General features: G+C 43.4%; 2 protein-coding genes across 3 annotated transcripts; one reads left to right on the top strand and one right to left on the bottom strand.

Moving 5' to 3' along the window:
* Positions 1-82,837: 82,837 nt before the first annotated feature.
* MTA3 (metastasis associated 1 family member 3) lies at positions 82,838-222,157 on the bottom strand. Its single transcript, XM_035111219.2, has 19 exons — positions 221,914-222,157; positions 206,169-206,236; positions 203,547-203,640; positions 182,610-182,736; positions 170,747-170,810; positions 169,127-169,244; positions 164,094-164,196; positions 156,429-156,528; positions 152,477-152,665; positions 147,434-147,508; positions 145,539-145,597; positions 142,935-143,059; positions 142,025-142,176; positions 140,667-140,889; positions 128,426-128,512; positions 126,603-126,752; positions 119,039-119,070; positions 109,706-109,860; positions 82,838-86,094 (listed from the first exon to the last, which is right to left on the bottom strand). The coding sequence occupies exons 1-19, from the start codon at positions 221,939-221,941 to the stop codon at positions 85,932-85,934; spliced, it is 2,112 nt and encodes a 703-aa protein (XP_034967110.2). The 5' UTR covers positions 221,942-222,157; the 3' UTR covers positions 82,838-85,931.
* A 32,562-nt stretch (positions 222,158-254,719) lies between these two features.
* Positions 254,720-279,960, top strand: KCNG3 (potassium voltage-gated channel modifier subfamily G member 3). Of its 2 annotated transcripts, none has more exons than XM_035111220.2 (2): positions 254,720-255,607; positions 275,606-279,960. In XM_035111220.2, exons 1-2 carry the CDS (start codon positions 254,871-254,873, stop codon positions 276,249-276,251), a joined length of 1,383 nt encoding a protein of 460 aa, XP_034967111.1. In that variant the 5' UTR covers positions 254,720-254,870; the 3' UTR covers positions 276,252-279,960. The 2 variants fall into 2 exon arrangements, with proteins under 2 accessions (XP_034967111.1, XP_060129023.1); XM_060273040.1 differs by having other exon boundaries at positions 254,808-255,574.
* Positions 279,961-288,358: the final 8,398 nt, after the last annotated feature.

The following is a 288,358-nucleotide window of genomic DNA, read 5'->3' as shown; positions in this document are numbered from 1 at the left end:
TGACTAGTGGGGTGCCACAGGGTTCTGTCTTGGGCCCAGTCTTGTTCAACATCTTTATCAATGACTTGGATGATGGGCTTGAGGGCATCCTGAGCAAGTTTGCAGATGACACCAAATTGGGAGGGGTGGCTAACATCCCAGAGGACAGGATCACACTTCAGAATGACCTTAACAGATTGGACAATTGGGCCAAAGCAAACAAGATGAATTTTAACAAGGAAAAATGTAAAGTACTACACTTGGGCAAAAAAAATGAAAGGCACAAATACAGGATGGGAGACACCTGGCTTGAGAGCAGTACATGTGAAAAGGATCTAAGAGTCTTGGTAGACCACAAACTTGACATGAGTCAGCAGTGTGATGCAGCAGCTTAAAAAGCCAATGCTATTCTGGGCTGCATCAATAGGAGTATAGCATCTAGATCAAGGGAAGTAATAGTACCACTGTATTCTGCTCTGGTCAGACCTCACCTGGAGTACTGTGTCCAGTTCTGGGCACCACAGTTCAAGAAGGATACTGACAAGCTGGAACGTGTCCAGAGGAGGGCAACCAAAATGGTCAAAGGCCTGGAAACGATGCCTTATGAGGAACGGCTTAGGGAGCTGGGTATGTTTAGCCTGGAGAAGAGAAGGTTAAGGGGTGATATGATAGCCATGTTCAAATATATGAAAGGATGTCATATAGAGGAGGGAGAAAGGTTGTTTTCTGCTGCTCCAGAGAAGTGGACACGGAGCAACGGATTCAAACTACAAGAAAGAAGATTCCACCTAAACATTAAGAAGAACTTCCTGACAGTAAGAGCTGTTTGGCAGTGGAATTTGCTACCAAGGAGTGTGGTGGAGTCTCCTTCTTTGGAGGTCTTTAAGCAGAGGCTTGACAGCCATCTGTCAGGAATGCTTTGATGGTGTTTCCTGCTTGGCAGGGGGTTGGACTGGATGGCCCTTGTGGTCTCTTCCAACTCTATGATTCTATCATTCTATGATTATAGGACCTCCATACACACTGCCCAGGTTTGCCTCCCAAAGAGGTCACATAGGTGGTAACACAGAGGTTTGACTTCACCCCCAGGGGCACACTCTATGCGGCCACCTCCAAGATGGCCACCGCCATGTGGACACCCCCAAAATGGCCGCCGGACAACTTCCGGTGCAACTTTTGGTGCCGCTGCTGCTGCTGATCCAGTATTTTTCTGCAGGAGACTTGGCAGGTATGCATCCCACTGAGCAACAACACTTTTCTCCTTTTTCTGTGCTACTACCCAATGTGTTCTGCGTCCCCCCACCAAACCTCCACAACAGATTTAGGAAAGACATGAGAGGTGCATGGGTAGAGGGGAGCAGCGGTAGTAAAGGGCGAGTCCTTTAAAAGAGACCCTGTGGATACAGAGTACACATGTTCCACGGGGCCTCTTTTAAAAGACTCACCCTGTAGCAATTGTATTGCAATGGCATCCACTGTGCCTAATTGTTATGGTATTTTCTCCTATCTCTTCCTCTTACCTCTGCACTTCTACAAGGAAATCTGGGAGTAGAGTTCTTCATAGAGCATGTCATCTGGGGATGTATAAATCTGTCTCTCTCTCTTTAAAAAAAAATTGTATTAATTTCCCAATAAAAACAGCCAATCAACATATAATCATAATCCAATCCAATTAAAAACATCACACTAAAACAAAAAAAGAAAGACCAAATTGTAATCCCAATTATTAATTTATTTTTTCTGAGCTTCCCACAGTCTGGACCTCTTGAAGAATCTTCCATATCTCATTCCTGCCTCCTCCTTCTTGTTCTCCTATTTTCCACATTCCGATTTTAACACTCAAAGTTCTCCGTCCCTGGCTGTGCGATTCTCAATCATGTCCAAAGTCATATATCCTTACATCCATCGAGTACAGCTTTCTTGTGAATATGTATTTTTCCAACTATCTGTTTGCCAGCACAGCTTTTCCTGACTCCATTCCAATCTTCCGATCCAGGCTATTATCGGAGTCCTCATTTAGAGCTTAATGACGCAGCATCTCCCATGACATTAAGTTGTTATGTTGCTCTCATCCAGGCTGATGTTTAAATTCTTCCTTTGATGTTAGGCATGCTGTTTGTGTATTGCAATGTCTTCTTCTTCTGCTCTTCTTCTTTGGCGATCACTCGTAGCCAAGTAAGATTGTCTTCCATAAACACGGTTTTAACAATGAGTCCGTAAGTGACTGTGGAGGCCAATTCTGGATCCACACGCCCTTCCACAGTGGGGACATTGGTTTCCGGGCGGGAGTTGATCACGGTGTGGATTTGCCAAGCGTGCCTTCCTCTTAGCACGTTTCTCCCTTGCATCCTGAGATCGAGTGTCTTCAAAGCCCATGACACCTTTGGTAAAGGCTGTTCTCCAACTGGAGCGCTCGCAGGCCAGTGTTTCCCAGTTGTTGGTGTTTATACTACTTTTTTTAGATTTGCCTTGAGACAGTCTTTAAACCTCTTTTGTTGACCACCAGCATTACGCTTTCCATTTTTAAGTTCGGAATAGAGTAGTTGCTTTGGAAGACGATCATCAGGCATCCACACAACAAGACCAGTCCAACGAAGTTGATGTTGAAGAATCATTGCTTCAACACTGGAGATCTTTACTTATTCCAAAATAAAAAAATTCCTTCAGTAGCACCTTAAAGACCAACTAAGTTTTTATTTTGATATGAGCTTTCGTGTGCATCTGAAGAAGTGTGCATGCACACGAAAGCTCATACCAAACTAAAAACTTAGTTGGTCTTTAAGGTGCTACTGAAGGAATTTTTTTATTTTACTTCAACTCAGACCAACACGGCTACCTACCTTTACTTATTCCAGTACACTGATATTAGTTCACCTGTCTTCCCAAGTGATGTGTAAAAATTTTCGGAGACACCGTTGATGGAATCCTTCGAGCAGTTGGAGATGGCGTTTATGTGGTCCATGTTTCACAAGCATATAGTAAGGATGGTAGTACAATAGCTTTGTAAACAAGCATTTTGGTTTTCCTGTGAATGTCCCGGTCCTCAAACACTCTGCACCTCAATCGGGAGAAACCCGCACTCGCAGAGCTCAGGCGATGCTGGATTTCGGCATCAATGTTGGCCCTTGTGGAAAGGTAGGAGAAGTGATCAACATTTCCCAACGTTATACCACTGAGTTGGATTCGTGGCGCTGCAGAGGGGTTATTTTGTACTTGTTGGTGCTTGTTGGTTTTTTGGATGTTGAGTGATAGGCCAAGCTTTTCGTAAGCTTCTGCAAATATATTTAGGATGGTTTGGAGGTCATCCTCTGAGCGTGCGCACACTACGTTGTCATCAGCATATTGAAGCTCTATGATGGACGTTACGGTAACCTTACTTTTTGCTTTCAGCCTCCTCAGATTGAAGAGCTTTCCATCTGTTTGATATATGATTTCTACTCCGGTGGGGCGTTTCCCTTCAACAAAGTGTAGGCAATGAATGAGTATTGCAATGTAAACTGTACTCCACAGATATAAATCATTCGACGATCGATCGGCCTTCGGAGACCACACATTCCCCCTTCCTGGGCACTAGGAGGGGGGCTGCTAGACATCCATTTAGCCTTCTCTCTCGCACTTAATGAAGAAATTCTGCAAACAGATGCTTCAAATGTTATACCAAAACGCTGTATCAAATCACCACAAAGTAAGCCAGCATATATCTCCTACTTCCCTCAAAACAGGGAGAAACTCACATCTTTCTGTGCTGTGTCATATTAACAAGCGCCAACTTGCTTCCTCCCCTCTTTATCAAGTCCTTCAATCAGAATAAAGCTGCGCAATTGCATGTTTAATTATATACAGAAGTCCATCTGTAGTCCTCAAAATAACTTAAGTTCTTAATGAGGCTTGGCATAGAAAACCAATTAAAAGTATTGTGAAGAAAAGAAACATACCAGCACCTATGTAATTCAAAACATCATGATGAGAATCTCTTTGAAGTCCAAGCTTTGAAGTCCAAGCCAGGGACTGTACAAATCTGCAGGTTTTTTCTCGGTCTTCTTTGGTCCAGACTATGTCTGTTTATTGTCCAAATCTGATTGTTTTATGGAACAGATATTCCTGGCTGTGGGGGTGGCTTCGGAGTGTGCCAGCCGTACTGTGCTCTGACCCAGTGTCCTGCCACCTGCACCTTGATGAAAGCTGGCAATCTCAGACAATCTGCGGGTCTTCGAGACAGTCCTCCCCCATCCTGGGGAGTCTGCCAGGGCTAATTACCCCCATATCAGCCCTGAATTACTAGCACGGCTGGGGTCCGATCATATGGGAGTCAGCCATTTCCCACCGACGGAAACAGGAAGCTGGAATCATATGGGGATGTATAAATCTCTCTGTCTCTCAAACTACTAGTCCGAGTTTAAATGGGGGGGGGGAGAGACACAACAACACTGGAGCAGCAAGTGACAATTTGCAAAGTTGTCCACAATACTGGGCCGCTGACACTAAGGTCTAGCTTTCTTCTTGCTGCCAAATCAACCTTGCAAATTCAGGGAACGACCAGAGATGATCCTGCAGATAGTCTCAGTGATCAAGCTGGGATACAAGGGTTCAGGCAGTCGCTAAGGTACCTTGGACCTCAGTTGTTCAGGGCTCTGTTAATTAATATTGCAGGTTGGGCAAAAAAGGTCCCTGCATTGCAGGAGGTTTTTAGATGACCTTGGTCTAAGAATCAACCTCCTTTAATAAACATAGGCTTTGTATTATTCTAATACATGACCTTGTTTGGTAGTAGATGGTCACTCAGTGCAGATCTTTCAACAGTGGTATCACATGTGACCAAATCCACAGTTCTCACATGATATCTGGTTAATAGATACGTAGATAAGATATCAGGAGGGTACAGCCTAGTCTAACCCTCTCCCTGAATGCTTGGGTATTGGCAAAGTTTACCAATTCCATTCAGTTGCAAGATAGCATTGGCGTGGGAAATGTTCTTATGTGTGGGCATTATTTATAAACTTTAGTAGGATCAGTTCTGGATAAGGATCAGGATCTGGAGCAAATATGAAATGATGTAACTCATTCAAATTAATTTAAAAATAGGATTCATAGTTAATTATATACATGTAAATGCACTTATAATCATGGGGTTGTATCTATTACAGCTTCTTATTTTGTCCAGAAGTGGGCTGATTGGACCACACTGCATTCTCTTTGATCATCTACAGGGGACATGGTGTTCTCTTGGTTTCTTTTTGAGATGTATCTTCATGGGGATAAAAGGAAGCCTCTTCTCCAGTTTGCTGAAAGCCAGTGTGACTTGAGCTGTGCTGTGACCACAGAACCCTCTTCATTCTAAGATGGCCCTGAAGAATCAGATCCTGCTCCTTGTAATCTCTGCCTTTCTCCTCCTCACATCTGGAGGTAAGTTCCATTGACAAGGGATTGGAGAAGGGTTTTCACTCGAGTGTAACATGCGGAAAGCAACCTTTAGTGGCAGTTGGACTTGGCTGGCAATGGATCTACATGTCAAAAAATAGATAAGAGCAGTTCTTTTTCTTTCCTTCTTTTTAAAGGAGGGGGCAATTTCAATATTTCCTAACATAAAAAGAAAATCCAAATATCTTCTTACTATATTTATGAGGGTTTTAAAAAGCCAGGTTGCCTCTCCAATCTCCATTGTCCAGGATTCTGGATGCCTGGAATGTTGCAGTGGTGGATTTCAGGAGATCAGAGAAGGAGACACCAGGCTTCATAAGGAGGAGTGAAGGTGATCTTAGGGCACATTATCAAACATGTGGAGTCTTTAAGGAAATCCTGCAGTGTAGAGCACTCCCACTCAATACTTCTGACAGCCAGCCAAATGCTCTTCAACAATACTTCCCTTGCCCCACTTCCTCCACTCCCCACCCAACATGCATTTTTCTTATGGGGCTGGAACCCCACCACACTTTAGCTATCCCCATATTTCTTTTGTATTTATCCCTCTCCTCACATGATTATGTGACCCCCCTCCTGTACTTTGGGTGGTTCCTGAAGCCTCAATCTCGATGGTGCTGTTCTGGATGCTTAAAAACATTTATTCTAAAACATTGGAAGTAGGGGAAATGACACAACATACATATCATTTTGAAGCTACACAACTCAATCATAAATGTGGGGCAGAGGAAGCAGTTGTAATAAATGATCAAATCACAGAATTGTAGAATTGGGAGGGACCTTGAGAATCATCTAGTCCAATCCCCTGCAATGCAGGACTACGTAGCCGTCCCATTTTGGTATCAAACCTGTGACCTTGACGTTATCAGCACCATGTTGGAACCAACTGAGCTATCAGTAAGCCTTCTGGCGGTTCCCTTGTTGCGAGGATACAGGGAACCAGACAGAGGGCCTTCTCGGTAGTGGCACCCGCCCTGTGGAACACCCTCCCAGCAGATGTCAAGGCAAAAAACAACTATTTTACATTTTACATTTAGAAGACAACTAAAGGCGGCCCTGTTTAGGGAAGTTTTTAATGTTTGATGCTGTACTGTTTTTAATATTTGGTTGGAAGCCACCCAGAGTGGCTGGGGAAACCCAGCCAGATGGGCAGGGTATAAATAATAAATTATTATTATATATTATTTTTGTTAGGATTTCATAGTAGATTCTGTTCCACCTTAAACAGGAACAGGCTTGGAAGAGGATGTTGAATGTGTCACATGATGTATCGTTCCGTTTGTTGTACTATTGTAATGTTAGTTCTCTTGCTTTTGCTTTGCTGATGGAGACAGACACGTTTGGTCTTGCTTCTGAGATGCTTTAGAATAAACGCTTGTAAATATGCAAGGACTTCTCTCTGTTTCTTTCTTGCTGCTGTTGCTGCCAAATCACGCTGACCACTGGAATGGACTCTGCAGATAACGTGTCCAGACTCCAAGGAGCCTGGATCGTGTTACAGCTGGCTACCGGAGGCAGAAGACACCCGGCAGAGGCTTACCGGGGGGGGGGGGGGCTTGGTGGCTCAGGTCTTCTGCGGTTATGCTAACAATTATTATGGTTCTTGAGATTTGTCACCAAGCAGACCAAACTGTAAAATGTTGTGCTGTGAGAAAATTATTGCACAGAATGCACAATTCAGTGTGAGTTTGAGCAGTAGTTTGGAATGTGTTTAATCGTGAAAAATTGTCTTTTGGAGCAGATGATTTGGTATGTCGGGACTGCACACGGACAAAAAACGGATGTTTTGGAATTGGAGGCTCTGACTGGTTTTGCACAGCTGACCCTGAACTGGAAAGCTGCAATATAGCCAAAGCCTATGAAAGTAAGAAACCTCACCCTTGTTCTTTCGATTCACTGTTCTCTGTGCTGACGCGTGATTTGTGTTGAGGACAAAGAAACTGGACTGTGTTATACTCTGTTAATATAGCTAAAGTGTCTCACTGCATCATTTCCTTTTCTGACTCATTTTAGATGGGAAACTAATCTGGACAAATGTTGGCTGTGGGCCAAAGGAAGCATGTGATGCCAAACTGCAGGTGACCAGACATGTCCATGTTGACTTCAGATGTTGCGAAGGCATTGACTTCTGCAATGACAGGTTATAAATGAGGTAAAACTAGATTCTCAACATAGCTAAACATGTTAGCCGCCTACTCTTATTTTGGCATCACAGCAGAGGACCCAAAGGAGCAGTTAGCACTTTTAATATATGTGTGTAATTGAAGCTGAAAAATTGTAGGATATAGCATACAGATGAATTGAGTAGCCCTATATGTTTCCAACAGTCATTTCATGGATCAAAGGGTGTTTTGTAAAGTATGCATTTACTGTTCTTATGTACTTTAAAGTCAATATGATGTTGTTACGTCACCAGATATTATTCTGTGCCATAAAAGGCATCCCAACAACTCAGAGAGACCCTGCAATTCACATTCCAAAATAAAAATAACTGAAGAGACTGCAATTTTTCATTGACATCTTTATTTCGCACTAAACTGTGAAGAGTGAAGGCTGGTCTTATTAATGTCTGAAGATCCCTGCTAGATCAGAAAGAAAATGGATATCTAGTTTGGTATCCTGTTTCCCAGAGTGGCCAAGCAGATGTCTCTGGGAGCATAACATGGATGCAGTTGCTGTCTCCCACTGTTGATGATTAGCAACTGATAACATGAGCTACTCTGTCCCAGGCCTTGGAAATACTATGTAGATATAGACATCTGCCTTGGTCTGACCACCCCTGGAATACTGCCACCAATTCTGGGCACCAACAACCACAAATGAAGGTTGTTGACAAGATGGGACATGTGCAGAGAAGGGCAACCAAGGTGATAAAGCGTCTGGAAACTCAGCCTTTATTAGACTTCGGGGAATCAGATCCTTCCCATGGTGGCAGCAAAGAAGCAGAGAAAAACAAAGAAAAGTTCTTACCAATTAGTTTATTCAAAAATCACAATAGGTTAAGGACACCTTCTGGTGAGGCTAAAACACTAAAGGGTGATGTGCTGTAAAGGCCACTGAAGGGAAATTCTGTATCATTGTATAAAAATGAACATTATGAATCAATTACAAGCAACCACTGTAAACAGTAAACTGAGGATATTTAAAGCTCTTTTCATTAGCTACTTAAGGTAAAGCAAATACTCACAGATGAAAAATGAAATAGAAGAAAGCAATTATCAAAATGGGTTACCTCCTTACTAGTCTCTGCTCCTCAGCAGGAGGACCCAGGGTGGGTTACAACAGCTTGAAATTCAGAACAAAAGACAGTTAAAACAGATCACAACTTCCTAAGCATGTGTTTCGAAAGGAGGCATCTCAGGTGTCAAAAGCCATAAATAAAATAACTTGATCTTCAATAAATAAATAAGGGACTTCCGGTTTTACCGTAGCCACGATCGGCCACGCTCCGGAGAGGCTCCGCATCCCGGGGTGCTTACAGGAAAGAAAAAGGGGAGCAGGAGGCTACCTGCACACCCAAATCGAAGGGGTAGGAGGCGATCCCACCCTGAGCAGTCGGTGGTGTCCTGAGGAGCTCTCGGCATCCCTCGCTTTCGAGCTGAGGTGAGGGGGAGCCCGGACACTGAGACGCGAAGAGAATTCTTCCTGTAAGAGCTGTGTTTCCTGACGTGGCAAGAACGGTAAAATTTCTTTACCTTAATTATAACATTGCGGGAGCGTGGGGTGTAAAGAAGAGAAAAGAAAAAGACCGCCACCCCCGTTAAAATGTGAGAGAACCCTAAGAAAAGGGAGGAGGGAGAGGAGAAGGCAAAGGCATAATGGAGAGACCGTAAAAGGGGGTGGCAAATAAGAACGAAAGAAAACAAAAGGTCTAAGACTAAAACGCTGCCGGAGAGCCAAGGAAACCATAAAAGTGTTTAAGAAAGGAAAATTTATTGAAGTCATCAGTACCTTGGGAAGATATTAAATGCACATAGGGAATCTTGTGCCAGTTGAAGGAGAACCCTAGGGACATGTCAGCATAGGGTCAACAAGTGAACACTCACAGCTGACTGATTTGGACGGTGGCCCAGAATTGGGGAATGCAGAGGGGGAGCAGAGTGAACAGTGTAGAGAGATATCAGGAAACAGCTCTCCCGAAGCTCTTAATAATCCACTCGGCGTGAAGCAGAGACGGAGGGTTGGATTACAAGAAAGGGGGAGGCTGACGTCACTTAATAGAAGGAAGAAGGTGTGGTTCCCACAGAGGGATAAAGGGAGGTGGAACAACGCCGAGCACTTAGATGAGTCATCAGACTAGTCGTAAGTCAGTGAGAGCCGTGGCTTGAGACTGTAGCTTGTGTATTTTGTTATTGTAAATAAAACTTCTCTTCAACGTTGAAACGTGTGGGCGTCTTGAGGTCGAGACTTAACAGCATGACTCATCTCTTCATTATCTACTGCTGCTGAGACAAGCCAACTGATTAAAGGAAAGAATGGAGGACGAGATGCAGAGGCAGGCGGCACTACAACAGCCGGTTGTGGAGCAAGGAGGAGCAGCAGCCCCACCAATTATAGACCCTGCACGGATTCTTTGGGCAGAGAATCAAGAACTGAAAATGAGATTAGCAAGACTGGAAGGAAGGACGGAGGAACAGGCAAAACAGCTCTCTGATTTATCCGGTAGGCAAATGACAAGAAATTTGATACCCCTTCCTCCAAGATTCAGTGGGGACAGTGCAGAGTATGATTCCTTTCGGGCTGCCTGTTTGTATTACTTAAGACTTAAAGGGGAAGAATACAGAGATGATGAGGCCAGAATTGCTACAGTGCTGGGGCTTTTAGAAGGTGTGGCAAGGCAATGGATTACCCCTTATATGATGGCCGCTGATCCAGTCCTTAAGAGCTTGCCGGCATTTTTGAAACTCATGGACAGTACATTTAAGAACCCAGCCCTAGAGGATGAGTTGGAGCAACAATTTTTGAGTCTCAGACAAGGGAAAGGAAGTGTAGCTCAGTACTGGTCTAGTTTTGTGATGTATGCCAGACAATTGGGCTGGGAAGGAAAGGCCTTGGTAGGCTTGTTCAAGGCGGGGCTATTTGAGGTAATTCGTGATGAGTTGGCGAAGATGCCCAGATTCAACACCTTAGAAGAGCTGGGACAAGCTGCATTGCAACTAGGCCTGAGGTTCCAGTCGCGGAACAAGATGCGAAGAGGCTTAGGGAGATCAGAGAGTCCCAGAAGCTTTGTGCCCTTGGAGACTAAGGGTTCACTGACTCAGGATGAAGAAGAGCCCATGCAATTGGGTGCTCTCAGAGGGGGCAGAGTAACTGGCATTACATGGGCTGAGAGGGAGAGAAGGCGGAGAGAGAGATTGTGTTTCAATTGTGGCGCAGCTAATCACATGGCTCGGCAGTGTACTATGGGAAGGCCACGAGGCACAATATCTGGGACGGATATAACAGCACCAGAAGAATGCAGAGAGCTGCTGTCAGGAAAAGAGAAGCCCCAACCCGTTCTGGAGGCCTCAGGTTGGGACGAGAGGAAGCAGCAGGGCCTCCACCAGGACCGGTCATACCAGTAATCACTGTGCGTGCGATGCTGCGACTCCCAGATGGAAAGAGTGAGCGGGTGGAGATTCTTATAGATTCTGGAGCCTCCACAGATTTTATTGATGTGGACTTGGTGAGTAGGCTGGGAATAGAAACACAGTCATTGGAAGAACCTTTAGAAGTTCGAACTATTGATGGCAGATCGCTGTTATCTGGTTGTGTATCGGAGGCTACTATGCCCATTGGGTTAGAGTTGCCAGGCCATCGGGAAGTTATTGCGCTTCATATCACAAGATTGTCAACATATCCCATAGTTTTGGGGATGAGCTGGCTGGCGCGACATGATCCATTGATCTCCTGGGGTCAGAGATCCATGACCTTCTCATCGGTATACTGCAGATTAAACTGCTTAGGAGTCAGATCGGAGAGTAGTAGTGAAGCCAATGAGACAATGGTCTCGGGGCCTCTGATGGGGAAGGAGACGCAGATACCACCGCAGTATAAGTCCTTCAGAGATGTCTTCTGTGAGAAGGAAGCGGATCGGCTACCACCACACCGACCATACGATTGTAAGATAGATCTATTGCCAGGAGCAGAAATACCAACCAGCCGTTTGTATTCAATGTCGGAGGTGGAGTTAGCTGACTTACGGGAGTTCCTGAGGAAAAACTTGGAGAGGGGGTTTATCAGACCAACAAAAGCTCCAGGAGGAGCTCTTGTCTTCTTTGTAAGTAAGAGGGGGACCTCTGAGAAGAGGCTCGTAGTGGATTACCGCCGGACCAACCAGAGCATGATTCCTAGTCATTATCCATTGCCAAGGATTGGGGATCTGCTGGAGAGGTTGAGATCGGCAAAGATTTTTACAAAACTAGACTTGAGAGGGGCTTATAATCTGATAAGAGTGAGAGAGGGTGATGAATGGAAGATGGCCTTCAACACCAGGTATGGAACCTTTGAGTATCTTGTCATGCCATTTGAATTGCAGTCAGGTACGGCCACTTTTCAGGCATTTATCAACTACGTGCTATCAGATCTTATCGACAGCACGGTAGTATCGTACTTGGATGACCTCTTGATTTACTCGGAGAGTCCAGAAGAGCATATACAACACGTGAAGGAGGTGTTACAGAGACTGAGGGAACATCGACTGTACGCCAAATTAGAAAAATGCCAGTTTCACGTGACGGAGGTAGAGTTCTTGGGTTATAGGATCACCCCAGAGGGGGTGCACATGGATCCAGAGAAGGTGCAAGCGGTGTTGTCATGGCAGAGCCCTAAGTCTCGAAAGGACGTGCAGAGATTCTTGGGATTTGCTAATTATTACAGGCGATTTATACATCAGTTTTCAGGAATCACGGTGCCAATAACAGAGTGTCTGAAGGGTAAAAAGGCATTCAGATGGACCGAAGAAGCCCAGAAAGCCTTCGAGAGGCTGAAGAGCATGTTTGTAGAGGAAAGGTATCTGGCTCATCCGGACCCTTATAAGCCAATGATTGTGGAGACAGATGCGTCGGATAAGGCGTTGGGGGCAGTGCTACTCCAAGCAGATGACAAGGGGGAACTGAGACCGTGCGCTTTTCACTCAAGGAAACTAAACTCGTCTGAACAAAATTACACCATATGGGAAAGAGAGTTGTTAGCCATTAAAGATGCCTTGCAGATATGGCGACATTTCCTAGAAGGAGCTCAACATCAGGTGGAGGTGCGTACTGATCATAAAAACTTACAGTACTGGCAAACGGCACGTCATTTGAACCAACGTCAAATCAGGTGGGCACAGTTTTTTGCCAGGTTCAATTTCAGGATAAAGTACGTGACAAGTGCGCAGAATCAGGGAGTGGATGCCTTGTCCCATAAGCCGGAATATTTTGGAGCTGAGACAGGAGGGGAGCAAAGATTGATTCTTAAACCTGAGCAACTGCAGCTGGCAGCGGGGACGGTAGTGGAACGGTCTGAGTTTCAGCAGCAGACGCGGAAAGATTTGTTTGCTCGTGAAAAGAGAAAAGCCATACAGAAGGGGGAGGCCCAGGCAGAAGGTTTTTCAGAGTGAGGAGGGTTGTTGTACAAGGGGGAGGTTCTCTATGTGCCAGAAGGTGAGCTCCGGGCAAGGGTGCTAAGACAATGCCATGACTGCCCGACGGCAGGTCACTTTGGGCAATGGAAGACAGAACGCTTAGTGTCCAGGGAATTCTGGTGGCCACGTATGCAGGAAGAAGTCAAAGAATACATCAGAGCCTGTGAGGTTTGTCAACGGGCAAAGAGGCCGCGTGAGACCCCAGCGGGTCTGCTTCAACCATTACCGACACCACAGGGGCCATGGGAAGTTATTTCCATGGACTTCATTACGGACTTACCTGCTTCACAGAGACAGACAGTAATTTGGGTGGTGGTAGACCTGTTTTCTAAGATGGCGCATTTTGTGCCTTGTAAGAAACTGCCATTGGCTCAGGAAACAGCTCAACTCTTTGTGGAGCACGTGTTCAAGTTGCACGGATTACCCCGGAAGGTGGTGTCAGATCATGGAACGCAGTTCACCTCCCAGTTTTGGAGGCGGTTGATGCAACTATTGAAGGTGGAGGTGTGTCTCTCTTCGGCCCGCCACCCGCAGACGAATGGTGAGTCTGAGCGGACGAATGCCACCTTACAGCAATATTTACGATGTTATGTTAATTATCAACAAGATGACTGGGTTGAGAAATTAGTGTTGGCCGAGTTTGCATATAATAATGCGGTGCATACATCAACAAGACAGACGCCATTTTTCGCATGTCAAGGGAGGAACCCAAGGGGATTTCCGGGGCAGGATGATAGTTTGCCAGTGCCCGCAGCTGAACAGTTTGTGGAAGAGATGGAAGCATTGCACAGTATTCTGCGGGACCAGTTAGAAAAGGTGAAGGCCCAATACAAGGCAGAAGCAGATAAACATCGACAACTGGGCAAGCAGATATGGGTGGGCAATCTAGTTTGGTTGTCCACCAAAGACTGGCCAAGTAAAGGACGTTGTCGAAAACTGCAACCTCAGTGGGTAGGACCGTTTGAAGTGCTGGAGCAAATCAACCCAGTGTCATACAAGTTGCGACTACCAGCATCAATGAAGATGTATCCTGTTTTCCACCGGTCGTTACTATCGCCGGTAACGCCTAAACATCGGTACCAGGAGAGACGGGAGCCACCACCATTACCAATCTGGGTGGAAGGTGAACCGGAGTATGAGGTGGCCGAGCTCCTAGACTCTCGCAGAAGGGGTAGAGGGTTGCAGTACCTAGTGGCTTGGAAAGGACATGGTCAGGAGGAGAACTCGTGGGAAAACGCGAGTAATATACATGCGTCCAGGCTGCAGAGGGAATTTCACCGCAGATATCCCGATAAACCCAAACCCCTAGATTGGGTGGAAGAGCAGGCAGAGGGGGTACTAGAAACAAATGATGAACTTGATTGGGAGGAAGAGGTGGAGGAGCTACAACCGGGTTGTAGTTATTGGGAAGATGAGGACGAGGAATGGTGGGAAGTAACCCAGAGAGCGCCAACGACAAGAGTGGGGGAACCTGAAGGACGGGAGGAGGACCCTAGAGAGGGGGGTGATGTCAGCATAGGGTCAACAAGTGAACACTCACAGCTGACTGATTTGGACGGTGGCCCAGAATTGGGGAATGCAGAGGGGGAGCAGAGTGAACAGTGTAGAGAGATATCAGGAAACAGCTCTCCCGAAGCTCTTAATAATCCACTCGGCGTGAAGCAGAGACGGAGGGCTGGATTACAAGAAAGGGGGAGGCTGACGTCACTTAATAGAAGGAAGAAGGTGTGGTTCCCACAGAGGGATAAAGGGAGGTGGAACAACGCCGAGCACTCAGATGAGTCATCAGACTAGTCGTAAGTCAGTGAGAGCCGTGGCTTGAGACTGTAGCTTGTGTATTTTGTTATTGTAAATAAAACTTCTCTTCAACGTTGAAACGTGTGGGCGTCTTGAGGTCGAGACTTAACAGGACAGCTGCATTGTTGGCGGGTGAAAAAGGGCTTTAGGAAAAATAAAAAACAAAATAAAGCGGAAAGTCGGCGGGCTGAAATAACAGGAATAGGAAGCCAGATTAAAAGGTGGAGAGGGGGAAGAAAATGGCGAATGCTTAAACAATAAGATGACTAGGCAAAACAGCTGAGCAGAAGAAGGCGGAAACGTGGGGAGAACAGGAACAAAGAGAAGCCAACAAAGAGAAACGACCGCAGCAAAGGAAAATTCCAGCGAGTGACACCCAGTGGAGAAAAAAAGGGACTACAACAATATTTTTTTTAAAAAAAAACCTGACCATACGCCACCGTGTGGCAGAAGAGAGGAAGTGCATCCCAAAAAAAATAAGAAATAAGAACCAGCAAAATGCCAAATGAAGTTAAAACCAATAAGATAATAACAGGAGCAGTGGGAACTTCCCAGCAAAGAAGAACCTCGATAATGGAAAATGATATGGACTTAAAAGAGCTCATTTGGAGCCTGAAAGAGGACATGGGAGAGGTAAAGAAGGATTTAGCTGAGATAAAGAAAGAAATGAGTGACAGAGTCAAAACGCTGGAGGACAAGGTAGGGAAATTAGAAGAAAAAGCGGACTGTGATGTAAAAGATAAAGAAGAAATTAAAAGCCACATGAAAGAGATAGATGAAAAAAGTACAGAGACCACAAGGGAAATAGAAGAACTAAAATTGAGAATACAAGCAATGGAAAATACAATAAAGAGCATGACCAAGGAAAAAAGACCAAACAAGAAAGAAATGGAAAAAGCCAAGAAAGAAGTGGAGGAACAAAAGGCAGTCCAGGAAGCACAGATGGATGCACTTGCTATGATGCAAATGAAGATTAGGGAGAAAATATTAAGATTTAGAAATATTCCAGAAATGGAGAACGAGAATATAGAAAAGAGGATTGCCATGGAGTTATCGAAATGGCTAGGCCTGGAGGAAACTGGAATAGAAAAACAAATAGAAAAGGCTTTTCGAGTTAACTCCAAGAAGGCCAGGGCGAATAACTGGCCTATGGACTGTTTAGTATCTTTTAAATCTATGTGGTTGGTGGAGAAGATCCTACAAACGAAAGGAAAGAAAAAGCTGAAAATAGAAGGAGTAGAGACTGGTCCTGAAAGAAATCCCACCCCGCCTGATTCAAAAAAGACAGAAATACAACTTTTTGACTAAACATTTGAAACAGAAAAAAGTAATTTTTAGGTGGGAATATCGAGAGGGGGTGTCCTTCTTCTACAAAGGAAAGAGAAGGAAGTTTGAAAATGTGGGGGAAGCTGACCTTTTTTGGAGAAAATACTGGCAGGAACTGGGAGGGGAGAAGGTCAGACCGATTGAAGAACAACGAGAGGAGAAGGAGGACGAAGTAGATCAAAACAGCTCGGAGGATGAAGAGGGAGAAGAAGAGGAAGATGGAGAAGGAGAACATCTTGATGAAGAAGGGACTCTCAAAGAACAGGGGGAAATATAAGAAGTAAGAATGCACTAAGAGATAAAGTTGTAGAATAGATAAGGAAAATGAGAGGGAGGGGGAAATTTATTCTTTAGCTTCAATTAGGATCAAGAGGGAAATAACTCCCCATATATATATGCATATATTACGTTTTTTTAAGAGACGGAAGCCAGCTGTTCATTTGCCAAAGATTAATAGAAACATTTCTAAAATATAAAGTTTTTTTATAGAGGGAGAATTTTTTTTTTACAATAAAATTTTGAATAAAGTTTTCCAATAAAGTATATAAAAAACAGGATGAAACTCAAATTATTCTCATGGAATGTGAACGGATTAAATGATTAAAAAAAGAAAGAAACAAGGTGGGTCACATATTGAAAAAGCTAAATTTAGATATAATCTGTCTGCAGGAGACCCACGTTAACAAGAGACATGAAAGGATATCATAGCTGCCAAGTTATCCCTTTTTTAAAGGGATTTTCCCTTATGCTGAATAGGCTTCCTCGCGAGAAAAGGGAAAACTTGGCAGCTATGAAGGATATTGGTTAACCCAAGTTTGGGTAAAGAATTTATTGCAGCAGATGAGAAAAAGAAAAGGGGAGTTGTAATTTATATAAAGGAGAAATGGGAACCTAAAACGAAATGGAAAGACAAAGAAGGGAAGGTGATAATAGTGGAAATAACAATTGAGGGGGGGAAATGGATGATAATAGGAATATATGCACCAAACGGAAGTAAAGTGAGTTTTTTTCATAAAATAGAGGAAAAAATGTTGGAACACATGGACAAACAAATTGTGGTAATGGGTGATTTCAATGGAATAACCAATCCAGAGCTGGACAAATCAAATAGCAAAGGGAAAAAGAAAGGAAATAAATTACCCAATTTTTTTTGATATGATAAATAACTTGCAACTGATCGATACATGGAGATTTAAGCATCCAGTCGACAAGGAATTTACATTTTATTCTGCACAATATAAGTCCGCAAGTAGAATTGATGGAATTTGGGTATCAAAAAATATAAGTACTAGAATTGGAAAAGCGGAAATTTTACCAAAAACAATATCAGATCATAATTAAGTAATGACATTAATAGAGGACCGAGAAATAGAAACAAATAAAAGATGGAGAATGAACGTCTTTCTGTTAAAGAAGGAAAAAGTGTTAGAGGGGGCAAAAAAAAATTAATGAAAGAATTTTTTGAGATAAATTGTAATGGAGAGGTGAACTTGCGAATGGTATGGGATGCCGGAAAGGCCGTAGCCAGAGGTTATTTTATCAAACAAAACAAAATAGAGAGGGTAAGAAGGGAAGAACAGAAAACTAAATTGTTGGAGGAGATTAAAAGAAAAGAAATAACTTGCGACTTCCGGGTTAGCCGCTACAGAGCTGAGTCAGGAATCAAAAGGGGGAGCGAAAAAACCCCCCAATTTTGGTTCAAAGCGGAGGAGATAAAGGGAATTCCTAGGGCAAGGGTTCCTGAAGCACCTACGAAGGAAAATTTCGAGGTGTAAGGGCAAAGCGGCGCGGAGAAGGGCTTAAATTTGATCGGAAAGAAGCAAGGAAGAAATGGAGCCCTCGCGCTTTTGAAATACCCATCCCCCAGCGACAAGCCTCAAGACCGGGCTCTATCAGGCGGCAACTACTACAGCGGCAAGAAAATGAACTCAGAGCAAGACTGAGCTAGGAATATGCTAGTCAAAGATTTTTTACAGACTTGCTAAACTAAGGGAAGGACTGAAGAAGAAAATAAATAAAGAAGGAGAAAAGGAGCTTATCTTTATCCCGGCGTGCGCTAGAACTGCGACCGAAGAAAGCCGAGGGGAAACACAAGATAACACGGTAAGACTCCAGAAACCCAAGCAATAGAGAAGAAGAGAGCTAAGCCCCCCCCCTCCCCTCAACCCAAGGCTAGTCTGGAGGTACCCAGGACACGGAGGGGAAAGGACAAGGCAGGGAGATACAACGGAGATAAAGAAGGAGGAGGAGGGGTGTGGAGAGAAGGCGTTCTTCTTTAGACACGAACTATCTATTACTTGCGACAATCTAGCCTATATTTGCTACAAGTGGTTGGAAGGAGCTACTGACTGACTCAAAGAGGGAGTTTGAAGGTTTTTAATAAACAAGCCAAGTAAGTTAAAAGGGCCAACGAGAGGCAAAGAGACAAGGAACAAAGAGCAGAGAGAATAAAACTTGGAAGAAAAAAGTGAACGGAGGGGAGGAAAGCGGATTGACGGAGAGGGGAGATAAAGGCACTGAATCATTAGAGGAACTTGGGGGTTAAAAACAAATTTGGTGCGTAATGGCGACAAGGAGATGCTGAGTCAGTATAAGCAGGAAGAGAAGATCAAAAGAACAGGAAGGAGAGGATAAAGAAAGGTGGGGTGAAATCGGAGAGAGAAAGGAGGCAAGGAGAGCACAGGGACACCTGGTGGAGAATCAGAATAATCGCAAAGCAGATCCTGAAGGGAAAGGAAGAATTTAAACAACCCGTGTAACGACCCCGTGAACCCACTATAAAAGACACTTGAAAGAAAACTTCAAAAGAAGCCCCTCTAGGAAATGAAGGCATAGACGTGGAACTACCCCCCCCCCAATTAAAGACAGCTCCATCTCAAGATAAACACAGAAATATTAACAGAATCTTAAAGATAAAAGTAACTCTTAAATAAAAATGGGAGAGAAAAGAGTGAAAAGCCAATCTATTATTACAACAGCTGGACATTTGAGACGCCAATTGACGGCGGAGGTTGAACCTTTAGACATAAGAGAATTGTTACTAGGTATGAAAACAGAAATGAATGAAAAAATGGACTCTCTCAATGAAAAATTTGACAAAATGGGTAGTAAGATAGATCAAAATTTGAAAATGATTGAAGAGAATTCAAAAGCAATAGCGGAATTGAATAAACAACAAGAAGAGTTAAAGGGGAAAAATAATGAGATGGAGCAGGTCACCCAGGAACTGACGGAAAAGTTAAATAAACAGGAGGAAATAGTTAAAAAACACACAGAAGACTGCAGAGAATGTAAGAGAAACCAAGAAAGAGTGAAAGAGGAATTACAAAAAATGAAAGATATGCAAGAGGCCCTGTGGGATGCACTCGCGATGCAAGAACTCCGGCAGAATGACCTGACGTTGAGAATAAGAGGCCTGAAAGAAAGCCCAAATGAGAATGTGGAGACTACTATTATAAAAAGCCTGGCGGAATGGATGGACCTACAAGAGGAAGATGTCTCCGTTTGTGTGGACAAAGCATTTAGAACAAAATCCAAACAAGCGAGGGCAGGGAATTGGCCTAGTGACTGCTTAGTTTTCTTGAACTCCAGAATTCTAAGGGACAGAATAATGCAACATAAAAAGCAGCAGAAATTGATAATAGAGGGCAAGGAAATTGTGATAATGAGAGAGGTGCCACCAAGGCTGCTGAAGAAAAGATCCAAATATAAGACGCTGGCTGATGCATTACAGAGGAACAAGATATTTTATAAGTGGGAATTCCCGGAAGGGATTTCCTTTACGTACAAGCAAGTCTGGAGAAAACTATCCTCCGAGCACGAAGTGGATAAGTTTAGGAGAAAATATGAAAAATTTCTAAAGGGGGGGGAAGCGGTTGAACAGAAAGGAGACAAAGACAGATCGGACAGTGAGAAAGAGTGAACTGAAATAGGAAAATTTGAGGACACTCTTTGCTTAATGGATGTGGTATAAGGAGTTTTTAAACAAAGTGCCTTTCAGAGATAAAATGTAGAATACATTTCTTTATTTCTTTAATTCAATTATTATTATTATTATTTCTTTCTTTTTCTTTTTTTCTTTTTCTACTCCTATTTGCTCTTCTATTCCTCTTTCTTTTATCTCTTCTTATTTCCCTCTCTATTATCTCTAATTTTACCTTCTCTTTCCTTATTGAAACTCCCTCTTGTGGAAGAAACAAAATCTATCTTAAGATAAAGAAAACAAGAAATAGGAATAAATAAAGGTATTTGACTAAATAAATTAAGAGTGAAGGATGGATCTAAAAATTATTACTTGGAACGTGAATGGGCTAAACAGCAAAGTGAAAAGGAATAGGGTAGAACATTTATTGGCTAAAAGGAAATTAGATGTTATATGTCTGCAAGAAACGCATATTGCCAAAAAGCACCGTAAATTATTGATTAATAAAAAATTAGGGGAGGAATTTATCTCCTCAGATACAATAAAGAAGAAAGGAGTGGTAATGTACATAAATCCCAAATTGAACCCAGTACAAATTTATAAAGATAATGATGGCAGAATTAATATTGTTAAAATACAAAAAAATTTGGATAATATATTTATAACAGGAATATATGCACCAAATGAAAATAAAGCTGTCTTTTATCAAAAATTAGAAAATATCCTAATGGAATATAGTGATCAAAAACATATTGTAATGGGGGATTTAAATGGAATTGTAACTCCAGATTATGATAAATCAAATGAAGAAAAAAGGAAAAAAGAAGGGAAACTCCCAAAAACCTTCTTCCAATTAGTAGATAAATTAGACCTAACAGATATATGGAGATGCTTACACCCAACACAAAAACAATTCACTTTCTTTTCCCACCCACAAAATTCGGAAAGCAGAATTGATATGATTTGGTCAACCAAGGATATATTATTAAGATGTAAAAAAATTGATATTTTACCCAAAACTGTATCTGACCACAACCCGGTATTGATGGAAATAGCAGGAATAGAAAAGACAATCAAACGATGGAAAATGAATGAGTTATTACTGGAAGATGAAAATGTGGTTAAAAAGGCGGAGAATGTAATAAAAGAGTATTTGGAAATAAATTTAAATCAAGAAACAAATATAAACACAGTGTGGGATGCCGGAAAGGCAGTGATTAGGGGATTTTTCATAAGTCAAAGTAGCTGGAAAAAGAAGGAAAAGGAACAGAAATTAAGCAATTTATTGAAAGAAATTAGGAAAAATGAATTGGAAATAGGGAAAGTGAGTAAAATGGACAAAGAAGATTTGAAAAGAAATATAAAAGTGTTGCAAAGTCAAGTATCGAACATACTTGACAAAGAAATAGAAAATAAGATAAGATATTTGAAACAAAGAAGTTTTGAATACTCTAATAAAATTGGAAAATATTTAGCCTGGCAATTAAAGGAAAAGAGGAAAGAAAGATTGGTAACGAAATTAGTAGAAGGGGGAAGGACGATAATGGAGCCCAAAGAAATTTCGAAAACATTTGCACAATTTTACTCAAAATTATATACAGAGGGGAAAATTGATTGCCAAAAAGTGGAAGAGTATATTGAAAAAACTAATATATCTAAAATTGAAGAAGGAGAGATGGAGTTAATGAATAAAAGTATTTCAAATATAGAAATCCAGGAGGCAATTAAGAGAGCTAAGAGTGGAAAATCACCAGGGATGGATGGGTTACCATCACTATATTATAAAAAATTTGGTAAGGTATTATTAGATCCATTAAAGAAATTAATGAATAACATCCTAGAAAAAGGGACAATCCCAGAATCGTGGGAAGAAGCTTATATTGTGGTAATTCCCAAACCAAATTCGGACACAACACAGATTAAAAATTTCCGCCCTATATCCTTGTTAAATAATGATTACAAATTATTTACAGACATATTGGCAAATAGGATGAAAATTATATTAGGAAAATTAATTAACAAAGACCAAACGGGGTTCCTACCAAAGAGATCAATGTATAATAATATGAGGAATATTATAGATATTTTGGAGTATCTAAGTGTGAAAATAAATAAGAAAGCGGCCCTTTTATTATTGGATGCAGAAAAAGCATTTGATAAAGTCCTATGGATATTTATGAAAAAAGGAATAGAAAAATTGGGTTTTGGAGGAAAATTTGTAAAAGGTATAGGAGCAATTTATAATAAACAGAGAGCCAAACTGATTATAAATGGAGAATTAACAGAGGAAATCCAGATACAAAGAGGAACAAGGCAGGGCTGCCCTCTTTCCCCATTATTATTCATCCTGTGCTTAGAATTTCTGCTAAAAAACATAAGAGAGGATGAGAGGATTAAAGGAATAACAAGGGGAAGAGACACCCATAAATTAAAAGCGTTCGCTGATGATATCATTCTTACATTGGAGGATCCAGAGGAAAGTGTACCCCAAGCATTAGAGAAAATTAGAGAATTTGGGGAGTTAGCGGGGTTTAGCATAAATAAAGAAAAAACGAATATGTTGGTCAAAAACTTAAGGAAAGAGGAGATTGAAAGGTTACAAGAGAGAGTAGGATTGAAGGTGGTTAAAAAGGCTAAATATTTAGGAATTTGGGTCTCTAATAATACTAATAATCTGGTAAAGGATAATTACGTCAAAATTTGGAATGGGGTTAAAAAAGATTTAGAAATATGGGAAAGACTAAATTTATCACTTCTGGGCAAAATAGCGACCATTAAAATGAATGTTCTACCGAGAATGCTGTTCATATTTCAAATGCTCCCAATCCTAGGAACAGGAAGTGGAATGTTTAAACAATGGAATAAAGATCTATCCAAATTTATATGGAACAATAAACCAGCCAGAGTAAAATTTAAATTATTAACCGACATAAAAGAGAGAGGAGGACTGGGGCTTCCTAACCTAAAAATCTATCATGATGCCGCAAGCCTTCTTTGGATAAAGGAATGGATTACCTTGGAAAATCACGAGCTACTAGATCTAGAGGGATTTCAAAATAGATGGGGTTGGCATGCCTACTTGCAGGATGGAAAAGTAAAAATACATAAAGGGTTTAACACGCATGTTATTAAAAAATCTCTATTGAAGGTATGGGAAAGACATAAACCTCTGATGGAACCGAAGACACCAAAATGGTTGTCACCTATCGAAATAATAACAGTGAAAAAAGTAAATAATGATGGAAAATGGATAAAGTATAAGGACTTAATAGAGGAAAAAGAAGGGGTATTTAAAATTAAAAAATATGAAGATGTTAAGCAGCAATTGGCAGGGTGGCTCCAATATTATCAATTAAATAGTAGGTTTCAAGAGGATATGAAAAAAGGAGGGTTTATGTCCGAACCATCCCTACTTGAAAAAAGTCTACTACATAGTGAACGGAAAATTATATCCAAAGTATATAACACCATTCTAGAATGGGAAGTGAAGGATGAAGTCGTGAAGGAGACAATGACGAAGTGGGCAATGGATCTAGGGAAAGCAATAGAAATGGATAAGTGGGAAAAACTCTGGAGTGTAACATGGAAATTCACGGCGTCAGAAACAATTAGAGAAAATTTAATAAAAATGTTCTATAAGTGGTATCTGACGCCGGTCAAAATCCATAAAATGTATAAAGTTAAAGATAATCATTGCTGGAGGTGTGAAAGAGAAGTAGGTACGTTCCTACATATCTGGTGGCAGTGCCCAAAAATTAAACCTTTCTGGAATGGAGTGTTAGAAGAGTTAAAGAAAATATTCAAATACAACATAAAGAAGACTCCAGAATCTTTCCTATTAGGAATGGTTGAAGAGGAAGTGAAAAAAAAAGATGAAAAGATATTTTTATACTCGGTAGCGGCGGCGAGAATTTTAATTGCAAAATTATGGAAAAGTAAGGAAGTACCCACTATTAGAGATTGGCAAGAGAAATTAATCGGTTATATTGATTTAGCGAGATTGACGAATTCAATTAGGGGCGGTTCCAATAAAAAATTTATTGACAATTGGGGAAAATTTGGAGTATACTTAAAAGAACTTGGGTTAGAAACCAATATTTTGTAGTATTCCAAGGAGGAAAGTTAATGTAAGCAGTAGGAGGATAAACAATGTCATAGTCAGGATAGAAGAGAAGGGGAAGTCGAATTACAAAAGAAGATGTGAAGACAGAATGGAAGATATATAAGACAAGTTGACGATATATTTGAGAAGATGGAATAAGCTTCGTTTGAATTTGTATGATTATATATGTATGTATTGATTTTGCTTTTATTTTAGAGAATTGTTTTGTTTTATATTGATTTTAAACTTAATAAAGATTAAACATTAAAAAAATAAAATAAAATAAAAATAAAAAAGAAAAGAAAAAATTCTATATAAATCAGGAAAAAAGAAGTAAATCAAGAGATTAAAATTTTGAGAATAGAATATGAAAAATTGATTGAGGAAGAAATGAATAAACAAATAGAATTCTGGAAATATAGAAATTATGAATGGGCAAACAAACCAGGAAAATTGCTCGCGTGGCAATTAAAAAAGAGGAGGAATGAGAGATTGATAAATAAAATAAAGATTGAAAATAGAGTAGTAGATAAGCCGCAAGAGATTAGAAAAATATTTGAAAAATATTACACCAATTTATATCAAAAAGAAGAAATTGATGAGCAAGGAGCCTTAGATTTCGTGAAAAAATATAAATTAGCAAAAATTCCAGAAGAAAAAATTAAATTAATAAATGAACCAATTACAGAAAAAGAAATTAGGGAAGTAATTCAAAAAATGAAAAAGGGCAAAGCTCCTGGCCCAGACGGCATCCCAATAAAATACTATAAAGAGCTTGAGGAGATCATTACAAGACCCCTACAACAATTGATGAATGATATAATAACAAAGGGTGATCTGCCAGAAAGTTGGGGGAAGCGATAATAACATTAATACCAAAACCGGATTCGGACTTAAATTCTCCAACAAATTATAGACCAATATCATTATTGAATTGCGATTACAAATTATATGCTGGGGTATTAGCGAATAGAATGAATTTAATTTTGAATGGAATAATAAATGAAAATCAAGCAGGCTTTGTTAAGGGGAGACAAACAAAGGACAATATTAGAAATATAATAAACATTCTAGAGTATTTGGAAAGTGACAGTAGCAAAAGTGCCGCGCTACTATCAGTCGACGCGGAGAAAGCATTCGATAACATATCATGGCGGTTTTTAGAAATAGTGCTAGGGGAATCAGAATTAGGAGAAAAATTGACAAAGGCAATCGGAAACATATATAAAAAGCAAAAAGCAAAGATAGTGATCAATGGGAAACTAACAGAAGAAATAAAAATATTCAAAGGAATTAGGCAGGGGTGCCCATTGTCCCCGATTTTGTTTATAATCATTTTGGAAACATTAATGAATAGTATTAGAAGAGATGAGAAAATTGAAGGAATAAGAATTGGAAAAAATAGATACAAGGCACGAGCATTCGCCGACGATGTGATTATCACAACGGAGAACCCAATAGAATGTGTGCCCAGGGCAATAGAAAAAATCAGAGAATTTGGAAAATTGGCGGGCTTTAAAATAAATTGCAAAAAGAGTGGATTATTAGTAAAAAATCTAGAAAAAAAGAAAAAATTAAATTGCAGGAATTGACAGGTATTGAAATAAAGAAAAAAATAAAATATTTGGGCATAATCATGACGGCTAAAAGTATCGATCTATTCCAAGAAAACTATGAAAGGACTTAGAAAATTAGAAATGTGGGCCAAATTAAAATTATCAATGTTAGGGAGAATTTCGGTTATTAAAATGAATATTTTACCCAAATTAATGTATTTATTTCAAAATTTACCAATATTAGGAGGGGGGAAATATTTCAAAGATTGGCGGAGAGAAATAACGAAATTTATATGGAATGGGAAAAGAGCTAGAATTAAATACAAAATTATGATAGATTCAAAAGAAAGAGGGGGATTCGGCCTACCAAATTTAGAATTGTACTATGATGCAGCAGGGCTGGTATGGATAAAGGATTGGATGAATTTAGAAAATAATTTGTTATTGGATTTGGAAGGCGCTGGATTGGGTTCAGGATGGCACTTCTACATGTTAAAGGATAAAATGAAAGAGCACAATACATTTTTGAGTAATATAATAAGGAAATCGTTATATAAGATATGGAAGAAATATCAGAGAATGCTGGAACCTAAAACGCCATGCTGGGTGTCGCCATTTGAAATAACATAAGTAAGAAAAAGAAATATGGATGTAAGATGGCCAACATATAAGGAATTATTATTAGAAGATCCAGGAGGAGAATGGAAATTAAAAGAATATGGCGACATTAAAAATCTCTGCAATGTATGGCTACAATATTTTCAAATCAGGCAATGTTTTCAATTGGATAAAAGGGTGGGATTTGAAAGGGAAATGTCTAAATTTGGAAAAATTTTGTTAGAAGGGAGGGGAAAATACATTAAAAATATATATGAACTATTATTAGAGTGGGAAACCAAGAATGAAATGACGAAGGATACAATGATAAGGTGGGCCAAAGATTTCGGGAGGGACATTGCAATTGATAGATGGGAGAATTTGTGGAGGCGGGACTTGAAATATGTTTCAAATTATGATTTAAAAGAAATTTTTTTAAAAGTCCAATACAGATGGTATTTGACACCCACCAAGGTAGCCAAAATGTATAAAGGAGCAAGTAATGCATGTTGGAGATGCCTAAAGGAACCGGGAACACAACTACACATCTGGTGGCAATGTGAAAAAATAAAAAAGTTCTGGGATGATATATATAACGAATTGAAAAAAAATCTTAAAATACCCCTTTAAAAAAGATGCATGTTCATATTGGGATTGTTAAGCAATGAGATAAAGGCAAAGGATAAAGGCAACAGCGGCCGGCAGACTACTTGTCGCAATCAATTGGAAAAGCGAAAGAATACCAAAAAAGGAAGAATGGGTAGAAAAGATAATAACATACCAAAATCTATCAATCAAAGCGGGCAGGCAAAAAGGTATAAAAGAAAGCAATTTAGAGAAAAACTGGGGACCGCTAAAACAATACAAAAAAAGACAGATAGAAAAAACAAACCTTTTGGCAGATATATAAAAGACACAAAATTAAAAAAAACATCTAGGGAAGTATAGGAAAATAGGCGTGTGTATATAATTGACTAAGAACAACAATAGACCAAGGTATTAGATGACTGGAAGTCGTTTTTTAATGTAGGGGAGGGGAGAGGGATAGGGGGGTTATTGAGAATTGGGAGTTTTTTCTTTTTTCTTTTTTTCCGTTATTGATGTCAAGAATATAATTTAGAAGCTCACAAAAAGCACACTTGGCTAAGAGCAGAGAGGTGAGTGGGGTTGAGAGACTTCAGGGAAGTGTGACTAGCCCAAGGTCACCCAGCAGCTGCATGTGGAGGAGCAGGGAAGCGAACCCGGTTCCCCAGATTACGAGTTCACCGCTCTTAACGACTACACCACACTGGCTCTCGAACCTAAGACTGGTACCTTGAACCCAAGTTGTCCAGGGCTTGGTAGCAAATGGGCACTCTCTGCAGATGTTTGCAATGGTATCATATGTTGTCAGCCAGATACCCAAATCCTCAGTCTGATAGCTGAATTCTCACGTGATCTGCTCAATAGATAGACAGATAAAATATCAGGAAATAGGTTTCCTTCAATATTCTCAACAATACCTAAATTTTAGAAGGGAGGGGAGGGTGGATGGAGAAGAAAAGGGAGGGTATCTGTACGAGAGAGCGGGGGGAGGTGCTACCCTGCACGCCCTCTTTGCACACACACACACACACACACAGGAAAAAAACTTAATGCAAACGCCTGGGTGCACCCCCCGAGATAGCTCTTCGCAGCCCCCCTCCGATCGGGTTGGAGACATAAGCCTCAATGAAAAAAAAACACTCAAAAAGAGAAACAGTCAGCAGACGGAAAGCCACACAGTCATGCAAAGGCCTACCCCCTTTCCCCCAGCCCTTTTGCTCGGGAGGAAGGGGGAAAGCCCATAAAAAAATACAAAGAGGGTACGAAGAGGTACTGCAGATGTTTCTACCTCCACATGGTGGGCGAAAACTTTATAGAAAGGCAAAAGATAATAAGCCAAATGGAAACCAGTTATCGAAGCAGGAGCAAGAGAAAAGGAGCGAAAAGAAAGGGGGGGGAGAGGGGAAGGAAATGAAAATGTTGTAAAGTATGCACAAGGCGTGCAGTAAGGTAACAGGTAAGGAAATAATCAGACTGAGATCTATTAAAACATAAGACAGGAAAAGCAGATAAACAAGAATCAATGGATCGCAAGAAGTAAGGGCCCCACTCCCAAAGGCAGAAAAGGTCGCAAGAATCAAGGGGCTCACTCCCAAAGGCAGATAAGGTCCCAAGAATCTAGGGCCGCACTCCCAGAGGCAGATAGGGTTGCAAGAATCAAGGGGCCACACTCCAAAAGGCAGATAAGGTCGCAAGAATCAGGTACCTCACTCCCAAAGGCAGATAAGGTCGCAAGAATCAAGGGTCTCACTCCCAGAGGCAGATAGGGTCACAAGAATCAGGTACCTTAAAGTGAAAGCCCATAGGTTTAGCAGAAAGCAAGAAAGAGAGAGAGAAAAAAGGAAAAGAAAGAAGAAGGAAAGGAAAGGAAAAAGGTGGAAAAAAACTTCCAGAAAGGTTGAAAGATTGTTAGCCAAATGGATACGGTACCAGAAAGCAATAGACTGATTAAAATAAAGCAAAAGGGGACAAGGAAATGGGTTAAACAATATACAACCAGAAGAATGAAGCAATTAAACCAGAAGGGATGCTAAACAGAACAACAAGGGGGTACATTCAGGGAACATTATATGGTATACAACTCCTATGGTTAACTGGAAGGGGGGGGGATACAAAGAGAGTCCCTTTTCTTCCTCTCGGGTGTTAACACCCGGATAGGATCAGTAGGGCAAAGCTTAATAATTTCTCCCCAGTCCCAGCTTTTCAGCTGGAACTCGGACCTGACACACAGAGCCACTGCAGATGCAGAGACTCCTACTCAAAGGATTATTTCAAATAAGTTTTACACAGCAACAAAGTTTCAAATTCTTACTACAGCTAAATCTAGATAGCCCCACAACCCTCAATTTCCCTCTTGGTTTACTATTTGGCCCACTAGCAGTACCTTACTGCCCTCTGTGACCTTTTCAAGGTGGGTCAGACCTTGCTTCCCCTTTTAAAAGGAGGTTCCCATACACCAATAATTTCATACCTTTCTTATCTGTTGGTCGTTTGTTGCCGGGACTCCGTCTCCTCCTCAGTTAGTTGAAACGCAGGCTGGGCCGTGTTTGTCCTCCACTGCTTCCCCGGTTTTCCAGGATATCTCCCTTGACACACGCTTTGAAGAAAAATCCTCTGACTTGGCCGAAGTAGTAGAAGAGAAAAATGTGTCCCAAAGCGTCCTGCTTCAACCTTGGTACATCCGAAAATTCACGGCACCAAATGTTGTAAAGTATGCACAAGGCGTGCAGTAAGGTAACAAGTAAGGAAATAATCAGACTGAGATCTATTAAAACATAAGACAGGAAAAGCAGATAAACAAGAATCAATGGATCGCAAGAAGTAAGGGCCCCACTCCCAAAGGCAGAAAAGGTCGCAAGAATCAAGGGGCTCACTCCCAAAGGCAGATAAGGTCGCAAGAATCAAGGGTCTCACTCCCAGAGGCAGATAGGGTCACAAGAATCAGGTACCTTATCTTCTGAGTTAGCCAATAAAACTCAGAGACATGAGGAGTTAGGAGTCCATTAGGTTTATTGCAAAGCAATAAGGTTACAGTCGAATCATTTTGGTAAACTGGAACCCCGCCCAAAGGTCGGGCAGGGGTATTTATAACATTTCAGACAAAGGATTTCAATTTAACCAATCACATAAATCATTACATCATTGTATATTCAATATTCATCATTACCTCATTTCATATTTAATACGCATGCGCAATAAGCACCGCTAACTAAACTTTGATTCTTACTGTGATCTGTTACATATTGTTAGTTTGCATGTATGGGAACCTGTGTCACATGTGGATGTAACAATTTACATCCACAGAATGGGGCAGAAATGTGGAATAATTGGAAGAAAAAAGGATGGAAAAGGAATGTGTACACATTTTGAGGGCAAAGTCTATCTTCTACACAGATTTGGGGTGTGCTTTCACAACCCTCTGTGCCCATGTTGCAGAGCACATCTGAGGGGTGACTCCGACGTCCAAACGGAACGCTGTGGGGCAGAGTTGGCGGCCCTCCAAGGAATTGGCGGCCCGCCAGGCTGCCTGTCATGGCAGAAGCATGGGACGATGAGAGGAGCTGAAGGTGGCTCTGGTTTCGGGGTATTGGAGGAGTGGACAAAGCAAACACTTCAGAGGCTGTGATAAAATAGACAGTGGTACTCCCTATTGCCCTGTCCAGAATTTGTTGTTACCCAAAAGGAACCCTGAAATTGTCACCTTTTGAAAGAGCACATCGAGGGGTTAACTCCATTGTCCAAGTGAAACACCGTAGAGCAGAGTTGGCAAACCCGCCAAGCTGGCCGCCACGGGAGTGTGGAACAATGAGAGTTGCCAACCGATGGCTCTAAACCTAATTCAGTGGCTTGGCTCTGTCAAGCAACCTAGCTCTGTCTGAGCTTCTCCCTATTTCCCTGTTTGCAGACCCCCATTGCCCTGTTTGCAGATATTCCCTAGACCCTCCAATTTTCTCCTGTGGGTCAACAGTGGGCTGGTTGTTGTTGGGGGACATGCATTACATCACCACGTGCAGTCTCTCTGCCGTGTTTTGTTTCTTTTTCTCCCCAGGTGCGTCCTTGGGCATACCCCTTTGATGGCCTCTGCACCAGCGCACCAATACACATCTGGCTGAATCTGTGGATGGATGAGCCATTGACACCGCGCTGGTGAGGACTGTTTGCTGTTTTTGCTGACCACAGACTGCGATTGCTGGGGGGTTTGTTCCTTGGATTCACCTTTGGTCTGTGAGCACCAGGACTTGTGCTTAGGACCAAGACGTTGAATTAGAATTGACTTTGTACCAACAGGATCCCTACGTCACACTCTGGAAGCTGCTTTGCTCTAGTCTACGCAGAAGGGGAAGCTTGAGGATTCTTCGATCCTAATCTCCAAATCTAAAAGACTCCCTTATTTTTAGCGCCCTCGCCCAAATAGGGCAATGGCAATTTTATACATTTTTGGATGTTAGTAGGGGGATTGGCACTGGTCTTATTGGCTAAAAGGAATGGTGCCAACCCAGTACCGGATTTTGAAGACTAACTGTATTTAAATCCTTCCCAACATAGCCTAAAAACATGGCCCAAAAGCCCCAATTAAGATGATAATGTTAATCCGTATAAATCCTGGAATATGCTTATATTAGTGAATTATGGTAACCTGTTGCTTTAAAGAAACTGATGATTCAGCAAGAAGCCGTCCCTACTGGGATAGAAGGTCAGCTAATACGTAAATCACAAAGAAGCAATTGATAAACTAGAACATAAATTGTTACATCCACACGTAACACAGGTTCCCATACATGCAAACGAACAATATGTAACAGATCACGGTAAGAATCAAAGTTTAGTTAGCAATGCTTATTGCGCTTGCGTATTAGATTAGGTAATGACATACGTATTAAATATGAAATGAGATGATGAATATTAAATATTAAATGATGTAATGATTTATGTGATTGGTTAAATTGAAATCCTTTGTCTGAAATGTTATAAATACCCCTGCCCGACCTTTGGGCGGGGTTGCAGTATTCCGAAAAGATTTGACTGTAACCTTATTGCTTTGCAATAAACAAAATGGACTCCTAACGCCTCTTGTCTCTGAGTTTTATTGGCTAACTCAGAAGATAAGCCATTTTTGGGCTTACAACAGTATGAGGGCCATCTGAAGGACCCCCCACACACACACAAATGCATATGGTCTGCTCCTTTTGGTTGTCTCCTTTTTCAGTCTGGGATGTGGCCTAGTTTTTTAAAACAGGCACACCTGTTATCAACTTCTGCTCACTTCATTCCAAGTGGAGCTGCATAGAGGAAAGTTTCTATTGTATATAACAGATGACCGTAGATTCCTGTTACATCCACTGACCACCTGCAAATTGCTGAGGATCTTGGAGGGCAACCTAATGATTTGTCTGTTGTAGCAATTGTGCTAGATGTTGTAGAGTTTTCACGTTCCTACATATTGCTTCTTTTATCACATTGTATAGTATTATTAGGTGCTGCCCGCCCGCCTCAACTTGCTCACCAATCCCACCTACAAATCACTCATTGTCTCACAGATTGCATAAAGCCCTCCCTTTGCACCCTACCAAACCCCCTTTTCCCCATTTGCATCTTGCCAACACCCTCTCCTCTCTTTGCACTTCACCAAGCCTCCCTCCTTGTTCATATTTCCAGCTGGGGAAATGACGCCCTTCAATCTCCTCAACCCTGCCAGCAGCAACAGCCAATGAAAAGAAGCCTCTCTTTTCCAGATACATTTCATGAACTCTCTGTGACTCCAATACATCTCCTATCTTATATGGAGAGACCAGCTAGCATCCTGTCCCTGCGCTCACCCTCTGGGCTTTTAGGGACCTAGGAACACTTTTGCTCTACAGAAATAAGGCGTGCTAATGTAACCATGATCATTTTGCTGCCTGCAGGTTTTTTAACAGGCTGACTAAAGCAGCACATGTTCATTCTTTGCTTTTTCATGTAACAAATCAGCCTTTTCCTGTTTCCTGGTGTGACAAGTTCTTTATTGGGGATAAGGGTTAAAGGTATACATGCATTTTAATTGACTGCATGTAATGACTCTGGGCAAATGGTTCCGTTCCTTTCAAGACGCACGTTGGGTTCATGCTGCTGTTGCTGTTGTTCTTATTATAATTTGTATACCAACCTTGACCCACAGATCAGCAGTGAGAAGCAAGCACCTCCGCTCTCCACAAAGTCCTTGTGTCTGAAATGAAGTTGTGGAGGATAAAATGTGTGCTGTTTAGAATGAGGACAATGCTTGCTTAATTGCATTCATCTACATGCTATGGCATCAGAAAGAGGACGAGCTAGATTGTCTACATGGCATTGTAATATCTTCCCATTTAGTATGTAATATCCAACTAGCTGGTATCACATATCTGACATATCAAAGGAAATGCTTGGATCCAAGGTTGCATTTTGAGGCTGAGGCTGTAAAGTCTCCAAACTGAACTTTCCATATACCGTATATGTTTTATTTTATTTTATTTTATTTTCTCTCATATATATATTCCTCGTGGTTGTTTCCAGCCATTCCATTTCCTCTTGGCTCCTTGGCTCTGTTTTCCCTGCTTCTCTTTTAGTCAATGAGGCCAGATAATCAACCCCATGTTCCACCTGGAGTCATGGAGCTGTTAGTGAGCCATGAGACCCGCTCTGCATCCCCTGAGCTAGCCAGTTGCACTCAAGGGCAGTACACTTCGTTTCTGTATGTGGAACCAGAGGGGTGCCGTTCTTTCCCTTCCTCCAGGCACCCAAGCGTCTCAGAACTGTACAGAATCCAATTACCACACATAATCGAAAAGCATTATAAATGGTCGCCTCATCTATAGCAATACAGTATTGCTATTGTATAATACGGAATCCACTCTGCTGTGACAACATCCGCTTTTGTGCTGGATCCCCTGTGTTCCTGGTTTCAGTCTCAGTAGTGGCACAATCTCTCAGCCCAATCTTTATGCTTGTCCTGTAGGGGAGACTCCAGTTTCTAATGTCACAGCCCATTAGACTCTCTCTGGGGATTTTGATTTTGTTTGAATGGTTCTCTCAGGATGCGAATGTGGGGGAGAGCCATGGAGGTTTTAAGGGCAGGACTTTGTACACCATGTAGCACACCCTGCACCCACTAGGTTAGCCACCAAGACTCAAGAACAGTATGTTTCATTTCTGTATGTGAAATAGAGAGGGGGGGCATCTTGTCCCTTCCCTCAGGCAGCAAAACGTCTGGCCCCATTCCAAATATGACTACCATGCGCAATTGGCAGACCTTTAAAAAGCATCACTTTCATATGGAAGTTGAATCCAATCCAGGAAAATTCAGTGCCAGATCCCATACTCTCTTGGTTTCAGAGTCGGTAGCATACAATCTCTCGGTCCATCATAATTACTGTCCTGTACATGAGCAATTCAGTTCATAATCTGGACTACTGTGTCCCAAATGTTATGTTCCTTGCAACACACACAGACAGAGATTCCAGGGGGAAGATAACAATGACTCACTCTTTCTTTTTCAGCCCTTCCACACCTTCTTTGCAATGGGAAGCAGGCTTTCATTACATGAGTTTATTGGAGAAATGATGATTGTAAAGGTGAAGGAAGCACTTACTGCAGCCAGATTACGTCAGTTGGGACTCATCTGTATGCTTCCTTGCACCAAAAAGGATTCAAGCTACTTCTTTATTTGGAGATATCAGTTGTAATTATTTTTTAGAAGCAAAATTCTAACCATACAGACAAGATCAAGAGAGGATCCAACAGTCAAGGAGGCGGTTTCTGCGCTTACTGTAGAGGGAAGTGAGGGCTGATGGGGCTCATCAACCTAGAAAGGTAGCCCATCTAGGAGAAGGAAAACTCTGATCCTAAACCTCTGCTGCCTTGTGAGATATTGTGGGGAGAAGAACAGGGTAAGGAGTAAACATTACACAAATCCAGAGTGCAGTCCCTAAAATGCTTGAACGGTGTATGCTTCCTTCTGGCAACTCCTGCAGCCATGCTGGTGCCAATTGTATTGTTCTGTTTTCCTCAGTGAAGCCGAGAGGGGTGTCTTGTCCTCCAAGACCTCCATACACACTGCCCAGGTTTGCCTCCCAAAGAGGTCACTTCGGTGCTAACACAAAGGTTTGACTTCACCCCCGGGGCGCACTCCATTGTCTCTCGAGAAAGACGGATGCCAACTACTACTACTACTACTACAATGGTGCTGCTTATTTTGCCCATTAGTGAGTTGATTGTGCTTTCTTTGCCCGCCCTACTTTGTGTTTGATCCTCTTAAGGGAACATCATATCCTGTTTGGTTCTTCTTGCGACGTGTCACTGTGGAGATAAAAGGAAGCATCTCTTCCAGTTTGCTGAAGGCCAGAGTGACCCACATTAACCCACAAAAACTTCCTGATTCTGAACTAGCCCTGAAGGATCAGATCCTGCTCTTTGCCACCTGCACCTTCCTCCTCCTCCTCACACCGGGGGGAAGAGGGGTGGAAGAAGATTTTTGACTCAGGAGTGACATGCAATTCCTAAGTGATTCCTTTTGCAGGAACTTAACCTGGCTGGCAAAAGAACCATGTGTCCAAAAACAGAGGAGAGCAGTTGTTCAAGAAAAATGAAACAGGGCTTTTAAATATCATATCCAAATATTCATTTTAATCCAACGCAGCTGTGTGCACAAAATTCAGTGTGTAGCAATGGATACGCAAAAGCTGGCATCAGAAGAGGAGGAGGAGGAGGGGGTTGGAATTGATATCCCGCTTTATCACTACCCGAAGGAGTCTCAAAGCGGCTAACAATCTCCTTTCCCTTCCTTCCCCACAACAAACACTCTGTGAGGTGATTGAGGCTGAGAGACTTCAGAGAAGTGTGACCTCCCCAAGGTCACCCAGCAGCTGCATGTGGAGGAGCAGGGAAGCAAACCCATTTCACCAGAATACAAGTCCACCACTCTTAACCACTACACCACGCTGGCTCTCTGAAGAAATCACAATTCATTAAATCATTGAGTAGGATCCAATGTAGTCATCCCACTAGTGCAAAGATTTGCACCTGTGCGACAACACTTTTCTCCTTTTTCTGTGCTACTTCCCAATGTGTTCTGCATCCCCCCCACCAAACCTCCCCACAACAGATTAGAGGCACATGAGTAGAGGAGAGCAATTTTCTTTTTTTAATGCTATTTAATGCTATTTCTTTTTTCTTGTTATTAATGGAAAATGAGTAAAAATTACTTTAAAAAAAATTAGTAGAGGAGAGCAGTGCTAGCACTAATTGTATTACAACAGCATCCACTGTCCCTAATCGTTATGGTACTTTCTCCTTTCTCTTCTTCTTACCTCTGTACTTGTACAAGGAACTCTGGAAGTAGAGTTCTTCATAGAGCATGTCATTTGGGGATATATAAATCTCTCTGTGTCTCAAACTACTTGTCCTAGTTTAACTGGGGGGGGGGCAACAACACTGGACCAGCAAGTGACAATTTGCAAAGTATTCCACAAGACTGGGCCGATGGCACTAAGTTCTAGCTTTCTTCTTGCTGCCAAATGAACCTTTCAAACCCAGGGAGCGACCAGCAATGAACCTGCAGAAAGTCTCAGTGATCCAGCTGAGATACAAGGGTTCAGGCAGTCACTAAGGTACCTTGGACCTCAGTTGTTCAGGGCTGTGGCAAACAACCATAACCAATAAAGCACACATGCTAATTCTCTCTCCCCACTTTTCTTGCTTTACATCTTATACTGTCCCTGCTTGAGTCCAATTTACATGGCACTGTGTGTAAGTCCAGTCAGTGGCGGAGGAAGCCTCTCCAGAACCTGGGGCAGTGTGAAATTAAATTTAGAATAGGATTTATATTTAATTATATACTAAATGCACTTATAATCGTGGAGTTGTATCTATTACAGCTTCTTATTTTGTCCAGAAGTGGGCTGATTGGACCACACTGCATTCTCTTTGATCCTCTTCAGGGGACATGGTGTTCTCTTGGATTCTTTTTGAGATGTATCTTCATGGGGATAAAAGGAAGCCTCTTCTCCAGTTTTCTGAAAGCCAGTGTGACTTGAGCTGTGCTGTGACCACAGAACCCTCTTCATTCCAAGATGGCCCTGAAGAATCAGATCCTGCTCCTTGTAATCTCTGCCTTTCTCCTCCTCACATCTGGAGGTAAGGTCCATTGACAAGGGATTGGAGAAGGGTTTTCACTCAAATTTAACATCCAGAAAGCAACCTTTAGTGGCAGTTGGACTCGGCTGGCAATGGATCTACATGTCAAAAAATTGATGAGAGCATTTCTTTTTCTTTCTTTCTTTTTAAAGGAAGAGGCCATTTCAATACCGGTATTTCCTAACATAAAAAGAAAATCCAAATATCTTCTTACTATATTTATGAGGGTTACAAAAAGCCAGGCTGCCTCTCCAACCTCCACTGTCCATGATTCTGGATGTCTGGAATATTGCAGTGGTGGATTTCAGGAGATCAGAGAAGGAGACACCAAGCTACTTAAGGAGGAGCGAAGGTGATCTTAGGGCACATTATCAAACACGTGGAGTCTTTAAAGAAATGCTGCAGTGTAGAGCTCTCCCGCTCAATGCTTCTGACAACGAGCCAAATGCTCATCCACAATACTTCCCTTGCCCCACTTCCTCCACTCCCCACCCAACATGTGTGTTCCTTGTGGGGCTGGAACTCCACCACAATTTAGCTCTCCCCATACTTCTCTTGTATTTATCCCTCTCCTCACATGATTATGTGACCCCCCTCCTGGGTGGTTCCTGAAGCCTCGTTCTTGGTGGTGCTGTTTTGGATGCTTAAAAACATTTATTCTGAAAGATTGGAAATAGGGGGAATGACACAGCATACATATCATTGTGAATCTACAGAACTCAATCATAAATGTGGGGCAGAGGAAGCAGTCGTAATAAATGATCGAATCATAGAATTGTAGAATTGGGAGGGACCCTTAGGATCATCTAGTCCAATCTCCTGCAATGCAGAACTACATAGCTATCCCATTTTGGTATCGAACCTGTGACCTTGATGTTATCAGCACCATTTCCGAACCAACTGAGCTATCATTTTTTAAAAATAATAATTTTTACTTAAATCACCAACAAGCAAACACAGACAGTGAAACCCCCCCAGGCGTCCGATACATTGGATGTACATAAACAGTGAAAACATATTCAAATCACCCATATGTACAATTCTATATATATTAAGCTCCACACTCCACAAGGTTTATTTAACTTTTAACATTTTGATTACCCCAACTTGTTCAAAACTCCCCAAATAATTCAATATCTTTTCAAACCAATCCTCCTCTTTCTCATTGACCTTCAACCCTTTCATTTAACGCATCGTCACAGTTAGGTATTCTAAAATTATAATATTATTCCATTTTTCCCTCCATTTGTTCACCCCTAGCTCTTCTGCATTTTTCCAATTACTCGCTATAACCTGCCTAGCTTCAATTACCATTAATTTTACCCATTTACATTCCTCTTTTGTTTTTAACCCGGTGCTGCTAAGGCTAATAAGAACCATTAATTTAGATATAGCCACCCTCCTACCCACAATTCTCGATATTTCTATACCAATCTGTTCCCAAAACTTATTAACTAACAGACAATCCCACCACATATGACTGTACGTTCCTATCACTCCACATTTCCTCCAGCAATTCTTACTTCCAGATTTTGTAATGTGATACAACCTTACGTGTGTAATACCATTTTTGTACCAGCTTCAACCCCTGTTCCTGGATTATCCTAGAGGTCGCAACAAAGGGTGGTTGCTGAAAGATTCTTTCCCAATCTTCATCTAAAATCTGTTCCTGTATATCTAACTTCCAATATTCTTTCAAACTTTCTTTTGGTAATTTCCCCATATTTAATAACACCTTATACAATTTTGAAACTATTTTGGCCTTATCTGTCCGATATCCTTTCACTAATTCTTCAAAGGGCATAATAATTCTTTTACCACATTTTTAAACTTCTTCCTTCAACAGGGAGGAAATTTCTTTTTTCTGTAACCAATTAATTTTATTCCAAATTCCACTTTCTTCTTCCATCATACCCTCTGTTTCCTAACTTTTCTCTATATCCTGAATTGAAATCTCCTTTAATTTATCTCCTACCTCTTTTGGAATGAGCTCCCGTAACGGGGCCATTTTATCATAGTACCACATTTTGGTAAGGGAGCAAGGTCAGGAAAAAGCTTACTTCTCCACTTCTCCCATACCCGAATGAATCTCCACCTCCGAATCTGAGGCTACCATTACTTTCACTCCCACTCAACGCTCTGAGGAATAAATCTTTTTCGTTCTCCAACTCTATCCACCTTCAAAGCATTTCTTCCTCCTTTTTAAGTAGACTAGGTTATAAACTTTCCCGGGCTTGTTATCTCTTCAACCTTTTCGACAAAAGAAAGGCATTTCTTTCTTTCTTTTTAAATATATATTTATTAGTTTTATAAAACAAAACACAACACAAAAACACACAAATTACACAGCAAAACAAAATGCAAACACTACAATAAAAAGATAACAAATCATTCTTCTATCATGAATCATTGTCGACTTCCTCCATTCCCTCCCAACTACGTTTCATTATATTGCTTCCTTATTACTTTCCAAATCTTGATTCCAATCTTTTTAATGATTATCTAAACCTGTTAATACTCTTAATGACTTATCAATACTGTAAATCTCTTATACTTATCTCAAAATACAATTCTATTCTAATTAAATCTTAAAACTCAATACAATAATAACACTTAACTAAATCTTAATACATATTAATAACTTAACTAAAACTCTTCTACAACCTCCTTTTAATTCCAGATCTTTTACTAAAAACTGCTAATCTTACAATTCTTTTCTAAATAAACTTTAAATTTCTTCCAATCTTCTTCCACCGATTTTTCCCCCTGGTCCCGGAGTCTCCCAGTCAGCTCGGACAGTTTCATGAATTCTATCAGCTTCAACTGCCAGTCGTCCTCCATAGGTATATCTTCAGTTTTCCAATTCCTTGCTAATACAATTCTAGCTGCTGTTGTAGCATACAGAAAAAACGTAATATTTTCTTGGGTAATTCCTCTCTAATTATCCCAAGTAAAAAAGCTTCTGGAGGAAGGCATTTCTTTATACTTTCCTCCACATTTCTCTGGGAGCTCAACCAAGACAACTCTTCCCTTCAGCCGAGCATGCCCGCCCCCCCCCGAGCTATCAGTAGGCTGATGATTCTTCAAATTTGTCACCAAATAGCCCAAACAGTAAAAAGTTGTGCTGTGAGAAAATTATTGCACAGAATGCACAATCCCGTATGAGTTTGAGCAGTAGTTTGGAATGTGTCGAATCATGAAAATTTGTCTTTTGGAGCAGATGCTTTGCTATGTCGGTACTGCACATGGACTGCAGACGGATGTGTGAGAAGTAAAGGCTCCGACCTGATTTGCACAGCTGACCCTGAACTGGAAAGCTGCGATATAACCAGAGGCTATGAAAGTAAGAAACCTCACCCTTGTTCTTTAGATTCACTGTTCTCTGTGCTGACGCCTGATCTGCGTTGAGAACAAAGAAACTGGAATGTGCTATACTCTGGATCAGCGTTTCTCAACCGCTGTTCCGCGGCACACTAGTGTGCCATGAGACGCTGGCTGGTGTGCCGCGACGTGCGGCGACGAGAAAGGCGATTTGCATTGTCATGTGCCTGGTGGCCGCCAATACTCGACACTGACCCGCCGGAAAGCAATATTTCTCCTCCTCTTTCCCAAAGCTCAGTGCAAACGAGCCTGGCGGCCGCCAATACACAACACTAACCCGCCGGAAAGCAATATTTGGCAAGTGTTTCTTGCAGTCATAATTATAATATAAGGCGGCACAGAGTTAAATTTTTTAACTTTTTTAATGGTGGTGTGCCTCGTGATTTTTTTCACGGAACAAGTGTGCCGTGGCCCAAAAAAGGTTGAGAAACACTGCTCTGGATAGTTAATATGATAGTTCTGCATAGTTAGTATGACTAAAGTGGCTCACTGCAACTTTCCCCCATCCTTTTCTGACTCATTTTAGATGGGGAACTAATCTTGAAAACTGTTGGCTGTCTCCCAAAAGAAATATGTGATACCAAACGGCAGGTGGCCAAACATATCCAAGTTGAGTTCAGATGTTGTGAAGGCATTGACTTCTGCAATGACATGTTATAAATGAGGTAAAACTAGCCAATGGAAGATTCTCAACATAGCTAATCGTGTTAGCCACCTCGTCTTATTTTGGCATCACAACAGAGGACCCAAAGGAGCAGTAAGCACCTTTCATATATGTATGTAATTAAAGTTGAAAAAATGTAGGATATAGTATACAGATGGAAAGCAGTAGAAGTATGAGATGATCAGAACCCTCCCAACTTAAAGAATGGGAAGTCCTAAAAAATTTTTCATACTTTGGCAGAATATTTGCATTAATTGATATGCATATGTATAATTTGGAATATTTAATGTGATTGGATTGTTAAAGTGGAAAATTTAATAAAAATTAATTAAAAAATGAAGGAGCAGTTAGCACTTTTAATATATGTATGTAATTAAAGCTGATAAATTGTAGGATATAGCATACAGATGAATTGAGTAGCCCTATATGTTTCCAACAGTCATTTCATGGATCAACGGGTGTTTCATACAGTATGCATTTACTGTTCTTATGTTCTTTAAAGCCAATATGATGTTCTTACGTCACCGGATATTATTCTGTGTCATAAAAGGCATCCCAACAACTCAGAGAGCCCCTGCAATTCACATTCCAAAATAAAAATAACTGAAGAGACTGCAATTTTTCATTGACATCTTTATTTTGGACTAAACTGTGAAGAGTGAAGGCTGGTTTTATTAATGTCAGAATATCCCTGCTGGATCAGAAAGAAAATGGATATCTAGTTTGGTATCCTGTTTCCCAGAGTGGCCAAGCAGATGCCTCTGGGAGCATAACATGGAGGCAGTCGCTGTCTCCCACTGTTGATGATTAGCAACTGATAACATGAGCTAATCTGTCCCAGGCCTTGGAAATACTATGTAGATATAGACATCTGCCTTGGTCTGACCACCCCTGGAATACTGCCACCAATTCTGGGCACCAACAACCACAAATGAAGGTTGTTGACAAGATGGGACATGTGCAGAGAAGGGCAACCTGTGATAAAGGGTCTGGAAACTCAGCCTTTATTAGACTTGGGGGAATCAGATCCCTCCCATGGTGGCAGCAAAGAAACAGAGAAAAACAAAGAAAAGTTATTACCAATTAGTTTATTCAAAAATCACAATAGGTTAAGGACACCTTCTGGTGAGGCTAAACACTCAAGGGTGACGTGCTGTAAGGCCACTGAAGGGAAATTCTGTATCATTGTATAAAAATGAACTTTATGAATCAATTACAAGCAACCACTGTAAACAGTAAACTGAGGATATTTAAAGCTCTTTTCATTAGTTAAAGTGGGGAGAGAGAATTAGCATGTGTGCTTTATTGGTTATGGTTGTCTCAGTGGATGATTTTAAAAAAACCAACTACAGTATCACCCATAGTCCAAATGATGTAGTAGAACCAACCAGCCCTTGAGTGGTGAGGGGGGCAGCATTAGGTCAGGGGTGACTTTTACTGCCCTGAATTATTATTTCTCCCCATCCCCCAAAACCTTCCTGGTTTCACAGTCTATGAACAACGTAAGCGGAGGCTGATCTATTTGGATAGATAGGAAACTGCCCCAACAATCTCAAAGTTTCCACTTCTTCCAGGCAATCAGGGTGCAAGTGTGCCTGGCACTGACTCTGGCTCCATTAGCTGTTTGTCTCTTTGCCTTCTGACTCCCAGTCCAACTGCGTAGCAGCCTCTACTGAACAGGGTAAGGAAATGAAGGCAACATTCTGCACTGCCTTCTAAAGTGGCTTCATCTTGGAAACAAAATCTGGTAACACAGAGCTCCAAAATCGGGGGGGGGGGAGCTGATTTTTTTTCTTAGAAAATTTCAACACAGTGTTTTTGCGCCCTGGTAAATCAACCAAGTAGTCAGGTTGGCTGTCCTCTGACCTGATATGACCTTTCTAGTTATTCGACTGCCAATTAATGTGGTCTATTGGTAAGCACACACTTTTGCAACAGTACACTTCTTACAGCAGATGAAAATGATAGTGGAGGTATATTTTATGGGGACAAACAGAAATTGGTCACTGGTCAGGCTGGATTATTCTGCTTTCCTACTGTACCCTTTAAATAAGTACAATGTGCTTTGTGTACTCTGTTTACTGTCCTTTTTGGAGTGGTGTCGAGCACTGAATGCAACTTCCTAATATAAACGAGGAAGTAAATGATCGTGAAGCTGAGGCTCCAATACTTTGGCCACCTCATGAGAAGAGAAGACTCCCTGGAAAAGACCCTGATGTTGGGAAAGATTGAGGGCACTAGGAGAAGGGGACAACAGAGGACGAGATGGTTGGACAGTGTTCTCGAAGCTACCAACATGAGTTTGACCAAACTGCGGGAGGCAGTGGAAGACAGGAGTGCCTGACGTGCTCTGGTCCATGGGGTCACGAAGAGTCGGACACGACTAAACCACTAAACAACAACAATATAAATGAGAGGAGCATTGCGTACCTAGCTCAGGCATAGGCAAACTCTGGCCCTCCACATGTTATGGGACTACAATTCCCATCATTCCTGACCACTGGTCCTGTTAGCTAGGGATGATGGGAGTTGTAGTCCCCAAACATATGGAGGGCCGGAGTTTGCCTATGCATGAGCTAGGTACAAAAGTTGGTTATGAAAGCAAGCCATATTTGTCTATCTGTTCACCAGGAATGCCCTCACCATACGGACGATATGATCTATAGTCCTTATGGTCCATAGGGCACCACATTCTACAGTACCATGCATATTGCCTGTGCCATTTGAGCTGCTGTCATGGGGGAGCTAACAAAAAGCACACTTGGCTAAGAGCAGAGCAAAACAAGGCCAAGCAGATTCATATGAAAAGATTTTTTTTGAAGAAACTGGTCCTGAGTAGAGGTTCATTTCCTTCATGCAAGTAAATCACCCCATGCTAATCACTCTGTTCCTAAACATCTACTGCCTTGTGGGGAGAAGAAAAGGCTAAGGAGCAAACCCTGCACAAATTCAGAGTGGAGTCCCTAAGATGGTTGGATAGCGTCTTGTACGCCTCCTTCTGGCAATTCCTGCAGCCAAGCTGGTGCCAAACGTATCACTCTGCTTTCCTTTGGACCACATCAGTGAGGTTGAGAGGGGGCTCTTCTCATATGGGCAGCCCAGGACCTCCATATACACTGCCCAGGCTTGCCCCCCCCCCCAGGAGGTCATTTCAGTGCTGCTAACACAGAGGTTTGACTTCACCCACAAACTCCATTGTCTCTCTTTTATGTTGTGAAATAAAATAAACCGGGGAGTGGGATCTATCCAAATACTTAGTTCCATCCGTTGCAGCTGTATGCAAAAACTCTCTGGTGAAATTCAGTGCATAGCAAAGAATGCACAAAAGCTGGCATACTATGTGAACAAGTCACCATTCAGTCAATGATAGGGTTTAGATCCAGCAAAATCATCCCATTAGTGCAAAGATTTATGCCTGTACATCAACACTTTCCCACCTCTTTGTGTGCTAGTGCCCAACGTGTTTTGCACCTCCCCTTCCATCAACCCTCCAGAACAGATGTGGGGAAGACATTGGGGGCACATGGGTAGAGGTGAGCAGTGCTAACAGAAAGACTAGTACCACAGCCTCCACTGTCCCTAATTGTTATGGTGCTTTTTCCCTCTCACCAGCTTCCCCTTCCTGCTGCTCCTGCACATGCACAAGGAACTCTGGGAGTAGAGTTCTTCAGGTGCATAAATCTCTCTGTCTCTCAAACTACAAGACAACCTTGTTGATGGACCATGTGTCCACAAGGGTTCAGGCAGTCGCTAAGGTACCTTGAACCTAAGTTGTCCAGGGCTTGGTAGCAAACGGGCGCTCTGTGCAGATGTGTGAGCAATGGTGTCACATGTTGTCAGCCATGTACCCAAATCCTCAGTCTGATAGCTGAATTCTCACGTGATCTGCTCAATAGATAGACAGATACAATATCAGGAAATAGGTTTCCATAAATATTCTCCAGCAATACCTAAAATTTACAATTCATTATTGTGGGGCTGTACGTATCACAGCTGCTTATTTCGTCCACAAGTGGGCTGATGGGACCACACTGTATTCTCCTTGATCCTCTTTCATCCTGCACTCCTGCCACCACCAACTTCCCTGGCTTCCTTCCCATACTTTGCAACAGGAGTCAGAGCTAGAGCAAATGTAGCAGAAGGGCTGGACAGTCTGGGAGCAATGAGCATAAGGGAGCGATGCTGAGGAGAACAAGCTGAGGTGTCATCCTGTCATTGTCATCCCCCATGGTGCAAGCCTTCCTGTCCTGCAGAAGATACCTCATGGTAGAAGAGCAGAAGGTGGCTCAGACAAGATGCAATGTCTCCTTTCCACTCCAACTGCCTGACCAGCCCCTCATCCTCTGACAGCTGTGGTTCATTCCGCATGAGCCAGATCAGGCTGTGTCTTAATCCACTGTATCAGGCATCGACAATTTGTGATTTCCAGGGCTGACCCTACGGCAAGGCTGGGTGGTGCAGGGGCACCAGAGCGCTGGGCCGCCAGGGGGGTGCCGCACTGCCGAGCATGCGGCAGTCACGCTGTGCGCTGTGCCCGCCAGACAGCCACGTTAGGAAACGGGGGGGGCGCCAGGGCGCCAGATATGCTTAAGACGGCCCTGGTGATTTCATAGCACATTAGACTCACTGTCCATGCAACGAGTAGAGGCAAAATGACCCTTAAGGTGCCGTTGCAGCCATGCCATCAATGAGATAAAAAGAAGCAGCTTGTCTGTCTTACTGGATGTGAGTGTAATACAGTATCTCCAAGACCATTGTGGCATGAGATAAGATAAGCATTTCGTTCTAGAATAGAGATACATCCTGTACAAGCCCTGTTTTAGTCACATGCACATTACAGCCCATTAGCCCAATCTTCACCTATGTACTCTATTTGAGTGAACAGTTTGTGATTTCACAGCCCACAATTCTCTCCATCCATGCAAGGAAGGAGGACAAAATGATCCTCGATGTGCCTGTGCAGTCATGTTGTCAAAGCAATAAATGGAAGAGGCTTGTCCATCCACATCTTGCTGGAATTGAGTGTAGATCAGTGCTCCTCCACCTGCATCCTGGAGTTCTGCTGTGGCAAACAGAACCCTCCTGATTCCAATATGTTCTCCACTGACATCATTCACAGGCTGTGAAACCAGGAAGGAGGAAATTCGGGTGATGGGGAGAATTCAGGGCAGTAAAAGTCCCTCCTGACCTAAGCGGCCCCCCTCACCACTCAAGGGCTGGTTAATTCTACTACAAGTGTGGGCAACCGTTATTTGGACTATGGGCTACACTGTAGGTTTTTTTAATCACTGGGACAACCATAACCAATAAAGCACACATGCTAATTCCCTCTCCCCACTTTTCTTGCTTAACATCTTATACTGTCCCTGTTTGAGTCCAACTCACATGACACTGTGTAAGTCCAGTCAGTGGTGGAGTAAGCCTCTCTGGCACCTAGGGCAGTGTGAACTGCCCATGAGGAGGGATGGGATGGGGCCTGCGACACCAATCCTCTCCCCTGCCTGCCTGCCTCTCTCCTCCAGGCGGGAGTGCGGGGTGATGGCATGCTGCCCCCCGTGACTCCTAACCCAGGGGGTGAGGCAATCGCGCCCGGCCAGGGGGCACAATCTGGTGGGGTAGCATGGCCAGGGATGCGATCCAGCCAGTCGGCCAGGCCGGGAGGCGCGCTCTGCCATCACGGCCAGGCCAGGGGGCATGATCTGCCGCAGCGGCCAGGCCGGGGGGGTGCGCTCCGGCGTGGCCGCAATCGGGCCTGGGCAGGATTTTGTCACACAGACCCCTCAGGGATGGCACCTGGGGAGAGCTGCCCCCACGGCCCCCACCTTGCTCTTCCTCTGAGTCCAGTCTTGCATGTGAGTGATTCTTGCATGTTTGTGATTTTATGGTCCATTATAATCTCTATTCAAGCAAGGAACAGGGACAGAATGAGCTCTGAGGTCCTCAAGCAGCCGTCTTGCAAGTGAAATAAAAGGAAGTGGCTTGTCCATCCTCTTGGAACTCTTCTCCAGTTTTCTGAAAGCCAGTGTGACTTGAGCTGTGCTGTGACCACAGAACCCTCTTCATTCCAAGATGGCCCTGAAGAATCAGATCCTGCTCCTTGCAATCTCTGCCTTTCTCCTCCTCACATCTGGAGGTAAGGTCCATTGACAAGGGATAAGAGAAGGATTTTCATGCAGAAAGCAATTCCTAATCAAAGACCTGGCAAAGAAGTGCATCTAATTTCAAAAAATGGAGAACATTAGTTTTTCCACACACAAAATGGCAGGGCCAATTTAGACGTCATATTTGTGTGTTGTAGAAAAACATGAGAAAAATCTATCCAAATATTCAGTCCAATCCAGCTGTGTGTAAAAAATTCTCTGTTGGAATTCAGTGTCTATATATGTATGCAGAAAGCTGGCACAGTACGGGCAAAAGATAGGAGTTCTGAAAATCATAAGGTAGGTTCCAACAAAGTCATCTGTTAGTGCAAGGATTTCTGCCTAAGATCCAACCTGTTGCTTGACACTGCTCAGTGCTCATGGCCAGTGTCCAAGACTTCTCTTCATTCTGATCACTTCCTGTGGTCACTCAACCTCTTTGTTCCTTAGTGAGCTACGTTCCTCTTCTTGCCTGTCAGCCCACTCGACCTTACAGCTTAAACTTCCCTGTTATGTCTGATTAGGACCTTCCTTCTCTAGTCAAGTGTTCTTCAAACTTGGGTCAGCAGATGTTGTTGGATGGATAACATCCTCTCATCCTCTCTAGTCATCTTTAGCCAATGGCCAGGGTCCAGGGATGATGGAAGCTGCGGTCCAACAACATTTGAGGATCCAAGGTTGAAGGACAATGCTCTATTATTATTATTTTTAAGAGGGTCCAGTCAAGATGAGTTTCTATGTTCTCACAAAAGCTAAATTCTTTATGCAGTGGCATGACAGTGACTCAGCCAGAGGGGAAAGCCCAGGGATTGTGAAAATGGGTGATATTTCACCTGGATGACCACTGACTTAGGGTTTTCTTTTCCGCTGTAGACATGAAATATTGTAACGAAAATTTGTAGCTAAGGTTGGATGGTCCTTTCTGAGCTGACATTTGGTTGGGAATAGGTTTAGAATCATAGAATTGCAGAGTTGGAAGGGGTCCTAAGGTACATCTAGTCCCTGCAGGAATCTCAACTAAAGCATCCATGACAGATGGCCATCAAAACCTGTTTAAAATCCTCCAAGGTAGGAGAATCCACAATGTCCTGAGGGATACCATTCACTGTTGAACAGCTCATACTGTCAGAAATTTTTGCATGACGTTTTTTCGGAATCTTGTAACCCGAAGTCTACCTTCCAGAGCAGGAGAAAACAAGCTTGTTCCCTCTTCCATGTGTCAGCCCTTGAGATATTTGAAGATGGCTATCATAACTCCCAGGCTAAACATACCGAGCTCCTTCAACCATTCTTCATAAGGCTTGGTTTTAATCATGTACATTTTGTCTTCCCAAGCAGATGCTTTGGTATGTACAAAAAGTGCAGTCCACTATATACGCGAAGAGGTTTCTGAAAAAACTACCTGTGAAGTGCCGCCTGGAGCGAATGCCTGCTATACTCTGCTTAAGTTTGTAGGTAAGATATATTCCTGAGCTCCTATAGTTTTTACCTTCTGAGTTCCAAATGCATATAGTCAAAATGTCTCTTCTACTGCTTTAATAGAACAATGTAAGTATTTATGCAGCAAATATATTAAAGGTGATGTATCAAAAGAAGATGAGGGGTGTGTCACAGTCCCAGAAGCCTACTGCTGTCCCTCTCCTTCTTCCTGCCCATTGAATCAGTACAGCACAAAGTAAAAGAACAAATAAATAGTTAAAACTATATATATATATATATATATATATATATATATATATATATATATATATATATATATATATATGGGGCCCTGACCATTAGGTCCAGTCGTGACCGACTCTGGGGTTGCACCGCTCATCTTGCGTTATTGGCCGTGGGAGCTGGCATACAGCTTCCAGGTCATGTGGCCAGCATGACTAAGCTGCTTCTGGCGAACCAGAGCAGCGCACGGAAACGCCATTTACCTTCCCACTGTATCTACTTGCACTTTGACATGCTTTCGAACTGCTAGGTTAGCAGGAACTGGGACCGAGCAACGGACGCTCAACCCATCGCGGGGATTTAAACCGCCAACCTTCTGATTGGCAAGCCTAGGCTCAGTGGTTTAATCCACAGTGCCACCTGTGTCCCACATATATATATATATATGTGGCCTTAAATGAGCCAGACACATGCTTATGCTGATGGCACTAAGTGACTGTATGCCTCAGTATTAGTATATATATGAAATCATGCAATATATGCTGGGAAAGGCAATCCAAGCTCTGCCCTTGAGATACTTGGGGTGGGGTGGCTGATACCCCAGAGGACAGAATCACACTTCAAAATGACCTTAACAGATTAGACAACTGGGCCAAAGCAAACAAGATGAATTTTAACAGGGAGAAATGTAAAGTACTACACTTGGGCAAAAAAAAATGAAAGGCACAAATACAGGATGGGTGACACCTGGCTTGAGAGCAGTACATGTGAAAAGGATCTAGGAGTCTTGGTAGACCACAAACTTGACATAAGTCAACAGTGTGATGCAGCAGCTAAAAAAGCCAATGCAATTCTGGGCTGCATCAATAGGAGTATAGCATCTATGTCAAGGGAAGTAATAGTACTACTGTATTCTGCTCTGGTCAGACCTCACCTGGAGTACTGTGTCCAGTTCTGGGCACCACAGTTCAAGAAGGATACTGACAAGCTGGAACGTGTCCAGAAGAGGGCAACCAAAAGGGTCAAAGGCCTGGAAACAATGCCTTATGAGGAACGGCTTAGGGAGCCCGGTATGTTTAGCCTGGAGAAGAGAAGGTTAAGGGGTGATATGATAGCCATGTTCAAATATATTAAAGGATGCCTTATAGAGGAGGGAGAAAGGTTGTTTTCTGCTGCTCCAGAGAAGCTAACACAGAGCAATGGATTCAAACTACAAGAAAGAAGATTCCACCTAAACATTAGGAAGAACTTCCTGACAGTAAGAGCTGTTCAACAGTGGAATTTGCTGCCAAGGAGTGTGGTGGAGTCTCCTTCTTTGAAGGTCTTTAAGCAGAGGCTTGACAGGCATATGTCAGGAATGCTTTGATGGTGTTTCCTGCTTGGCAGGGGGTTGGACTGGATGGCCCTTGTGGTCTCTTCCAACTCTATGATTCTATGATTCTACTTTAATTTATGAGAAGGGCAACTTACCAAACCCTTACTTTCCTTATTTTCTCTCTGGATCTTGTTCTAGGAGACAAGCTACATGAGGTACAACAAGACTGCTGTTTGGGTTGCAAGCCACCTGTAACTGATTCATTTTGTGATGGAGGAAGAGAATATCCAGAACGGAACATGTTCGTCGTAGTTGGCTGCTGTGACGACGTTGATGGTTGCAATGATACGCCACATGAGAAATAAACCTAAACACGCATGGACCCTTTCCTTTCGACTAGTGCTTTTTCTTTCTCCCAAACTTATTTTATAAAGAAAACACAGGCAGACCTAATGGAACACACTCTTCACGAGACTGCCTCTGAAAATGGAGTAAAACCTTCAGTTTCTTGAACAATGTGGTCACCTGGTCATTCAATCAGTAAACTTTGCCAAGGCCAAAGCATTTTTGAAGGGTGATACTTTAGTTTAAAACGAATTACAGCCAATAGTATCTCATTCAGGAGTAATCCTTATGCAGTGTCTAAATAACACCCAGTTACTGTAAAAACATTTCGTTTTTACCCAATGCCACCTTATAATTGCATGTTATCTCTAAAATTTGCCAGGGCCCAAGCACTTCACAGTGAGGTGGGGTGTTACACTTTTCCAGGGCCTAAGCTGCATCCCCGTTACTAAAAAGGGGCAGGGAATTTAGGCTAAAGTTTAGATTGACCTTGAAAATATTCTGAACAGTCAGTTGCTGGCCAAGGCCCTTCACTAGAACAGAGAAAGCGTGTTTGTGCTCCTATAATTTAAGCTCCATATTTTGAAGCCAGAGGAATGGAGGAAAATGCTGCCGCCAGTCCTAATCCAAAAGTTTTGCAATAATAATAATAATAATAATAATAATAATAATAATAATAATAATATCCCTCCCACATTTCTCTAAGTGGACTGCCAACTTTTCAGCCCCACCTGAGCAGTTTCTCACTCTCCCTCCTGTTAAGAGGACATTCCAAGGAGATGCCCCAACAACCCGGATAGAATCATCTGCCTGTTCTGAGCATGCCCAGACCTGTTTTCATGAAGGCCTGATCTCCCTAGCTTTCAGCATGGAGAGAACTTTGAGCACGCTCTGGTAACCAGAGAAGTAACAGGTAGCACAGTGTTTCCTAATTTAATGAGCTCTTTCAGTTTAGAAAGTGGACACAGTCTCTCTCTATAATAAATGCTTATTTCTATTTAATCATTTTGCAATTATTTTTGTGAATTGGGGCTTGTAGGATAAAAACTACAGGTTGTCTTCTTTGTTGTAATCTCCCTACACATTAGATACAGAATTACTGGTTCTTGGGGGCCCAGGACAGAGGGAATCAATTAAGTTTCCCTTCATATGTCAGTCATTGTAATTCGTTGGACTCTTTGCAGGATAGGTGGGATCAATGCTTTCCCCCCCTAGAAAAATAGGTGCTGGTACTCGCCATGACGTTGTTACAGTAAGTGCCATACTTTTTAACAACAACAAAAGAGGTGTCGGTACTGCGTACCCTTGAGTACCCCCTGGGGGGAAGCACTGGGGGGAATGGAAACAACGCCATTATCTAGGACTGTGCATGGCCTGGTCTGACCTGGGGTAATCCATGGCTGACCCAACATGACCTGGATTTATGTCCCAAAATGAATCAGGGAGCAGTCCTAATGTTAATTAGGTTTTAAACATATGGTCAGTTCAGGGGGAAAGATGGAGTTGCAGTGGGTTGTGGATAGTAGGCTTTGTGTCCAAGGAGGAAAATACTAGGGAGAACTGAGAGCAGACGTAGCTAAGAAGGAAAATTGACAATACAGTTTAGCGAAGGTTGAGAAGAAGGGGAAGGGGTGGGGGGAGGGGGGAAAGTAATGAAATTAATAAAAGGAGTCTATGTATTTTTAAACACTGATTAACTAAATGGATATACATGTGTATTTCGTTTCCTTTTTGGTAGTTGTTGTTGTTGTGTTAGTTTTTCTTTCTTTCTTTCTTTCTTTTCTTGCTTTTTGTTTTGTTTTTCTTTTTTTACCGTATTGTTCTTTCTGTCTTGTTCCTTCTGTTTTGCTTTTTTCTTCTGTTTTTGTATATCTGTAGATTTTGTGAAATGATTTGTAATAACCAGTAAAGATTCTTTTTTAATAATAATAATAATAATAAAGATTGCAGCCCGAGACTCAGAAGTAAGCCGCATTTTGTTCTCTGAGGTTACTCTAGGGTAGGGGTGTATAGGATTGCAGCACATTCAGTTTAATTTCATGATTATCATATATTTTTCAGATTAAAGTGCCTATAGTTCCAAAAAAAAAAGAGAGAGAGAGAGAGAGAAATTGCCAGGCCAAGTTCTGGATTCTAAGCCTTCATCTCTAGCTGCTTATAGCTAGGTTGTAGCAGGAGGCTGGGTGCTGAATGTAGTCCTCCAAACCTCTCTATATGGCCTCCCAGATTCTTCTTGGCCAGTTCTTCTCACCAGGCCAGGCCACCGTCTCACCTGTCTTGTTCTGCATCCTCTCTCAGTCCATTTCCCCATTTGGACTGTGTCCTACATTCTGGTCATGCTTCTTGCCACCCAGGAGAAAGGAATGAGATATATGTCCTTGTGTAGACTAGACACCTGTCATTTAAAGTTTTATAAACTGCTTTGAGGGGTTTTTTTTAATAATAAAGTGGCATATAAGTTGTGTGAAATTAACTAAAAATAAGCACACAGAGACCTTCTTAAGTTTATCTGTAACACCTGTGAGGTTTGTGCCTAAGGGGTGGGGGAGAAACTTGATTCAGTTTGCATTTAAAGGTGAATATACCAAATTTACACTTTGGGAAACGATAGGCGACCAGATTCAGGGTCCTCCTTCAAAATTCACTCGTTTCTGAATTTTGCAATACAAGTAATGTGCACAAAAATGTGTCGACTTAGGCGTGCTCTCCAACATGCTGAGTCCCAAAATTGGGACACGCATCTTCCCGGCTGTGCTCCCGTGTGAGTCATGTGACCACACACTGAAAAAAGTGGGGGGTTTCGAGGTGAGATCTTGGTGTGAAATCAAGGTGCCCAAAATAGCTAGCATACTCTCATGCAAAGAAAGGGATGTCCTGTTTATATTAGGAGAAAAATCATATTAAGATGTTGATGAATTTTCATGAGCACTTCTTTTTTGAACAAAAAAAAGTGTCAAGTAATTTGAAGATGTGAAGAACGGATTAGGAAAATGAACAAAAAAAAGTGTCAACTAATTTGAAGATGTGAAGAACGGATTAGGAAAATGAGAAACTGAGAGAAATCAAAACCGGCAGATTCGGCCATAACTGATGTTGCCACTGATTTTCCAGGTTTTCTTCTGCAACGTTATGGTTAGAAACTGTCCCTTTAAAAAATAAAACCAAGACACCAGAATAATATACGGTAGTAGCTTTCATTCTTATCAGTTCAGGGAATTACAGAGATAGCCACAACTTCGACTTGATCTTCTTGAGAAAGGAAATGGTGGGGGGCAACCAAAGACATAAGAATATCTATATGTTGAAGTACTTGAAGTGGCTTTAAGACTTTTCTATATATCTTTATTGCACAAGTCACTGTCACTGCAACATTTTAGGATGACTTTGTTGTTATCAATGCTTCCTTCAGCATTGCAGTCTTCATTTCTCCAGCATCCACGTACAATGGAATATAGGTTTCCATCTGGGGGGGGAGGGCATGAAAAAAGAGTGAGCCACGCTATTTTTACCCTGTTGTTGTCGTTTAGTCGTGTCCGACTCTTTGTGACCCCATGGACCAGAGCACGCCAGGCACTCCTGTCTTACACTGCCTCCCACACTTTGGTCAGACTCACATGGGTAGCTTTGAGAACACTGTCCAACCATCTCGTCCTCTGTCGTCCCCTTCTCCTTGTGCCCTCAGTCTTTCCCAACTTTCCCATATAATTAATTATTCCTATTATATGTCTAGTCACCATATTCACCTGCAATGGGCTACTAATTGTCAGGGAATGGGCAGAGGAGGAACAGTGGAGACCACCTCCCCAACTTGAATCTTCCAGGGAGGAGGAAGAAGAAGACAGTTCAGAATTCCAACAAGGGTTTGAGGGAGGTCACAGATCAAAGGTAGATGAGGGGGGAAGTTGGGGAATAATGGGAGAGGAGGAGGAGGAGGAGGAAGCATCAGGAGGTGACAGCTGATGAACACTGTTTCTTTAGAAAGCATTCCAGATTCCCCCCCCCGAACCTGGAAAGCCTTGAAAGTAGGAGAACAAAGAGGACAGAGACAATGAAATTGACAAATGAGGAAGTGGGAGAGTCCAGGGGTGGAGATTCACTCGGGACAATGCCATTATCCAAAAGGCTGGGTTCTCTAGCCTCTCTCTGTAAATACTGACTAAAAAGCGGATGGTAAGAAGCATTCTCTTGTCTTTGTACATTCCTGGGCAACCAGTCGCTGGCAGCAGCCTGACACTAATAGGCCCATTTTACAGATCACACTGATGTTTTACTTTTATAAACCAGAGCTCCATGGGTATCCTAGGAAACACTGCTGTGTTCTAATCCAGCACACAGGGAGTATGGTGCTGTTGCAAGTGTACACAGTACTTTTTAGAACTCTTGAGAGGTTCTTTGGGATGGTTATAATTGCTTAATTAAAAAAACGTTGATAAAGCCCTACAGCTCTTCTTGTGAATTCCTGATCCTCTTCATGAATTCGTCATTATTAATTAGTGAGTGAATAATTCTTTTGCAGAATTCGACAGTATTCACCTAACGAACCCCCAAAGAGTGTCCACTTGTACAATGGGGCTTTCCTGCCTCCCATCCCCTTCGTGACCCCCAAACCTGAATCTAGGACAGTTGAGAGAACCCCCAGAAGAGTGTGCATGGGAATCATTCCGTCTGGGAAACTGATGTGTTTGTGCAAACGGAATGAGTGTAATAGTGTGACATTGAATTCCCCCTTTGTATTTTGCACGGGAACATGGCAAATGTGCTATTATCGGGGGTGTGGGGTGCTATAATCTCTGACCTATTTCTGTTGAACGCTTGAAATTCACCTGCTTGGGTCATGCAAGTGTTCTTCTGCTCATCATCCAGGGCAGATTTTGAGGTTTGGAACATATGGTGGGCTGGGAGAAGACCCATTGGCCAAGCAGGAATCCATTGCATGCCCAGGTGCCCCCCCCCATCCTACAGGCCACCTAAATTCAATGAATAATGAAACATGACAACTAGTATTTGGGTCAAATCAGACCACAGCTCTGTTGACTGCAAATGTAAGAGCAGGGGTCAGCAACCTTTTTTAGCCGTGGGCCAGTCCACCATCCCTCAGACCATGTGGTGGGCTGGACTATATTTTGGGGGGTGGGGGAATGAATGAATTCCTATGCCCCATAAATAACCCAGAGATGCATTTTAAATCAAAGGACACATTCTACTCATGTAAAAGCAGGCTGATTCCCAGACCGTCCGTGGGCCGGATTGAGAAGGTGATTGGGCTGCATCCGGCCCATGGGCCTTAGGTTGCCTACCCCTGTGTAAGAGGTTTGGCCTAGGCACAACCAACACTTGCTGGAAGGTCTTAATTTGGAATCAACCAGAAGTGAGGGAGTTCTTGACATACATCAAAGAGTAGCTGGATTTCACCTGAGGAGTGCTGTGACCCTAGCCCCCACCTGGGCGTCCGGACAGAAGCATTTCCCCTGGATCCCTTCAACGGGATACCCCCTTTTCAGAGGGGCAGGCAGAGGCTACAACCTCCCCTCCGTCCAAGACTACACCTACCAATGCCTAAACTGCCACTTGAGCAAATGCTCACCACTAAAACGCTCACATCGGAAGCCAAGACATTAAATCTCCCTCCAGGTCAGCCAAGCATGTATTATTTCCCCGCATCAGACAGGTGTACCCCATCTTGTTGGAATAAGGCCCCTCTGTTGAATGTGATATCAGTGGGCTTAGGATAACCTACCTATATAGATTCTGGCCGTGTTGCAGTTTTTGGTGTCAGGGTCAGCTTTGCAGGTTTCAAAACCATCGTATTTTTGACACGTCAGATCCGGTGGCATAGATTGGCATTGTTGACACTGCAGAGTATCTAAAAAAGACACGTGTTTATAATAATATCTACTCCAAAACAAAGCTTCAGCTGAGAATGAAATACACATGCTACACAACCCCATTTCTTGCAGTTTTCCCTACAAAGAGCAGAAATAAAATTCTTTAACTGATCTTCCAAATAAAGCTTCTCAATAAATATTCGTAGAGTTAGAACAGGGGCACAAGTGGGCAGCTGATATATTAAGAGAGAAAGCATGTAAAAGTTTAATGTGCATAAAAAGCTAAGTTTGCGTGTATTGTGTATAGAGGTCCTGTGCTGACCAGATGACAAGACACCCCTTTTCGGCCTCGCTGGTGTGGTCCAAAGGAAAGCAGAACAAAACATTTGGCACCAGCTTCGCTGCAGGAGTTGCCGGAAGGAGGCATATCAAATCCAACCATTTTGGGGTCTCCATTCTGGATTTTTGCAGGGTTTACTCCTTAGCCTTTTCCTCTCCCAAACATGTCCTGCAAGGTGGCAGGTACTAATTTTTTTCTTTTCTTGGGGTTTACTCCCAAAGACTTTCAGTGTTTATGTTAATCGATATCTCTTCCCTTAGAGCCTGGATCTCTCTCTGAAGTTGCTAGCATATTGAAGAAGCAATTTTCTTATCTGAATCTTTCTATGGGACCAGAGACAGAATAGTTATTGGACTATATTAAGAAGTAAGAACTTAAAACTGGACTACGTTGCTAGTTGTTTAAGAGCAATGTGTTGATTTGTTTTTTCAACATTTTTGTAACATATTTAAATACAGCTTGCAGTAAAACTTTGGAACTCTTTGTTGGTTTGAAGAGCTTATTGATTCAAACTCTGTACAATATATTTATTTAATTTGATTATTGTATACTTATTGTTATGACCTTACATGTTATGATTTCCTCCTAGTTTTCTACCATGTGTGTGTGTGTGTAATATTGTACCTGCACATAATTCATATACAGTGGTACCTCGGAAGTCGAACGGAATCCATTCCAGAAGTCCGTTCGACTTCCAAAATGTTCGGAAACCAAGGCACGGCTTCCGATTGGCTGCAGGAAGCCACAGAAACTGCATCAGACGTTTGGGTTCCAAAGAACGTTCGCAAACCGGAACACTCACTTCCGGGCTTGTGGTGTTCGGGAGCCAAAACATTCGAGTCAGAAGGCATTCATCAGCCAAGGTACATCTCTTTTTTTTATTGTTGATGAGATTAAATAAATCTTATGAGGGGAATCCAATTTTTCTCCAGGCTATGAAAAATTTGGTTCTATTTCAAAAAGGGAAGGGAAGGGTCACTGTTTATGTATTACACACTTGCTGAAAAGTCTTTCTCAATGAAACTTACCTCCAGGTGTGAGGAGCAGGAGAGCACAGATTGCAAGGAGCAGGATCTGATCCTTTACGCTCATCTTGGAATCAGGAGGGTTCTGGGTCAAAGCAAAGCCCCAACTCATAGAGGTAGAAACACTGATCTCTGTCCTGTGGGGTAGACAGTTCCCTTTCACCCCTCTGATAACATGCATGCCCAACCCACTTAAGGATACCTTGTCTTTATAAGATGGAGAAATGAAAAGGCAGTGGACCATGAATTCATAACCTGGCCACATGAATATGAGATATGAAAGCAGGAGAGAGAGAGAGCTTTGAAAGCTTTCTTGTTTGTTTTTTGTTCTCTAAATGTTCTTTGATGGCTTCTGGGTGCACTCATAAGTTGCACTTCATTGAATTCGTTGAAATCGACTATACATAATAGTGCAAGTAAATGTTTATGGACAGGAGTTGGATCATTATGATCAGTGATATTTCAGTTTCTTGGGACAGGCTGAGCTGTGCATCAACTGAGCACTCAGTTGTAAATTAGAATAGATTCAGTTCAGTTGTAAATTAGAATAGATTAATTATGGTATTAGAGGATAGTGGAGTGCCCCTTTGCTTCCACTTTCCCCCCTCGTCTTGGACCTTCTTGTGGCAGGGGGAGGTACTGGGGTGGGGGTGGGGCTTCAATGATAAAAAGGACTACTTCTTCTGTCCTACTGCACCTGGGGAATCTCTGGTGGCAGGGGGATCTCTAGGAATGGAGTGGGGGAGGAGGGGGAGGCTTATAACTGAAAGAAAAATGTAATGAAAAGGATTGGATAATTATGATAAAGGATATTGCTAAAGAGGATTATAAATTGAAAATCAAAAGGGGGGAGGGGAAGTCTATAAGACAATGATTAGAAAAATGGATGTTTAAAAGATATATTTGTATTGTTTGTTTGTTTTTCTTTGTTAGAGTATGTGTTATATTGTACGTTTTTATGTTTAATTTGCTAAGGTCAAAAATTGAATAAAAATTATTTTTTTTAAAAAAAACACTAATATTGTACATCTGTGTTCCCATACCCTCTAACATTCCTCAGATGAAAATAGGCACATTTCTCGTCCCCCCCCCAACTGACCTCCTTGACCCTCCATTTTTTTTGTTCCCACCCACCACAGAGCACTTCCAATCCAAAGACAATGAGTGCCACCATCTCTACACCAACGGGACACAACCACCATCCCGAGAAATCCTGATTTTATTTTTATTTATTGAATTTAAATACCACCCTATAGTGCTGGAGGTCTCAGGGTGGTTCACAAATCTTTGGTAGATTTACAAACAGAGAAACGCACACCAATAAATAAATTTTAGAAAAGGGTAATATTAGATGTGGACGCACAAGGCATTTTTTTTATTTAAAAAAATCAACTCTTTGCCCTCTGCAAGCGTTTGATTTTTCTGTTCAAGTGCTTTCTCTTTTTTGAAGTTATAGTTTTTTTGCCCAATTAACATGGGCATTTGCTAAGTTTCAATATGTCTACATGTACTTTGTATTGTACGAGAGTGCTTCAGATGGGAACATAAGAACCTGAGAGTCCTGGTGGATCAGGACAAACTTTCTCACAATGGTCAACTATGGGAAGTGCATAAACAGAACCTGAGTGCAACAGTGCTCTCCCCACTTGTGACGCTCAGCAATGGATATCCAAAGGCATATTACACCCAACAGTGTAGACAGAATATGGTCATCATGACTATTTTAAAGCCATTCAGGTGGCCATCACTGCGTCTTGAAGGATAATATTCCCATGTGCTGCCTGAGGTATGCTCTTTTGTCCATATCTTCCAAGATTCAGCTTCATCAGATGGTATTCTAGCATGATGAGAGAAGGAGAAGGGAAATGTGGTTACTCCATGAGTCCACAGACAGGACTCGTTCCCCACAATGCACCTGCAGGCATCTTGTGACTCTTTTATCTGTTTTACTGGGCAGATTTGGCAAGTAACTTTGTGTATAAAAGGAGTCCTGTTACAGCATACTGTGTGAGGTTGTGGTGGTAGATTGCAGAAGGTGTTGAAGACCATCTTTTTTTAAAAAAAAATACTTTATTTCATATTTTAAAATTACAAAAACAAGATCATAACTCATGAATCATACATTAGAATTACAAAAAACAACTCCAAATCAAAAATCCAAACAGAAAGGAGAGAATACAGAAAGGAGAAAATCCAAACAGAAGGGAGAGAGAAAAGAAAAGAAAAAAAGAAAAAAAGAGAAAAGGGATACAATATATGTATATATATATATATACATATACATACGCATATAATTATGCACTTGTACATATACACAAAAACAATACATACAGAAGCACAAAAATACAATACAAATAAAAAGGACTTCCTATTGTTTGAACATCACTTCCCTTTATCAATTCTTCCTTATCCTGCTCTAATTTTTTTTGCACCAATATATCCATATATACTTATCTCTGTCCACCTATTAACTGCTATATTCACCTTTTATCTATTTATTATATGTTTGTTACTCAATCTATATGTATTTTAATCGAAGCTTATCACCAGATTAGTGTTTATTTTTTATTTTTTAAAATACTCTTCAACATATTTCCATTCTGCTTTGCTTTTCTGTATCGGGATACTTCTAATTGCTGCTGTCATCTTTGCCAAATTCATGAACTCCACTAATTTTTCTTGCCATTCGTCAATTGTTGGTACTTTCTCCCCTTTCCAGTTCTTTGCTATAAGGAGGCGAGCTGCTGCGCATGCATATAATAATATATTTTTCCTATCATTAGGGAAATTGTCTGGCACCATACTTAATAAAAGTATTTCTGGTTTTTTCTCAAACGTAAACTTAAGCATCTTTTTTAGCTTTTCATACACATTATTCCAGAATTCATATATTTTATCACATTGCCACCAGCAATGTGTTGAAGACCATCTGTTGGAACTGTGGATTTGAGTGAAGACTTTTTGAAGAGATTGCCTAAGGAAGAAGGTAGGAAACTGTCGGACTTCAGAACTCAGAGAACTCTATCAGTTGCAGGACTTTGCAAGCAACTGAACCAAGGACTTGGCTGCAGAGTTTAACACAGCAAGGACTTTGAAGCAAAGAACCCTCTCTGGACTCAGAGAAAAAAGTCTTTTGTAAATGGTGTGTGAGTGTATAGTGGCATAGCACTTTATATCATCCAATATAAAGCGGATTGTGGTAGGGCTGTGAGGAAATTTACTTTAGGGTTTGGGTTATGGCCTAGGCCACATGTATTGCTGAGCAATGGGGGCGTGGGTATGTAAATCCCTGAGTTCTGGTTGGTTGAAGGGTCCCCCTTTTAAGCTCCTGCCCTCCATTTTCTAGGCACATTTTGCCTTGGCGTCCGAATCCCCTCCCACCCGCCCTTTTTTCTTGCAGGTTAGCACGACGTTGCTATTGCCTTCGGGGCCGCCTGTATTCAGGGGCCAGTAGGAATTTTTCCAATTGGCTGATCGGCTTTGCCTCTTGGTTTTCGCCTACTGCGTTAGCAAATTGTCACAACTTGTTAGGTTGGCGGTTAGGCTTTTGGTTGGTTAATCGGTTGGTAGAGGGGTGTGGCACACAGATGCCTACCCCCACCTCCGTTTGCTCCATATAGTAGTATTCCGTTAAAGGAATCCTGGGGCTTACGCTCTTGTCCTTACCATCCCGCCATTGGCGGGGATGGTGGGCCCAAATTATAAGAGTAAGAGCCTTGGGGAACATTCTTGGGCAAAGAGAGGAGGGAATGACTGGGCTCCGCCACCTCCTCTCCCCCAGGTATGTTTACTTGACTTCCCTTCAGGAAGTCGGAGCAGGAACTGTCCAAGCGGACAGTGGTGAGTCCTGTCCCATGGTGACAGCTGATGTGAGTCCTGCCCCAACTGGGCAGATGAGGTGAGTCCTGTCCGAAGGGGACAGCTGATTGAGTCCTGTCCTAAATGGACAGATGGTGATAGTCCTTCTTTAGGAAGGATGAGTGGATGACCAAAAGCCTAAGCCAACACTCGGATTAAAATTGGTGTATTTAATAAAGTTGTGGCCCTAAATTATTTGCCAAAAACCAGACCATAATTATGTTGTCAGTTGTGAGTTATTTAAGGTAATTTCTGGGAAGCCTCGACACACAAATGTCGGTGTTGTCCAAGTAAAGACAATTCTGCTAAATGGCTGTTCTCTCTGGTAAGTTTAATCGCTTGACTCAGCTTTCCACGGCTCATTCACCCAACAACTGAGGTATAAAAGAATATTAAGGGTAAATGCATAGGCCATTAGTGAGGTTACAAAGTTCCTCAAGTAATGACAAAAACTGGCATACACTGAGCTCCTAGGACAGGCATCCCCAAACTGCGGCCCTCCAGATGTTTTGGCCTGCAACTCCCATGATCCCTAGCTAACAGGACCAGTTGTCAGGGATGATGGGAACTGTAGTCCAAAACATCTGGAGGGCCGAAGTTTGGGGATGCCTGTCCTAGGACTATCCAGTGTATTATGGGAGGGATCATATGATCAAAAAGTTATTGTCCTTTCAGAACAGGGAATTATTGAGGGATCTTTCTTCTCTTAATTTCCCTCTGCCCTTTTGAAAGGGCTTTGATTACACTGTGTAAACTTTCCGTTCTCCCCAAACGGCTTGTTTCCAAACACACATTTCCAGAAGAGATTTCAGCGGCTTTCCTCCTGGCAGGCTGCAGGCTTTGAATTTTGTGCCCAACTGTCTCCCTGACATTTATATTAGAGAATTTGCAATGCTTGTCCATCAAGTTGTTTCATTTTCTCCCATACGGTTTCCCTAATCTACCACCCGGGACTTGTAGTTTTTGACACCCGCTCCAGATTATGCATAAGCAGCTGTGTCTACAGATGGCACTTTGGCCTTAAAACCAAATACTTTCCCATCCTGGCTTTGTAGTGACAGGTTTTTTGCTCGAGAGTTTCAAAGTCTAATGAACTGGAAAAGATGAGAATGTAAATGGAAAGTCTGTGTGGATGCTTACCATGGTACAATGACAATGTCTAGTATTAAGCTTGAAATTTACAGAAGATATAACTTGTCACGGTCTCCAATTTCATCAGTGTACACAACACTTTTGCCATTACATCACCTGTTGGATAGGGGGGACAACCCCATTTTTAGACACACACACACACACACACACACACACACACGGGCCATAGATAACATTTCCCGCATTGCTTTGAAACATTCCCTCAGAATTTTCACTGCACTCTGTCCAAAAGTTGGACACCAACCACAGCTTAAGTCTAGAAGTGCTGGTTTTTAAAGGCTCCAGGGTGCTATGGAAGCCCTGAGCAAAACCACAAGTGACTTTTCAGAGAAGGTTGCTTGTTGTTTGTGGGAATCACATCAATTGTCATAATTCCTTCCATAAAGATTATGTGGCGTCAGGCGTGGAGAGTCCTCCCTTCCCCTCAGTGACTTCACAGATAAGAATTAACAAGCAGTAGGTAGATTTTATTACAGAATCATATTGCAAGCAGAAATACACAGCTCTCCCGCAAGGAGGGCAGTTGGCTAGTGTAATCCTCCTTCCGGCTTCCGCAGCATTTTGGGTGCCAACAGGAAGTTTCTCCCTCCCTCTGACTACTCTGGTCTCTGATACAGTCGGACCTCTGGTTCCATGGTGAGGGGGGCTGCCCCCTCCCTTCTGGTTCTGCTATCACTATCTCATAACTGGGTAACCCCGCCCCCAAGCTGTTCAGCTTCTGTCTCTGTTTCTGAACATGCTGTGGACAAGGGGGGCGACTTCCCCCCTCGAGCTCTCCATCAGAGAGCAGCTGGTCTGCCATAGAATCCATTCCCCAGTCCTCATCTTCAGACCATTCTCTGACATAATTTATACCATTAGCTCTTTTTTAGATATTCTAAACTGCCCAATACAGCGATGGGCAGACCTCAGAATGCTTTTTTTTTTTTTTTTTTTTTGCGAAGAGCCTATTGCAAAAGGCACACACTTCAAGAATTCTGCTCCCAGGAATGTGGGGGTGATTAGGGAGGCAGGAGAGGATATATTATTTAATGATATCCTTCTTAACATCCCCCTTTTTAAATTACGCAGCGATCAGCTTGTTGCTGACTCATCTGAGTCTTACTATTAAAGATTCATTCCTGGTAAAATCCCTTCCAATCCCTCTTACAAAGAATAAACACAATAATCTGATTAACGTTAATATAAAAGTAGTTTACTCACTAATTCATTCAGGTTCACAGACATATCCCTGAAGGCAGGCTTAGGTTACATAATAACTAGAACTATTCCATAAAGAAGTTAATCCCAAGTGACTGCGACTAAGCAGGCACTTCTCCAAACACACAGCAACATACAAAATGGAGAACACACACTGATCATAACATGGAGGCCATGTGCTCCTCCATGTTATACAACAGACCACACCCTCTTCAAGTCACATGTAGTGGAAGTCTGTCCCAGCTCAGGAGGAAACAGGAAGTCTTCTCCTGAGTGGTATAAAACACCCCCTAACATGTCACTGTAGGAATGTTGTACTTGACTGCAGTTTTACATCCCACAAGGAATTCATTCAGAAACCAAGGGGTGCAGTCATTTTGTTGTTGACATTGTTAAACAATTGGGAACTGGACATCCTAGCCGTCCTATTTCCTATCACTCAGAGAACCTCCAGCAGATCCCAATCTAACTCTGCCCTCTCTGCATCTAATACCTAATCATATTTTGCCATAGGCTATAGGCAACACGGGTGGGTGGCGCTGTGGGTTAAACCACAGAGCCTAGGGCTTGCTGATCAGAAGGTCAGCGATTCAAATCCCTGTGACGGGGTGAGCTCCCATTGCTCTGTCACAGCTCCTGCCAACCTAGCAGTTTGAAAGCATGTCAAAGTGCAAGTAGATAAATAGGTACCGCGGGAAGGTAAACAGCGTTTCCGTGCGCTGCTCTGGTTCGCCAGAAGCGGCTTAGTCACGCTGGCCACATGACCTGGAAGCTGTACACCGGCTCCCTCGGCCAATAACGTGAGATGAGCGCCGCAACCCGAGAGTCGGTCACGACTGGACCTAATGGTCAGGGGTCCCTTTACCTTTACAGGCAACAGGTATAGAGATAAAGGATCAAGTTGAATGGCTGTCTTCATTACGTGTTTCTTTACAAGAATTGGACAAAAGGCAGCTGCCATACACAAAGTGTCCCACGACCACGAAAACCCTGGGACTTGAATGTAATAATAATTAAATTTCCATCAGTCAGGAAAAGGTATTAGATGTTGCTGCAGTGTTAACAACCTTCCTCCTCATCAGTCGTCGTTCTCAAGGACTGGAACATGTTGATTCAAGACTGGAACATATTGAAAAAGAGCCCAGCTGACAAGAGTGTAAAAACAACTCATTGATCATCCTGACACTGCAATAAAAAACCATAAAAAACCAACCACACCATAACTTTCGCTCCTTAATCTGGAAATAATATCTGCTGGGTTTGTTAATCACATTTCAGATAAGACCTAGACACATGTTGTGTGTGCTTTAGGGGGGGTGTACATTTTTAGACATGAATATCATCAGATTTCATCCTGGGAAGGTATTCTTCCCGGAAAAAGAAAGAGAGGTCTGGGTTGCCTTATTGGAAGTGAAAAGGTTTGTTAGTTTAGCAAATGATACCCTCCTCTCTCAAAACAGCTTTCATGGCAACTAAGAGCAACAGTAGAAGACAGCAAGAGAGTGACAATAAAAGGCTGGAGGATAGAAACAGCATTACAAAAATTGGGACAAGACCATGAAATTAATAATAGCAACAATCATGCTAGATACCAGGAATAATTTTTTTAAAACTCAGCTAATATTTAAAAAGAAGTGGATTTATTATTATTATTTTTTAAAGTATTACATTTGTGCTAAAATGCCCATGCATCAAAAGAGCCTGTCTAGGATTCAGTCAAGGATAACAGCTGCACCTCCAAAGAGCACACTTTGCATGGAAAAGGTCACACGTTCAATTTCTGGAATTTCCTGGTAGGGCTGGGAAAGACTTGTGCCTGAAACCCTGGAGAGCGTTTGCCAGTCATTGTCAGCAGTAGTGAGCTAGATGGTCCAATGGTTTCACTTGGAAGAAAGCACCTTCCTGTTAGGAAGAGAATATATAATAGAGAAGATCTTCTCATGGATTGCAACTTACCTGCCTTCAGAAGGCAGGGACACCTGGAGAAGGGCCTCTATTGCAGTGAATGGCCAGGTCTGAAGATGATATATTAACTGCATCCCCTATATTGTGGCATACTCTTCCCCCTCCATTTCCCTGCAGTGAGCCGCATAAACTCTTTCTGTCTCTGGGAGCTGAGTAGCAGACTCCTCACAGGCCGCACAATTCTCACTGCCATTCTCTTTGACAAATGCGTTTTCTTAAGGGAAACATACAGAGAAGCACATGGGTGAGAGCATGCAAGTCTGTGGGACTTTCCATCCCCTTGTCTAAAATTTAAACATATTTTTGCACTGGGGCAGAAAACCTCAGGCCTGGGGCCTGAATTCATACCATCCAACATGCTGCCAAGTGAAACTGGGACATGCGTCTTCCAGGACTAAAGTCCCATGGGAGCTAGGTGACTTACACAAGAACACGAACCCCCCCCCCAAAAAAGTGTGTGTTTCAGGGCCATGCTCTTGCAGGAGCCAAAATAGGGCATCCCAAGAGCTAATCAGAAGCCAGGTTGTCTTCTGTATGTAAATCCAGGATGTCCTGCTTAAAGTGGGACAGTTGATGGGTATGCTGAATGCTGCCCTTTAGACTTCTCTATCTGGATCTTGGAACTCTTCCAAAACCATGCTCCATGAGGCCACATTCCTCACTGCCCCTGCCCTGCATCCTTCTCTAGGTATCTTGGCTGGCTGAAACATTTCCTTGAACTGTTGATAATGCCTCTCACTCGCTTGAAGAGGAGATGGAAAGAAAGGGCTATGGTCTGTAGCCTCCAGAAGGGATACAAGGCCCTCAGGCTAAAAAAAGCATTCCTTCCTCCTGGTTTTGAGGCATATTACATCTGAGCTAGCTTGGTGTCTACAGCTACTGATTGGGTTTATTGTGTCTAAGATAAAATTCTGAGAACTGCCCTGGTTTGTGGCTCACCCTCTGAGGCACTGTGCTAAATCAGCGCTTGAAGACTGCAATCCAGTCTTGCTAGGAAGCATGTCCCAACTGAGAAAAACAGGGCTTAACATCTGAGAAAATATGCTTTTGGCTGGGCTGCATGTATATGGATGCTCATGCCTTATTTTTGCACAAGATGTCAGCCATTTTCCCATTAGGCATCTTAAGATGATGTGTCAGGTGGGTGGAACTATAAAAAAATTTCCCTGAGGTGTATATTAGGAGAGGAGAACTACTTTTATTTATATACAGTGGTGCCTCGACTTATGAATTTAATCCGTTCCGAAGGCACCTTCGTAAGTCAAAAAATTCGTGAGTCAAAAAGCGCCATTGGAAACGCGATTTCCCATAGGAATACATTGGAAACGGAAAAAATCATAAGTCGAAGCAACCCCATCTAAAAATTCATAAGTTGAAAAAACCCTATCTAAAACCACCGCGGTTTCTGTTCGGATGTTGAGAAATTCATAAGCGTGCGGCCATTTGCCCCATTCGTAAGTCGAAAAATTCAGTTGTTGAGTCATTCGTAAGTCGAGGTACCACTGTATACCCAAGCTGTAATGTCACTATGCAAATTATAAAACAGAAAGTTTTCTGGGTGTGATATATCTTGAAAGGAGGTGGAGAACCTGTAACCTCCAGATGTTTTTCCCAACTAGTATGGCCAATGGTCAAGGATGATGGGAGCTGGAGTCTAGCAACATCTGGGGGAAGCATGGGTTCCCCAGAGCTGGACAGAGTGATCTTGCCAGCACCATATCAAGCCAACACTGTTTTCAAAGCTCCACAGGTCAAATTCCATTTATTTATTTTTTGCATTGAAAGAGACTTGAAATGTGAGACAGAATATTGAATCCACAAGTTTCAACATGTCTTCCTTGGATACAGTGGTCCTTTTGAATAACCATGTTTGTGTTGTGAGACTCAGAAATATATAGCAAAATAAATCTACTCTCACACATTTTATTTTATGAAGGGAAAGCTTTTAAACACCACTTCCTGGTCAGAATATTGAGACTGGGGACAGAAGCCTTATATCATACAGTGACTACATTGTGTTTGCTTTTTATATTTACAAGAAAGACTAACAACTTTGTGCTCTTTTGTATCTACGGGAAAATATCTTGATGTTTTAAAACATAACAGAGTGTCTAATCTTTTAACTGTAGTTTTAACAGGAAGCCCAGGAAGCAAGCATGTTTTAAAGCACTCTTGGTTGTAAACACTCTGGCACAAACATCCGCCAAAAGCTTATGGATTCATAGAATCCCAGGGAAGGTCAATAAAGTTTCCCCATCAAGTCTAAAGGCTGCACATGTTTAAGATTTGGCTGCTGTGCCTTTAAAACATGTCAGAGTAACAAGCAAGCAAGGTAGGAAGGGTTGTAAGATATCACCTAACCCAGTAGCTTAATGGCTGAGTGGGGATTTGAACCCAGATATTGACATTTCTCTGGAATGTAAGGAGAGACCATTGCAGACTTGGAGAACCTGTGGTCTTCCAGATGTCTGCACCATCCCTGGTGATTTTCCGTTTCAGCTAAGGCTTGTGGACATCTTCTGGAAGGCCACAGGATCAGGCTAAAAGCCCATCTAGTCCAGCAATCTGTTCTCACATTGGCCAACCAGACACCCATGGAAGCCCACAAGCAGAATTTGAGCAGTAACCATGGTTTTCTCAGTTCACTATTGTCAATTCTGGTTATTATAAACCAGGAAGTGACACAGGGGATCAACTTGTGCTGGAGAAGAACATGTGCTGGAGCAGCATGTTCCCAATGGCCAAGCTATGGACCAGCTGCCTTTTGATGGACAGTCACTACTGCAGAGGTTCCCCCCATTACACTTATGAAAACTTCCTATAGTTAATTCTCTAAGACATTGACTGTATTTGAGATAAAACTCAGAGGTCTCTATGAATAATAGCCAGAGTTCCAAGGCCATTTCCTTTAGCCATACTGAAGAATACAAATATCTCTCAAAGGAACACACATTTAGCTTTTGCATTTATGTATAGTGGAACAACCTAACAGCTTCTGACAGCAAATTCCAATTGTAGCCTGTCATAAATTACAACTGGGAGGGATTCGCCTTCTTTGAATGACTGCAAATACAATGCAAGTGCATTTGGTTCTGGATGCTTGCCTGCTTCACCGAGCTTTCGCCTTGCCAATCACCTTCTGAGCCTGCACACTTGTGTGCTGATCAGTATCCAAAAGAGAACCTTAAAAAATGACTTCTTTTGAAGCTGAAGAGTGAATAGGCTTCATGCTTGACTTCCTCAAGCTCATTTAAGTATAAAACCTATGGAAGTGACCACCTGGCTTTTCAAGTCGATTAGGTTGTTATTGGCATCCATCTGTCTCAGGAGACAATGGAAGGGTGCCCCTTTGGAAAGAGTTACAGTGCCTGCTGTGGCTGTAGAGACCGATACAAGAGAGACATGTTTTGCTGCAGCTGAGACAAAAGAAGGCACCCAGTTGTGCTGCTGCAAGTGCACCGTGGAGTTTCTTCTCCCTGTGCTCCTCCCAGAGATTATTCCTCTTCTGGTCACTGTTATGGACGCATGACCCGACTGTTTGTCTCCATTCATTGTGGTCATCTGCAAGGGATTCCCACATGGCAGAGTTGATGTTGCCAGACTTCATGTTATGTTAGCAGACATCATTGCAACACAGAGTTGGTCTGCCAACAGGCCTGGTGCTGGAACAGCACTTCATTGGGGGCCAATTGATGTCACTGAGACAGGAGTGTGAACATGCTGGGAATGTGGGCTTGGGAGCGCACGTCTTTTGTTTGAGACTCTGTCCTGCCATGTGATATCCAAAATAGTTCAGATGCAGTGCGTGTGGAAGGCATTGAGGTGTTGCTCCTGTTTGTTTGTTTGTTTGTTTGTTTGTTATTTCCCCCCTCCATGATGACCTTTGATTCCCTCACCCCTGTTCCCGATGTAAATCTACACTTACACCCTTGTCCCTCCTTGTTCCTGACGTAGATCATCACTTACTCCTTCTTCCCTGGTGGCAGGCATCATTTTGTGCCAAAATGGGCCAGCCCTGATAGTACTTCTCAAGATATAGCAACCCTGGCCCACAATAATCACCTCTGTTTAACAAGGCAGGCGAGGTGAGGCGCCCCAATTTTCCCATTCTAAGCAGAAAAATCCATAAAGATCTGAAAACTGTGCATTGCAGGTAACAGAACTGAAGCTCCAGAGAGATATGCACCTGACGCCTTTAGACAAGTGATTCATTGCTTTTCCAGTGCAAATAACTTACAGTATTAATAGGTGTTTGTGAGGAGCATCAAGGAAGGAAGTGTTAATTATTGCTAAACCTGTTGGTACGTCACAGATGCAACTGCAGGACACGGCGAAACAGATCTTCCTTGGAGACAAGCAACATGCATATTAGCTTCAGTTTTCCCAGTAGTGATGTATGGAAGTGAGAGCTGAACCATAAAGAAGGTTGATCACCGAAGAATTGATTCTTTTGAATTATGGTGCTGGAGGAGACTCTTGAGAGTCCCATGGACTGCAAGAAGATCAAACCTATCCATTCTGAGGGAAATCAGCCTTGAGTGCTCACTGGAAGGATAGATCCTGAAGCTGAGGCTCCAAGACTTTGGCCACCTCATGAGAAGAGAAGACTCCCTGGAAAAGACCCTGATGTTGGGAAAGATTGAGGGCACAAGGAGAAGGGGATGACAGAGGACAAGATGGTTGGACCGTGTTCTCGAAGCTACCAACATGAGTCTGACCAAACTGCGGGAGGCAGTGCAAGACAGGAGTGCCTGGAGTGCTCTGGTCCATGGGGTCATGAAGAGTCAGACACGACTAAACGACTAAACAACAACAGTGATACCTTGGTTCTCCAACAGCTTAGTTGTCGAACAAATTGGCTGCCAAACGTTGCTGTGAGGGACAGGGGATATCGCGAAGTCCCTCCCCTCCTGAGTTCAAGCCAATCCCCGAGCACAGGGGGAAGCAGAGAGAGTTCCGATTCCAGTGGGGAAGCAGGAAGTCGTGTCCGAGGCTCAGGCAAGGTAGAGGAGCCAGGGTCCCAGGTGGGACAGGAAGGGGCGAATAAGGGCGGGAGACCCATCCCCCCAACTCCGGAATTACGCAGAAAGAGGAGGGGAAAGAGGATGGGTCTGCCAAAGCTTTTGTGTTGGAGAAAGACGCGCCAAAAGCCATTAGGAGGTTCTGAAACCGACTGACCACATCACTCCGTGTAAATAGCAATGACTTGAGCACTGTAAATACGCAGCACCAATAAAAGAATAAAATGCAGAGCTGCGTAGCGTCGTTACTCTGAAGTAGTCCACTCCGGCCACTGTGACAGCAACCTCCTAATCCTTTTTGGGCTACTTTGGAGTTGCCGGGATGAGCGTGTCAGAGGCGGAGAGATGGCGGCAGATCGCGGAGCAAGCCCAGCAAGAACTGCAGCAGCTGTCGCTGCAGGCGCAGGGGGAATTGAAGGCAGCTAAAGAAGAGACTAAGAAGGTCCAGGACGACCGGCTACAACTTGCGGAACAGGTGAGAGCGCTACAGGAAAGAGAGCAGGAATTAAGGGCGGTGGCGGTAGACCTCCAAAACAAGCTGGATGCAGAGAAAAACAAGGCGGGAGGGGCACCCCAAGTCCAAGTGCTGCCAGGAAGGAGAGCCGGGACGCTAGTAAGCAAGTTTAATGGAGACCCGAAGGAATATCAGGGCTTTGAGACTGAGATTGTGTATGCTCTTGAGCTGCACCACGATGAGTTCCCTGATGATGAGCACAGGGTAGCGTTTATTGTGGAGCACCTTACCGGGGCAGCCAGGGAGTGGCTAAGACCGTTAATTGCAACAAAGAATCCTTGCATGAAGAATGTCAAACTATTTCTAGAAGGTTTGAAAACGATGTATTCGTCCAATAGTCATATGGACCAGACTAAGGAGGAACTTCACAATTTACGCCAAGGAAATATGACAGTTCGCGCGTATTGGGCGAAATTCACCATGCTGGTGCACAGATTGGGGTGGGAACTAGAGTCACCCCCAATGCAAGCGGCGTTCTACTTGGGGTTGCATGAGGAGGTGAAGGATGAGCTCTCGAGAGGTCCAAAGCCCAGTAATATGGATCAGCTGAGCAAAGCGGCTCTGGCGGTGGGGGTGAGACAGGAATCCCGGTGGAGCGACAAGCAAGCAACGCGCGCAAAGCGGGCTTGGTTCCCACGGTCGCAGGAGAAGCCACTCCCCCAACAACCCTTTCAAGCCACGCCTGGGGCCAGTCAGGACCAGGAACCCATGCAGATTGATAGCGCGCGCGCGCGGGCTTTTCAAACCCCAGCGGCGCCAAGACGCAAGGAGGGAAGGGGTGGGAATTGCTTTCTCTGCAACTCCCCCCCAGCATCTCGTCAGAGACTGCCCACATCGCAGGGAGTGGCAAGGAAAGGCGGGAACGGTTGTGCCCTCCCCCACTGACGCAGCACCACAGCAGGGAAACGGGAAAGCCTGGCTGCAGGAGACAAGGGGCAGCAGCCAGGCACAGTCAGCAGACAACAGCCCCAACCCACCCACCCGCACAGAGAGGAGCAGAGCCAGCCCACCCCTCCCAGAGCAGGAGTGGTTCTAGAAGTGACGCTCACGCTCCCAAATGGCTATCCCCTGACGGTCCTCGCCCTAATTGACAGTGGGGCGTCAGCGAACTTCTTCTCGAGGAACTTTGCAGAAGAGCACCAGATCCAGCTTCTGCAGCTGGATTTTCCTCTGCACGTGGCGACCATTGACGGCAGAGAGCTGCTGGGAGGGGCCATCACTCATCAAACCCCCCCCCCATGAAAATGACGGTGGGAAGGCACTCAGAGACACTGGCATTCAACGTCACCACCATCTCAGACCCCCCCATCGTCTTGGGCATGAGCTGGCTGGCGCGCCACGACCCCTCCATCAGTTGGCACCAGAGATGCATCACTTTTGGATCGGACTTTTGTCTGGAACATTGCATGCAGCACCAACCAGGGGAGGGGCCTCCGATAGCCACGGTGGCCACCATGCACGTCAAAGGGGGTGAGGCGATACCCAAGCCGTACTGGGACCTGCAGGAGGTCTTCAGCGAAGCGGAGTCCGACCACCTACCCCCACACAGGCCTTTTGACTGCCAGATCAACCTGGTGCCAGGGGCAACTATACCCCCAGCCAAGCTGTACGCCATGTCAGACCAGGAACTGGAGGATCTGCGCGCTTTCATCGACAAGAACCTCAAGCGGGGGTTCATCAGAGAAAGCAAGGCAGCAGGGGGCAGCCCGGTCTTCTGGGTGGACAAGAAAGACACGCAACAGCGCCGTCTGGTGGTGGATTTTAGACGACTGAATTCAGTGACAGAGCCAGTGGCTTTCCCCATGCCCAGAGTGGATGATCTCCTGACAGCGGCACGCAGGGGCAAGATTTTCACCAAGCTAGACCTGAGGGGGGCGTACAACTTGATCAGGATCCGGGAAGGCGATGAATGGAAAACCACGATGTTCACGCCTCTGGGCTCTTTTGAATATCTGGTGATGCCCTTCGGGTTGCAAGGGGGCTCAGCATGCTTCCAGGCCTTCATGCACCACGTCCTGGGGTCCCTCCTCTTCAGGAAATGCTTGGTCTTCCTGGATGACATCCTTATTTACTCCAATGACCCAGTGCAGCATGTGAAAGATGTCAGGGAGGTGTTGCAGCGCCTGAAGGAGAACCACCTGTATGTGAAGCTGGAGAAGTGCAAGTTTCACACCAAGGAGGTGGACTTCCTGGGCTACAAGCTGTCAGACAAGGGGCTGGCGATGGACAAGGACAAGGTGCAGGCCATCCTGGACTGGCACAGCCCCAGGACGCGCAAAGATGCCCAACGCCTACTAGGCTTCGCCAACTTCTACAGGAAGTTCATCAAGAACTTCTCTCGCGTTACGGCTCCCATCACTGACTGCCTGAGAGGCAAGCAGAAGTTCAGGTGGACACCAGAGGCGCAAGCAGCGTTCGAAAGCCTCAAGAGGGTGTTCGCCTCAGACCAGAACCTGTTCCACGTGGTTCAGGACGCACCCCTACGCGTGGAGACAGATGCTTCTGATAAAGCTGTGGGCGCCATTTTGTTGCAACTGGACGCCAACAGAGAGTGGAGACCCTGTGCCTTCTTCTCCAGGAAGTTGACCCAGCCAGAGCGAAACTACACGGTGTTTGATCGGGAACTTCTTGCGATTCACGCTGCGTTCCAGCACTGGAGACACTTCCTGGTGGGCGCCAAGCACCCCATCCAGGTGTGCACGGACCACAAAAACCTGGAGTTCTGGAGAACTGCCAGGGTGCTCAACCAGCGGCAGATACGGTGGGCAGAGTTCTTCTCGAACTTCAACTTCTCCATACACTACATCCCGGGAGAGCAGAATGTCAGGGCGGATGCCCTCTCCCGCAAGCCAGAGTACATGGAGGAGGAGGCGCCACCGGCACCCAGGCACATTTTTCCCCCGTCAGCATGGTCCTGCGGAGCAGCAGTGGTGAGCGAGGCAGAACTCACAGCACTGACGGCAGCGGATGAATTTGCCAACCGCATCTTCAGAGAACTGAGAGGGGGGGGAGCAGGCAAAAGACTTTGCAGGACGCAGGGGGCTGCTTTTCTACAAGGGTGCACTGTACCTGCCCACCACCCAGCTTAGACGTACGGTCCTCAAGCAGATGCACGACAACCCAACGGCGGGTCATTTTGGGAGGGACAAAACCACTCACCTAGTCATGAGACACTTCTGGTGGCCAGGGGTGAGGGAAGATGTTCGAGACTATGTAAGGGGCTGTGACACCTGCCAGCGGGCAAAGGTGGTCAGAGCAGCGCCACCGGGATTGCTGGAGCCCTTAGCCACGCCACACAGGCCGTGGGAAGTGGTGTCCATGGACTTCATCACAGATCTGCCTTCTTCCAGGGGCAAGACCGCAGTGTTGGTGGTGGTGGACCTCATGTCCAAAATGTGCCATTTTATACCGTGTGCCAGGGCGGTCTCTGCAGAAGAGACAGCCAAACTGTTTGTGGATCACGTATTCAGACTGCATGGATTACCCTTAAGGGTTATTTCGGATCGTGGCCGCCAATTTGTTTCCAGGTTCTGGCGGCGGCTCATGAACCTCCTGCAGGTGGAGGTCAGCTTGTCGACGGCTAGACACCCGCAGACCAATGGACAGGCGGAGAGGGTCAACGCCATTCTGCAGCAGTACCTGAGATGTTACGTCAGCCAGAGGCAAACGGACTGGGTGGATCGCCTGCCACTGGCAGAATTTGCCTACAACAATGCGGTGCACGTCTCCACAGGGGTGTCGCCCTTTAAGGCCAATTACGGGCGTGACCTCAGATCTTTCCCTGAGAGGGAGGGGGAGGAGGAGGAGGAGGGCCCACAGGCTGAGGATTGGGCAGAGGAACTGGAGACGGTGCACCAGCAGCTCAGAGAACACTTGGAGAGAGCCAAGGAAGCGTACAAGAGGGGGGCAGATCGCCACAGGCGACCGGGGGAGGTCATTAGGGTGGGGGACAAAGTTTGGTTGTCCTCGGAGGGCCTTCCCATCAGAGGGCGATGCAAAAAGCTGGCGCCCAGAAGGTTGGGCCCCTTCACGGTCACGCAACAGGTCAACCCGGTGGCATACAGGCTGGCACTGCCAGAGGACATGAGGGTGCACCCAGTGTTTCATAGATCGCTGCTGTCGCCGTACAGGGAAAGCAGCAGGCTCCGAGACAGCGAACAAACCCCTGAGGGAGGGGGGGAGAGGGAAGGCAGGGAGCAACTCAATGAGGCCACAGCCATCCTGGATTCAAGGTGGGGGGTGGGGGGACTGGAGTACCTCATGGCATGGGAGGATGCTCCACCGTCCCAGAATGAATGGGTCCCAGCCACTCAGATACAGGAGGAATTCCTGGTAGAAGAATTTCACGCCCTCTTTCCCCATAGACCCAAGCCCTGGCACATGGAAAGGGAGGGGGAGGGGGAGGAAGCACGGGAGAGCAGTTCACCATGGCGCTGGGAAGCGGAGTTTGAGGAACCAGAGGATGAGGTATGGGTGTCACCGAGATCCACCCAGTCAGAGGAAGGAGCAGATTGGCAGAACATTTTTACCCCCACCAGCTCTGACGCCACAGACTTTTTGGGATTCCCGTCCTCCCAGGCGGAAGGGGGGGGCTTGCAGGACTGGGGGGAGGTGTTCACACCAACGGGCTCGGAAAGCACTGAGTTCTTAGGCTTCCAGTCGTCACCGACATCTGGGGGGGACCTGGGGAGGGGTGAAGGAGAGCTTGGGAGGGGGTGGATGTGAGGGACAGGGGATATCGCGAAGTCCCTCCCCTCCTGAGTTCAAGCCAATCCCCGAGCACAGGGGGAAGCAGAGAGAGTTCCGATTCCAGTGGGGAAGCAGGAAGTCGTGTCCGAGGCTCAGGCAAGGTAGAGGAGCCAGGGTCCCAGGTGGGACAGGAAGGGGCGAATAAGGGCGGGAGACCCATCCCCCCAACTCCGGAATTACGCAGAAAGAGGAGGGGAAAGAGGATGGGTCTGCCAAAGCTTTTGTGTTGGAGAAAGACGCGCCAAAAGCCATTAGGAGGTTCTGAAACCGACTGACCACATCACTCCGTGTAAATAGCAATGACTTAAGCACTGTAAATACGCAGCACCAATAAAAGAATAAAATGCAGAGCTGCGTAGCGTCGTTACTCTGAAGTAGTCCACTCCGGCCACTGTGACAGCTGCAAACCCGGAAGTTAAGTGTTCCAGTCTGCAAACGTTTTTCAGAAGCTGAACATCTGATGGAGCTGCAGCCAAGCAGGCACTGCAGCCAATCAGAAGCCACGCCTTGGTTTTCAAATGGTATCGGGAGTCAGACTCCCAGAACGGATTAAGTTTGAGAACCAAAGTACCACTGTAAATGATAATATTTTTCAAACATTAATGGCAGTCACAGGAGAGCAAATTTCACTGTGCTTACAGAACACTGTTTCAGTTTCTCTGCTCAGATTCAACTGCATTTTTTACCCTTGGAAGGTCCACTTCCACCCAGACACGAAGTCCTGTAGTGCTGAACTAGCAATGGCTAAGATTTGTGTTGACCATTTGTGTTGACATACTGCATTTAAGAACAAAATAACTTTCACAACTTTCTAGCCTGGAAAGGAGTACAAACTAGGCAACTGGGAGGTTTTTTATAAGCATGCCTCGGGGGTGTCATTCCTCTGTTATGCAGGTATAAATTCACTTTTGGGGGGATAACTCAATCCAACAGGAACATCTGTTCTCCAGAAGTCTTTTTCTTAAAAAGAACAATGGCATGCATTATAAATGATTCAATGCTAACAAACTTATATTGTCCGGGGGGGGGGGAATCACCTTATAGGACAAGGATGGGGAACCTGTGGGCAGCCAGATGTTGCTGAATTACAGCACTTGGCCAGGCTTGCTGGGGCTGATGAGTCCAACAACATCTGGAGGGCCAGAGGTTTGCATCCTTTTTACTACTAAGGAAATTGTTCGCAGCAAAAATATTTGATCCTCTATCCTTCATTTTTTGGGGGGGAGAAACCAGTTGTACATCTGATTTCCCCTATCTCTAGCCTTGCCCTTCCCAAGAAATTAGAAGGATTAATTAGTTTATTTCAAAAACTTAGAACACTGCTTGATTTTTTTCTTTTTTAAAAAAAACCTCTCACAGTGATTTACAAAAGATATTTACTATAAAAATACAGGATGGACGTATAGACACCACCTTATACAGAAAACCAACTGACCGACAAACATATCTACATGCTTCTAGCTACCATCCCAAACATACCAAACAATCCATCGTATACAGCCAGGCCTTACGTTACAACCGCATCTGTTCCAACTCTACAGACAGAGAATCTCACCTAAGAGATCTACAGCAAACCTTTTTAGAACTAAAATATCCACCTGATGAAGTTAAACAACAGATCAACAGAGCCAGACAGATACCTAGAGAGAACCTGCTGCAAGACAGACCCAAAAAAGAAAATAACAGAACACCACTAGTCATCACATACAGCTCCCAAGCTAAAACAGTACAACGCATCATCAGAGATCTACAGCCTCTCCTGGACAATGACCGCTCCCTTTCTCAAGCTCTGGGAGGAAGACCTTTCATTGCCTACAGACAGCCACCCAATCTTAAACAACTCCTCACCCACAATAATACAACCACCAGACTTAACATGGACACTGGTACCAGAGCCTGCAATAAATCCAGATGCCAACTTTGCTGCCACATACACCCAGACAACACCATTACTGGCCCCAACAACATCCAACATACCATCTCAGGACTATTTAATTGCTCATCCTCTAACATTGTGTATGCCATCAAATGCCAACAGTGCCCTTCAGCTCTCTATATTGGACAAACAGGCCAAACCCTACGCCAAAGGATAAATGGACATAAATCTGACATCAGGAACCAGAAGACAGAAAAACCAGTAGAACACTTCAATCTCCCAGGACATTCTATACAAGATCTCAAAGTAGCTGTCTTACTACAAAAGAATTTCAGAAATAGACTGGAAAGAGAAGTTGCTGAATTGCAACTTATCACCAAGCTCAAAACCATGGAGGGACCTGGTTTGAACAGAGATATCGGGTTCTTATCTCATTATACATGATAAGCGATCTTCAGCCATCTCAACCCTTGCTTTTTCATGCAAAACCATTTGCAGTCGTTTGCGGTCATCAACAGCTATCAGTCAGTCAATCACCCATTTCCACCACCCTTCTGAGTGATCCCCCCTCCCCATCCCCACCCCTCCCCACCCCTTCTCTACATAAGTGCCTGGAAACTTCCATTTCACTGTATCTGAAGAAGTGTGCATGCACACGAAAGCTCATACCAAAATAAAAACTTAGTTGGTCTTTAAGGTGCTACTGAAGGAATTTTTTTATTTTACAAAAGATAAGATAGTAAAAGAAAAAAATACAAACCTATTTTAAAAACATGCAAAAGTTAAAATTCTGAAACAGATTAAAATTACCTCAACATTGGGAAGTCAGAGGAGTTCTTGGTAACAAATAGGGAGGGGGGTAGAATTGTTCACTCTTGCATTTACCCTCCATATTTTTTATACCCCCCGCCAGCAAACAATTCAGATTAAATTATTTACTGAAGGGTAGAATATTAAGGGACATGGGTGGCGCTGTGGTCTAAACCACTGAGCCTAGGGCTTGCCAATTGGAAGGTCGGTGGTTTGAATCCCTGCGACAGGGTGAGCTCCCGTTGCTCAGTCCCAGCTCCTGCCAACCTAGCAGTTCAAAAGCACGTCAAAGTGCAAGTAGATAAATAGGTACCGCTCCGGCGGGAAGGTAAACAGCGTTTCTGTGCACCACTCTGGATTCGCCAGAAGTGCCTTAGTCAAGCTGGCCACATGACCCGGAAAAACTGTCTGCGGACAAACGCCAGCTCCCTCAGCCAGTAAAGCGAGATGAGCGCCACAACCCCAGAGTCGTTAATGACTGGACTTAACTATCAGGGGTCCTTTACCTTTACTTTTTTTAGAATATTAAGGAGAAATGTGGGGACGGGGTGTTGTGGCTGTTTTTTTTCAGGGTGGACATTTTTCTTCCCGTCTAGAAGTTCTGTTCCAATCAGGAATCTTTTTTATACAAACCATATAATTCCTGTAATGTACACTAGATGGTACTCAAGTGTATAGAAAGAGTTGCCAGCTCAAGAAGCATAGTTGGAGCTTAACAAAACAAAACAAAAACTGTTCAATGCCTAGTGTAAAATAATGAGTATATTTGAGTTGGACAATTCGTGTCCTGAGAAAGTGTCCTGAGATGGTTGGCAGGAAGTTGCATTTTGCGAACATTACAAAAGCTGGGGCTGAAAGGGAAGCGATCTTAGATTTCAGAAACTGGTGTTGGGCTGGGGTATTGTTGGGGGGGTTGTTTTGGGGGGGTTGTTGCTGTTATGGATATTAATTTTTTGTATCATTATTTTAGATCTTATTATTATTTATGTGGAAATTGTTCAGTGAGGCTGTGTATTTTTGATGTTTTCTTTATTGTCTAGGGCGACTTTAGTTATGTTGAAATTATGATATCCCCCCCCCCCATGTTATAAGCCACCTTGAGCATGGTTCAAACTATTGAAAGGCAACTTGCACATAACATTTTCTATGTATGTATGAGTTCCTCTGGCTGGGGAAAGGGGCCTCTGGATTACCCTCAGTTCTGTATTGTGGACCCTGAATTGCATAAACCAAATTGAAAATGTTTATACAGCATGGTACTCCAAGCAGTCATAGATGCCAAGGGTAAGGTCACATTCACACCATATATTTAAAGCACACTTACACAACTTTAGGGACGTGGGTGGCACTGTGGATTAAACCACGAGCCTAGGGCTTGCCGATCAGAAGGTCAGCGGTTTGAATCCCAGTGACGTGGTGAGCTCTTGTTGCTCAGTCCCAGCTCCTGTCAACCTAGCAGTTCGAAAGCACATCAAAATGCAAGTAGATAAATAGGTACCACACCAGCAGGAAGCTAAACGGCGTTTCCGTGTGCTGCTCTGCTTCGCCAGAAGCGGCTTTGTCATGCTGGCCACATGACCTGGAAGCTGTACGCTGGTTCCCTTGGCCAATAACACGAGATGAGTGCCGCAACCCCAGAGTCGGTCACGACTGGACCTAATGGTCAGGGGTCCCTTTACCTTTACGTTTACCTTTACACAACTTTTAAGGGTCATGGTTTTTCGTAAAGTATCCTGGGAACTGTAGTTTGATACAGGTGCTAAGAGTTGATAGAAGAGCCCCTCAGAGAACTGCCATTTCCAGCACCCTTAACAAACCCCCGTTTCCATAATTCTTTGAGGGAAGCCATAACTGTTAAAGTGGTTTACGAATGTTTTGAATGCCTGATGTGGATGGGACTCATGTTCATAGATAAATATGCTGTTGTGTCTAGCCAAAGCCATGACACAGGTATCTTCTGGGTGTGTCCCATGGCCAACCAACTGATGGCAATTACCTTCTTCTCAACACCCTCAATACTGCCCAGAGATGTTCTTGTGCATTTAGTCATCCTCACGGATCACATTTTCACCCTGCAGGCCTGGTTCATGGTACTGTTCCTCCATGTAGCCAGGAGAGCCATAACTAAGAACTACAACCAAGATCTCTGACTTAGATGTTCGTTTGGTACTTTTTTGTAAGAGAGCTTTAGGGAGTTTTTGTACTTAAAACTGTAGCTGTTCTCATTGTGTGTTTGCAAAGTGCCTTGAATGTAAAATGTGATACATAAATTAATTAAATAATAATAACAATTAGCAAAGCAGAGCCAGGTTTTTCGAGGAAGATCGTATTCAGATCCCTAAAGATGAAGTGGGAGGCCCCCAAACATTTTGCTGAATGTGGGGAGGAAGACCTAATTGCTGATGCAGTTGTGACATACTGTATTCTAGCTGTACTAGAATATATCTTCCAGTCTCTTTAAAATTCTCAAAAGGTTTCCCGAATTATTCTGGATTATTCTCCTTCAATTTTGGTTTTGCTCAGTTTCTCAATTTTCCAGAATTATGTTCGGTTCTGCCCATTTCCACATCAGTTTGTGATTTAAAACCCAAAGCAAATCTTTATGAAAATTCAGGCATATTCTAGTGCAAATTTCCTCTAATATACATGTTTTTGTATGCAATTTTGCCTAATAAACATGTTTTTGCAAAGCAAAATGCATTTTTGTCCACAATTTTCACTAATGTAAGCATTTTGATGCACACTTTACCCCAGTACCGGTATATGCATGGGGTATATGTGCTGCTTGGCTAGTGAGCCACACGGCAAAATTCAGAGAAGTGCAGATTTTGAAGGAAGGCTGAGTTCTGTCCAGATAAACTTGGCAGAGGTAAGAGTCAGAATGAGCGCATAGAACCTTTGGAAAGACAAGTTTAGAAGCCAGCAATCCAGTTCATGTGATCAAATCTTCTGAACTCCCTTGTCTACAGCTAGAAAAAGAAAGTGATGCATTTTGACTGAACAATTGTTGACAAGGCCGACATTCCATTATTCTCATAAAGAGTTTCTGCCTAAAGTTCCCATTTAGATCCTCAAGAATTTGGGGAAAGGCATTAGGGCTTCATGTATACTATATTTCCATCTAAATGCTAATGCATTCAGGTTTCCTTTACCTCACATATGTCTGGCTGGCCTTTTTGTGGCCTTGAAAATACTCCAGATTTATTTATAAAATATCTATACCAGGGGTCAGCAAACTTTTTCAGCAGGTGGCCGGTCCACTGTCCCTCAGACCTTGTGGGGTCTATGTCGGGGGGGGGGGAACATGAATGAATTCCTATGCCCCACAAATAACCCAGAGATTCATTTTAAATAAAAGCACACATTCTACTCATGTAAAAACCCCAGGCAGGCCCCACAAATAACCCGGAGATGAATTTTAAATAAAAGGACACAATCTACTCATGTAAAAACACGCTGATTCCCAGACCGTGCATGGGCCAGATTTAGAAGGCGATAGGGCCGGATCTGGCCCCCAGGCCTTAGTTTGCCTACCCATGATCTATACCACCCTTCACAGGGCAGTTTATACTATAAAAACTCAAAAATATGTAACACAGTTAACAAACAGAAACTCCGCCAACCATTTTAAAGGCCATAGATTATTTAATTAACCAAAAGCCTGGGAGAAGAGGGGTGCTTTTGCCTTGTGACGAAGGATATGTAATGAAGGTGCCAGGTGAGCCTCCCTGGGGAGAGCATTGCACAAGGAGAGAGCCACTGCAGAAAGCCACACCATTCTCGTGTGGCTACCCTCCAGACATCTCGTGGAGGAGGCACATGACGAAGGGCTTCAGATGACGATGCATCCAGGTTGGCTCATATGGAGAAAGGGGGTTCACATGGCATCTTCGTTTCAAGCGTTCAGTGGATTCGGGGTTCTTCTTGCAGAGTGCAGAGGGAATCAAACATTTGTGTAACAATGAAGCTTTATTGTACAGAGGTGTATTTACATGGGTGTCCAACAAAACCAGCTGTATGCAGATACACACATGACCAAACTTTCCACACTCTCATCTCTCACTTTCCACTACTACACAACAGTCTTGGTACATTTCATTTTGCAGTGCCTTCTGTACATGGGGCTAAATCAGAAGTCGATACCTGTACATAAATTGTTACCCAATCCCAAACAACCAGGCTACAAAGCAAAATGTGTAAATCCAGAGTCATTGCTCTAATGGTTTTGGAATCCCATCATCAGGTGCATTCAGAAGTAATGTACAAACAAGTTTTTTTGAAGAAGACATTCCCCTCCCCCCCCAAAAAATCACTCTTTCTGCATTTTCCAAATAGGTAGAATACACTCCATGGCCTTTCTATTTTATTGAAAAATATGCATTCACATTTTGTAGGAATAAAAACAGGCAGCGGGGGACCCAACAAAGCAGTTCGGGGAACTGAGAATTTGCAACACATTTCCTTATGTAATAATTATCTGCCACTATTGATTTTTTTATAAATAAAATAAAAACAACCCAATACCAATTATATTTATCATTTTATAGATTGGAACATAATGACAATTGTTGGAGCTGTTGTACTCTAGCCAGACTTTTTAACATCTTTTTGGGAGGAAGTGTGATCAAGTTCAACCATAGTAGGAACTCATATCATGGAATACAAAAAGTATAGGCATTGGGATATATTTAAAGTGTGTGGTTAATACTAGGACTGTACATCAGATCCAGAACTGAATCCGGCTGATTCAGTTTGCCTTGGAATTTGGCCAGATGGGGTTCATGCAGCCCTGGATCAACCCAGGTCAGAGAAGGTCTAACCTAGAGCAACCCAGGTCTTTCAAAAGGGCTGGTGGTCTGGCAGCAAGGAATTGGGGGAGAGAGAGATTGGGTAAGGTCCCCAAATGACTTTGGGGCACAGATCCAAGTCAGATCAGGGTGCACAGTTAGTACAGGGGATCTGGAATGTGTAATGAGAGTCTCAGCTGCATCCAAAATTATATCAAGTTGAAAGATGGTTTCCTCCTCTGGCAGAATGGGTTTTTAGACTACAGTATAGGCAGGACTCACAATGAAGCACTGTATATCCTGCATGACGATTGTTCAAGGTTTCATGCCCACCACCAAGGGCTCAATCAGGACATTTTACTCCCTGTAAATCCTCGAGTTATCCTCTGTTTTCTAGCTTTCAAAGAGCATGCTCAATTGACTGCTTGTTGCTGCTTTGCCCCTTAGTCTAGGGTCTAAACCACTGAGCCTAGGGCTTGCCGATCAGAAGGTCGGCAGTTTGAATCCCTGTGATGGGGTGAGCTCCCGTTGCTCAGTCCCTGCTCCTGCCAACCCAGCAATTTGAAAGCACATCAAAGTGCAAGTAGATAAATAGGTACTGCTCCGGCGGGATGGTAAATGGCGTTTCCGTGTGCTGCTCTGCTTCGCCAGAAGCGGCTTTGTCATGCTGGCCACATGACCTGGAAGCTGTACGCTGGTTCCCTTGGCCAATAACACAAGATGAGTGCCGCAACCCCAGAGTTGGTCACGACTGGACCTAATGGTCAGGGGTCCCTTTACCTTTACCTTTACACAACTTTTAAGGGTCATGCTGCTCTGATTTCGCCAGAAGTGGCTTTGTCATGCTGGCCACATGACCCGGAAGCTGTCTGTGGACAAACACCGGCTCCCTCGGCCTATAGAACGAGATGAGCGCCGCAACCCCAGAGTCATCCGCGACTGGACCTAATGATCAGTTTACCTTTACCTTTACCTTAGTTTTTTAAAAGGTGAGTTTTTTCTCTACTTCTGCAAATCTCAGATTCATCCAAGCATGCTGTCATCTTCCTCCTCTTTCTCAGTTGTCTTGTCCTGTGTTTGACATCAGAGGGGGTGATGTTGCTTGGCTATTCCTATGGAGTTATTGTATGGTACTGAAAATGTTTCTGGGGTGGGCAACCGTAATAAGTCCGCATCTGATGTGCAGTTATAAGGCTGCACACACAAAATACATTTAAATCAGATATAACACGCACACACCAAATCCCGGGAACACTAGTTTTTTTGCAGAGCTGGAAATTGTAGCTTAGTGGTAGCTAAACTACAGTTCCCATTATTCTTTGCAGGGTGGCTGTGTGTGTGTGTGTGTGTGTGTGTGTGTGTGTGATATAAATGTTTGACGTGCCACGGCCTGAGTGTTGACTGATTGTTGCATGCGCCTTTGTCCCTGTTTGACAATAATTATTTCTTCTGTTTATCAAAACTTGGACACCGTCATCCATCAAGAAAGGGCCTGCCTGCCTGAGCTACTCAAGGTTCTGTAACAATATCAATAAATAATGAGAGAAGCAGATTTAATGTTACATTAAAGAAATAACTGTCAGCCCAGCGGTTGCTACTCATAAAAACCACCGCGTAAGAAGTACTGCTTCTTTCCAAGATTTGATAGAAAATCATTTTCAGAGATGGTTACTGAGGGTTGCTGGATACCTAATTCAGCCAATGTCATTCTGCATTCAGACTCTTCTATGTACACATGTTCTTTCTTTAGCTAAGATTCTCAGTGCGCCTGAAAACCAACATGCCTCAATCAGGGCATGTTGCCCAAAATCAAGTTAAGACAATGTAACTTGCCATTTGTGCTTCAGCAGATATATCTCCATGCTTGGGGTGGGATAGCGCAATATATCCGGTTCCTCAAAGGGCAGAACCAGAAGTATGCTATAGTATGAATGCATACAGTTGCATTCAGAGAGTTCATGTTATTGATGGAACTTTATATGATGTGCTGCCAGGGGAAGCAGCAACGGAAAGTTCATTGATGGTGGGTTAACGAGTTGTCTGGTTCTGTTCTGAATATTATCCATCTTCTGACTTTTTTGACATATTCTCCTTATATCCCGGTTGCCTTACTTCAAGGCAGTCCTTGTATTCATGGAAAAGTTCAAAACTGTGTTTTACTCTTTAATAAAACAAGACGCAGCCTTTAACTGTCCTCATTGTATAAAGACACAGAAAGAACATTCTCCTGTCCAATTTCTGAAAATTCTTCTTTATAAGGTGATGCTTTCAAAATAGCCACAAAACAGATTTTTTTCGCTGTGAATGATTGCTCAAATTCTCTTGAGTCTCTTTGTGAGTCAGAAGGGACTTCACCTTCCTCAGAATTAAAGTGCATGGGGTCCTACAAGCTCTTTTCAGCTGTGATCGAGTAAACTGCTTACGGCGTTTTCTGTATGGGGGAAAAAGCAGAGAGATGGAGAGGTAAGCAATTTCTCAACAGGGCAATAATAATAATAATAATAATAATAATAATAATAATAATAATAATAAAAAATACAAACTAGTTATTAAGCCAATCAGAGGGCTGAGGATAATTAATGGAGAAAAGGATGGAAGTCAACTAAGATTTACTCAGAGTAGGCCCCTGGAAAATAATATACATTGGTCCATTAATTCCAATAGATCTGGCTCTGTGTAAATGGGAATATGTGGCAATCTGAAATTGGTACAAAATTCAAACAGTAAATAATATGTAAGCCTGTCTACACCGTCTACAGAAAGCAACAAGTTTTCTAGTGGCAGAATAAAATGTAGTTTGAAATGAAAACATTTTCACTTTAATGAAGGGAGTATAAAAGAGAAGTTATATACACAAAATTCTGATTATAAATCAGTCAATATAGTACATGTTACAAGGCTGCAAATTTGTTATCATTTTCAGGACTAGTAGTTTGAGATGTACAAAATTTAAGGAGAAATACCCTTTCTATACTAGAGAGAGAGAGAGAAAAAAAAAACACCAAATGTTTAAAATTCCATTCCCTTCTGCCTTCAAGCAGAACAGTTTTTCTCAAGCAAATTTTAATAGCACATAAGTGGGAAATTATGTGAAAAAATAGGCTACATGAACAGATGAAAAATCTTCTTTTATTTATGAAACATTATCTTAATCTTTATGAAACATTATCTTAATCTCCAGGTCCTTTCCGCCCTCCTTCCTTTACATCTCCTTAAGCATCTCACTTGAAACATTATGCTTTTCTGAAATTAATAACACTACATATTAAATTCATGTTATTTGAAGGAAGGGAGGATCAAAGATATTAAAAAAGAATAATAGACAACACCTTGTCAAAGAAAGAAAGAACCACAATTTTTTTTACTTCATAATTATTTAAATTGGATTGAATAATTTTCATTGAATTTTTCATTTATACTATTCAGTCCGAATTAAATACAAATGGGGCCCTTTCGTATTATTTTATTTCTTAAAGGATTGCACATCCTGAGCTGATATTCTCTGCTGTTCTTTTGTAAATAATTGTTTAATATGAATAAATGCAACAAAGTATTACCTGTTTCCACATTGCAATAGCACATCTGAATTGCAATCTTTAATGTTTTGCACCCCAAATGTGATCTAGTTTGTAAGATTCTTTACGAGCCCAGGAAAAAGGGCATTCATCATTAAGGTGGAGTGCAGATCAATGTATTGTGAGTTAAGGGTTGCATAGACTTCTACTCCCTCTCTGTGTCTCCTCCACACACCCCAAAATCTGTCCCAGAATATTGGGAGGAAACCTAGAACAGATTTGGAGGGCAGAAGGAAGCCCTTGTGCTTCCATTATCCCTTGTGCTAATGGATAAATCAGAACCAGTGAAGGCGGTGAAGGTCCTGTGTGGGTGTCTAGAGGCAGTTGGAGGTTGGATGGCGGCTAACAGATTGAGGTTGAATCCTGACAAGGCAGAAGTACTGTTTGTGGGGGACAGGAGGCGGGCAGGTGTGGAGGTCTCCCTGGTCCTGAATGGGGTAACTGTGTCCCTGAAGGACCAGGTGTGCAGCCTGGGAGTCATTTTGGACTCACAGCTGTCCATGGAGGCGCAGGTCAATTCTGTGTCCAGGACAGCTGTTTATCAGCTCCATCTGGTACACAGGCTGAGACCCTACCTGCCCGTGGACTGTCTCGCCAGAGTGGTGCATGCTCTAGTTATCTCTCGCTTGGACTACTGCAATGCGCTCTATGTGGGGCTACCTTTGAAGGTGACCAGGAAACTACAACTAACCCAGAATGTGGCAGCTAAACTGGTGGCTGGGAGCAGCCGCCGAGACCGCATAACACCGGTCTTGAAAGACCTGCATTGGCTCCCAGTACGTTTTCGAGCACAATTCAAAGTGTTGGTGCTGACCTTTAAAGCCCTAAACGGCCTCGGTCCAGTATAACTGAAGGAGCGTCTCCACCTCCATCGCTCGGCCCAGACACTGAGGTCCAGTGCCGAGGGCCTTCTGGCGGTTCCCTCGCTGCGAGAAGCCAAGGCAGAGGGCCTTCTCGGTGGTGGCGCCCGCCCTGTGGAACGCCCTCCCACCAGATGTCAAAGAGAAAAACAACTACCAGACTTTTAGAGGAGATCTGAAGGCAGCCCTGTTTAGGGAAGCTTTTAATCTTTAAGAAATTAGTATATTCTGATATTTCTGTTGGAAGCCGCCCAGAGTGGCTGGGGAAACCCAGCCAAATGGGCGGGGTATAAATAATATATTATTATTATTATTATTATTATTATTATTATTATTATTATTATTATTAAATATTGGACTGGGTTCCTTTCCGTAAATGAAGAGTATGCCAAATATGACAAAAGAGATAAAGCAATGTATTGTGGTACATTGTTACAGGACCATAACACGTAGTATGTTTTGCTTCACATTATTTATTTTTGTATATATATTTTAAAAATATTTAAACATATTTATAAACACACACAAAAATGGAGAAAAGTGAATAAAGCAGGAAGTAGATTGAGATCTGCTGGTAGATCTCTGGGTGATTTGCTGTAGATGGGCAAGCATTGCTGATAGGGCTTTGCATGGTCCCCTGATCTGATTATGGGCACGATTCAGGTTTTAGATCAGTCCCAGCTAGGGATGACCCAGACCAGACCTGACCTGACCCCCAGATCTGGATTATGATCCAGAAAACAACAACAACAACAACACATCTTTGGAAATCTCCTTGACTTGCATTGGGAAACCAATATGGCTGTAAACTTCTTGCATTTTCTCATGGGCAACCTTCTGGAGGCCGCATACCAGCAGCGGGCGAGACCAGATGCAAAAATAGGCAGATCTATGGGTGTGACTCTTACCTTTGTACAGTAGTTTGCATTCCAGAGATATACAACTCAAGAGTGTTTCTGCACACACACATGCACAGACACACAATGCATACAACAACAGCACCGAACATCCAGTGCCACCAGTATACTCAGCAGAGTATGGAAGCAAGAAGGGTCACTGCAGTTTTAGGGATAGTGAGCACTGAGCAGTCCAGGATCTACTGCACTGGCATTATCAGTACTGTTTTTATAACAAAAGAGGTGCTGGAACTAACTATGAACACCTCCCTTGTTCACTTATAATGGCAACGGTGCCCACCTGAGAGGTGCCGGAACTGAGTTCCATTGAGTAGCAGCTGAAGAAAAGCCCTGGGCATTATCATGCTCCTTCAGGCCTTTTCTCACTTATAAGGTTCTGGTAATTATCCCTGCATCCATGAGAAATAGATCTTAGTGATTCTTAAAGAGATCTTCATTAATCACATCCAGGCACATACATTCTCTGCCTGATTTCCCCCCTGCCTATTTTGCTCTGAGACACTCGACACCTCCCTCGACTACTGGGTCCTGCTCAGGACAAACTTCTTAAACACAAACATAACATGAACGGAATACAACAAAGGTGTTCACAGGAAACAGCTGTATACGTGGAAAATGGGAGTTGCATAGCCTCCCCTTACACTCAACACATTAAAAAATTCCTTCCAGTAGCACCTTAGAGACCAACTAAGCTTGTCATTGGTAGGAGCTTTCATGTGCATGCACACCTCTTCAGATACCAAGAAGTGTGCATGCACACAAAAGCTCATACCAATGACAAACTTAGTTGGTCTCTGCTACTGGAAGGAATGTTTTTATTTTGTTTCATCTGCGTCAGACCAACACAGCTACCTACCTGTAACTCAACACATAATTTGTTCATTGTTTTGTTTTAAAAAAGCTTAAGAGAACCTGGTTGTGGCCTTTAATGGCAAGGGAGAGGAAAGATAAAGATGTAACCCATTTTCTCTCTCTCTCTCTCTCTCTCTCTCTCTCTCTCTCTCTCTCTCTCTCTCTCTCTCTCTATATATATATATATATATATATATATAAACACAAAGGATGGGAAGGGAGGCAGCCATCTTTAAAATTCAATTTCCTGTGGTTTTGTCACAGTGTGTCTTCTTCTAAAGCAAGAATTCTTTATGTTTGCTAAATGAATTCAATATGCCTAAAAAGAGATATCACCTCGCATTGTTATGAGAGACCACCTATTCTAACTGTGGTTTGCTCCCTTGGTTCTTTTGAAAACGTGCCTGGGGAGTGAGGAGCAGAGGAACTGCCGTTGACATTCTAATGAAATGCTCCATGGGTGCGATTCATCGCACCCACGTCGCACTTTGATGCAGAGGTGCACTTGCCTGTGCATGAAGACGTGGTCCCACAGGTGTCCCTGCTTTAAGATGCAGAAAACCCATCTGCAAAAAACAGACAAGCTATTTGCACCGCATCTCCTTTGGTTCAGTTCTGCGACTGCAGAAACACGCAACTATACACCTGCCCCACAGACAGGACTTCTTCATTCCCCTTGTGCAGTGCAAGTTCCCATAGGCATGAACTAGGACGGATGGATTTGTTTACCACAATGGACCTACCGCACAGGTGAAAGGGTTTTTCAGTGCCTAGGTGACTAACAAGATACTACTGTGTTGTATTTAGGAGTACTTGAAGAATTCGATTTCTGCAAATTCCAACACAAAGGGACCTGAGCTGCTTCTCCCAGCCTAATGCGCTGATGAGGATGCAATCCTTTGGATTTTGCATTTGCCTGGATTTTGAAACACAGTTCAAAAAAGACTAAAATGGAAGAAATTTAAATTATATTTGAAAAAAAAATATTGTGGTATTTAAGATCCCTTTGGGAAAGAAGTAAATATAGACTTTTGGTGTAAATGTAGGTTAAGTATAGAATGTTTTAATGCAAAAATGGCTTATTTGTAAATTGTATGAAATTGCCAAAGGTGAATAGAAATTAAATTCAGATGGACTGAGGGAAGTCACCTAACGATGTTAAGGAAAGTTATGCTTAATAAGAAGTATTTTTGTGTTGTTTTATTTGTATGCATAAAATGAATATATTTTTTTGAAAAAACAAAACAAAAAAGACTAAAATGTGCTTACATTAAATTTAGAAATGCAAACGCTAAAATAAAGCACATAATTAAATGGGTATTGAAATACATACTTATGAATTTTCATGTGGATTTTTAAAAATAATAAGGCAGTAATGGGATGGAATGGGCTTATGAAAGAACTCATGTGACATTGACACAGACCGGAAATAAGTTGATCCATCCAATCCTAATTGCATCGCTAGTCATCAACAGTTAACATGTTTACTCAAAAGTAAGACCCACTGTATCCAATGGAGTTTATTCCCAGTGTGCATAGGATTGCAGCCTAAAAATGCCAAAACTGAGCCTAAGAATGGCTGGTGCAACCTTTACAGCTCTCTGTTTCGATGTAAGTGCAGCACAGTGTTATCTCCAGAAATGTAAATCTATTTTTACTCTAGTACAAAGCAATTGCAAGCCTTAACATTTTGCTTCCCACCCCTATGCATGCTGTGTTGAGCTACATCATGTGAGAGAAAAGTGAGATATAGCAGATGTAACAGACCGAAGGAGGGGAGAGTCTTTCAGAGTGGTTACTACACATTTGTGCATATAATTGGGTTTTTCTAATGTGAAAAGGGACAGTGTCTTGATAGTGTGGAAGGGGACAGAATAATGGTGGGGTGTAAAAGCAATGGTGAATAGTTCATCCAAATTACTACTCTGAGCAGTGACAATGAGTGAGGGAAGGCTTGTATCTCTTCTGTGAAAGGTGAGTTATAGCAGTTAAAAAAAAACTCTTAATGAAAGAGACCTGCTAAGGAATCTTCATATTACACTACTTATGGGAAGATCTTCATAAAGAAGATCTTTAAGATAAAGAAAAATGATATTTATTTCTATAGAGACACAGAAGTTAACAAAGTGTTATTCAGGACCATTTCTGACTCATATTTGGCATGAAAAAGATAACCTGAGTTAAATTCACAGTATGATGTGCATGTAAGATAGATGATAGATAGATAGATGAGAGAGAGAGAGAGATGATAGATATGAATATCAACTCACTAAGGGCTCTAAGACTCCAGTCCTCTGTGCACTTACCTAGGAATAAGCTCCACTGAACAATTGGGAATTACTTCTGAACACACATGCAGAGGATGAGTGAGCTATAAACTATAAACACAATCTAAGCAAGCATGTTTTGAATGATAAGGTGGAGATGTATTTGTGCTTGCAGTCAGTCACTGCTGGAACAGCAAACCTGATGGAGTAGAACAGGCTTCCTCAACCTCGGCCCTCCAGATGTTTTTGGCCTACAACTCCCATGATCCCTAGCTAGCAGAACCAGTGGTCAGGGATGATGGGAATTGTAGTCTCAAAACATCTGGAGGGCCGAGGTTGAGGAAGCCTGGAGTAGAACATGCACCTTCCCACATGTGTAAGCAAATCAATGAAGAGATATTGGGTTGAAAAATAATTTTGGTGTTGCACTTCTGTCATTAAGTCAAGCTTCATTTTCGAACAGTTTGATTGCATATGAAAGAAACCCAAAATTAAAAATTCTGTATTCAGAACATTGCAAATATGCATCTATCATCAAATGATCATGGAGGCTGCAATCTTAACCCCACTTACCTGGGAGTAAGTCCTATTGAAATCAGTAGGACATTTCTAAGTAGGCATGGCTAGGAATGCACTGTAAATTATCACACACACACACACACACACACACACACTGCACGAATGAACAATACATACAGAAAAAGCATGGGTACAATTACTGTATATAAAAGAAATCATTTCTAAGCACCCACCCACCCACTTTTAAATCAACTTCAGATATTTGACATTTGAAATTGACAGCCGTATGCAATTGAAGCCATACTCAAGAGATGACCCACTGAAAGAAATGCCTAATTTCAGTGGGTTCAACTCTGTGTATGACTTCATTGGGAACAACCCAAGAGCTGTAACTCCATTCGTGAAACAACTAGTCTCCAACTCTCCCATACATTTTTGCATGTAATAGTAAGTTTTTGGAAACTTTCACCAAATTAATCACCTCCCACAGCCTGCTCAACCAATTCCCTTTCTTAGCTCTCTGCTGCCTTTTGCAATGTTTAGCAAACATCAATCTTGCTGCTGTTAGTAAGCAGAAGACTGGCTTCTGAATATTTATAGGAGGATTAGCTTTCCTATTATGAAATAAACATAATAATGAATTGGGAATAACTTGTAAGAGACTATGTTGATTATGTTAATTATCATTTTCCTGTACTGAATTGCCATTCTGCATTTTCACCACACACATCCCTAAATAGACTCTCTAATCAGAACCACATTCCCTTGTGAGCTGAATACCTTGGCCGCTAAAGGAAGGTTGCACAAGAGATAGCTGAGGAACTCATTTTGATGTTCACAAGTCATCACATGTAGATCAGAAGCAGGTCAACAATGTATTTGTTTGGCTTAATGAGTTTTAATAATTTCAAACAAAATGGCCAATGCTTGCTCAGTTTGGGAACATTTGTTTTAAAATGTTTGCAATCTGGTTGCGCCAGGGCTTAAGTGCAAATAATTAAATACTTGTATTTGAAATTACTTTGGGGGGGGGGAATATTCGTGACATTTGCATTCATCAGTATCAGAGGGGCTGAGGATAATTTCACTTGCATTTTAATGAGAAGCTACCTAAATTTGCACTTCTCAAAACAATATGCGGACCAAAACAAAATTATCCTTTGGAAGGTGCCTTGCTCTGAATTTTGTGGTGCAGTTCTCCAACCAAGCAACATGCACAAAAATGCAAACATCAGTAAAAAATAACATACAAAATGCATTATATTAGACAAGAATATTTCCACAAATCTGCATATTAATCAAAACTGCACACTAAAATGTGTTCATTGTGAGAAGTCTGCCCTGCAACATGGAAGAATTATGAGGATTTGCTAAAAATTCTGCAAATTGTTGCAGAAATGTGGCAAACTGAATTTAAGGCTGGGAAATGTAGAAGAAAGTGGGAGAAACTGAACTGAAAGCTCTGCATTATGATTGTTGAAAATCCTTGTGGTAATGCTTGGAAAAGATGGGTTGTCTTTTTTAAGAAGCTGCTCTTACACTAAATCAGGCTATTGGTCTATAAAGCTCAGTATTGCCTACACTGATGGATAGCAGCTCTTCAGAGTTCCAGACAAGGGTCTAGTCCAGGCATCCCCAAACTTCGGCTCCCCCAGATTTTTGTACTACAATTCCCATCTTCCCTGACCACTGGTCCTGTTAGCTAGGGATCATGGGAGTTGTAGGCCAAAACATTTGGAGGGCTGCAGTTTGGGGATGCCTGGTCTAGTCCAACTCTTCTTGGAGATGCCAGGGGCATTTTGCATGAAAGCATGCATCCTACCACTGAGCTAGAGCCCTTTCCAACTCTAGAACATGTACAATTCTATAAAAGTTAAGTTTTATTGAGATTGGTCTCAGAACCGTCTATTTAACACCAGTGTGACAGGCTCTGATGATGGCTGTAGTACCATCAAGTCTGGAAAGCAGCCCACAATCTGGAGCAAATTCCATCAACATCTACTCAAGAAACCCATTCCCCAGTGCATCTTTGTTCAGAGCCTTATAGAGTGCCATAAGCAGAGATTTCACATGACGGGGTCAGGCAGTGGGAACTGCAAGGAAATGTCCTATGAGGCATTATTGGTCTCACTGCAAAGGCTCTTGCTGATGACAGTCAGAGTGGCTTACAATTTATGATATTCTAAAGCAATATCATAATGCTGCAGGAAGGCCAGAGCATCATGGCAAGAGGCTGGTTGCATAAATGAGATGCTGTTTGCCAGCATCGGGGGAACTCATTTTCCCTCCCAATAATATTATGCAGACCCAGCATCAATATTTAAGCAAGGAAACTACTCTCTGTAAACTCTCAAGTATTTCTGGGAACTTCAAATCAGCTTCATTTTAAAATAATGGAGTGCCGTTATTACTTGTGGCATCCATGGCACAGAGCACCTGCATATGATAATTCACATTCTGGTAATCAATGAGGTATAATGGTTAGATTGTCAAATCTCCTGCAGGTCAGCCACCAATTCTCAGAATAACCGACCTCATGGGTTCTTGCTGCGATAACACGGAAGGAAGAACCACACAATCAGCTTTGAGCTCCGTGGATATGAAACGTAAGAATTTCATAAAACAACCTTCTCGATTACATTACTGTAATGGATCATGACTAATTTACTGACTGAGCTTTTGCTTGGGACTGTCCAGAAACTGCAAAATACAGCATCAGAGCTTGTGGTTATCGCTGCTGAAGGTCCTTAATGCAGTATTTGAAAACAATGCAAAATTGATTTCTTGAAAAAAATTATTTAATTTGCTTTTATTTTTAAAAAGTTAAACATTGCATTGTTCAGCTATTTTATTCTCTGCCCCTCTGGACTCCTTTGGTGGGAAGGATGGTATACACCAGGCATCCCCAAACTGCGGCCCTCCAGATGTTTTGGCCTACAACTCCCATGATCCCTAGCTTAACAGGACCAGTGGTCAGGGATGATGGGAATTGTAGTCCAAAACATCTGGAGGGCCGAAGTTTGGGGATGCCTGGTATACACCAACGCTACACACACACGCTACACACTAAGACAGACTATTGGTCTATCTAGTTCAGCACCATCAACACTGATTGGCAACAGCTCTCGAGATGATGTCAGGGACTGAACCTGGAACCTTTTGCATGCAAAGCTTGTGATTTAGCCCTGGACTGTAGCCATTTAATGGGAGTATAAAGGTACACGACACAGCACATGGTTAATCTTATTTCCCACCAAAAGATATGGGGATGGCCACCAATTTAGATAGTTTTATTAAAAGAGGATTAGACAAGGTGAAGAAGGCTATCAGTGACTACTTTTCACAATTACAGGTAGGTAGCCGTGTTGGTCTGAGTCAAAGCAAAATAAAAAAATTCCTTCAGTAGTACCTTAAAGACCAACTAAGTTTTTATTTTGGTATGAGCTTTCGTGTGCATGCACACTTCATCAGATACCATCTGATATCTGATGAAGTGTGCATGCACACGAAAGCTCATACTAAAATAAAAACTTAGTTGGTCTTTAAGGTGCTACTGAAGGATTTTTTTTTACTTTTCACAATGACTGTTTATTACTTCTAGTATCCTCTGATACTAGACGCAGGGACGCGGGTGGCGCTGTGGGTTAAACCACACAGCCTAGGGCTTGCCGATCAGAAGGTCGTGGTTCAAATCCCCGTGACAGGGTGAGCTCCCATTGCTTGGTCCCTGCTCCTGCCAACCTAGCAGTTTGAAAGTACGTCAAAGTGCAAGTAGATAAATAGGTACCGCTACAGCGGGAAGGTAAATGGCATTTCCGTGCGCTGCTCTGGTTCGCCAGAGCCACATGACCTGGAAGCTGTACGCCGGCTCCCTTGGCCAAAAAAGCGAGATGAGCGCTGCAACCCCAGAGTCAGTCACGACTGGACGTAATGGTCAGGGGTCCCTTTACCTTACCTAGTATCCTCTGAATGGCAACTGCTGGGGAACGCCCTCAATTGCTGTTGCACTCAGGTCCTGTTTCTTATTTTATTCTTAATCTAGCATCCAGGTGGGAATTGTGCCAGGTCATCGGAGAGACACAGTGGTCAGATTGTGCCTCTCTCTCCCAACTTGACTATTTTCTTTACATGTGAAGGTGTGGGTAAGCTTTTTAGCAGACCTTGATTAAAAGGTGGCAGGGTCAACAGAGAAGCCGACTTTGAGGAGGCAGTTCATCCTGGGCATTGTTCACTGTGTATCCCATTGCATTTAGAAAAATGGATGCATGGGTCTATTAGCTATTTTAGACCCAGTTTTCGCTATCACCATTGCCTTCTGCCCAGAGAAAGCACCTAGAATTATATTTAAAAAATGGAGGAAGGGAAGAAGCAAAAGCAAGTTCATATACTGAAGTCAAAGAGGCAGCCTAGCATTAAGATTTGCTGCTTCAATTTCTAACAGAAAAATCCAATAAGGGAGCAGGTACTTTTAAATAAAAATCATTACATATGTGCCATATTTTAATCTTGAATTTAAACACGGCAGTGTTCAAAGCTACTGGACTTTCTCTTGGTTCACTGTGACACTGTTAATTATCTAGTCTCTTGGTTCTTTATTATAGCTAGTGTATATGTCTGAAAATTAAAGCAGTCACAAAATTAAAAGTCACCTGCTTCCTGGGAGAAAAGCAATGACAAACCTAGACAGCATCTTAAAAAGCAGAGACATCACCTTGCTAACAAAGGTCCGTATAGTTAAAGCTATGGTTTTCCCAGTAGTGATGTATGGAAGTGAGAGCTGGACCATAAAGAAGGCTGATCGCCGAAGAATTGATGCTTTTGAATTATGGTGCTGGAGGAGACTCTTGTGAGTCCCATGGACTGCAAGAAGATCAAACCTATCCATTCTTAAGGAAATCAGCCCTGAGTGCTCACTGGAGGGACAGATCGTGAAGCTGAGGCTCCAATACTTTGGCCACCTCATGAGAAGAGAAGAATCCTTGGAGAAGACCCTAATGTTGGGAAAGATTGAGGGCACTAGGAGAAGGGGACGACAGAGGACGAGATGGTTGGACAGTGTTCTCGAAGCTACGAACATGAGTTTGACCAAACTGCGGGAGGCAGTGCAGGACAGGAGTGCCTGGCGTGCTATGGTCCATGGGGTCACGAAGAGTCGGACACGACTAAACAACTAAACAACAACAACAACAACATGTCTGAAGGGTCCCCCACCCCCACCCCAATATCTTGTACAGTGAAGTTTGCCTGGCTGCAAAACAAAGTAATTCTAATCCCCTCAAGTTGCACAAAATTACAGACACAGTTTGGAAACTTTTTTTACAAAATATTTTGCAGTGTTTCCACCACTAAGTTAAGTCATCTGCGGTTTCCCACACCAGGCTAAGTAGCTGAACCTCTGTGACTAAGCAACTATATGGATATTGCTATAGATTTTGAGACAATACCACAAAAGCCCTCCTGGATTGAACCTGGGACCTTGTGCATGCTCTACCCTGGAGCTACAACCTTTCTAGGCTGCCTGCAGCCCTACCCTTATTCCCCTTCTACCATTATACTGTCTTCTTGGCTTGCTGCTTAAGATGTCCACCCTGCTGCCAACTGAGCAGGTTACCATCAGGAAAAGACTTGGAGGGAGATGTTCAGGGCTCCATTCAGCAGAATGAGCAGGAGAACCCACAAATGCAGCAGGGCTGGCTTGCCACATTTTGAAGTAAGTGGAGAAAAGAAATACCTGTTACCATCTAAAAAGCCCCCACCTAAAGGTTCATTGTCCAGGTTCTAGTATCAAACTGCACCCCTGGGCCCAGTGCTCATTTCCCTGTGTTGCTGGCTCACCGTAAGTTCTGGAGGCTCTCTGACCCTGCTAGAGTAAAAATGGTTTCTGTAGTATTTGTTTCCTCCTCTTTGCTCCACAATACTCTTTCCTGGTAGGAATCCCTTCTCTGCTGTTGGCTGCCTAGACCAGGCATCCCCAAATTTCGGCCCTCCAGATGTTTTGGACTACAATTCCCATCTTCCCCGACCACTGGTCCTGTTAGCTAGGGATCATGCGAGTTGTAGGCTAAAACATCTGGAGGGCTGCAGTTTGGGGATGCCTGGCCTAGACTCTGACATAGCCCCAAATCCCAAACATGCCCTCATAATCAATCCCAAGAAATTCTCACCAACATCAGCTTGCTACTGCATAGTCTCCAAATGCCCTGAAAATGCTGGAATCGTCATGAAAACCCTTAAGCCATCATGGCTTCTCAGTTTGTCATGTAGAGCCTCGAATTCCCATCTTTGTTAAGGTACGCTAACCAGAAATGGCTCCACTTCTGGGAGAAGCGGGAGGAAGAGAGAGTTGCTGACTAAGACTGCCTTCTTCTCCTCCACCACCGCCACCTCCATTGCTGCTGCTCCTGGGAGTCAGAGAAGGTGGGGATGGAGGAGGAGGGAGGGAGCCAGGTAGACAGGCTAGCTGACCAGTGTAGCAGCAGCAGTAGCAGAAACAGGAGGAGGAGGAAGGGGGAGGAAGGCAACAGGGACACCGCTAATGTTGCTGTTCCCAGCATGGGAGGCTGCAACTTTCTGGTCTGGAGGGGAGCCCAGCCAGCCATCCAGCCAGTCATGCCAGTTAAAAAACAGGAAGGAGGTCAGGCTTGAAGAGAAGGTAGCAGCTGGATGAGACCCTAGGCAAGAACAGGCCCTGGGGGGGATGGGGAAAGGTATAGCTGACTGAGGGTTGTGGGGGACAAAGAGATTATGTGGGTTGGGGTGAGTGCTGGAGTTAGATGGGCTTCAGGGGGTAGTCTGTATCATCAAAAACTTTAATGAAAAAATTAATGTGCAAAAGAAAGGGGGCAGCAGTGATAATGATGTAGAATAGAATGTCCCTATTTTTACCTGAAGAATGTTGGAGGGTATGCTACTGAATTACTTAGCTGGGGAGCTGGAGGACCAGCCCTGTGAACATTTCATTGCCTAACAGCCAGGAGGCTTTGCAACCCAAAGAAAGGAAGCCAGCCCGATCTGGATGGTACAGTTTGGAACAATGCAATCGTCTATATATGTCTACTCAGAAGTAAGCCCCACTGCGTTCAAAGGGGCCTACTCCCATGCAAGTGGGTACAGGAGTGAAGCATTAAGATCCTGATCTGGAGCAATAGGAAAAAGTGTCAAAGCTGCTGTTTAAACTTCATAAACGCAAACCCACTGAATCTCTTATTTCTTGGGGTAATTGCTAAAACACTTGCAATATTCTCCCTTTTTTCCACTGGGTCAATTAAAGACAAGCAGAAGAGGATTAAGTGGTACTTAAGACCTATTTCCACGCCCCCACTTTCTAGAGGGTTCCAGATATCTCAAATAAAAGCAGGGAAATTATTAGCACAAAGCAGTATTACAGACCCGGGAAGCCAATTGTTTGGGGATAAAATGTACCTTGAGAATTACAAATGGTTTGTGCAGTGTGGTGAGACTACTGTGAGCCCTCTTAAGTGAATTACTAGCATCAAAAGGTAAAGCTGTGCAGACTTATAAAACGGAAGATCATGTTGCTGTTTTAGTGAATATGCTCCCAGTGGAGTAGGCACTTACCGTGAGAAGGTTTCTAACTGCTTCCGCACTGAAATGAAACAAGCATTGAGTCATTCAAGAGTCGTTCTAGACACAAATATGCTTATTGGCCCACTGAAGGAAGGGGAACCTGTAACCTTCAAGGTGCTATTGGACTCCCATCCCATCAGCCCCAGCCAGCATGGCCAATGGTCAGGAATAATGGGAGGTACATTTCAACAACAACTAAAGGGCCACAGTTTCCATATTTGCTGAATGAACCTGATGGGAGGTGGAGTCCAACAGCATCTGTAGGAATACAGGTTCCCCATCCCTGGTCTACAGAAACAACTGGCTGATTTATACACTGCACAGCCAATCATTTTCACATGTTGCTCAAAACGGGGAAATGTTAAGAATGATGAATCTAGTAGTAGTATATTTAACATAGAAGAATTAACAATGATCAATGAAATATTCTGCATGGTCTCAACAACTTATGAACACCAGCTATGGTTTTGTAGACCCTGAGAGGAATCTTCAGCAGAGCTGGGGTCAAACTGTTCATCTGGACAAGAGGCAAATGACTTTTATTTGTTTGTCCTTGTTTGCATCCTGTACACATAAGTCCATTCTCCCTGCTCCAGAGCACTTAAAATTTCACCAAAATATATGTAAAGATGTCCTTTAAATGACAGCCATTGCATTTCACTGTTCTGTAGTTATGCTCTTATCACCTTTTCCCTAAAGCTCTGAAAGGTGGGTAACTATTCTGCCTCGTGTGTGTGTGTGTGTGTGTGTGTGTGTGTGTGTGTGTGTGTGTGTGTGTCTTCTCTCCCCATCTATCCAGATTCCTCTCACCTGTCCAAAGCAATTCCCAGCAACACTATCTATTTAATTTATTTATTTTAAAAATAACTACTTAAATCCTTTGGCTGCTTTTTATGTTAAGATATAAGCTATTTTCTGGAATGATGGGTAGTTATCACCTGAGTCAATGAAATGACTCAGATGGTAACTACCAATGAGACCTTGGCATTAATAATAGCCCATGTCCAACATAATAAGCCTGTCTCAATCATAACTGAAAAAAATGTGGGATTTAGGCTGTAATACTGTACCCATTTCTGGAAGAGTACGATCCCAGGGCCGGCGCGTCCATTAAGGCGAACTAGGCAGTTGCCTAGGGCACCAAAATGGAGGAGGCGCTGGCCAGCCTGCCCCCAACCACCGCCCGTCGCTCGCCCACTGCTCGCCCGCCCACCGTGCCCGGAAGGAAGAGCGAGGGCTCCGTCAGCGCCTTCCCTCTCCGCCAGCATGGCGATCAAGATAGCAACAATGCACCACCAGGGCTGCAGGCAGGCAGGAGAGCGCCTGCCACGGCGCCCAGAAGCTCTGGGCTGCAACAGGCGCTCCCGGAGGCTGGGAGCGCCACGCCCCACCACCCACGCCACCCCACCCCACCTGGGGCTGGGGAAGGGGCCTGGCAGGCAGGGCCGCCTTCGCACCTCTCCGCCTCTAGGGCCGCCTACCTCCTGTGCTGGCCGCCCCTCGGGGCGAAGATGGGAGAGCGAGCGGGGGATGGGGGTGCGGCGCTGGAGTGGCAGGGGACTCTGCACACCCTTCCAGTGCCCCGGTTGTAAACCCTCACGCCTGCCCGCCCCCGCCTGCCCCGGTCCCACTTCCTTGGGACTCCCCACATGGGATGGAAGGCGAGGTGGGCGGCTCGTGGCCTGCCCGGGAGCGGCAGAGGCGGCAGTGGCACTGGCACCAATGCGCCAGACTGCCTGCAGGGGGGCAGGTCAAGGAGGGTTGGGGAGGGGGACGTGCGCCAATCGAGGCGGGGGTTGCAGCGGAGCCATGGGGCTTGGTGGCTGATTGCACCCCACCGGCCATCTGGTGGTGTACAGGGAGGGGGGAGGCTGCCGGTGGGGGGGGCCTGGGGGGCCGGCGCCCTGTGTTTGAAATATTATTGGCTGGGGGGGGGGGGGCGCCAGAAGGTGATCTTGCCTATGGCGCAAAAAAACCTAGCACCAGCCCTTGAAGTTAATAGGACTTACAAGTAGACACATATCGGATTCCATTGCTAGTAAGCAGGAGTAGTGCAATACTTAGACTGGCTGCATGCTTCACAGGGCAAGCGCATTTCTGGGAGCACACCAATGGTCAGGGCTGGCCAATCCATGAGCCAAGATGAGGCGACTGCCTCAGGCAGCAAAATCCACAGGGGCAGCAGATCCAGCCTCCACGGAATGCAGAGTCCACAGCCTTTGTTGTTCACAGCTCCTTAGAGGCCAGAACTGCTACTTCCTTGGCAGTCCCCCTATCCCCAGTACTGCCTCTGCAGTGGTCTCCTGGTGAATAAGAGGGTGCTGCTGGTCTCCTCCTCCAATATAGGTTTTTTTTTGGTCCTTGTTCTTGAAGTAGATCCTCATTCACTCCTTCTTTCCTACAGGAAGCGGGGCATTTTGTGGTTCACCTCAGGTGCCAAAATGTCTTGGGCCATCCCTGCCAATGGGACGTCATTGTTTCTGAAAGCAAACACGTACGGTGCATGTCCTAGGTCAGGCATCCCCAAACTGCGGCCCTCCAGATGTTTGGACCTACAACTCCCATGATCCCTAGCTAACAGGACCAGTGGTCGGGGATGATGGGGACTGTAGTCCAAAACATCTGGAAGGCTGAAGTTTGGGGGTGCCTGTCCTAGGTCCAAGAGGCAAGACCAATCAGAGCTTTTAGGATCACCTACGAGGATATCTGACGGTTCAGTTCTGTCATTTCCTATAAACGTCTACTTAGAAGTTAGTCACATTGAGTTGAATGGCCTTAACAGGTAAGGGGTATATTTATTTATTTCACAAGATTTATACTCTGCTCAACTGTAATAAAAGATCAACAGAGCTTCCAAAAATATAAAAGAACAATATTATCAGAAAAATACAATTAAAACACTATTTAAAACATTTTTAAAATGTTTTAAATCATCAATAAGCTAAAAACCAGATTAAAACACATGTCAACATGTCTGGATTGACTTGCCTAAACAAATATGTTTTGAACAGTTGCCAAACAAATTATGGTATAGGACTGCAGCCTAAATGTAATACTCTTCGATTTAACCTCATGGTACACTAAAGTCTGCTTTAAGTGGGTAGCTCTGTGAAGGATTTATGATGATGGCTCATAACTGCCTTAAAATAATGGTGTAATGTTGGGAAGTCCAGTCCATATTTTACATATGTTTCAAATCACCCGGATCTGGAGCAATTTTCCAGTCTAGGTCTTGCAGAAAGCTCCAGAGACGAGACCCAAAAGCAGTTGAAGGACACTGATTTATGGCGGGCTTCCTCATGCATAATGTTGATTTGAATTCGTTCTAAATGTAAGGCGAGAGTCACCTAATGAATCCCCAGCAACACAAGCCATGCACAAGAGCTGCAGCCTGCATGACAGGGCTTCCTCCCATGCCCCAACAGTGTCCCCCAAATGGGGTCATGGAGGGTTCAGGAGAACCCCCAGAGCAGTGATGGAGGCTGCGAGGGGGGAATTATTCTATCTGGCAAGCTGCAATGCTTACAGTGATTGGATGCTGGCCATAGCACAATGTTGAATTCCTGTGCTGAATTCCGGAGTTTTGGCCACCATCCTTCATGCAAAGAGTACATCATACAAATGGTGTTGACCTTTAGTCAACTCTTTAAAGAGGACTCTTTAAAGATGACCTTTAAAGAGGAAATGGGGAAGCTGCCCTTGGTCCATCTACCTCAGTATTATCTACATAGACCGACAGATAGAAGGAAACATTCTCAACCCTACCTGCACATGCCAAGGATTGAACCTGGGATCTTCAGCATGAAAGTAGATGCCCTACTACATATTACTAAGTTACTAAGCTATAATGGGATGCGGGTGGTGCTGTGGGTTAAACCACAGAGCCTAGGGCTTGCTGATCAGAAGGTTGGCGGTTCGAATCCCCGCAATGGGGTGAGCTCTCGTTGCTCAGTCCCAGCTCCTGCCCACCTAGCAGTTCAAAAGCACGTCAAAGTGCAAGTAGATAAATAGGTACCGCTCCAGCGGGAAGGTAAATGGCGTTTCCATTCGCTGCTCTGGTTTGCCAGAAGCGGCATAGTCATGCTGGCCACATGACCTGGAAGCTGTACGCTGGCTCCCTCGGCCAGTAAAGCGAGATGAGCGCCGCAACCCCAGAGTCATCCACGACTGGACCTAATGGTCAGGGGTCCCTTTACCTTTAAGCTATAACTCTTCAATCCCTACCAATTCTGCTAGTCTAAATTTCCTACGTTTATTTTGTATGTATGATATTTATTTTATACATACAAATTACAAATTTATGGCATTTTAAAAAGGCATAATATGGTTCAATCATGCAACCAGCTTCATCATTCATTTTCATGGTAATGGTCCTGGCATTATGAAGTTTAAACAAATCCAAGCTGTCATTCAGAGTCACATTGCTCCTGAAGTTCTGGCTAATGCAATATGATTTTTTCTATATTCTTTGGTTATATAAAAACCAAGAGTGGCAATTTAGCACAATGAAGCCAATTTTAAAAACATAGTCATTCCCTCCATTAAGCTAAAAAAAGACATTTACAAAAGAACCTATATTACAGCTATTTCGTTTGAGGACAAGGAAGCCTAAAATGAGCCTGGGTTAGCAAAGCACAGCTAAATTAAGACATATTATATAGGCTCATAGCACCTTGAAGTTCTTGAAAATATATAGAGATTAACAAGCAACTGCAAACTTTGTCTGCATGAGCAGTTTATTGGGGGATGAATCACAGGCTAACTATTGAAAAATATTTACAAGTTCTTACACCTCCACCTGCTCCATTCCCTTGTAGGGGCCAGGATTCCAAGAGATTATTCACACATAATTTCTCATCACACTATTACACAGTACTACAGATCTAGCAGCTAAATGTGTAAACTGAATCCAGGGGAAAAAAATGCATTTTCACTGCGAAGACACGGTGTGTGTTCAGTCAAAGGAGGAAGGAATGGCTCCACTAGCGACCACATTTGTCGATTTTCACCAGACCAGTGCATGGAAACTGTGTATGAGCTTTGCTGCTGCAATACCTCTTCTCTTGCACATAGTGACTGCACACAGAGGTAGATCATCTATGAAGAGCCAGTGTTTCCTAAATATGGGCTGCGAGATCTGCAATTGCTTAATCATCACTCAGTGTTGCATTTCATCAGGTGATGAGAATGTGCCTTAAAATCTCTCTGTGTGTGCATTCACTCTGATCTTTTGAAATGTACAAATTCAGCAATCAAACAGATGCACACACACACACACACACACACACACACACACACGAGCCGATAGAAATGAATATTGAAGAGACTGGGGAAATAATTTAGTTTGCAGAGGACTTACTATTGATTCAGAACATCCTGATTTTCTTTTCATTAAGGGCAGGGTTGTGGGAAACCAGCAATAGAGTAAATGATCTACTTTTTCTCCACAGTCCTTCCTTGCTTCTCTTTAACAACGAAAAAAGTCAGAATTTCTAGAATAATTCCACCCTAGATACCTGGGTGCAATATTAGAACAGGGAGGCTGGAGCAAGTCAGCCTGAAAAATGTACCAATAAGCTGATAAATAATGGTTTCTGCAGTACAAAAGTAAAGTGCCTAGAAAAATTGTCCATAGGAGTTTAGCGTTATCAAGAGAATGTTGTAACATTGCTGGTTTTTTTTGTAATGTTTACACACACAAAATATTTTTATTTTTCTTGGATGTATTCATAAAGCACTTTAGAGATTAGAGAACTCATGATGGACGATGGTAACAATATGGGAAACCTATATTCTGATATAGATAAAAAGTACCCACCCTCCCCAAGTGAGCATCTCTGATCGGACCACACTTCTGGAAGTCCACGAAAGACAGATTATCATGTTTTTGCTTTGTTCACTAATAAACATTTTGGAGTTAATCCTTCTTTTTTAAACAACAACAACAACCACCCCACAATATCACACTTTTTTCTTTGTTTTTTTACAATACCACACATTGGAATTCTATTTTGGCAATAAGTTGTATATAATTTAATAAATAGTAACAACATGGAGCAGGCTGCCTATGTCAGAAGCTGCAGAGGCTAGAACTGGCTACATACTCAATTGTCCCAGTTACCATCCCGTCCCCCCATGATTTTGGTGGTCTTTTTGGCCACCACAATCTCATGCCACAATCTTGCCCCAAATAGCACTTTTTTGGGGGGGCGACCTTGTGCAGCATCCCAAAACATGTGTTTTGGGGTGTCATGCCTGAAAAAAGCACTTTTTAGGGGGGCGTTATCTTAAGCAGGTCACGTGACTCACGTGGGAGTGCGGGCATGGAAGGTGGCATCCTGGTTTTTTTCATTGCAATGTGTTGCAGGCTATGTGGTTGCTTCTAGTTCTGTTTGCAGCTGTACACAGAACCCAGGGAAAACTGCATCTTGGAACACACAAAGAGAGGAAGCTCCCTGATGTAAAATCAATCCATTGGTTCACTGACCTTGGTATTATCTACTATGACTTTTAGTAGCATTCCCAAGTGTCAGAGGTTCTTGCGGCTACTCTTGAGTAACGACGCTCCACACCTGCTTGTCTTTAAGGTGTTTTTTTATTGTGCATTCTATTTATAGTGCAAAGTGTCTGGAAAACATGTCTGCTTAGTCTGAGTCAGAACCTCGCAATGGCTTTTTTCTGTTTCGCGCCCAACATAACAGCTTGGGAACCCCAAAGCGCCTCCCTCCTGTCCTACGGGGTGCCGTGCGCCTCAATTCAGGCGTCAGGGGGAAGGGCCGTCCTTCTGACTGCTCTCCCATCATTTCCTCCCCAGCTGCCTCCCCCTCTACTCGGTGTTGAGGCTCTTTGACACTGCTAGAGCCTTGTCCCTCCCTCTCTGCTTCCTGACTCCTGTAATCTGATCCGCTACTGGACTTACTGCTCTGAGAGGAACTCGACCTGATGGGGGGGGGGCTGCTCCCTATAAGCCCTCCCCCTTACACCAAGGTTTCAGACAGAGCTCTTCCCGAGCCCTACCTAAAGATCCCGGGGACTGACTCTATGTTCTACCACTGAGTCGCAGCTCTTCCTGACGTCTTCCAACTGTGGAGTATTCTTAGGCTCTCGACTGGCTCCACTTACCCAGGTTGAGCCCTTCTAGACAAGTCAAAGGCATATATGTTTATTTGTCTGCAGTGATCTTGTCTGGGCTACAACCATCTTCCTGCCTCGGTTGCGTTTCTGTGCATCCCTCAGCTTGGTCTCAGGGCTTGGTCCCTCAACTCTGACTCCCCATCTCTGCGCTTCCTCTTGATTCACCTCTAACAACTGCCTGTCCCCGACACCGGGGTCAAGTCTTCAAAGAAAAAGAAAAAGGCCAAAACTCCTACTGTTAGTCCCTTGCAGGACCCAAAGCTGCATCCCATTTATTGTTGACTGTCCGCAGCCTAAAGTGTCCATAAAACAGGCAAAATGCAGACATTGAAAACAAATAAATGATTGTTAATTACTAACAACATAGTCCCAGCATTATATAAGGCTCCTTTTCCAGCTTCATAATTTCCAACAGTGCAAGTATTAATGTTTCACCAGTGGGGCTGGGGTAACTGTTCCAAAAATGCCCTTAAATATTTGCCTGGGTATGTGAGCCCAAACACATTAATCAACCAAATATGAAATTTTATGGTGAAGATATTTTCCATGCCAAGGCTAGGTGCAGAACTATTTATGCAGGGCACTGTCTTCAAAAGACAGTGATTTTCAAGGGCTGCTAAGCTCCGCTTGATCAGAAAAAGTAACCTATATATATACCAGTGTATATAAGCCATCCTTTTGCATATTGCTAATTTGAGCACCGCCAGAATTTTGGAAAACTTCGTGAAAACACTCCACTTCATAAAACACATTACATCATTGTTAGTAACCTGTGATCGAGTTCATGTGGAAGAGAGGTTCAAGCTGAGCTGCTATTATTCAAATTCTGAAGCATCCAAATTTACTGTGAATATTTTCCAGTCCACATCCATGCAAAGCTAAGTAAATTAAACCCTTGGTAACTTTTCATACAGGCAACACACTTTTTAGACATGCATCATTTCGTGACACAGTAATTCAATTTTACCAGAGGTTAAATCAGGCATCCCCAAACTGCGGCCCTCCAGATGTTTTGGCCTACAACTCCCATGATCCCTAGCTAACAGGACCAGTGAGCAGGGATGATGGGAATTGTAGTCCAAAACATCTGGAGGCCGAAGTTTGGGGATGCCTAACTAACCCCTTTCCAGCCCAGCGAGGAGCGCAGGGAGTGTTTGCGCAACACACCTGCACACGGCAGCTGACACACTAACATGTTGCAACACACTGTTGGGAAAGTTCTGCATTACAATCACTCCAGGGCACACTGGTGTTTCTCACAGCAAATGTGCAACAGGTTAACAAAATAATATGCATAGGTTGATTGCCACAGGTGTCCCCAACATTTGCACACGGTTATTTATAGAGTCATGTGTTCTACATCCACATTTAGTAGCTTGCTGATGGAAACACCAGCATAGCAAGTTTCTCCTGGAGCAATCAGTATGTTTGAAGCTCTCTATTCTTCCAAACAACGGCATATGGAAATATTCAAGGAGTTATTCCTTATTTTCCAACTGCTTTCAAGCTATTTGGATAAATGAAGCTGTTCTGTAAATATTCATCCATGTACCTATGTATAATCACACACACACACAAAGAGAGAGAGATGCATCTCAATCTAAAATAAATTTGCCAGTTTCCCCTGCATTTTAAAGGGATTGCGTTGCATCATCAAACCATAACTGAATGAGCTATAATTGAGGGATTTCCATGGCAATCAGTGCACTGGAAGCATTTGCACTCAGAAATCTTTGTGCTTGTAAATAAGAATGGAAATATGTTTTAATAAAAGGACTAAGCAAGGGTAGCACTGCAGGAACAGGCTGCCTTGGGTTCTTTATACACAGATAAATAATGGTCAGATGATGAAGAAAAGATATCGGGAAGAATAAAAATCCCACACAATAATCTATGAACAAACCATGTTCGCCCTCTGAAAAACCCACAGCTTTTATATCTACCTCTCGGCCGGAGTACAAAAAAACCATTTCCTAAGTGCTAAATTGTGGGGAAATGTTTATTCTTTGGCCATATGATGGAAAGTGAGGAACGGATATTTACAATAGCACAGAATAAAGGCATGAAGGATCTTTTGCCTATTTGAGATACTGATATTGGATCACCGATTACAGCCTTTCTACGGATTTAAATGTGTCTATAAATATTACCGTAGCACTTGATGGAGACTGTTTCAGTGTGTTTGACACCTGTGGGGATTGACTAGCTGGATCCATCACATGCATAAGAATACATTCCGGCATTCTCAGAATGTTACCTAGCAATGAGAGGGCGAGCGAGCTGTCTACGCTCTTGATTCTTGCAGGCTCCTATCTCCCCACTTTCTCTTACCTGGTCTCTTCTGTAGCAATAAAGAAACCATCATCAGGAGCATTGAGCCAGTTTTGTCTCTGCCTCTTGAGCAACGGCGTAACACTTGGCATAAGGTCACTTGTGCCGACTTGTAAAGTTTTACCATTAGTTGTATAGAAATCATGTGCCGCTTGCTGAAATCATTGCCAAATAAAAAATAAAAAAAATCAGGAAATATTTTAGAAACATGGACTACAATCCAATGGAGAGTGTTATTTTGTCCTTGTTTATAAACTCCCCACCACCACATCACAACACAAAAGAGGATAGACAGGTTAGTCCAGGCATAGGCAAACTCGGCTCTCCAGATCCCATCATCCCTAGCTAACAGGACCAGTGGTCAGGGATGATGGGAACTGAAGTCTCAAAACATCTGCAGGGCTGAGGTTTGCCTATGTCTGGGTTAGTCTCTCCGGTGTCAGTTTCACATATGTTTAATCATAAATCTCTTCTGCCCCATTTTTAATGCATCAATTTTTTAAATTGCACACATTTCCGCTCTAAAATACACTCCCCCCAAAAAAAGTGTTCGTTTTTGTAAGGATTTCTCCCTGAAATATGCAATTTGTATGCATCTTTGACCCACAACCTGCACCGTAAAATCAGAAGAGTGTAGTCCAAAGGATAACTGCATTCCGATCCATGAAATTAGCCTAGGAGGTGGCCAGGATTAAGTTCATTCACATAAATTCACACAGAATGAGCATCCCTAATCACAGCCCACTTTTGAAAGACCAGGTCCTCTGAGATTAATCCATATGAGAGTACTTGGGGGCTCTCCACAGTCATGCCCTCATCTCAAACTAAAAGTAACGCTGCAAGTTGGGAGCCAGTAATTAGCTGTGTCTGCCACGTGGCAAGCATGTGTCACAAGAAATTGTTGAGCTACCTTGGTTCAACACCAATGAGACCAAAATACTTTTTCCTCATTTTTGCTGCCTCATTCCTTGGGCCGCAATATCCCCAGTGGCCCCTCTAGCAATCTGGTGCCCAATAGCATGCTGAAGGTTTCTCACATTGGATATTGTTGCCGTAGGCACTGCTGATTCTCTGCTACAGACACTGAGTCCCAGTAGAACCCATTACAATGAGAAATGTGCTCATTTACTGTTGCTCCTTCTACTAAGAGCAACTCCTGTGGCTGTTGCTCCTCCTCCTTATATTAGCCATTAAATTATCCTCCTAGTCCTAGCATAGATTAGCCTCTAATGATCACCGATGGGATACAAGGCGCCTGTTTTGCCTGTAGTACTATTTCAAGAAATATTAGGCTACCCACCAAAAGGCAGACTGGGGCGCTGAATGCATTTGCTGAAGTTTAGCCTAATCTGGATTTTAAATTCATGCTCAGTCCAGGGTGGCCTGATTATATCTCAGTATGCAGTCCTGTGGACAAAACAGTGAAGAATGCATGACATAGGAAGTGAGAAGGAATAGAGCTGTTTGCTTTTTAACCTGGGCATTACTCAAATACTTAACGCTCCCTCTAAAGCCATTGGAAAGTACATCCACCCACTGCTGCAGAAGAACATGATCGATAAACTTTCAGGCACAAACTCTTTGAAGATGATGTCAAATATAGTGCTCCCATTTAATACTTTAGCAGCACTTCTGCGTTATTGAGACCAAACCACTGAAAGATTCACCACACTGCTTTTGCCCTAAAAGCCTAGGAACCGCCCCTGCCTTCTCAATTCCATATGCCTAGTCATTTCCTGTGCCCATTAGAAGCAGTTCTATATTACTGCAACCTCAGCCTGCAAAGATGAGCCATTGCAATGCTTCCCTCAAGCAAGTTTGCTAATTTATTTACAGAAAATTGCTGGCTGAAAAGAGGCACATTCATTCATGTGTCACTAAAATTTTAAACTGGCCAATCCTAAGCAAGCCCAGCATGTGTGTCACAAACATTTAGCCAAAACCAAAACCAAATATAAACAGGGTTGAAATCAGTAGGGGCAAATCCAAAGTGAGTTTTACCACCTGTTTACTTTCCAACTGCCATTGCATTTAAGGCATGCTTGCTTTAGCTGTGCAGAAGTGCTGTTCAGATCAGAGCATCTGTTTTGCATGCAGAAGATCCCTTGTTCAGTCCTTGGTATCTCCAGGTAGCATTGGGAATGTCACCTGCCTGAAACCCTGGACAGACCTGCTAGTCAGTGTAGGCAATACTGAGCTAGAAGGACCAAGGGTTAGGCTGCAAGAGATTGTGGTCAAATACAACTAACAAGCAAAGGGCTAGTCGGTGCATGAAGAGCTAAAGGAGTTGTATTGCTAGATAGACACAACTAGGTCATGCCCCTTCTTCTCTGGAAGCTTTTCTACTCCCCTCCCCTTGCATCATGTAATGAGACAGACATGAGTTAGCTTGCTCCTAGGCTTACAGCACATGTTTGGAACTATATTCTGTACTTTCTACCCAAGAGTATTTTGCCTATGTTGTCCTTGCTGCTGCCTGACTGAGATTTTGAATCTGTAAGTAATGCATTTTAAACTTACTTAACAGTGTGTGGTCTGCTCATTGCAAGAGGGGTAGGAAAAGGTCAGCTGCTGTGTGTGGCTGAATGGGATAAGAAAGGTCTAACAACCTATATTCTTAACACTTTACTGTGCTACTTATTTCTGTGAGTTTAATACTCTGCTACTGGGGTTCTCTGTGTGCAACCCCCACAATTTGAATCCAGGCACCTAGCCATTTCTTTCTGTTGTTCACCTCCACACACAGGTCTACAGGGATTCATATATTTTAATTCCTCCCACACAGACTTGGCATAAGGCACTTCCTCTGTTCCTAAACGTCCTATTGCACACTGATAGGCAATGTGAGAGACACTATGGGAAACAATCAGAGTCAGGAAAATGCCAGGGCAGAGACCAGGCCAACTTCACTATTAGTTTCATTTGGCTGTCTTTGCAAATGGTGGCCTGGAAGTTGATGAAGCAGCCGAAGGTAAAATCACATAGCTTCTGACATTCCTGAATGCCCTACACAAAGCAAAAGATCTCATCCTTCTGTAAGTAAGAGACATCCTCCTAGGGTTGCCAGACTCAATAGAGGGCAGGACTTCTGTGCCTTTAATTGCCCTGCTCTCTTTTGAGTCTGGAAACCTTGAAGAGAAACCAGCAGACCCTTTGTTTAATTTCCAAGCAAAGGGTCTGCTGGTTTCTCTTTAAGGTTTCCAGACTCAAAATAGAGCAGGGGCAATTAAAGGCACGGAAGTCCTGTCCTCTATTGAGTCTGGCAACCCTACCTCCTCCCGTTCTAGACTTCTTTGTGGAACACATAGAGGGTGTGGTTGTTTCTCACATTGTATCGGATGCCATGAAGGGTACATATTCCATTGCCCACCCACTGCCCCAAGCTCTCTGAGCCTTGCAAAGAACCCAGATAAGTAAGGATCTCTAATCTCATGCTAAGACTCTGAGAGGAACTGGGTGAGCTCAATAATAGCAGGCCTCTCTGCATTCTCTCAAAATTTTAGGGGAACATTACATGGGGTGTTTTTTGCTAGGACTCCTGAAATCTTGATCCAGCATTGGGTATATTCATATGTCCCCTCAAGAACCGGCCAAACACATCAATGCAAGAACTGAAATATTCTAAGCACTACTAACAGTATGTCAGAAAACATTCAAGAATGCAACCCAAGTCTCTATCCCTCATGGCAGTACAAGTGACACGAGCAAAGTATTTATTTACCGGTATTTCTTCTAATGCTCATACCTTGACTTGACTAACCTAAATTCAAGCTCTTGGTGATATTCAGGGCTGTGACTCGCTTTATAAAAATAAGGTATACTTTATGATAGAAACCTATGCATTATTTATTTCTTATAATTAGATATCATTTTACTATAAAAACTTTACAAGCCATCAACATTAAATAACCCCATAGCAAAAAGGAAACACTGCAGCAGATCGGAAACAAATACAACAATCTCAAATTATAACAAATATAACAATATAAACAAATAACTTTAAAAATCCCCAACAAACTTAGCAAAATGGTACATCTATACCCGCACAGGAGACCAGTGAAATTAACCAATGTCCAAGTCCTTCTCAAAGATTTGGATTTTTATTTTGTTGGACCCTAGTGGGCTTCCTTTGGGAGGGCATTCCATAAAATTGGTGCCATTATTGAGAAGGCCCTGTTCCTAGGAGACTCAGAGAACCTCTGTTGGTAGGAGGACATAGAGCAGGACCTCACATGCTGAATAGAGTACACATGGAAATGTGTAAGGGGGAAAGGTATTCCTTAAGGTACCCAGATCCTAAGTCATTTTGAACTTTTAAGGCAAGAACCAGCTCTTTCCATTATGCTGCAATGAACTGGGAATAGTATAGCCAATCTAGTACAGTATACACTGAAGAATGCTAGAATACTGTGCTCTATTCAACCAGCTGCTGAAACAGCATTTTGCATCAGTTGAAGTTTCTTGTCCCAGAGACTACAAGCGCACGAATTAGCATGGCCATCCTAGCCCACAGCTTCAGAATAAAAAGTTTAGGGTTCCAGTGCCACAGTTTAGGGTTCCAGTGCCACAGAGTTCCAGTTCCAGTGCTGATACTGCCTCCATCGGGTGGATAGTACACCAACAGAAACTCTATCCTATCTCAGACTCCTAACAGCAGAACACCAACAGAAACTCCATCTTGTCTCAAATTCTGAACATCCAGTACACTCCAGGAAAGAGGAAAATTACACTAGAACATGGCAGCACTTCATCTCCATATACAGTGGTACCTCTACTTACGAATAACTCTACTTACGAATGTTTCTACTTACGAATGGAGCTCTGTCCGCCATCTTGGATGCGGTTTAGATAGGATTTTTTCTACTTACAAATTTTTAGATAGGGTTGCTTCGACTTACGAATTTTTTCTCCCAATGCATTCCTATGGGATTCGACTTACAATTTTTTTCTATTTACAAATGTGCGTTCGGAACGCATTAAATTCGTAAGTAGAGGTACCACTGTATTGGGTCCATGGTGTTATATTACCGAGAAAGCTGGCAGATACACAGTGCTGTGGCAGTCAGAATCTCGGGGGGGGGGGGGCTGATAATTATCTCCTAATACATTTTTATTGTAATAAACCAATTTTGATCTGGTTTTGCAGGACCCCTAAAAGGCATGGGGCCCATAGGCCAGTGCCTACTCTGCCTGTTTGGTTGTTATACTGGGTTATACTGGGTCCCAAGGCGCTCACTTACACACCAGAATGAAAGCTCAGGCAGCAGGGTTTTTAAAAGACAGGTTTTTCTATTTATTGTTTTGTCAGACTTCCTCTAGTGCTTTCATGGTAATCTGGCACTGCAGACACAGTTGAGAAACAGATTGCCTTTACAGAATTGCTCATTCCCACATTTGATATAAAAATGTCATCTTATGGATTCATTACATTTATAATCAAGCATGCCTACATTAAACTATTCAATAACAGATAAACCACCTTCCAGTAGCACCTTAGAGACCAACTAAGTTTGTCATTGGTATGCACTTTAGTGTGCATGTACACTTCTTCAGATACACGAAAGCTCATACCAATGACGAACTTAGTTGGTCTCTAAGGTGCTACTGGAAGGATTTTTTTTTATTTTGTTTCGACTACGGCAGACCAACACAGCTACCTACCTGTAAGATAAACCACCAGCACCTTATGCATTATAGTAACAAAAAAATGGTTTAGTAGACACTGAAGGAAACCACTATCATTTCAAATTCGTCATAAACAGAGGCGCCAGCTTCTCTGGACAATTGAGGGGGCCCAACATGATATTCTGACATAGGGCCCTCTGAATATTAAGGGGCCCTGCCCTCTAGAGGGGAAAAAACACATAGTGTGGGCCATAGTGCCTTGGCCCCCAGGAGCCAACACCCTTGGTCATAAAAAATACCTATTGTGAATTATATGCAACTGAATATTTTATATAAATTAAGAAATAGTATTAGTGGATAAACAAACTCCATTTCTCTAAAAAAAACTGATTATTTTGCTGTCTTATCTCTCTGTTTATATTTGCAATCTTCCCATATTCTTGAAAGCCATCGATTGATAAGCAGTGAGTTGGTCTTTTTCCATTTAAGGGTCAGTCATGCTGCCTTCAATAAATGGCATTATCATTTCTGGAGTATTATACCTTACACATTTCCCAAAAGAGTAACTAACCAATGAGTCCATTGATCACTCACAACTTGTCACATTTCTTATCTCTGTTAATTCAAAAGCCCAGTACTGTATGTTATATTCATATAGCAGGTTCATAAAAATATGTAATAGCCAGTATGTAAATTTGATATAGCTTATACCATCAAATACAAATTCATAAAAGTTTTCCTTGTGGTTCATACACATTTCCTGTGGGATGCTTGTATTAAGATCCTTTCCCCAGTTAATTTGATTTACCACAATGTTATTAATCTGTTTTAAAGTTCCTTTAAAAATAAAATAATTATTTGAGATTACTTTGTCAAAATTAGTACAATCCTTCAATAAGTCATACTTAATGACTGAATTAGTACAATCCCTTAGCGGGCCATATATGCTTTGTGCTCAAATTATTTATAATGTGTCCAAATTGTAAATATTGGAATAAATGAGTTTCTGTTCTGCCTGTCTCCTCTTCAATCTGTCTGGAACATTTTATTAGGTCATCTGTTAATATACTCCTGATTCCAGCCATACCAATAACTTCCCAAACTACTTCAAAGTTTATTGCCATCTGCAAAATAACTGTTCTAAAATCTGTAATCAGGGTTCCTTTTTAGTTGATAGAAATGTTTTGTTTAAATGATTTTTTAAGAAGTTGCATTGCAACATTTTATTGAATAGCTTATGTAACATAAGATTTTGAATTTGTAACTTAAGAACAGAGCTGGAAACCATTGAAGGAAGCAGTGTCTGAAAAGCAAAACATACAGCCAAAATACACGATTTCAAAGTCTATTGAGAACAAAAACATAAAACAATTAATAAGAACAAATTTGAATTTAATACAAGCACCAGTTGTGAATGACAGACTTTGGAAATCCAGTGAATTCTCTTTAGAAAGCTGAGGGAAGATAACTGCGATGATGCTATGACGACATTAATGGGAGCAGATCTCCCGATTAATCAGGAAACGTGGATATGAGCAGCAATCTTGATTGAATCACAATGTTAGCATCTGGTATTCTGCTCTGGACTGTTCATGTCACCAAGTTATTCTGTCATTTTGCATCAAACATTCAAATCTGTACTCAGGATACAGTGAAGTCCAGACTCCAACAAGAGATTTGATTGGAGCTATTAGTCACCAAATGACTCAAATTCTGAATGATCAGGTGGGTACAAGTTGGTGAGAAAGGCATGATGCTACTGTCACACAAGGGTGGATAACCTGTGGCCTTTGCGACTAATTTCATGTAGCCACCAGGTTAAATTCAGGGTGGGAGAGGGAAGCCCATAAGAAAAGGAGGATATGGGTAGAAGACCAAGAAAAATGTGGTGGGACAAAGTCGAAATGGATGGTATATTATTTGTTATTGTTGTTATTAATGTATACTTAATGTGTTTATGGCCTGCCTTTCTCCCAAGTTGGGATTCCAGGCAGCTTACAACCTTTTAAAAACATCACTTTAAAATACAAAGCAATTAAAAAATAAACTAAAAACCAATAAGGGCATTTAGAACCAGCACTGAACTCTTGATTGCCCTGATAGCAGCCAACATTGTCTGCTCCTTAGTTTTCAAAGGCCTGTTTAAATAAGAAACCTGCCAGTTGAAAGATATGTGGAATATCTGAGCTTTATCTGAGTGGATGTGGTAACCAAGTAATTTCGTTGTTCCGGCAAGGGGACAATGACAATAAAGATTATCTTATCATCTTATAACAAGGAGGGAGCCAGTCTAATCTCTTTTGGGAAGGAATTTCACAATCTTGCCGCAGACATATGAAAGGCTCTCTCTTGTGCCACCACCATATGTGCCTCTGATGTTGATGGGACTGAAGGAAGGTGCTCACCCAAGAATCTTATCTTATCACCCAGGCAGGGAGTGATATCTCCCTGAATCTACCAGGTAAATGGACCAAATGGTAGAGGGATAGAAGGAGGGGGAAAACCTTCTTCAAGCAATCATTTTAGACGTCTTGCAATTGTGATGTCTCTCTTTTCTCATTGAGAGATGGCGTGGGGGTGAGTAGAAGAGGGAGAAAGAAATGGAAGAGAAGGGAGATGGGGCCACTTGTTGTGATAAGTCGCACCCATCCCTGGCACATGGCCCAGGACAGAATGCTTTGGTACTTGAACCTTTCACTCCAACCTAAAATATTCCTATGAGTTCCTTGGCAGATGAGATGAAATGTAGATTTCATGTATGACCTTTCTCTAAGGTATAGTTATGATCCTAATAATTCAGCTCGCTAATCTTCCCAATTTTCAAGTCATTGTGGGGGTCTCACTATTTCTTTATCTCACTCATATGTTTTAACAGCAGAAAAGAACTGGAACTAAGGCTGCCATTCCAATGTTTGCTAACAGAGCTTCAGCTGCTAATCATATTTTCATTTCTTTAAATGAAAACAGGGAGAAAATCGGACAGCTGTTAAGTATTTGCTTTGGGAATTTATTGGGGTTTTCCTGACTTGTAACATAATTTTTAAATCAAAATAATAGTATCTCTCTTGAAGATGAACACACATCATGAGAATAGCCATCTCACAATACATGAAATATTATTGCACAGAAGCACTAACAATATTGTTTAGATTCATTTCACCAGGACCACATGGTATACATAAACTTTCTGGAAAATCGGGTGGGGACTTGGCCGTCTGTGTCTCCAAATCCAACACTTGTTTGCCACTGTTTCACATTGGCTCCCAACGCACAATAGATTTCAGAAGAAGATGCCACCAAGTGTCTCATCGGATGGGAACATCCCAGCAGGCATATTGCTGTTGTTTACCAGGAGGGAGAGGGAAAAGGCAATAGTGTAGAGAAGTTGGTCCAGTGCAAATGCATCAGTGGAACCTATCTGGTGCTCCTGCTGGCGTGTTTGCACCACACCAACCTCCTCACCTCTCCATTTTGCCTATCTCTCCCAGTAAACATCAGCAACCCAGCTGCCAGGCAGCAAGCATTGTGGCCCCTCCCTGTCCTATGAGCCACTTCTGGTACTAAGGCTGCAATCCTTCCTATGCACATTTACTTGGGAGCAAATCCTAATGGACACATTAGCTTCTAGGTAACCATGCATAGGATTGTACCGCACATTCTTAAAACCCTAATCCAGTAAAATCAGATTTAAAAAATGTTAGAACTTACCATTTTAGTCCCATGTGTATGACTGGAAAGTCCTAAAACAAAACCACACACAACACCGCAGATTAGACCTAGATTGGCTTACACACATCCCTTTACAACAAATTATTTTCATTGCAGCTTCCTCAAGAGCAACCGTAATACTGAAAGATATAGAATGCCAAACAGAGAGCTCCAACTACAGAGGCAACCTTGCAATTACAGAGCCCACTGCAGCAGATGGCATTGATAACAATCTTCAAATATATGAACGCCTAGCACATAGAAAATGGAGCAGATTTATTTGCTTTTGCTCTAGACGGCAGGAGAAGAACTAATGGGTGAAAAATGCAAAGAAGCCGTTTTTCAGCTATATGTTTAAAGAAACTTCCTAACAGCTATTTGCATAGCTGTCAAGGTCTCCCCTTTTTTAAAGGGAAATTCCCTTATGCTGAATAGGCTTCCTCGCGAGGAAATGGAAGGCTTGACAGCTATGGCTATTTGACAGTGGAACAAATTGCCTTGAGAGGCAGTGGACTGTCCTTCACTGGAGATCAGTTAAGTAAAGGCTGGACAGCCATTTGTTAGAGGGTAAGATTTGCATCCTTTGCCCCACTCTCTTGTCCTTTGACAAAATTCTCATACAGTTTTGCCTCTGGCCCGTTCCACAACTGGCTTGCGACCCTCAGACTTGAAAACATTTCCCCAGCCCTGTTATATATGGATCCCTAATAAGTGCCCCATCAAAGCACCACACAGATTCAAAATTGATACATTCAGGAGTAAAAATTGCATCACATACCCATGAGAACAGTCTCTTGGCCTCTGGCCATTCCCAAGCTCAGCAGAAAAGTCCCCCTTGGCCTACTAAATCACTTCCTCGTCAGTAGGGAAAACCAGGTTGACCTACCACAATTAGTTTTGAACAGATCTAGATCAGTTGCCAGCAATCGGTCCCCGCTCCCCAAGATGTTTACACACGATTTGTTTTTATTATGCTACCTAAGGGCTTTGAAGTTGCTGAAGTCAAGCTAACCTGGATGCAATTTCCTTTCGTACCCACAGGTGAAGCTACGGTACTTTGGCAGTGCTGCGTCAAGTGAAAATCTGAGCTTAGCTAATCAATGTTACTAAAAGCAGAGCAATCACTTGAGGAAACAAGTCTGACAATTTCAGCTAGACAATTAAGACGAAGTTCCTAGATGCAAACAAGAAAAAATAATTGTGGTGCAGTCAGAGAAGAACGTTTTGCAGGAACCTATAAATCACTAGCATTCAGAGAAAGTGGTCTAAAGCCAAATGGAGTGCATGCCATACTGAAAACTGTAACCTAATGGAACATTTGTAGTTGGACTTTAGTCTACTGATGCTGGGTCAGTCGAGTAGGTTTCACAGCTTAGGGGAGATTTGAAGCCGGAGTCTGCTAGGTCCTAGTCTGACACTCTAACCATTACACCACAATGGCTTTCACATTGGCTAGACCAGGCATGGTCAACCTTGGCTCTCCATAGAATCATAGAGTTGGAAGAGACCATGGCCATCCAGTCCAACCCCCTGCCAAGCAGGAAACACCATCAAAGCATTCCTGACAGGTGGCTGTCAAGCCTCTGCTTAAAGACCTCCAAAGAAGGAGACTCCACCACACTCCTTGGCAGCAAATTCCACTGTCAAACAGCTCTTACTGTCAGGAAGTTCTTCCTAATGTTTAGGTGGAATCTTCTTTCTTGTAGTTTGAATCCATTGCTCCGTGTCCACTTCTCTGGAGCAGCAGAAAACAACCTTTCTCCCTCCTCTATATGGCATCCTTTTATATATTTGAACATGGCTATCGTATCACCCCTTAACCTTCTCTTCTCCATGCTAAACATGCCCAGCTCCCTAAGCTGTTCCTCATAAGGCATTGTTTCCAGGCCTTTGACCATTTTGGTTGCCCTCCCCTGGACACGTTCCAGCTTGTCAGTATCCTTCTTCAACTGTGGTGCCCAGAACTGGACACAGTAGTCCAAGTGAGGTCTGACCAGAGCAGAATACAGTGGTACTATTACTTCCCTTGATCTAGATGCTATACTCCTATTGATGCAGCCCAGAATTGCATTGGCTTTTTTAGCTGCTACATCCCACCGTTGACTCGTGTCAAGTTTGTGGTCTACCAAGACTCCTAGATCCTTTTCACATGTACTGCTCTCAAGCCAATGTCTCCCATCCTGTATTTGTGCCTTTCATTATTATTATTTTTCCCCAAGTGTAGTACTTTACATTTCTCCCTGTTAAAATTCATCTTGTTTGCTTTGGCCCAGTTCTCTAATCTGTTAAGGTCATTTTGAAGTGTTTTGGAACTACAACTCCCATGATCCCTGACCACTGGCCCTGTTAGCTAGGGGTCATGGGAGTTGTAGTTCCAAAACATCTGGAGAGCCAAGGTTGCCTATGCCTGGGCTAGACACAGAGAACTAAGTTTAGGCATTCATTTGTAGAGCCCCACACCTGAGAAATATGGGCTTTGCTCCACGTTACTGTTTTCTACAGTCTATATTGTATTTTTTATTCTTTTTACATATTTATATCTGTCATATTTATTCTTTCAGAAGGAGAAACTCTAACGTAGCACAGGGATGTGTGTTATAGTAAGTATACTAGGAACCAGCAAGCTTACTAAATTAAGGTCGCATATGCTTCCATGTAAAATTGATGTTACACAGAAATATAATTTGAGAGCCCCCAAAGTTATAAAATGCAATAACAAGTGAGGCTTCTTCCAGCAACTCTTGGAATAAGTGTTTATGTCATTGCTAAAACATTAAGGTGACTCAGGGTTGCATATTGGAATTTTGTTTTCCAAGGAAATGAGCTAGGAAGTGAATACAGATTTCAGACAGAAATGTCAGGTGCTTTCCCATATGTCAATGAAGGAAAAAGAAGAAGAGAAGGGGTAAAGAGAGAACAAATCAAATACTGCTTTTAAAGATTATTTAAATTCATTTCCTTCCTGTGACTCCAAAAATATGCGCCAGCACTTATAAATTGAGAGGACTGTCAGAAAGTTCTCAGATCTAGATCTTAGTGTCTGGCTTGAACATTGGGAGTGGAGATGCTCCTTCAGGTATAGTGGACCAGGGCCATTTATGGCTTTAAAGGTCAGCACCAACACTTTGAATTGTGCTCGGAAACGTACTGGGAGCCAGTGTAGATCCTTTAGGACTGGTGCTATATGGTCCCAGCAGCCATTTCCATTCACCATTCTAGCTGCTGCATTCTGGATTAGTTGCAGTTTCCAAGTCACCTTCAAAGGTAGCGCCATGAAGAATGCATTGCAGTAGTCCAAGCGGGAGATAACCAGGGCATGTGCCACTCTAATGAGACTGTACACAGGAAGGCAGGGTCTCAGCCGGCGTACCAAATGGAGCTGGTAGGCAGCTGCCCTGGACACAGCATTAACCTGCACCTCCATGGAGAGCAAAATGACTCCCAGGCTGCACACCTGGTCCTTCAAGGGCACAGTTACCCCTGAATCCCCTACATTGCTCACTGAAAACCCCATCACTGCTATTGATTTGGAATTATGGAATGCCCTTCCATATGTACAGACACATCAAAGTCTAAAACTGAGCACTTTTTGGAAGCGTTTAGGGCTCATTTGAGAAATGGCTGGGTAATCTTGTTGCTTTGATTGCATTTTATTTTGCTGGAGGCCCTTTACTTTTATTTACCTGCCCTGATTTGGCAATAAATCTAAATAACATAAAATAAAACAAGCTATATTCAAGTAATACTGCAAACCAGCACTTTGTCCGTTGCATCGAGCTAGCCTACTTTGGCATTCTATGAAATCTCTCGCTGCAAAGATATATAATTCAATTACTTCCAGATGTGGAGAGAAGTGAAGCTTACATTCTCATGTCATCATGTGAATCTTTCCTGTTTAAAAGCAAAGTGTTGACCAGAAAGTGAAGGCAGCAATGACATTTTTTGCTTCCCATGATTTTGTAACTTGAGGCAAAAAAAAATGATTCATTGAGTTTTTCTTAGCACACAGAGATGGTGGTGTTGACTCTGCTAACTTGAGAACTTTCACCGTTCGGCAAGAGTTATTGGAAAAACTATGCATCCTGACATGTTTGCTGAGAACCTGGATTGCTGATTACCTTTACCATTCACTGAAGCAAACTAAGAGTGATGTTGGAGGAAAATGCCAGCACCTAAATATTTTCCAGTCTCAGCACCTATTTTCTCCACAAAAGATGGGTGCTTCAAACTAGTAAAGAGGGCCCATATGCAGAAACAGGCTACCATGCACACAACTGATCTAGATATGTAACTGAAGTAGAGATGGAATTTTCTAAAAAAATCTCAAAGTTGAGTTTATCTGTATGGATTTTTTTAAAAAAAATCTTGTCTTGCCAAGTGAAATTGATGAGAAGAGGGTTTTTTTTGTTAACGGTCCCACTAAAACTAAAAACAATTCTCACATGAAATTTACGTTATTATAATTGTTACTATATGTCTAATATTACATAAATATTATATGCATATATACTCCAGGTTTCCTAAAATAATCACTTATATTCAACAATGCACATGACTTTATGAAAATATATATTAATATATACAAAATGAGGCTGCAGAAATATATCCTCATGGAGTACTGTTCTTTTATACACAATATGCAAATAATTGTATATTATCTGGACATGATTGATCAGGCTTTTTTTAAAAAAAACAACAACAACAACAACAACAACACCCAATGCAGGCAAAGCTCAGCTGGATTGGAACTGCTTGATTCTGTATAGAAATCTGTTTAAAACAGATCCCTCTTCAAACTCTGATTTGATGGACACATGAATCGTGACGTTTCCTTGAGCCTTTATATGCATTAAAACACATAAATCACTAAAATGTGCATTTTAATATGTACACATATGCAAAATTCAGAGAAGTGCAAAATTCAAATGTTGGCTGTTTCAGGTTTGGTATTGGTTCAGGAACTGAAAATTTGGTTAGTGTGAACCAAACAAATGTCTCCTAATACCCACTTTGGACCTTGTAAAGGTGGTTCCATTACAAATATTGTCATTGTAAGCATTGCCATTTATACAGTGCTTTGAGTGCTCAAAATGGCAATGCTTCAGTAATCTTTTCGAACAGGAACCTAATCCAGGTTTTTGAAGGAGGGGTGGAATATTGTGCCTTTCTTTTTTTATGTAATAAGTCATGCAAACATAACAGATTAATGGGAAGTGGGCTTGTATCAGTTTAGGGCTGCAAAACCTGAATAAGCTCTTGAGAGATTTTACACTGTAGCCAGTTTCAGCGCATTACCCCTCGGCTGACAAAACAAACATATCGTGCACATGTTCAGCACAAGTTAACAACTGAAATCAAAACAGAGCTATGAATGAAAATCGTGTGCTGATCTACCCAAAAAAGTTTTAAACTATTACTAGATTAAATAGCGGGTTTACAGCAGATCAATATGAAAAGTTTAAAGGATATCTCTGTACCAGATTACCAAATCAAATACATTGCTTGGAAAGTGGTAATCCATTGCTTGGGTCTATGCTTCACAACCCAAAATTAAGAAAAGCTATTAAGAAAAAAAAGCCCACTTATCTCACAGCAGTGTAACACAGAAGCAAAAATTGCCTAATGGGTCTTCCCCTTGGGATACTTTGCATTAATTCAAGACGAAAAATAAATAAATTCAAGCACGGTGCATTTTGCATACACACAAACTGGTGTGCTGTTTCCAATGCTAACATGGTTAATATTCAGGATTATTGAGCACCCACATAGAATGCTCAAAATACATCACATACATTACCTTGTTGCCATCCCTGTAAGGTCGGTAATTATTACTACCCTCCCTCCCTCGGCATATTGCAGATAGGGCTCTGGAGCCAAGACAATGTCCTTGCTGCCTCAGGAGAGTAAGGAAAATTCTCAGGGACGACTCACACCCCGGCCAGCACCTCTTTAATCTCCTACCTTCGAGCAGGAGATATAGAAGTATAGTCAGCCCCATCAACAGGTTAAAAAACAGTTTTTATCCGTGGGCTGTTGGGCTGCTGAATGGGGAAAAATAGGGTTGCCAGACTCAATAGAGGACAGGACTTCTGTGCCTTTAATTTGCCCTGCTCTCTTTTGAGTCTGGAAACCTTAAAGAGAAACCAGCATATCCTTTGCTTGGAAATTAAACAAAGGGTCTGCTGGTTTCTCTTTAAGGTTTCCAGACTCAAAAGAGAGCAGGGCAATTAAAGGCACAGAAGTCCTGTCCTCTATTGAGTCTGGCAACCCTAGGAAAAAAAATAGTGGTGCAATTGACTTCGGACAAGCACGCAGAGTGCGAACAAGACTGAGTGTATGTGGGGGGGGGCTCGTTTAATTTCACTGCACACAGGTGGTGTAGTGACAATAAAGGTTTATTATTTATTATTAACTGGATGCTGCCTGATTAGTAGCTCAGCCGCACAGCAGCCAAATGCTTTTCCACTGACCGTTGCTTCTAAATGGGTCTTTCCAGCAAGTACAGCCACTGGTCTTCCCTGAAATAGGATGAAGGACAGGAGAAAAGGGACAGTAACACAACCCACATCTCCTGGGCACATTCTAGTAATTAATTAAAAAGTGCTGGCCACATTTTATCCATGGCTTCCAGCACGGTAGCATCTTCTCTCCTCCACCTGACAAAGAGCAGGAAGATTCAATCGGCAGGGCAGGGGTGGCAGGTTGCAGGGAATTCCTTCACAAATGTCTTCCCTACCAGACCAGCTACCCCTCTCTAAATACCTCACTGCCAGGCTGCCTTGTATCCTGGTCCCAAGGCTCTGTTGCCATGGCAACTGCTAAGGCCTACCTGCACATCAGGGCCCATAGCTGCCTGCTTTCTTCTCCCCTAGAACCACTGGCCTCACCTGCAACCTGGAAATAAACAGTAAATTGCAAGAACTTGGGCCAAGAGGAAGATGAAGTAAGTCTTCAAAAGGTGTTTTTTTAATGTAATGATGAATACAAACAGGAATCAATCCCAGTGTGATAGTGAGGCAAATAAACATAAAATCAAGTGGGGAAATCCCAGGACAAGGCCCCGTTTTGACAATTCTTCATCAGCTGGAATGTTGAAAAATTGAACATTAGAAATAAATCTTAGAGTAATTCCTTATAACAAAAATACGTTCGGATTTCTAAACACAAAGTTTTATCGTTTGTAAAAGACAGAGATAACTATGTTTAAATGAACATTGAAGGTAATGCAACCTAGCAACTGGGCTTTGTTTTCCAATGGTCATAGGTTAACGCCAATCCTATCGTCACAGAGGGACTAAGCTGACTATTATTGTAGAACAGGCTTCCTCAACCTTGGCCCTCCAGATGTTTTTGGCCTACAACTCCCATGATCCCTAGCTAGCAGGACCAGTGGTCAGGGATTATGGGAATTGTAGTCTCAAAACATCTGGAGGGCCGAGGTTGAGGAAGCCTGTTGTAGAAGATGCCAATGCCCAGACTGATAGAAGCAAAGGTGCTGCCTTTAGATTATACACACATTGCAAAAATGAATAGTTATTTCAGATGTCAGTTTATTTACACATACCATCCAGGCCATTGTGATGGTGGCTGTAGTTTCTCTTCCCCAAAATACTTAGCGATGAGTGGCCAGGGGGAGCGAGCAACCTCTTTGCCATTGAACTCTGAAGGCTTGGTGTTGACTTGATTATATTAGGCTTCATGGCAGGATGAATCTCTGTGATTTGGTGGGGGGGGGACAAAAAAAACATATTGCTGAAATTATTTCGAATCATCATCATCTCAACGGTATGCTTCCGATTTTCCTACTTCAGGATCTAAAACCTTAGAGATGTTATCACACTACCCCACATAAAAAAGAACGGGAAAATGCTCCTTCAGTTTCTTGAACTTAACTGTTGCTGTGAAGAGAGCAGGAGAGAAAAGTGATTTAAGGTGTGTAAAATCTAGTCGAAATGGCACACCATTGACAACCTGGGGCTGCTGATCTTCCAACACTTGCTTCCCAACATGCAGATATTTTGGAAAATGTGCCCCAGCTTAAAATAGATGTTTACAGGATTTCCCTTTATCAGGCCGGCACAGAGATAGTAGAATTAACTCTGCGTTGATCAACAGCACAAGGCTTGCTTACCTGTTACATTGAACACAGGTATGCATGTAGGAAATAAGCACATTTGGGGCAAAAAAAAAAAGATGTGATATTTGTCACATAATTTGGCCTAGTGTGCTTAACTTAACCGAGGGGTGGGGGTGGGAATAGCTGGGATGTGGTGAGATAAGCCAGATAAGCAACAGAGCATGTGTTTATATGTGTGTGTATATATACAGCACAGGGTATATCATTTAATCCTTTGCCTCTTCCACTATTCCAATCACAGTGTTGTTTCTAGAAGCTTCCTTAAACAGTTTCCAATGTATGCTGAAGAAGCAGCGCTTTGCCGTAGCCTTTGACACATGAGATATGTTTTCTTCACCCACCCTATTCCCGTGATGACCATTTGCTTTAAACCGTTTTTAATTTTTAATTGTTGGAACCTGCCCTGAGACCTGCTGGTGGAGGGCAGGTAAGAAATATCATCTTCATCCCACTCCCCACACCTGCAGCAAATGGATTTTTTTTGTTATTGCACATAGCAGATACAAAAAAGGGCAATTCTATTCAATATTTTTGGGGGGAGGGTAAAGCCTTCATCCCCTGTGCCACAGTGAGCCAGTTATTTATTTTTGAAATACCAATGATTCAGCAACAAACAACACACAATGAATTATCATGTCTATAAACTGGCCCTGAGAAGAAAGGTTCCATTAAAAAAAATTCTTCCTTATGTCCTTGCTATCAACATGCCACCAGAAACCTAATATACAGCTATTCAATTAATCTCAGCTGCGCCTGAAACATGCCTATTATGTCTGAATGACCTTTGACAGGACTTTTGATAGGACATGGGGCAGCCCGTCCCATTTTGCTGCCTGCCTGAGGTGAAATGGAAAGGAGTTGCCTTACCAGGATTGTGCAGCTGCAGATTACAGGTTCCAGCAAGATCGTGTGAGGGATCTGCAAGATCTCACCAGAACCCAGAAGCCACATCTCCTTGCTTCTCTGGTGGTGGCGGTGGGCAAGACACCCCTGGCCCTGGGATAAGTGAGAAGCAGTAGCAGGTACAAGATCTCAGCCGAGCTCCACAAGATCTCAAGAGATCTCGCTGGAAGCCACTGCCACTTCTCTGGCTGTGACAAGGAGGGGTGCCCATATGGAGGCACCAACCTGTGGCATTCTACCACCCAAGGTGGCTGCTTCACTCTGCCTTATGGGTGTGCTGGCCGTGGATAGGACATTTAAACACTCATTTTATGACTTACGACTCATTTTGCTAAACAAGAACTCACCCAAGTATCCAATGATACACGATAATGATTTCCGAGTGCTTTTAATCTTCAGAGGATTTCCGACAAATTCACAGTGTCTGTCAGCATCTAGGGATCGAAAACAGAATGTTATTTTAAGACGGAGTAGGGTAGGATGAAGAACCAATGACAGCTACAGCTTTCCGAAGCTTGTCAGGGGTCCCGTTGATGAGAAGATCAATAACGGCTGACAGGTTTTGCTGGAAGAAGACAGGGCTGGTGCCACTGCAAGGATTTCACTCTCCTATGTGCATCTGCAATATAGGCAGCCAGACTTCTGCACTATACATTTAAAGCACTATGATACCGTCACAGATTCCCTCAAAGAAAGCTGGGAGCTATTGTTTGTTGAGGACGCTGAGAGTTGTTAGGAGACCCTTATTCTCCTCACAAAGCTACAATTCTCAGAGTGGTTTAATAATCAATCCTCCTTTCCATGGAACTCTGGTTAGGGCTAGTAATTGTGTGTTCCCAGCACCACCTTCTGGAGACACCCATGCAAGGTGGTCTGGAACCTCTGAATAAATGTACCTCCTGAGCCGGGCCCAGATGGGTGATCCAGAAGGTCACCATCATTGAGAGAGACAGTGAGAGAATGAACAGGGAATTGGAAAGCTTCTGCTATGTGTTTGTAGCACACTAAACCAGAAAGGAATTAATTTCACTTGCTTTCCAGAACAGTAGCTGTATTGGTTTGTTATGTCTTTTAAAATCCTATGAGAATAATCCCATCAAACTCAGTAGAGCTTATTTTGAGAAGACATGCATAGGACTATGGTGAATATTGAAGAAGATGATCTTTATTCCAGGATTAATTAATTTAGAACACTCTTGTCTGTGGCTCTTCCCATGGTTGGCTCTGAGGGAATGTGTCCCTCAGGAGACAAAACTGCCCGTTCTGCTCTAGACCAGTGTTCTTTGACCTTAGATCCCCAGATGTTGGTGGACTACAACTGCCATCATCCCCAACCATTGGCTAAACTCTTGGGGGAAGATGGGGGGCATGGTCCAAGAACATATGGGCATCCAAGGTTGGAGAACACTGCTCTGGACCATAATTTAGAATCCTGCAGTTCAGTAGCAGAGGTTCATGGGTATCTCAGCAGACATGTCAGCAATCAGGGGTTCAGTGTGGTCAGGATATGCATTTAATCAAGTGACCAGAGCACTCAGACCTACTCATGAGCCGGAGTTCACATTTGGGGCCTTCGCAGAATTGTAGAGTTGGAAAGGACCACAAGGGTCCTTTAGTCCAACACTCTGCAATGCAGGAATCATTCGCCCAATGTGGGGCTCGAACCCACGACCCTGAAATTGAGAATCTAGTGCTCTTACCAACTGGTTAGTGAAAGAAAAAGAAACAGAAACTCTACAAACTTACACCCTTCCGCTATTCATGTGAGAATTGGGCTCTAGTAGTTGCTTTTTTTTTTTTAAATTAAACCTGTCACATTGTACCACTTGAAAACAAAACTGAAAACACCTTGTGGGACAAGGACTGCGTAACAAAGACAAACTGTAAAGACGATTTGGAAATAAAAATAAAATGTATAATGTTATAGCAAGCAGAAAGCACAGCATCTGTACCAATAAACTGGAAGTCTGTTGGGTGCAAGACTGGGGCAATGGAGTGAAGGAGCAGATACATCCATTGAAGTCCTTCCTCTCTGGCCCAAGCCCAGCCTATGTGGAAAAGCTGCACCATTCCAAGGGCCTTTGAAGAATGGGGCAGGCCTGTTCACTAGCCCTTACTCAGACAGTTGCACAAATGTGACCTGATTTTCCTCTGCAGTAAGAAAACTTACCATTTTACTTGCCTACAGTTCTCTCACAAGAGCTGTCATGGTGTGTTTGGCTATAGCAGGGGAGGGGAACCTTTGGCCTGCCAGATGTTGCTGAACTACAACTCCCATCAGCCCCAGCAAGCATGGTCAATGGCAATGGATTATGGGAGTTGTCATTCAAGGATTCCTCACCCCTGGGTTAAAGGGAGGGATTAACCACCCAAACCCAGGCACATGAATAGTTGTTGTCCTCTATTTGCGGACAGAGAAAATAGTGGACCGTTTCACAAAAATTTTCTCCCGATGAGGGGAAATTCTCCAACAACTTCCAAGAGGTAGGTCTCATTGCAGTAGAACACCTCCCCCACAGCTTTTAGTGAACTTTCAAAAAACTAAAATAATGATATTTTCCAATAAAAGGGAAACATTTAGCTGGTAAATAGATAACCAACCTATCGAGCAGGTGACCTGCTTTGAGTACTTAGGTGTAATCTTCCAATCCTCCAGGAAGAACATGGCGTATATTAAACATGCATCCTTGATAGCACAAAGGAGTGCGACTGCGATTGTAAGATACCATCGCTCAATAGGGGGGAATTATATCCCAGCAGCCCTTAAGTTATTTGCGGCCAAACCACTAGCCCAACTACTGTATGGCACCCCATTTATGATAACCTCTAAATTGGATGCGTATGAGAAAATCCAGTCGGGTTTTTTTAAGATCTATATTCCTAACGCCCAAATGCGTTCCTAATGCAGCCTTACGATTGGAAGCTGGACTACAGGAAGTAGAATCTAAAGTATGACAATCAGCTCTACAGTACTGGCTAAGAGTGAATAAGACTCCAAACGGCCTTCTCCCCCTAATCTTCACTGATAGATTCCGGTCTACATGGGAGCAGACCATCCAAACGAAATTAGCATTGTATGGACTGCCGGTGGGGTCCACTCTGTCCACGGGATGGGAAAGGGTGAAAAAGCTAATTAAGGAAAGAATCTCGGATATTGATCGACAAAACAACTTAACCCGACTTCCCTTAATACATAGACAACTGTACGAGCACCGATTGAATTATCTAGCTAATTATTTAAAAACGTTAGAAAATCCGAGATATCGGTGGGCGTTCACTAGGGCTCGTTTCAATGCTCTACCCTCGGCGTTGTTAACTGGTAGATATCTCCAGATCCCGGTAGAACAGAGACTATGTCCTTGTGATAACAAGGAGATTGAATCTATAAGTCATGTCCTCCTGCATTGCACATTGTATCGAGACATGAGGAAGGAGTTAATTGAACCCTTGTTAAAAAAACTTACCAGGCCGCTCAACTGAAACGCTTACTAGACACCTACTAGCGGATTTTAATCCAGAGTGCACTAAGAATGTAGCTAAATTTTGTTACTACATGTCAAGACTAAGACACGCCGTGACATCAATCAATAACAGTGATAAAGCCGCCTATTAATTCATAGCGGATAAGTGTTAAAGGGAACTATCCCTCATTAAATTTTAACCTAATTTTAATTTAAGATAGGATTATGAAACAGTATTGCTCAAAGATGATACTTAAGAACTATCTATTTTATATATTATTGGTTTCTTCTTCTTTTTTTCTCTTTTGCTGGTCTACGACCGTAATAAAGATATTATTTATTTGAACACCTCCCCGGCCCCAAAAGTGTGTGTCTATGTATGTGTGCTACTGAAAGTGAAAGCTGCGGCAACTGTATTGGTTGCCAGGCTGTGCGAAGCACTTTCTTTTGACTGTCCTGAATCGTCAGTTTCAATGGAAATTCACATTTTCTATTGCTGGGGGTGGGGACTTGTCCCTGATCACTTTATCCACACTCTTTAACACATGCCTTCTACACTGAAAAGTACCAAATGTCTGCAAGCTTTCGCCACAGGGGAGTTGCTCCGTCCCTTGATTATTCTGGTTGTGCTTTTCTGAAGGTTTCTCAGCTCTACGTTATTTGTTTTGAGGTGATCAACCAGAACTGTACCTCATAAAAGTGCTCATCAGCTGATTCGCAGCCTCCTGAGAAAAGGGTTCAGGTGGAATAAAAGAAAACAAAGCAAAAAGGCGGGCAATTATCTCTAGTGCTCCATAATTAGCTGTCACCTGAATTGAAAAACAATGGTGTTTGAATCTCATCATACTCTCATTAATGAGGATCTGTCATGGAACCAAAACAGGAAGAATTCATAATGATGCTATTTTTTACAACACACTGTTATTTATTTGATTCACTTATATCCCACCTTTCCTCCAGGGAGCTAAATATGGCACGGATGGTTTGGACGCCTGCCGTTTTATTCTCACAACAAACTTGTGAGGTAGGCTAGACTGGGAAATGGTGACTGGCCCAAGGCCACTCCATGTCTGAGTGAAAATTAGAAACGGGGGGTCTCCTGGCTCCTCTTCTGACACTTTCTAACCATTGGACCACACTGGCTTACTGTGCATGTTGACTCAGCAGAAAATCCTATCAAGTTCAACTCTCAAGTGAGTGTGCAAAGGATTGCAGCCTTTCCTGACCTAGTTATTCTGCTGTCCGTGTAGAAAAAGGCACCAGCCTTGCATTGCCCTAAATTCCACACAAACTAAAAGCTACCTCAGGCCGAAATGCCGAAATAAAGGCTGCATTTGTTTGAACAGCATTGGATAGGGATTAGTAAGGAAGGCATGCCCTGTGTTTTATGCCTCTCAAGCATAATCCCAGCACAGGAGCCCATTCCTGCAAATATCTCCCCCTTGTGCAATGGGCCTTCCTTCCCTTTCCCCAACTCCATCCCCAAATTTTTTTCTGAGGGTTGAGGGGAACCTCAGACAGATTTAAGGTGGAACAGGGGGAAGGAGAGGGATATAATGTTCCATTATGCAAAGAGAAATCATTGTGCCGACAGAGCGTTTTAGGTACTGCATGTATAATAGGAGTGTATTCAGGTTAGATCCGATGTGAAAGTTCATCAGGTCTGAACTTTCAAGATCAACTATATGGCTTCAATGGGACGGGATAACCCTCTGTATTTCAAGACTTGAGCAAAGATCATTTGGCCCTTTAAGATCCCAGAAGCCATCCTAGAGGAGTTTCAAAATCCAATCCTTTCCCCTTTGCTCAGTCCAAATTATAAGTATGAAAGTACTATGGAACCTTCATTCTCTCTCTTTCTTTTCCTGTTAGAAGTGTATGTTAAACAGAAGATAATACTGTACTTTATAGCACTGGAGAATCAACACCTCAACAAGTGAATTCTTTCAAAAGAGCCAAAATTGAACCTGAGAACATTTCTAATTCAAATAACTATGCAATGAAACAATGGAGGATGTTGCTGTATAAGGAATATGTATGTTGCAAGATTTATTAGTTTAATTTTCAGGGACAGCCCCTTTTATGAACAGAGGAATTCAAAGCCAACTAGGCATTTTAAACTTTGCTCACACATTTTATTTTATGTAATCCTATCTCCACACACTTCCCACACAAATCCACTAACCCTTTTAAAATACAACTTCATGCCATAGCACCACAAAGACCAAAAATTCATCTGGCTTTGCCTCAGCAGAAATGTAAAAGCCGAAGAGCAAGATATAAATTCCCTATTTCATTAATCCAGCATGGGAAACAATAGCAGAGGCCAAAAATATACTGGAAGAAATAATGGCTTATCTGAAACCGCACAACTTCCAAAGGTGTAATTTTATAGGGCAAGGTGCAAGTCAATATGAGAAAGAAAAGGTTCGGGACGCCTATTATAAAAAGAATGCTTGCATGCATTCATATGGTTATTATGGGCGAGTTTTTATACTAAAATGTACTGACACACAAATAAAACTGGCATGAATATCGAGTTTTTAATATTTGCCAAGGACTGCAATGCCACATGAAATATAGCCTAACCCTGCAGATCATTTCGATCACCTGGGGAAATTCTATAGATGGCACCACAGAATATCACAGGGCAGTGACCCGAAAATGGGCATTTTCTGCTTTTGCCCCTGAATCTGTGTTTCTGTAACTTGGGCCTCCAGTTGTGGTTGGACTATAACTTCCATCATCCCTGGTAGCTAGGGATGATGGCATTTGTAATCCAACAACAGCTGGAGACCCAAGTCAGAGAAACACTGTTATACTATGGACTATTTCCCCCTCTGCTGTACATGAAGCAGCAGCCATCAATTGCTTCAGACGTATTGTAAAAACTGAAAGCTTTTTTGCCTAGCTCCCTCTGGTCCTTAAGGGTCCCTCTGGACCCTGTTTTCTATGCTTGAATCCCCTGACTTTTTATTTATTTATTGCTTTTCTTTTCTTTGATATGCTACTCCTTGTTAATATACTGATGTTGGTTGGTTTTAGGTTGTATTTTTGTATTAAAGCTATGGTATAGCACTTAGTTTTATACATAAAATATACATAATAAAATATGAGGAATGTGTAATCCAGGGTGTGTGCGCACACACAGAATGTGAGACAAATTGATCCCAAATAAGTGGGGGTACTTGGCTAGCTGTATGCTTGCAGTCTCTGTTCTTTCTCTTCCCATTATTTTAGAAGTAATCCCAGGACCCAGACTAACTTCAGCACAAATTCAGGACTGATTGAAGTTAGTTCAAATTCACAAACCTTCACCAAAAAACACAAACTCTCTGCTTATACTGGCTGGAGCTCCTGAAATACATTCAACCCATAAAAGCTATGAGCAGGTGCCAACCCTCAGTACGTTTTATTATAAAGCTTACGACGTCTTTCACATGTTCTTCCTTTTACCTAACTCCTGCACTTTTCCATTCTGTTCCATTTCCAGTCTTTCACTAAGTGGGGTTATGTTCCATTAGGATTATTCTTATGGAGAGGGAAGTGCTCTTGTAACTACTTGGAGCATGCAAGATGTGGGTGTGGCAAATCACTGAGAGTTATTGTTGAGTCAGAAATGAAATAGCCCAGCATGACTGTAGTTTCCCTGGTATAACTAATTTAAAAAGTTCTAACCCCTAATCGCTGAACACTAAAATGAACTTTCTCCAGCAGAACAATGGCGAGCTTGCTCTGGCAATTCTAATCTAGCCACATGTGTTTTCCCTCCATTCTTTTCTTTTGAAATGCCATTGTTCATTTCTATATAAAGAATTCATAACATGACACCAGCGATTAGAGCCCTGCAATAGAAAACATACATGGCCGAAAGAATTCCCTAGAGCCATGTTCAGAATTAACAAACTTTCCTTAAATCTAACTAAGCCCTGGTCCTTATCACACTTGCCTTCAGTTTCAATGTAGGATGAAGACACATGCAAAAGGGGCCCTGCTGGAAACTCCGTCCACTATGCTTGGTCCCAACATACCTTTTCTTCCCCTAGCTGAGGATGGGAGTGGGTGGGTGGGTGGGAATTGCTGTGCAATTTGGAAGAACAACTGGCTGGGCAGACTGCTGATTGGCTGGAGCTTCTGTGATGTCACAGAAAGACTCCACACACTATCCTTGGAGGCAGCCTTGCACTTAAAAAAAATACATTTAAATCTAATGCAATGAGCAAATGTTTCATGCAATGCTTAATGGACAACCTGCTGAAGGTATTTCTGGCATACAGAACTGCCACTTCATTTAAGAAGCGAAGAGGAAGCTGGGCTTGTACCACAGCTGAATAATTGACTGGTGAAATCTTTTTTCCCACTACATCTGCCTTCACTTCACATTTGCACTACATCCGTCTCCACACTGCATTTCTTACTTTCATGTATTTTTATAAAAAGCAGTTACCAAAGCTTCCAACCTCCTTCCCAAGCATGCGTTGTCTACTTCTGCTCACACAACACAGGGGTACCGAATTTTCACCAATCTCCTACTCACTGCAAATGCCTAGCATCACCTGGCTTTGCAAAAAGCCCTCCTGAGACTCAAGGGAGCCTTTTGAACAATATGGGATAGGTTGCAGTAGAGCGCAAAGATGGGCAAAATTTAGGTGCTGCGCCATACGTGAATGGAAGCATTTTCTATTAGTGCAAAGCTATCATTGGCTACAACCCCTATATACTTAACCACTACACAGGGAATGGGCAGATCAGTCCTAACCTTGACCTGCTTTGCTACAGGGGGACAGGATGCGGAAGAGGTCTCCCTCCACTGGACTCTCTTAGGCTGCACTGGTTAAGGGGTCTCAAAGCAGACGTAAGCAAGGAGAGGATGCAGCTGGGCTAGTCAGGAATGCACTAAGGCAGTCCAGCTATCAGCAATGGGTCTCTCCATTGCACTGGCCTGGAGCTGGGATGGCAAAAATCATGGCTAACACACACACACCTTCCACCCTGGCCAGCGTGAGCAGCAGTTTTCGGAGGCGTCATCACTGCCCCTTTTCCATTCACCTCCATTGCTCAGGCCTAAAAATTACAATCCTTCTTCTACACCTTTGAAAAAAGCTGCAGCAACATGTTCCACCGTATAACAGCTTCACATTCAGCTCTTGTGTGTATGTGTAATTATTTCCACTGGGAGCGTCTTGCCTTGCTAGTCCCAGCCCTTTAATTTGTTCACATTCCTTTTATTTATCTCCCTGTGCTTTTCGTCGTATTCTGCTAAGAAGATTACTGTTCTTTAGCATCACTCCCAAGTTCATTCCTCAGTGTGACACGTCTGTTAACAGTCTCGGGGAAGCTCCCTAGTGAATTGAAGGGACACCGATGTGTAAATAAAGGTCACGGCAGGCATTACTCGTGGGCTTGAAAAGTTTCTTTCTGCCCCCAGGACTGAGAGATCATGCTCACCGTCCATTTATTAAGAGAGCATCTTTGCACCGTGCATTATCTACAGAAGATAATAAAATCAAATAATTATATCTGGGACCACAAGGGTTATCTAGTACAACCCTCTGCAATGCAGGAATCTTAGCTCAGCGGTAGCACATGTACCTCAGCTACAAAGCTTCTCAGGCTGAAATATTGGGAATCCCTGAAAAAGGCAGGTGATGTGAAAGACATCTGCAGGAAACACTGATGCCAGAGACATTACCAGGCTACATGGAGCATTAGCCTGAAGTTAGACCACCTATTTCACTGGTCTCATGCTAAAAGTTGAATCACATGGAAGTTAACTAGGTTTGCGTATAATATAGATTTTTACGCCTGCCCTAACAGCACACTACTTTGTCCCTAAAAATTCAAAGTCCTGCAAATAATAGATAAATGAACATTATTACCATTATTACCATCACTGGGCAGAGTCCACTGAGCCTCTCTGCATACAAACCTCAATGAAATGATGGGAGCTGCACAATAAGTTGGTACAATAACAAAGCATGCAAATTGAACTCATGTATGCAAAACAAGCACACAGTTCACTTTCTCGGAATCCAGTATATTGGCGTCAAGTTTGTGTCTCTTAATGTAATCTGTGTGTTTTAATCAAACGAATCTGAATGAAACATTCATGAAACTATATTATGTGTTATCTACTTTGTGTACAAGGAAGCATAATAAAAATGAAAGGGAAATGATGCTCATCTCTTATCTCCAACCGGAGATTTGAGGTCTAAAGCAAAATCAAGTTGTAACAGGCTAAATTAATATTGTATAATAAAACACAACAGCCTAGCATGCCTCATCAAGCCTCTCAATGCTTGATAGTGATTTTGAAGTGCTGCTTCAATGCACATTCATTTGTGCATCCATTGTATGAAAAATTAGGGGGCAAGCTTGTTAGGTGCCACTACGTCAAGTCTACGGAGAAATTGATACTATTACAATTCTGCTAAAATACACATTTTCCCCTTGTGGAATTAGCTAGCAAAAATTGTGAGTCACAGAAGTACACAGTACACATTTTGTTTTTAGACACACTACTGTTGGTAGCAATTTATCTACTAATATTAGGTGGCATTTATTAGGCGATACCTAGCAGTACTGTTCTAATGTTCCTGCCAAGTCATGATTGCTATACTCTACCACCAGCTTCAGTGTCAATATGCCCGTGCATTACCAGAAGCTGGGGGACAACAGCAGGAGAGGCCTGGGGGCCCTTCTGTCCCACCTGGAAACATACCAGAGACCACTATGTGAAACAGGATGCTGGACTAGATATTGCTCTTGGATAAAATCCAGCAGGGCTCTTCCTATATTTAAATATATAAACAGACTATTCTCCAAGGTGATACGATTTTCTATTACATTAAGTGTCTCCAGATCCAAGCACTGACAGGCTTTGGATTATGCTTACAGTCCATCAAGCAATCATTTGATTTCAAAATGCAGGGTTAATGCGCTCACAGCTATGGACTGGCAGAGGAAAAATTCCCCTTTGCAGGTACTCGGAATGCAAATCATGCAAGCAAACAGATAGCAAAAGGGCTCGCATGAAGTGCCAAGCAGCTGACCAAAGGGACATACTGATAGCATCAGCCGGCTGACTGGCGCTTACCGAACACCTCCGAAGGGGTATGCACCAAACGCCAATCAGTAATTGACGCTGACAGCAACCCCAATGGGGAACTCCCCAGTGCAGCTGATCCTGGTGGGGCTGTCCGCGAGCCCCACTTGCCAAGGAAGAATTGGGAGCACACCATTAAGCCACGTCTTTCCTGTGACATACCCAAGGTTGCATATGGCACCAGGTGTGTCTCTGGTGGGCATGATTTTGGGGGAAATGACTTCATGGGCCAAATTTGGGCTCCTGGCAGGTCGAATGAAGCTTGCAGGCCCTGTGCTAGCTCCCCTGAGATGAATGCAGGCTGTATTGTTAGCAGCATTTGTGGTCTGAATCTTTTTGCTGTGGATCTCTGTCCACTAACATATACTGAAACAACTTCTGCTGTGTTGAGCATTCAGGTCCAGGGGATCTCTGAACATGCAAAAAAGGGGGAGGGGAGACTTCTGTAGGCAAAAAGTGAACCCTATTCATAGCAAGGGAGGAGGGAGCTCCAAACTCACATTCACAATATGAAGCTCTCTTAATATGAATGTGTTCACCTTCTGCCCCTGCAATGTGTCTTGTGTTTTGTATCCTCAAGGAGCCACTGGGCTGCAGTGCTTAACCCAGCTGATCACAGCATCCCCTTCCACCAAAGCCAATCAACAAGGAAGCTTAGCTGGGAGCTGTATCTGTGTGCTGGAAGATACTTTCCTATTCTAAAATATATCTCTTTCATTTCAGAGCAATAGTGAAATCCAACATTGATGAGATGTATCCCCCCCCCCAATAGAAGCACTTCTCATTTTGACATAAGATGACTATGCAAACAGGTGAAAGTGTGGAAGGAATGCATTGTGAAAACAAAAGCTCAAGTCAGATGAAAACAAGGGAGAAGTGGTAAAACAATGCAGAAAACAGCAATAAAAATGTTTCCCTTCAAAGGAAATGTTCAATAAGCAAAACAACATTAATTTACTTCGCTTGAATCAAGTCTCCTTCTCAACTTTGCAAGAAGCAGAAACCTTCCTCTTTGGTTGTGAAAAATAAGTTCTGAATCATTTTTATCTGGTGAGACAAATTGAGGCCCGTAAACCTGCAGCTCTGCCTGGTGGTGAATCACATCTGGTTAGGGCAAAATTACAGGTTGCACTCTCAATAGGCATTTACTGCTGAAAACAGCACCCCTTGGTCTCTCTTACGCAGTAGTGTGTGCTCTCAACTTTATCACATCTTGACATCATTTTACCCCAGCCCATGATATGGACTTTGGGAATGGGGAGACAAAGCAGATATCAAAACAGTGGCCCTACACATTACAAGGGAAACGAGGATCGATTCAACAAAGGGATGCCATTTTTGGCAGCAGTCCCATGTCTCTTTCAGCTCAATCCTTGCATAGGTCAATTGCCTATGGTTGCACTGATATCACTGGCTTTGTCATGGCTAATATGGATTCAGGGCAGCTTATAATCGAGTCCTCCTTAAGTTTGTTCCAACAGAAATCTCATTTACCCTGATGCCTCCCTATAAAAGTTTTTTTGTGCATGACCGCTATGCTGTCCCAGAGCAATGCTGCCATGAACTGGGATGGTGCACCTTTAAACAAGCCCTTGCTTTCAAACCTATGACCCCTTTATTTTTTTCACTATCTATGCACCATATTGGTTCACATTATGGCAAAAATATGGTTCATGTTTTATGAGACTGGGCGCCTGTTTTCCACCAGATACATTAAAAGTGGAGATGTTAAAGGAAGCACATGAGGTAGGCACACAAAGCTATAATTGGGTCAATGTCTGCATTTGACGCCTACTTTATTATTCAGAAAGTACTAAACTTTCTCTAAACTTACAGTGTTTCATTTGTTCTTTGGTGACAAGCAAGACAAATGAAAATAAAGTTTTCTTTAAATAAAATAACACAAAGGGGCTATAGACAGAAATGTGTTTATTGCAAAAGAAACAAACAAACGAAAAAAAAGGACGACAGAAAGTGGTTGGAATAATGGCACACTGAGCTAAGAATTTAGAAACATCTTACATTCTGCCCTAATGGCAGCACAGTTAATAAGGACAAACGGTCTTCTTGCAGCTCGCTTCAACTGTAGAGTGTTTCTGCAGACCTGGCGGGCAAGTTTAGTCAAGTATGTCGTATGGAGGAAGAACGACTGGCGTGTCTTCACGGCAGATTTTGGACTGCCTGTGTTCCGGACTGGTATTCCCTGCGTTGCTTGTCGAGACATGTGTGTTCTAACACATGCTTCCTGTAAGAGGGAGGGAAAGAATCAAAATGCAAACTAAAAGTCTTACTTCTGAGATCTTCCCTTTCATTAATGTAATGCTTTCTTGTATGTGGCTATAATATAAAAATCAAGAGCCAGTGCCCTCTCCCCTTACCCAATCATCAACTTTGGAACACAGAAACATGGCATATTCAGAGTCAGGCCACTGGTCCATCTAGGGGGCAGCACATTGACTGGCAATCGCTCTCCAGGATTTCAGACATGGGGCATTCTTGTCCCCATTGGAGATGGCGAGGATTGAAGCCAGAACTTGCTGCATGCTCTTACACTGAGTTACGTCCTTCCCCTAACTTTGCAAAAATCCAAGCTAGAAAAGAATTCTAATCTATTCTCCCTCCCATCCCCACAAGTGCTCCTCACCCACTGAATTGCAACACAGTAAACCTTGGGAATCCTACATTTCCCATCAGCCTCCTGGACAAACCTCCCTCCTCTTCCCTCTCACCATCACTGTTTCTCCCAAATCCTTACCACTTGGCAAAGAAGGAAAGGGAAAGTGGGGGATTGGAGTTGGCAGGGCGGTGTTTGGGCAGTGATGAGACAAGGGTCATTTTCCTTAGCATAGGATCAGGTCGGAAAAATGATCCATGCTTCTTTTCAATCTGAGATGAGCAAGGGAAAACTTGCCCATTTGAGATCGGATTAAGTTCCCATAGTGGGGAAACAATTTTTTTTTTTTTTTGGCGTACACACCCAAACACACCCTCTACAAAGAACTCCTTTCCAGTCTTTAAAGCACAAACAACTTTTCAAAATGCATTGTATAAAGGTGTGTAATTCATACAATGGTTTCTCTGACCAGGGTAACCCAAGGTAGTCCAAAACAACTTTACAAATAAACAGGAAATATGGAAAGGAGTTAAAAATTTCCATGATAAAACACAGTGGGCAATGTAACAATTAATTGTGAATTTTAATTATGAAATTATTCCTAATCATAAAATAAAATTTTTAAAAATCAGCACTACAGAAGCAAATGTGATAGGAAGCACGCTCCACGGAACATGATGGGACTTACTCCAGGTAAACGTTAAAAGGACTGGGTTGCACATATCATCATCATCATCATCATCACTACAGTATAATTAAATCCTACCTCTGTGGTTTGAGTAGGAGAAAATCTGTCTTCATTTGTTAGTGTTGGCATTTTCAGCCCACCATATTTCTTCCAATAAATCCAACATGGTGCACATAGCCTGCACTGCATGTTGGGTGGACCCCAAGAATACCACTGTTGAGACTGTGTGACTAAAAGAAGAAAATAAAATTATGTTGATCCATTCAGCATAAAATACGTATCTCCACACGTAAACACACACACACACACACACACACACACACCTATTTATTGTAGATGTTTACTGTAACAACAAATGCCACACATTTCAATAAGAAGCTTTATATGTTTTCTTCGTTTTAATAGTTTGAAAATTCAGGGCATTCACCGAATTCCCAGAGCTACACAACTGCTTATTCGCTAAGATAAACTTAGCTAAGGTGGCCCACCAGGGACACCATAAACCACCCATTTCTATTGCTTGACAGCCTGTGCAAAAATGGGATGGGTGTGTTGTAAACACCTGGTAAACCTCAATATTCAGCTGGGGGGAGGCTGTGTTTAGGTTGGTGGCCTGCAATCAGACCTTTAGAAGGCATCTCAAGGCAGCCCTGTTTAGGGAAGCTTTTAATGTTTGATGGATTTCTGTATTTTAATATTTTGTTGGAAGCCGCCCAGAGTGGCTGGGGGAACCCGGCCAGATGGGCGGGGTATAAATAATATGTTGTTGTTGTTGTTGTTATGCAGGCTTGCTAAAAGAAAAGCACGGAGGTAAGCATAGAATTTATGCAAGCACTACTCCAGAGCCCTACATGCATGATGCTCTCATGTGAGTACAAAAGGAGCTATTCAATTGATTAACAACATAGGCATGCCCCCCCCCACACACACACAGAGAGAGAGAGAGAGAGAGAGAGAGAGAGAGAGAGAGAGAGCGCTTTCTACTTACTGTAGCAGCTTTCACAAGCACGGCCTATTAGTGCATTCTGGGCCTGGTGAGGTCCTCCAACCGCTCCGTTCACAGCACTTGGTTTCCCGTTACTGCTGGATATCTGACTGGGATTTGGTTTGTTGCTTTAAAGTGATCACAAACACAAAAGCACATTAACAACATGAGTTAAATGGCAGACTCCTCTGTGGTTACCCACGTCGTTAGCAAGAACACTACTAACCTCTCAAATACTTTATTCGGAAATGAAAGCAAAAAAATATTTTGAGAGCTCACGATACTCTCAGAGGCTTGGAATCCGCCACGCGGGCCATTGCTGAACTCAGTTTATTACATCCAGGTCCTGTGCGTACTTGCATATAAATGTTGCACCTGCCACTAGGAAGCTAAATGCCTTCCTCAAAGCAGCAGCTAGCAGTAATGAGAACCAAAGGCAGCCTTCAGCACCTAGCAACCTGTTCTTCGGTCCTGGGTCATTAAATGAGAATTCCTGTGCTTGGCATTAAAACTTTGTGTAAAAAGTACATTACTAATCAAATACTGGGGTCAAACAAACCTCAGTTTTAGTCATAATTATCTAAGAAACAATTCCAATATAATTAATATAATAATATACCATGATATGAGAAACTGTGATATATACCATATTTTTTGTGTATAAGATGCCCCCGTGTATAAGACACGCCCTAGTTTTTGGGACTCAAAATTAAGAAAATGCACTGTGCACTATCCGTGTATAAGATGACCCCTTATTTTAAACTTCAAAAAATTAGGAAAAGATATAGTATTATACACAGAAAAAATTGTGTGTGCGTGTGTGTATTTACACACACACACACACACACACACATATATATATATATATATATATATATATACATACACACACACACACACACACACACACATACATATACACATACACCGTATTTTCCAGTGATTAAGATGACTTTTTAACCCAGGAAAATCTTCTCGAAAGTTGGGGGTCGTCTTATACGCAGCCGCATAAGCGATTTCTGGCACTGTAGACATTTTGGAAATGGGTAGCGCGGCACCGGAAATCGCTTCTGCACATGTCCAGACCACAGCTGTCAAGTTTTTCCTTTTCTTGCGAGGAAGCCTATTCAGCATAAGGGAATTTCCCTTTAAAAAAGGGGGAAACTTGACAGCTATGGTCCAGATGCGATTTTCGACTTCCGGACATGCGCAGAAGCGATTTCTGGCACTGTGGACATTTTGGAAATGGGCAGCGCGGGCATGTCCGGCCCATGGACGATCGTAGGAAGAGGGGTAGTCTTATACAGCGAGTATATCCCAAACTCTATATTTTAACTGGCAAAGTTGGGGGTCATCTTATACGCTCAGTCATCTTATATGCTGGAAACTGACAACACATTATCTTATGCAGCATCAATACATAGCAGCTACCAAATCATTCTCAGAAATGAGTCTGAATGGCAGGCCACAAGTTCCCCTTCCCTGCTTTAGGGAATGCTGCTCCCTTATGGTGCATACTCTTGCAGCTAGCCCAGATTTAGAGTCTGCCAACATCTTAGGAGATGACAGGATTTCACCCCCCACCTAATCATACCTTAGACTGCATTACTGCAAGCAATTTATGCACAGCATTCTAACAATCATTGTAGCATTTAAGGTAAAAACTGCAAAAACGGGGTGGCTGCTTCTGCTTCCAACGCTTGAAGCTTTTGAGAACGTGAAAGTCTCTGAGACATAATCGTAGTTCTACTTAGACTCTGATTAGATTTTGAGTACTGTTTCAGAATTTTTTTATCAGTTCATTAGCCACCTTCATTATTTTTCTAGGAAGGTGAGATGGAACTTCTGAAAACAAACAAATAAATCTATGGCATGGAAGATCCGTCCAGAAGGTCTGCAAAGATCCAGCTGGGTGAGTATTTGTACAGAATTTTTTTGGGGGGGGGCAGGGACTCTGTGCATCACTTGTTAAATGCATCTGGTTTTCTATTAATTTTGAGGCGTTGGAAGATTTACTAACCCTGGGGGCCCAGACACTCCCCCAAAACCATGGAATCAGCATCAAAAGGAACATTTGCAGAAATCACTTTTATCACAGCATCACAAGGAACATTTGCAGAAATCACTTTTATAGCCTACCAAACACAGTGATGTAAAAATTTGTCCAATACAAAAGCGCCTCTTATAGTCGTTGCAGGTACACTTAACAATATTGCCTAATATAAGTCACCTGTTCATATTGAGGAAATAGTCCCAGATTGTAAACACTACACTTTATTTCTCAGGCATGAGTACCATTAATATGCAGCCCTACACATATTTCTTATTCTGTGTTCAGTCAGGCTTAATCCCAGGTAAGTGTGGATAGGATTGCAGCTGAAGAGGTCTGTGATTTTGCATTAGCACTGCTACGTAAGGAAATAATTTGAAAACTGCTTTTTAAGATGCCTTCATGGGCATAACTGGACCTGTACAAAATCTTCAAAGCAATCTAGATTTTATGGATGCTGCTTCTTCGCTTGTCCAATAAAAACAAGGATTTGTTCCCTACACATTTTGCATTATTATTACTTTTTCAAAGGAAGCATTAATACTTGTGATACTTACTAGGTTGGTATGTAAACTTGTTTCAATTTGCTTTCTGCTTCAGCAGCTTTTAGGCGTTTCTAATAGAAAAGATGGAACAAATTTAATATCTCACAGAACTACAACATTTCCGTTCCTGCCAGGCAACCAGATGGACCTTCTCGGTCTTTACGATCCAGCCCAGAGGCCCCAGATCCAGGTTCCCCTACTTCTGGTGGTTGGATGGGTGGTGGCAAGTAAGGGCTTTACCACTTGTGGCTGCCTTCACTAACCTGGTGCCCTCCAGGAGTTTTGTACTACAAAACCCATCACTGGGGCTGATGGGTATTGTGGTCGAAGACATCTGGAAGGTACCATGTTGGCAAAGGCTGCCTTATGGAATGCCCTTGCCGGGGATGTTCACGTGGCATCAAGTTAAACCTGCCCACTCAACACAGGGATAAGTAAAGACTCAACGTTGATCTCACATTTATTTAAGCACAGGATTCCGCTGAAGGTTATTCAACTTCAGGGTGACCTTCAACTCGGCAGTTGTTGCCATTCTGGTTGATTTTAAAATACTTGTTTTTAAGTGTTACAATGTCACCCTCAAAGACTGATTTGTTAAAAAATATATACAGTATCCTAAAATATAGGAGAATAATTCACGACACTTTGTAATAGCTAAATCAAACGGGCAGCTTGCTGGAAGGTGTGATCACATGCACACATATGCTGCAAAGCTAAGCTGTGCACAAGCGCCCGTTTCTAGTGGTCGCATGCTTTTCCGCAATGCCAATGACTATGTATATGACAACAATATGGACCAATCTTCTCCTAAATTACTTACTACTTGGATAAATTAACACCAGGATTTGTTACAACAACTCTGTCCTGGGCTCTACTGGAACACACACACACACACCCGAGTTGAAACAGCGAGCGATGGACGTATTCCCAAATAATGGGAACCAATTGAGGAAAATAAGGAATAAAGTTAAGACCAAGTACTGAGTTAGAAAAAAGAGTTGTTACTGGAGTTGTTACTCAGACGCTGCTGAGTCTTTATTTACAACAGCCATTGTGGAATCATACTGTATTAATTAGCTATTAAAAAAATCAGACGTATCAACTGCCTCTCCCCTTCCCTTTCTGTGAGTATCTGCTTCTGTTCAATTTTGAGCACAAATAGCTCTCCTGTTCAGGAAATGGCTGCTCTGGATCCAAGCCAAAGTATCTAAATATATGTAATTCCTGGATTCCTTCATAATGTTTAATTATATCCTTCAAAGAAACAAAAGGTCACTTCAAATTCTGTTCACTTCCTACACAGAGAAATTCCAGGAATTAGCGCTCTCTCTCTCTTTCTCTCTCTCTCTCTGTGTGTGTGTGTGTGTGTGCTGATAATCTGATCTATGGCTACATGCCAGTCCTCACTCAGATGTGTCTTCCATGTCGGCATTTTGACATGTTTAAAGCCTCCCTAAATTAGATTACCGCCGAGATTTAACTTTCTAGATCCCATTTTCTGGAATCTATACAATATCCGTTTACTGGGCAATCCTACTGGGTTGGGGCAGAGAGAACCCAATGTAACCATGCTGCAAAATCCAAAGCCCTTTTGGGACCACAGTGGGGCAGGCGGGGGGGTGAGGGGTGTATCTGGGTCATTATCCCCCGACCCAACCTGTTTCTTGCATTGCTTCCATTGGAAACAATTGAAGGAATATTACATCAGAGATCCTCAAGGTGAATGGGAGCCACTCCTGCCACACACAACCCTTGCCGACCAGATTAAGGCAAGAGCTGCAGTGAGAATGGGCCTTGTGAGGTCACATCTCAAAGAGGGGGGGTCCAAAAGCAACCCAGGTGCTACAGGACGGCAAGCTTCATGTTCATTTACTTGGCCAATGCATGGCAAAGGGTAGAAAAATTACCTGCTGGATGTATCTGTCTGTAGTTTTCCACATATAATAATATTCAATGATGCTAGTCAGAGACTTCCAAGGAAGCTGAAAAACAAAAACACAAAAATACTTAATTACAATGTCTGATAAACTCCACATTTTAACTGCAATGTTGCAGCAAACTCAGCACAAAGGACAAAGACTTAAAAAAAAATCTCACTGCAGTTTAGAGGTCAAGGAAGCATAATTTACATTAGCAAAGATAATAAGAGGGGTGGGCTCGCCATATGGTTCTTTTGGACTACAACTTCCGTAATTCCTGACCACTGGTCTTGCTGGTTGGGGCTGATAGGAGCTGAAGTCTTGACAGCCATCTGTCAGGAATGCTTTGATGGTGTTTCCTGCTTGGCAGGGGTTTGGACTGGGTGGCCCTTGTCGTCTCTTCCAACTCTATGATTCTATGATTCTAACATTTGGAGGCCCACAGGTTTGCCACCTGTAATAAAATTATCTGCTTCTCTCTGGAAAATGGGTAAGGAAACACACTCAGAGTTTGGTTAGACAAATTCAGGTGTCTTAGGATCTGGGAAAATCACTGGGCTTTTGTGCCAGTCCTTAGAACAGGGGTCAGCAAACTTTTTCAGTAGGGGGCCGGTCCACTGTCCCTCAGAACTTGTGGCGGGGCCGGACTATATTTTGAAGAGGGGGAAAAAACGGATTCCTATGCCCCACAAATAACGCAGAGATGCATTTTACATAAAAGCACACATTCTACTCATGTCAAAACATCAGGCAGGCCGCACAAATAACCCAGAGATGCATTTTAAATAAAAGGACACATTCTACTCATGTAAAAACATGCTGACCGTGCATGGGCCAGATTTAGAAGGTGATTGGGCTGGATCCGGACCCTGGGCCTTAGTTTGCCCAACCATGCATTAGAGCAGGCATCCCCAAACTGCGGCCCTCCAGATGTTTTGGCCTACAACTCCCATGATTCCTAGCTAACAGGACCAGTGGTCAGGGATGATGGGAATTGTAGTATCAAAACATTTGGATGGCCGAAGGTTGAGGAAGCCTGCATTAGAGCCTTAAAAATTCCATTAAAATCTATTTAAGAAACCATTAAAATCTTAAGAAGACATTAACTTTTCTATTAAGGACCTTTTCAAATGCTGGTATCAGTTTGATACTTTTAAATTAGTTTGTCTTGCCATTGTTTATAAATTGTACTGTCTGGGTTTGTTCCCCCGCCCCAAAAAAAATCTCCATGGGTAGAGGAAGAGGACTAGGAACAAGGGACTCAAAGACCCTCAGAGTCCATTCCAGCTCTACAACTCTATGTTTCTATGAAGCTGGCTTATACCAAGTCAAACCATTGTTCCTTCAAACTCAGTATTTTCAATGCTGACTCTCCGGGTTTTTGGCTGTCTTATCTGGTGATGCTACGGATTGAACCTCAGACCTTTTGCATGCATACTATGAACTCTACCACTGCACTGTGGACCTTTGAGACAAAGCGACACAGTGCTTTCATTAAGTGTGTGTGTGTTTTTTAAAGTGAGGGCTAGCTGGTAAAAATACTGTTAGTTTTCTACATGTCAGCTTCGTGTATTATGAAAAAATCTTGGCACTAGTTGTTGTCAAGTTAGCACGCCTCCAGGAGAGACGTATTACAAGCCTTACCTCCATCCCATTTGTTCCATTCCATGCCCTAAGTGTTACAAAAGTGATGAAACCCTTCTGCACTGAGCTTTTCACACAATGACAAACAGTTAGTAGGAAGAGTGTGCCAAAATGAGTCAGCTGTATCCCACTGTGGATCAACCCTCTTCCCTAAGAAGTAGGCATTCTGTTATTATATGATTACTTAATGTCACAATAGAATTAATTTGCAAGATCAGAGAAGCCAGAGGGGCAGCAATGGCAATACCGAGCAAGCCAGCATATCCTCAAAAACAGCATATAGTTTTCATGAACTGATATATCATTACACTAATTATTCTGGTTTCTGGTCCCTACCAGTAACACTGCATCTTAGCAGATAGCTAGTATTTACTTGTGCCACATTAGCAGCAGCTCTTTGTACTTCCAGAGTTCTTTCAACTGCTCAGTGGGGTAACCCTTGGATAAAACAGCATGCTTTTTAAAAAAAATCTTGGTGCCTTGAAGATAAGATGTGTATATTCCAAACCTTTATTTTAATCAGGCAGGGATTAAATCACTTAAACTATAAAAATGATACATAAGATGAAACAAGAGTACAAGTTTTTTTTAAGCGGCAGGCTTCTTTATTCCAAGTTTAGAGAACTTTGTGGAGATCTCTGACCTTTCCAAGGTTGCAAACTATGTTCTTGAAGCTGGCTTTGGGAACAACCCAAACTCAAGATCTGCAGGGATGAGCAAAGTCTGGAATAGGGGCTAAGCCAACTGAGGACCTTCAGCCCAGTTCAGTAGGAAATAGTAGGAAATAAATACACCCACCTGGCTCAGCTGGTGATGGCTAAGCTGAGGCAAGGCCTAAAGCAGGGGTGGGATAGTGAAGGAGACATACCCCTATTCCAAACTCTGTTCAGATCTAACAATCCAGTGGAAATTACACTGTCAAAAAGGGCAATGTAAGAAAAACTCTCGTTTTGAAGGTTTGGGCTGGCTCAGCAGGAAGCAGCTCTGCTCTGGAACAGAGTTTGGAATAGCGTAAGTTACACCAGCATAATTTACCCTTTAAGAGTGTTTGTTGTGGGGGAGGAAGGGAAAGGAGAATGTTAGCCGCTTTGAGACTCCTTGGGGTAGTGATAAAGCGGGGTATCAAATCCAAACTCTTTTAATATGTAAACACGGTTCATTGGACTTCAAGCTCTTGTGCCGTTTATGTATCTTTTCAAATGGAAAAAACTGCAAACATTTTCAAATCTAAACTTCTTTTCTTTTGCAAACTGCTAAAATTTTGTTTACCTCCAATTTGTGATAGTATTAGAAAATAATCTGGTACTGGGACACTGACCCCTTCTATCAGGTTGAAAACAAGCCTTGCACACACTCAGGGGCTTCTCCTTCTCCCCCTCCTTGTGCTCCTAGTGTTGGCCTGATTGGGTAAACTACAGCATCTTAAATTGGGAAGCCGCAGTTTAAATGCAGCTTACAAGCTATGATGCAAAACCTCTGATTTAATGGCAATCCTAGAAGCTACGGTTAGGGCAAACAGGTGCCAATTAATTTTTTAAGAACAGCCATTATTGTTAAATGATGCCACGAAGGGGGGGAAAGAGCACTCAGGTGCTTTTCCCTCAATGAACTGCCTACATCGGGCACATTATTTCCACTCCACATATAAAGATGCCTTATAAAGAGCCAGTCCACTTGCCCAGTATTGTTTATTCTGTCTTGATAGCAGCTCTCCAAGGTCTCCAGGCAGAGGACTTCACCAGCACTGCCACCTTTTTAATGCAGGCTTAACAGGCTTTGAGCTGGGACCATTTGCATGCTCTACTACTGAAGTATGGGCCTTCCTCTGATATTTGCGTGCACACGTATGTACCATTAGGTCCAGTCGTGACCGACTCTGGGGTTGCGCGCTCATCTCGCATTATTGGCCGAGGGAGCCGGCGTACAGCTTCCAGGTCATGTGGCTAGCATGACAAAGCCGCTTCTGGCGAACCAGAGCAGCACATGGAAACGTTGTTTACCTTCCCGCTGTACCTATTTATCTACTTGCACTTTGAGGTGCTTTCGAACTGCTAGGTTGGCAGGAGCTGGGACAGAGCAAAGGGAGCTCACCCCGTCACAGGGATTCGAACCGCCGACCTTCTGATCAGCAAGCCCTAGGCTCTGTGGTTTAACCCACAGCGCCACCTGTGTACTACTTGCAACCAATTGAAGATGCCTGGGAGGCACTGACATCTCCACCATCTGGAGGTGCATGCCTGGGGGTCACTGGATCTGGACTGTGTTCACACACCAATACAATGTCCTGTAGAATTCTATCGGCTATATTTTTATCTGCACAATCAGAAAGAATTGCAGGAACCAAAATGCTTTTTCTGTGCAGCCTGAGCAGGAGCAGTGAACAACGTCATAGTTGTCGCTTGTCTTCACTTAATCCACCCCACTGCCCTGCTCACAGTTGTGAAGAATAGTCTTACGTTATGAATGGTCCGTGTCACCATTAAGAAAAAGAGGTAGGAATAGCCCAATATATATGTGTGGACTGTCCCTGGATCAAGTGACTTTTCTTCTGTAAGTTCTCAAGCTTCTTAACTTCGCTCAATGTTGTCATCTGAACTAGCTGGATGTTTAACTGGATAATCATAGAATCATAGAGTTGGAAGAGACCACAAGGGCCATCCAGTCCAACCCCCTGCCAAGCAGGAAACACCATCAAAGCATTCTTGACATCTGGCTGTCAAGCCTCTGCTTAAAGACCTACAAAGAAGGAGACTCCACCACACTCCTTGGTAGTAAAATTCCACTGCCAAACAGCTCTTACTGTCAGGAAGTTCTTCCTAATGTTTAGGTGGAATCTTCTTTCTTGTAGTTTGAATCCATTGCTCCGTGTCCGCTTCTCTGGAGCAGCAGAAAACAACCTTTCTCCCTCCTCTATATGACATCCTTTTATATATTTGAACATGGCTATCATATCACCCCTTAACCTTCTCTTCTCCAGGCTAAACATACCCAGCTCCCTAAGCCGTTCCTCATAAGGCATTGTTCCCAGGCCTTTGAGCATTTTGGTTGCCCTCCTCTGGACATGTTCCAGCTTGTCAGTATCCTTCTTGAAATGTGGTGCCCAGAATTGGACACAGTACTCCAGGTGAGGTCTGACCAGAGCAGAATACAGCGGTACTATTACTTCCCTTGATCAATCAATCACTGTCACTCCATCATTTGAAAAATAAGGCTCTAGAGCCATCTTGCCCAAGAATGGCAACTAGACATTCTGTTTTGGCAACTGTCACCTTGGTTTAAAGAGCCATTTGATGCCTAGCTTATACGCCTGAGTTTCTAACACCAAAATCCAGCTGTCTGTGGAAAACAACCCAATAATGGATAGAAAGGGGGTATACTTATACTTACAAAGTCTTGCCGTATGTCGTTGAAGTCTTTGCCATATTTCTCTAGGGCTTCTTCAAACAAACTAGCCTCTGAAGCAGACCATTCTTCCATTTCATCTCTGCAAAGGACAGGCCCTCCAAGTGGAACCAGGACACTAATAGCACTGCTCAGGTCATAGTTGTGCTTATGCAATGTATCCATGGCATGAAACTGGACAAAAAAACACAAAAGCAACCCACTAAATTAAATGGGCTCCACAATTCTCTATATCCTAACTGCAGTAAACAAGAGCTGAGAACCCTTTCCCTTCTGTTGCACCCTTCCCATGACACAGATTTTAATTCAACTGCAGTTCCTGCTTTCTGTTACCCTCGTGCTTTCCTTTCTTGACTACGACAATTGGGCAAGAAACAGCACAGGTTAAGTGAGCAAACCTGAGCCTCGTAAGACCTGTGCAGAAGACCAACATCCAAGCTAGAGCAATGCAATGAGACACAGTGGAGGGAAAACGGGATCACGTTTGCACATCCCAAACACCCATGCATCAACTGGGTCTTCTGTTTACAGCCTTTTGTGGGCACATATGCCCGCAGAGTCTGCACAGAGCACCTAATCTGTGTGGGTTTAGGACAAGTCAGCGTGATCTTATTTACCCCTTCATGTGTTGATTAATCCTGAATTTTTATTGTCTGTACAATGCTGTAGAAACCTCCAAGAGAGTCCCTTAAACTTACACCTTCATCCCATCTTAGGGGAGGATGCCCAAAGCATGCAATGCATTTTAGAAATAATTTGAAAAGGGCATTAGGAAATGAGGGAGGAACACAGAATCGTATGAAGCTGCCTCATACCAAGTCAGAATATTGGTCCATATAGGTCTGTACTGCTGACACTGACTAGCATTGACTCTCTTAGACAAGATTCTCTCTGGAGATGCTAGGGATCAAAGCTGAGACCTTTTGAATAAAATGCATATGCTCTACCGCTGAACATCTTTAAGAGACACAGCAACAAAGGGCTTTCAATTCAGTAAAAGAACAGAACAGAAAGCAAGGGCTAGCTGCTTTAAAAGAGAGGGTTAGAATACTGTGTTTTAACATTCAAATACTTTCAGGATGGTAATGAAATACATCAAAACCCTCAGAGAGAGCACGTCAGCTCCAAATATGATCACCAATTAAGAGCAAAAGTGCTATCTGAAGGGGGGAAACATCCTCCTTAGCTTGAGAGAACGAAAAAGAGAACAGAAGTTTTAATAATGCCGGAAAAGCAGGCAAGAGAAGGTCGAGATAATGAACAAGAGCACAGAACGGTAATTAAATCTGGCTTGGCTCTTCTGGTTAACGAAGTTAATCATTAGCAAGGATAAAACTTTCGCACAACTGTCCAAAAACTAAATGTATCAGTGTACCAAATGTGTACTTTTGGGGACGGAACAGCCTGGGAACAGTGTGAAGGAGGGGAAATACAGCGCCAGATCACCCAAAGGCCATGCATATTTATATAACTTCCCGCTGTTCCTCCATGGTCCCTCCTTCCATTATATCTTCACAATAACCCTCTGAGGTACGGAGAGAGAGAGAGAGAGAGAGAGAGAGAGAGAGAGAGAGAGAGAGAGAGAGAGAGAGAGACTAGATCAGGGATCCCCAAACTAAGGCCCGGGGGCCGGATGCGTCCCAATCGCCTTCTAAATCCGGCCCACGGACGGTCCAGAAATCAACATGTTTTCACATGAGTAGAATGTGTCCTTTTATTTAAAATGCATCTCTGGGTTATTTGTGGGGCATAGGAATTTGTTCATATTTTTTTTTCAAAATATAGTCCGGCCCCCCACAAGGTCTGAGGGGCAGTGGACCGGCCCCCTGTTGAAAAAGTTTGCTGACCCCTGGACTAGATCAAGATTGCCCAGTGAGCTTCACAATGAAGTAGGGACCTGAGCCTAGATATCCTCTATCTCTGGTCTGATCCTCTTGCCATTACACTGCAGTTCCACATAGCTACTAGTGCGAACGCAGTTAAGAGCTGCCTCAGTGCTAGCCCAGCCCTGCTCCCAAGAAGCTCCTAGCTTCTTCTTGAATTTGCAACAGGAACAGAAGAACAGGTTTGGCCATTTTAGGTGTTACTGAAGAAGGATAAGTTATCATACGAGGGGAGCACTGTGGATGAGCTACGCCTCACCACTGTCCTCATTATGCTCATCATAGAAGCTACCCATTCATTTTCCACTAATCTTCCAGGGCTTTAAGGCATACAGGGGGCTCCTCCGCCAGGTACAACAGGCTGCCCACCTCACACTGCCCATGAGTTGAAGGGCAATGAGATTGGCGATGGGGGCCCAGCTTGCGTGTTCACCCACTCCGCCTCCTTCCCCCGTGATAACTTAAGTCTCTTTAGTAACTCCTGACGATGACTACTGTGAACTTGCTCAGCAGTTCCCAATTAGCCAAGTTCTGCAGACCCCCCATTTTTCAAAAGCCAAGCCATGGACTCCCTACTTTTGAAAATGTTGCTATCTCTGTGGTAGCTTTGGTTATGTGAATGGCGCCACCATACCCTCCGAAGCCGGGACGTGCTCCCGTGTGAGTCGCATGACCCACATGAGAGTATGGCGACCCAAAACGGGATATCCCAGACAGTTGACGGGTATGTGCCACAGACCCCCGGGTGCATTAGGCAGACCCCCAGCGGGTCCACGGACCACCAGTTGGGAACTACTGACCTAGATTGTAAATATTGTGTTTCAGATTTCCATATGTAACAGTATCAAGTTATTTCCAGTCAAGCTTTATCACTTTTTTGAGACTAACCTATCAATTGCCATATTCAGAGACACTGAAAGATGAGTACCGTATTTTCATACATTTTTGTGATTATTCTCTTAAGACAGCACATGGTTATTTAAAGGATGCTCTCATACTATGATTAAATGGTATCATTCTTCCACTTCAAAAATGCATTTTATTATTAGTTTCAGGAACAAAGAGCAACCATTTCCAAACACTGAGAGATGCCAAAATCCAGCCCAGGCCTGTCAGGTGTCAAGGGATGGATGACATGAACCTACTGTACCCTGAAACACCTGGGTAATTTGAAGCACAGTCTTAAACATGCCCACTTAAAAGTTCTCTTGTGTTCAATTGGGCTTACTGCAAGGTGGTATTCATCTACTCAGAGTACACCCATTGAAATTTATGGGCCTAACTTAGTTATGTTCATTATTTTAAGTGAGTCGACTCTTGAGTAAAACTTAGTTGAATATCACTTATGGAATAGGACCGTAGCCGTAGCTCTTTAATACATCGAAACAGTATAGCACGCTATTAATAGGTTCTGTGGGTGAAATCCAATGTTGCTGTTCCATTTACAGAATAGCTTTGGGTCCTGTGGAAGTACCTACTAACCTAAAGGGAGACAATTTGCAATCCCCACCCTGCCCCTGAATGCTACCTAAAACACCTTCCATGTGATATATTTCTTCCTCCTCCAGCCCCCACCTCCTAGAAAGAAAACCTCGTTCATGGGAATATTTAAGCAGAGGTTGGGTAGCCATCTGTCATGGATGCTTTAGTTGAGATTCCTGCATTGGAGGGGGTTGGACTAGATGACCCTCAAAGTCCCTTCCAACACTACAGTTCTGTGATTCTATAAGAACAGGCATCCCCAAACTTCGGCCCTCCAGATGTTTTGGACTACAATTCCCATCTTCCCTGACCACTGTTCCTGCTAGCTAGGGATCATGGGAGTTGTAGGCCAAAACATCTAGAGGGCCGCAGTTTGGGGATGCCTGTATAAGAAGGTTCCCAGCAGTTTGGCTTGAACAAGAGGCAGCTGAAGGAAGTACTCAGAACATTCACATGCAGGTATTCAAAATCCTTCACAACCTGATCAGCAGCACAGAGGACCAGGAGGGAGTCGGCCTCTTAAATCCCACCCAGTTAATGCGCAAAAACAGGATTTCAAGGAAGCATCTCACCAGAGTGATGTCACGGGAGGCAGCAGCAGCACTCATGTGTAAACTAGGCTGTCTTACAGAACTACTGCAGTCCAGAGCTCGGGCAAACGTACCGACCGCACTGAAAAACATACAAAAGAATTGCAAAAAAACAACAACCCATGAAAACCAGATATACATTAAAAGCATCATATGCATGCCCACTCTTTCACATGCGCTCCGTAGTTTATTGGCAGGCATGTTAGGATTCACCTCTGAATGGAAAGACTTCAAAGCAAACTCAGATGTTTAGCGTGAATACCGAAAGTGAATCTGTATTAATAGGGGCAAATGTCCACCGCAGACTATATCTATATCGATATCTTTCATCTTTGGTGTGCCAATAAAACTTCTGTGCAAGTGGGGGCATGAGTGGAGCGAATAAATGCAGGAAGACACTGCGAGACAAGCAGAGAGATCTATTACACACAGAGAGAAAGCTGTAAGTACCTCTAGGGCTAATGACTGCAGCTTTGTCTTAAACTATGCACATTGTAGCCATAGGTGACCAGGAATTGTACACAGGTGAGTAAGCAAGCTGGTATAGGAGGGGTGGAGCTGTCAACCCCTTTGCGGAAGGCTTCCCCCCCTTTATTGTAAGCTTGCTAAATGGTTAGTAAGCTGCAATTCTATGCCAGGGGCTGGGGGCATGTCTTTTGGAAAGATACTTCTGGCCTCAACCTTGCCTTGACACAAACACACCCAGAGTAATGCTAACCTACAAAGACAGATTAAGTTGATTTCCAGAAGTTATTAGTGTTACTGAAACACATTTTAAAAAAAAACACCCTGTGTCAAGGCTCAGTATCTCCCACACCACCCAAACACCCGGAGAAACACAGCTTTTTCAGTACCCTTAAAATGCTCTCTCAACCATTTGTCTATGAGCAGCTCCTCTGAGATCCAGTGAACATTTAAATGGTCCAGACCCACCTCCATACTTGGGTTATTTAAACGTTCTATCAATTGGATAGGGGCATAGCTGCCAAGTTCTCCCCTTTTTTAAGGGAAATTCCCTTATGCTGAATAGGCATCCTCGCGAGAAAAGGGAAAACTTGGCAGCTATGGATAGGGGCTACCAACACAAGAGCAACCAAAAAATAGGGCATATTAAGTACACTTATGAATCAACCCACTGTGACTCCTGTTCCAATATGTCACTTTTCCTTTTAACTTGAAGGCATAATTGAAGAAAACTTGAAATTTCAAATTACATTTCCTTTCATAAAAATCACAATAAAGATCTGTCAACAGTTGGACTACCACAGGACTTTACAACTGCTAGTTTGTACTTTAAAGTGAACTGCAAAAAACACCACCACCAAGACCATTAATATTCCATGTTTTTTAGCAATTTACACAAGTAAATGAGGCAATCAGCTATTTATTTTCCTCAACCATCATTATTTTAAAAGGATTTTTTTGGCTTTAAATTGGATGACCACCTCCACCTTAGCCCGACTGAGAGAGGACTGGTGTTATTCACGCTGTTAAGAGGGGGGTTTTTTTTAGTTTGACATTTACATTTCAGTTTATTTTTCTCCATAGCGGTGGGTCATCAGAAACTGAGAAACAACAAAATTAAAGATGAGGGGGTGTTAAAAGATTGCATGATGCCAGTCCTTATAATGTTGCTACAAACTGTAACTATTCCAACGTAATACAAAAGTGCAGAGCAGGAAATATGCTCAAGGAATCCTAAGAAAGAAATGTGCTTGCAAATGTGCAGAGTGCTTCCCCTCCAAGGATCAGAAATGAACCAGAAGGGTATCCAATCCCCAAAGTACAGGCTTCCATATTTTCACTCCCCTATGGCGAGTGTGACAACCTCCTCTGGCGACCATGACAAGTCCCAGCCTAGTTCTTAACTCTGAAGCTGCACCATTAGAAATCTGACTGTTGCACAGTGATCCCAATTCGCTCCCCAAGTCCAAGGTTGGGAGAAGACTAGGGATTGTATATCTGCCATGTGACCAAGGTATCCAAAACAATTTAGCTAAGCAGTGTTTCTGAGGTTGTAGGGGGCATCTTTAGTTTTTGTGCAGCCAAGGCATCTGGAATGCCTTGGCCACACAGTGGCCAAACTAGCAGGGGCTTGGAGACTATTTACCTTCCCACACCTATTTATCTACTTGCACTTTGACATGCTTTCAAACTGCTAGGTTGGCAGGACCTGGGACCAAACAACGGGAGCTCACCCCATTGTGGGGCCTCAAACCACCGACCTTTCAATTGGCAAGTCCAAGCGTCACAGTGGTTTAGACCACAGCGCCATCCCCATCCTAACCATTACATCCCTGCATTTGATGCAAAAAAAAAAATCCTTGACAAATACCAGCACTCTTGTGCATGATTAGATGTTTGCTTTTCTGTTCCATTTATCCTCAAACATCCTGGTTTAAAATAAGATTTGAATCTCTCAGGTGGTTGTGTTAACGAATAAGAAGAATAAGGAGGTTAAATGCTGCAGGAACTGCCTTGAGCAAATAGCCTTTATGTAATGTTGAGGATGGAACTGGTTTTTAAAAAGAAAACAGGTTTTCAAATTAACAAGCTTATTGAGCTAAATTTAAATAATGTTAAATGCATTTATTATGAAACGTCAATAATCCTAGTTGGACCACTTAATTGTTTTCATTTACAAAAATCAATCCCGATGACCAAGTAATAGCAGTGATATTTTTAATTGCAACTGTGTGAGACAGAATATCAGATGGAGATCTAGCAATTAGCTTAATGATCAGTACAGTATCCTTCTAAGTCATTTCGGTAGGGGAGGTTAGAATGCAGCCTTGATGGTTAAGCTTTTACCAGCCAAGCTCACATACAGCATAACAAATGCTATACTCCCCACCCCCTTGGCTCAATATCATTGATTTTTAAGACCACAGGGGACCCTTGTGATTATTTTAGTCTTAGCTGCTGCTTGCTTTTAGGCGCAGAACACATGTACCTAGGCCAATAATGTTAATTAACTAAAACACAGATTTCAGATGGAAGTGGTTTATTTAAAACAACCATTCCAGTGTTTTTAATAGATTTAGTTAATGTTCACAATAGGTGATCTCCTCTTCCCAACCACCTTTAATCATTTGAATATAGTCTTTTTGAAATTTTCCAAGAAGTTCAAGGAAAATTAAGGACAAATCAGGTGACCTGGGCAAATCCCTCTTTTGAACTCTTAAGGACTCGGTATACCTTGAACAAATTATTCATGATTCATGACAACTTTACAGGATTTTAAACCATTTCACTTATAATGGCAAAAAATTAAATTGCTTCAAAAAAAGAAGAAAGAAAGAAAGAAACACAAATTTCCATTTTTATCCTATCAAACGCTCTATCTGTTGACATGTAGTAAGAGTACAACCCTGGATTTATATTTTAAATAGATTTTCAATGCATCACTTGGCATCCAAATTAGATCTGAACCACAGTGTTTTGTTGAACAAAATCCACTTACAAATGGGCATTCACTTTTAGATTGTTAGTGAAGTTTCATAACAGTAATAATAACTGAATCAAGTTATTATGCCAAGACTATATAGGCAGTCTCTTTGCTGTCTAAGAGCATTGCAAAACATTCTACAAGAAGAGGGCCTTGAAGTGGCTTTGTCTTTAGGCTGATAAGCTGGATAGAACAGGACACCTCAGCATGGTCAAGCCAAGACTATATAGGCAGTCTCTTTGCTGTCTAAGAGCATTGCAAAACTCCCATCGCCTGTGCCACGTGTGACCTCCATGTTGGAGGCTAGACACGGGGTAGAGAAAGCCTGAAGACCACATTCCTCCTGGGCAACCTCAAGCAGGCCACATGCAAGTAACTGATGGAACTAGAGATAAAAATGGCCGAAGCAATGAATGTGAATATGACATTTATACAGTGGCCTAGTTTCTACACACACCCTCATGCCTCGCTCTATCCTTCCGGTCATGCAAGAAGCATTATCAGATGCAAGAGGGGAGACTCTTCAGGGTCAGACAAAGAGACCTGGAGGTCCACATGTGGAGGACCAAGCTTGAGGTCCCCAACCCTTGCTTTATCAACCGTAGCTTTGTATGGCAGCACAATATTGGCTGCTCAGTATTTTCTAACAGTAGGAAGCCATCACCTTTTCCAGCGCTTGGCTTGTTATTAAAGCAGTGCCCCTTTCCACTAAATATCCTGCTTGGGGTGAAGCAGTCTGTCTCTTCAATACCACTGACAAAAAAATTCTATGGGCCAATTAAGCTTTTTTAAACTAAAAACACCAAGCCGCAGACCCAACGTGTCAACAGCTCACAGATAATTACAGCTGGAAATTGACCCAAGGGACTTGCAGCCATCAGACAGTGAGAATGTGACATATTGGATATACTATCAACTCTAGTCGGCTGCATTATTTCAGAGAAGAAATGTTCTTCGGATCAGGAACTCGTCCTTTGGAGCAAGCAGTGCTTATTATTACTGATGTTGGTGTTCTCTCTACCTTACAAGAAAACAGAACCAAAAAACCTCAGTGTGGGGAAATGCGATAATGAAACACAAGTTGAAATCTGGTCTCTGCTTTGCTTCTTTCTTTCTTTTTAAAGGTGCAAGTGTGGCAGATGTGGGACAAAGAACAACAAATATATCAGGTTGCATTTGCACTGACAATTTATTGCCTCTTTTTTTATTATTTGGGCTTCCCAAATTACTGCCTTTATTTTTGTTCTTGACTTTTCTTTCCAGAAGCTGTACACCCCTGAGTAAGGAGAGTCTACACAAAGCTTTGTTCAGAGTTCTAGTGTTGCAATACAACAAGAAACTGCTATAGAAAAGCACAAGATAACACACGACTAAGTCCCGCCAGATGATTTTGTGCTGGTGAAAGCAGCAGAGCTGGCTGCAATATATTTCTTGTGCAGATCGATGGGGAGCAGATGTGGGGCATCAGTGGAAAGTGCAGATACAAAGTTCTTTGGGGCAAGGCTGGAGAAACAGAAAACGTTTGTGTGTAGATTGCAATGCCTAAGAGTCAATGCTTTGGAGCACTTGAAATCACTCCCGAGGGGGGGGGGGGACAACTTAGTGAATGTACCATCATGTAATTGCACGAATGGAATGGTCATTTATGCACCAACAAGAAAAAGGGGAGGGGCCAGAAAAAGACACACATAACTCAGTCTACTGCCCAGGTGCTAACAGTTCATGGGCAACTTCAAAGCAATCTCCCTTGGGAGGTTGCGGACTCTCCTTCCTTGGAGGTATTTAAGCAGAGGTTGGGTGGTCATCTGTCATGGGTGCTTTAGCTGAGATTCCTGCATTGCAGGGAGTTGGACTAGTTGACCCTTGCATCCCTTCCAACTCTACAATTCTATGACTGGGCCACTGTTCTTCTTTCTTATGGGTACAGTGGTGCCTCGCTTAACTAATGCCCTGCTTAACGAAATTTCCACTTAACGAAAGGATTTTTCGAGCGGAGGTTGCCTCGCTAGACGAATGCGTTTTACGAAAAATTCATCTAGCGAATCGTGGTTTCCCATAGGAATGCATTGAAATTCAATTAATGCGTTCCTATGGGCAAAAAAAATTCAAAAAAATTCAATGCATTCCTATGGGATTCGCTAGACGAATTTTTCGCTATAAGAAAAGACCCGTGGAACGAATTAATTTCATCTAGCGAGGCACCACTGTATTTATCTCTGAACCAAACTTGAACTGAACTAGGTAGCCGTGTTGGTCTGATGCAGTCAAAACAAAATAAAAAAAATCCTTCCAGTAGCACCTTAGAGACCAACTAAGTTTGTCATAGGTATGAGCTTTCGTGTGCATGCACACTTCTTCAGATACCCTGAAGAGTCGTTCGTGACTGGACTTAACTGTCAGGGGTCATTTACCTTTACTTTTTTAAAAACCTGTCTAAAGCAGGACACAGACCGGCCTCCTAAGCGTGAGACCACTGTTATGGTAATAGTACAGTATATGGAAATAATTCACAATGGCAAGTCCTCAGAAAGTCATTCTCTGTGCAGGATCCCAGGGGTTTGACAAAGCCCAGAAAAAAACACAGTCTTTGGTGAGCAAGAATTCAGTGGCTGGGGCAGATCAATAGCTGCATTTTTAAAGACTGGCTAATTTTCTTTTTGGAAAAAGAAATCAAAACTGTGCTGACTGAGCTACAAATAAGAAAGTGTCCAACTGGAATCTCACCTCTGTCATTAAATCGCAAGGTGGCCTTAAGCAAGCAAAACAAACACAAATAATACTTAATATACCAAGTGCATTGTTTACTGTTCTTCTGGTTCACTGCACAGAGGAAAAATTACTAAAATTGATGAAGCAATGTTGGTTTCTTCCACATTTTTCAACACAGTGGGAGTGCAACCACAAAGTTTTTTTTAAAAAAAGACAATTATTTATTGGAAATTAAGTTCTCCTACACTACAAATACAACAGTATATCTACTTCCAATTCAATCTCAGGAAACAGCAAGAGAAAACTGCTGGCAGAGGAGAATCTCTTTCAAATAATTGCTAAATAATATTTTGTGGCAATGCTGAAGCCAAAAGAAAAAAGAAAGAAATTGTAAGAACCAGAACTTCCCACGCTGAAGACCCTTCCATGTAGCATGGTGCAAATAAATGTATTTTTTTTAAAAAAAAACAAACCAGAAATGAATAAGGGAGAGGGGCTTTATTTGCACTAGACAAAACATTCAACTTGAGATTTTCCAATGAGGGCAGATAGCACAACAAGAGCTACTGAGACAACCAGGGCTTAAAAGCTCACATAAGAGTCAAGTCACAGTAAATGATAAGGTTTTTCTTCTTGGTAGAATACACACACACACACGACTACCTACCCCTTACTGACTGTGGAAAACCTAAGATTGGAGGTAAGCAGAGAAATGAAAATAGAGAGTTCGCTTCTCTTTCAGGAAAAGCAACTTCTGTAATTTTAAGTTCTTTAATCTGTTTTAGTCTTGTGCGATGTTGTGTTACATCATTAATGTTGTGCTTCAATTGTTGTAATCCTGCCCTGGGACCTTAGCACGAAGGACAGGTAATAAATTATAACAGCAACAACAGGGTCTGGGGAGGCACTGAGTGGTATACATGGTGCTACATCTGTAGCTCCGCTGGGAGGTGCAGGGAGGCTGGGAGATGCAGAAACTCCCCTCCCAAGGTCAGAAAGTGGGGAAACAAGCACCTTGGGGGGACCTAGGCAGCTTTGCGTTCAAAGCCTCTGGCACCCTCCCCATGCCTTCTGCCGGTTATCGCTTTATTTCATCTTCTGCATGACAGTTCTTCATATATTTTAAGGGTGCCAGCGAGTCTACCTTCATTCTTCTCTTCTCCAGGGAAAACAGAATACAGTGGTACCTCGCAAGACGAATGCCTCGCGCAACGAAAAACTCGCAAGACGAAAGCGTTTTGCAATGTGTTTGGTGACTCGCAAGATGAAGTTTTCTATGGCCGCGCTTCGCAAGACGAAATTATCGCAAGACGAAGCAACTCGTGGAACGAATTAATTTCGTCTTGCGAGGCACCACTGTAGACTCTTTATAACATTTGTTCCATGGAGGAAAGATTATGCATTTGGGGGGGCCCATGGCTTCTCCACCCCTGGTTTGGATCATGCCCTTTATTATTAAGAGGGGGAGAGAATGAAGGTGTTAATCTTACCGTGCTACTACTAAAAACTGGTCAATCTGATGATCAGTGAGATGGCTGTCTGGATCCCATACTTTTACTTCAAGCTTTGCCTGTTCCCGGTCATCTGTTTCCCCTGGCAAAAAAAAAGTAGCACATATAAAAATATTTTTAATGGTCGTAAATGCATCTATGATGCCACCATCAAGTCTGTGACCATGCAGCTACAATCAATTTGTTTGTGTCTCAGCACCAGTCAGAACAGTCCTTAAAAACACACTTCACAGATAGACTCCAACTTAATTGATTACAGATGCCTGCTTCATAATCACTGACTCAACACACAAATTGCTTTCAACAGACTCTTAAATACCTTTCTCTAAATGCATTGTCATCTGCCCTTCGAACAAAAAGCAATTAGCCCCTTTATTTGTGCAGTTCATGAATCCCTATCTTCATCTCTGTAGCTAGATTGTGGCTAGACTGCTCGTCTCCCCTCTTTATTTCCACTAATTTCTTTTGCAGGAAAAAGCCACGAAGCAGCATTAATTGTCCGTGTCTCCCAATTCTGCAACTAGAAATGGGACATGATATGCAAGGTCTCAGACTCTAACCTTCACTTATCCAAGCTGAACTGATGAATAATTCACAGAGTTTCTAACTTTGCCTTAAAATGAGCCTTTTCCGACATAACAGTATTTCATAATAACTTTCAAGGTAAATCACAGCATCTTTCCTAAGCATGTCTGCATGTGTTCAGATTTCCATCTTGTGGAAGGTGTTAATATACTGTTGCACGCCACCCCAATTTCTGAGCAGTGTGAGATTCCAGGAGTTCCAGGCACCAGATCCTGGCCAATTATACATCAGTCTATAATATCTGCCTCCTAGATCACATGCTGCAATAGGTTTGGACCAATCTTAATACCCACACTCCCCCATTGCCTCACTGGAGCTGAGTTCAACATCTCCATGTGAGACCCCTCCAGATGTTTTGAGACTACAATTCCCATCATCCCTGACCACTGGTCCTGCTAGCTAGGGATCATGGGAGTTGTAGGCCAAAAACATCTGGAGGGTCGACTGTGAGGAAGCCTGAACTAGCCCTTTTTACATGAGCCCCTTCTTCTCTGAGCAGGCCTTGTATGTTGGACCAAAGAATGGTGATCTTGTATCCGACATCCCTATTCCCTAAATCAAGAATGGGCTTTGGGACCATTATGTAGTCGCCAAACTGACAGCTTCTGGGGAAAGAAAATTATGGATTGCCTTCAATGAAGTCCTATTCAGAGCAGAACAATTAAAATTAGTAAACCTAAGTTAGCCATTCCCCTTAACTTCAGTGGGTCTACTTTGAGTAGCACTAGCACTGAATACCACCCCATATTTTGGAAGTGCTAAGAAATGCATATACTTTAACATTTTAGTGGATTTTGTATATAACACATACAAACAGGGCTTTCCCCTCCCATTTTATATTCAGTTATATATAATCTGAACAGTAGATTGAAGTGTGCCAAAAGAGAGAGAGAGCCCAAAGTGTATTCCTCCTTGAAATATACCACATGCAGGTCTCACTAGGGGAATGCTCGTTATCCAAAATCTCAGTTATCCAAACATAAATAATTATACCCACGCTACACGAATGACTGATTCAGATATCCGAACAGTTCTTTGCATTTTTCTGGTTGGCAGCAACCATTTCAAGCAGAAACCATGGAGGGAGGGAACTAAAGAACTACTTCCAGGGAACGTATTGTGTTCAGATAGCAGGACCTACGTGTATTTTAAACCGCAGGTGGAAGGGCTGTCATATATACTTGGACATTCCTTCTTCATAAAGCAAGAAGAAATCTAGGCTGAAATCCTTCACCCTGACACACTAACTTTCCATGCTCAAGGATTTATTGACTTTTTAAATGTGAAAGTCTTGGTTTCCGGGATGACAGCAACATCGCCCTGCACATTTGAAATGTGTCTAAAAGTATAAACTTGCATCTCCCAATGATCCAGGACTATGATGCATCGACTAATGTGTTTTCTATATATAGTCAAGAAAAGAGAAGAAGCAAAGGCGGGAGGGAGCAGAGTGACGCAGCCACAAGTGGAGATACAGAGCAGAAGTGAGTGTTGCATCTGTTATTTGTCAGGAATCCTATGTGTTCCTGTGCACGTGTGCTAGGGAGCAAGCTACACCGAACTTGGTTAGACTTACTTCTAAGTAAGCATGCCTAGGAAGTCTTAAGAGGGTGCAGTGTGGCAATGGATGAAAAAAGCATGGAGGAACTTAGTGAAGACTAGAGCAGGAAGGTATGGATCACAGAGATGCAGCAGTCTCTGGTAGGGCTGGCCGATATATCAATATATCATCTAAAACTAGTTTGAAGTCCATGCTGTGATATCAGTTTCATAATTTTTGACCTGGCAATATATCACAAATCATGGTGTGTGGGGGTGTGGGGGTGGGGGTGTATACGTGCACAATGACACCATCCTAAGATGTTCACTGAGTTCCTGTGAGTTCCCCTTGAAAAAAGCCCTGTCATGATATATTGGCATAACGTGATGTTTAGCTGGTGATCTATCGAAATGTTGAAACCCAGGTATCACCCAGCCCTAGTCTCTGGTCCCAATTAGTCAAAACCTCTTCATTAGAACGGAAGTTTCAATTTATCCTGAGGAACAGCAGTCTTCCTTAATTCACAATCTTGCAAATGTACCAGTTCATGCACATTTTTTAATAGCCTCCCTACATACACAAACTCTCACAATGCAATCCTATTCCTGTCTACTCAGAATTAAGTCCTATTAATTTCAACAGAACTTTCCTCCATATTAAAAAGGGTGCTGTTGTTTTTAATTTAAAGGAGACTATCTTTTTGTTTGCTTGCACTCCCTCCCTCCCTCTGATAAAAAAAGGAGAGATTGGTGGAATGAGGGCCCCTTCTGTGGAGGTGGGGGTGGAGGGGAGAAGATTTAGCTGGCTGCCTTATGCTGAAATGGGAGGCTGGGTACTATGAGAATGATGGGGAGGGTGTTTTTTCAGTAAGCAGTGAAGAAAGCAAATGCATGTCTACTCACAAGCAAGCCCTACTGAATTCAATGTGGCTTACTCCCAGGAAAGTAAGTTTAGTTGAACTCACGTGGGGCTTATACACGCACAGATTCCACAGACCTCTGAGCGGGAAAGCAGATACAACTTGACTAGTAAATTACTTATACTACTCATAAATTAGTTGAAAATATATTAAATATAATATATGGAATTTTATTTAATAGTTTATTACATCTACCACTTCCTTACATTTTAAGGCCCTCCACCCACTGCAGGGAGGTACGATGAGATCCTCTGCTGCTGCGGGGAGGCACAGCAAGGCCCTCCGCCAACGCAGATATATGTCGTGATATTTATCTGGTTATATATTGTGATGTTGAAAACCAGGTATCGCCCAGCCCTGCTCCCAGGTAAGCGGATTTAGGATTGCAGACTGCCTGGCTTTAAAGCAAACAACAGTATAAATGTTGGCATAACTTCTCTTCCTGGTCACTGAAAAGTATTCCTACTTGCCACTGATTTACAAGCTTGTATGGAGCAATGGGCTGTACCCAACATTACTCTTACTCAGAGAGGACCCACTAAAATAAATGGGTAGAATATATTGCTCATGGCCATTGACTTCAACAGGTCTACTCTGAGCATACTGCCAACAATAGCCACCACTTTCATAAGAAAACAGTGTATTCGTTCTTCAAATATATGTTAAAAGAAGAAACGAAAGAGTCTTGTGCCATAAATCACAGAGGATGTTACTATGTAATAAAGGTTTTATTGAATTTTTTTTTTAAGTCAGTCACATCTGAGAGATAAGCAAGCAGTTGTTTTCACCATGTGTCCTGACCAGGAACTGTTTTATAGCAAGAATCCCATCAAATAGACTAGGTGCTATAAATAAAACATTTTTTCCCCTTTGATGTTTAAGGTTATTTATAAAGAGCAGGTCAGCTACACAGTTTGCAAAAACCTTTTAAAAAGACATGGAAGTCTTGTTTGTTCATAAAGCTGTCACATTACTTCTTGAAACACTGCCATGCATTCCACAGAAGTTGTGTCAATTCACAAGGATTTCATTTCTCCTGGGTGAAGAAGGCAATTCTGAATGGAGACCTAACAGCAGCTACTAAGTCAAGGTAAGGAAATTCCTCAGTTGGTGAATTACACTGTAGTCGTCACTACAATCCATGGAAAGTGCACTCACATTTTTCCAATGGTAGTTGTAGTTTGGGATGAAGGGGTGCAAAAGCAAGGGTGTGAACGAGCCGGGCTCCTACAGTCACTTCCCCAAGACTGCCACTTTCAGACAAGATTCACACTAAGGATCTGCCTGCTACCGGCTGTATTTTGAAGATTAAATTGCAACAACAGAAACAGCTTATGTGATGTATGTTTGTTATGGCTACTTTTCATAATTCATAATGACCACATATACTGAAATGTCATCATCATCATCATATTCTGACAAATAGGGAATGGCTGTCTCCATCTTTCCTAATGAGGCACCCAAAGTCCACAACCCTTCGTCCAAGCCAGTGCCACCATTTTTGTGACAGCAAGGGATAGAGGCAATTCTACTTCTCCTGGATTGGCCTCAACATTCATGTGCACAAACCAAGTTTGGACAACTGGATCTCAGCTTAATAACCAACATATGAATGGGTCTTTTGGTTGTGCACGCAGCCTCAGCACTCCTCCCCTTGTGTGACCAAGTAAATAAACCAGGAAGTCTTCCATTAATTCAGGTGTCTTGAAGACTTTTTAATGTTAGCAGGCCTGTGCAATTCCCTGCATTTCTTCTTGAGTAGCCAGCCACTTTAATTATTGGTTCTGTTTTAATGGCTTTCTTCGCTTCTTAACTTGCTGCACACTGCCCTGAAGGTTTGCAAGAAAACGGTATACATCTACTTTTATAAATAATAATAAAAATAGGCTGCACATTCAAAGCTGCATCAAAGCACATCAGACTTAAAAAGAAACTGGTACACCAAGTCAAAACTGTAATGTGTTTTACCTTCTGCAAGCATATCTGGAACATCTGCTTGATATCTGGGACCTACTCTGATTTCTCCTTTGTCTGCTAGAAGTGTTTTCAGTGATGGATCATATACCAGTGAATAGAAGAAAGTATCCTAAAAAAAAGACATGTATTTTCCAAAGCACTATTAGTTCATGACATATAAAACAACAGTACATATTTCTGCATTTTAATGCACACGCACTGAAAAAATGCTTGGGCAGATCAGCCCATTTCTGTTCCCTGACAAGTTTTGCATAGGTCGGTTACATACTATTTTCGGAAGATTTTTTTTTTAAGCATTGAAAAAATGCATTTACATTTTGGGCACTTTCCCCTAAAGTAAGCATTTATTCCAATAAAATACACATTTCATACAGCAGGCATCTCCAAACTTTGGCCCTCCAGATGTTTTGGACTACAATTCCCATCATCCCTGACCACTGGCCCTGTTAGCTAGGGATCATGGGAGTTGTAGACCAAAACGTATGGAGGGCCGCAGTTTGGGGGTGCCTGTCATATAGTTTTCAATGCATTTTTACCATAAAACATTCATTATGATTAAATCTAAACCTAAACACACACAATTCAATGCAAATTTAAAGAATGGGGTAATCCAAATGCTGACAGGATTCCAATCTGTGAAGAAGTCCAGGGCAGATCAGGCTGGTTGCTATTAAATGTGGATGAAACAATTTTCTATTTCTAAAATAATTTTATTTTTATTTTTTTAATAAATAAAAAATAGCAATCAATCACTCCACCTATGACTTGCCCTCCCTTTCTCCCTCCATGGTTCCCCCATAAAATTTCAATTTATGGTGCATATTATAGTTACTCTATACCAGGCATCCCCAAACTTCGGCCCTCCAGGTGTTTTGGACTACAATTCCCACCTTCCCCGACCACTGGTCCTGTTAGCTTGGGATCATGGGAGTTGTAGGCCAAAACATCTGGAGGGCCGCAGTTTGGGGGTGCCTGCTCTGTACCTTCAACTTATCACAAAAGAAAGTTCATCCTCACTGCTGTCCTTACTCAACTCCTGTTTGCGTTTTAACATATTTACACTGAGTTTTTAAGTTTTCTGCAAACATTTCCCCATCTTCTTTAACATCAGTCTCATTCTGATCTCTAATTTTACACGTCAATTCTACATATTCTATCAATTTCAGCTTTCATTCTTCTTTGGTAGATACCACCTCACTGCACCATTTTCATTTGTGCTGCCGTTGTTGCATTAAAAAAAATGTATCTGTTTGTGGATGGATCAAATTTCCCTTCCCTCCCAAATCCTGAGTTAATCATATTACAAGTTAATCCTATATCACTGGGAAAAGAATTAGGCAGTGGGAAAGAGACAGCCCATTTTCATTTGCAAAATTCTTGCTGAAAGTCAAAATGAATTGTTTCAGTATCATTACAATAAAACATCAATAATTTAAGATACTAAACAACAATAAACACAGACACAAATCATTTTCAACTTTAGCTATTCATGTTATGCTACTTAGCAAAAGGATTGTTTGGTTTTCCTAACAATCTGCAGGAAAAAATCACAACAGTGAAGGAAACCACATATAAAAAAAATGCTGATAATTATGAAAAATGTGGCATTACCTCTTTAATGAGATACGACAATACAGACTCTGTCTCATTCAGAAGTGCAACACTGCATTTCCCCCTATATAGGCACACACAAAAATCAACAACATATTAATGATTTATAACGCCATTTTTTCCAAGCAGCAAATGACAAAAGATTGGTCAACCAAGTTCAGAATTTAGAAATTTCAGTTAAATCAATTATTTTCAAACAGGAAATGGCCATGAATGCAGCAAGAGTAAACAAGCCTCAGGAAAGGGTATACGTGTGAAGAAAGTAAGGCAGTTCAGTATCATCGCAAATACAAATGAACCAAACACATTAATTATTTCTGCATAAAACTCAACAGAGAGTAAACATTCAAGGAAAAGGACAGAGACCTTTAAAACGGTACCATCTTCATTTGAGGTGCACCCCACTTGCTGGTAAATGCATGTTTTCAAAACTGGCTGTAGTGAAGTTATTCAAAACTAAGGGGCTATCTTAATATTATTTAAATAACAGGCTCATGGGATCCTGGCTGCGTAGCTCTCTATGCCATATGCAGCCTCACTGGCTGAAAGATTACAAAGGTGGGGGGACATAATAAGAGCCTGATGGATCAAGCCAATAGTCCATGTAGTTCAGCATCCTGTCTTCACAGTGGCTGATCAGATGCCTGAGGGAAGCCTGCAAGCTAGACCACAGCATTCTGAATAAGAAGCTGCCTTCAACTGAGTGAGACCATCATTCCACCTTGCTCAGTGTTCTCCATGCTAAGTGGCAATAGCTCTCCCAGCCATACCTTGAGATACTGGGCATAGCACTTGGAAAGCAGACACCGTACCACTGAAATACATCCCTTTCGACCCCCCCCCCCCCGCCCCCAGGAGGAGGAGATCAGAAAGCTTTGCTGGAAAGGATAAGGATAACACTTCTCCATTCAACAGAGCAGAAACAAAATGCAGGTTGTCTCCAAGGGCAGCAGGCCACTAAACACCCCAGATAATGTGTGTTTCTCCGAGCCATGGAGCAAAGGCAACGTAGCCTCTATCCATTTCTGAACTGAGGCCTGGGAGCCCAGCCCCTTGAGAGGCAAACCATTTTAATTGAATAAAGACTGAAGATTGGCCAGAAACTGGCCCAGATAGTTACAGAGCTTCTGGGAAAGGGAAACGAGCTTCCACAGAAATCTCCATCCTTTTTTATTTTTAAATGTGTACATATTTCGAATCCATTCTTTAAAATACAGTGGTACTTTAGTAGTTGAACGGCTTGGCTCCTGAACGCCGCACACCCAGAAATGAGTGTTCCAGTTTGCTAAGGGCTATGGGCTAAGGATTTTGGGCATAATATTGAATATGATGCGTGGTTGAAATTATGGAACCAAACAATAAAATTTACAGCATGTACTGCTTTGAAAGAGAATGTTTGGAAGATGATGTATAGATGGCACTTAACTCCAGTGAAATTAGCGAAAATGTATAGAATGAGTAACAGAATGTGCTGGAAATGTAATGAAAAGGAAGGGGACTTTTATCATATGTGGTGGAAATGTGAAAAGGTTAAAGGATATTGGGAAATGATATATAACGAACTGAAAAAGATATTTAAATATACTTTTCCCAAAAGACCAGAGGCCTTTCTGTTAGGACTGATAGGCCAAGAGATAACTAGGGAGGATAGTACCCTTTTCTTATATGCGACAACCGCGGCGAGGACATTATTAGCCCAAAAATGGAAAACCCAGGACTTACCGACAATTGGAGACTGGCAGACAAAGATGATTGAATATGCAGAATTAGCGAGACTGACTAGCAGGATTCGAAACCAGAGGGAGACAAGGTTTCTAAGGGATTGGAGTAAATTTGTGGACTATATGGAAATGAACTGTAAAGGTTTAAAGACACTTGCAGGCGTGAAATAAATCCTACGAATTGACCCTAAAGATTAGATACAAAGGAACTGCGAGATAAGAACTGATTAGAAAACCTTTTGAGGGGAGGGAGGGAAGTCAAGCTCGGTGGAGCATGTTTTTTGGGATGTTTGTATTTTTGAATGTTTGTTTATGTGTTTGTTTGTCTTGTATAATGTTTTAAATGTGTTTATTTTGGAAAATTTAATAAATAATTATAAAAAAAGAAAAAAAAAGAAATGAGTGTTCCAGTTTGCAAATGTTTTTCAGAAACTGAACGTCTGATGCGGCTTCCGATTGAGTGCAGGAAGCTCCTGCAGCCAATCGGAAGGCCGCGCCTTGGTTTTTGAACCATTTTGGGAGTTTTTGAACCATTTTGGGGTTTATTGTCCTCCCCCCTTTACGTGCCCTTCTACATGGGTGCTGTTTCTTTTTATCACTCTATCTCTCTTTTATGTACATCTCCTCATGTTTAGTGCACATATAATTATGTGGTTTTTGAATTTCAATAAAGATGTCTGCGGGGGGAAATGAGCACAAAACGCCCCCAGGACTAGTGGATCACGGCTGATGCATGTGTGTGTATGTTCAAAGCTGAAACAAGCGGAAAATTCACATTGTCAAAGTGCTGAGTCATTTTTCCCCTGGCCAGAGCATCTGTCCACCACTGCAAGAAGCGGTAAAAAGAACTGATTATTGGGTGGGTAACAGGGTGGCCATGTGGCACCAGGGTGGTTAAAACAAGAGATTGCAAAAACCCCAAAAGGACCGCTGCAAATTGAATGAATGGGCAGTAAAATGGCAAATGTAAAGTGTTGCATGTAAGGAGCAAAGAAAATACTAATTTCACATACATGCTCATGGGGTCTGAACTGGAGGTGGCAAACCAGGAGCAAGACTTTGGCGTCATAGCAGATAGCTTGATGAAGGTGTTAGCCCAGCGTGTTGTGGGCATGAAGAAGGCCAATTCTATGCTAGGGATCATTAGGAAAGGAATTGAAAACAAAACTCCCCGATATCATAATGCCATTATACAGATCTATAATTTGGAGTACTGTGTAAAATTCGGGTTGCCTCGCCTCAAAAAGGATATTGTTGAGTTGGAAAGGATTCAGAAAAGAGCAGCCAAAAATGATTGATGGGATGGAATGCTGTGAAGGAACACTGCAGTGTCGGGGACTTGTTAGTTTACACAAAAGGCAAGTTTCCAAAATTATGCATGAAGTGGACAGAGTAAAGTTTTTATCCTTCTCTCATGACCCAAAACTCATGGACAGCCAATGAAACAATGTTTGAAGATTTGGGACACATAAAAGGAAGCACTTCTTCACACAGAGCATGTTGTCGTTTAGTCGTGTCCGACTCTTCGTGACCCCATGGACCAGAGCACGCCAGGCACTCCTGTCTTGTACTGCCTCCCGCAGTTTGGTCAAACTCATGTTCGTAGCTTCGAGAACACTGTCCAACCATCTCGTCCTCTGTCGTCCCCTTCTCCTAGTGCCCTCAATCTTTCCCAACATCAGGGTCTTTTCCAAGGATTCTTCTCTTCCCATGAGGTGGCCAAAGTATTGGAGCCTCAGCTTCACGATCTGTCCTTCCAGTGAGCACTCGGGGCTGATTTCCTTAAGAATGGATAGGTTTGATCTTTTTGCAGTCCATGGGACTCTCAAGAGTCTCCTCCAGCACAGAGCATAGTCGCAACCATGGAACTTGCTCCCCCCCCCCCGAGGCAGTGATGGCCACCAACCTGGATGGTATTAAAAGAGGATTACACCATTTCAAGGAGGAGAAAGCAATCAATGGCTACCAGCCATGATGGCTATGCTCTCTCCCTCCACAGTTGGAGGCAGCAAGGCTTCCAAATGCCAGCTGCTGTAAACTAGAGGAGGAAAGAGAGATCTTGTGCTCATGTTCTGCTCGCTGGGTTCCCACAGACATCTGGTAGGCCACTGTGAGAACAGGATGCTAGACCAGATGGGCCATTGGCCTGATCCAACAGGCTATTCTTAGGCAAATGTGAAAAGCAGCTTCTTGGGAGGATGGCTTACAGCACTTGAAAGAGGAGAAATCAAAAGAAGAGCTCTCAAATGGACTTACAAAACTATAGCGCTGAGATTTTTAGATTTACTGTCTCTCTGCTTACATCATTATCATTCCAAGTAAGTGACTCCCTGCTAGTTTTTCGGGCTTGTTGCTAACCAGATGTTGTTGTCTGGCCTACTGGATTTTTGACATTTCTTTATTATTATTCAAGGGAATAACATCTGCAGTGCTTATCTGCTCTAAAAAATTCTTTCAGCATCCTCTTTTGATTCAGTTATTATTACTGTTATGAAACTTCACTAACAATCTAAAAGTGAATGCCCATTTGTAAGTGGATTTTGTTCAACAAAACACTGTGGTTCAGATCTAATTTGGATGCCAAGTGATGCACTGAAAATCTATTTAAAATATAAATCCAGGGTTGTACTCTTACTACATGTCAACAGATAGAGCATTTGATAGGATAAAAATGGAAATTTGTGTTTCTTTCTTTCTTCTTTTTTTGAAGCAATTTAATTTTTTGCCATTATAAGTGAAATGGTTTAAAATCCTGTGAAGTTGTCATGAATCATGAATAATTTGTTCAAGGTATACCGAGTCCTTAAGAGTTCAAAAGAGGGATTTGCCCAGGTCACCTGATTTGTCCTTAATTTTCCTTGAACTTCTTGGAAAATTTCAAAAAGACTATATTCAAATGATTAAAGGTGGTTGGGAAGAGGAGATCACCTATTGTGAACATTAACTAAATCTATTAAAAACACTGGAATGGTTGTTTTAAATAAACCACTTCCATCTGAAATCTGTGTTTTAGTTAATTAACATTATTGGCCTAGGTACATGTGTTCTGCACCTAAAAGCAAGCAGCAGCTAAGACTAAAATAATCACAAGGGTCCCCTGTGGTCTTAAAAATCAATGATACTGAGCCAAGGGGGTGGGGAGTATAGCATTTGTTATGCTGTATGTGAGCTTGGCTGGTAAAAGCTTAACCATCAAGGCTGCATTCTAACCTCCCCTACCGAAATGACTTAGAAGGATACTGTACTGATCATTAAGCTAATTGCTAGATCTCCATCTGATATTCTGTCTCACACAGTTGCAATTAAAAATATCACTGCTATTACTTGGTCATCAGGATTGATTTTTGTAAATGAAAACAATTAAGTGGTCCAACTAGGATTATTGACGTTTCATAATAAATGCATTTAACATTATTTAAATTTAGCTCAATAAGCTTGTTAATTTGAAAACCTGTTTGCTTTTTAAAAACCAGTTCCATCCTCAACATTACATAAAGGCTATTTGCTCAAGGCAGTTCCTGCAGCATTTAACCTCCTTATTCTTCTTTTTCGTTAACACAACCACCTGAGAGATTCAAATCTTATTTTAAACCAGGATGTTTGAGGATAAATGGAACAGAAAAGCAAACATCCATTATACCAAGGGATATTGGGCCTTAAAGTGATGGCAATAGAAACATTAGTCAAACAGAAGGCTGTGCATGTAGAATGGTACAAGCTGGTGAGCCATTTGAATCAAAGGAGCAGTACCTAGAACACGTCTGACTTTCCTACAAAAAAATTAATGGGGCTTAGAAGCCCTTCAGGACTGTATTTTGCACTGGGCATTTTAGGCTGAGAAAGCAAGAGAACTGTGATGTTTCATATTAATAATACTGCCTTAAAACGAAAGGGATTTCAACTTCCTTGCTAACTCCCTGGATTTAAAAAAGAGGACAGATTAAAGCGGGGGTCAGCAACCTTTTTCAGCCGTGGGCCGGTCCACCGTCCCTCAGACCATGTGGTGGGCTGGATAAACGAATTCCTATGCCCCACAAATATCCCAGAGATGCATTTTTTAAATAAAGGCAAACATTCTACTCATGTAAAAACACCAGGCAGGCCCCACAAATACCCCAGAGATGCATTTTAAATAAAAGGACACATTCTACTCATGTAAAAATTCCTGGACCGTCCGTGGGCTGGATTTAGAAGGCGATGGGCTGCATCCGGCCACGGGCCCCTGGATTACAGAGATAAAATAAATACTAGACCAAGGAAAGCCAACTTCTGTATTCCTGGTGGAGGGAGAGATTTGCCAATTGTATTATTGAGCTAAATTTGATCCTATCGTTTGCATTGCCTGCATTGTATAATTCTGACTGTGTGGCTTAGCGCCCATATTCCTGGGATACGTTTCTCCTTAAAATGCTTTCCATTGCCTCTATGCCTCTGTGTCAAAGTGTAATGAAAACATTCAACAGCTAGACAGGATGGCCTTGCCAGAAAGCACAAGGAGCATCAGGAGATGCTCAAAGGTCTACACCAGGAGATGACGCAAATATCAGGCACACTCAAGGCTGCTTGAGGCTGGCACCGACCGGGGTAGCATTGCTGAGTCAGCGTGTGTTTATGAGAAGGACAGGATACGGATCTTCCTTATATGTATTTGTAACCTATGACCCTCTTGCGTGCGCACTCTTACAGAGTGGATTCCTGAGGAGGGGGGGAAGGAGCCCAAGAAGTGTACAAGAATCTTTGAAAATTTGTCTTTCTTTACTCTTGTCGAGAAGGTGATCACCAAGAGTCTCTCTATATATAGAGATTACACTCTTTCTCTGGATTCAACCCTTGGTGTCGTTATTGACTGTCTCTGTCCCTTAAGGACCCTTATTAAGCCAAGGCGGCTACACCGGCAGATGCTAAGGTTCTGGTTTCGAGAAAGTGGGGGGAGATAAAGAGGGTCACGCCCAATGCCCGCCCAATGTGTGCTCCTGTTTCCAAACTCCAGAATTTATACTGCAACGATAAATAGCAGCAGATGATGGGCAGAGGTTGCCCACAACTGTCCCTACAGCTACCGAAGGTAATTGAACTGATTTCTATAAACTTTTTAATTTTAACCTAACATTAGAAGATGCTTGCAAATGTAAGAAGAGTCCTGCTGGATCAGGCCACTGCCCCACCCAGTTCGACATCCTGCTCTCACAGTGACCCAACTAGGCTCTTATGGGAAGTCTGCAAGCAAGACCTGAGGTGTAACAACATTTTCTCCACTTGTGACTCCCAGGAACTGATATTTGGAGACATTCTCCCTCTGGTAGCAGCAGCAGAACACAGCCACTGAGGGCCTTGCCTTCCATGGATGCCGAATCCTCTGGTGACCATCACTACATCTTGTGACAGTGAGTTCCACAGTTTAACTCTGTTCTGCATGAAAAAGTACTTCATTTTTTTCCTGAATCGTCCAACATTCAGCTTCACTGGGTGGTTTTGGATTCTAGTATTCCCCCCTCCTCCTCAACACCAAGGATAAACTTATAGACTTACTTTACTTCTTTGTAAACTAAAAAATGTCCCAAATGTTGTGACGTTTGTCACTGGGGACCTGCTCCATTCCCTGGATGATTTCAGTTGCCCTTTGCTAAAAAAAATTCCAGCTCTACAATATTCTTCTTGAGGTGAAGCAAGCAGAATCGTGCACAGTATTTCAAGTATGGCTTCACTACAGATTTCTATAGTGATCTTATGTCAATCGGCAGGTTTTTCCCCCAATTCCTTTCCTAATGATCCCCAACACAGAGAATTCGCCTTTTTCACAGCTGCCACACACTGGCTGAGCATCTTTATCTATCCAGCACAAGCACAGCATTACTCCCAGTTAGTCATCGCCATTGACTGGTCAGGCTCTCCATGAGCATATACATAATATTAGGATTTATTTATTTATAAGCCCCAATGTACATCATTTGGTACTTGCTTATATTGAATCTGCTATTTCACTTCCCGCTCTCCTACTTTTGAGAGATCCTTTTAGAGCTCCATGCAATCTGTTTTTCTTTTAGCTGCCTTGAACAATTTGGTATGATCAGCACATCTTGCTACCCCTAACTACAGATACTTAATGAGCAACTTAAAAAGCACAGTCCCAGCACTAATCCTTGTGGGAATCTGCTTTCTGCATTCCTGTCCACTTATTCTTACTCTCCTCTTCCTGCTCCTCAATTACATTTCTGATCCTTAGGAGGACCTTATTTTATGACTGGCAAGCTTACTCTCACTTGTATGCCTTTGCAACTGGTACAGCATTTTCTCCCTGTGGTGTTTAACTGTAGCATGTCAAATCACTATAACTCATATTGTCTGAAAAATACATCCCATGTCCTGGATGGATTGCAATTTATTCCTTTCTCCAGAAGAATATTGTGTACTTTTACTTCTACATTATTGGAAATGAAACTTTACAAAATGCATAGAAATATATTTTAGTTATATATAAAATAATGCAAACATGTCATTTGTCCCCATGTTATTTTCCCAATTAATGTATAGCTATTTTCCAGATGGGGTGTGTGTGTGTGTGTGTGTGTGTGTGTGTGAGAGAGAGAGAGAGAGAGAGAGAGAGAGAGAGAGAGAGAGAGAGAGAGAGAGAGAGAGAGATCTCAGGTGGCCAAATGCATGTGGGAAAGGGTTCAATTCTCCCTCACTAGTTCCTCTGAAAAAAGTGGCACTTTTTGTTGTTGTTTAGTCGTGTCCGACTCTTCGTGACCCCATGGACCAGAGCACGCCAGGCACTCCTGTCTTCCACTGCCTCCCGCAGTTTGGTCAGACACATGTTGGTGGCTTCGAGAACACTATCCAGCCATCTCATCCTCTGTCTTCCCCTTCTCCTTGTGCCCTCAATCTTTCCCAACATCAGGGTCTTTTCCAGGGAGTCTTCTCTTCTCATGAGGTGGCCAAAGTATTGGAGCCTCAGCTTCAGGATCTGTCCTTCCAGTGAGCACTCAGGGCTGATTTCCTTCAGAATGGATAGGTTTGATCTTCTTGCAGTCCATGCACTCTGATTGCTTGCAAGCACACGTAAGTGCAAGCAACCGCTCCACAGCCATTTGCTATGACATACAGTGGTACCTCTACTTACGAATTTAATGCGTTCCAAACGCACATTTGTAAGTCAAAAGAAATTGTAAGTCGAATCCCATAGGAATGCATTGGGAGAAAAAATTCGTAAGTAGAAGCAACCCTATCTAAAAATTCGTAAGTAGAAAAAATCCTATCTAACCCGCATCCAAGATGGCAGACGGAGCTCCATTCATAAGTAGAAACATTCGTAAGTAGAAACATTCGTAAGTAGAGGTACTACTGTATTCTGCCAGGCTGGGATGCAAAAAATATTGGCAGATGTTTATGCATACCCAGCAGAACTTCCTCTTCCATACTGTGCAGAAGATTCCTGCATTGCAGGGGGCGTTGCACTAGATGACCCTTGTGGTCCCTTCCAACTCTACAATTCTACGATTATGTTGTTTCTTTTTATTTATAATATTCCTATCCTGCTCCTATCATAACCAATCCCAGGATGGGGTACAACAGGGGTCAGCAACCTTTTTCAGCCGTGGGCCGATCCACCGTCCCTCAGAACTTGTGGGGGGCCAGACTATATTTTGGAAAAGGGGAAAAAAGAACGAATTCCTATGCCCCACAAATAACCCAGAGATGCATTTAAAATAAAAGGACACATTCTACTCATGTAAAAACACGCTGATTCCCAGACTGTCTGCGGGCCGGATTTAGAAGACGATTGGGCCGCATCCAGCCCACGGGCCTGAGGTTGCCTACCCCTGGGGTACAATATAATTAAAACTCATGGAAAGTAAGCAATCACAGTAAGAAATTCACTTAACAATAGATAAGCCAAAGAAGAACAGAAGAAGAGCCTTCCTGGATGAGTGGTCCATCTAATTTAGCATCCTGCCTTCACAGTGGCCAACCAGATACCAACCTGATGCATGTGAGCCCCCCCCCCCCCCGCGCGCCTGTGTCTTCCAGCAACTGGCACCCAGGAGCATTATTGCACATGACCACAGAGGCAGATATGTGATTAAAATCTGCCTCCTTAAAACATGGCGTGAACGACAATCCCCTGCAATAACTAACTAAAACTAATACACTTCAAATGCAACGGATAAATAAATAAGATTTCCCCTTGGCGCCTTTCAGTACAGTCATACCTCGGGTTACGAACGCTGTGGGTTGCACATTTTCAGGTTGTGGACCACGCCGAACCTGGAACTACCGGAACAGGTTACTTCCAGGTTTCAGCGCTCGTGCATGCGCAGAAGCGCAAAATGACATCACGCACATGTGCAGAAGCGCCAGATCGTGTCACACGCATGCGCAGACGCAGCACTTCAGGCTGCGAACGCTGCGGGTTGCGAACATGCCTCCCGCACGGATCACGTTCACAACCTGAGGTATGGCTGTATTTCCATCTTTCAGGATCTTTCATATTTTTCCGTTTAAAAGTTACGGTCGGTTACATAAGCCTTACAGCACCCCTTTCCTATTTAATTGAATTCATACTGTCAGTTTAGCTCTCCTGCGCTTCCGCCACAATAGGATTCACACTTGGATCAACTAGAATTACTGGTGGCAGATGCAGCTGGCTCTCCCACTTGGAATGCTGAAACAGACAGTGAGAAAGTACAGTTATCCTCCTGGGGAAGAGTAGCCGGGGCAGAGCATGCTTTTAAAGTGGCAAAATACTCCACCCACCCATCCTTTACTCATTGCATTGGATTTTGGAATGGGAACTAATTTTTATTCTCAGTCTCAGGGAAGAAAAAGGAGAGAGGCTGCTATATTCCAAGCCCCAATCAAGTGGAAATGACAACTAATGTTCTGTATTCCTATTAAATATATGTGTGTGTATCCTTAATAAATGACCACCTATTTGTTTATTCATTTTTATAGTAAAGTTTCATGAGCCCACTCCAGTACTAAGCAGAATTCATAAAGATTTCACCTCATATCCCATTCCAAACCACAAAAGAACTTTTACACACACACACACACACACACACACACACACACACACACAATTAGTCTAGATTCAGGTAGGTAGCTAAGATGGTCTAACGCAGTGGAAATATATATTTAAAAATGGCCAGTAGCACCTTAGAGACCAACTAAGTTTGTTCTGGGTATACGCTTTCATGTGCATGCACACTTCTTCAGGTACTGTGAGGTTGACGGACTTCCATTTCATGCTGCTCAATGTGGTGCCTTCCATAGTTCTAGATTCAGGTAGGTAGCTGTGTTGGTCTGACACAGTCGAAATATATATAAAAAGTGCCCAGTAGCACCTTAGAGACCAACTAAGTTTGTTCTGGGTATAAGCTTTCGTGTGCATGCACACTTCTTCAGATACACAATTAGCCTAGATAGGCTAGGATAGCATCACAATCTCTCAACATCCAATGGGCACAGCCATACCCAGACTGGGTCTGTCTAGGTATCAGTGATACATAATTTTTAATTAGCCATTCAATGTCCCAATACTAGGGATATTATTTTTTTTATAAAAAAAAACCAATTTCTTGGGCATCCCATACAGCAGGACTTCCAACTTTGTTTTCCAAACACCACACTCCCCTGAGCCGCATAAAAAGGTCTTTTTCAACATTCTGGAAGTCGCAGCAGTGCAGAGGAGCTGCTGTTCAAAGGTACTGTGAAAAGCTCATGGGCACACAAACCCACAAACATGCATAAAGCAGATTACTGCATCTGGTCCAAAGCCAACATTTTTAAGCACTGTTCAGCAAAACAATACCTACCAGTCAATTAATATACTTTGCATATACATAATTTAAAATCGCTCATCAGAATCCTCCATGCAATCATATTAATTTTTCTAGGAATGTTTTTGCTGAGCTATTGTGCTCAGTTAATGGCAAAAGAAAACACTGAATGCAACCCAAAATGCAATTCAACAATTGTATAGAGACAGAAAAGAAATGAGGGAAACAGCTGCTGAAAACCTGCTGGGCAGATGTAGTAATGGAGACAAGAGCCTTTCATTTCTGCCCACTGAGTTAGCAGCAGGAGCTATGGCTAGGAGGTAGAGTGTTCATGACTAATCGCTTTTCCCAGCAGCTTCTTACCTGATGTGTGTTGCAGGAAGGGACTCATATTGGCGAGACAGAAACAGCTCTCTGTGTTTCAGTTGATGTTTCTGTTTATCAGTCAAATCTACTTCTTTGGGAATTTCACATTCTTCCTCAACTTCTTCTGCACAAAGGAGGAAAAGAGAAGACTGGTGTTACCTTCAGCTCCACACTTTCAGGCAGATTTTTCAACCCATACACCTTGCTCCTTTCATTTCTGCAGAACAACCTGGAAGCAACCAAATGTGCTCTGCATAGAAAATAACTTTTCAGGGCTGGGGGGAGAGATAATCAATTTAAAGGCATGCCTTGCTTCTTGAAGACAGCAAAAGAAGGACCTCATCTATACCTCACACTGAAAGATCAGTCTTTTATTAAAATCAGGTTTCCAGTATATTGATGTACACAGATTTACTGCAAGTAGTTTTCAATACCTTGGTAGATATATATCATCTTTCTGCCAAGCTACTCAAAGGAACTTGCATTAAAACATAGCCAGCAATTGTCTTTGGCAGTGACCTTGATTATTATAAAAATAGCCTATCATTTTCTGCACATTTTCTTAATCTGTAACCATATACACTCAATTTAAAATTTGCCACTATACTATGCATGAAATTTAAAACTCTTAGCATGTTCAGTTTTCCTATCTACAGCCTACCTGTGGTCCCTTAGGGCCTCTGTTCAAATATTGAATGGGGTGGTATTCAACTAAGTCCAACTCAGAGTAGAGCAATTAAAATTAATAAGTCTAATTAGCCGGGTCCATTAACTTCAATAGATATAATTTGAGTAGTACCTACATTGAATACCACCCTTGGTTCCAAAAATGATACTTTTGCCAAGATCCAGAGTATGGTTTCAGTCTCATGATCTGCTTCTCCTACTTCCTCATCATGAAAAGAAGTTTATGAGCCAGTTTGTACAATCATTTCACAGCTGATTAAGCAGAGATACTCATAAACCATTTGCTTGAGCACAGAGCCCCCTTTGCTCTACTCACTTTGTGTGAGCCTTAATTAAACCAAGGAACATCTAATTAATCAGAGCCCAGGAACAAACCAGGATAAATGAATCTTCAAACTGAGACACTTTGCCAAAGTATAATCATCTGAATGTGACCAATGAATAAACAGAGAAATCCTGTAAAGAGGAGAATGAAGAAGAGGCAACTAACCCTTATAACCTTTCATCTAGTTGTCATCCAAGTTGATTAACCTGCTTCAGGGCTGTGTCCCTTCAGGCTACAGGTGAATGATTTTTTTTTCTTAATACAAAAAATCACTGTACATAGAAAACTAATACTTTGGGGCAGAGGTAGGGAACTTGTTGCATGACTCCAATTCTCACCATCCCACACTACTGGCCATGCTGGCTGGAGCTGATGGGAGATAATGTCTAACAACATCTAGACGCACTGCTTTGGCTATCCTTAGAACGATGGACCAGCAATGTGCCTTAATCAGAGGTGACTAACCTAAGGCCCATGGGCCGGAAGCAGCCCGCAGAGGTCGTTTGACCGGCCCCTGAGCCGCCCCCGAACTGAACTGCCCACTTGCGCGCTGCACTAAACCGGCACAGCATGGCGCGGGGACTCGATTCTGCAGCACCGGAAATGCAGGCGCCGGAAATCGCACAGGACCGATCCAGCCCATTAAGACCCCTGGCCTTAATGGATAATAACTTCATATACATGAAGTAGAGAAAGAAAGTTTGTAACTGACAGGCAAGATTCAGAATTTTCACACAAACCACTAAAACTATATATGATGGGCTTGACCAAAGTACCATGAGCTAAACTTAAATTATCACATGTGTTATTCTGCAAGCGCTATTGGAAGAGTGTGCGTGTTTATTTGGTTTGTATATTTACAGCTTGCCCTTCAACAAATCAGATTCTACTACCGTATCAGAATACTCTATGCAGTCGTATTATAGAAAAAACAGCCGTCTCATATGCCACGGTCCCTGCAGACCTGTGCAGCACCCCCGGACGTTTCATGGTCTATGTCTGACATAGACATTTGTCATTGGTGTACATTGGTGACAAATGGTACCTCAGCTGCAGCTCACCAGACTTCTAACTGGTACCTGCTCGTTTTATTTACCACAGACGAGGATGATGTGAATAAACAAGTTGCTTTATTGTGTACAAATGCTTGTGGTTGCTGGATAATAAACAGTGTTCAATAAACTTATAATAGATTACCTATACCGGCCTATTACCGCTATAAAGTTACCGGCCTCTTACCGCTATAAACAGCTAATTAATAAACACAACAAGTTTCACAATAACTGGTTATCCTGTCTGCTATCTACCATCAATGCTACACCTATCACTCCCAGACCCAGCTCTCACTTCGGACTCTTAGCTCTCACTCTCCTAACTCTCCTCTCTCTCCTCTCTTCACTCCTTCTAACTCACTCTCCACAGGGAGGGGCTTTTTATACCCTGGCTGAGCCCGCCCCTCTGGGTTCTAACTGGCACAAAATTTAACCCTTACTTGTTCGGGCCTGGCTCTGGGCTAATCGCCACATCATATACCCAATGTTGCCTGGGAATTCTAACAAACCAAAAAAAATCAATGCAGGTTCATGCCGCCATCTTGATTCGAAACGGCATTCAGCTGTATCCAAACATAAGAACAAAACCTGTTCCTTGATCTCTGGAAACAATATGCAAAATCTGGTCACGATATCTTAAGAAACAGGCAAGCGCAAAAAGAACCGAAAAACCGCTTACTAAAATAAACAGCAGACACATGGCTCTACAAGAGCACTGATAAATTCCTGCACAAATGGGAGAATAACTTTGGATTTAGAGGCAAAATAAAAAAATTCCTTCAGTAGCACCTTAAAGACCAACTAAGTTTATATTTTGGTATGAGCTTTCGTGTGCATGCACACTTCTTCAGATACACATCTGAAGAAGAAGATACACATCTGTATCTGAAGAAGTGTGCATGCACACGAAAGCTCATACCAAAATATAAACTTAGTTGGTCTTTAAGGTGCTACTGAAGGAATTTTTTTATTTTGCTTCGACTCAGACCAACACGGCTACCTACCTGTAATTTGGATTTAGATCCACTTTCCCCATGCAATATTGTAGTACAAGGCGCAACATGGCCCTGAGGGAGTGGAAGACACCTCCCCATGTGTGGAAGGTGACTTTTTCATCCAACACACACACACACACAAATATAATTTTATTATTTATACCCCCACCCATCTGGCACAAGGGGAAGGGGATTGAGAGCACAAGCAGAAGGGGATGACAGAGGACAAGATGGTTGAACAGTGTTCTGGAAGCCACCAACATGAGTCTGACCAAACTGCAGGAGGCAGTGGAAGACAGGAGTGCCTGGCGTGCTCTGGTCCATGGGGTCATGAAGAGTAGGACACAACTAAACAACAACAACATCCTTCACTTTATAGTGCTTCTAACCAACCATGCTTCCAATTCAGAAGTGCTACCTTACAAAATTATCTAATTGCTCAAAACCACTTCCCTAGCTTATTTACTGGCTTTTCAAGTTAACCCAAGCACACTTTTTCCTTGGTTATTTTATATTTCACATTTAACAAGACACATAGATTTTCTTCTCATTAGTCTCCCCGCTCGTTTAATTAGACCGCCTATTAAACTCTAATGAAGAATGAAAGACTTGCTGCGCCCCTTTTGCTCAAACAAGGAACAAACATTAAATCCACCCACAGCGTCTGGGTGGCAGGGAACCTCCCGGCAGCAAGGAGGACTTTAAGAAAAGTATCCACCAAAGAATCTGCCTCACATTCATACCAGGAAAATGCAGCAGCATGTGATAAATATTTAATCATTTTAGGAATCCAAAATTGGTGCGCTGTCATCAAGGAACAGAAAGCTGGAGCTATGAATAAAATGAAAGCAGCAAGATGGATATTCACGGGGAATTTAAATTCATGCTGCTGAGTGAATGACTGGCACAGAAATCTGTCCATGCGGAAGGCTAGAATTAGTTCTGACCACAGTTGTGCATCAAAGGAAATCAGTTATATTTTGAAGGGGGCAATTCTACCTGGCATTTTAAGGCGAGTCTCAGAATTGTAAGGCACCAGAGGCCATTCAGACACATCCCCTTGGTGTACATAGTTCCGAACTACCCTAGCTTATTCCATTGAAAAACCTGCCACCCATGAACATGTCAACAACTTTTTAAAAGCCCGTTTATACATGAAAACCCAACACAGGTGACTATATCTTCCTAAATTCTAAGCCTAAACATGCAAAATCTTTTTGCTCACAATGAGTCCCTTTGCTTCACCATTTGTGCGATGCAGGAATCTCAATTAAAGCTTCCATGACAGGTGGCCATCCAGGGTGGATTTGACTTAAATCAAACTGATTTAAATCACGATTTAAATCACTAGTCAGTAAGGCTTGATTTAAATAATAGTTTTCTAAATAAAGACTAATTCTTGCTGTTATAACTTTAATATGCAAGTAGATGAAGATTTTTAGAATAACAACTTTTCATATTAGTTTTTTTATCCCCAGTTTAATAGGTTAATCATTCATTCAACTTTTCTGTTGTACTTAGGAAGGAGAAAAATAATCATTACCTTAATAATAAGAATTTAAATAGATTTATTCAACTGAAACAATAACATTACAGCATATGTTATTTGCTTAAACATCCATGTTTGTTAACTAATTCAGCTAAACAAAAACAATATATATATATTTTTAAGAAACTTAGACTGTCAGCCCAGCCTACACATGAAAAACTTAAATACTGCCCACTCCAAACAATCAGAAAAATATTGTTTCTATTCTATTCACTGAACTTCTTGAAACTTAGCACTGAAGGGGTTGATTCTGTATTCATAGGTTTGTAGAACAATAGGATTAAGGTCTTTTTTCTCAACTCTGTTCATGTTATAACATTTTTGCTGTGAAGAAGAGGCATGTGATCTCTGCTGAGTCAAATTCAGTTTTGAGAACTGCAAAAGTAAACCAAGCATCTGTGACAATATCTTGTAGGCAGAGAAACTGCCCAATAATCTTACAAAAACCTCTGGAAGAGCATGGCATTGTGAATGGATTAATGGAATTTATTTACCAAAAAAATTAAACATATACAACCTTATTCTACATAATTAAAAAACTAATCTTCATTTCATGATGGAATAACCTTTGGATGGTAATATATTTTCCTCAAAAAGCATTTTATTAAAAAAAATCTGTTTTAAATAAAAAAAACGATTTAAATAAAAAAAATCTGATTTTTTAAATATATTTTTTTAAAAAAATCATTGACTTTTATCCACCCTGTGGCCATCTAACCTCTGCTTTTAAACCTCCAAGGAAGGAGAGTCCACCACCTCCCTAGGGAGTCTGTTCCACTGTCAAGTAGCTTTTACTGGGTCTCAGCTACTCACTGCGACCCAGTGTCCCTATGTGGGCACATTGTCAGCAGTGCCCGATTCACTCTACCCTTGCCCCAGTAAACAACAGAAATGCCACCATCAGAAGAGATGTGGTATAACTCCGCCCTCCCACACCTGACTAGAACAAGCCAGTATATTAAGACAACTTCAAATGACATCTTAATACCTTGTCTGGTTTCATCTCTGGTAACCACGGCTTCCCAGTTTGATCACAATGCGAAACTCTGGTTAATTAAGAGGCTTCCTGGTTTAATTGTAACTCACCATGAAACCCAAAGTCACCATCTTAACGCCCTGGCAAACAGACAACAATTTTAATCAAGGATTTCTGCTTCGCTTTCTGATTTTAATCAAGGGCTTGTGCTTGTTTGTTTTAATCAGATGTATAGATCAAAGTTCTTTAAAACCAAGCCACCTTGCTTTCTCTTTTACATTTGATACATTTCCAATTGGTAAACAGAAGAAAAAGGGGAACCTTAAAGAACAGGAACTCAAAAGCAGCAATCTGAAAGTTAAGTTGAACATACACCTTTTTTAAAAAAAAAAAACCCGAAACAAAAACAGAAACACGCAATCGTATTCCGGAAGTTACATGCAGGATCACAGGAAGATAAAGAAATAATAAATCACACAAGCATTATGAGACAGCCAGCTCACCGTTTAACAAATCAGTTATCAGAGTTCAATACTGAACCATGCCAAAATTATTTATTTTCTAGTATCCCTCAATATATACATCAACTCCCGGCAGTGGAGCATGTTGTGTATTGAGTCAAAGGATTTTATATCTGTATTATTATTGTCTGTATTTGCATTAGGATAAAGTAACTGCCTTTTGGTTCCAGAGGGTACAGCTACTATTGGTTCATTTAAGCTGCTGTATTTGGATCCTCTGTCTTATTGGTTCCCTCCAAAAGGCAGCACTGTGATTGCCTGATATTGTTCCCTCCAAAATGTATCCCTTCCTAGCCAGTCCCCTGTCCCTATAAATGTAGCCTTCCTGCCCTCACAGTCAGTCTTGTTCACTTTAATAAAGAGCTGTTACTAGAGAACTGTCTCCAGCATGTTTTGTCAAGAGAGCTGAAATCACAAACCCCACGTCACAACAACTGGCGACGAAGGTGGGATCCGGAATGCTGAGGAGCGGTTAAACACAACCCTGCCTCAGAGTCCGGATTGCAGCTGAGAACAAGACTCACTGGCCAGCTGAGAAGACGACCCTGCCCGCTAGGACAATGGAGAGTCCAAGGGTATTGGAGCCCTTCCAGCCATCAGAGCCCCACACGTGGGAAGACTACGTCGAACGCTTCGAGTTCTTTGCAGTGGCTCAAGGGATCACCGATGCCAGCAAAAGAAGGGCCACATTCCTGAGCTACTGTGGGCCCGAGACCTTCAAGCTGGCCAAGGCATTACTTGCTCCAGCGAAGCTGAGTGAGACATCTCTCAAAGATATTCTTGCCTGCCTAACAAGCCACTTGGCGCCTACTGAGACCAAGATGGCCCGGCGGATGGAGTTCCATAAGAGGCAGCAGCGTGCTGGGGAGTCTGTATCCGCATTTCTGGCTGAACTCCGGAAGCTCGCTCAGCACTGCGGCTTCCAAAATCTGGAAGAGACTCTCCTGGATCGGTTTATTGGTGGTCTGAGCAGCAAGAAAGCCAGAAGACGCATCGTGGCTAAAGAAGAGGTTACCCTTGCTTCAGCCTTGAAGGAGGCCACCGCCACAGAGAATTATGAAAGAGAGGAGCTTGATGCCAGTCGCAAGGCCACTAAGCCACAGATAGAAGTTGCGCATGCCATGGACGAGCTAGAGGCTACTCCGAGCCAGAGCCCAGTCCGTGGGGTTGAGTTGGTGCGTCAGGCCTGCACAGTGCACAAAGATCGCCGAGGCAGTTGCCCAGGTTGTGGCGGAAACCATGAGCGGAAGAGTTGTCGTTTCAGGGATGCTATGTGCCGGACGTGCGGAAAGACGGGTCACATCGCCAGGGTCTGTAGATCGGCGGCGTCGGGAGCGACAGGAGCACCTAGACTGGAGCATCGCAGACCGCCCACAGCACCTCGTTTTCTAAAGGACTGCCACTACGTAACGGAGATCAACGGGAGGGCCGTGCAGTTTCCAGCACAAGGCAAGGCACACGTCAAGGTGAAGATTGAGGGTCAGCAGTGCGACATGGAGGTGGACTCCGGATCTGCATTCACCATCGTGTCGGACCAGACTGCGAAGACATTCTTCCCCAGGGGTAAGTTGCCCCCTCTGGAGCCCTTCCCGGCAACCTTGCAGTCGTACTCAGCAGGCCGCATCCATGTTATGGGAATGTGTGCCGTGAGAGTACAGTTCCGGGACAAACAGGCTGTACTCAAACTGGTGATTGCGAAGGGCAGTCGCCCCAGTCTCCTGGGCACTGACTGGTTCCCCGCCCTGGGACTGAGTATCTCAGGGCTTAATTCAATCCAAACCTGCCCTGAGATGAGCGAGGCATTATGCAAGGAATTTGCTGGTCTCTTTAATGGAAAACTGGGTTGTTATAAAGGGCCCCCAGTTGACTTTGAGTTGGACCCCGGGGTGGCCCCAATCCGACTCAAACCAAGGCGAGTGCCATTTGCACTGCAACCCAAGATCGAGGCAGAGCTGGATAAATTGGTCAAGCAGGGAGTTCTCTCACCCGTGGACTCTGCTAAGTGGGAGACTCCAATCGTCACGCCCCTTAAAGCAAATGGGGAAGTCAGGATATGTGCAGATTACAAATGTACTATCAATAAGGCACTCAGGGGAAACTCATACCCCATTCCAGTCGTATCACATCTGTTGGCTAAACTGGCTGGGGGCAAGGTGTTCACCAAAATTGACCTGGCACAAGCTTACCAACAGCTGCCAGTAACCCCACAATCAGCGGAAGCACAGACTATTGTCACACATAAAGGGGCGTTCAGAGTTAACAGATTACAGTTCGGAGTTTGTGTGGCCCCAGGGATTTTTCAAGGGCTCATGGAACGCCTGTTAAGGGGTCTGCCGGGGGTCTTGCCATTTTTTGATGACGTTTTGATTGCTGGAAAAGACCCACAGGAACTGGTTGCGCGTGTCCGTGCAGTGTTGCTCAAGTTCAAGGAGGTGGGGTTGCAACTGAAAAAAGAAAAATGCAGTTTTGGGGTGCCAACTGTGGATTTCTTGGGGTTTAAAATTGATGCATCAGGCATCCACCCCACAGATGCTAAGATTAAGGCCATCATCGAGGCACCACGACCACAGAACAAGACGGAGTTGCAGTCATTCCTGGGACTTATTAACTTTTATCATTCATTCTTACCCCAGAAAGCTTCGGTAGCTGAACCATTACATAGACTTTTGCAGAAAAAGACTGTGTGGCGATGGGGGCGGGAGCAGCAGAAGGCTTTTGACTCCTTGCGAGAAATGCTGAGTAGCAGGAGCGTCCTTGCTCATTATGATGAGTCAAAGCCGCTGGTCCTGGCATGTGATGCCTCTCAATACGGCCTGGGGGCTGTGCTGAGTCATAGGGAACCGGATGGGTCGGAAAAGCCCATCTCTTTCTATTCCCGTACGTTGTCACCCACGGAGCGCAACTATGCTCAAATTGATAAAGAGGCACTAGCAATTGTGTCAGGAATCAAAAAGTTCTATGATTATTTGTACGGTCGCCATTTCTCCATTGAAACGGACCACAAATCACTGTTAGGGTTGTTCAACCCAAACAAACAAACGCCACAAATTCTCTCCCCCAGAATGTTGCGTTGGTCAATATTCCTGAATGGGTTCCAGTACACCTTGACCCATGTGCCGGGGAAACAGTTGTGCCACGCTGATGCGCTGAGTCGATTGCCCCTTCCTGGCGGGAGCAATGAGGATCCTGCTCCGGCGGAGCACATTATGATGCTAGAAACACTTCCGGGGGCTCCTGTAACAGCTACTGATATAGCTGAGAAAACGAGGAAAGATGCTGTTCTCTCCCGTGTGCTCACTTGGGTGGGGAGGGGGTGGCCAGGTGGTCCGCATGAAGAAAAATTCAGGCCTTATGCGACAAGGCAGCACGAATTGTCCATGCATAAGGGTTGTCTCCTATGGGGAGATAGGGTGATCATCCCAGCACCACTGAGAAACAGGGTTCTTGAGACGCTTCACATGGGACACCCAGGAATGGTCAGGATGAAGTCGCTAGCCCGATGTTATGTGTGGTGGCCTGGAATGGACCAGAACATAGAACAATGGGTACGAACATGCAAGGCATGCCAAGAGGTGCGGCCAGAAGTGGCCAGAGCACCAGTCCACTGGTGGGAGCAGTCCAGGACTCCCTGGAGCCGGCTGCACATAGATTTTGCTGGGCCATTCCAAGGGAAGGTCTTTTTGGTTATCGTTGATGCATATTCCAAATGGTTAGAAGTGGCGATGGTCCCTAGCATGGCATCAGCTGCCGTAATCAAGGTGTTGAGGCAGCTGTTTGCTACCCACGGGTTACCTGAGACCATTGTATCAGATAATGGGGCAGCTTTTGTATCCCAAGAATTCAGGGCATTCTTGGCTGATAACTTCATAAGAGGGGTCACATCCGCGCCCTTTCACCCATCCTCCAATGGGCAGGCTGAGCGCATGGTACGAACAGCCAAAGAATCCATTGCGCGCTTAATGGAGGGTAACTGGTCGGCTCGCATTGCACGAATGTTATTTTTGCAGCATGCGACGCCGTGTACTGCGACGGGCAAGTCGCCAGCCGAGCTGCTCTTAGGTAGAAGACTGGTAACGGTGCTGGATTATGTCCACCCAGATAAAATGCCAAACCGTAATTCAAGAGCAACCCCCCAGGCTGAGACTGACACAACAAGGTATCTCGCCCCTGAAGATCTGGTCTGGGTGAGGAACTATTCACGAGGTCCGCGGTGGGTGGCCGGTGTGATCACCCGGGCTAGTGGACCTGTGTCCTATTATGTGACCTTGGAAAATGGGCAAGTTTGGAGGAGACATATAGATCAGCTGAGGCGCCGGGCGCTCAGCAGGGAGGAGTCAGATAATTCATCCCTGGCTAATGACGCACAGCTGCAAGACCAGAGTGAAGATGGCCCAGAGGTGCAGTCACCAGGGGCTTCAGCAAATGAACCAGGGTCTGCTAGTCCTCAGGATGACGAGGTACAGGTAGGGGACCCTGAGGTGTCTGGGACTCCATCTGTTCCTGACGAAACCCCTATAGCAGCCCCTCCACCACAGGTAACACCCAATCCAGAACCTGCAACACCTGTTGTCAGGAGATCAGGTAGAAGTTGTAGGACCCCACAGTACCTGAGGGATTACGTCTGCTGTGCTCACTAGGGGGGGAGGGGTGTTGTGTATTGAGTCAAAGGATTTTATATCTGTATTATTATTGTCTGTATTTGCATTAGGATAAAGTAACTGCCTTTTGGTTCCAGAGGGTACAGCTACTATTGGTTCATTTAAGCTGCTGTATTTGGATCCTCTGTCTTATTGGTTCCCTCCAAAAGGCAGCACTGTGATTGCCTGATATTGTTCCCTCCAAAATGTATCCCTTCCTAGCCAGTCCCCTGTCCCTATAAATGTAGCCTTCCTGCCCTCACAGTCAGTCTTGTTCACTTTAATAAAGAGCTGTTACTAGAGAACTGTCTCCAGCATGTTTTGTCAAGAGAGCTGAAATCACAAACCCCACGTCACAACAGAGCATATACAAGGTTACTTGCAAATTACAACTGGGAGAGGATTCGAATTTTGCTGTGTGGGAAGTGTTAGTGGGAAAGTGGCAATTTCTACAAGGAGGTACAGAGAGAACCTGCCAAGCACCATAAAAAATACCGCAAGAGTAACTGCTGCAGAGGAGAAAGGTTGCAACAATGCTGCAACTAATTAGGTGCAGAGCATGAATCTAGAAAACTGGAGGATGTGCCGTGCCTCATCACAATATCGGATTTGCATGAAGTCAGGGTGCGGCAGGAGAGCAACCGAGAAGGTAGGTTGCACGACAGCAGCAGCCATAGAATGGGAGTGAGAAGGGAGGAATACTGAGACGCTAAGGAACGGCACAGCTCCTACAGTTTTAAAATGTTTCTGCCACCAACATAAATATAATCAGGGTGGTATAAACAATAAAATACAAAGTAAAACTAATAATGAAAAAACAAGAAGGCTAATGCAAAACTCAGGTGACGAGTGCCAACAGAAATGGTGCCGAAATAAGGTCACTGAAGGAGAGGAGCCACTATGGTTGGGGAAACTCTTGAGATTGGCAGAAGTAGCAAAAAAGTATTTTAAAACACCTAAAGCAGTAACAACCCCCCCCTCCCCCACAACAGCCCAATGAAATGCTCAGTAGCAATGGAATACTGAATATCAGTTGGAAAAGGAAAATGGGAATGGAGGGTGGGAGTGGGGAGCACACACCTGCTTGAACACCTATAGCTTATAGCAGGCATCCCCAAACCTCAGCCCTCCAGATGTTTTGGACTACAGTTCCTATCTTCCCTGACCACTGGTCTTGTTAGCTAGGGATCATGGGAGTTGTAGGCCAAAACATCTGGAGAGCCGCAGTTCGGGGATGCCTGGCTTATAGTATCCTAGATGACAGCATTTCTGACTGGCAGGAACCGTGCTGCTAGGAGATAAGGATACACTGCAAACATTTTGTTTTAGGCACCACTAGTATGATAAAATTGGTCCAATCCACACATATATTTTAAGCACCTTTAAAATACACAGCTCTCCCCTCAAAGAACCCTGGGGACTATAGCTTACCCCTCACAGAGTTGCTATTCCCAGCACCCTTTGCAAACTACAGTTCCCATGATGCTTTGTGGGGTGCCATGTGTTTCAAATGCTCTTTAGATTTCAGCACCCAGGGTATTTTATAGTTGCCCTTAAAGTGGCTTTCCTTTCAAAGCTCCTTTGTTGAACTTCAAAAGCAAAGCAGCACTACACTAATATATTACAACAATTCATTAAGAGGTTCAATGCTATTAATCGTAGACAATTGGGACAAAGGTTTTTGGGCGGGTGGGGGTTTAATCATGCTACATGTATGAATTGCCATACCAATGCCAGAATGCCTGTATTATCAAAGAGCTGTTCTGTGAATTACCACTGTCAACTCTGCAGTTTTATCACCGCCTCTGAACTTTCCGCATTTAATTTCCCTCTAATCTATTTACTACACACACACACACACACACACACACACACACACACACACAAAACAAAAAAAAAAACCATGGAATTCAGGGCAGTCCCTCAAAGTGCCACAAAACTTTTGTTGCACAGGTTCTGCCTGGACATTGTCTGGGAGAGCAGTCTGGATCGGCAAGCCATCTGGACCAGATACTTCTGCATGGCAAGAACATCTGACTCAGCCCTTGCTCTCCAATACCAACACAACAGCCAATACGAAATCTATAAAGGGATGAAAGTTCCAGGTGAAGAGTCAGCCAGTAAAGATAAAGGGAAAAGGAACTGCTGTGCATATGCTTTCTTTTATGCTGAAAACGGTTAACAAGCCTTTGAACGCAGCTAGAATGTTATCATAAACTTGCTACTTTTCCCCCTAACTGCCAAACAAGTGTGTAAATGCAGGGGGGAATATATACTGGTAGCCTACACAGTTCAGACTCTGCGTCAGACATTCTCTGGGGTGGATTGATAGCAGGCTGCATTTGCTTTTATGAGAAACCAAAGAAAAATACTAAGCTGGATCAACCTGAATTACAGAACACCTTGGGACTTAAGCCAAGCTTAAAATTGCCTAAGTCTGCTAAGTAGCTTAAATCAACAAATCAAAAATAACACCCTGAGGTTTCTGTTCCCTTCCCTTAAAGCGCCCCAGTTTTCTGTGAATATGTATTGCAACCATTTCCACCACAGTTTATACTTGGAAGCATATGCTTGTCTTCATCACGAGACTTAGATGGAAGTAAGTGCTAATGAAATCAGTACATTTCAAAATTATTCGGTAGAATTTATTAAGAGCTTATGCAGACTGGATAGAAGGCAAATTATCCCCTCTTAGCATTTTTCCTTTGCACAGTCATATTTTGTTTTCCCCCCCCCTCTCTTTTTTAAGACATATGTATGGGCAGAGGAGAGGGTGGACATTCCATGGCACAAGTGTAAATCCTTGGCACTCATGGGCCATGTTAGCTGGATACCACCCTTAAAACTGCATGTCCTGTATCAACAACTGTGACACACTTTATTGTACAAATCTTTTAAAACGTTTCAGTGTTACTGTTGGAATCCGTCTGTCTCAAGAGAGAATGGAGTGCACCTCTGGGGGTGGAGTCAAGCCACTGCGTTAGCAGCACTGAAGTGACCTCCCCGGGCACAAGCTTGGGCAGCATGTATGGAGGTCCTCAGCTGCCCAGAAGACAAGACTCCACCTTGGCCTCACTGATGTCGTCCAAAGGAAAGCAGAGGAATATGTCTGGCACCAGCTTAGCTGCAGGAGTTGCCAGGAGGCGGCGTATAAGTGCTATCCAACCACCTTTGGGACTCCACTCTGGACTTATGTAGGCTTCACACCTTAGCCTTTTCTTCTCCCAAAGATATCCCACAAAGCAGTGAAAGTTTAGGATCAAAGTTTTCCTTCTCCTTAACAGGCTATCTTCCAAGGTTGACGAACCCCACCTGCCCCGTACTTCCCTCTACAGCACAAGCAGAAACCACCTTCTTGACTGTTGGACCCACTACTGTTCTTGTCTGTGCAATCTATCAGAGCCTGTCTTCACATGCAGGGGAAGTCTCTAACTCACCAAGAGTTTGAAATCCATTGGCTACCCTCACCTGGTTTAGCCGTCAACCTGAGCCGTTCCTCCCAGTTAAACAGAGGCAACTGTCTAATTTTCGGCTTTAAAAGCAGCTGAATTCCATTAAGCTGAAAACCTCAACCATTCAGCAAGTACAAAACGCCAGTGTACTCTTAAAATGCTGCCACCTTTCCCTTACTTCTTCATTACCTAATTAGCTTCCTGTGAGCATTATATCTAAATTGCCTAGGTGAGGTCAGCTAGACTGGGCATTATCTGCAGCCTATAAACCACAACTTCATTATTGTGGCATGCTTGAACCTGTGCCCGCCCCCACCCCCCAGCTTTCAGCTCTCATCCACTGTTAATTAGCTCTACAGCAACTCCCCAAATACCAACTTCTGTCCCCTCCTGTTCACCATAAAACAACACAACGATTAACTCTATGTATCTAATCCACCAAAAGCCAAGGGGGGCTCCAAGCATGTGCCCATCATTCCTAGACCTTCTCCAGATTCAAAAGTTCTCCTCCTCCCAACTACAGTGCTGCCTCGCTTAACGAATGCCCTGCTTAACGAAATTTCCGCTTAACGAAAGGATTTTTCGAGCGGAGGTTGTCTCGCTAGACGAATTCATTTTATGAAAAATTCGTCTAGCGAATCGCGGTTTCCCATAGGAATGCATTGAAATTCAATTAATGTGTTCCTATGGGCAAAAAAAAAAATTCAATGCATTCCTATGGGATTCGCTAGACGAATTTTTCGTTATAAGAAAAGACCCGTGGAACAAATTAAATTCGTCTAGTGAGGCACCACTGTACAGTGATCATTGCTGGGAACCAGTGGTATCTATCAGAGGGAGAGAAGTCTATAGCCAGCCAACCAACTACATATTGTACCTGGTCCTATGCAACACTCTATGCAGCAAGAAACTGTATCCTAGATGCAGCCATTCCACACGTGATTCCCTGAACCTCATTCCCTCTATTCAGTTTCACCAGGGACTGGAGATATTTGGTGGGAAGCAGCTACATGGTCTCTTCAATTTCACGTAAGAGGGCTGTTGTGCCTGGAGAACACTTTGCTACACCCTTCAGAGGCCCATTGTGACATGTTTGCAGAACTTTTTGAGGAAGAAGTAACTCTCCTTCAGCTTGATGGGATAGTCATGGCAGCTTCTAATGAGGTGCCCAACACTATTAGTGGGATCAACTTCAGCTGACATGGCCTGATGATACAAAGTGCTTGAAGTGACACACTCAACTATGTGCCTCTCTTGCAAGAAAGATATGACTGATTGGGCACAAGGTGGGGACCTGGTTCCCATCTTGAGACCTCGTTACCACTGGTCCCACTCATCTGCCAGACAGGCCTGCTTAGGATAGGGGAGCTCAGGATCCTGTACCAGCTGCATTCTGTTCCCTGTCCCTGTTTTATGCCCTTGGTGCGTTTCCTGCTTTGTATAAGCTTGCTTTTCACTGTGCCCCCCCCCTTACAGGGTGGATTTGATTTAAATCAAACTGATTTAAATCACGATTTAAATCACGATTTAAATCACTAGTCAGTAAGGCTTGATTTAAATCATAGTTTTCTACATAAAGACTAATTCTTGCTGGTATAACTTTAATATGCAAGCAGATGAAGATTTTTAGAATAACAACTTTTCATATTAGTTTTTTATCCCCAGTTTAATAGGTTAATCATTCATATTTGGACAACTTTACTGTTGTACTTAGGAAGGAGAAAAATAATCATTACCTTAATAATAACAATTTAAATAGATTTATTCAACTGAAACAATAACATTGCAGCATATGTTATTTGCTTAAACAAACATCCATGTTTGTTAACTAGTTTGGCTAAACAAAAACATATATATATATATATATAGAAACTTAGACTGTCAGCCCAGCCTACACATGAAAAACTTAAATACTGACCACTCCAAACAATCAGAAAAATATTGTTTCTATTCTATTCACTGAACTTCTTGAAACTTAGCACTGAAGGGGTTGTTTCTGTATTCATAGGTTTGTAGAACAATAGGATTAAGGTCTTTTTCTCAACTCTGTTCATGTTATAACATTTTTGCTGGGAAGAAGAGGCATGTGATCTCTGTTGAGTCAAATTCAGTTTTGAGAACTGCAAAAGTAAACCAAGCATCTGTGATAATATCTTGTAGGCAGAGAAACTGCCCAATAATCTTACAAAAACCTCTGGAAGAGCATGGCATTGTGAATGGATTAATGGAATTCATTTACCAAAAAAATTAAACATATACAACCTTATTCTACATAATTAAAAAACTAATCTTTATTTCATGATGGAATAACCTTTGGGTGGTAATATATTTTCCTCAAAAAGCATTTTTTTAAAAAAAAATCCAATTTAAATCAAAAAAATCGATTTAAATAAAAAAATCCGAATTTTTTTAACAAAAATCATTGATTTTTATCCACCCTGCTCCCTTACATTGCTTCCTTATTTGAATCATTGTTATTACTATTTTTACTGGTCACTCCCCTAAAAGCCTTACTGTTGAAAGTATGTGTATATTTTTAAGATCGTCCTCTTTCCTCCTCCAGAAGGTTGGCTCAATGTCATAGAAATGGAAATCCCCAAGGACGTGCTATATGGGGAGCGGGCTTCAGCCACCTGGCCCATCGGCAGACCAACTCTTTGCTACAAAGAATGAGACATGCAAATAAGACATGAAGGCTGGCAACATTAACCTCGCCATGTGGGAATCCCTTGCAGACCACCTGAGTGCCTGGAGACAGGGTCAGGTCATGTATCCACAGGAAGATCCATTCTGCGTAGGAAGAATGGCTGCTGGGAAGAATATAGAGAGAAGACACACAATGGTCCATCTGCAGCAGCACAACTGGATGCCTTTGTCTGCCTCAGCTGCAACAAAACATGTCTCTCCTGTATCAGTCCCTACAGCTACAGCAGGCGCTGTACCTCTCTCTAACGGTTTGACTTCACCCCCAAAGGTGCACTCCTCCACTGTCTCCTAAGACACACAGAATGCCAACAAAATATTAAAGGATTCCCAAGTTGGTTTAGAAAAGCTTTCAATCTATTTATCTACCTTATTAGTGTCATTCCCCTCCTCCATGGAGCTGAGGGCAACATGCATGAGACACTGATAGAATTACCATTCTCATTACCCCTGACTATCAGGGATTCTAGCTGGGAGTGACAGAACCTCTGGAGGCACACAGGATCTCCAACCCCAAGAGATGAATTCAGCTGAAAGGCAATGACTTGTCTGTAATATCCCTACTTTCCTGTATGCATTTTGTAAGAAGATACTAAGAGTCCTCCCATGCCTTATAACTCTGAATGCAGACATAAATACATAAATGCAAAGCACTTCTACATGCAAAACTCTAGGTACAAAATGACACAAAGCTGGTAAACAGATGTATTTACACAGGGTGGAGGTCTGCACAATAAAATCCCCTTTATGAGAGCTTTGCTTTCCCAAATCTCATTAATATATTAACAAGCCATTCACTAAAATAAGCCTATTGTGTGCTTATGACAATATAAAACTTTTGCTCTGTACTTAAAAGAGTTGACACTAATCTGGTTAATGAGACGCTCATGAACAGGAGTCAACTACTAATTATACACTGTCATTCACAAAAGGGAGAGATGGCTATTATGTCAAGGAAAGGAACTCATTCTTAGTATTCCTTTATGTCCTCGCCCCCAGAGTGGGAGAGACACACCATGTCTTCCTCAAAATAAAACCAAATAAAGCAAAATTATTAGATGACCACCATTAAAGAAACACTACAGAAGGTTTGTTTGTTCAATCTTCTGCTTATTTATTTCAAGAAGTTCAGAGAAACTCACATTAAACTGCTAGGCAGGCTTCCCTCCATTCTATCTCTGAATAACAGATGATAGGACATAACTATGACAAACAGCTATTGCATTTATGCTCTGATCTTCAGCTTCCTAGAGGCATCTGCAAGGCCATGGCCAAAGTCAAAAAGAGGATTCTGAACTCAATAGACTTTTGGTCTCGTCTTGTGTTCAGGCACTCTGTGCTGTTAATTCCTTGTTATTCAGAGCTTAACTAAATGTCCAACACTTTTAAGCAGCTCAGGGGCTGAATCACAAGGAACTTATGACATTCCATTCCATTCCATTTGTTTCCCAACCTTCTCAGAGATACCAGTCAAATCCAAAGCACTGAGCAGGCTGACATCCACTCTGCTTTAACAATAGGCTTATTCACATGTTACACTGAACACGATATCCCTATTTCTACGCATGTACAAGTGTTTGTGTGGAAACGTGTACACTTGCTGATTTGTACAGCTCAGCTGTTGTGTACAAAGATTACACAGTGGTACCTCCGGTTGCAAACAGGATCCATTCCGGAGGTCCGGCCAGATCCTGAGGTTTCCGCAACTGGAGAAGCGGTAGTCCGTTTCTGCGCATGCGCGCATGGCAAAACAAGTCCGGGTTTGCTGCTTTCGCAACCTGAAGCTTACATTGCCCAAGGGAAACATAAGCCGAGGTGCTACTGTACACTTGTTGAATGCACGATGTGAATACCCCTATTTTTAAGAGACTTATCTGATTTACACTAAGGTGAGCAGAAGGTAGATCAGGATCTAGTGGTAGATCTCTGGGTGATTTGAAGTGTATCAGCAGTAATTTCTTATTTCCAGTTGTTTAACAATGGCAGCAATCTAGCACCTGTATACAGTCTCTCTCATCCAAGTGCCTTTTGACATGTGGTGCTTTGGCATCCCTGCTATCCTGTGTGCCTGTAGTCGCACTGCCTAGTTTTATGGCTCCCCCATGCAAATTTTCATTACCCCGCCCACCTCACTCGAATATAAGCCGAGGGCGGCTTTTTCAGCACAAGTATATACAGTACAGTATGGTAATTTTATCACCTTCATCCAAGGAAAAGATCTATTCTGCATCAGGCGCACCTTGGCTCCTCCCCATCCTACCCCATGATTCCTTTGGTTTTGGGCCGGGACATGAGTCCATTGGGCTTTTAGTTGTTGTTTCATGCTTGGATTTTGTTGTATTAAATTGTTGTAAGTTGCACTTTAAACAAAAACCTTTGTGAGCCATGTTTGAAGCCTTTTTGGCCGAAAGGCAGCATTGAAATAATCTATAACCACAGAAAGAACAATCTGTCTCTACACAAGGGATGGGCAAAATATCTGCTGGGAGATCTCTGGGTAGATCTGATATTATTTCTGACTCTCAGTTGCTTAGTAATAGCAACAAAATAACTAACCCCTTGGTCTAAATCAGGCATCCCCAAACTGCGGCCCTCCAGATGTTTTGGCCTATAACTCCCATGATCCCTAGATAACAGGACCAATGGTCAGGGATGATGGGAATTGTAGTCCAAAGCATCTGGAGGGCCGAAGTTTGGGGGTGCCTGGTCTAAATTATACTGCCAAAATGAAGCAATCTGGGGTGAACCAAGAAAGGATATTTGTGTGCAAGACCAGTGAACTCCATTCAATTCTTTTGCTTGGTCCCTTGGCTCAGAATTCTAAGCGTATGCCTTTTGCACCAGGTCACGTTGGAAGATCTAAAGGTTGTAATAAAAAACTAAATGGATTCTACAAGACGGAAGTCTGTCAGTCTCTACTCTACACTGTGTTAACTGTCTTTTGACCCATGATCTCATTAAATAATCTATGGCCTTTTAAACTATGGAAGTATTGTTCGTGTTTGTTACTATGGTATGTATTTCTGTGTTTTTAATATTGTAAACTGCCCTGTTAGCCTTGGATGAAGGGTGGTATAGAAATTTAATACCTAAATAATTTAAAAAATGGGAAATAGCTTGATATGCTTGGGTAGGTGTTACAAAGCAATGAAATAGGAAGAATAAGAAAGGAAGAATAAGGAAAGGGCGGAAATCAATACGGCATTTTTGCCACGATGATTTCCAAAAACTTAGCACATTATTTATGCATGAAATAATGAAGCCTTGTTGCAAAAGATAAAGAAACCGCAAACTACATTAAAGCTATCCCTCTTTGGCAGAATATCAGGATATAATTATTATTATTATTGGCAGATTGTCAAGTTCTAAACTTTCAGTTCTGCCTCAGCTAAATCTCTTGCTCCTATCGTTACCAATTAGAACTGAGTGGAAACAATCACTTCAATGGCATATACAAAAACAGAGTTCCCACGGGCAACAAGAAACTACGGCTAAAGGCATTAACCTTCCAGGGGTAGACACGGCGAGGGCTGCTTACCAAATCGTGAATTATGTCACGGCGTAGATAAATACAAAAGAAACATACAATATTGCCGAGCAAAGCCACACAGATATTCAGCCGTCAACTATGTCACAGATAAAAAGGTGGAAATAATACTTTTCAAATAAAAGGGCTATTGATTCAGCATAGCAGTTCACTAACGAAGGGAAGGATTTTTTTCTGACCTCAGCTACCAGCATTTCATCCTAAGAAATCCATTCTACAGGGTCCCCCAACACTTCAGAGCAGATTTTGCTGAGGGCTGCAGAGTATAGGAGTATTGGCAGAAATCGCTATCAGCAGCCTTCTTTCCAGAAGCAACAAAGCAAAGGGTGAAAGTTGAATTCCACCCTGGGCGGGAAAGCGCTTGAAATGCAACGGACTGTGGATAAACTGCATCTGCATGAAGATGCACATTCCAGTACATGCATGCACACAGAAAGCAACAAACTGCAGAATCCATGCAGTTTGTTTCTGAAGGAAACAATCTACTTACTTGCATGCTTGTCTGCAAGCATGATGAGGCTATTGGAGATGTCACGCCGTCTGTAAAAGCACACCACTTTTGCTTCAACGTTGCCATTGGCAGTCTGCAAAAACAACAAAACCCATTGATAAATCAGTGTATCAAAACTGTGGAACACGTGGCCAGCAAAACTTGGCTATGGGAAAGCACTAATTGTTTAATAAACCTCCAACTCATTAGTCTGCCCCCCCCCCAAGCCAAAGTTTACCTCCATCTTTTTTTAATGGTTGAGCATGTAGCAGATTATCAGGCCAACCATTCCCATCCCTTAATCCTGGGATAGGGATCCTGGCACCCTCTAGATCAGGCATCCCCCAAACTGCGGCCCTCCAGATGTTTTGGCCTACAACTCCCATGATCCCTAGCTAACAGGACCAGTGGTCGGGGAAGATGGGAATTGTAGTCCAAAACATCTGGAGGGCCGAAGTTTGGGGATGCCTGCTCTAGATGCTGTTAAGACTACAACTCCCATCATCCCTGACCTCTGGCCATTCTGGCTAGGAATAAGGGGAGTTGTAATCCCACAACATCTGAAGAACGGAACATTTCCCGGCCTCCCAAATTGCTGCATTCTCTGACTGGGGAGCGGGCACAGCCACACTACTGATCTTCCAAGCTGGCTGCTCCTGTTGGGGAGTCAACAGTGCAGCACATTTTCCACCCTTGAAGAGACCCCTGCCTGAAACCCTGGAAAGTCGCTACCAGGGTGGATAAAAATCAATTATTTAAAAAAAAAATCAGATTTTTAAAATAAAATGCTTTTGGAGGAAAAATATTTTTAAAGACAGTTTTCTATTTAAGTTACATTATAGTCCAAAGGATATTTGTCAGGAAATAAGGATTTGTTTTAAGTTTTTCATGTGTGCTAAAACTCAGTCTAGGTTTAAAAAAAAAAAAAATCAACGTTTAACCACACCAGTTAACAAACATGGATACATATGCTATAATGTTATTGCTTTAGTTAAATAAATTGTTTAAATTGTTATTAAGGAAATGATTGTTTTTCTCCTTCCAATAAGGTACAGCAGAAAAGTTGTCCAAATATAAAGAGTTAACTTAATAAGCCTCACAATAATTTCATAATTATCTGTCTCTGTATTTCTAATAGTATAACCAAATCAGTAACATTCCTCTGGTTGCAAATATTAAGATTATACCAGCAAGAATGAGTCTTTCTGTAAAAAAATAATAATGATTTAAATCAAGTCTTACTGACTAGTGATTTAAATTGTGATTTAAATCAATTTGATTTAAATCAAATCCACCCTGGTCGCTACCAGTAAGAGGAGACAATACTAAACTTCAGAATGTGCATCCCATCACAAGCAATGCAGCACGGATAAACAGCATCTGCAGTAAGATGCATATTCCACTGCATGTCAATGGCCTGACTGGGTATGAGTCAGTTGTCAAGGAAATAAAACAAGAACCTGACTTTTAGAAGACATCCGAAGGTAGCCCTGTATAGGGAAGTTTTTTAATGTTTGGTGTTTTACTGCAGGGTTCCCCAAACTAAGCGGCCTGCGAGGCTCATTATGCGGCCCCCGGCACCCACCCGCTCTTACCGGCGCGGCTGCCCACTTCCAGGTCACCGGGAGCGTCGGAATAGCTTGTGCACATGCGCAAGCGTCATTTCCAGCGCACTTCCGGGCCGGAGGAGGCCCATGCGCATGCGCGCAAGCGATTTCTGGTGTTCCGACAACCCGGAAGTGCGCCGGAAATCGTGTGTGCGCACGTGTATGGGTGCATGCTCCCGCATGCTCCGGCCCACAGCGCGATCGGTGCTGGCGGCACCGGCCCTCGGCGAGGTAAGTTTGGGGACCCCTGTTTTACTGTGTAATGTGTTTAGTTTGTGGAAGCCACCCAGAGTGGTCAGGGCAACCCAGTCAGATGGCCGGCATATAAATTACTACTACTATTGTTGTTGTTATTATTATTATTAGGAAGCTTCATTGGTTCCTGATGTATGCTGGGCTCCAAGTCGGGCTGGAACCCCATCAAAGAGTCACTCCTCACCAAAGCAAAAGCGGCTTGGTTCAAACTCCTGGGCATGTGCCAATCAATATGCAAGGCTCAACTCAGCTCAGGCAGTTACTAGGTGCAAGGCAGTCAACTGCTCTATGATCTTGCAGAGTGTCCTTAACTAATCCTTGTCCTGCTCCACTAGGACATTCGTTCTCTTGACATATGTCCTTTGCAGGCTCCCCCTATAATCACTCAGCTGTGGATTTCCACTGCATGCTATACTGTTTATACACCTCCAGACTGTCTCCAGCAGGTTGCATCCTGCCCCCACAGGATTCCAGCAGCCAGGAGAGGAGAATACAAGTACTAAATCACAGTTCATCTAAACAAAGCCAAATGATCTATTATGTGGCATGGGCTTTTTTTCAGTTATGGCACAGATTGAAGTATATTTCATTTTCTAAAATGCAGCCCTGGGGAAAAAAAAGCATTTCTTGACAAACTTCACACAAGAGCTTGGGGGGGGGGATAACTTCCATATTTTACAAATGAATTACACCTCTGCGTTCCACTGTGGAGGGTTTCAACTCTTTGTCAAGTGGCACAAAAGATTGCATATTCATGTACCTTATTAAGTTCTTCTATTCGCCTGATCAGATATGGATTGCTTGAAGAGTTTTCAAAATAAACATAATCTGTAATGAAAAGGCGAAAATATATTTAAAGTTCTGCAGAAAACAGTACAGGAATAAATCTGAAAAATAAACCCGAGAGTTTCATGCTTAAATCCAAGCATACATTGTCATTATTTCTATGTTCACAGGGCCTTAAATCAAGGCTAACAAAATATGTGACCTTATTATGTTATAGATGTTTATAGCTCATTAATAAATTCTCTTCTGCCTCTCCTAGGATCAACCAATGAATTAATCTGGTGCTAGCAAAACCTTGGTTACCAGACATCCCCATTTCCCGGAGACAGGCCCTGGATTTAAAAATCTGTCCCCGAAATGCCCCCAGATTTCATTTAATGTCCCCAGATTTATATTTTAAATGCTGTAGATTTATTAGTAGTGAATGAATGTTGTGTGATTGGTTCAACGGCACAAGACACATCATACGGGAACTTCCAGTGAGGCAAAAAGGCGGACACCATGGCAGCGAGCATCTCCTGAAGCCAGCCAGAGCCAACTGCACTACCAGGCTGGCTCCAGGCTGCTGAGACTGCCGCTGCCGCCATCATTGCCAAGGGGAAAATGGGGATGTCAACTGGGGGAACCACTGACACACACACACACACCGCGACCTAAATCAAGCCGGGGGTGAGAGCACCCGGCCACCCAGCCGATTGCCCAGTGGCGCTCCGGGGCCAGGAAAACCTTGGAACCAACGTAGGGAGAAGGAGAGGAGAAGGAAGAGAAAGAGGAAGGAGAATAAGAGATCCCTCTGACCTTGCTGCGCCGCTGCCGCCGCTGAGCATAAAAGGTAGGAGAGCACCGGAAAGGCAAGGACACGTGGCTAAGCCCAGGCCCGATCTGAGTCTACTCTACGGCAGCTAGCACTCCAAGAGGGCAGGCCGGGGCACAGAGGAAGGCCGTGCAACAGAGGAGACCACAGAAGAGAAGATATTACTTCCATCTGGTATGCAGGCGGAGACCCTACCTGCCTGCAGACTGTCTCGCCAGAGTGGTGCATGCTCTAGTTATCTCCGACTTGGACTACTGCAATGCGCTCTACGTGGGGCTACCTTTGAAGGTGACCTGGAAACTACAACTAATCCAGAATGCGGCAGCTAGACTGGTGACTGGGAGCAGCCGCCGAGACCATATAACACCAGTCCTGAAAGACCTACATTGGCTCGCAGTACGTTTCCAAGCACAATTCAAAGTGTTGGTGCTGACCCTTAAAGCCTTAAACGGCTTCGGCCCAGTATACCTGAAGGAACGTCTCCACCCCCATCGTTTTGCCCGGACACTGAGGTCCAGCGCCGAGAGCAAAGCTACAGGGAACCAGGCAGAGGGCCTTTTCGGTAGTGGCGCCCGCCCTGTGGAATACCCTCTCATCAGAGTTAAAAGAAGTAAACAACTACCTGGCATTTAGAAAACATCTGAAGGCAGCCCTGTTTAGGGAAGTTTTTAATTTGTGACACTTTATTGTATTTTAATCTTTGTTGGAAGCCGCCCAGAGTGGCTGGGGAGACCCAGCCGGATGGGCGGGGTACAAATAAAAAATAATAAATAATTGTTGTTGTTGTTGTTGTTAATCATTTTTAAAATACCCTTTTAAAAAAATAACTTTTTTTCTCTTATCAAAAAAAAAGTGTGTCCCCGGATTCTTTGGAAAAAATTATGGCAACCTTAAGCAAAACCATTTGTGAATCACAGCTATAAATTTCAGATGATATATAAAACTTTCCACCAGATGGGACCCTTTTCCTAACCAGCCCACCCTGGAAAGTTAGCAAACCCCAAAAAATTAAAGTTAAGGCAGCATGAACTTATTACTAGAGGGAAAGCAGCCATGCTAGTCTATGGAAGCAAAAACAACAGTCTCGTGGTTCATTCTCGTGTTCTCTCTCTCGCTAATTCCATAAATTGGTTGCTGTTGTTGTTGGGGGGGGGGGTCGAGAACTAGAATGTAATCAAGGCCTGAGTGCAACAACTCTCTCCCCACCTGTGATTCCCAACAGCTGGCATTCAAAGGTATGTTGCCTCTTGACAGTGGAGATAGAAAATAACCATAAGGATAAGGAACCACTGATAGCCTTATCCTCAATTAATCTGTGTAACGCTTATTAAAAGCCGTCATTTTAAAGAGTTAACATTTCTGCAGTACTATCCTTCCATAACACAGCTTCTTCTAGTCAGCACTATTGTCTGAAATATTAACACAATGCATCCATATACCAATATTCTTCTGCTTCTTGCACAGCCCTCATTCACCCATCCCAAGTCAAATGAGGCTCCACTTGTGTCTAAAATCACAGAATTGTAGAGCTGGAAGGGACCACAATGGTCATCTAGTCCAATGCCCTGCAATGGATGAATCTTTTGCCCAAGGTGGGGCTCAAACCCACAGCCCTGAAATGAAGAGCCTCGTGTTCTACCAACTGAGAGAATTCTGTAGAGCTCCAGAACTAGCGACTGTGTTGATACCAAGCACAGCCTTTATCTTACTGCGGGACCTGTCCTGTAATTTCCCAGCATGAGGCATGGCAAGGTTTAGAGGGAAGGACCATAGCTCAGCGGTAGAGCATCTGCTTTGCATGCAGAAGGTCTCAGGTTCAATCCCCAGTATCTCCAACTAGAACTGGAAAGGCTCCCTGCCAGAAACCCAGAATAACCACTGTCAGTCAGTGTAAACAGTACTGAGCTTGATGGACCAAATGGTCTGACTCAGCATAATAAGACAGCTTCCGGTGTTCCTTTGCACAACATCTGGTGCTCCGGTAACATTGCAGAAAACCACTAACAGAGCTGACTAAAAACTATCCAAATACTAAAATTCATGCAAGAAGCATCCATGCATGACTACCATGTTTCTCATATTATAAGACACGTCTTATATTTATTTTTTCCTCAAAAAAACACACTATGGCTTATTTTCAAGGGATGTCTTATTTTTTTCCTCCTCCTCCTGCCGCGCCCGGCATTGCTGCTGCGCCTATCACTATGTCTTATTTTCGGGGTATGGATTATATTCCTTGAATGCTTAAAAATCCTGCTGTGGCTTATTTTATGGGTATGTCTTAAAATATGAGAAACAGGGTAGATGCACCAAGATGTCCAAAGAATCATGAGCTAATGCTTACTACATTTAAAGCTTCAATCCTATGCAAAGTTTTACTTCTAGATTATACACACTGCACATAATGTATGATTCTAGATTAAAGGTAAAGGTAAAGGGACCCCTGACCATTAGGTCCAGTCGTGACCGACTCTGGGGTTGCGCGCTCATCTCGCATTATTGGCCGAGGGAGCCGGCGTATAGCTTCCAGGTCATGTGGCCAGCATGACAAAGCCACTTCTGGCGAACCAGAGCAGCACACGGAAACGCCGTTTACCTTCCCGCTGCAGCGGTTCCTATTTATCTACTTGCATTTTGACGTGCTTTCAAACTGCGAGGTTGGCAGGAGCTGGGACCGAGCAACAGGAGCTCACCCCTCACAGGGATTCGAACTGCAAGCCCTAGGCTGACCTTCTAGGCTCCGTGGTTTAACCCACAGCACCACCTGGGTTCTAGATTACTCGACTGAAAAAAGAGAAAGAAGCTAAAATCAAACATCTTGTGTTCTGTTAGAATTAGGAAATGACAGTTCACACAAGAAGAACAATTTCTCAATTTCTGGTCACACCCCATGTCTCCCATCTCTAAATAATCTTTAAGTAGTTAGCCAGCAGGAAAATAAACATTGTTTCTGTAGGACCAACACAGACAATAAAAAGTAATACTCAAGAGATTGAACCCCAAAGAGTGGAAAGCAAATGCAATGTTTAACCTGGACATTTACTATCAGCGTCAACAAAGGAGTGTGCAGGACAGCAAGGGAGAGTTGAGAGCCAAAACAATTTCCTTATCCATCGTGACTCATGCAAGATGTCTGAAAGGAAGTAGGCTTAGCCATGGCCATTGCAAGCGACTTCCTGCATTTTTCCAAACCACTGCACCAGGGAAGACTTTAGGTCTGAAAATTTAAGAAATGGTCATGACCCCCTAGGAGGAACATCACGCTGATTGGACAACTCGTGATCTGAATAATAATAATCAGGTTGTGCAAGACTTTCATAGAATCGTAGAGTTGGAAGAGACCACAGGGGCCATCCAGTCCAACCCCCTGCCGAGCAGGAAACACCATCAAAGCATTCTTGACATATGCCTGTCAAGCCTCTGCTTAAAGACCTCCAAAGAAGGAGACTCCACCACACTCCTTGGTAGCAAATTCCACTGCCGAACAGCTCATACTGTCAGGAAGTTCTTTCTAATGTTTAGGTGGAATCTTCTTTCCTGTAGTTTGAATCCATTGCTCCATGTCCGCTTCTTTGGAGCAACAGAAATCAACATTTCTCCCTCCTCTATATGACATCCTTTTATATATTTGAACATGGCTATCATATCACCCCTTAACCTTCTCTTCTCCAGGCTAAACATACCCAGCTCCCTAAGCCGTTCCTCATAAGGCATCGTTTCCAGGCCTTTGACAATTTTGGTTGCCCTCTTCTGGACACATTCCAGCTTTTCGGTATCCTTTAACTAGACTTCAGCAGGAATGTAGGTGGTGGGGACAGCTCACAGCCCACACCCCAAGCTGTGTGATGGAGCAGTGCCACTGCCGCTTATCTGGATGGCATTGGCCTGGATAGGGAGCTGTGCAGGTAGACCAGGAAGAGAGCTGGTTCCACTGGTGCATTTGTGTAGCCTTGCCTAATGCCATCGAGGTAAGCTATAGCAGCACTGATGTTGGGAGTGTGGCTTGGCCGCACTAAACTACTGATTCTATGAATGTTCATTCAGAAGCATATCCAATTATATCCAGTAAAACTCATTCCTGAGTTAAGCGTACACAGCATTGCACTCGTAGGAACTCAGGACCTAAATGAATCAGAGAAGAGAGCTTGTTGATACACCCAGTCACCTAATGCAGTAGCCCTTGAGCAGGGGCCGGCAACCTAAGGCGGCCCACAAGCGGCCCATGAGGGTCGTTTAACCAGCGCATGGACCCCCGCCGCCCGCTCAGTCGGCTCCTGTGCACTGCACTAAACTGGCACAGAGCAGAGTGGGGACAGCCTTCCACGACGCTGGCCAGCTTCCCATTGGCTACAGGAAGCTCCTGCAGCCAATGGGAAGCTGTGCACGCCTCCTACGTGCCAGAAGGAGTGTCAGAAAATACATTTGCGCATGCGCTCCAGTCCACTGCGGCGTCTGTGGGACCGTGAACCAGCCCAAGCCACAAAAACTTTACCGACCCCTGCCCTTGAGGAAAAGGAAGATCTGCTTCCATGTCTAGTTAGTCACTTTGCCTTTTTCACTTTGTCTCTGTGATTTGGTGGAACACGCAACACTTTAAGAAAACAGCCTCAGACAATTTTGTCCGTCCATCCCATAACTGACAGGTGGCAGCCCTCCAAAGTCTCAGGCAGAACTTTTTCATGCCACCAAGCAACTCAATCTGGAGATTTACTATATGCATAGTGAGTGCTCTACCTGTGAGCAGTCTGGTCAGTGAGCGAAATAAATACAGTGGTAACTTGGGTTGCGGACCTGATCCATTCTGGGGTGCCATTCACACCCCGAAAAGTCCGCAACCCAAGCGGCGCTTTCACGCATGCGCAAAGGCATGATAGAGCGCTTCTGCGCATGTGCGAAGCGCGCAGAACGCTTCTGCACATGTGGTGGAACCCGGAAAAACGCAACCCGCAGTGGACACAACCTGAGGTATGACTGTAGATTCATTCTACCTGCGAGATTTGGTCCTACTTCTGAGGAGTGTCCCTTGCTCTCAGGTCTTCTCATACCGAAAACAAGAAGCTGCAGCTCATAGGCCACACGCATCCCTAATTTAATGCAAAAATATGGCAACAATGATGTCGAGCAATTCCACCCCATGCCCCAGCCTGCCAAATGCTTCATTTCCCCCTGTAAAATGTTCAGTTTCAAGACAAATTAGATCACTCTCTAGGGAGTTTTCTAACACAAACTGGAAAAAAAATTCCTGGTGCAGATCAGCCTAAATTGCATAGAAACATTTTCAAGGCAGAATGAAAATTTGCTGATGGAAATTACACTATAAAAATAAGCCTAATTTGCATGAGAAAATTTTGCAGAAAACCTCTATTACTGGGCAGAGAAAGACAGAAAGTGCAATATGCAACCCTAAATATTGCAACCTCCACCCTCCCTTTGTTCCAGCTTCACCCACCAATGGCTGCAACACCAAAATGACGTCCCTTAGGAGTCAACTATCCTTTGTAGAAAAAGTTTCCCCACCACTGTCTTCCTAGATGTTTTAATTAATTAATTAATTGTGTTTATGTGCCACCCTTTATCCGAGGATCACAGGGTGGTCAGTCATAGACCTACAAGGCTGAGCAGCAGTCTACATCTCCTTTCAATTTTTTTTTTATTTCTTAAATTTTATATGCCATTTGACTGTAGATAGAAAACCTCAAAGAGGTTTACAAAAAATAAAAATAAAGCAATAACACTTTCACTTTAAAAAAAACAAAAACCTCACAACCATAACTTGAAACACACGAAACGAGAGAGGATTGATACAAGGCACAGGAGAGGATGAGTAACGGAGGAATATTATTTCAACAAAGCCAGCGTTAACTTCATCAGTCCCATATTTCAGTTTGGAAAGACAAAGAGTAGAAGGGCTGAGATTAAAGAGAGTTCTTGCTCAAGGCCATCTAGTGTGTTCGTGGCTAAGCAGAGATGTTTTCAAAGACCATTGCCGGGGTAACCAACATTTTGCTCTGCAGGTGTCGTTCAGACAACAAGTTCACATCAGTCCCAGCCAGCATGGCCATTGGCCAGGAATTATAGGAACTGGAGTCCAACAACCTCTAGAACAGGCATCCCCAACCTGCAGCCCTCCAGATGTTTTGGGCTACAACTCCCAAGATTCCTAGCTAACAGGACCAGTGGTCAGGGATGGTGGGAATTGTAGTCCAAAACAACTGGAGGGTCAAAGGTTAGGGATGCCTGCTCTAGAGGGAACCACATTGGCTAACCCTGTACGATGCCATGGCAGCTCAACGATGAGATGAAGAAAATAGGACTGATGAGATTTAAAATATAGGACTAAAGAAATTCTAGCTGATTAAAAGTTTAAGTTTTTGTTAAATGAATGCGTTGGTTTCATATGCATGCATCTAAAACAATGGTTCTGAAACAAGACAACTTTCTTTGTTTCAAGAAGAAACAAAGCTGCAGCGGGCATTAACTTAGGAGAGGCATTCCCACCGGCAGAAGAGAAAAAAAGGGAGACTGCTTCTTCGAAGAGGGTACTGACTACCAGCAGCTTTTAAAGTGTTTTATTTAAAAGATATATATCTCCGTATCTATCTGTATAAGTTTCTTGTGATCAATTGAACGCTGTAGCCCTAAAAATAAATATGTTCAACAGATCCATCTCTAAATTGAAAGGCAGCCTTATCATTATTATTACATTTATATCCCACTTTTCCTCCAAGGAGCTCAAGGTGGCATACATGGTTTGCCCCTGCATCTCCTTATGCAATAATAATAATAATAATAATAATTTCTTATTTATACTCCGCCCTTCCCAGCTTAAAAACCGGACTCAGGGCGGCTAACAGCAAATATAAAACATTGATTAAAATGCAACTTTAAAACAACATAAAAAAGCATAAAATACAATATAAAATGTAGCATCAATATCAATAAAATTCAAAAATTCAGGGGTCTTTTTTTGGGGGGGGGTGGGAACCAGTCAGTAGACATCAAATGATCACCAGGGCTAACTGGCCAAGTTGGTCCTACTAGGGCCGTGCTATGGTCCATGGGGTCACGAAGAGTCGGACACGACTAAACGACTAAACAACAACAACAGGGCCAGCAAGGAGACCAGGGAAGAATTTAAATGTGGGGTCCCAGAAAGGGTTTCTTCATAGAAGAGGAAAGGGGAAAAGGGAATAGTGGATCAGGCTAATTCAAGTTGAAGGCCAGGAAGGAGGAATAGCTCTGTCTTACAGGCCCTGCGGAAGGAGATCAAGTCCTGCAGGGCCCTAGTCTCATGGGACAGAACATTCCACCAGGTCGGAGCTGTCACTGAAAAAGCCCTGGCCCTGGTGGAGGATAGTCTGGCTTCCTTAGGGCCCGGGACCTTTCAGCTATTATTATTCATGGACCTTAGGGTCCTCTGCAGGACACACCAGGAGAGGTGGTCCTGTAAGTACAAGGGTCCTAGGCCACATAGGGCATTAAAGGTCAAAACCAGCACCTTAAACCTGGCCTTATACTCCACCAGGAGCTAGTGCAGCTGGTAGAGCACTGGGTGAATATGTTCCCATGGCAAGGATCCCGTGGGGAGCCTCGCTGCAGCATCCTGCACCCTCTAGAATTTCTTGGGCAGTTTCAAGGGTAGAGCGAGTTACAGTAGTCCAGCCAGGTCGGGGCAGGAAAGGTAAGGGACCAACTGCTTAATACGGCAAAGATGGGAAAATGCCGCCTTGGCTGTTGCTGCAACCTGCGCCTCCATGGAAAGGGAGGCGTCAAGGATTACACCCAAACTCTTAACAGAAGGCACTGGCACTAACTGAGCCCCAGCAAGAGAAGGGAGTTGGTCCCCCAACCCCATGCCATCCCGACCCAGCCAGGGTCACAACAACCCTGCCAGGTAGGTTAGGCTAAGAGTCAGTGGCTGGCCCAAGGTTATCCAGTGACTCAGACTTGAAACCTGGTTCCCAAGGTTCTAGTTCAACCTCTAACCCCTACGCTGCACTACCTACAAGCCTTTCCATACCCGTCTTGAAATACTGAAACAATCGCACACCATCCTACTTGCAGACATTTCCAAACTCGACCCCATAGCTGCCAAGTTATCCCTTTTTTTAAGGGATTTTCCCTTATGCTGAATAGGCTTCCTCGCGAGAAAAGGGAAAACTTGGCAGCTATGCTCGACCCGTTTCTTCACAAATACTAGTATTTACATGGAAGTATAATTGTGCATCCCCTAAAGATCCATCTATTTGTTAGATTGACAATGTGTTTATTGTGTGTGTGTTAAGTCCCACTGAGTTCAAGAGGGACTGTTTTCAGGTGAAGCGTGTTAGAGCACAGGTAGGGAACGGGGCAATTCTCCAGGTGTTGCTGGGCTCAAACTCCCATCAGCTCCAAATAGCATGGACGAAGAATCAACATCTGGAGGGCCACAGATTACCTAGCCCTTGTGTAGAAAACTGCAGTATCTGACTCACTTCGCTGAATAAATGCTCCCCTTTGAAAAGTTAAGGATCATTTGCCATTTCAGGCTTATGGGACAGAGAAGACAACACACTTTTGCAAGAATTAAAGTAAGAAAACAAGTTTGCTTGCTGAGGAAGTTCATTCATTAATCGTTAAGAGAATGGCTGAGATGCTCACAATTAGGACAGGGTAACAACTCCAGTTCCTTTCTCCTGCTGGCAAGGAATGCAAAGTTGCAATTAAGCAATTGCCCAGAGCAAGATAAAATTACCCCACAGGTGAGCTGGTAAGTGGCCATGCCTCCGCCTTTCCCCTAAGATTTCACTTTCCCACACCGTAAAGAAGATTGTAGCATGATTGCAAGTCTCCTGGCACTAAAAAACATGAAAAATGCATCTGCAATAGCATTGCAAGTTTTCTTACAACACAGGAGAAAGGACACCCAGATTATTATATTCCCTCTATTGGAAAGAGCCTCACAGAACTACTGCAACCGCCCATCCAATTTCTCCTGATGTGAAAGGGCCAGGAAAGACAGGATATGCTTTGCCAAGTCAAAAGCAACTAAAATAATACATGTGAACAGGTAGCATCTTACCATACCTCACTCCACCACTCAGACTGAGAATTAAGAGGCAGGGCATTCTTATCATTATCTAAGACACCTGTGGCTAATGAGAGCTAATGTGGTGTAGTGGTTAGTTAGAGTGTTTGACTAGGACCTGGGAGGTAAAGGTAAAGGTAAAGGGACCCCTGACCATTAGGTCCATTCGTGACCGACTCTGGGGTTGCGCGCTCATCTCGCATTATTGGCCGAGGGAGCCGGCATATAGCTTCCAGGTCATGTGGCCAGCATGACAAAGCCACTTCTGGCAAACCAGAGCAGCACATGGAAACGCCGTTTACCTTCCTGCTGTAGCGGTCCCTATTTATCTACTTGCACTTTGACGTGCTTTCGAACTGCTAGGTTGGCAGGAGCTGGGACCAAGCAACGGGAGCTCACCCCGTCACAGGGATTCGAACCGCCAACCTTCTGATCAGCAAGCCCTAGGCTCAGTGGTTTAACCACAGCGCCACCTGGGTCCCTGGGTTCAAATCCTGACTTAAGCCATGAAGCTTACTGAGTGACCTTAGTTCGCTGTCTTTTTGTTAAATGAATGCGTTGGTTTCATATGCATGCATCTAAAACAATGGTTCTGAAACAAGACAACTTTCTTTGTTTCAAGAAGAAACAAAGCTGCAGCGGGCATTAACTTAGGAGAGGCATTCCCACCGGCAGAAGAGAAAAAAAGGGAGACTGCTTCTTCGAAGAGGGTACTGACTACCAGCAGCTTTTAAAGTGTTTTATTTAAAAGATATATATCTCCGTATCTATCTGTATAAGTTTCTTGTGATCAATTGAACGCTGTAGCCCTAAAAATAAATATGTTCAACAGATCCATCTCTAAATTGAAAGGCAGCCTTATCATTATTATTACATTTATATCCCACTTTTCCTCCAAGGAGCTCAAGGTGGCATACATGGTTTGCCCCTGCATCTCCTTATGCAATAATAATAATAATAATAATTTCTTATTTATACTCCGCCCTTCCCAGCTTAAAAACCGGACTCAGGGCGGCTAACAGCAAATATAAAACATTGATTAAAATGCAACTTTAAAACAACATAAAAAAGCATAAAATACAATATAAAATGTAGCATCAATATCAATAAAATTCAAAAATTCAGGGGTCTTTTTTTTGGGGGGGGGGAACCAGTCAGTAGACATCAAATGATCACCAGGGCTAACTGGCCAAGTTGGTCCTACTAGGGCCGTGCTATGGTCCATGGGGTCACGAAGAGTCGGACACGACTAAACGACTAAACAACAACAACAGGGCCAGCAAGGAGACCAGGGAAGAATTTAAATGTGGGGTCCCAGAAAGGGTTTCTTCATAGAAGAGGAAAGGGGAAAAGGGAATAGTGGATCAGCAAGATAAAATTACCCCACAGGTGAGCTGGTAAGTGGCCATGCCTCCGCCTTTCCCCTAAGATTTCACTTTCCCACACCGTAAAGAAGATTGTAGCATGATTGCAAGTCTCCTGGCACTAAAAAACATGAAAAATGCATCTGCAATAGCATTGCAAGTTTTCTTACAACACAGGAGAAAGGACACCCAGATTATTATATTCTCTCTATTGGAAAGAGCCTCACAGAACTACTGCAACCGCCCATCCAATTTCTCCTGATGTGAAAGGGCCAGGAAAGACAGGATATGCTTTGCCAAGTCAAAAGCAACTAAAATAATACATGTGAACAGGTAGCATCTTACCATACCTCACTCCACCACTCAGACTGAGAATTAAGAGGCAGGGCATTCTTATCATTATCTAAGACACCTGTGGCTAATGAGAGCTAATGTGGTGTAGTGGTTAGTTAGAGTGTTTGACTAGGACCTGGGAGGTAAAGGTAAAGGTAAAGGGACCCCTGACCATTAGGTCCATTCGTGACCGACTCTGGGGTTGCGCGCTCATCTCGCATTATTGGCCGAGGGAGCCGGCATATAGCTTCCAGGTCATGTGGCCAGCATGACAAAGCCACTTCTGGCAAACCAGAGCAGCACATGGAAACGCCGTTTACCTTCCCGCTGTAGCGGTCCCTATTTATCTACTTGCACTTTGACGTGCTTTCGAACTGCTAGGTTGGCAGGAGCTGGGACCAAGCAACGGGAGCTCACCCCGTCACAGGGATTCGAACCGCCAACCTTCTGATCAGCAAGCCCTAGGCTCAGTGGTTTAACCACAGCGCCACCTGGGTCCCTGGGTTCAAATCCTGACTTAAGCCATGAAGCTTACTGAGTGACCTTAGTTCGCTGTCTTTCTCTGCCTAACCTACCTCATATGGTAAGATGTCACTGGGCCAAACTGAATCTTTAAAGAGCAATGATGCCGTAAAGACAGAGTAGTTTTTCTGAGATTCATGAATAAGGGGCATTTGTACAAAAATATAAAATATCTGTGCAACTCAAGCCAACAGTTAATTTCTTAGCTGGTGGAATCTCAAGGCTAAAACACCTATACTGTACCTAATTACTAAGTTTGGCCCTTCCATCCCCCTATTGCGCTCCAGGTATTTTTTCTCTGTTTCTTTGATTTTCGGTAGGGTTCAGGAACCTGGGGCGCTTATCTGGAGTCTTTTTGCCTTCTTAAAAAAACACACACCATAAAACAGAGTGGGTGGAGTGGGCAGGGTGACTCCATGGTGTCACAAGAGCCTGCCAAATGGCACTGCCAGTTTCCACAGGAAACAGGAAAAACTTGTTGTTCCTCAGTGTTTTCCTAGGAAGACTGCACATCTAACACAAAAAATGAGTGCAAAGGCACACCACTCAAGCTATGTATCCTTCGGCTCATCCTTGGAATCACGTGTGCTATGCTTCTCTGAATTATTTACTTATTATTATTCTGGGGGACATGCCTAGTCTTCACAAAGCATTGGTGATGTACTAAATCAGAGTCCAGGATGTAACACTTCAGGCTGCAGGTAGGACTCCAATGACTGAATGCTAGAAAGGCCAACAATGGGGTCAAAAGTATCCATGGATTTTCCCTTCTGGAAGAAGCAGAAGGTCAAGTGTTTCAGTGTTTGTTGCAGTGCTGTGACGATGTAGCTCCTTTCAACCGGACCCTAAACTTCCTCATAGCCCTCTACTCCCTTATTTTTCTTCTTCAAGAGAAGGAAAAGTCTTGCCTCTTTGTTCCTGTCTTCTCTGATGGACTTCAGCACTCCCAACCTTCAAGCACAGGCTGCCTTGTCCTCCTCCATTTCTGTTCTCCCTCAGCACACGGTTCTTTTTTTATGCAGAAGGTCCCAGGTCGAATTCCCAGCAACTCAAGTTTGGGAAACCCTGATCTAGAGGGCCAAAGTTTCCACTCAACTGCTATGCACCTTCTTCCAAACAGACAGTCGTCTTATTCGTGTTATTAACCTTTATTATTGGAATAATCTTTATGTTGATACCTTAAAACATGGAGAGGAAACCTGTGGCCGGCCAGGTATTTCTTGACTACAACTCCCATCATCACTGACCACTGGCCCTGCTGGCTGATGAGAGTTGGCATCACTTAGGGACACAGGTTCCTCGCTTCTGTTTTAAATAGTGCCGGGGAGAAAGGTTCTAGGGGTCTTCCAGGCAACCTGTTTATTCATCCAGATTTGTTTGCACAAAATCCATGTGGCGGTTATACATCACTGTTGAGCTCTCCTTTGGCAAAGTTGTGCAACTTTTTTTAAAGGAAAATCGCCCCAAACGACACTACCGACAACATGGGCTGCCATACGTTCGGATTTTGCTGGACATTTTTAGTGATTTCTGCTTCTGACTGCAGTATTCTGGATTATGTCTGGGAAATTCTGGACATATGGCAACCCTATGATACAATATCACTATTTCCCCTGCATTTTCCCCAACACCATTCTTTCCACAAAATACTTTCAATTATTATTATTTGTATTTTCTTGGCCAAAAGCACCTAATCTACTTTAATTGTATAGCCTAAATTTGCCAGTACTTACTTATTGGTATCTGGATTTGCCAGTACAGCAAATGGTTGGTTATGAACTTAATTTGTTCTGAGGGCCGTTCTTAAGCTGAAACCATTCTTATCCTGAGGCAAGCTTTCGCTAATGGGGTCTCCCGCTGCACACGCGGCTCTGGCACGCGATTTCCATTCACATCCCGAGGCAAAGTTCCCAACCAGGAGCACCTACTTCTGGGTTAGCGGAGTTCGTAACCCGAAGCGTTCATAACCAAAAGCATTCGTAACCAGAGGTACCACTGTAAGTACTTACAAAATGGCGACAGTCTGGCATGCTGTCTCCCTGACATGTTAGCTTTCTGGAGGGGGGGGGACACTCTGGTGGTCTATTCCCATCACTTGTGCCCAAATCTGCACTTCAAAAATGTTATTTATTAATTTACATGCCACCTTTTTCTTCCAAGGATCAGAAGGTGGTGTACATGGTTTTTCTCCTCCTGCCCATTTCAACCTCACAACAACAAAATGCTCCTCATGAGGTTGATTCTGAGAACCAGGCCTTAAAAGTTGGTTCACCCAAGCAGACATTATTCCCTCACAGACAGCTGTGTGTGCGCAGCTATGTAGAGGAAAGTGGCCCTCCCATTTAAATGGCCATTTCAGATTTGAGTTTCTCCACACCCAAGTTGCCCAATCACACAGAGAAAATAAGTGCTGCCATTTTGAGTGAATTGGCACTTAAGAAGCAGAGATTCCTCTAGTATTACCCTTCGGGGTTCAAAATCGTATCAAAAGTCCATCAAGTCCAGCATCCCACTTCCAGAAATGGCTACCTAGGTACCTTTAAAGGTAAAGGGACCCCTGACTGTTAGGTCCAGTCGCGGACGACTCTGGGGTTGTGGCGCTCATCTCGCATTATGGGCCGAGGGAACCGGCGTACAGCTTCCGGGTCATGCGGCCAGCATGACTAAGCCGCTTCTGGCGAACCAGAGCAGCGCACGGAAACTCCGTTTACCTTCCCGCCAGAGCGGTACCTATTTATCTACTTGCACTTTGCTGTGCTTTTGAACTGCTAGGTTGGCACTGCCATATAATTTAACTGGGGACGGGGCCACCGTCTCCCCAGTTTCAGTTATAACGAAAAGGAGAATTCTCTCCCTATCCAGTCTCTATACCGCTCATCCTTTTACAAACCAGTTATCCTTTTTTCCTATCCACTCCACTTGCTTTGGAGCAACCCCACTGGAAACCATGGGACAAAAGAGAGGCCTGCGACCTTGTGCCAATTTTCACATGAGGGCAAAAATAGGGGGGGCGCTGAGGACCACGCTGAATTGGTTGGGGAGGTGAACCCCAGAACACATGATGTCAGAATAGGGGGTGCGCCGTGCGTCTCCCTCGCCCCTGAAAGAGTCCCCAAACACCAGGGGCGAAGGGAGAGCTTTCTTCTAGTCAGAGGGGGTCGGGAAGCTTCCCTCCACCTCCACTGATGGGGAAGGGAGGGAGAGTTGGGCAGGCTCCCCTTTGGGAAGCGCAGAGACTGCCATTCCCGGGGAGCGCGGTTCCCCCCGCTTTCCCGCGGAAGAGAGGCCGCGGCGCGGGGGGCTTCTCCCCCAAATTCCACCTCCGTGGCCAGGTGGGCCGTGGAATCCCTCGTGGGAAATTAAGCATCCGGAGGAGGAGGCTGGGTTCCCCGCGGGGGGCGGGTGCTGCGCCAGGCTCGGCTCCGCTCAACACGCCCCTTCGCTCCGGCCCGGCCGAGAACCGGCCCCGCACTCCTTCTCCCCGCGAGGCCGCACTCCTTCGCCCCATGGGACTCCGGCGCCAGGCCCACCCTCCTGCTCCTCCTCGGCGTCCAAGGACAAACCCGGGAGCCGAGGGGGCGCCGCTGCGCTTAGGACCCCCCGCGCCAGCCCCACATACCTCCCACTCGGTACATGTTGGCCGCCATGTCTGCGCTCTCTCTGCGCCCTCCTCCTCCTCCTCCTGTGCTGCCGCCGACGCCGACGCCGGGCTGGGGAAGGGGAGGAGCGCCCAGCCCTCTCCGCTGCTGCCGGCGCTGCCTCTGCCCTTGACGCCACCCACGCCGGGCACCACAACAGGGTGCCAGGCGGCTCCGACACTTCCTCGGCCCTCTCGCTCGGCGGTGGGGGAAGGGAGCGGAGGGAGGAAGCTGAAGGGTTAAGGCCGAGCATCCGGGCCCGCCTCGCTGGGCAGGGCGGAGAGCGCTGTTGGCTGCGAGCGGGCGGCGCCGGCGACGCCAAGAGCGCACAGCCCACGCCGACGTGCGTGTGCGCCCAAGGCCCGGGAGAGGAAGGGTTAAAAAGTTCCCTCGGGTGGGTCTGACTCCGGGGCTGCGGGAAGGAAGGGACCCACTGGGGGTGGCTCAGGAGTAGGTGCCCCTTTTGGGTACGTGGTCCTTTTGCGCGCGCGCGCCTACCTAGCAGGAACAGGTGGATGTTCTGCAAAATGGGGTGCTGAGCAAGAGCCCAGGGCGCTGGCATTAGGGTGCAGTGTTTAGGAGAGCGCGGGGTGGGGTGGGAGTTGAGTTTGGTGGTGGGAGTTCCTGCTTCAGATTTTCATGTTGGCCATCATACTTCACTCAATACATGCAATTGCAAAAATATAAATAAATGTGCGAGTTTGCACCATAATTGTGTTTACCAAGGCCACATTGGTGTTCAGCTGTTGTTTGCCATAGGGCAGGTCCACACCCTACTATTACGAGTTTGTGAGTGCTTGACCTCTATAAGCCAATGGGTGTTAGAATTTTTTAAATATATATACGCATATGAGCTATTCAGTATACATTTGTTGTTGTTTAGTCGTGTCAGACTCTTTGTGACCCCATGGACCAGAGCACGCCAGGCACTCCTGTCTTCCACTGCCTTCTGCAGCTTGGTCAGACTCATGTTGATAGCATTGAGAACACTGTCCAACCATCTCGTCCTCTGTCGTCCCCTTCTCCTTCTGCCCTCAATCCTTCCCAACATCCAGGGAGTCTTCTCTTCTCATGAGGTGGCCAAAGTATTGGAGCCTCAGCTTCATGATCTGTCCTTCCAGTGAGCACTCAGGGCTGATTTTCTTAAGAATGGATAGGTTTGATCTTATTGCAGTCCATGGGACTCTCAAGAGCAGGCATAGGCAACCTTGGCTCTCCAGATGTTTTGGAACTACAACTCCCATGATCCCTGGTCCTGTTAGCTAAGGATCATGGGAGTTATAGTTCCAAAACATCTGGAGAGCCAAAGTTGCTTATGCCTGCTCAAGAGTCTCCTCCAGCACCATAATTCAAAAGCATCAATTCTTTGGCGATCAGCCTTCTTTATGGTACCGTATACATTATGCATACATTTTTCCATCCTATCAAATCTAATACAGACTTCCCAACCTATCTTTCGTTAACATCCAATTACAAATTACAAATTCTTCTCCATTGATTTTCTTTTCTTTTCACAATCCTTTCTTTTTTATATATAAATTATATTTATTAAGATTTTCAACTTAATATTACATTCACTTCATCATATCACATCATAATACCATATAACCAAGAAAAGATACAAAAAAGTAACAAAACAAAAAAAAGGAGAACATAAGGCGAGAAAAAGGATGGGGGGGGGGGGAAGTCCAGAAAAAGAAAAAAGAAATACCATCAAAATACCATCAAAAACGAGGGGGGGGGACCAATCTTATGTTGATAACACTGTCATAAATTCGGCTTCCCGTTCCTCCCTTCCCGAGTCTACTTACATCCCATTTTGGCAATTTTCATACTTAAATGATTCCAAAACTATCAATTTAAATCTTAAAATAATATCTTAAATCAAATCCTTTATCCAAATAATAAACAACTTGTTCCTCTAATTATTCCTTTCTTTTGTTTGCTGCTGGTGGCAGCTTTATCCCTGTTTGTAGATTTATCTTAATGCCAGTTTGTTTTAAATACCCTTCAAATTGTTCCCACTCACTTGTTACTATCTTTCCATCTATATTTCTTATTTTGGCCGTCATACTTGCTAATTTGACATATTCTATTTGGGTGTGTTAGAAAGATTGGGGGTGTTGGGTACTAGACACTTCTAATCCCCGAGAGTTAGCAAGTGTCAAAAGCTAATTAAACCAGGCTAAGTCTCCTACTGCGGGAGGCAGTGGAAAACAGGAATGCCTGGCGTGCTCTGGTCCATGGGGTCACAAAGAGTCGGACACGACTAAACAACAACAACAACAAGTCTCCTGTGTTGCGGTGATAGCCTGGTTGTTGGGCCATTAAGACAAAAAGCCTCCTTCCTAGGCTCAGGTTATATATACGTGTAAATAAACCATATGTCATAAAGACACCGCAGTCTCCGCTGTGCCTTGTTTCCAAAAATAAACACAGACCCTGGGTAAGTGCACCTGGAACCACTGGAATCTCACACTGCTCAGAGATTGGGCCTGCAAAAAATACGTTAAAAGCTTTCCACATTCAGAATGCTACTCTTGGGAAAGCAATAGTCTCTGTTCACATGACTAAGCAAAACACTGCAATTGCTGTGCTTCCCCAGATTTCCAAATTGGTGTGGAAATCTGATTGTTTTATGTTTAATCTCACAGTCATATGCAATATGAAAATCTCCATGTGGCTTGCTTTTAAGAGCATGTCAAAATAGCATGGTTCTATGGCAGTTTAAGTGTCTGGTATTCTCCCAAAGAATCATGGGAAACAGAGTTTGTTAAGAGTGCTGAGAATTCTCTTAGCAATCCCTAAGTCAAAGAACTGCCGCTCCCTGGAGAAAAGGAACGCTTATTAAACCAGTTTGTAGCTGCAGTGGATATTTTCTTAGGAACAAGTCTCATTGATCTCATTGGGGCTTACTTCCAAGTAAATATGCATGAACTGTAAGTCTGTAGTGTAAGTATGCCTCAGGTAATGATTCATTCCCAGTTGTCAAAATCCATCCTGAAGCTACTGTTTATATGATATTCACACTATAAAATTAGTTCCCACCAAGAGTCAAGCTATAGGACAATTTAATTGTATTTGACAGTTGCAGCCAGAACTGATGTAGTGTTGGGTTTGTAAACCGCAAATACTTTTCAAAACTGAATCGGAGAAAACTGGGTTCTTGTGTCTGAAATTTCTTTTAAAGATGAAACTAGCTTCCAAGTTCCAGCATCAATCAATATCAAATCTTAATTATTTGCAGATAAAATGATTGCAGATTGCTTCTAAGACACGATTATGTGAAAAACTTCTGTGTATGAGTCTGATTAATGAAAAATATCATTTTAATGATGCTACGGTGAGTTGGAGCATTTCCTCATGGGATGCCTTCTGCTTTTCTGGCTCATAGATGATGACAACCCATTAATTTCCTTTTCAGAAAATGTCTCCTCTGAATATGTTTGACTGATTTTTCAGCTCATCTTCTGTAGCTAAAGGTAATGCAGTGCAGTGTTAGGAACTTGCATAGTGCTTAAAAGTTACGACAACTATTGCAATGTTACTTTTCTACAGTGTACATTTCATCTCGTCTCATGTCTACCTCCCTTGCTTTAAATGAACAGATTACTATTAGGTTAATATTTCTTATAAGCCATTCAGCACTGCCTTTTTCATTTCCTGTCTTAATGGGAAATGAGCATGCTGGTCCCAGCACTAAAATGAATGAATGTGTGAAATCGCAAATGCCACATATTTCTCCTTTCCTGCTTTAACAAAAAAGTCCAATTTCTGTCCTTTTTAGAAAGATTTCACAGCCTGAAACCTTTATCGGGTGAAAGGAAAGCTTGCTGATAAAGGGCAATCAGAAGATCTTTTATATTCTGTGGTCTCCTTTTCCTATTGTCTTTCATGTTCTTGAGCATATCACTTTCTCTCAGTCTCAGTCCGTTATCTGTAAAATGGAGACAATAAAGAACTAACTCGTGCTGTTGTGAAGGTAAGCTGCACAAGATCTATCTCACACCTTTAAGAATAAGAAGGCCTCCATCTAGTCTGGACTCTTGACAGAAAGAGCAAGCTAGGAAGAATAAAACAGTGCCAAATGCAACTCATTCTACATACGTAGCTCAAGAAACCAAACCCATTAACCACCATCCAACAGCAGAGTAAATACTGCTGGTTATAGAGGAAATAGCCCTTTAGCGCAATTGTTTTCAAATTCTCCAGCATCAGGGAAAACATTGGGGAAAACCAGTGTGCTCTCTCCTTGGTGAGCCAGTTGTGTTCCAGAGACTTCTGAGATCTGTTCTAGGAACTCACATACTGAGCTCATGCAGGAGGACACAGATTGGGTCTCTTGGACTAATAATAATAATAATAATACCCCGCCCATCTGGCTCAGTTTCCGCAGCCACTCTGGGCAGCTCCAAACAGAACACTAAAAACAAAATAAAACTTCAAACATTAAAAACTTCCCTGAACCAGGCTGCCTTCACATGTCTTCATTGTCTTCCATGAACTTAACACGCAGTATCTGGAGCACCTAACATGTCCCTCTGATTGTGCACTTCAGAAAACCATTAGTAATGGTGGGCAAGCTGTCTTTCAAGAAAATATTACTATTTCTGTATTATTTATTTAACTTATTCATTGCCTTTCCCCCCCACCCCGCCAGAAAAAAAAGTAGCTCAAAGCAATTTGCAACAATAAATAAACAACACATACAGTAAAACCAGCATAAAACAAAACAGAGGACAATCAAACATTCATATTTTTCAAAGGCAGGGCTAAAACCCACAGATAATTAAAAGCCGAAGGAAATATATGTTTTTGCCTGGTGCTTAAAGGTAAGTAATGATGGCACCAGGCAAGCATCCCTGGGGTGAGCAGAAAACAAATGTGGAGCCACCACTGAAAAGGCTTGTTCTTGTGTTGCCACTCCCCTCCATACTCCCCATGAAGTGGAGGGCACACAGAGGCGGCCATCCACCTTCACTGGTTTCCTAAGAATTCTGAGTTTTCCCACTGATTGCCACTTATCCAGCTTGTGCCTTTAAAAGGATGTACCCTGTGGGCAAGCAAGCCTCCTGCACAGCTCCCACAGAGATGAACAGGTATTGAACAGTATTACAGTAGTAGTTTTTGCACAACTCCTGTTCATTTCTGTGCACCTTGTGTACGAAAACTTCCTGGCAGACTGCACTCTCAGCCTTGACATTGAAAGAAGACTATAATCTGTATTGATCTCATAGAACACTGGATGAAAAATGTGTTCTACCACCTATGCTAATTAAACTAGAAGCAAACTACAAGTACACGAAGAGTTTGCTTGTTTATGCATTTGTTTTGTTCTGGCCATGTACTGTATGTGGTTTCCCCCTAATCACAAGGCTAAATGGAAGCAGGAGAGCAATTATTGATTGGAAGCAGGAGGAGAACAAATCTAGCATTAAAGAAACAGCCGGGCGGCTTCGAAAGAAATAATTGTAGCTTTATTATCCCAAATATAAGCTTGCAAATAGAGACCTTCTGGGGAACAGACGCAAGATAAATATGATCGCTGTCCATTGCAATAACAGCAGATACTGTAAAACGGTCATTTGCAAAATAATGTTCCACAGTTATACCATAAATACTAATTTGGAGAATGAATGGCACAGTCATTGCTCACCTTATTTAATTTGTAAGTTCCAAATGACGGTAATAAAAATCAGTGCAGTAAGTGGTGGAAGATTAATTTTAATTAGGTATGCTGGAACTTGGATTAGATGTTGTCCTCCAAACATATTTCACTGTTAATAGGGTTAAGTTTAAACAATGGCAGGAGCACGTTGAGCCCACCCCTTCTGTCTCCCTGCAGTGTGACTAGGAAATAAAAAGGCACTGCAATGGCTAGAGCCTGTCCATTGCTCAAATTTATATGCTTAGAAATTCAGACACCAAAAATGCAGATAGGGACCCAACCTCAAGTGTGGTTTCTGCTGACTGCTGTCTCTACCACTCCAGCACTGTTCTTCTTTCTAAGTGCTGTTGCAGATAACACATTTTAAATAACCACAATGTGTCTGTAGTTTCTGCTGTTTTTGATTAACTGCAAGTGACTACAGTGGTACCTCGGTTTATGAACACAATTGGTTCCGGAAGTCTGTTCATAAACTGAAGCGTTCATAAACTGAAGCGAACTTTCCCATTGAAAGTAATGGAAAGTGGATTAATCCGTTCCAGACGGGTCCGCGGAGTACTCAACCTGAAGCGTACTTAACCCGAAGCATGGGTGTAATTGGTTCCGGAAGTCTGTTCATAAACTGAAGCGAACTTTCCCATTGAAAGTAATGGAAAGTGAATTAATCCGTTCCAGATGGGTCCGCAGCGTTCGTAAACCGAAAATTCGTAAACCGAGGTGTTCATAAACCGAGGTTCCACTGTATTCGATAAAATAGGGGAAGAGCTATATCTCAGTAGTGGTGCTGTGCACATGCCTTGCATGTAGAAGATCCAGGTTCTACACTGCGCACCTCCCGGAAGAGCTGGAAAAGACCTATGTCTGGAATTCTGAAGTTCCAATTGGCCAGTGAGCATAGAGAAGGGACAGGGAGCTGGTCAATGATCAGTTGTTAGACTCCAGATCCTCTCTTCCCTGCTCATTGGCCATGCTGGCTGGGCAGATGGGAACTGGGGTGCAACCATGTCTGGGGGGTACTAAGTTCCACATTGCTAGCAGAGAGAATATCAAGCTAAATGGAGCAGTGACAGCTCCCTATGTAAAAACTGTGCTTCTCATTTCAGGTTTATACTTTGCTTTTCCTTCCAAAAGGAAGCCCAAAGCAGCTAGTAATATAACAAATGCAATGCATGAAAGCCCTTCCCTAATGACAATAATTCCATCATCATCATCATTATGTTGCTTTTCACACAGAGAAGAGTGTCCCAAAACAACTTACAGCATGAAATACATTTAGACTCCATGTTCATCCAAATATATATATAAAATGACAAATCCTAATAATGGCCACTAAAAGATGAGCACTAAATATGCCAAAAAAAACCACAACCAAATTCCATCCTGATTAACAGTTAAAGGCCTTTGTAAATAGAAATGCATTAGTCTGGGAACTGGAAGCAAGCGGCAGAAAGAGCAGAGATGGCATGTCCTCATATTGCTACACTTCGCACATCCTTCAGAGAAGGCACACAGATAGGCCTCTGATGACGAATACAACATCCAGGTAGGTTTGCATGGAGAGAAAGGGTCCTTGAGGTATTCGGGTCCTGATAAAGCTTTATTAGTCAAAACCAAGATGTGGAATTAATGCACATAATACAATTTTCACACACATTAAATCAATAGATTCCTTCTGTTGAACGATTTCAGTGACAAGGACCAAGTGCGCAGCCTGGGAGTCATTCTGGACTCACAGCTGTCCATGGAGGCGCAGGTCAATTCTGTGTCCAGGGCAGCTGTCTATCAGCTCCATCTGGTATGCAGGCTGAGACCCTACCTGCCTGTAGACGGTCTCGCCAGAGTGGTACATGCTCTAGTTATCTCCCGCTTGGACTACTGCAATGCGCTCTACGTGGGGCTACCTCTGAAGGTGACCCGGAAACTACAACTAATCCAGAATGCTTCAGCTAGACTGGTGACTGGGAGCGGCCGCCGAGACCACATAACACCGGTCTTGAAATATCTACATTGGCTCCCAGTACGTTTCCAAGCACAATTCAAAGTGTTGGTGCTGACCTTTAAAGCCCTAAATGGCCTCGGTCCATTATACCTGTTGTTGTTGTTTAGTCGTGTCCGACTCTTCATGACCCCATGGACCAGAGCACGCCAGAGCACTGACATACTTAAGTCAAAAATTTACACACACACACACGTTAATATATTGAAAACGCAAGTACTGAAATGGAAACAAGTAAACTATAACTGCACAGTTTATAAATATATAAATCAAATTATGTCTAGGCTTTAAATAACGGTAGCTTGTTGTTGTTGTTGTTGTTTAGTCGTTTAGTCGTGTCCGACTCTTCGTGACCCCATGGACCATAGCACGCCAGGCACTCCTGTCTTGCACTGCCTCCCGCAGTTTGGTCAAACTCATGTTCGTAGCTTCAAGAACACTGTCCAACCATCTCGTCCTCTGTCATCCCCTTCTCCTAGTGCCCTCAATCTTTCCCAACATCAGGGTCTTTTCCAGGGAGTCTTCTCTTCTCATGAGGTGGCCAAAGTATTGGAGCCTCAGCTTCACGATCTGTCCTTCCAGTGAGCACTCAGGGCTGATTTCCTTCAGAATGGAAAGGTTTGATCTTCTTGCAGTCCACGGGACTCTCAAGAGGCTCCTCCAGCACCATAATTCAAAAGCATCAATTCTTCGGTGATCAGCCTTCTTTATGGTCCAGCTCTCACTTCCATACATTATAATAATAGCAATATCCATGAAAAAGAAAGAAAGAAACCAGCGTACAGTACAGTAATACCACGGGTTACGAACGCGATCCGTTCCAGATCGTAGTTCGTAACCCGAATAGTTCATAAACCGAACGCGATGGGCAGTGCCATTTTGCGCATGCGCAGACCGCGCGCGCGCCGCTTCTGCACACGCGTGCGGGGCGAAAACACTTCCGGGTTTGCGCAGTTCGTAACCCGAACTGTTCGCAAACCGAGGTGTTCGTAACCCGAGGTACATTCTCACATCCCCACTCTAGGATCCAGTTATACCAAAAGCAGTATACCAAACACGGTACATTGCAGCATTAAAGAACATGATAGCAAAAATACCAAGAGCTCTGAGGTGTCTACTTTGGGTACCACAATGTGACGGCACTTCTGAATCCATATTTTTAGTAAGTGCACTTTGGACATGTTCCAGAGGAGCATTGTTTTTGAATCTATGATAATATACTTTCAGAACAAGCCACCTTCTCTCCTTGGTATCTCTCCTCTTGGTGTTGTTGCAAGTTTGCTATCTAATTACAGTGAATGGCTCTGTATTACTATGGTTTTACCTAAAGTGATTCCAGATGGGAGTCAGGGCTAGGACACAGAAGAGCCTTAATGTTCCTTAATGGGTACTGATGCTTCCTGAATGGGCCATTCACCTGCAGAGGTGAGGTCAGGGGACGTGAGCTTGTAACAAATGGCAGTTTAAGCAGGCTGTAATGGGAAGAGAAAGACAGGCTGAAAGCAGTGCTTTGGTTCCTCTGAGCATCTGGTGGATCTGCTGGCTTGCATCCCCTTAAGCTTAGATTGTGATTTTACAAACAAAGGAAATATTACTTTCTTCTTCTCTTGTGAGCGCTCGTAGCCAAGTAAGATTGTCTTCCATGAATATGGTATCAATGGTGTGTCCGTAAGTGACTATGGAGGCCAATTCTGGATTCACACATCCTTTCACATTGGGGACATAGGTTTCCGGACGGGAGTTTATCATGGTGAGGATTTGCCAAATGTGCCTACCTCTTAGCTTGTTTCTCCCTTTTGTCCCGAGTTCCTGCTTTTACAAAGTCCATGACGCCTTTGGTAAAGGCTGTTCTCCAACTGTAGCACTCACAGACCAGTGTTTCCCAAATATCCATGCTTATACTGCATTTTTTTTTAAAAAAAGATTTGCCTTGAGAAGGTCTTTAAACCTCTTGTTGTTGTAATAAGAATTTTAAGGTCTTGTAGATAGGTAGATAAATCTTTATTACAGTCACCGACCAGCACAGTAATTTACATTACATCATTAATGTTTAAAATAAAATCAAGGTCTTATATATATATATAATAAATGTTCATAAAGGTACCAAGCAAACACGTACATAAATACAGTACAGTGGTACCTCGGTTTATGAACACAATTGGTTCCGGAAGTCTGTTCATAAACTGAAGCGAACTTTCCCATTGAAAGTAATGGAAAGTGAATTAATCCGTTCCGGATGGGTCCGCGGCGTTCGTAAACCGAAAATTCATAAACCGAGGTGTTCATAAACCGAGGTTCCACTGTATATAAACCACATATCTGAAGCAGCACAGGAAGACAGTCCTGAAACCATTTTCACTCCCAAACTGACCAAATGTTTCTCTGCAAGGAGGGAGGGGTGAGGGGGTATAATAGAGGTACCATATATAATTTTAGGCAAGGTGTGGAGAAAGTGGATAGGGAGTGGTTTTTCTCCCTCTCTCCTCCTGCTCTAGGTCATGCAAAGAAGCTGGATGCTGGAAGTTTCAGGACAGGCAAGAGAAAGCAGTGTTAGGAGTTTGTGGGTGCTGGACACTACTAAATTCCTGAAACTCATAGACCATATGGAGAGATCAGGCCAACCCTACCATTGGGCAGAATGAGGTGGCCCTCTCAGGCAGCTGTCAGGAAAAGGCTGGAGATAGTTAAGTTACTTATTATTGTTTTTTTTACTCCCAGGGATGGGGAGAGGCATGAGGTTTTCGGCCCCAGGTGCCACAATAAATACACTGACCAGCCTTGGGTGCTGCTGTTTGCCTTGAATAGTAGTGCCTGATGTTGGGAAAGATTGAGGGTACTAGGAGAAGGGTACGACAGAGGACGAGATGGTTGGACAGTGTTCTCGAAGCTACGAACATGAGTCTGACCAAACTGCGGGAGGCAGTGCAAGACAGGAGTGCCTGGCGTGCTATGGTCCATGGGGTCACGAAGAGTCGGACACGACTAAACGACTAAACAACAACAACAACAACAACAACAACAGTAGTGCCATTTGGGGACACACTTCGGTGGTAGAGAACATGTTCTGCATGCAATACTCCCACATTCAACCTCCAGGTGTGGCTGGGACAAACCCCTGATCTGAAACCGTAGAGATCTGCTTCCAGTTTGTATAGACAACATTGAGCCTAGATGGACCAATGGTCTGAGCGAGGCACCTTCTGTGTTTTACCCCAGGCCAGGCAGCATAGTATTCTAGGCTGGCAAAAAAGCAGCCAGCCGGTGTTATTCCTGCTGAACCTGGGAAAATTGGGAGCCCACACCAGTCTGTTGAGTGAGAAGGCGGAAGCTACAAAGAAAATGCTGGATCCAGCCCTTCCAAGCACAGCTTCCAATTCCTGCCACACCCTTTCACAACTTGTTCTTTGGCCTGTCACCACCAGACTCCTTTGACGGAGCTCCTGCCTAGCCGAAATTGTGAATTACAGTAGTCTTGTAAAAAAGATTTCTGGTCAAGCCTGTTCTAGATACTGCAGGCTTGTGCTTGCTATCTGAGTAACCGCCTTTCCTACACAATTCCCATGGGCTGAATTTTGGGCACGGATCCCAAGAGTAACTCTGGAGAGTGGGGGGTCATGGTTTGCAAATGCCCAACTGCTGGGTCTACTTACTAGTCCCACGGGTATTAATTAGAGACAAATGGTTGGCGATGAGCTGTGTTAAGGGCAGAAAAAAATGTGTACATGAAAGATTGCTAAGGATGTGTTTGGGAGATGTTTCTGTGGCGGAGAGAGCATGGCTGCAGCCATCTCAGTTAAGCTAATGATGTTTTGTCGATTTGCATTTGAAATGTCTTTCTAATATTTAAGAGAATGCTCAAGAGAATAAGAGTGAGAGTTATTCTCTTAAAGAGATAGAGATACATATATATGTGATTCTTGGGCTTAATACAATAATATATATTCTTTAAATTGAATCATCTTACTAAAAGAGATTTAAAAGAATCCACTTATTTGCTTAGATTGTTCTTTAAAATGCAAACTGGTATAGAACCTAGCAGTTCGAAACCACACCAGTCCAAGTAGATAAATAGGTGCTGCGGCGGCGGGAATGTAAACAGTTTTTTCATGCACCCTGGCCCCTGTCACAGTATCCTGTTGCGCCAGAAGCGGTTTAGTCATGCTGGCCACATGACCCGGAAAGCTGTCTGTGGACAAACACCGGCTCCCTCGGCCTGGAGCGAGATGAGCTCCGCACTCCATAGTCGCCTTTGACTGGACTTAACAGTCCAGGGGTCCTTTACCTTTTTAACTTTACACACACCACCCTTGTGGGAAATTTAAATGGCAGCTCCATGCTCCTGCTGTGTGGTGTGTGTGTGTGTGTGTGTGTGTGTGTGTGTGTGTGTGTGTAGGCATTGTCACAGCAAAGTGCTTTGCATTTTGTACAGGATGCAGTATACTGATACTAGCCTGTATATGAGCCCTGTCCTCTAGTGTATCTGACTGTACAGAGAATGATAAGTGGAGAAGCTTTGCTTATTTTATTTTATTTTTTAATTTTGGAAGAATTAGTTAAACTTTCCTTTCTTCCTGCCCAACGCCTGCAAAAAAAAAAAAAAGTGCTTTTGAACACACATCTAAGTACACTGCGCTGATGCAAGAAAAATTGCGAACCTGTTTAGTTTACTTTTTCCGGTTCCACAAGTGCAAAATTAATGTGTATTTTGTTGATCATGCATACAGCTGCTGGCTCATATACCAGGAGACTTGCCACATCTGTCAAACAGTACATCTCCCGGCCTGCCGACGATAAATGCTGATTATGATCTCAGCTGCAGAGATTATCTCCCCTGTCCTCGAAAGAAGAAAGAATAACTCTTTAAAGCATCTTTTATCTGTAGGGAGATTTTTATTTATTTTTACTTTTTAAAAAATCAACCTTGAAGTAAAAAGTTTGCTTAATTATGCTGCTGGTAATTTTCAAACCCCGTTTGGTGTCATGACAACAGCAAATTATCCCTTCATTATAAGAGACCTTTTAGCCAGACAAGGTTGGGTGGCTTTTGAAGCCTCATTTATCACTGTCATAAACAGGTATCACCCTGTCATAATCAATGGTATTATGACTACAGCAAATGTTTGCCTTTTCTATCTACAAACCAGCATCAATGAATGCTGAAAATATGTGAGCGGCACACATATTAATCTCACCTCCCTGCTGTTTGGTTAAATGTTTCCCCTAGATAGATAGGGGGGTCCACATTCCACACTAAACCACACTATGACTTATGACCACAGGAGTACGCAGGCTCTTGAAGAGAAATTTGCAGCCACTTTGCTTCTTGTTTGTTAGTTTTGCTGCGGCGGCAGCTTGCACAGCCTGAGCTAAGCTCTTTCCAGAAAGCTTGTGGTCAGTGAGGGGAGAGCTTAACCCATACCCCACAAGTGTCCTAGAAAAACCGGGACATCCTGTTTTTTATCGTGAGAGAACGACGGCCATTTTGGTTGCCATGATCTCACGCAATTTTGCAGCAACGTTTATCTTCAGGGCCACAATATATTGCGGTGCTGCAAGACTCACATTTTCGGGCACTGTGCCTGGAAAACCAAGCCTGTGTAGGGGGAGAAGGTGGTAAGTTGTGAGTCACCCCTCAAAATGGCACTGCATTCAAGCTTCTCTCTCTCTCTCTCTCTCTCTCTCTCTCTCTCTCTCTCTCTCTCTCTCTCTCTCTCTCTCTGGCTAAGTCATAAATTGACCATGAGGAGTCTTTGATCTTACAGACATTGCAGAACTACAATTATCACCAGCCCCAACAAGCATAGCCAATGGCCAAGGATGTTGGGAGTTGTAGGTCAGCAACATCTGGAGGGCCAAATGTTCTCCATACCTGCACTAAAGGGAAGCACATGATCTAACTATTTCTTACATTTATATCTCCGCTTTCTACTGAGTTCAAGGGAGTGCACATAGCTTCTCCCACACTCCCACATTTTATCATCACAACAAGCCTGTCATGTGGGTTAGGCCAAGAGCCTGCCCCCAAATTGGCCAATGAGTTGGCCTTTGAAATTGGGTCTCTCCAATATGAGGGCACTTTCAAACCACACATTTAAAGCTGTATCATAACACTTTAAACTGTCATGGCTTCCTCCAAAGAATTCTGGGAGCTGTAGTTTTTAGGATACCCCTATTCCCTGCCGTGAGCTGCAGTTCCCAGAATGATTGAACGATGAATCCCTTTTCCTGAGGAACTCTGGGAACTGTAGGTCTGTGAAGGGAATCTTTAAAAGACGACGTTTTCCAAGTCAATCTTCTTTTAAACAAGGTGACACTAATCAATTTACCAAATGGATGATTTCAGCGCTGATAACTCAGATAGTTCCAGCCAGTATGACCAATGGTGGCTGGGGAAACCCAATCAGATGGGCGCGGTACAAAACAAACAAACAAACAATAATTCAGCAGCATCAGTGTCTGGAGGGCCATAGGTTTCCCATCCCTTATTAAACCAATAAAATAAAAAATGGCTCAAATTAATTCTAACTGCAGTTCAATATTAGGGAAGCTCAAGCCTTGAAGGAGAAATACTTTAGGATGATGTAAGATTACTTAAATTTCCCTTTGGTGAGTAGAGCTCCACAATGACATCTGTTTGGTGTTCACCATTGCAAAGAATATATTTATTATCATGTGATAATGTTCTCCCCCACATGGCATTTCAAACCAAACTGTGAAAGGGAAAATTAACAAAATATTTAGCTATCATTCCAGTTACTCTTTTGTAAAAGAAATCAGATTAATGAACAGATTTCTCATTAACCTTTAAATTTGGTGGATTTTTAAAAATACTAAGAAAGAAGATCAGGAAGAAACATTTGCTACAGAATTAATTATCAAAGAGATCCTATTTCTGAAACTCTTGCATAGTTCATCAACACAGTAAAGGTAGTTTACGGATTACTGATTAATTGGACCACTTTGCATCCATATCAAAACTTACCTGGAAAGAGTACATTCACATGGGATGGATGTGCAGGCAAGGATATAAATGAGGAACAATGCATTCGTATGTTCAGGGGTATGCAAATCGAGTAGTTAATGTACATAATGACCAGCCATTGTGCCTATTCACAGGGCTTCATAGAGAATGTGCACATAATCCTTCCATGAAGTGGGAATTATGCATATTTCCCAGCAGGCCTTGCATCTTCTCCAACAGAGTTAAAACTTTCGTCTCCTTATAAACTCCACCATTGTGCTGCTCAGCTGATTGGGGAAAACCAAGAGTGGTGAAAAATATGCTTAGCCTGGAAAAGACTGAAAGGAGAGATAATACCATCTTCAAATATCTGAACGGCTGTCACATGGATGATTGAGCAAGCTTGTTTTCTGCTGCTCCAGAGGCTAGAACCCAAACCAGTGGATTCAAATGACAAGAAAGGAGATTCTGACTAAATACTAAGAATAACTTGTTGACATTAAGAACTGTTGGACAGTGGAACATTCACTCCCTTGGAAGGTGGTGGACTCTCCTTCACTAGAGGATTTTAAACAGAGGTTGGATGGCCATCTGCCAAGGATTCTTTAGCCATGTGCACAGCCAGGATTTATTTTTAGGGGGTTATGCATAAAGTCATGAAAACTCCTACCATGCCTTCCAGTGGCAGAGGTATCACCACTTCCTGGCTTGATGCACCTAGAGCAGAAGGTGCATGCGTGCGCTTTCACTTTTTGCAGACCCTCCAAGTGTCTCTGTTTTCCAGGGACAGTCCCGGATTTACAGAAGCCCTCCCGGTTTCTGATTTGTCCCACTTGTCCTCAATAGGACGTCCCTATTTTCATTGGAGAAATGTTGGAGGGTATGTTTGACCCAAGAGGAGGGAATTCACTTTTTCATCAGGACCATGGGTCTTTTATTTCAGTGGCACTGGGGAGTGTTTGAAACGAGTAATCCCAAGCAACTTTCAAAGCTGTACAGTGGTACCTTGGGTTACAAACGCTTCAGGTTATCAACGCTTTGGGTTACAAACTCTGCTAACCTGGAAGTAGTACCTCGGGTTGAGAACTTTGCCCCAGGATGAGAACGGAAATCGTGCGCCAGCGGAACAGTGGCAGCAGGAAGCCCCATTAGCAAAAAGCGCTTCTCAGGTTAAGAACAGTTTCAGGTTAAGAACAGACCTCTGGAGTGAATTAAGTTCGTAACCCAAGGTACCACTGTATTCAGAAGCTAGCAACCAAAGAGTTGGCTCCCCCTGCCCACAAACTCCACTGGATCAGCTCCTTCCCCACCCCTACCAAGTGTATACCCACACTTCACTTTTCCAACTAATTTGGGTGAAAGTCAGATCCAGCTGTGTGAATCTGAGCCTTGAGAAGCACATTAAGAGGATGTGGGAGAGAGTGTCACTTTTCCAACTTCCTCCTTCAACTCTATGTACTTTTCAAGAGAGAAAGGGGTGACGATCCTTGCCTCCTCATGACAGTACAGAGCGGGCAGGGTCAGGGAAAGATCTGAAGGCCACCACTGCACCTACAGGTTTTTATTGTATGAAACTTTCATCCACAGGTACAGTCCAACTGTGTAAATCAGGGGTCAGCAACCTTTTTCAGCCATGGGCCGGTCCACCGTCCCTCAGACCATGTGGTGGGCCGGACTATATTTTGAGGGGGGGGTGAACGAATTCCTATGCCCCACAAATAACCCAGAGATGCATTTTAAATAAAAGGACACATTCTACTTATGTAAAAACACACCGATTCCTGGACCATCTGTGGGCCGGATTGCAAAGGTGATTGGGCCGCATCAGGTTACTACCCCTGGTGTAAATAAATGGGTCTCTTGAGCTATTTGCCTTTGATATTGATGCAGATGAGACATTTGAAGGAGGTGGATGTCAGACATATTGCTTGCAGCAGTTTTCACCTGCTGCATTACTTGAAGTGCTGAAGAGTATGAAGGCTGGTGTCCAGGAGGAGGAAGAAGCTTGAATGCTTTCTACAAGGAGGGTTTTTGCAGAAAGCAGGTTTTAAAGTAATTAATTAATTAATAAACATTCTCCTGTTATTGTAGTTAATCGGAATTTTGTTTCTCCTGGAATGAGAGTAGAGCTGACGAAAAAAATGTTGCATCAAAGGAAGATCAAAGGGATCCAGAAATGCAATATAGTGAATTGATTTTGGCAGGAACACATTGCACTAAAGATGTAACGATGTTGCTTGTCTCTGTTGAAACCTATCCAGCCGCCCAGATGTTTTACAGGCTCAATGTGCATTAAATAAGAAAGGGTGGAGGGAAACTGACAGGCTATATTCATTCAAACAGCTATGTCACATTAATTGATTTTTATATTATTTTTTAAAATTAGCAATTTTAAGCTGATCTCAAGGCAGCCAGGGTGCTGTAATGGTTAGAGTGATGGACTATGACCTGGGAGATCAGGGTTCAAATCCCCACTCCGTCACAGAACTCACTCAAAGACCTTGGCACCCTTGAGTGTTTCCCACATGCATCTGTTTGGCCACTGTGAGTACAAGATGCTGGACTAGCTGGGCCTTTGGTGTGACCCAGTAGGCTCTTATGTTCTTAAATTAAACTCCTTAATGCACTTAAAACTCTGCAGAATCAATAATGACACAGTAGGTCAAGTAACAACAGCAAAACTTCAGCATAGCTCCATTTCTTCATGTGAATGTTAAGGCAGTGGATCATATCTGCCCTTCCAGAAATCTGGATTCGGATGCTCATGCTCACATTTCCACCACTGCACAAAAAGAAGAAAGAAAAAGTGTTAGTATTGGGTTTAATACCCTCAAGTCCTTAGGGTGTGGATTCCTGATCAGGCTTGTAAATATGTTGTTACATTGTGGGATCTGTATCCTTAATGAGATCTTGACTTGAGACAATTCTGAACATGTATATATTTTTTTAGTTTGTGCCATGTTTGTGCCTTCTAAAGGTATCACGTGGTTTTGAGAACTATATATGAGTTAGCAGCGTGTTCTTTTCAAGGAATTTATGGCACTGAGATTTCAAACTATACTGTATTTGGAGATGCGTTAATGTTAAAACCCCAGCAGAACAGCTACTTTCTACCCTCATAGTAGAAGACGTGAGTCTTTATTGATTGCATTGTCCTTTATGTTCTGAAACAAGAAACACATTCATTTTACTCAAGGTAAGGAATATGCCTGATGCCAGCGATCAAGCCAGAACCATGTTTCAAACATCTCATTTGCAACAGCCTAACCAGGTTTGCAGTGACTGCCCAAACACTAAAGGAAAATTTTGCAGAGGTAAACCTGGTGAAGATTAATGATGTTAAGTTTAATTTACAGCTCTTTTTCTTTATAGCTATGCTTTTAAAATTTGAGGGAAAGCAAGTTGATCTTAATTACTGCACCTGCCCTGTGGAACGCCCTCCCAACAGATGTCAAAGAGGAAAACAACTACCAGACTTTTAGAAGACATCTGAAGGCAGCCCTGTTCAGGGAGGCTTTTAATGTTTAATAGGTTATTGTGTTTTATTTTTCTGTTGGAAGCCGCCCAGAGTGGCTGGGGAGGCCCGGCCATATGGGCGGGGTATAAATAATAAATTATTATTATTATTATTATTATTATTATTATTATTATTATTGTACTGTATATATATTTTAGAGATTCTTCCTATCATGCTGCTTATCTCTTGACAATGTGTTTGTTTATGATGCTAGTAATGGCCACAATCCAGGACAGAGATAGCCTGAATGCAGTGATCCATGCTCTGGTAACTGTAGTATGCTCTATGTGGGGCTGCCCTTGAAGATGGTTTGGAGGCTGCAATTGATGCAGAATGTGGCAGCCACAGTGCTGGCAGGCACTAGTGGCTAGGCATATATTACACCAAAGACCTGCGGTGGTGGTCAGTGTGCCTCCTAGCCCAGTTCAAGGTGCTTACATTGACATGCAAAGCACTAAATGACTTGAGCTCCAAATATCTGAAGGACCATCTCGTTCCATACAGACCTGCCTGGGTGTCCATCAAGTTCTCTGGGGAAGGCCCTGCTGGCAGTTCTACTGCCCTGTGAATTCTATGTGCCCTCTGCCTTTGAGCTCTTTGCTTTCCTACTTCCAAAGCTTGCCGGGTTCTGTGACGGGGGAGGTCTGGAATGTTTTCTAAAGACACTGAGTCCATCAGCTGTCGCCCCTTGGTGCTTTCTCCTCCTCCTCCTCCTCCTCCTCCTCCTCCTCCTCCTCCTCCTCCTCCTCCTCTCTTGTTATTTCCCAGCTTCTCCCCATACCTGCCTCTGAGCTGTGACCTCCCTCAAACCTCTGTTGTAATTTTGAACTGTCTTCTTCTTCTCTGGAAGGGTCATGCTGGAGAGGCGGTCTCCACCATTCCTACTCTGTCCAGTCCCTGATAATATGAGATGACCTTTTCTGTGTTGGTCCCCAGATTGTGGAACACATCCCTTCTGAGATGCACCTGGTTTCATCAGTGCATACATTTCTACATCAGGTCAACACACCTTTCTGCACATGCCTTTGGGGAGGGGTGGAAGGTGAGATCAGAATACCCCTCCAGTTCAATGTCTATGTATTGCATGGTTTAATAGTATGGAGCTGTCTATAACCTGCCCTGGGATCCCATGGGCTGCATATGCCAATAAATATGGAAATTGTGGGAGGCAGAGGTGGTGTTTTCCATACCCCTCTGCATTTTCTTTTTACTGTGGCCTGACCGGAAGTTGAGTCTGACCGCCTGGAAACGGGGAGGTGGGATGAAGCTGAAGAAGCATGAAGTCACACATAGACAGAGAATAAAGAGGTAGCTGTGTGCACATCTCAGCTGGGTCAGGACCAGTGGGAGGCTGGTGAAAAATAAACAAAGGAAAGGAAGGCAAGAATGCGTGAGTGGGGAAGCAAGCTGGAGAAAATGGAAAGGAGGGGAAGAAGCAAGGAGAGACAGCATGAAATAGAACCTTAATTAAGATTATTTGTCTTTTTAAAAAAAGCAAAGCACAGATTATCTAGAATTTATCAACCGTTACTGAAATATGGTTGCAAATCTGAACAAGTTAGCAGTTATATGATTAAAAAATTGGGTGTAGGATGTCAGATCGTGAAGCTGAGGCTCCAATACTTTGGCCACCTCATGAGAAGAGAAGACTCCCTGGAAAAGACCCTGATGTTGGGAAAGATTGAGGGCACTAGGAGAAGGGGACAACAGAGGATGAGATGGTTGGACAGTGTTCTCGAGGCTACGAACATGAGTTTGACCAAACTGCGGGAGGCAGTGAAGGACAGGAGTGCCTGGCGTGCTGTGGTCCATGGGGTCACGAAGAGTCGGACATGACTAAACAACAACAACAAAGGATGTCAGTAATAATATTCCTACGGAAATCTCAGAGACTGTGGAAGGCAGCTCATAAATTCTTGTTTCTGGTGACATGCTGGGAACTGCAGGGCAAGGGCCTGAGGAGATCCAGGTTCAAATGCTCACTCAGTTTGATAGATAACTTTAGGCTACTCCCCACCTTCCAGCTGAAACTACCTCAAAGGCTTGTTGTGATTATAAAGTTATTATTATTTGTATTTGATTCCCTCCCCTCTTCCCCATATCACCATAAGGTACAAAAGTCAGTTTACAATTTTACAATCCAAATAATGGGGGGAGGGGAGGGGACTACAAACACATATTTCAGGGGTCCTGAGTTTCTTGGAACAAGTACAGGGTAAAAGTAAAATAAATTTCCTCAGGGTAGAAAGCAATCTAATTTTTTTATTGTATTGCTTTATTCTCCCTTCCCCTCTGTTGGTGTGGATTGTGAGCCAGCAGAAAGATTCAACAACCCATTTTATTGCGAGAGCTTCCCCTTTTTTTAATGACAGCATAACGTAAGCTGCAGGGTCTCTGTTTGCTGTAATAAAAGCAATAGGTTCCCCACTACCCTCAGCTGCTGACGTCACCTAGTACCAGCCTTGAGGCATTTGCTGGAATTAGAAAGTCGTGGAAATACCATTTGGAATTTGGCTAAGGCTGATCTCAGAACCAGATATAATTAATACCTTTCCTTCAGGTGGATTTATTCCACTCAACGATGCTGTGATTTCCACATCCATTAAGGGAGTGGCGTGAGAAACAGCCCAATGTGTGGAACAAAATGTTATTGATGCCATGCTGGCCCTAAAACTTCCATTTTTCTTATACTTATTTCTTATACTCCAAAAGAGCAAAAAGATACCTGTTAAAATATTGTTCCTGGGTCACCTCAATCTCTGCAGAGCTGTGTGAGAGATTCCAGGGGTCTTGGCACTTAACAAGGGTTTGCGTTCCCTTTGGAAAATTAAGACACAATGGAGGCTATAGGGTCTTTATGAAAAATGGTTTATTGACATGTTTACAACCCGAACCCTTCAATTTAGAGGGTGCAGAACACTATGCCCCAAAAGTTCCTCTTTGTGTTTTTTTAAGGGGGTGGTGGATTTGGAGTTATTTATTTATTAATTTACAAAAGAGGGATAAGTAACAACATAAACCAGCCATTCATATCAATGCCAGTTGGCCTAATCATACTAAATCCAAATTCTGATTCCAACAGTTGAAACAGAGTTGCCGAGTTTATGAAAAATTGGAGATTAACCTTTCTAAGCAGATTTTGGGAACCTTTTGCCTGCCAGAAGTTGCCGAATTACAACTCCCTTCAGCCCCAGTAGACATGACCAATGGCTAGGGATGGTGGGAGTTAAGCAACATCAATGGGTCCAAAGGTTTCTAACAACCGGTCTATAGCCATTTGTCCTTTGAACTGTGCCAGTTAATTTATGCACAAAAATTTACGCCATTATAAATTTGTTAAGTCTTTAAGGAGCCACTAGACTTATTAATTAATTAATTAATCACTTCAATCAGTTCCTATACAACTTAACAGCATTGTTTCTAAGCAGTGTACAATGAGGTTACAAAAGAGATACGGTAGAGATAATATCAGTTAAGAATCATGGGCATACCCAGGATCAAAACTAGGGGGGGGGCAGGCAAGCCACGGGGCCCGGCCATGCCCCCCCCAGCCACCCGATTGGCTGGCTGGCGATGACGTGGCCGGGATTCCCCCAGGAGGCGTGGTGAATGTCCACGCCCCCGGAGGGGATGGGGTGGTCACCCCGAGAGAGAGTAGGCTGGCTTCTACACACATCTGCACACCCCTCCCTGTGTGGAGAAAAGTACTAGGCATTATCAGAGTTCAAATATGCATTCCAGACAGGCAAAAACACAAAGCAGGGCTTGTGGTGGGTGTGGCCTACAGGGAGGGTGTGTGGCCTAGATAGGGTTCCGAGGGCCATATAGAGACGGCTGGAGAACTGCATTTGGCCCCTAGCTGAGACTCCTCACCTCTGTGTTAAGCATTTCCTCTCATTATTGTTCTGTTCCCAGAAGTGGAAGGATCATTGTCAGTCAGCATTTTTCCTTCCTACTCCCCATTACAGTGTTTACCTTCTCATCTCATGGAGAGTCCTGGAGACATCAAAAGCTATTTTGTGATATTTTGTCTGGCCTGATGAAGGTATTGCCAGAATCACATTTTTAAGACCTGCAGCTCCAGACAGCGTGTACCTGAAATATACAACATACAGGGTCGGTGAGTGCAATGACTGTGCAAAAAGTCCTGCCAAGGCTCTCCTCAAGGGCCCCCTGGACAGGCAGCCGAATGGGAATATTGCCGTGCTATCTATGAGATTTATGAATCAGTAAAAATGGACTAAATGGAAAAATCAAGATAAATAGCCGAACATCAAGTTAGAGATCAACTGTCATGAGCGACAGCAGGTGCGATTTATAGCTTTTTGAAAATGAGCTTTGACCCACATGGTATTTGTTGCTGGCCTATTTACCATGAACAGGGCCGGCCCTACCCTTTGGCAGAATTGGATAGCAAAAGCTAAGGCGTGTAAGAGGATCAGCAGCCCTGCTTTGGGTGTTCCTCCTGGGTGTCCCCCCCCCACCAATTCCCCTTTGTTGGATGACGAGGAGTGGATTGGAGGCACCAGCTGGAGAACCCCCAAGGGACACCCCAGGGGAAGAAGGCTCAGAGCCAGGGGTTTGGTGGTGGGACACCAAAGAGAGATCAGAGGGAGAAGAGTAGTGGGAGTTGTTGGATGCTGAAGAGGCAACAGGATTCAGTGAGCAAGGAGAGCCTGTGACAGAGAGTAGTTCAGACTCAGAGGCTGAAGCGGGGGGGGGGGAGGGACTGAAGAAGAATCCCAAGAGTCTGTCTTTCCTACTGCAACAAGCTCCCCTTCCCCCTTGTCTCCAAGGCCACCAGGGTGATGCATAGAGCAGAACACAGATTACAGGTGCCCTGGGATCTTCTGTATGGAAAGCATGTTTTTCTACCCCTAAGCTATGGCCTTGCCTCAATATTCTGGGCTCAGGATGAGGAGTATACTGGCAATCACTCTGGAGCCTAATGAACAATATATCATTTCTTTATCTTGAGATTTAAAAAGCAGTTAGCACAACTAATTAATGGGCACTTACAATAATTGCTGAACAATTAAAACAACCCATGGCAAACCAATTCAAATCATTGCTGGTCAGTAGGCCATGCTGGATCTGATTTGAATTGGGTCATTGTGTATCTGACTCCCAGTAAGTTAGCAAAAATGTATAAGATGGGTACAAATGCCTGCTGGAAATGCAGAGGAAAAGAAGGCACCTTTTTCATATATGGTGGTCTTGTAAGGTAATAAAAGCATTCTGCGAAATGATATATAATGAATGGAAAAAATGTTTAAATTAACCTTCATTAAAAAAAAGACCAGAGGAATTGTAGGTGCAGATATTCCAAGGGAGCAGAATGGATTTTTTATGTATGCAACGACAACCGCAAGCCAGTGGCGGAGCTTCATGCTCTGGCACCGGGGGATGGAGAGCAGGCGGGGGCGTGGCTGGTGTGCGTCCTGGGGTGTGTGGCATGCGTCCTGGGGCATGGCATGCCGCCTGCGAGGGCGGGGAGGCCAGCCCAGGCGGGAGGCCAGCTGCAATGGCACCCTGCCGGGATCCACTGCCGGGGACGGTGCACTCCCCCCACACTCCTCTTCCTCCTCCAGTGCCACAAGGATGCTATTAGCCCAGAGATGGAAAGAAGACAAAGCCCCTACCAGAGAGGAATGGCAAATTAAACAGTTGGATTATGCTGAAATGGCAAAACTGACCGGAAGGCTCAGGAACCAAGAAAACCAAAAATTCAACAAAGAATTTGGAAAATTTATAATTTATCTTGGAGACCATTGTAAGCAGATGAAAACACTAGCAGGATTGCAATAGCACTTGTAACATAGCAAGAACTATGGAGACAAATGAGTTATATAAAACATGGATTATTGAAAAAGATGCAGCAGGAAAAGTTTGATAATGGGACCCATGGGGGGGAGGTGGGAAGTCCAGAGATTCAGAGGAATCTCTGAGCTGTTGATTTGTATGGTTGTATTGTTATAATTTTGGATAAGTAAAATCAAATAAAAAACATTTTTAAAAACTGAATTGGGTCATTAGGGGGTGTTTTAATTGTTTTTCAATTTTTGAGATTGTTCATTAACTGGCTGTTTTAACAGTTTTGAATCTTACGAGATGGGGATAAAATGCTCCTTCGACTCCACAGTGACTGTCCATCTGTCATTCCTCAGCCTGATTACAGAACCTTGAGGCATTAATGCAGCAAAATGTCTTGTGCCGGCCTTAACCTTGAACGAAAGAAAGCATCAATACCCCATAATGCACAGAGCTAAACTACCAACAACATTAAAATGTGCTTTCAATCTCCTGAATGCAGCGGGCAAGACTTGCTATCAGCTCAGAATCTGGATCAGTAAATAAAATTAATTGGAAACCTTGAGCACGGGGTTCCCCATCTCATTGGCACACACACACACACACACACACACACACACACACACACAAGTACACACACAAACCATACACCACTCTTAAATTAACAGATGAAAATGGCTCTAACTGTGACCTCTAGTGGACATAACGTAATGAGCCATGAAAGAGAGTACTCTGAATTTTGCCAGAAGGATTTCACATCATCTGGCACCCTGCACCCTGTTTGCTGTGGTCTGGATTAGATGGGCTACTCTTGGAGCAGGGAGGGGCATATTGTGCATTGTGAAATAACAGATCATGTGTGGGCTCCAGCTGGAGTCCCTAGGCTAAAAGAATGGCTTTTGATCCAGCAGTGGCAACCACAAGTGTAGGGGAGGGGAACCTTTTACAGCCTGAGGACCACATTCCCTTCTGGACTATCTTCTGGAGCCATGTCAGTGGTGGTCGGCTAGCAGTAGGCTACTTTCTGCACACCCCCACACCCCATTTCTATCCTCCATCCAGACAAGGACGAAGCAATATCATTGTTCAAGGGCACAATCCAGCCCAGGAGAAACACTCAAGGAGAATGCAAAGCAGGGCTGGTGAAGGACATGACTTGGAGAGGGTCCCAAGGACCGGAAAGAAAACCATGGAGGGCCACATTTCCCCCTCAACCCTGAGTTTCCCCTCCTTGCAGCAGAGTTGGGTGATGTTCCCAAACAGGGTGTGGAAGATATCACAGTGGACTGTAGTAGTAGATTGGCAAAATCCCTTCCTCTTCCATAAGTGGATGCCCTTCTACAAGTGCAAAGGCATCATTTGGACTCCACCTAGTGCCTTACTTCGTCAAAGCAGGAGACAGACCTGTTTTTAAGGGATCAGGTCTATGGTGTGAAGACACAAGCTGCAGCAACCCTGATGAAGCTAACAGGACTGGCTCTATCATTAGTCAGGGTGAGGTGGCTACCTCTGGTAACAGATACTGAGGGTCAGCAGTAGCAGCCATCCCCCTCTGCTGGAAGACAGAAATGTGTGTGCCATGCAGCCTGCTCCGTGTCCTCTAAATTAGCAAAATAAAAAAATTCCTTCAGTAGCACCTTAAAGACCAACTAAGTTTATATTTTGGTATGAGCTTTCGTGTGCATGCACACTTCTTCAGATACGTATCTGAAGAAGTGTGCATGCACACGAAAGCTCATACCAAAATATAAACTTAGTTGGTCTTTAAGGTGCTACTGAAGGAATTTTTTTATTTTGCTTCGACTCAGACCAACACGGCTACCTACCTGTAACTCTAAATTAGCCTGCAACTTAGTGGTGATGGATGGTGCCTCATCACAGTGTCAACATGTGCTTCTGCTACCAGTCAAACAAACTTCTGCACGTGGACTGGAAAGGGGCACCATCGTGCCATTTGCCTCAGGCAAGAAAAGCACTAGAAGCTGGGTCAGGGTCTTCTTACTTCCAGGATGGGGCGTTTTCCAGAAACACTATGCATACTGCCCTGAGTTCTATTGAGAAATGTGGGGTATAACAGCAGCAGCAGCAGCAACAACAACAAAATTTATTTATACCCCACCCTCCCCGGCCAAGACCGGGCTCAGGGCGGCTAACATCAAGTATAAAAACAATTGATTAAAATAAACTTGAAAAAAGGATTAAAATACAATTTAAAATGCAGCCTCATTTCAGTGGAAGCCCAGATCAAAAACTGTTTGGGGGGGAGAAAACGTCAAATCTTCACCAAGGCCAGCTATGCAGACTGGTCCTACGTGGGCCAGAAAAAAGCCAGGGAAGTCCCCAAATAGGGGTTCCATCACAGAAGGAAAAGGAAAGAGGGGGAGGGGATCAGGCTGATTCCAGGCCAAAGGCCAGATGGAACAACTCTGACTTACAGGCCCTGCGGAGAGAAATCAGATCCTGAATAAAGTTGTTTCAGAGAGTTGTCTATGATAGAAACTTTTTGTTTGTTGTTGTTCTTCCACTATCTCCTTTGGCAAAGCAAGTCTGGATTCTCCTTTGGGGATGAGCTCCGGTCCCAGGATCAACCCCCAGTATCTCCAGGTAAGGCTGAGATAGAATCCTGCTTGAAACTCTGGAAAGCAACCAGTCATTGTAGCCAGTGGTGAACTTCATGGACCAAAGATCTGACCCAGAAGAAGTCCACGACAGGTTTCTGATACAATATAAAAACTTGAGAAAACTGTTTGACCAGAGACATTAACAGGCTAAGTGTACCCACTTGGAATCATGCCTTCATTGCTCTGATAAATATGAATGCCTTTCTCGAGCCCAAGCTATATTATTGTTCCTGTTGAATTTGTAATTCCGTGTTTTCTCTTTAATTGTTATGAATACACAGTGGAAGTGAGGAACAGGTTTAAGGATTTAGATTTGGTGGACAGAGTGCCTGAAGAACTATGGATGGAGGCTCGTAACATTATACAGGAGGCAGCAACGAAAACCATCCCAAGGAAAAGGAAATGCAAGAAAGCAAAATGGCTGTCCAACGAGGCCTTACAAATAGCGGAGGAGAGGAGGCAAGCAAAATGCAAGGGAGAAAGGGAAAGATACAGGAAACTGAATGCAGATTTCCAAAAAACAGCAAGGAGAGACAAGAGGGTCTTCTTAAATGAGCAATGCAAAGAAATAGAGGAAAACAATAGAATGGGGGAAACCAGAGATCTGTTCAAGAAAATTGGAGACATGAAAGGAACATTTCGTACAAAGATTACCATAATCAAGGACAAAAGTGGTAAGGACCTAACAGAAGCAGAAGACATCAAGAAGAGGTGGCAAGAATACACAGAGGAATTATACCAGAAAGATATGGAGGTCTCGTACACCCCAGGTAGTGTGGTTGCTGACCTTGAGCCAGACATCTTGGAGAGTGAAGTCAAATGAGCCTTAGAAAGCACTGCTAATAACAAGGCCAGTGGAAGTGATGATATTCCAGCTGAACTATTTAAAATTTTAAAAGATGATGCTGTTAAGGTGCTACACCCAATATGCCAGCAAGTTTGGAAAACTCAGCAATGGCCAGAGGATTGGAGAAGATCAGTCTACATCCCAATTCCAAAGAAGGGCAGTGCCAAAGAATGCTCCAACTACCGCACAATTGTGCTCATTTCACACGCTAGCAAGGTTATGCTTAAAATTCTACAAGGCAGGCTTAGGCAGTATGTGGATCGAGAACTCCCAGAAGTGCAAGCTGGATTTCGAAAGGGCAGAGGAACCAGAGACCAAATAGCAAACATGCGCTGGATTATGGAGAAAGCTAGAGAGTTCCAGAAAAACGTCTACTTCTGCTTCATTGACTATGCAAAAGCCTTTGACTGTGTCGACCACAGCAAACTATGGCAAGTTCTTAAAGAAATGGGAGTGCCTGATCACCTCATCTGTCTCCTGAGAAATCTCTATGTGGGAGAAGAAGCTACAGTTAGAACTGGATATGGAACAACTGAGTGGTTCAAAATTGGGAAAGGAGTACGACAAGGTTGTATATTGTCTCCCTGCTTATTTAACTTATATGCAGAATTCATCATGCGAAAGGCTGGACTAGATGAATCCCTAGCCGGAATTAAGATTGCCGGAAGAAATATCAACAACCTCAGATATGCAGATGACACAACCTTGATGGCAGAAAGCGAGGAGGAATTAAAGAACCTTTTAATGAGGGTGAAGGAGGAGAGCGCAAAATATGGTCTGAAGCTCAACATCAAAAAAACCAAGATCATGGCCACTGGTCCCATCACCTCCTGGCAAATAGAAGGGGAAGAAATGGAGGCAGTGAGAGATTTTACTTTCTTGGGCTCCTTGATCACTGCAGATGGTGACAGCAGTCACGAAATTAAAAGACGCCTGCTTCTTGGGAGAAAAGCAATGACAACCTAGACAGCATCTTAAAAAGCAGAGACATCACTTTGGCGACAAAGGTCCGTATAGTTAAAGCTATGGTTTTCCCAGTAGTGATGTATGGAAGTGAGAGCTGGACCATAAAGAAGGCTGATCGCCGAAGAATTGATGCTTTTGAATTATGGTGCTGGAGGAGACTCTTGAGAGTCCCATGGACTGCAAGAAGATCAAACCTATCCATTCTTCAGGAAATCAGCCCTGAGTGCTCCCTGGAAGGACAGATCGTGAAGCTGAGGCTCCAATACTTTGGCCACCTCATGAGAAGAGAAGAATCCTTGGAAAAGACCCTGATGTTGGGAAAGATTGAGGGCACTAGGAGAAGGGGACGACAGAGGACAAGATGGTTGGACAGTGTTCTCGAAGCTACGAACATGAGTTTGACCAAACTGCGGGAGGCAGTGCAAGACAGGAGTGCCTGGCGTGCTATGGTCCATGGGGTCACGAAGAGTCGGACACGACTAAACGACTAAACAACAACAACAACAACAAGGTGTTGTTGGACTCCCATTTCCCACTGGCTCCAACTAGGGGTGATGGGAGTTGGAGTCCAGCAACAAGTGCAGGGCTGCAGTTTTCCCACTTCCCTGATTAGAACTTTGAACCTCACTCTGAGTCAGTCTCAATAGGATGCTTTCTTCTTCAACTGCTTTGATTCTGAAGGCCTTGGTGCCTTCTCTCAGGTTCTCTTGACAAGGGAGGCCTGGCCAGACCCATCTCTGGTAACCTTTTGCCAGCAGACAAAGACAGCTTTTATTTGGACAGGTCTTCAACCTGAAAGCTTGACTTCCAAATACCTTCAATTGCTCTTTTAACTGGTTTTGATTGGTTTTGATTGAAGCCTAGGGCTTGCTGATCAGAAGGTTGGCGGTTCGAATCCCCGCGACGGGGTGAGCTCCCATTGTTCAGTCCCAGTTCCTGCCCACCTAGCAGTTCGAAAGCATGTCAAAGTGTAGGTAAATAGGTACTGCTCCGGCAGGAAGGTAAATAGCATTTCCGTGCACTGCTTTGGTTCACCAGAAGCGGCTTAGTCATGCTGGAAGCTGTCTGCGGAAAAACGCTGGCTCCCTCGGCCTATAGAGCGAGATGAGCGCCGCAAGCACAGATTTGTCCACAACTGGACCTAATGGTCAGGGGTACCTCTACCTTTACCATTATTGATGTTTTACCTTTGGTTCTCTCTCCCCCCTTCTTCCTCTCTCTGTGTTACTTTGAATTGCAATGATGCTTTATTGTACTTCAATACATTTTAAATTGTATTTGTATTAATGCTATTAGCTACTGTAAGTGTCATGGAGTGGAAAGTCAGGATACAAATTTATTATCTATTTATGACATGTATACAGCTCTCACAAAAGGCTCTCACATTGAGCAAAAATCATTGCTAAGAAAGTCCCTGCTTTCAGGATTGAAATCAAAAGAAAACCAAAGACACACAAGGAAAATGGAATGGAAGGAGGATGGAAAAGCAAGCTGAAGCACAATTTGCTCAAGTTAACCGTTCTTAGAATGCAGTCATCTAGATTCTTGCTGTCTCACCCTTGCTGTAGAGCAGCCCCTGCCCCAGAAGCTCTCTCCCATCACTACCCCGCCCCCCATGAGATCCAGAAACAGAGCAGGAGACAATGTTTCTTCAGTGTTGTTTCTTAATAAACAAATAATAAATACCCAAATAAATAAATAAAAGCATTGCACCCCTCATTTGTTCCTCCTACACATGCATGATGTGCTTTTCAAAAGAGAACAGAGGCACAACAATCACATCACATATACAGTATAAAAACAGCCACTTAGAAATCATATACATAAATCGGTTCATAGGCTTCTCCCCCTCGTTTTCTGTTGGTGCAAAGCTTACAAGGAAATCATCCACAAAAGCCTGGCATCAGATTGTAGGAGGCATCCTTTTTGTTATCACACCAGGGAAGAGTTTGTTCCATCTTTATCCAATCCTTCCTCCGAGCTGCCCAGGGTCCCTTCTTTTTCTCCTGCAACAACTCTGCCAGGCATGTCAGGCTGAAAGTTAAGTGACTGTCAAATCTAAGCGCAGGTCTCCTATCCAATATGCTATCGCTGTCCTATTACCATACTGGTCCTCAAACAGCAGCTCATATTCAGTAGAAGATGACTTTCTTTCTACCCAACAGAGAACCCCGATTTCATCAAAAGAAGTACTGTTATAATTTACAACAAAAGGGTTGTGAAGGCAAGACAGGCAAGAAATAACACTGTCGGTGCCGAGAGAAAGCAAGGACAAAGAAAAAAAGCACAGAGACATGATGCTGCAAGGGCTATAAATATAAAGCAGAGATAGAAAGAAGCTTTTTGAACTCCATTCTTTCTCCACTGCGTGCACTTTTAAAAGATACTGGAGATACTGTCTTCTAAGGCTGCAATCCTAACCCCCCCCCCCGGGAGTAAGCCCCATTGAATTCAATTGGGCTTACTTCTGAGTATCATCATAATTTATTACAGTCAAAGACCAGCTCGAAAAGTACAACTGGGACAGCTTTCACAAGAATAAAATATACATGTAAAACAGTGTACAACAACAGCTTAAAGATTAAAATCTAAGATAGACATGGGTTGCACTAAAAGGGGAGGGGGGAAACTCTTAGAAAATAATAAAACACCAAAGGGATTACATGCAGCAGAGAGAAAGGGCAGAGAGTCTCTGTTTTCACTTAGTTGTATGCACTGTAGATCTAATACGAATATGGAAAAACTGTGTGTGTACCCAAACCCATTTGATTTCCAGGTGGTGCTTTAAACAAGCAGCAGGAAAGGTAGTGATCAAATGTTTCTGCTTCAGGACTTTTCAAGCATGCCCTTGATAGATGCATGTGTGCTTTTCACCCTTTCCCATTGACATCCTCTCACTCCAGGAGAAAATAAAGGTTTTGTTTAAGAAGCTCTTCCTCTCCCTTTCCAGCCAGCAGCTGTGGGAAGGAACTGACTGCTTCATATTTTTTGCAAGAATCATTTGCTGCCTTCTCTTGACTACTTGCAATGCCACTTCTTCACTCAGTCCCATGATCATGGACAGGAAAAGGAGGAAATGGCATTTAGCCCTGTAGCCACCACTTATAGTGGGCATATTGTGCTGGGGGGGGGGAACCCCAAAACAAAAACAAAAACCCTGCTGCTTTGTCAGCTTAAGTGTTCCCTCGATTCTTACACTCAGCCCTTTTGTAACAAGCTCGGGCGTGGGAAAAAGAGAAACTTTTAAAGTCAATTATAGTGAAGCCACTTGAGGGAGACAATTGGGGAGGTGGCTGAACTTGAAATAAATGTTTATGGAAAGCACTGTTGGGCCGCTCCGAAAGAGTGCCCACATACAGCAGCTGACAACAGGTCAATAATGAGTGACTGCCTTCAGACATGACTCAAAAGGGAAAAGGAAGGGGGACAGGTAAAGAAAACTGCGAACTCGAGGACCAGTTCTAGTTACAGGTAGGTAGCCGTGTTGGTCTGAGTCGAAGCAAAATAAAAAAATTCCTTCAGTAGCACCTTAAAGACCAACTAAGTTTATATTTTGGTATGAGCTTTCGTGTGCATGCACACTTCTTCAGTTGTTTTGTTTTTTAAGTTGCAGTTCCTATAAAAAGCCATCTGGGAATAACGGAAGGGGGGTGGAATGAGAATGTAAATATTGTATGGAATAAATATCTAGAACACGGTTAAAGCGGGCAGTGAAACCTGCCCCCCTCCTCCCGCTCCAGGTCCTTGATTCCTCGAGGAAAGTAAAGAGCAGGCAGCCTCTTCCTCAGGTGCCTCTCCGTCCTCCTCTCCGCGCGGCGCCGAGCGGGAAAGAGAGGCAGCTCGGCTCGCTCTCCGCCCGGGAGGGGAGGCGGGAGGGAGGAGGCGTGTCCCTTCCCCGCCGCCTCTGCCCTCACTCCGAGGAGACGCGCCGCCGTGTCTCTCAGCCTTGCGAGCCGCGCGCCACAGAAGCAGGGAGCGGCGCGGCGCCTCGAAGGCTGTGCGGTGCAGCCCGGAGCTGTCCAAACTTCGTGGGACTTTGCCTCGCCTACCTCCCGCGCCAAGCCATGCCCTTCGCGAAGCCCGTGCCCGCCTTGGCTCTCTCGCGGCGCGGCGGCAGCGCCTCGCCACAGCTAGCGCCGGGCGACGCGCGACAGGGGCGCACGGAGTTGCCCGCCGCCCCTCGGTGAAGCCCCCTCACTTGCCGCCGCCGCCGCGCTCCTCCTTCGGGCGCCCAAGGGGTGGCCCGCTCGCTTTCCCTTCCGAGGGACCCGGACTCCGCGCGCTCACTTTCCCCTCCGAGGGGGCCGGGCGGCGCGCGCTCCGCTTTGGAACGGGACGCCGCCCCTCCGAAAGGACGACGCCGAGGCGCGAAAGAAAGATCCGGAGGGCAGGCATTGAAGCGCGCGCTCTAGACGGCGCCGCTTCGAGTCTGAGCGAGGAGGACCCCGCCCTTCCCCGGCGCGCACCTCGGGGCTGCTGAGGTGCAGCTCGAGCCGCCCGTCCTCCCCCGCTCGCCGTCTCCGCCCTCCCCCGCGCCCGCCCCCCCAAGCCATGAACTTTGGCCGGGGGGGCCCGTCGGTGGTGGTGTTGAACGTGGGGGGCACCCGCTACTCGTTCTCCCGGGAGGTGCTGAAGGACTTCCCCCTGCGCCGCCTGAGCCGCCTGCACGGCTGCCTGTCGGAGCAGGACGTGCTGGAGGTCTGCGACGACTACGACCGCGAGCGCAACGAGTACTTCTTCGACCGGCACTCGGAAGCCTTCGGCTTCATCATGCTCTACGTGCGCTACGGCCACCTGCGCTTCGTGCCCCACATGTGCGAGCTGTCCTTCTACAACGAGATGATCTACTGGGGCCTCGAGGCGTCGCACCTCGACTACTGCTGCCAGCGCCGCCTCGACGACCGCATGTCCGACACCTACACCTCCTACTCGGCCGACGACCTGCAGGCCGCCGAGCCCGCTTCGGGAGCGGCCTGGGGCAGCGGCAGCACCACCGCCAGCAGCAGCCGAGGCGGCGCCGAAGTCGGGGAGGGCGCGGAGCAGGGCAGCGGCCGCGCAGCGCCCCCGCCCGGCGCCGAGAAGAAGTGGCTGGAGAGGATGAGGAGGACTTTCGAGGAGCCCACCTCTTCCTTGGCCGCGCAGATCCTGGCCACCGTCTCCATCCTCTTCGTCATCGTCTCCATGGTGGTGCTCTGCGCCAGCACCATGCCCGAGTGGCGGGCGGCGGAGAACCGAAGCATGGAGGAGCAAAGCAGGTACACAGCAGACTCACTCAGGGAGCCTTCAGGGTAGGAGGAAATCTTATTCTTAAACCCCCCCTTCTTCGACGGTGTCCCGTCCGAGTGTGTCCCGTCTCTGTCCTCCTCTCTGCAATGCTCCCTGTCTTCTTCCTCCTCGCCATCTTCATCACCACGATGGTTGCCTTGCCACCAGTTTTCCCCAAGTGCTCGTGCCACGCTGGAAACAACCATCGGTCAAAGTCCACCTCACCTTCCCCCTTTGCAAAAAAAGAAGAAGAAAAGGGTGGGGATAGGGTAGGGCAGGAAAAGGGGCGCACCTCCTTTAAACCAAAGGTAGCTATTTCTCAGTAACTCCTGCAGAGCAGAAATGATTGCTCCGCTCATTTACTTTCTCGCAGTACTGTGTTGCCTTTTCGTCTGCCAGGAAGTCCCAAGGCAAGGTGTGTGGGGTTCCCAAGGTGGGAGGATTACCCCATCCAAGCACTAACCAGACTCCAGGGAGCATTATCCTGTGCATGAGAAACTGGCATAATGCCAGCTGGTGCAAGTTCAGAGAATGTAAAGTTATGCCAGAACCAAACCGGGCTGCTGCTCTGCCTAAGCCTGGCAGAGGGGAAACAAGCCTTTAAAATAGGTTTCCTGGTCATGTGACCGAACTGAACAGGCTTAGGATTCAGCCTAATTCCCCTCCATTCTGGTCCAGCGCTCACACACACTTTTTGGGGGGGAAGTTACAGTGGATTCAGCTCAGCCAGCTGATCCAGGATGAGCACATTACACACATACATTTTGGGCTGAGCCATTGCCTTAGGATTGCCCCCTCAGACCTGCTTAACTTCAGCAAGGGTGTGCCCTCATGCGCCTTTAGATTTAGGACCTCACCGTAACATTTTGGATAAGGGGGGGAGGGTCAACATTCCAAGACTACAGCAGCAAACTTTCTGGGTGTCAATGAGTGATCAAATCTCTGGGATTTGTTATTATTATTATTATTATTATTATTAAGAACAACAACAATATTAAAATATTTATAAATTGCACTTTCATAGGAAATATACCGGTAGCAGGGCAGGGCAGCATAATTCCCACCCCAAAGCCCTCATTTAGAGTCTTGCACAGCCCTTCCTGGAGGCATCGGGAAAATGGCATATCAGTAGTTTTGAAAAGCTAAACTGGCTGGGTTTTATGGACCCGAGAGGCAGCTTCTGAAGTAAGAAGCCGCCTTCGGTGTCACAGAGGGAGAAATATGCTCTGTCTTTCCATGGAAGGTGTTTTTCCTCCTCCCCATAAAAATGGCTAGATAAGCATCTCTTGCAGGGTGTTTCAGTTTACTTGCTTTCAAACTGTATCCTGAGGAGCCTTTGATTCCTTCAGACTGCTTATCAGGGATTATTCAGGGTGAAAATCGGGAATGGCAGGCAAGGTTTCCTGAAAGATAAACTTGCCCATCACTGCTAATATTTCTCTGCCACGTGCAGCTATAGGCGTTTGTTCCTGGTTCAGTTTATATGAGGCGATGCCAAGACCCAATGCCTGGCCATTACAATGGACGAATTGTGTGTGTGCTCTAGCCCAGAACATACTACTCTGTAATCCTCTGTAGATGCAGCTGAGGTTCCATGGCAGAGGAAGTGCAAGGGTCCTTAGCAGCAGATAAATAGCTTTTTTTGGGGGGGGAGACTCACTGAGGGGGAAAGTTTGAAAAACAGTGCTTGAAGACTATAAGGAACTTGGTGTCTTAAAAGAGGCAGCTGAAAAGGGAGTTAAGGTAAAACATGTAACAGAAATTTATTGCAAATAAGTAAATGCATCAGAAAAATTTACACATAGACACATTACAAAAAGGTCAGACCTGTCTTTCAGACTCATCTTCCACAGTGGACTTGAAAGCTCATTGCAAATGATAAAGGCAAGCAATTAAATATTGACACTAATGAAGGAACACAGAAACAATTTGGGCGGGGGCAGGGAAGAATAAAATTCCAGCTCATCCACAGGCTTTGACTTTTAATTTACCACTGCCCACACGAGGATAAACCTCTTCATTGAAATATATGCACTGAACAAATTCAAAAACTAACACATACACACACACACAATGCTTGAATTCTGTTAAGGATTAGTTTAACCTTGGTTGTTTGCACATTCTCAGGCCTCCTGTCCCCTTGCAAAGCCCACCAGCACTGACTCCCAGCTTGTCCCCACACCTCCTACTAGCAAACAGAACCTGTGAGCTACCATCTTAATTTCCCGCGATACCCTTGAGTAACAGCTTGTGGGAAATTAAAATGGCAGCTCCACCCACCAGAGGGCACTTGGGCTAGTGTCTCCTCAAGCCTAGAGCCTAACCCTTTCTCCCTCACAGTGGGGGGGGGGTCTTGATTTGGAACATATGTAGGAAGCTGCCTTGCCCTGAGTCAGACCATTGCTTCAATCGAGCTCAGTATTCTCTACACTGATTGGCAGCAGCTCTCCAGGGTTTAGAATGAGTTCGTCAACTCTTACAAGGCTTCCCTGATGGCAATCCAGAGATCTGTATGGTACTTTCCTGGTGCCTCACATAGCCACAGCCACCTGTCTTTTCATCCATCCTGTCTACCTGGAGTCCTGCTTGTGGCAGCTATTAGAAGAAGATCAGGGAAGGGATGGACAGGAAATGCCATGGGTACCTGATTTCTCATTGCACCGTGGGAATTTAAAGTTGCAGCACTGATTGCAGCCTGAAAACCATACCGTACTTCAAACTTTAAACTATGCGATTCTGATGCAGCTGGAAGATGTCTCCCTGCCTTAATCCATGCCCCTAGGCAAATGCTTTGGACATGAAACAGGATGATAATAATAATAATAATAATAATAATAATAATAATAATAATAATAATATATTATTTATACCCCGCCCATCTGGCTTGGTTTCCCCAGCCACTCTGGGCGGCTTCCAACAGAAACATTAAAATACACTAATTTCTTAAACATTAAAAGCCTCCCTAAACAGGGCTGCCTTCAGATGTCTTCTAAAAATCTGGTAGCTATATTTAAAGGTTCTCTAAGAAGGACAAAACAAAAACTTCAGGAATGGGGAATGATTCTCGCCAATGCTCCTGAACAACACAGTGCATTGTATTCCTTTCCTTTATTTATTTCATAAAATTTATATGTTGCTTAAGTGTAAGAAAAAAAAACCTCAAAGCAGTTTACAATGAGGGGGGAAAAACCCCAGTAAAATTATCAACAAAAATGGCTTAAAACAGCTATTAAAACATTGAAAGAATAATTAAAATCAAAGATAAACTAAAGAACCAGATCAAAACACATGTCAACATTCTACGTATCTGAGTAGGTTTGCCTAAACAAAGGGAATTTTTAGCAGGCACTGAAAAGAGATCAAAGCAGAGAGGGTTCCAAAGTGGGGGTGCTGCCAAAGTATATGTGGCCCCTGTAACAGTGCCAGCTCTATTAGGCCACAACCTCTTCCTCTCATTTAGCATATAGAAACTTTCTTTTATGGGCTTGTTCCAAGTAACGTTATACCAAGGAAGTAAAATTGTAACTTTATTAGCCCAGCTTCCGCCAGTAGAAGAATATGCATTCTTTTGAGTGATGCAGAATTCTTCGTTTGGCTGATAAAACTGAGAATTCTGTGAAATGTCATTCCTCCTACGTTGATCCAATAAAAGTCTTATTGAAATCATTATTATTTTTTGGTTCCAAATAAGAGAGAAAAGTGTGTGAGGTTTGCTTGTTCCAAATTAGAGTCTATTGCTGCAGGAAGTTGCTGTTGTATAGAAAATAACGACCCAGTCCTGAAGCATCTCTTAACTTTTGAGCTTTTGATCTCGCAGCACTCCAACCTTGGCCGCACTCATCATTGAGGTCCTGTTTTAAAAGCTGGGCGCTAGCAAGACTGAACAGGGATTGCGGCACTTTGGTCTCATTGCCATATGGATGATATCTGCTCCCTTTGAAGTTTATGGGGACTGTATTGCTAATTTCACTTGTCTCCTGCTGCTTTCCTGCTTCACAGTCGGGGAGCCATAGAAGCACCTTTATAAAAGAACTGTCTTTCATTTTAAATAATCCTCCCACATCTAAATATACACTCTAATTAGTAAGCTGGGAAGTTAGGCATTTTAGATAAAACTTCACAGAGGCATGACTTTCTCACAACAAAACTTTGGCAAGCTAGTTTGGGTGGGTGGGGAGAACACTTGTTTTTGATGTGGGTTTGGAAGAAAACTGTCCATGAAGTCATATTTCTGAGAAAGCTGCCACTATCTGACTTTGTTCCAGTGCTTTATGTCCACATCACTCTTTCTTTACAACTTGTTGCTTCCCCTCCTAGAAATAGTCCTGGTTTGATAAGTAATCATTTTTAAAGCTGTAATGAATTACTGGAACGAGTCTACAGTCAAATGAAACTGCTGCAAAAAAAACCCAAATACAGTACTTCAAATTGAGCACAACTTCATATCCTTAGACCTGGGCAGCCTCTTTAGTATTTAATATCAATCAGATCCTAGGGGATTTTTTTAAAAAGAGCTTCTGGTGGTACTCATATATTGATAAAAATGCCGTGGGTGCCAGCACAAAATGGCTGCTGACAGCAGCAAAATAAGTGCCAGTACTCCGTGCTAGTGTGAGTACTGTCACAGAAGTCCTGGTTACTCCACATTTTTAGTTTATTTCTAGATTTGAACCAGATATTTTGTAGGGGGGGAAATAAGATGGCCTGGGGTGGGGGCGGGAAGAATATTAGTAGAAACTGAAATAGATATCTAAACCAATGCTATTGACAGATTTAGGGGAGAATGGTTTTCAGGTGACTTTTATAACAAAAGATGCAACAAACAAAGTATCAGAATGACATATGATTATAATATGCAGTAGTAAGATAAACTAGGGATGAAATAATTGGGCTGAGAGAGATCAAATGATACCTTTTAGCCTTGGCCTTTATTCAAAGGCAGGATTTTCCACTTCAGGCCCCCAGCTGGTATCTTCTTAATATCAGTTTTCATTACCGGACTCTGTGTCCTCAGCTATATCTCTTAATTTCAGCTGAACTTGTGAAGCAGCCTATTTTTGCTGTACCTTCAAAGATCTCATGGGTTTACTCTGGCCATGAATTAATGAAAGCAGCTTTAAAATGGAACACTGGGAACTTTTGACTTCAGTTGAAAATTATTAACTAGGGCCAAGTCCCATAGGAGTGGGGTACCCATTAAATTGTCGATAGCTTCTTCTACGAGCATGAAATATGGGGCAACTAACTGTCTCTTTATTAATGGAGTGTGCGCACCACGTGCTGTAGAGAGCCACATATGGTACATGTCTACTATATCCATGCAATTGAAAATAACCCACATGGTAGGTGCCACAAAGATGACAGGGTAGAAATGGATGGTGACACAGCCGATTTTGGACATATGCCTGGTGTGAAGTGACTGTTAGCTGAGTGAGACTACAGGTGTATGGTTATCTTTAAGAGTGAACTTAAAAACAAAACGTAGCATTCAACTAAATTTTACTCGGAGTAGACCCATCAAAATTAATGCACATAGAACTATGGAGTTGGATGGGACCTGCAGAGTCCTCTAGTCCAAACCCCTGCAATACAGGAGACTAAGGTGCATTAGTTTCAGTGGGTCTATTCTGGGTAACACCTATGTGACTACCACCCAGAAAGCAAAGGTTTTTTTTAAAAAACAACAACAACAACAACAACAACAAACACTAATATTCTTCTGTCCTTTGCCCTCACCTTGAGCAAATCTTTGCTGATTGAAGGTTGTCACACTTAAAAGGAACTGGTGGGAAAACTTGGCCACCTTTTAATTACCTTTTTTCCTGTTCAGACCTAAGTTTCTCTTGCTAATAATTTGTTTTTAATTTGCTTAGTGCCAAGGTCAGTCTTTCAAAATCGCACCTATCTCTGCTCATATGACTAGGTTCATTCTGTTCATACAGATCTGCAAATTTCACTTATAAGGTGTTAACAGCCTTTCCACAAGCCAGTTAACAATGATTACTAATGTGACTCGGTTCTAACACAGGGCATCTCTGAATTACCAGTTTATTTCAACCAATTCCTAGGAGTCAAATGAATGCAGAAAGATAATTAACAAGAGGTCATTTCTGTGCAGTCATTTCCCCCCATAAAACATGGTGCTGATTCAACTTCAGCCATGCTGAATTTGTGGGTGACTAGTGGCCCCAGGTGAGGACCTGCATCCCCATTGGGGTCAGACATTTTCACCAAGCTCAGAGGACACAGGGTGAGCATCTTGGGGCACCTCTACAACATCTGCCTATCCAGGTAGGTAGCCGTGTTGGTCTGGATCGAAGTAAAATAAAAAAAATTCCTTCAGTAGCACCTTAAAGACCAACTAAGTTTTTATTTTGGTATGAGCTTTCGTGTGCATGCATACTTCTTCAGATACAGTGAAATGGAAGTTTCCAGGCACTTATGTAGAGAATGGGTGGGGAGGGGTGGGGATGCCCCCTCCCCATCCCCACCCCTCCCCACCCCTTCTCTACATAAGTGCCTGGAAACTTCCATTACACTGTATCTGAAGAAGTGTGCATGCACACGAAAGCTCATACCAAAATAAAAACTTAGTTGGTCTTTAAGGTGCTACTGAAGGAATTTTTTTTATTTTACTATCTGCCTATCCAGATACCCACAGGCCCTTATTGGCTAGTCGCCATGACATCACTACTGGTTTTGACCTCTGCACCATTTTTGGCCTTTATAGAGTCGATGTTAGAGTAATTAAATCAGTGTTTTACTCCATCAGATGCCAGGTGACACCCTCCCCAAGTACTATTTTTTAAAAAATGTGAACCCGCAGAGCATTGGTCTTCCTTCTTTTGTTGCTTGAGGTTTAATTTTATCAAGTTCTTTGTACAACTCCGTCCTCATACCCCCTGAAGTACAAATATCCACCCTGAGTTTTTTTGTTCAATCCCCGGCATCTCCATCTCCCATGGAGAGACAACCTTTTCTGAAATTCTGGAGACACTGCTTGTCAGCGTAGATAATACTGAAGTACATGGACCAGTGGGATCTGACTCTGTATGTGGCAGGTTCTCGGGCTCATAGCTTCTCTGTCTGTGATGCATACAAATATATCTTCCAGGTTGGATTGGGGCGATTTTGAAACATTTCCCTTTGCAGGGTGAAGTTAGAAAATTTGGGGAGTGTGTGTGTGTGTTGGGGGGGGGGTATCTCCGTGTATGTGTATGAAGTTTTGTTTTGTTTTTTAAGCGGAGACTCTGTATGAAATTATTACCAAATTTCGCTTATTACTCTTGGTACTGGAATGGCTAAGCCATATATTTGGCAAGAAATGGAGCGGAACACAAAACCGCATAGTGTCGAATACAAGAGTAGATAACTTTACAAAATAGATAAACTATTCAGTTTCAGAACAAACACAAAAAATATACAATATAAAAACTATGCTGTATTCGGAACTCAAAAGACACCAGCTCCTTTCCCTGCAGCATCAAAGGACTGAATGTCATCAGCACAGCCAAAGCATATCCATAAGTACTTGGTTACAGCAGGAACAGATAAGAATAGATGATCATTTCACACTTTTCAGAGGTTGCTGGTAAAGCAGGCCTGGCAGTATCCTGTCCAAAGCCACCTGATGTTCTTTCCAGCTGGAAAGCTGACAGGCCTCTCAAAAGAAGTAGCTGCAGTTTCTCTCTCCCTGCAAGAGAGAGAGAGAGAGAGAGAGAGAGAGAGAGAGAGAGAGAGAGAGAGAGAGCATGGAAACAGCTATAATGGATAACCATCTTGAGCTCAGTGCTAGAAGCAGTACAACCCCCGCTCCCCAAGGCAGTAATGATACTCTGCTCTTTTGGGTGCCTGTGTAAGAGAATGGAAGGGTTAAGTGGAGAGTTCGAGGTGCCCAGAAAACTTAAGGTGGAGAAGGTGTGGTGCCAGGTTAGGAAGGAAGCACAGCATAGGGTAAATGGGCAGGGAGTGGGGGACTGTGGATAATTGCCAATAATAGTCCTACTCAGAGTAGACTCAATGAAATGAATGGACACAACTAACAAGTCCATTAAATTCAGTGGGTTTACTCTGGAGCAAAATGTAGTTGATTTCAACTCTTATCTTATGATACATTACCTGAGTGTGAAATGATCTATTATCTATCTATCTATCTATCTATCTATCTATCTATCTATCTATCTATCTATCTAACTAACTAATCTAATCTAATCTAATCTAATCTAATCTATCATCTTTACTGCTCCACAATCCCTGTGTGATTTCCTGGAGCCTCTGCTGTAAAATAATTTATTAGGGCAAACTGCCTACTACAACAAGCAGATGAACACCAAACATTTGCCAAACCTTGCAATAAAAGAGATTGCAACCAAACACAAGGAATAACTTCTGAAGAGTAGTACTCAACTGGTTTCGCTTGAGCCCTCTTTTAGCTTTTGCAAATTTGACATTCGCTGTTCATATTCCTCTTGCTCCCACATAGCAGATGGCTGACGAGGGTGTCTTAGCCTTTCTGATCTATGCTCTCTCCCATAAATTAACCCAGGGCATGACTTACTGAAATGCATGTTGTGGAAAATCTATCTTAGGGTAGCTTTTTTCCGTGCTTTTCCATAACAGGTCATTTGGAGCAGCAATTTGACACTATGAAGCCATCTTTAAACACGCACACACCGGTCCTGTGATGCCAATAAAACTGTCTTGTACATTTTAATTTTTTTTTGAAACTTTCCCCAAGGATGTGCATGCGCAGCAAGAACAGACTGTCCCACCCAACACCTCAGTCTGTATGCTGCGATTGTGAATTTTTAAGGGTGTGTGTTTTACCGAAGGCACTGTTTACTGACCGTAAAACTCCTGGGTTCTTAATCTCAACTAAAGCCCAAAGAGCTGCTTCTGGAAACACAACACATTATCATTTGTGGAGAATATTTATCTCCCATTATAAAATAGATCTCTGTAAAGGTATCGAATTCCTATGAGCGGCAGTAAAATATGTCAGAAGGCGGTAGGACTGCAGAACATTTAAACATGAATTTAGAAAGAGATAAAACTGTTCTAGGCGTATATCCAGTTTGGCAAGTCCTATTCTATAGCTCCCTTTTATTTTTGGCTTCCATTCTAAACTTCTTTAAATAGAGGATTGTGGGTGGATAATGAAAACTATAGGCATAACTTTAAACATATGGATATACTGTAGCTTATCTTCTGCAACGCTATGTGTATTTCAGAAGATGCTCATCAAAGTAACTTACCCCTTTATTTACACTGCATACTGACCAGACAAAGGTAGACTGGGCTTGCACCACATTCAAATTGGTGTGTTTTAAGTGGCAAGTGATGTGATTAAGTCCCAGACAATCCGGCGAAAGTGGAAAACTGCCAAGGCCTGTTCATTTAGAACGAGAAACCTAAGCTCCAACTTACTGAACTTACCAACACACTGAAACTGCTGAGAAGAAACAGAATTTAAGACTGCAACCCTATGCACACTTAGGTAAAGGTAAAGGGTTGTGACCAACTCTGGGATTGCGGTGCTCATCTCGCATTATTGGCCGAGGGAGCCGGCGTACAGCTTCCAGGTCATGTGGCCAGCATGACAAAGCCGCTTCTGGTGAACCAGAACAGCACACGGAAACTCTGTTTACCTTCCTGCTGTAGCGGTACCTATTTATCTACTTGCACTTTGATGTGCTTTCGAACTGCTAGGTGGGCAGGAGCTGGGACCGAGCAAGAGGAGCTCACCCCATTGCGGGGATTCGAACCGCTGACCTTCTGATCAGCAAGCCCTAGGCTCTGTGGTTTAACCCACAGCACCACCCGCGTCCCTATGCACACTTACCTGGGAGAAAAAATCCCACTGAATTCTGCACAACTTGTTTCCAAGGAGTCATGCATAGGATTGGGGCTTCAATTTTGTTTGACTTGTGTCCATAATTTAATCCATATTGCTCATTGTTTTATCTGACTCCGGTAGAACATCCTTGCACTTATACTAGAAATCAGCAATTAGGGATTCATGGGTCTTTGGGTCTTCTGTCCCTCTAACGCAGCCTTGACCAACATAGTGCCTTCTAGATGTTTTGGACTGTAAGTACAATCACAGTATTGTGCTGGGAAGAGAGGAACCTCTTCTTCCAGCCCAGTGCGATCACTTTTAATTTACTTTTTTAAAATAATATTTATGTTTCCTATTTAAGAAATCTTTGGGTGTAAGATGACACACAAAAAAGAAGTAATAATAATAATAATAATAATAATAATAATAATAATAATAATAATATAAAGTTCTCTGAAGAGCCGAGACAGAGATTTTTGCTGTGTTTGCTGTGTGTGTCTGCATGAGTGCTGTGTACGTGGCAAGTATGAGTGTGCTGTGTGTGAGAGTAAATATGGGGCAACATTGCTCCCATTGGCAACACCCTCTTTCACTTTGGCCATGCGCACTGCTGGCAAGTGGCCCTCAGAGGCCTGGCCAATAGAAATATTAGCTGCCCCAGTACAGACTTGTCAGCTTTGGAGATAGACCTAGTGAATGAGCGATGTAGCATTTTGAGTTTGGTTCATTCCAGTTTTGATTCTACAGCTGGATTCAGGCAAAATGCAAAACCATGGTTTGTGCTAATCATAGTTAGGAACCCATACAATGGTTTGAGCTTTGAGAACTTCTTTTTGTATGCTTTTTTTGTTTGTTTGTTTCCCATCTGCTTAATTTGTAAGCTCACTTACACTTGTGGTTTGTTAATGGTCTGTGAATTCAGCCATAACTGCAAACCACAGTTAGCACAAACTGCAGTTTGCAAACCAGCTTCAAGCTATGGCTTTATATTCTGGTTTGTGAGCCCCAAATAATCCACTGCTTGTGGGCAGGATTGAATTCAGATACAGTGGTGCCTCGCTAGACGAATTTAATTCGTTCCACGGGTCTTTTCTTATAACGAAAAATTCGTCTAGCAAATCCCATAGGAATGCATTGAATTTTTTTTTATTTTTTTTTGCCCATAGGAACGCATTAATTGAATTTCAATGCATTCCTATGGGAAACCGCGATTCGCTAGACGAATTTTTCGTAAAATGAATTCGTCTAGCGAGGCAATCTCCGCTCGAAAAATCCTTTTGTTAAGCGGACATTTCGTTAAGCAGGGCATTAGTTAAGCGAGGCACCACTGTATTAAAGCAATTCATGGATTTTTAGTTAGCCACTCGCCTGGTTACCTGTGATCAGAGTCCAGATGGCCTTCAGGCTAGTGTCCCCTGCAGGAGAGGGGAATAGCCATGTGGTTCTGTTATTCTCCCTCCTCTCTGTAGTGTTACCATGCAACCTAAATACTATGTTTCTTGTAGGGTTGAGGGGCCGTAGCTCAGCATGAAAGCACACGCAGAAGGTTCCAGGTTGTGTCTCCAGCTAAACAATTTGAGATAGTAGGAGTATGGGGAAAATAAACATCTCCTGATAATGCCTTGGGAGGCTGAGTGGACAATACTAAGCCAAATGAACCAGTGGCCTAATACAGTGGTGCCTCGCTTAATGAATGCCCTGCTTAACGAAATTTCCGCTTAACGAAAGGATTTTTCGAGCGGAGGTTGCCTCGCTAGATGAATTCGTTTTATGAAAAATTCGTCTAGCGAATCGCGGTTTTCCATAGGAATGCATTGAAATTCAATTAATGCATTCCTATGGGCAATTTTTTTTAAAAAAAAATCAATGCATTCCTATGGGATTTGCTAGACGAATTTTTCGTTATAAGAAAAGACCCGTGGAACGAATTAAATTCGTCTAGCGAGGCACCACTGTATTGCATAAGAATCGTTATCCAAGCTTCATTGCAGGAAGAACAGCCATGGATTGTGGGAGATAGTGGCCCCTTTTTACAAAATGGATGCATGACTGTGCTAGATAGTATGAGCATCTTAGGTATACTTCTTTGGAAGTTAAGTACTAAATGGATCTTCCTTCCAAACAAATGGACTGAAGCTCAAATTCACATTAACTTGTAAGCAGCTGGAAAAATGCCATTTACTGACTTCCAAGGAGATTTTGCCTAGGTAACAACTGGAGGCTGGAGGGAAATTTACTGGTGTTTTCTAGGGTTTCCTTGATTCTGGAATACAAGCATATTCTTGCACAAACTGATATAGACTAGTTCAATCATGTGCTGTCTTGTCTTCTGTTTTTCCCCCTTCGTGTTTCTTGTCTTGCATATGCTGTGTTTTATTCAGACGTTTAGTGGACGATGAGGCCAAACCCCTGTTTCCCCCCGTTTTTAATGATCAGCAAATTTACTGGAGAATTTTAGACAACGTCTGAGGGGGGAAATGTGCAATTTGCAACTGAAAGATGCTTTGACAGCTCGGAATGTAATTACTTTTGAGTACAACAAATTAGCCTTATTGGTGATTTTTAAAAGAATTCTCAGGCTGTCTGAACCAGTCTATATGTAAAATAGGCTATTCTGTTTGGGTCTTATCAGTCAGAGCAGAAAATTAAACAAAATGATTGGTTTATAGTAAAGAAGAAGAAAATCCTAGATTTCAAATCAACAGACAAAGAATTGCATTAAAATAACTTTCATTAAAAGGCTGATAAATAGTCCAAATTAGTGAGTTTTAGACAAGGACTAAATTGACATTCAACTCAAGTGCAGTCAATACAAAAGAAAATTGAATGGTCATATGTGTTGGAATATGTAGCTGTTGGGAATATGTAGTTTCTCAGGTTTTCTTAATTTAACTATGACAGCATTCACAAATGCTGAATTACAGTTTTTGGGGTTTTTTTTTAAAGACAGCCTCACTGGAATCCTACACGCATCTACTCAGAAATAAGTACCATAGCACCCAATGGAGCATAGTTCTAGGTAAGTGTGCAGGAGTAGCCTTATAGCACATTCATGTCTATTCAGAAGGAAACCTCACTGGAGTCAGGGGGGTCTACTCCCAGGTAATTGGTATGGGATTTACAGAATTCAGTGTGGCCTTGTTCCTGTACCCACTTATCTGGGAGTAAGCCCTACTGAGTTCAGTAGCATTTGTTTCTGACTATAGGACAGCACCATCCAATACCGGTATTTCCAATATCAGAACAAAATCGCACACACACACTCACACACACAAAAACAATATTCATCATTACACATAGCAGACCCTATCAAAACAACAGGGACGCCTTTTTTATGCATTTTTCTCTGGCACCATTCATCTACTTCAGGAGTTCCCAGAACTGTGGCCCGCGAGCTTCACCTAGGAGGTTCTGCAGCATGTCCATAAAAACACAAATGAAAACCACACAGCATCTAGCGCTGTTACAACAACAGGCACAAAAAGCATTAAGTGATCTGCAATTTGCAAGTGGTCCACGAGGAAGAAAGTTTAGGAACTACTGATTAATTTTATGATGTAGCTGCATTTTGAAACTACTACCCTGTCACTTGCTTAGGAGAATTTGGGAATTCTTGTAAGGAGCATATATTTGGGCAGGGCAAGCTGTCATAATTTTTTTTTATGATATTCAGTTTAAATTAGGTGCTGTTAATGCCAGCTGTCACAACGGTGCACTGAGAACTGGGTGAGGCTTGCTTCTCCTATTGCCCTGCTTCATTAGCCAGGCACAGTTAGGCATCAACTGGTAGTTTTGGACCAGAACCTGGATAGTACTTGAAAATAGCAGCTTATTTATTTATTTATTTATTATCCACTAATTGTTCTCATGCCCCGCCCTTCTTCCTAATCAGAGCCTGGGGCAGCTGAAAGCAAAACCACAGCAATATACAGAAGCACAAACAGCAATTAAGGCTACAACAAATTCACACCAACTTTTAAAGCAGGAGCAGCAAATGGTACATTCTCTCGCCAGCAGTGTGCAATTAACCACCAAATGCCTGGGGAAATAAAAAATGCTTTAAGTGCAGCGGAATTGTGTGTGGCAGAGAAAGGTAGAACCGGCAAGAGCTCCTTTTCACGTGGCTTCCTTCTGATTTTTTTGCAAGCCGCTTGCAGATTAGCATAATCCTACATTGACCACAGGGCCTAGGGCTTGCCGATCAGAAGGTTGGCGGTTCGAATCCCCGCGATGGGGTGAACTCCCGTTGCTCGGTCCCTGCTCCTGCCCACCTAGCAGTTCGAAAGCACGCCAAAGTGCAAGTAGATAAATAGGTACTGCTCTGGCAGGGAGGTAAACAGCGTTTCCGTGCGCTGCTCTGGTTCGCCAGAAGCGGCTTAGTCATGCTGTACGCCGGCTCCCTAGGCCAGTAAAGTGAGATGAGCACCGCAACCCCAGAGCCATTCGCGACTGGACCTAACGGTCAGGGGTCCCTTTACATTGGCCTCGGGGAAACTGCAGAGTTGGACAGGAGGTTTCTTGAGGGGGAGGGGGAGGGATAAGGTACATGTAGTGCTTGCGGCATTCAGCCATCCTTCACCAACTTGGTACCTTCCTGAAGTTTTGGGTTGCACTTTCCATCACCTTTGACCTTTGGTCGTGCTAACTTGGCCTGATGGATTTGTAGCCTAAAACAGGTGGAGGGCACCAGGTTCACAAAGTCCAGGTTACACTGATGCACCAGCCATGGATGAGTAGGAATCAGCTGCCATCTGAAGGCATTTATTACCACAGCAGTATCAATCACACTGTTTAGCACAGTTGCATCTCTGCCTCTGGATTCAGAGCTATAGATTCTCTTTGCAGTCATGCAGTGAGTCCTGGTGGAACCACAGATACCACTTGCCTCTCTTCCCCACAACACCACCAGTTTGGTGCTCTCTGCTTCATATATTCATGAGCACTTGCTATATTCTCCAAGTGATTCATGCAAGTCAACAATGGGAAACATGAGCTTTTGAACAGCATTGGAATCCTTAAGGCAAAAGAGAAATGAGAGTGGGTGGAGTGAGGTTGCAAAATAGCACACAAGGCACTCTTGTCTGTGGAGGCTACAAAGGCAACATATTTTACTGAACCCAGAAAAAGTGGTTAACTATTATTATTATTTAAATTGAAATACAAAATAGGTGGTTCCTTTTTGCAAGCATTCCAGTTGTGCAAAACACTTGGGAAATGCTATAACATGTTATAAACATTTCCCCATTAGTCCCCTGAGGTGAGGGTAGATGTCACATGGATGACAAAAAGTGAACAGGTGGCATTGGGAAGAGATTTGACCTCTCATCCCACTTGTGCTATGTCTCCGAATGGCTTGCAGGCCAGTCTGGTTGCTGAACACTGCTATAATCAAAGTGAAACTACGGGGCTACATTTGCCTCTAAATTGTGCGGAAATAGGAGCATGCTGTGTTTTGCTAGCCTGGAACACGCCAGAAACAAAGCCTGCAGGCTTATCCCCAGACAACTGTATGTTATATCTATGACGGTGGAGTAACCACCTTGGCCACAGGCCAGAGCTCCTCAGGATTTCACCCCACCCCACCCATGGTCCTCCTCTTCAGGAGCTGCTTCATTTGTTTCAACTTCAGGGTTGCCCCACATCCACATCCTGCCTATGAACATTTTGCAAACTTGCAGTGGAGATGTCTCTTACCATGCACCAGCTCTTCCACTGGTGCAACCAAGCTGCTCTATAGGCAGTGTGTTCTACTTTTATTTCCCGGTGAAAACAGGGCGATGATAGCCTAGTGCAGCATTTCTCAACCGGTGTTCCGTGGCACACTACTGTGCCGCGAAACACTGGCTGGTGTGCCGCGACGAGAAGGGCGATTTGCACTGTCACGTCGCTGACCCGCCGGAAAGGAAGCCGGCCGGGTCACGACGCGAGGCGAGCGCCCACGTCGTGACCCGGCCGGCTTCCTTTCCGGCGGGTCAGTGTTGGGTATTGGCGGCCGCCAGGCACGTGACAATGCAAATCGCCCTCCTGGGGAGGAGGAGGCAGGCGGGGAAGGCTGCGCAGGGCTTCCCTTCGCCGGGCCAGAGCGGCGGCTGCCTGGGGCGGCTGGGAGGGAGGCGGCGGCAGCTGCACACCCGTGTCTGCCCGCCTGGGGTCTGTCCCCGCTCGCTCCGCAGGCTCTGCGCCTGGTGGGTCCGCCTGGCTACCGTGCAGCAGTTCTTCAGCGGCATGCTTTACTGGTATGTCTCCCCTCCAAACTAAACTAAATATAGGGCGGCACAGAGTTGGTGTGCCGCGGGATTTTTTTTCATAGAAAAGTGTGCTGTGGCCCAAAAAAGGTTGAGAAACACTGGCCTAGTGGATGTGGTGGTGGTGCAGAGGAGTTGCTGTTAAGGTAAGTGGTCATCCTTTGAACAAAGCCTGGTCATAGTTTATTTACTGAGCAAGATTTAAACACTGCTTGTTCATAAAGAAATCTCTCTGCAAGGAAATATTGAAGTGAAGGAGACATGACAGGAGTTGATGATACAGGTGAGCTGTGCCTAAGCAAGCTTATTGCTAGCTCGGCAGAGGCTCTTTTTATTAGCAAGAATATGCACACGTTTAGGAACAGTCTGACCGTTGGCACTTTTACACCATGAGCCGACACATATGTTTCCTCTGATATTTGCGAGACCTGCTCCACCACGTCATGTTCCTACTAAGTGGAAAGTGAGCCATGCTTCTGCAAAGGAGGCAAAGGTCAGAGACGAGAGTGTGACGTACTGGACAGGCTGTGGCCTCTCCATGTCAGGCAAGGTGTGCATCAGCCCTGTGAACGTCATTCCTACAACACACACACACACACACACACACATACACACACAGTTTTTAAAAACCAAGTAATTAAAAACATTTAAAAGATAATTAAAAAGAACAGCAAAAGATTAAATCATATCAACATCTGTGTGTCTGGATAAGCTTGCCTGAACAGAAACATTTTACGGTGAAAAGATTACAGCAAAAGTTCCTGCCTGATGTCAATAGTCAGGGAGCGCCGAAATGCAGGTGCTGCCGCACTCAGAGTTTGATTTCTTAAAACTCTGGGACAGATATTATGCAGCATGTGCCCTTTGCTGAACATCGAAGCACTTGATTGGGCACATAGGTTCAGTAAGGAGATATCTCACAGATAAACTGGTCTCAACTATTAGAGACCTATTAGAGTTGAGGGCTCTAATAGCAATACCTTGAACTTAGGCCAGTAACAAATTGGCAACCGGTACAGATCTCTGAGCTGAGGAGTTACATGCTGGCAGGGTCTCACTCCTGCCAGCAAATGTGCTGCAGCATTCTGCACTAACTAGTTTCCGGATCAAGTGCAAGGGATGCCTCACACAGAGTGCATTGCAGCATTGCAGCAATCCAGTCAATCACTAGTGCCTGAACTACTGTTGTCAAGCTTTCTAGTCCATGCTGTGTTCTGCCAGGCTGTGTAGCTGCTCCTTCAGGGGGAGTTCAACCCCATCCTGGACAGTCAGTTGACTATGTTTTGGACCACTCATACACACTGCCTCTGTCTTGCCAGAATTCAAGCTCAGCTTATTTCCCTCCTGCATCCCACCACCACATCCCGGTCCCCATCCAATTCCTGCACAGCTGTTCCCAATTCAGATGTTATGGAGAAACAGAGCTGAGTATCATCAGCGTACTGATGACATCTTGCTCTCAAACTCCTAGCAGCTTCACATAGATGGGGATAAAGTAGCGTCCCGGGACATAGCACAATTGCCATGGGGGCAAAAAGCACTCTTCCAGTGCTGCTCTCAGGACTTGGTCCTGCAGGTAGGATCAGATCCACTGTAGCAGAATGCACCAAATTTCCATTCCTTGAAGCCTGTCCTGGAATGCCATGAGCAATGGTATTGAAACCCATAGAGAGATCAGGAAGAAGGAGCAAGGTTACAACCCCCCTAGCCTGAAAAGGTCATCCATCTGGGTAGCCAAGGGCAGGCCTGAACCCAGATTAGAATGGAACTAAATAACCTTCAACATCCAAAAATGCTTGCAGATGCCCCAGCACAATGCTCTCCACCACTGATTCCCCTAGCAATTATTTCTATCCAAGGAGTCCGGGGCTGGTTTCTTTAGGAGTGGTACTATGGTCTCTTTCAAGGCAGCAGGGACACGCTCTGGACCCCAGCCAGATTTCATAAGCTGAGAGAGTACAGAGAGTCAAGATCAGGCATCCCCAAACTGCGGCCCTCCAGATGTTTTGGCCTACAACTCCCATGATCCCTAGCTAACAGGACCAGTGGTTGGGGGAGATGGGAATTGTAGTCCAAAACATCTGGAGGGCCGAAGTTTGGGGATGCATAGCCACCAGAAACTTTGTCCACATCAGCTGACTGCAGAAGCTGAAACGTGTCCCACAGCACACCAGCGACTATTGCATTGGGTACTTCTGTAACTGCGGCAACTGCAGAGTCAAGGTCAGTCTGAAGCAGAGTGACTTTATCCTCGGAGTGTACAGCCAGGTGGTCACAACTGCTCCTTGGATGTTCCAGGGGCCCCCCCTCCAAAGTGGGAGTGAGCAATCACTGGAACATCCACCGGTTCAGCTACCAGTGATTGCAATGCAAGCAGCAGAATGAGCAATCTTCACAGCCCGCACTGCCACAAGTTAGGCAGGATTGTGTGCCCAACCCAGTGTTTGGCAGGCTTTGAATCTCTCGTGGTGTGATATGTTTATTTCGTAAGTTATCTGTTCTGTATTGTTTTTGTAATCTATATTACAAAAAGCAATATAAAGCACATGAAGGATAAGATTAAAATGATTTTCAGAAACTACACAAAAAACCCCCACATCATTAGCAGCATCATTAAAAATGACTTAAGCCATCAGCTTCCGAAATGGCATTATTGCCTGTGCAATGCTGACTGCGTACTATTAGAAAGTTTCTGCCGTGTTTGAAGAGGGCATTCAGTTTGAATAAGAACAGTCAATACTGTTTTAAAGGCCCTGTTCCAGCTTTCCCGTCACCTGGAAATAACTGTATCTGGTGCCCTGATTTAAGGATGTTGGTAACACAGCGTTCAGTTCAGTTCAGTGACTTCAACCACCTTGGAGAAATGCTTAGGCTGTTTTACAGTTGACTGGTAATTATTCATCTGGGAAATCATTTTAAAAGGGCCTAGAATAGAGTCCTGGAGGGGAATAAAACTGCAGACTAATTTGATCTAAATGCAGGAGTGCTGATCCCGTGCCACACATGCACACATTTCGTCAGCTTTTTCTCCACTGCACCATGGCCCGCTACTGGTACCTAATAGTTTTTGGTAGTATTATTGGTTTGCTTTCCATTCGTCCCAAAGGAGCCCAGGGCAGCAAACAACAAAGCTGCTAAATTATACAATTAAAAACAAAATGAAAAAAAGAAAGAAAACAAACATTAAGGGCATCTAAAATCATTTAGAAACAACCACATATGTAACAGCCCCATGACTAATAATTTCAAGGTTGGTGGAAACTGTATCTTTCAGCTTTCAAATGTCTATGTGAACAGGAATGTGTTCCAATGCCTCCTGAATATTAATGAATGAGAGAGGGAGACACACCTCACCAGAGAGGGCATTCCACAAATGGGGGAGCCACCACCTCAAAGGCCCTGTGGTGGGTCAGTGCCAACCAGGCAGCACCAACAGAGCCTCCCTTGTTGAAAGTAGGGTCTAGGTTTGCTCTTTAAGTTGCTCTGTAAGGTACTTGAGTGCCCAAGCTGTTTGCCAATACTTGACCCAACGTTGTCAGTTCCTCAATTTCTTAGATATTAGAGGTACATTTTTGACATGTCTTAAGATTTTAAATAAATGCATACAATCAGAAAACATAAAATCAGGCATAGTGGAATTACTAAGAAAAATATATTTCTATTTTTCTCCCCCCAAAAAAGCCATCAGTATGTAAAAAATCAGGCTTTAAGAGGTGTTTCTGGCAGGCTGTAATCCATTAGTATCCTACTAATAGCCGCTAGAAACCTGTTACCTGTGAACTGAATCAAAATCCAGTAAAAAAAACCCTCTTATTTGGCATGCTTGTCTGCTAAAAGTCTGAGTCCGTGTCAATGTAATAGTGTCCCAAGTTCAACCATCCGACCAATCAGAGTTCCCCACAGGAATTGAATTGTTTTGCTTGTGTTTCTTTCAACAGGATAATTGAAGCAATCTGCATAGGCTGGTTCACTGCCGAGTGCATTGTGAGGTTCATCGTCTCCAAAAACAAGTGCGAGTTTGTCAAGAGACCCCTGAACATCATCGACTTGCTGGCAATAACTCCCTACTACATCTCTGTGCTGATGACAGTTTTTACAGGGGAGAATTCTCAGCTCCAGAGGGCTGGAGTCACCTTGAGGGTCCTGAGAATGATGAGGATTTTTTGGGTGATTAAGCTTGCCCGCCACTTCATTGGCCTTCAGACACTTGGCCTGACCCTGAAGCGATGCTATAGGGAGATGGTGATGCTGCTCGTCTTCGTCTGTGTTGCTATGGCGATTTTCAGCGCACTTGCCCAGCTCCTTGAACACGGGCTGAAATTAGGGAAGCCCAACGAAGGCTACGCCAGCATCCCGGCTGCTTGCTGGTGGGTGATCATCTCTATGACCACGGTTGGTTATGGCGACGTATGCCCCGTCACTGTACCTGGAAGGATTCTTGGAGGGATTTGTGTGGTCAGTGGGATTGTCTTGCTGGCCCTGCCTATCACTTTCATCTACCACAGCTTTGTGCAGTGTTACCATGAGCTCAAGTTCCGGTCTGCTAGGTACAGCAGGAGCCTCTCTGCCGAATTCCTAAATTAATGGATAGCACAACTGCATTTCGTAGCAGCACTTATTATGTTGAAGGAATTGACCGGACCCCTCCTTGTTCCTTCCCTCTTCCTGGTGACTGACAAAAGGAGGGGCAATGCCCTATGCCCTTAAAGGAATGCTTTCCCCCTCTCCACCTGCAGGGTGACCACTTTCTCATCACAGGGATGAAAGCCAAGCACTCATTTCCTTAGTCTCATCGCACACTAGTGTCTCCAGCTTGTTGGACATTGCAGGCGGTATGCACTATTTAGAGTGAAGCACATGCATTTAAAAAAATGTCTTTGATTTTGATGTTCTCGTTCATTTCAAGGTCTGTTTTCAGGAGCACGCACCATCCAGAGACTCAAGTGCTCAAGCTCGGTGCACCCAAAGTGGGTGGGTGCCTTTTGCATCAAATGGCTAGCCGCCGTTGAACTTGGCTGTGGGTGTTGCAAAAGCCATTTGTGATTCAGTTTCGGGTGAGAAGGTTCTTCTTTGCAAGGAGAGAAGGTTAGCAGTCCAGTTTCTCCTGAACAAGCCATTGGGTATCTCAGTGAAGCTTTCCATGTTGTAGTGTAAGTTGTGATTACTGGGATCCCTTAGAATGTGGTATGGGGGGGGGCTTCTTTGTCTCTTTTCCCAAAAATTGGTTATTGAGCTGTAATTCTGACATACTTAATGACAACAGGCTGGAGTCAGAGGACTGAAAGTGATGTGAGACATCATTGCTTGTGGAAGTTGTGGTGGACACACTCATCCTACCGCCATCTCTCTTTATTGGGGGTTTCTCCAGCAGCCTCTTTGACCAGAGACAATAGTGGATAAAGAAACGGGGAATGCCAACCTGGTGCCTTCCAAATGTTGTCAGTCTCTAATTCCCAATTCTTGCTATCTTGGGCAATAGTCAAGGATGGTAAGAACTGTAATGCAACAACACCTGTAAGGCAATTGGTTGAGGAAGGCTGATACGAACTATGAGAAATTATTCCTCCGCCCTACTTCCTCCTGCTCTCCCCTGTAAAGGTGCCTGTTTTTCCTCTGTTAACCAATTGTAAAACTTAAGTGATAATCTCCTCTTAACATTGGCTCTGCTTAGAACAGTGGTTGTCTGGCAGTGTTAAGAAGAACTTTAGGGTTCCCTTAAGAGCTTATCAAGGGTTTCCCCAGTGATGAGCTCAGTAATGGTAGACAAGCCAGGACATTACTAACAGTCTCCCCCTGCAATGCAAACAGATGCTATTTTGGTGCGTTTTGAGGTTTCAGTTGAGTTGATGGCAAAGCTCAGCAGGCCTAGTCAGTTCCAGATGTGAGAAAGCTCACCTTAGAACATGTCTGTCAGTGAACATGTTTGTCTCTCACACAGGGCTTCCTCTGCAGATGAGTCAACGTAGAAAGGGTTTGCTTAATATGGAAAGTTTGGAAACCATTGTGTTCCAAATGCTTGAATCATTACCTAAAATAATCATCAATTTGCATGGTAAGAAAAGGGAATCCTATACAGAAAGATCGTTTATTTGGAGCCCTTTTATTCCCTCCTCATTTTATTAACAATTGCAGTACAATAGCCAGAGTGGTGGAGGAGATAAAGAGAAAGGGCAAAGTAGTAAAACTCCCTGCCTAGCCCTGAAAGTAGCCCTGAAGCATGTTTCTGCCTCTCAGCCTAGATTTGCTTACAAGGTAAGTCATTCATAGGTCAAGGTGAGAATAAAATAATGCCATATGTAGAGAAGGGAAGACCTGGAAAACCCCCAGAAATTTTTGGGGGAAAACCAGTTTTTTTCTGGAAAAATGGGGGGGGGAGTGTGTGGAATATTCAAACTACAGTGGTACCTCGGCTTACGAAGGCAATCCATTCCGTGGCACTCTTCGGAAGTCGAAAAAGCGTTCATTTTGCGCATGCGCAGACCGCGCACGGGGCGAAAATACTTCCGGGTTAGCGGACTTCGGAAGTCAAAACCTTCAGAAGTCGAGGCATTCATAAGTTGAGGTACCATTGTATATCAAACTGGGTTTTGTTTTGTTTTTCAAATTTTCAAAAAGAAAAGAAAAACGGCTTTGGGAAAAGAACGGGGGGAAACCCTGGTTTCCCTCCATTTCCCTCTGGGGTTTCCCCCCCAGGCCTTCCCATCTCTAGCCATATGTGAGTTCCTTGGAAGAAGTATAGAAAACAAATGTGGCAATAAAGTAAGACACACAGATCTCCCAGGAAAATAATTGAAGTTTCATACCTGACTTACGGACTAGTTCTCCACACTATAGTGGCAGGGAAATAGGGCAATGGGAAATCAGATACATAACATACTGAGTTCTGGCCCAGGAACTTCTGACCTACGAGCTTCCAGATGTGGTTGGACTTCAGTTCCCATCATCCCCAACCATGGTCCATGCTGGCGGGGGCTGATGGGAGCTGGAGTCCAAGAGCACCTGTGAGGTTTACAGGTTCCCCTTCCCTAGTCCATGGTCTAGTCCAGTCTCTGGAAAAACCTCCTCAGACCACCCCCACCAGTTTTTTTAATCCTTTGACCAAAACTGTCCATGCCTCCTTTGTTTTCTTTGCCAACCATGGCTAATAAGACGATTTTATTTTAAAGGAGAGATTCTTTGGATCATGTTGAACCATGGCCATCAGCTGTGCCTCATTGGCAGATTTGCAGTCTTCATTTATATACAAATATATTGCAATCAAATGGGGATTTGTTATCCCCATCTTTGATAATGATCCTTACAGAAGGAAGCCATTCAGACCTGATATACTTCAATATGGTTTATTGATTGAAAGGACAAAAAATAAAACACAGCTCCGCTGATACGGAAAAGGAGCTTTTGAGCTAAATATAAGTTGTGCTATGTAAAAAGCAGTATGTACTCTCTTGTAAATGTAGAACCAAAATAAAGAAATTCTTGTTCTTTTGTAGTGCTGCTTAATGGCGCTATTAATACGGCTTAGGAAAGCTGCCATAATAGACTTACGCTGTTTGAACATTAAATATAGGCACAGTCAAGCCAGGACTGTTTGCTGAGAAACGTCAACATGGAACTTCTTTGTTTCGTTCAGAGTCTCAGAATCTGCATTTTATCTGAATTGGTGTGTTCACCTAAAAGCAACACCATTGTGAAATGCTTATTGTGAATGTGTTTTTGGAACATCTCTTGCTGTTGCCATGCGTTCCCATTTAACAGCGTTAGGAATTTGGCAGAAACCAGTTTCAAATTATTGTTTATTTTAGATCTTGAACCGGCTTCCCATCACTTCATGCACAGTTTTTATGTGGTCAGCCAATAGTGCCAACCTCAGCATAGCAGCATACTCCATCATGCTGGTAACTCCAAGAGAAGGGTGTGTGTGTGTGTGTGTGTGTGTGTGTGTGTGTGTGTGTGTGTGTGTGTAAGCTGGTAGTTGCTTTCCTCCCCATGGAGAATCAAAGTGGCATGTGATGTGAGGTTCCGACCAGTCACAGAGAACCCAGGAAGGTTTCAGATGTATGTCAGGTACAGGGTGAGCCCAGAAAGGCATATAAGATCATACTAATTTGTGAGTGTGAGCCGCTTGCAAGCACCAAAGAAACTGATCTAAGGGAAGGACCATAACTCAGTGAGAGGGCACCGGTTTTGCATGCAGAAGGTACCAGGTTTAATTCACGGCATCTCCAGGTAGGGTGGAAACACCCTTGCCTGAAACCCTGGAGAGCCTTTGCCAGTCACTGTAGAGAAGGGTTTTCCAAACATGGGTCTCCAGCTGTTTTTGGTCTACAACTCCCATCATCCCTAGCTGGCAAGACCAGTGGTCAGGGAAGATGGGAGTTGTAGTCCAAAAACAGCTGGAGACCCAAGTTTCGGAAACCTTGCTGTAGAGAATGCTGAGATGGATGGATGACTCTGTATAAAGCTGCTTCCTCTGTTCCTATGGTCTCAGGGCAGGGGTCCTCTTGCCTGCCTAGTGGCTGCTAGAGTGGTCATGTGCTTGTATCCCCCTGGCAACAAATTCATCTAAACTGCTACCATTTTTAAAAAGGAAGAGCACATGCCAGCTCATGACACTGACAGGAATATCTCCAGCCATTCAGAAAGACAAGCTATAGTCACTGTTTTGGGGCCCTGTGATCTTCAAGAGTCACAAGGTCAGTGCCCAGTGGATGGAAAGAGTCCTAATGACCACAGGTGGTGCTTTGCCTAGCAAGTCCAACCCAAAATTGTTGGCCACCTGATAATGACATCCTTCTTGACCTTACCTAGCCCCGTGGATGTAGGCACAGGGAACATTTATAATACAGAAACATGTCATGTTAATGGATAAATGGGCCAAAAATGTGACCAGTGGTTTGATTCTAACTACTGCCCTCCCCTAGTATCACACATTATTTACACTATGTACATGTTTGGAGTCTTAGTTCCATGTGAGGTTTAGGGAATATTGTGCCTTGGGTCTACTAATTCATGCCACGTGTTTATAATGCAAGTGGAATGCATAAAATAATAGAATAAATAAAAAGTGCATTGTCAACCATTATAAATGCATACAAAAAAAATGGATTGCATCTGATATAAGTTGTAATTGGAGCAGACCCACTAAAATTAATAGACATGGCTAACTTAAGGCCAGTGATTTCAGTGTATCTACTCCCACATTTTTAAAATACAACTCATTCAGTATAATATTTATTCTTGGCTTTTGGGAGGGGATATCTGATGATAATTGTAGAATTATTGATGTATTTCGCATCTAATGCATCAAGGGAAAAGTTGGGTGTTGCCTGATACACAATATGGCCTATATGTACTGATTTGCACTGGAACATCATTTGATGAGGGAAACTCAATGAATGAGCTTGATGCTTCTAAAGATGGGTCCTAAATGTATCTTATGGAACACATTGCTCATAATCCATTGGAAATTCTTCTTGTATGAACCTCCCCCCGCCCCCAAAGTAAATTGTGCAAGAACACTTTTAACTGGCTGATCCAATTCAGAAGTAATAATGTAATTCTAACCATGCCTGCTCAGAAGTAAGTCCTAGTAATAAATATTAATAATAATTTTATTATTTATATCCCACCCATCTGGCTGGGTTTTCCCCAGTCATTTTGGGCGGCTCCCAGCAGAATAGTAAAAACACGATAAAACATCAAACATTCAGTGAATTCACTGGGGCCTACATCCACTTAACTGATGTTAGAATTCCAGCCTAGGTCAATCTGGGAAGAATTAAGCATTTGACAATCATTCCGTCAGCTTGCCAGATGGAGCAATCCCTCTCTTCTCCACCCATGTCCTATTCTGGGGGTTCTCCCACCCTACTCCCCAGCCAATTTTGGGTGGTGAGGCAGGAGAAAGGGAAGCTGTATTGCACTAGCAAGAAGTCCTTGTGCAGGCTTACAGTTTGATCATGCAGAACCCTGCATTGCAGGGGAATCAACTGGATTACCAACCGTACAAGTCTATGATTCTATTATTCTGAAACAGGAATACTATACCTTAAGAGCAGGTTGACAAAGTCCTGTAATAATGATATGGTTTTCTTGTCCTCTGAAAAGGGTCAAAGGAGCAGATTTCCCTCCCCATCATGGCCAGGGGGCTTGAGCCACAGAAAGCCTGTCTTTCTTCAGAAGGACACTTAAAACAGAGAACAACACGGAATCTCCACTGAAATTAATGGCATCCACACAAGGGGTACCTTCGGCCCAAACTCCGCCATTTCTATTAGAGCAGCGCAGCAGTCATTACGCACCACCATTTCTACAAATACAAAAGAGCATCGTTACCTATTTACTCAAGGGAATGTTTATGAAACACCGGTATATATTAAGTTACTTTTTTTTTTTTAAAAAAAAATGTTTTACGGCTTTAGTTGCATTGCAGAATGTAAAATTGCTTATTTATGTATATTTCATTTTTGTATTACAATAAATTATTATTTTGAATAGGATACAGAGGATGTTTTTCAATGGCTATTCAGAGGTTTTCAGCCAGTGTGCTCATCCACACACAAGCCAGTTACAGATGCCAGTGTAACATGGCTATATCTCTGTACGGGAACCATGGTTCTTTTACCTGGAAACAAAACTAACTGAGTTTTATATTAGAGGTAGCACGATGCCTTATGACAGAGACCAGGAATCTAACCATGCAGACGACATGACCCCAATTATTACCCGTGTGGGTGAGGCTGATGGGAGTTGGGAGACTATGAACTCGCTCCCACTGAAGACAGTGATGGCCACCAACTTGGGTGGCTTGAAGAGGATTAGACAAATTCATGGAAGACAAGGCTAATAATGACAAGGACCATACTCCCAGCAGCAGCAGTATGTCTCAATACCGGTTACTCAAAATCAGGTGGGCAGAGAGTACTGTTGCGCTCATGTCCTGCTTTCAGGTTTCCCATAGGCATCTGGTTGGCCAGGGTGCTGAACTAGGAGGGTCATCCACCCAGGTGCGTACTTGGGGATTGGCCAGGTTGGCCCCTGCAAAGGGTGCAGGCCTAGGAGGGTGCAAAAATCATGCCTGCGCGCACCAGGGAGCCTAGGTATGCCTCTGCATTCACCTGATCCAGCAGGACCCTTGTTATGAGGATGGCGTTACAAGTTCAGCTGTCTTGTTGATGAGAACAACGATTACAAATAATTATATGCCACCTTTCTTTCAAAAAGCCCAAGGAGACTGACAATAAAATCATGATTTAACTTAAAGTATTAATTAGGTAAAGGGAGCCCTGACCATTAGGTTCAGTCGTGACCGACTCTGGGGTTGCGGCGCTCATCTCACGTTATTGGCCGAGGGAGCCGGCGTACAGCTTCCAGGTCATGTGGCCAGCATGACAAAGCCGCTTCTGGCTAACCAGAGCAGCACATGGAAACACCGTTTATCTTCGCGCTGTAGCGGTACCTATTTATCTACTTGCACTTTGATGTGCTTTCGAACTGCTAGGTTGGCAGGAAAATATCAATTACTAAAGCATTAAAACAGTTATACCAACAGCAGCTGTTGCACAATTAAAACCCAATGCAACGAAACATTGGCCCGTTTAGCAAGTTAACACTAAGCAAAGCAGCCGGTCTTCTCGCCTGATGCCAGCATGTTTGCACATTTGCGCTAAACCATAGTTTTTACTGATTTAATTTTACTTAATTTTACTGGTGAAGCTGGTCAATAGAACAGTTGTATACAACCCAAAAACCTTCAGGAGAATTTCAGCAGAGACAACCTGTGAGCAAGTAAAGAGTTCCTTTCACTGCTTTAGATACTGGGGTATATGGAGTGTTAGTGGAGAAATAATACCTATAATGAGAGACGTGCTCCTTCTGGGGTAGTTTGTCCACCTTTGGTGCTCAACTTGCACTTGGCTCTCACATGTGGCTCCTAGAATCTGTCAACATGCGACAGTGGCCACACCCCAGGAAAGGGTTTGCCTGGCCTGTGCTAAACCAGGTGAGGATAGCTGATGGGTCTCAAACCCTCCGTGGATTAGGGACTCCCCCTGCATGCGAAGATGGGCTGATTGAGCGGATGAGACCAATAGTGGGTCCAAGGATCAAGAAGGCAGTTTCTGCATGTGCTATAGAGGGAAGTGAGGGGCAGATGGGGAGGTAGCCCATTGGGAAGGTAGCCCATTGAGAAAGAAAAAACTGATCCTCAGCTCCCGCTGCCTTATGGGATATCTTCAGAAGAAGAAAAGGCTAAGGAGTAAACCCTACACAAATCTGGAGTGGAGTCCCTAAGACGGCTGGATAGCATCCTGTATGCCTCCTCCTGGCAACTCCTGCAGCCATACTGGTGCCCAGCATATTGCTCTGCTCTCCTTTGGACCACATCAGTGAGGCGGGTGTGTCTTGTCATCTGGGCAGCCATACACACTGCCCAGGCTTATGCTCCAGGAAGGTCACTTTGGCACTGTTAACGCAGCAGTTTGATTTCTGAAATATACTCGGAGTCGAGAGTGAATTTCATGCTCTTTATTCAAGGAGAAGAAGAGAAGAATGCCCTTTTCCCAGAACCATCTGCTTATATACGTTATTTACACAATGGGCTTTGCCTGATTAGCTACTTCAGGGCTGCTTCTGCAGGCCAACCAGGTTGCGGATTCCCTTCTGCCAGCCGCCTGATTGGCTGCTCCTGCAGGCCAATCAAGTTGCGGATTCACTTCCACCTGGAGTTGGATTGGGTGGCTCCTGCGGACCAATCAGACTGCTGATTCTGGATCCTATTGTTCTAGGATTCAGCTCAGTACATAACAAATTCACCTGCGGAGACGCACTGTATTGTCTCTCAAGACACAGATGCCAACAAAATATAACCTCACTAGTCATCCAGCCCACAGAGTTAGATTTAAAGAGCAGAGCTTTGTCGAGAAGTAGGATTTCCAGGCACTCGGGTAAAATTTGATGATGTGGTGTCTTTACCAGACCAAGCACTGCCATTGCTTGTGAAGGGGTTAATAGTTTAGAGTAGAGCTCAGGTTCAGTCCCCAGCATCTCAAAGGGCCTCATGTACATGGAAATAAGTCTACTCAAGAGCCCAGAGAGGCTGTGTCAGTCAGAACGGACAGCACTTTCCTAAATGTGTCTTCACACTACATTTCAAAGGCCACTCCTGTTCTGAATGTAAACTGTTGGACTGATCCTAATCCTCCTTATGCAACAGATGTATTCTCTGCTGATATTTGCTAGGCATCCCCTTTACTGGGAAACAAATATTTAATTCTTTTAACCTCCAAAAGCCCCAACCAGGCTAGGAATGAGCTGGATTTTATTTTGGCCTAGCAGCATGCCTGCAAAGGCCAAAGGCTGTGTCCTCAAATGATCCTTGTCAGTCAGGCTTTAAACAGCAGACCTGGTTCTTCCTGAGGGGATGTTTCTCTCAGCGCTGGATTTAGGGCCGTGCGGGCGGTTCTCCTGCACAGGGTGCTGAGCTGAGGGGGCACAAAACTGAGAAGGGCCACAATGGAGAAGATCCATTTTGGGGCGCCAAATTTTGGCCTCTCACAGGGCACCATATTATGAAAGACCACCCAATTCCACCCCTGTTTGGATTTCAGGTGGGGGCTTGCAGGATAGATAGTACTCCTAGGAAGGTCACTTGCCACAACACCCAAAACAGTCTGCCTGCGAGCAGAGACCTCTCCCTTCCTGTGCTTTCCAGCAACTGGTATTCAGAAGCATTGCAGCCTCCAACTGTGGAAGCAGAGCATAGTCATCATGGCTTGAAGCCACCAATAGCCCTCTCTTCCATGAATTTGCCTAATCTTCATTTAGAGCCATCCACGTTAATGGCTATCGCTGCCTCCAGTGGGTGTGAGTTCCTCAGTTTAACCATGCATTGCATGAAGAAGTACTTTCTGTTATTTGTCCTGAATCTGTCATGTATTCTACTCATACAGTATATTGATCCAGAGTAGAACCCCAACACATAGTTAGCAGAGTAAAAACTTAAACATGTTGCAGGATTCTCCAAAAATAGACCAGAGGCAATTATATTTCATCCAGAAGAGCTTTACTGCTACTGAAGGCAATTGAGCGTAATGATCACAAATCCAATACATTCAGGATTGGCACTGTCCATAAGAAGTCCAGTTGTGGCAGACTTAACTTAAACTTGCAATAAGTCTAAACCTCAACACTATATACAGAACGCCACACCAGAAGGAAGAGAGATGGAAAGAGAAAGTGAAACCCAGGCTCCTTCTGGCCTTACTAGAATTATTATTATTATTATTATTATTATTATTATTATTATTATTATTATTATTATTATTACTATTGTCAGCATGACCTTGACAGAAGAGATAAGAGAACTAGTTCAAGCCAGTTGTACTCAGCTTCTCTGAAGGAATAACCCAAACATCATGAACCTTCTGCTTGTTTCTTTCACACAGAGAAGCTTCCATAACCCTCTTGAATTAAGTAGAATAGGAAAGATCTCTACACATCTGATCAATACTTTCTGCACTAAGAATGCAAACTGACAGAATCTTCCAACATTCACCTTTGTTGGATGACTACAAGTTCTAGCGCCTTGAGAGAGGCAGAAAAAACTCTCTATCCCTTTCCTCCATGCCATGCCTAGTTTTGCATGTGGAGACCCTTTAACCTAAGCCTAGAAATAAATTCAGACATGACTCATATTTTTGGTTTGATTTTTGGCAGAATTTAGGCCACAACTTTATTGCTTACAAATCAAGTGAGTGGTTGCATAGGCTCTGGTTCCAAAAACTACCTAGGGTAGCACTGACTCTGGGCGCACCATAAGTCAGCAGCCAGGTCCACACCTGGGACAGGGTCCTGACACGCGCCAGGCCATGATTCCCCCATGTGTGCCCAGAACTCTGGAGAGGGCACACCCCACTTGGGGGAATACCAACCAGAAGTCCAATGGGATCCTTTAAGAGGAATACCTGTGGATAGGGTGGTAAGGGATCATTCCACCCCTATCAGCATGAACCAGAGCCTATCCGCCAACTTTACAAGTTGTGACGAATTGCCACGCAGCAGGCGAAACCCAAATGGCACCAGCCAATCAGCCAAGAGGGGGAAATTCCTGCTGTGCCCTTGCAACAACGGCAGATGACACACGAAGGCGTAGCAAAGTCAAGCGAAAGCCCTAAATTAGGGAGCGGTGGGCACAGTGCCTGAGAAGAAGGATCTCTACGGACACGTGCAGTGTTTAAATAGTAGTCCATCTGACTCCTTTGATTGCCATGCCCTCAGCCCAATTGCACCCCATCAGATGGACCACCAATAGGGTGTTGTGGCTGCTCCAATTGTCCCCGCCCCAACACCTAGACCTAGTTGCCGGGACCCACCGCAACACATGCCCTCTCTTGCAGGGAGGACCCGATTTATAAACTTCTGTCAAGTTACCTCTTACCTTTAATGTCCCAAATGCTGCATCCTTTCCTCAGTCTAGCATTCTAGTGCTGTGAGGGAGAAAATCTTTTCTCTACCCACTTTCCCCATGACATGCTTAGTTTTATACATGTCTATCGTGGTTCCTCTTACTTGCCTTTTCTCCAAATTAAAATGCAAGAGAAAAACAGAGCTCCAAAATCCTGCAGGTGGAAAAGTAGCATAATAGATAGACATTTAAGTTAGAATCCTTCTCCCTGACCGCTGGCTCTATACAGAGGGGACTTTGCATATGGAGAAACTGTCTTATTATATGAGACTATGGGTGGATCTAAACACAGGGGAAAAAAACGCTATAAATAAATAAGTCAGAAATTAGATTGTTTTAACAAAAGAAAAAAATCTTTATGGAAAACCATGTTTCAAAATTTCCTGCTCTCTGGCGCCATCTGGTGCTGCGTGTTCACAGCACGTTCAAACCACTGTTTCTTTACTAATGTAACTGAGTCCTATACCTTGTCTGAAACGGTCCAGTGTAGACAGAAGTTTACAGCCTCAGTGAAAACAAAGTCAAGGGGACCGGGGGGGGGGGAGTCATTATCTTTAGATGCTGTTTGTGGCTTTGTGTCCCACGGCGAGCTTGCCAACCCGAATTGCCAAAATGAGATGCTGCAAGGGAATTTGGCCTGGAAGCCACTGAAGTGGTGCCTCGCAAGACGAATTTAATTCGTTCTGTGAGTCAATTCGTTTTGCGAAAAATTCGTCTTGTGAATCCCATAGGAATGCATTGGGGGGGGGGATATTTTTTTGCCCATAGGAATGCATTAATTGAATTTCAATGCATTCCTATGGAAAACCGCGATTCGCTAGACGAATTTTTCACAAAACGAATTCGTCTTGCGAGGCAACCTCTGATCGCAAAACCCATTCGTCTAGCGAAAAATTCGTCGAGCAGGGCATTCGTCTAGTGAGGTACCACTGTAAATCATGAACTCCACACACCTATTCTTACACAGACGTTTTCACAGCTAGAACCAGACATATTTTACAACTGGGGAAGAATGGTCGGAGAGCGATACATACAAACCTGAAATGAAAATATGAACGTGAGTGTGTGCAGGGTGCTCGGTTGTGGGGTTTCTGTTTGTATCTGGGTCTCTTGCTTATATGGGTTGCCCTGAAACCGCCTCGTGCAGCCTGTTGCCCTCCAGCTATTGTTGAAGTCCAGCTGCCATCATCCCTGAACATTGGACAAACTGGCTGCGGCTGAAAGGAGT

Source organism: Zootoca vivipara, chromosome 3 (genome assembly GCF_963506605.1).
Source record: "Zootoca vivipara chromosome 3, rZooViv1.1, whole genome shotgun sequence".
Lineage (NCBI taxonomy): Eukaryota > Metazoa > Chordata > Lepidosauria > Squamata > Lacertidae > Zootoca > Zootoca vivipara.
The sequence above is the reverse complement of the archived record's forward strand: the minus strand, read 5'-3'. Positions and strand labels throughout refer to the sequence as shown.

What these genes read in the sequence shown, in the direction of transcription:
- MTA3 (XM_035111219.2), bottom strand. Translation starts at nt 221,941, where the DNA reads ATGGCGGCCAACATGTACCGAGTGGGAG. An exon ending in GAATAGAAGAACTTAATAAG is followed by an intron (nt 203,641 to 206,168) that starts GTACATGAATAT and finishes TTGTTTTTGCAG; the next exon opens with ACTGCCAATGGCAACGTTGA. An exon ending in GCTTGCAGACAAGCATGCAA is followed by an intron (nt 182,737 to 203,546) that starts GTAAGTAGATTG and finishes TCCTTTGTGCAG; the next exon opens with AAGAAGTTGAGGAAGAATGT.
- KCNG3 (XM_035111220.2), top strand. Translation starts at nt 254,871, where the DNA reads ATGAACTTTGGCCGGGGGGGCCCGTCGGTGGTGGTGTTGAACGTGGGG. An exon ending in TCACTCAGGGAGCCTTCAGG is followed by an intron (nt 255,608 to 275,605) that starts GTAGGAGGAAAT and finishes TTCTTTCAACAG; the next exon opens with GATAATTGAAGCAATCTGCA.